General features: G+C 38.7%; 11 protein-coding genes across 55 annotated transcripts; 7 read left to right on the top strand and 4 right to left on the bottom strand.

The window, feature by feature from the left end:
* Positions 1 to 33,236: 33,236 nt before the first annotated feature.
* Positions 33,237 to 36,931, top strand: wnt8a (wingless-type MMTV integration site family, member 8a). Of its 2 annotated transcripts, XM_083561348.1 has the most exons (7): positions 33,237 to 33,347; positions 34,965 to 35,098; positions 35,218 to 35,251; positions 35,369 to 35,507; positions 35,625 to 35,750; positions 35,864 to 36,006; positions 36,109 to 36,931. In XM_083561348.1, the coding sequence occupies exons 1-7, from the start codon at positions 33,327 to 33,329 to the stop codon at positions 36,670 to 36,672; spliced, it is 1,161 nt and encodes a 386-aa protein (XP_083417474.1). In that variant the 5' UTR covers positions 33,237 to 33,326; the 3' UTR covers positions 36,673 to 36,931. The 2 variants fall into 2 exon arrangements, with proteins under 2 accessions (XP_083417474.1, XP_083417473.1); XM_083561347.1 differs by lacking the exon at positions 33,237 to 33,347 and having other exon boundaries at positions 34,676 to 35,098.
* On the top strand, positions 33,265 to 38,977 carry LOC310737159 (protein Wnt-8a-like; the record flags this gene model as incomplete). Of its 2 annotated transcripts, none has more annotated exons than XM_083561349.1 (6): positions 33,265 to 33,347; positions 37,522 to 37,555; positions 37,666 to 37,804; positions 37,901 to 38,026; positions 38,178 to 38,320; positions 38,419 to 38,977. In XM_083561349.1, 5 exons carry the CDS (start codon positions 37,541 to 37,543, stop codon positions 38,974 to 38,976), a joined length of 981 nt encoding a protein of 326 aa, XP_083417475.1. In that variant the 3' UTR covers position 38,977. The 2 variants fall into 2 exon arrangements, with proteins under 2 accessions (XP_083417475.1, XP_083417476.1); XM_083561350.1 differs by lacking the exon at positions 33,265 to 33,347 and adding an exon at positions 37,353 to 37,420.
* A 6,829-nt stretch (positions 38,978 to 45,806) lies between these two features.
* Positions 45,807 to 49,352, bottom strand: syce3 (synaptonemal complex central element protein 3). Its single transcript, XM_083559897.1, has 6 exons — positions 49,220 to 49,352; positions 48,809 to 48,917; positions 48,485 to 48,709; positions 48,017 to 48,128; positions 47,050 to 47,178; positions 45,807 to 46,615 (listed from the first exon to the last, which is right to left on the bottom strand). Exons 2-3 carry the CDS (start codon positions 48,915 to 48,917, stop codon positions 48,531 to 48,533), a joined length of 288 nt encoding a protein of 95 aa, XP_083416023.1. The 5' UTR covers positions 49,220 to 49,352; the 3' UTR covers positions 45,807 to 46,615; positions 47,050 to 47,178; positions 48,017 to 48,128; positions 48,485 to 48,530.
* A 1,878-nt stretch (positions 49,353 to 51,230) lies between these two features.
* On the top strand, positions 51,231 to 53,283 carry foxi3b (forkhead box I3b). Its single transcript, XM_083560046.1, has 2 exons — positions 51,231 to 52,004; positions 52,179 to 53,283. Exons 1-2 carry the CDS (start codon positions 51,413 to 51,415, stop codon positions 52,727 to 52,729), a joined length of 1,143 nt encoding a protein of 380 aa, XP_083416172.1. The 5' UTR covers positions 51,231 to 51,412; the 3' UTR covers positions 52,730 to 53,283.
* Positions 53,284 to 66,735: 13,452 nt separating this feature from the next.
* On the top strand, positions 66,736 to 70,407 carry pttg1 (PTTG1 regulator of sister chromatid separation, securin). Its single transcript, XM_083560482.1, has 6 exons — positions 66,736 to 66,823; positions 67,693 to 67,794; positions 67,899 to 68,044; positions 68,128 to 68,203; positions 70,027 to 70,179; positions 70,260 to 70,407. Exons 2-6 carry the CDS (start codon positions 67,707 to 67,709, stop codon positions 70,340 to 70,342), a joined length of 546 nt encoding a protein of 181 aa, XP_083416608.1. The 5' UTR covers positions 66,736 to 66,823; positions 67,693 to 67,706; the 3' UTR covers positions 70,343 to 70,407.
* Positions 70,408 to 70,805: 398 nt separating this feature from the next.
* Positions 70,806 to 92,541, bottom strand: afap1l1a (actin filament associated protein 1-like 1a). Of its 4 annotated transcripts, none has more exons than XM_083560282.1 (19): positions 92,355 to 92,541; positions 80,288 to 80,413; positions 79,345 to 79,428; positions 79,183 to 79,262; positions 78,875 to 78,986; positions 78,572 to 78,664; positions 77,994 to 78,202; positions 77,687 to 77,866; positions 77,372 to 77,473; positions 76,773 to 76,851; positions 76,442 to 76,594; positions 75,993 to 76,210; positions 75,704 to 75,849; positions 75,549 to 75,606; positions 75,051 to 75,156; positions 74,454 to 74,621; positions 72,518 to 72,693; positions 72,314 to 72,436; positions 70,806 to 72,074 (listed from the first exon to the last, which is right to left on the bottom strand). In XM_083560282.1, exons 1-19 carry the CDS (start codon positions 92,374 to 92,376, stop codon positions 72,045 to 72,047), a joined length of 2,265 nt encoding a protein of 754 aa, XP_083416408.1. In that variant the 5' UTR covers positions 92,377 to 92,541; the 3' UTR covers positions 70,806 to 72,044. The 4 variants fall into 4 exon arrangements, with proteins under 4 accessions (XP_083416408.1, XP_083416407.1, XP_083416405.1 ...); XM_083560281.1 differs by having other exon boundaries at positions 72,314 to 72,439; positions 92,355 to 92,540; XM_083560279.1 differs by lacking the exon at positions 92,355 to 92,541 and adding an exon at positions 83,099 to 86,419 and having other exon boundaries at positions 72,314 to 72,439.
* Positions 92,542 to 98,097: 5,556 nt separating this feature from the next.
* On the bottom strand, positions 98,098 to 161,248 carry ablim3 (actin binding LIM protein family, member 3). 27 transcript variants are annotated; one of them, XM_083560317.1, is made up of 22 exons: positions 160,617 to 161,247; positions 145,584 to 145,721; positions 132,774 to 132,957; positions 127,214 to 127,329; positions 125,890 to 126,016; positions 125,429 to 125,522; positions 115,447 to 115,534; positions 113,975 to 114,105; positions 112,991 to 113,146; positions 111,635 to 111,664; positions 111,384 to 111,513; positions 110,848 to 110,946; positions 110,284 to 110,334; positions 105,723 to 105,857; positions 105,043 to 105,113; positions 104,807 to 104,960; positions 103,053 to 103,082; positions 102,639 to 102,694; positions 102,495 to 102,555; positions 102,377 to 102,384; positions 100,805 to 100,885; positions 98,098 to 99,604 (listed from the first exon to the last, which is right to left on the bottom strand). In XM_083560317.1, the coding sequence occupies exons 1-22, from the start codon at positions 160,621 to 160,623 to the stop codon at positions 99,491 to 99,493; spliced, it is 2,061 nt and encodes a 686-aa protein (XP_083416443.1). In that variant the 5' UTR covers positions 160,624 to 161,247; the 3' UTR covers positions 98,098 to 99,490. The 27 variants fall into 27 exon arrangements, 13 of the variants coding, with proteins under 13 accessions (XP_083416443.1, XP_083416445.1, XP_083416438.1 ...); XR_014536603.1 differs by lacking the exon at positions 102,377 to 102,384 and having other exon boundaries at positions 102,491 to 102,555; positions 160,617 to 161,245; XR_014536604.1 differs by lacking the exon at positions 102,377 to 102,384 and having other exon boundaries at positions 102,491 to 102,555; positions 105,723 to 105,842; positions 160,617 to 161,245.
* Positions 161,249 to 173,064: 11,816 nt separating this feature from the next.
* sh3tc2 (SH3 domain and tetratricopeptide repeats 2) lies at positions 173,065 to 190,028 on the top strand. Of its 12 annotated transcripts, none has more exons than XM_083560186.1 (19): positions 173,074 to 173,346; positions 174,948 to 175,041; positions 175,484 to 175,582; positions 175,763 to 175,882; positions 176,250 to 176,377; positions 176,481 to 176,586; positions 176,692 to 176,835; positions 177,521 to 177,719; positions 177,893 to 177,966; positions 178,066 to 178,261; positions 178,788 to 178,921; positions 179,021 to 179,071; positions 179,169 to 180,884; positions 181,015 to 181,192; positions 186,066 to 186,216; positions 186,390 to 186,512; positions 186,651 to 186,801; positions 187,414 to 187,610; positions 189,210 to 190,028. In XM_083560186.1, the coding sequence occupies exons 2-19, from the start codon at positions 175,017 to 175,019 to the stop codon at positions 189,747 to 189,749; spliced, it is 4,332 nt and encodes a 1,443-aa protein (XP_083416312.1). In that variant the 5' UTR covers positions 173,074 to 173,346; positions 174,948 to 175,016; the 3' UTR covers positions 189,750 to 190,028. The 12 variants fall into 12 exon arrangements, 11 of the variants coding, with proteins under 11 accessions (XP_083416312.1, XP_083416307.1, XP_083416310.1 ...); XM_083560185.1 differs by having other exon boundaries at positions 173,076 to 173,346; positions 175,760 to 175,882; XR_014536584.1 differs by lacking the exon at positions 174,948 to 175,041 and having other exon boundaries at positions 173,065 to 173,404; positions 175,760 to 175,882; positions 186,390 to 186,541.
* Positions 190,029 to 192,041: 2,013 nt separating this feature from the next.
* LOC310737437 (uncharacterized protein) lies at positions 192,042 to 194,510 on the top strand (the record flags this gene model as incomplete). The annotated part of the gene is made up of 4 exons (XM_083561764.1): positions 192,042 to 192,131; positions 192,233 to 193,633; positions 193,664 to 194,353; positions 194,466 to 194,510. 4 exons carry the CDS (start codon positions 192,042 to 192,044, stop codon positions 194,508 to 194,510), a joined length of 2,226 nt encoding a protein of 741 aa, XP_083417890.1.
* Positions 194,511 to 208,246: 13,736 nt separating this feature from the next.
* adrb2a (adrenoceptor beta 2, surface a) lies at positions 208,247 to 210,281 on the bottom strand. Its single transcript, XM_083561533.1, has 2 exons — positions 210,098 to 210,281; positions 208,247 to 209,892 (listed from the first exon to the last, which is right to left on the bottom strand). Exons 1-2 carry the CDS (start codon positions 210,101 to 210,103, stop codon positions 208,729 to 208,731), a joined length of 1,170 nt encoding a protein of 389 aa, XP_083417659.1. The 5' UTR covers positions 210,104 to 210,281; the 3' UTR covers positions 208,247 to 208,728.
* A 31,211-nt stretch (positions 210,282 to 241,492) lies between these two features.
* Positions 241,493 to 244,902, top strand: il12ba (interleukin 12Ba; the record flags this gene model as incomplete). Of its 3 annotated transcripts, none has more annotated exons than XM_083559896.1 (8): positions 241,493 to 241,695; positions 242,162 to 242,258; positions 242,418 to 242,480; positions 242,906 to 243,008; positions 243,188 to 243,366; positions 243,637 to 243,803; positions 243,959 to 244,068; positions 244,176 to 244,902. In XM_083559896.1, the coding sequence occupies exons 1-8, from the start codon at positions 241,660 to 241,662 to the stop codon at positions 244,228 to 244,230; spliced, it is 810 nt and encodes a 269-aa protein (XP_083416022.1). In that variant the 5' UTR covers positions 241,493 to 241,659. The 3 variants fall into 3 exon arrangements, with proteins under 3 accessions (XP_083416022.1, XP_083416020.1, XP_083416021.1); XM_083559894.1 differs by having other exon boundaries at positions 242,418 to 242,687; XM_083559895.1 differs by lacking the exon at positions 244,176 to 244,902 and having other exon boundaries at positions 242,418 to 242,687; positions 243,959 to 244,072.
* Between the last annotated feature and the right edge of the window lie 26,365 nt (positions 244,903 to 271,267).

The raw sequence follows: 271,267 nt of genomic DNA, 5'->3' as shown, positions 1-271,267 counted from the left end.
GCTCAACGGCATGCGAGACAATGGCGTCAGATTTGGAGCAGGACTGGGAACAGGCTCTTCAGCACCTCCCAGCTTTACCAACGGCTGGCCAATCATCACCACAAGGAAGCTTCCGCCCTGAGGGTTGGTCAGAGGAGTTTGGCTCTCTACTAAGCACCTGCCTTTGCATCTGGAGTCCCCCCTCTCCCGCCTACACATCATTAAGGTCAGCCAGCCTACACAGCCCACTGCCCTTGTCTGTCCCCTGATGTCTCTCTTTTCACAATTTAGTTATTTTATTTTTGCCTTTTATTCCCTACACTCTTCTCCCCTCCTCTCTGCCTCCACCTGCTCCCTATTAACTTTACAGCTCTGGCATCTCAGATGGGCAGTGGCAGTATGTGGAAGTAAGGCCATTTTTGTTTGTGAATGGAAGATGGAGAAAAAGACATGAGTTGCAGGGACCAAACACTTGTGTGGAATATTACTAATGAGTATATTCTGTTCAATGAGCATCAGCATGGAAGTGAGACAATATTAGTTCCCTAATATTGTCTCCAGCTTCTGTCTGACACAATCTACAGTTGTTTTATTAGAGGAAGTGTGAGAGAAATTTTCCTGATTAATTTGCTACACAGCATAAGCACTTGTAGGATAGAAAATTTACATTATGCTATTGTATATGTATTTTTTCCATTTTCATCTTTTTACCTTTCATCTGCTCTTTATGGTTGGGGATTTTTAGGTCTTTGATACATGAGGCAGATATAGATGTTTCAGGTCATTTAATCCCATTTAATCCCACCGGTCACAATTGTGATATTTATGAATCTGTCCTTAGTGGTCGGAAAAATAGTCCTGCCAGGTCGACAACGTGGTGAAACACGGCTAATATGCTCTACCGGTAGTGTGTACAATATGAGATGATGGTCTGTGATGTCATCACTCTGAGGTAAAATATCTATATCAGTAACGTCTGCTCTGTTGGATATTATTAAGTCTAAAATAAAGTGTGTGGTAAAAACGATGAGTTGGTCTGGTGATGTTTTGTTTCACCCCAAAAGAGTTTAATAAGCCCACAAATAGTCCTAGGGCTTTGTTTGCATCATCTACATCAATCTCCTACAAGCAGCACTATATCAAAATTGACCAAGAGGTCTGAAAGAAAATTTGCAAACTCTTGAAGAAAATCAAGAGTAAAACCTTAATCCAGGTATCAGTGAGACAGAGAGCATCAAGATTATTATCTGTGATCATCTCATTTACAATGAGTGCTTTGGGTGCAAGTGATCTAATGTTTAAAAGACCAAACTTTAGAACTTTTTTGTGTTTGCTAATCTGGCATTTTTTAGTTTTAACTGCAATACGATTATTTCTGGATCTTGTGTATTTATTTCTTGGTTTTACTACACAAGGAATAGACACGGTTTCTATAAATTGGGCTGTGTGTGTACTTGTAACTGTTTGTTGTATAAATTTTGTCATAAATTGCATTGTGTCTGTGAAGCATTGTAGAGATGTTGTCTGATAGCACTGCTGCTCCAACTCTGCTGGGGTGCAGGCCATCAGGGCAGAAGAACCTAGGACACTCCCAGAAAAAATTCCAGTTATCAACAAAGAGAAGTTTGTGCTCTCGACACCATGACTGTAACCATATATTTAGTGCAAAAAGTCTACTAAACTTCTTTGGTAAGTGGGAAGAGGTCCTCACACTATGATCCTCGTTGTGGGCGATGTGCTGCGAACCGTCTCCACCAGGATCCTGAAATCTCTCTTTAAGATCTCTGTTTGCCTCAGCCTGGTGCCGTTTGCTCCGGCATGGAGATCAACAGCTCCGAAGTTCTCGTTTAGAATCGCGGGTACCTGCGCAGCAACATCGAAAACATGAGCACCTGGAAAACAGCGAGTATGCACATTACCTTTGGCTCCGGTAGGGCGGACATGCCGGATGATGGAATCTACAAGAATCACGGTATCGCGTTCCGTCTCGAGGAGAGGGGCAAATCGGTTCTTGGTCGCGATCTCGAAGGCTGGTGGTGGTGGTGGGGGAGAAGTCCTTGACCGGGGCTTGGCTCGCGTTTTCCGCTGCTGCAACATCCAGGCTCGTGGCGCCGGAGTAAATGAGACCTGGGTGAGCCACGTTGTAGGTGCGCTGGGCCCGGGGCAGGGCCCAGGGACCATGTAGTGCTTCATTTGTGTTGCAGTATGCCAGTATCAGCCCTAGCTCTTTTGTGTTCAAATCCTTGATTTGTTGGAAGGCAGCACTGTGTGTTTTGTCCCATGTAAACTAGTTGCCTTATTTTAGCATCTGGTCGACGGTGCGTTTCTTTCTGCCAGTCTCATATTGGGGCAGATAATTGATCATACCCAGTATGGTTTCCAACGATTTGTTTGTGGCGGTTCCATTTTTTTATGGCTTTTATCTTTTTTTGATCTGGTTTGATGCCATCGTGTGTCAGTCTGTGTCTGAAGTAGCTGACCTCAGGTACACAGATGATGCTTTTCTCAGGGTTTAGGTAAACACCTCTTTCTCTCATTCTTTAAATCACTGCACATAGGTTTTTATCGTGGTCCTCCTTTGTGTCTCATCTATTTTTCTCTGGAACTTGTCCTGTGCTGAAATTATTCCGAGTGGCAAATGAAGGAACCAGTATTGTAAGCTTAGATGACAACTTGATGGCCTAGTACACTGATCTGGTGTCTAATACACTAAAGTATTTAGCATTGGAGAATATGGAGATTACGCCATCTAAAGTTGGTAGCGGATAATGTGGCCGTTTAATTGCCTTATTTAATTCACGCCGATCGAGGCATATACGGAGTTCCCTGGTACGGTTTTTCCACTTTGACTAAGGCATTGACCCACTCTGTCGTAAACCTTTTTGATTATCCCTTGACTTTTCATTTGATTGAGTTCCTCCTTCAAGCGTCCTTGAATGGAATTTTCCGTGGCGTATATACTATTGGAATGGCAGCTGTGTTTTACATTCGCTGGGTAATTCCCCCATACCTTAAAAAACATCAGCAAATTCACTAAGCAGTTCACTGTTCTGTCTGAAACTTGTTTGTACGGAGAGGACCAGATTTATCAAATCTATTTCTAGGCATACTTTAAGTTCTAGTATTGGTGAGCCTTGGGTGTGAATCACATGAAATTGCTGAATGGTTTTGGTCTGTTTATGTCTGCACTGGAGTTGACAGGTTCCTTTTACAGATAGGGATTCTCCTCCATATCCTGATAATTTCTGTTTTGCTGGTTTTAGTTCAGTTGTGACATCTCTAATTTAGTTTTCTGGTATTATGTTTCCTTGTGCCCCAGTGTCCAATATAAATCTAATTTTGTGTAGATTTAAACCAACTAAAATTTTGGCAAAAGCTTGTTCGTTTACTTGTTCTATGCCTATCATGTAAATGAAGAATTCCTGTGTTGTTTCACAGTCGGGCTAAGTGTCATTACTTACTGCATGCACCATTTTTGTTTGCAAGGCTGTTGTGACTTGCAAGCCTTAGCAAAATGGTTTAGTTTCCTGCACTTCTTACATTGTCTACGCATTGCTGGGCACTTCTCCTTATCCCGGTGCTCTTGCGTGCATCATCCGCATGTCATAGATTCCGTGCTGTCTCGCTCATCTTAAAGGACATTTTTCACACGACTTTGCCGGTTGACTCATTTTAACACAGCATGCGGGACCTGTGGTGTCTAAAATGCATTGTGTCTGGCCATGGATTTAAGTTGACCCTGTGCTACTTTGTAAAATCACGCTGTCTATGGCTCTTTCTAGGGTGAGATCTGGTCCATAGTTTAGCAGTTTTTCTTTAACTTTTGCAGAGTTTTTGCCAAAGATTATTCTGTCCATTACCATCTCTTCTGCATTAGTGTACTTGCAGTCTTTAACTAACAATTTTAGTTCTGTTGTGAAATTGTCAAAAACACTCACCATCTGATTGCACTTTCTCGTGGAATGTATACCATGCATAAATGTGTTTTTTCGTCGGCATCGCGTACGCTCCAAATCTGTAGTAGTATGTGCTTAGAATTTTTGCATTTTCTTTGGTTATTGTCCAAGTGTTATAGATGTTTTGCACTTTTCGCCCCTACCCATAGCATAACTGCAGTGTTCCTCTTCCGATTTTTTGTGGAGTGGGCTCTTGAACATCAGCTCAGTGTGTTGTCAGAATCACCTTCATGCATCAAGCAAATCATAGGAATCCCAGTCCATCCTGGGCGTCGGCACACCAGCTGAGTCCATCTTCTCTTTCTGTGAGTTCTTGAATTTTTTTTCAACCATGTAATGTTTTATTGTTCACTCTATCATGAAATATTACACGATTAATAACAACTCATGGATGGCATGCGTGTTCTGGAATTTCCGATGTTTTCTTTTATTATTATTACAGTGCGTCACTTCCTGTGACCATCAGTTTTATGGGTAATGGAGTTTTACATACTATAACATACCGATCATTACACTTGCAAATACCACACAAATTCATATATGTCATCTTTAGGAAAAATTTGGGATTAAATGCGTTAACTGCTAAATTTGTATGCAACTAATGCAGTCTTTATTCAATAAACATTTATAATCTATTTAGTCTTCATAAAGTTTATATATATATATATATATATATATATATATATATATATATATATATATATATATATATATATATATATATATATATATAATAAACTTGAAGATTAATCAATAAAATTTTTCTGGTATCAGTATTTTACCTCATTATTTTTTTTATTCGGACAATTTTTTACTTTTAATCATTACATTTTTACACAAATATATGTACTTTCTACTTCTTAAATTTTTAAAACAGGCTTGTTACTTTACTTTTAATCTATTTGGTGAAATGTCAGTGTGTCTCATTGCACGCCGTTTTCAGCCCATCAACTGATTTCCTGTCATTGTGCATCTTTTTCAATCTACCACTGGTGTATCATTGTCTGGCTCTCACACACCACATATGTAGGCTAAAATATAAAGATAACAATAAGCAAGACAGAAGGCAACAAGAAGTATGGGGTAAGAGGGAGTAAGCGATGTAAATATGACTGAGAACAGAGACATTACTAAACACCTAATCATCACCATATTTTCTCTGCTTGAGTTCTATATGGTGGATTTTCAGCCTGGATACATTTGTTAGGTAACAACATTTTTTAATAATAATAACACTATAATTAGAAAACATTTTCTCTTTATGCTCTATGTTGAGTCTGGTTTTAAAAATAATAAACATACATTTGCATAAAGCATAAATATTTGTCCATGCACATATTGATTAGAGTATAAAAAAATTGGAAAGGATTAATTTATGGTACATTTAGTACAGATAAAGTTGAGATTAACTCATGAGTTAACTCATGACAATCATGTGATTAATCGCGATTAGATATTGTAATCGATTGACAGCCCTAATATTAATAGGATGTGAATTCTATTTACTGTACCAGCTTGACACTAAAACAGGAAATATTAATGGCTACATTACGGTCAGGGCCAGCTAAGCGTCCTCTGCTGGTCTAAACACTATCAGAAGCACTGACCTACATTTACAACCTAAATTGTAATATTTGTTCGATGAAATTGTATTAATTTATTCTCAACAGTTAATTCTCTTCATTTCATAGCGTTTCTCTTGGCTGCACTGCTTCCAGTATGTGTATGTGGATGTTAGACTTTTTTGTCCAATCAGATTTCAGCCTCTATGTGCTGCCATGTCAATCTAATCTGCCCAGGGCCTTCAAAGTCTGTCCTGCTGGCCCTTTTACTATAAAGAATATTATGAATGGGTCTGTTTCTTTAAGCAATCAGATTTAATATTCACCTCACAGGGCCAGCTACCTGGCCCAGAATAGCGTCAGCATTATTCCGTCCTCTGATTGGTTGGTCAGAGGAAAACTGTTACAGCTAAGTTCGACTGGCAAAAAACGTGTCTAGTGCTCTGCACACATTAATACATATGACTTTTTTTTGCCTTTGGAGGAAGAGAAATTGATTTGGTCTCGGATAAACTTAAAAATACATTTTGACATCGTGAGGATGTCAAAACGTAAGGAGAGGTCGGCCAACCCTGAAGCTTGCTATCTTGTCTCCGCCCGGGAAAGGGTTTGCTCACCACTTCCAGACCAGTGAATACCAGCGGTACCACTGGTTTACAGCCTCTGAGGAGCAGTGCAAATTTTAATGTTTTTTCCATGTTATTAGACAAATATTGATTCTGAACTGCTTCAGATGATGTAGTTGCACAGTTGCGGTTGTAGTGTAGAGGTTTGGTTTCTTGCTTTAGTAAAATGGTATTTACCCTCCATATGTAAAATGCATCTCTCTCTGTAATGCCATGCATTGTTATATTGCGTTTAATTTTTTTTTTTTATAGTATTGATGGTTTCTATAATTGTGAAGTGATAGTGCTGGTATTAAGAGGTGGATCAAGTCGGGTAAATCCCCACTGAAGGCCTAGGTACCAAATGCACGGCCCACCACTGACTTAAGTACATGTCAGAGCCAAAACTTCTTTACTTTAACCTGAGTAAAAAGTATAGGCAGTATTTCAACTTTTACCCGAATATTTTAAAACATGATTATCTGTACTTCTACTTAAGTCAAGTCAAGTTTATTTCTATAGCGCTTTTCACAACAGACATTGTCTCAAAGCAGCGTTACAGAATTAAGTGAAGGATGTTACCCTTTATAATTGTGTACTCGAGGCAAAGCAAGGCAAATACACAGAACCAAAATAATTACTTAAACATTTAAAAATGGCTACTGTTATGTGCTTGTTATTTTTATTTCTGATGCACATTTTATATCACAGATAATAATACATATATTATATTTTAATTAGTCTATGTAATATATAAAATATATTGGATAGCTTGTACATTTTATTGTTAATTTTTAAATGAAAAACAAGTTTTTTGGGTTTTTTTGTATTGGTCTTAAATTAAAAATAAAATTAGAAAATTCTGTTAGTTAGCTAGCATGGTGTACGTATTTTCAGATCTCTCCATGAGGTCAGACCCTCATGGAGAACTGGCATGCAACAAAACAATAAACTTTCTAATCTGAGAAGAGGATCTCTTTAATCTGAGGAGAGAAAGCCATTTGTTCAATTTCCCTCTCACCCATCCTTAAGCCCCCTCTTTCTCTCCTAGGGATATGGCGGGGTCATGGAAAGGTGACTGAAAAGTTCCTGGAATACGAGCTACTATACATGCATACTGTAGTTATTACATTTTAGGAATGTATGAATGTTACCTTTACATGTTTGGTATCATTTTAAAGGTCTCACTGCGATTGGAAATTTTATCTCAGTCCGATATCAGTAGAACAGACCAAAAATAAAGATATCAGGTTTTGGGAAAATTCTGTCCTACTGATGTGAGGGTTGTCCCAGGGAAGATCTTTATCAGGTGTTGTTTTTTACGCTAGATGGTATTTGGGTTTTGGATCACCTCCTGTCCCAGCAAAGGGTTTGCAAACCTTTTATAACTTTGAATTTACTGGTGTTTATGGTGGTTTGGGTATTTAAGGAAATTTCTCGAAACGCTCGGGGAAGCATTCTGTAGTCAGATCTTCCCACATAGTCTCTGTTTCTCTATAGCCAGGTACAGTGACTCTTTACCAATTCTTTTGTAAACTGCATTGCTAAACTATTTGGTTTTATGCTGATCATGTTGTGTAACTTTCTTCTATTATTTGTATTAGATTTGACATTTGTTTATTGATTATTTTGACATTTGTTTATTGTTATCGCAAATCTATGAGCAGGACAGTACATACAGAAGGCTCATGAATGAATGGAGCATAGAGCACAATGTCTGGGACCATTTCTGACTATCACTGACTTAGCAAGTTATAACAAAGTGACTAAATCAACTATATTTTATGCATGAGCAAGCATTGAGTGACTTACTTGGTGTATATTAGTTTATGGTTAAATCCTCTGACTAAGATTGGAACTGGGCAATTTGACTCCATGAGCAGGTATAGTTAGCCAAGCACAAGGCTCTAAACAGCATACCTTCACCCACGCCAGTGGATTTCTTCGTTGAGCCATTGGGTTACCTTACAATGGCTTTGCTGAAACCATATACAAGTTTATTTCATGAGTTACTGTTTAAGGTGTCTTGGAGGGAAAAAAAAGTCATTCCAGTTTTAGTTTACTATTGCAAATAAAAAAGGAACATCATGGGGCAATGAGCAAGTAAAAGACAAAATAGGTAAGGTCATGAATTAAGTTCAGACATTTACAGAGCTGAAGTCCTTGATTTCTAATGAATAGCTAATAAAATATGTTCTGACATTCTTGTGTGTTTTGTAGTTGCATTACATATTTAACCTTCTGTTGTGTTTATATAAGTTCCAGATAATAATGGCAGATAACTTTTAAACTAGGGCAAAGCCCATAGCTAAGCTGTAACAAATATTATCATATCCTAATCTAGCACAAAGTAATTTTGTCTTGTGCACCACACAAGATAAACATGCATGAATCATAAATGGTGCTAATACCATTTTTGTGTATAAAGAACAATATCTACTGGCTCAGCAATCTAGTGTGCATGACCCATTATCACTCAAAATGTTGATACCATGTTTCCTCGAAAATAAGTCATACCCCAAAAATAAGCCCTAGCATGATTCTTTAAGGTGCTCGTAATATATGCCCCACCCCGAATATAAGCCCTAGTTAAGATCAGTATTTTAGAGTAGTACCATAGGTCTGTTGCCACACACAATAATGTATTGAATTATAAAATATTAATATAATATGCTAATATTTATAATGCAATATTAATATAATAATAATAATAATTCTAGTAATATAATAATATAATAACAGTAAAATAAATTATAATAACCATAAGAATTTGTAAATAGTCAACCGGTTGCCTTTGTACAAAAGGTACGGTAAACAGATTACCAATCAGAGTACAGGTTGTATCAGGTTGTGTCTATAAATCTTCATTATTCAATTTGTCATGTGTGTAATGGATTTACGGCAGTACTACCATATTTAGACAAAATGAGTGCAAAAAGAAAAAGCTATTTAATCGAATACTATTTAATCGAAGAAAGGAATCCTGGAGGACTCCATGAAGTGGATGATATATAGGTCTTTGTACCATACATAGAAAATATTTACCGGTAGATTGTTGTACATGAAAATATAAGACATCCTACGAAAATAAGTCCTACTATGTCCTTTGGAGTAAAAGTTAATATAAGACCCGGTCATGTAACCTGTGAAGGTGGAAGTGCAGAAAAGTTAGGGTATATGAACACGTGTTATAACAAATAGCCCCTGTTTTGTTCCTCTTAAGACATCTATCTGTCTATTGCATCAGTAAATATTTGCCTCTCACCCATAATTCGGCTCACACATACTAGCAAGAGATGGGCCTATAGATAGTGACCTTTCTAAATTGATTAGCAGGCATGATCAAGTTCTCCACAGATTGGGATGATGTGGCTAGCAATCCTAATGAGTACAGCTGGAATTTTTTGGAAAACAAAATCAGTGTGCTGAAGCTGCATCAGCATTTGGTGCATTGTGTTTGACCGGTCAAATCACCACTGACATGCTCTAAGTCTTCAGCAATCCATCATGCTGGTTAAGATTGCAGCTCAGGCACAGTGCAGTGAGTAGTCTTACACTGCATACCAGTAAAATCTTTTGTGGATGGGGTTGTGCACACAAGCATTCTGCAATATGATCTGCATGTCTAATCCTGGCCACCACCAATCTGAGACTGACTTTGACATACTATTTGGAGCTTTCTGTATGTGGGAGTAGATTGAGTAGATTTTAGGATGAAGCTGAATATTGTAGTTCAGTGTCAACTCGTTAAAGCCCCTCAGGTGCAGCTGCAGAAGTGGCATGCTTTCTGAGAGAATTCAATGTTTTTTTTTTCAGCTCAAAATAAATTTCTATTTCCTCCAGCTGGTGAGCTATGTCAGCATCAAAGGCACTGGGCAATTAGTGTAGGGAACATCTAATCAGTACCATTGATGTGATGAGATGCAGCTGAAACCTATCTGGTTTGACCTTGGTTTCCAGAGAGCTTAACTATTTGGCTACACAAGTGTGTCAGTTAATCATTATTAATGATCTCTGTTCAACCAGACATTACAAACTTTTACTGGAATAATTAGCATTAAATGTTCATGTAATTAGCTAATCATGTGGCACCAGTGCAATGCGAAAAATGATCAAACAAAAAAAATGCAGATACAAGACAGCTTCAGTTAATGTTTACATCAACCTCCGAACAGAGAATAGATGTGATCTTGCTTATTTGATTATTTCAGAAACTGCTGATCTTCTGTCATTTTAGTCACATAACAGTCTCATAGAGCTTCCACGGAATGATGCAAAAAAAAAAAAATACTGAGTGAGTGGCAGTTCTGTGTATGGTAGGGCTTGGTGAGAGGTCTAGATTGGTTTGAGCTGCTGTGAACAATTTAGTAACTAAAATCATTGCACTTTACAACTGTGTTGAGCAAAAAAGTGTCTCAGAATATACAAAATGTTGAATGTTGAGGTGAATGTTATACAACAACAGAAGACCAAATTGAGCTTCACTCCTATCATCTAAAAACAGGAATCATGGACAATCAAACTGGATAGTTGAAGATGAAAAAGAAAATTACTTGCTTTTTCCAGCATTCAACTGTACAGACCCCGAGCTTAAACAGGAATATGAAAGGAATTACAAACTTTAATCAGTTCACACAGTCACAGGAGATGGCCATAGACAGAAAGATTCTACAGTCTTTGAATGACATGTATTACCGTATTTTTCGGACTATAAGCCGATACTTTTTTCCCACGTTTTGAACCCCGTGGCTTAAACAACGAAGCGGATTATTTATGAATTTTTCCTGCGTTTTTCCCGTTTGACAAACTTCAAGCCAAAAAACTGAACCCCATAACATTAGACCAATGAAATTTCCGAACGGAAATGAAAAAAACGCACCTCACCTGTGTTCTGAGCTGCATGGCATCGGGAGAAAAAAATTTATTTTTTTAAACGCACGACGATGCCAGAAGATAAACTCCCAAGAGAAATAGTTGTGAAAGAAATGAGGAAGACAGTGAACAATGACTTTCTTGGTCGGCTACTGTTTAGATACAAGCCGTTGTAACGCGTTGAGTCTGGGTTAAGGGATAGCTCGCTAACTCCAGTTGCAACAGAAATCATATAAGCACAGACAGGTTTTCAAAACTTGTGCTTTTTGGCAACAGCGTTACGGGTTAGTCAAAGAAACTTAGAAATGAGCATGAGAAAATAATAAGGACATAATCCTCAGTCTTACACACATGCAGTAATACCGGAAAAATGCAGTGGCATGCTATTCCCAAAATACCGCTATGCTCCTAAGGGAAGCGCAACATATTTCACCCGTTACACCGTGTGTAATGTGTCTTTCGTCAAAGCCTGTGTAAAGTTCATTAGTTTTAGTGTAGACACCTGCGGCTTATTGACAGGTGCGGCTTATTTATGTATAATATAAAAAAATGGGAGAAACCTTAAGAGGAACCAGACTCAAGAGGGAACCCATCCTCATCTGGGTTGCACCGAATGCTAATTTGAAGCAGATATACAATGTTGCGGGGTACAGTGTTGATGATCAGAAGTGAACTGTATTCCTGAGTCAGTGTAGGAGCCACTGTTGACATTAACTACAGTCCAATCCATCCTCAAAGCGCTCGTTCTTACTCCGCTTTATAGCCTGGAAATTACGGTAACTGTTATCAGAACTGTATCTAAAATATACAAATAGTCCAATGTGCGCACGAGATGTGGAAAGGAGAAAGAACAGTTATGCACTGATAAAAGTAATTGTATTTTAAAACAATAAACCAAATAAAAATGTCAAAAAACAAAATAATGTCTCTGTGTGTATGTAGTGTTTTCATGTGTGTGTGATGTAGTGGGGCTTAAAGATGTGAGCAGCATTGATCTATTTTTTGTCACAATTCTTTCCAGTAAACCCAGGCATGAAATGTCATGTGAACCTGACTCCAAGAAATAGAACATTGAGAGATACAGGTGATGAAGGAATAAAAAAAATTTGATTTCTAAAATATAATCTTATTCATGCCACTGGCTAAAACCTAGCCCTAGACTATTTGCCAATTCCACTGTAATCTTGACTGCTGTTTGTCAGATAAACCATACACAGTACCATCACAATATAAATTGGGCATGAATCATTGTTTGGTCTCACTAAATTTGTCTTTCAGTTTGTAAAATAAATTTTCAAATTACATTTTTTTTGTCACATAACACACACATACAGAGTACAACATGCAGTGAAATGTTTTTTATGACTGTTTGTAATATTTTTACATGTTAAGTTTGACAATAGAATATATACTTTACTAGTCATCAATTAGACTTTGATTGTTCCCCAAGACCAAAGTATTACATGAGACAACATAATGTATCTGAAAAAACAAAAAAACAAAACAACAACATAAGATTGTGAGACAGTAAACACAATGATACTGAAGCACCAACCAGTACAATATAGTATAGAAGTTTTGTATTAGTGCAGGTGGATTTGTCTGTAAAATAATAACTGAAATAGTTTTAGCATTGATTTTTGCAAAACAGCAATTGTGTGCAAACAGAATATACAGTTAGATTCAAATGGTTTGCTTAATGAATAATTGTTTGTTTTGCCATGTTACTAAGCACAAAACAAACACATTTTTACTGTTTAACACTTTAATTAATTAAATAATTAGATGACAATTACTTCCTGTGGGCTCACCACCTGCAGGAGGGACCGTGAGGGACGGTGCTGTGAGGATTGGGCTGCAGTCGAAGGCGGGGGCCTGCTTAGACTGCTGCTCCCGCGACCCGAATTACGGATAAGCGGGAGAAAATGAATGAATGAATGAAGATGACAATTATTCAGCACCATATGCTGGTTATGACCATGGCCCCATACTTGCAAATGGTTTACAAAATCTTCTAAGGGTCCTCAATTAAATTTTAACATTATTTTGGCATAACCTCGGTAAATGTTCATTTATTTTGCTAATTTGAGATTTCACGTTAAAATTTCTCTATTGTACAAATTTAATATTTGTAGTTTGTAGATTTCCCGTGTTATATCTACAAACTACAAATATTAAATTTTGACAATAGAGAAATTTGAACATACAAATGGGGACACATCTTTTAGAGCAGGCCTCTACTGCCACCAGGTGGTCATTTAATTTTATGACTTAATTATTTAGTCACTGACATACTTGGACCCACTCATCATCAAAGACTGATCTGAAGAGGATGTGTGTGAGTGAGGAGCCCATCCCAAAGACATCTGGGAGATAGTAGTATGGACATGGCCTTTTTATCAGGCTGAATGTTTGCCTGACCTTATCAGAGGTACCCTGACACAAAACTTCCTCCTCTAGCATTTTCAGCAAAAAGGTTAATGGTAGAAGTCTGGAGTCTAAATGAAGGTCATGGGAAGAATTTGTAACTTCCAGTTCATTCCTACAGATGAGAGATTAGATTCAAATATTACTGACAGGAGTGTTCAGGGTCATTTAGAGCTCAGATAGTCTTCCACACAAAAACATAATAATAATAGATTTTATTTTTCTATGCTTAGTTTATGCCAACATTTTCTGTGAGAAATTATAGCTGAAATATACAAGAGTCTAACCTTTAGTCTGTTACCTTTAAAATGTCATGTGTAATGTAAATGTAAGAGGCCCACTTATGTGTTAACCTTGAGTAATCACTTAGGGATGAATTAAAACGAGTGTCAATTCTGTAAATACAGTGAAGAAAAAAAGTATTTAGTCAGCCACCATTTGTGCAAGTTCTCCCACTAAAAAAGATGAGAGAGACCTGTAATTTACATCATATGTACACTTCTATGAGAGACAAAATGAGAAAAAAAATCTCGAAAATCACATTGTCTGATTTTTAAAGAATTTATTTGCAAATTATGGTGGAAAATAAGTATTTGGTCACCTACAAAAAGCAGGATTTCTGGCTCTCACAGACCTGTAACTTCTTCTTTAAGAGGCTCCTCTGTCCTACACTTGTAACCTGTATTAATGGCCCCTGTTTAAACTCGTTATCAGTATAAAAGACACATGTCCACAACCTCAAACTGTCAGACTCCAAACTCCTCTATGGCCAAGACCAAAGAGCTGTCAAAGGACACCAGAAACTAAATTGTAGACCTACACCAGGCTGGGAAGACTGAATCTGCAATAGGTTAGCAGCTCGGTGTGAAGAAATCAACTGTGGGAGCAATTATTAGAAAATGGAAGACATACAAGACCACTGATAATCTCCCTCGAACTGGGGCTCCACGCCAGATCTTACCCTGTGGGGTCAAAATGATCACAAGAACGGTGAGCAAAAATCCTAGAACCACATGGGGGGACCTAGTGAATGACCTGCAGAGAGCTGGGACCAAAGTAACAAAAGCTACCATCAGTAACACACTACGCCGCTAGGGACTCAAATCCTGCAGTGCCAGACGTGTTCCCCTGCTTAAGCCAGTACATGTCCGGGCCTGTCTGAAGTTTGCTAGAGAGCATTTAGATGATCCAGAACAGGATTGGGGGAATGGTCAGATGAAACCAAAATAGAACTTCTTGGTAAAAACTCAACTTGTTGTGTATGGAGGAGAAAGAATGCTGAGTTGCATCCAAAGAACACCATACCTACTGTGAAGCATGGGTGTGGAAACATCATGCTTTGGGGCTGTTTTTCTACAAAGCGACCAGGACGACTGATCTGTGTTATGAAAAGAATGAATGTGGCCATGTATCGTGAGATTTTGAGTAAAAACCTCCTTCCATCAGCAGGGGCACTGAAGATGAAACATGGCTGGGTCTTTCAGCATGACAATGATCCCAAACACACCGCCCGGGTAACGAAGGAGTGGCTTCGTAAGAAGGATTTTAATGTCCTGGAGTGGCCTAGCCAGTCACCAGATCTCAACCCCATAGAAAATCTTTGGAGAGATTTGAAAATCCGTGTTGCCCAGTGACAGCCCCAAAACTTCACTGATTTAAAGGAGATCTGCATGGAGGAATGGGCCAAACTACCAGCAACAGTGTGTAAAAACCTTGTGAAGACTTACAGAAAACGTTTGATCTCTGTCATTGCCAACAAAGGGTATATAACAAAGAATTGAGATGAACTTTTGTTATTGACCAAAAACTTATTTTCCACTATATTTTGAAAATTAATTCTTTAAAAATCAGACGATGTTATTTTCTGGGGGGGGGGTTCTCATTTTGTCTTTCATAGTTGAAGTGTACCTATGATGAAAATTACAGGGCTCTCCCACACTTTTTATTTGGGAGAACTTGCACAGTTGTTGGCTGACTAAATATTTTTTTGCCCCACTATATTTGTGTAGTATTTCACTTTATTGACCTGTATAACTGTTTTGACTGAAACTGGAGTTCGTTGCTATAAGACATTTTGCCTAAATCCACCTCTAGGGGTTCAGATTAGTAAAACTAATCATAACCTGAAACCAAGCACCAGAGAGCTTAGACACACTATCATATTATATCTTCCTCTTCTTCTTCATGAGGCACATCAAGACCCAGCTAACACCCTCACTGGACCCCATGCAGTTTGCGTATCGTCCAAAGCGCTCCACAGACGATGCCATCTCCACGACTCTTCATCTGGCTCTCACCCACCTAGACAACGAGGACTCATATGTACTAATGCTGTTCGTAGAAGTTGAGCCTACTGGGCCTGAACACCTCCCTCTGTAACTGGATCCTGGACATCCTGTTTGGGAGACCTTAGTCAGTCTGAATCGGAAACAGCATCTCCAGCACCACCGCACTGAGCACTGGGGCAGCTCAGGGCTGTGTGCTCAGTCCACTGCTGTTCACTCTGCTGACATGACTTTGCAGCAATGCACAGCTCGAATCACATCAAGTTCGCCGATGACACGACCGTGGTGGGTCTCATCAGCAAGAACGATGAATCAGCATACAGAGAGGAGGTGCAATGGTTAACAGCCTGGTGTGGAGTGAACAACCTGTCTCTAAATCTGGACAAAACCAAGGGGATGTTTGTTGACTTCAGGAGAGCACAGAGCGACCATTCTCCACTGATCATCAATGGATCCAAATTTCTTGGTGTTCATTTGACAGATAACCTCACCTGGTCACTCAACACCAGCTCCATCACCAAGAAAGCCCAGCAGCATCTCTACTTCCTGAGAAGGCTGAGGAAAGCCCATCTCCCTCCCCCCATCCTGACCACGTTCTAAAGCGGGACCACTGAGAGCATCTTGAGCAGCTGCATCACTGCCTGGTTTGGAAACTGCACCGCCTCAGATCACAAGACCCTACAGAGGATAGTGAGAACAGCTAAGAAAGATCATCTGAGTCGCTCTTCCCTCTATCATGGACATTTACACCACACGCTGCATCCACAAAGCCAACAGTATTGTGGATGACCTTGCACACTCGTCACAAACACTCTTCACCCTCCTGCCATCAGGGAAGCGGTTCCAAAGCATTCGGGCCGTCACAACCCCCAGAAGCACCCCATAACAAAACTCATGCAGAGCAACATCCCCAGTCGAACTCAAGAACTGAGCGGCACCCCCAGCGAGAAAAAAAGGCTAAGGTACCCTGGCGCCCACAGATGTCCGCAGTCCAGTCCTGGGCCTACCCAGAGTGGTGGAGGCTGTAGTGGTGGTCGGCCGTTGCAACACCAAACACCTCAGTGAAGTGCCTGTTAAAATGGGAGTATGCGTTGCTGATGTCCCGATTGGCGTTCCACATCGCGCTCGCCCATGACTGAGCATTCCCAGAGCATAGAAGCACCAGGAACCAGAGAGGTTGGAAGTCCAGGTGATCTATGGTCGTAACTGGTAGATTGGACCATGAATAAAGGAGAATAGGGACCTTATAAAGGGGACAGGTAAATAAGGAACAGGTGTAGGTGATTAGTGGGAGTGGGACAGGTGGAGGTGATTAGTGGGAAGGAGAGCCTGAGTGTGAGGTCTCTGATCACTTCTATCCTGATCAGCAAGGCACAACAGTGCCTGTTTTAGGAGACTTAAAAAGTCCTGTCTGTGCTACAGGATAATGGAGAACTTTTACCGCTGTACAATTGAGAGCATCCTTACTAAATATCTTCTGACATGTCTGTCTATGCATAATCTTTGCACAGTATTTTATATATTACTACATACCATATATTATTACCTACTGCACCTTCTGTACATTAATCACCCTCATCCCTGTATATGGACCGCATAGTTTATTTACAGTTGTATGCAAAAGTTTAGGAACCCCTGACAATGTCCAGGTGTTTGGGTCAGCAATTTCATTTTGATCTATCAAATAACTGAAGGACACAGTAATATTTCAGTAGTGAAATGAATTTTGTTTCGATGCATATTGCGCATTTTCTGTTAATCCAGTAAACCTCATTTCACTATTGAAATATTACTGTGTCTTTCAGTTATTTGATACATCAAAATAAAATTGCTGATCCAAACACCCAAATATTTATAAATGAAAATCATGGACATTGTCAGGGGTTCCTAAACTTTTGCATACAACTGTATCTACTGTTATCTATTGTAAATAGGCCACTTATGCACATCTGGTTAGATGCTTATTGCATTTCATTGGCTCTGTACATGTACCTTGCACAATGACAAAGTTGAAATTAATCTAATCCAATCTAATAATTAGGATGAATCCAATACATTTTTAAATGCATTTAAGAAGCTCACTGAAAAAACTGTTTTGTTGGACCACCTTTTGCTTTGATTACAGCATGCAAATGCTGTGGCATTGTTTTGATAAGCTCATGCAATGTTCAGAGTTGCATTTAAAAAAAATCTTCTGGGTAAAAGTGATCTTAAAACCTCTGATATGTAAACAAGGCTAAGTAACTCAACTATGCATGAAAACTGGATGCAGAAAAATAGCAGCAGGCTTTTGACAGATGAAACATTAAATATTTGGGTGTAGCAAAAAATAGGTTTTCTGAGAAAGGGGTAAAGAATAGTATTATAATCAGTTTTTGCAGGCAACAGTGAAGCATGGTGGACTTCTTGCAGAGCTCTGATCTCAACATATTCAAGTCTGTCTTGGGATTATATAAAGAGACAGAAGTACAGTGTATCCGGGAAGTATCCACAGCGCTTCACTTTTTTAAAATTTTGATTCAATAATAATTTTTTTTTATTCCAAAATAGATTACATTCATTATTATCCTAAAAACATTTTCCAAGAAATAATCCATAATGACAACGTAAAAGAAGTGTTTGAAATATTTGCACATTTATATTAAAAAAAATATATATTTTTTTTTTAAATCACATGTACAACAAGTATTCACAGCTTTTGTTCAATACTTTGTTGATCCACACTTGGCATCAATTACAGCCTCAACTGTTTTTGAGTTTGATGCTACAAGCTTGGCACTCCTATTTTTAGGCAGTTTCACCCATTCTTCTTTGCACAGCCATTTTCAGATCTCTCCTGAGATGTTCAATCGGGTTCAAGTCTGTGCTCCGGCTGGGCCACTCAAGGACATTCAGAGAGTTGTCCCGTAGCCACTCCTTTGTTATCTTGGCTGTGTGCTTATGGTCAGTCTGAGGGCTAGAGTGCTCTGGAGCAGGTTTTCATTAAGGATGTTTCTGTACTTTTGCTGCATTCATCTTTCCCTTGATCCTGACTTCCAGTTTCTGCCTCTGAAAAACATTCCCACAGCATGATGCTACCACCATCATGCTTCACTGTAGGGATGGTATTGACCAGGTGATGAGCGGTGCCAGGTTGCTTCCAGACATGATGTCATCTGGTCCAACCGACTTTCCACTTGTCATCCTCTTAATTGCTTCTCTTACTCCCTCCTTACTAATTCTATCCACTTCTTGCTTCACTATCACAACACTTTCCAACCATCTCTCTCTCTATTTTCCTCATTCATCAGCTGCTCAAAATACTCCCTCCAACTTCTCAACACACTCTCCTCACTAGTCAACACACTTCCATCTCCATCCTTTATTGCATTAACTTGCAGCACATCCTTCCCAGCTTGATCCCTCTGCCTGGCCAATTGGTATAAATCCTTTTCTCCTTCCTTAGTGTTCAACTTTTAATATAGCTTCTCATATGCCTTTTCCTTGGCTTTCACCACATCCCTCTTTACTTGCTGCCACATCTCCTTATACTACTGCCTACTTTTGTCATCTCTGTAGATCCCAATTCTGTTTTGCCAACATCAGCTGCATCACTGCCTGGTTTGGGAACTGCACCGTCTCGTATCACAACACATCTTCTCATAGAACATAGTCCATCTGTGTGCACCAATTATATACATAACAAAAAAGTGAACTGAAAATATGTCATATTGTAGGTTCTTCAAAGTAGGCATCAAGAGAATGCCAAGAGTGTGCAAAGCAGTAATCTAAGCAAAAGTTGGCTACTTTGAAGAACCTACAATATGACATATTTTCAGTTGTTTCACACTTTTTTGTTATGTATATAATTCCACATGTGTTAATTCATAGTTTTGATGCCTTCAGTGTGACTCTACAATTTTCATAGTCATAAAAATTAAGAGAACTCTTTGAATGAGAAGGTGTGTCCAAACTTTTAGTCTGTACTGTAGGCACTGATGACATTTATCATTACCCCTTCAAGTTCCTGCTTTATGTTCATTACTCTATCAGAAACTCTCTTCACCGCCACTACACTCAGTGTACTCTTCCTTCAGAATCACCTCTACACCATTTCTCTTTCCATCCACACCATGGTAGAACAGTTTAAACCCCCCTCCAATGTTTCTAGACTTACACCCTTTCCACTTCATCTCCTGAAAACACAACATATGTACCTTTCTCCTCTCCATCATATTAGCCTCCATATCACTCCATCATCTCTCCCCCTTTACCAGTTGAGGTACCAACATTTAAAGTACCAACCCCAACCTTCACTCTCCTACACTTTTCCTTTTTCTGCTGTCTCTGTAGATGTCTTCCTCCTCTCCTTCTCCTCCTTTGGCCAACAGTAGCCCAATTTCATGTTTTAGACTGGATGCCCAGTCTAAAAAAAAAAAAAGAAAAAAAAAAAAAACCGCGCCAGACTATATCCACAGAAGATGGATGGTTAGTTCTAGTTAAGTGGCTAGTTCCCCAAGATTTTTGGAACAAGCTAGTTTTGGGCTCCTCTAAACACAGTACCTACATTCACAGCATATGGCAGACACCCTTAACCAGAGCAACTTTCCTTAATCTCATTCATACAACTGAGCACTGAGGTGTATCTTTGTTTTGCAGGCAAAGGGTGGTCACACCAAATATTGATTTTATTTCATTTGGATTTATTTTCTGTTCATTAACTTTCCATTTTGTTAATTGCTAAAAACTAACTGCCTAAAATGTGGGCTATATATACAATTGAATGTTTTTCTACCTGTTTATAATGTTTCCCAAAAACCATTTTTTTTTTTGCTTTTATACAGGTGATCACACTTGCTGATGTTCAATTAATCAAGGCCATTTCATTAACAGCTACTTAGCATCTTAAATCCTATAAAAGTTGTGAATGCATACAGTTTTTCACACATGGCTGTTCCATTTTGGCTTGTTTTTTTAAAAAACAAACATTGATGGTGTAATATGGTTGTTGTTTATTTGAGGTTGTATTTAATATCTAATTTTATTCCATAAAAAGCATGAAAACATCTCTGGGCTTCACACAATTAGTTTAAATGCTTAGCCCTTCCCCCGAACAAACATCTGATATGTATTCACACACAAACACACACATATTTACATAGACAAACACTGTAAGGCACGATATTACACTTTATATTACATTGTAAGGCACCAACATTTACACTTACATAACTTACTTACATTTCAACCTCATTTATCACATCTACCTCATATTTATTGCACCTTAACTCTTTATTTAGTTCTGATATTTATTCTTACTGTGCATTTGGAAGAATGACAATAAAGCTTGAGTTAAGTTGATATTGCATTAAAATTATATAATGCCATTTTTTTTGTTCCTGGTGCTCCCCACTATACAAAATCCCATTCTCCTCTGCCCACATAGCCTAAACATCGATCATAATTTCTGTATTTTGTAGGCATCATGAAATAAATAAAATATATATGTGCTACTAATAATTCCTCTAAGGTCCCAACTCTGTTTCCTATAATACATCAATATTAATTTAAAGAGGGAGGAAAAATGGAAGGGGGTGGGCTAGTCAGACTCATTCTCATTCTGTCTCCCTCGTTCTCCCTCCCTCTCCCTCTCCCTCTCATAAATCCACGCCCTAGTATAGATGCAGAAGCACAGACACCAGCAAACACACACAGTTTCACTCTCTCTTTCCCTGCTGGTGGAAACAGCTCTTTTCTACAATACGGTAAGGCCTTCTCTTTTGATTTCATACTGATATCTGTACATGTAACTGTAGGAAAAAGCTAGAATCGTGGACCTAGGATTGCAGGAAACAGTGGATTAATTTTCCTTGGGTGAGATGGAGGTGGAGAGTCAGGCACTAGGCAGGTTTACGCTTTCAGGCTTTCTACAAGAGCAGACTCTGCTAGTAGTTTTAGCACATCAAAACTGATGACCATTGCAGCAGAAAAGGGTGTGGGGTTCACAAGCATTTGGTGGCAGGAATAAAACAGAATGGGGAGAAAATCATTGTATGTAAGAACAAAAGAGACCATTACAGAAGTAAGAGCAAAATGCAACACATATGTTTTAGGCACACATCGGCAGCAGTTTTGTTGTGAGACCACATCAAATATCGGATATCCAAATAAGATTAATCAATGTGTTATTTATTGAACATATTTAATTATTCTTAGCCACATTATTAAAAAAAACATGGAAACAAGACATATTTTCAGTACATTTCCCAGGGAGATATTTTGTAAATGTAGGATGAATGCAAGGTCAAAGCTTTGTAATTTCTGTAACGTGTACTTACCTCTATTGACAGCTAGCATGTCTGACAAGCCAGATCTCACAGAGATTGCAAGGTTTGACAAAACCAAGCTGAAGAAGACAGAGACAAAAGAAAAAAACCCATTGCCCACCAAAGAGAGTGAGTAAATTCAAAAGAACAGTGTGCAGTATGTGCTGTTAATTTGGGGTGTGGTATGGAGCACTGTTGTGGTGTTTCACTTAGGTGTAATGCTTTGTTCATCATGTCTCTTGTCACATTTTAGTTTCCTCATTTGTAATATAATTCTAATAATGCCCCTTTCAGTGCTTGCTTTTTTACACAAACACATTTCTCTCTAACATAAGTCTAAAATAAGCAATCTGCATGCAGCATCCTACCATTCACACCAACATATTCTCATGTCAGCAGATAGATGTCATCTTAATTTCTGCCAAAAACCTCCATCAGCAATGCAGCAAAAACACTAGCACCTTTTAGAATGCATATGCAAAGTGATCTATAATCATATTTGTTGTAATATTCCCTGACTGAAATAGGGACTAATACAGACAAAACTTACTTTGTGTTTCAGCTATTGAACAGGAAAGAAAAGGAGATACAAGTCCCTAACCTGATGGATAAAAGGAAATCCAAGCACAACAGTTCCTTTGCTGCTATATTATTAAATATGAACTATATTTAATGATTATATGTTTTTTGGGTACTGCTGTCTCTTGTGATGCATGGTTGCCATGGTGATAAATCTCACCTTTGGAAAATTAAGACACGGTGACATAAGATAGTGTTTGAGCATGGATATTTCAACAAATGTAATTCATAACAATTTTTAATTAACATTTCATGAAATAAAAAGAAATATGAAACCTACACACAGTATTGTATGAGGTGGATAATTTTTAAAACCCTCAATAATATGCCTGGTTGAATATGTCTGTAATGTTCAGTATTAAATTATACACTGTATTATGCACTATATGCCATATAATTTAGTCACAGAGCAATTCTTTCTAGAAAATAAGTGTTCATATAAACTTGGTGTGTTTAAGCCAATATAAAGGTAAGCTGCTTAAACTGCCACAGCAGCATCCACAACTATCTACAATGAACTGGATTCTATACATTTGCCTTTGAGTGGGCATTGACTTTAGTACATATTAGAAGAATAGCATACAGGATCTAATGTCTGGGCTCTGTAATTATATATACAAAATGCATTGAGACAGTTTGCACCAGTAGTATGGCTGTTACATACCCTGCTCTGTGATTAAGCTTCCTCACAGCACTGAGACTAACCTTCCTTCATATCTAGCAAGTATAGTGAAGATTTGTTCTTCCATTCCATGCAAAGCTGATCTTGCTTCTTAATAAAAGTCCTTTCTGAAAGTATTGGAATGGCAAAGTTGGATATTTTGTTTTGTTTTATATTGAACATTCATTCATTTTCTCCCGCTTATCCGCAATTCAGGTTGCGGGGGCAGCAGTCTAAGCAGGCCCCCGCCTTCGACTGCTGCCCAATCGTCACAGCACCGCCCCTTACGGTCCCTCCTGCAGGTGGTGAGCCCACGGGAAGGCGGCCCCACGTCACTCTGACATCACGGACCTTGATATTTCGTAAGGGACCCCTGGAGCATAGAGGGTTAAGGGCCTTGCTCAAGGGCCCAAGAGTGGCAGCTTGGCGATACCGGGGCTTGAACCCCAGACCTTCCGATCGGCAACCCAGCGCCTTAAGCGCTGGAGCCACCAATCCCCACTTAACCGCTGGAGCCACCACTCCCCTTATATTGAACACATTTTAGTTAAAAAGATTAATATGGCACAGTGGATTAGATTTAGCTTTCATTTCTGATATTTATATTTAGTTGTGTTAAACTTAGAAGACAACATCTTTAGTTGGAACCCACTATTTCAAGTGATCAGACAAATTGGAACATGTGACTGACAGGTGTTATTTGTTGCCAAGGTTTGCCTTGTTAGATTGATTGTTACGCACTTAACTGTTTTTAAGCAAAAAGAAAAATTTAAAAGCCTCCATATGCCTGAGATAAAGGTTTCACGGTTTACTATTCGAAAAAGACTTTAAGAGTATAAATATAGAAATATAAACTAAAAACTAAAACTAAATCTAATCTTCTCAGTTAGCGGTAGGAATCAGAAAACCAGACAGCAATTCATTTGAAAAAGGGTTTTAAAAATCTGGAGTAAAAAGGTTCTGATCATTATACCGAAGATGGCAGAAGGACACACATCCTTCACTCAAGTAGAAGTACAAATAATCATCAAGTTAAAGTAAAAATGTTCTGACTATGACTAAGTTAGGTAAAAAGTAGTCATTTCTGGTAACTGGACCTCACATCATATTAATATATTAAAACAAAAGAATTTCAAATTCAAATAGTAATCTAATGAATGTATCCAGGCTAAACAACCACAGGTGGAAATTGGGCCACTGATGGCCAAAAGAAAAAATGGAAGAGTGGGAGGACATCTACAGTGACAGCAAGGAGAAGTGTAAGAGAGTGGATGGTATGGTTGGTACTTCAAATTTTGGTACTATGAAGAAGAAGGAGGTGCATAGTTTGACATATAAGAGTGGAGGAAGGTGCAGACAAGTGGACTATTGTAACAAGTTGAGTCAGGGTCAAGGGATAGCTTGCCTAACACAAGCTGCAGCAGAAATTAGCCAAAACACAGACAGGTCGCGTTCCACATCTCATGCTTTATTCTCTTGGCAACAGCGTTACTTGCTAATCAGAAGATAACTTAAAGGAGCAACAGAAATAATAAAAAATAATGATCAATCTTGCACACATGCAGTACTCATGAACAATGCGGCGGCAGACTGTTCCCAAAATGCCGCTCTGCTCTTAAAGGATTTCACACGTTACACTATGTTCTATGCAGGAGATGCAACCTGAAAGAGATTGAAGACTGTAAGGTGTTGGTAGGGGGTAGTGTAACTAGACAGCATCAGATGGACTAAAAAAGAATACGATGTTGTAAACTGAAGGAGGAAAACTGTAGTGTGAGATTCAGGGAAGAGGTCAATAAGGGGCTAGGTGGTGGTGAAGAGGTGCTGGATGATTGGGAAACTACTGCAGAAATGGTAAGGGAGACATCTAAGATACTTGGTGTGACATCTGGAAAGAAAAAGGAAGACAGAGAGATGTGGTGGTGGAATGAGGAAGTGCAGGAAAGCATAAGGAGAAATAGGTTGGTAAAACAGAATTGAGATAGGCAGAGACATGAGAAAAGTAGGCAGGAGTATAAAGAGATGTGGCAGCAGGTGAAGATGAATGTGGCAAAAGCAAATGAAAAGGCATATGAGGAGCTATATAAGAAGTTGGACACTAAGGAAGGAAAAAAAGGCATCTTACCGATTGGCTAGGCAGAGTAACCGAGCTTGGAAGGATGTTCAGCTAGTGAGCAGAGTGTATTAAGAAGGTGGAGGGAGTATTTTAAGCAGCTGATAAATCAGGACAATGAGAGAGAGAAGGTTGGATGGTGTGGAGATTTTGAAGCAGGAAGTGGATAGGATTATTAAGGAGAAAGTAAGAGCATCTATTAAAAGGCTGAAGAGTGGAAAGTTGGTTGGCCCAAATGACATACCAGTAGAATCATGATGTTTAGGCGATATACCAGTGAAGTTTTTTACAAATTGTTTTACAAGATTCTGGAAGGTAAGAGTTTGCCTGGGAAATAGAGAAGAAGTGTGCTGGTACCAATATTTATGAGTAAAGAAGATGTGTAGACCTGCAGTAACTACAGGGGAATAAAGTTGATCAGTCACACCATGAGGTTATGGGAAAGAGTAGTGGAAGCTATGCTGAGAGCAAAAGGTAACCATCCATGAGCAACAGTATGGTTTCATGCAGAGGAGGATCACTACAGATGCAATATTTACTTTGAAAATTAGGGTTAGAGTTTTTTAGGGAAAGTCAGAAGTAGTTGCATTGTGTATTTTTGGATCTAGAGAAAGCATACAGCAGGGAACCAAGAGATGAGTTGTGGTATTGTACAAACCCGATTCCAAAAAAGTTGGGACACTGAACAAATTGTGAATAAAAACAGAATGCAATGATGTGGAAGTTTCAAATTTCAACATTTTATTCAGAATACAACATAGATGACATATCAAATGTTTAAACTGAGGAAATTTATCATTTTAGGGAAAAATAAATTGATTTTAAATTTAATGGCATCAACATATCTCAAAGTAATGTGGGACAAGGCCATGTCTGCAAACATCTTGGGACTCAGGAGACAAGTTGCTCAAGTTTAGGAAAAGGAATGTTGTCCCATTCTTGTCTAATACAGGCTTCTAGCTGTCTTAGGTCTTCTTTGTCGAATCTTCCTCTTTATGATGCGCCAAATGTTTTCTATGGGTGAAAGATCTTTACTGCAGGCTGGCCATTTCAGTACCCGGATCCTTCTTCTACGCAGCCATGATGTTGTAATTGATGCAGTATGTGGTCTGGCATTGTCATTTTGGAAAATGCAAGGTCTTCCCTGTAAGGGACAATATCTGGATGGGAGCATACGTTGTTCTAGAACTTGGAAATACCTTTCAGCATTGATGGTGCCTTTCCAGATGTAAGCTACCCATGCCACATGCACTCATGCAACCCCATACCATCAGAGATGCAGGCTTCTGAACTGGATAACAACTTGGGTTGTCCTTATCCTCTTTAGTCCGGATGACATGGCGTCCCAGTTTTCCAAAAAAGAACTTCAAATTTTGATTCTTCTGACCACAGAACAGTTTTCCACTTTGCCACAGTCCATTTTAAATGAGACTTGGCCCAGAGAAAACATCTGCGCTTCTGGATCATGTTTAGATATGGCTTCTTTTTTTACCTATAGAGGTTTAGCCGCTAACAGCGAATGGCACGGTGGATTGTGTTCACCGATAATGTTCTCTGGAAGTATTCCTGAGCCCATGTTGTGATTTCTATTACAGTAGCATTCCTGTATGTGATGCAGTGTCGTCTAAGGGCCCGAAGATCACGGGAATCCAGTAGGGTTTTCCGGCCTTGACCATTATGCACAGAGATGTTCCAGATTCTCTGAATCTTTGGATGATATTATGCACTTTAGATGATGATAACTCTTTTCAATTTTTCTCTAAAAAAACTCCTTTCTGATATTGCTCTACTATTTTTCACGGCAGCATTCCGGGGGCATTGGTGATCTTCTGCCCATCTTGACTTCTGAGAGACACTGCCACTCTGAGAGGCTCTTTTTATACCCAATCATGTTGCAAATTGGTCCTCCAGCTGTTACTTATGTACATTTAAGTTTTCCTTATTGCTACCTGTCCCAACTTTTTTGGAATGTGTAGCTCTCATGAAATCCAAAATGAGCCAATTTTAAAATGTCTCACTTTAAACATTTGATATGTTATCTATATTCTATTGTGAATAAAATATAAGTTTATGAGATTTGTAAATTATTGCATTACTTTTTTGGAATCGGGTTTGTATGAGGACTGTGTGACAGCAGTGAAGTGTGTAGTAGGAATGACAGACTGGTTTAAGGATCGGCTCTAAGCCATTTCCTGTTTGCAGTGGTGATGTATAGGTTGACGGACGAGGTCAGACAGGAGTTTTCATGGATTATGATGTTTGCGGATGAGAGTAGGGAGCAGGTCGAAAATAGCTTGGAGAGGTGGAGGTACATGCTAGAGAGAAGGGGATGAAAGTCAGTAGGAATAAGACAGATTACATGTGTGTGAATGAGAGAGAGGGCAATGGAGTGGTGCAGTTGCAGAGAGCAGAGGTGGTAAAGATGAATGAATTGCAAAGACTGTGCAAAGTAATGGAAAGTGTGTTAGATAAGGGAAGAAATAGTGCAGGCAGGGAGCAGTGGGTGGAGAAGAGTGGCAGAAGTGATTTGTAATAGAAGGGTATCTGCTGGAGTGTAAGGGAAAGTTTATAGGACTGCGGTGAGTCCTGTGAGTATGTTGTATGGTTTAGAGACAGTGGCATTGACTAAGACAGGAGGCAGAGCTGGAGGTAGCAGAATTGAAGATGCTGAGACATTTCACACAAGGCTGTGTGCAGAGGAGTGACATGGGTTATATTGGTGGAATAATGCTGAGAATTGAACTGCCAGGGAGGAGGAAAAGAGAAAGGCCAAGGAGCAAGTTTATGGATGTGGTGAGGGAAGACATGTATGTAGTTGATTTGAAAGAGGCAGATGTATGGGACAGGGTAGTATAGAGATTGATGTGGTGAACCCGAAAGCAGCCGAAAGAAGAAGAAGAAGCAGCAAGAAAATTTGTAAATTTAAAGATTTTAGACTACATCAACCAGACCTTAACCCCATTGAACATGTATTTCACCTCCTAAAGAGAAGACAGAAAGGACAAACCCAGAAAAAGCAAACAACTGAAAGAAGCTGCAGTAAACGTTTGTAAAAGTAAATAAACCACATATCAAGTGTTATGTGACAATAGTTTTGCTCAAAAATAAAAAAAAGTTTAAGCAAAAAATCAGTGATATCTTACTATGATGTATTTAGGAATGGTGGACTGTAACAAACTATATTAGTAAAAATAATTTCTTGTTTAAAAGGTATTTTTTATTTACCTATAAAAAAATGTATTACTTTGATTTAAAATGACAATTACATAAAAGTTGGGGAAAATGTAATAAAAAATATAAATATTTCCAAACCTCATAAATACATATTTCTTTTTACAGTAGAACACAGAAGACATATCAAAGGCTTAACTGATGAAATGTATAAATGTATTCAAAATATAAGGTAAGTTTTTTGATGTTTGATGTCTGCATCAAGTCTCAAAAAGAAAAGTAATATCAAAGAAAGTGCTGCTAAAAAGAAACATCTGGAGGGACAGTTTGAAACTAATTAGCTTAATTGGAAACAGGTAAGTAACAATTTTAGAATAATGTTTATCAACATCAAATTGCAAAGACAAAATGACTCTGTAATGGAAATCACTCCATGGGTTCAAAAACACCTGTTTGTCATGTCATCCAAAGAAATGCATCCAAAGAAGAAACCATATTTTAACATGATCCAGAAACACTGCCATCTTCTTGGGGCCAAAGCTCATTCAAAATGGATGTATTTATTTATTTAAATCTGAAGCAATGTGGAAAACTGTTCTGTCGTCAGACAAATAGAAATAAAAAAAATTATATCTGGAAATCAGGAGACTGGAAAACATGGCATTCCTGATTTCCAGATATAATTTTTTATTTCTATTTGTCTGACCACAGAACAGTTTTCCACATTGCTTCAGATTTAAATAAATAAATACATTTTTAAATACATTTAAATCTCTCTCATTTTCTAATTAGGCTAGAACATGTCTTACAAAATGTGGGATGGGGCAATACAGGGCGGAAAAGTAAGTGTTACTAAAAAACTGCTGTGAAACATTTTGCAACTACTCCGGTTAATTGGCAACTGGTCAGTTTCATGATTATATATAACAAAGATTATCTTAGAGAGGCAGAGTCCCTCAGAAGTAACATGAGCATGGGTTTAACAATCTGTGAAAAACTCTACCTACAAATTATGGAACAATTTCAGAATAATGTTCCTTAAAGTATAATTGTGAAGACTTTGAATATATCATAATCTATAGAACATAATATTATCAAAATAAGAATCTGTAAAAATCTGTGTGTTTGAGGGACAAAGGCATAACAAACAAATATTGGACACCCATGTTCTACACTTCAGTGTGTGTGTGTGTGTGTGTGTGTGTGTGTGTGTGTGTGTGTGTGTGTGTGTGTGTGTGTGTGTGTGTGTGTGTGCGCGTGCATGCAATAGTGTCTATGGAATGAGCGGTTTTCAAACTGGAAAGGCACTATCAATGCTGAAAGGTGTATACAGGTTTTAGAGTAACATATGCTTCCATCCAGATTATGTCTTTTTAGGAAAGGCCTTGCATATTTTAGCATGACAATGTTAAGTTATACTTGTTGCATCTATTACAACAGCATGGCTTTGTAGTAAAAGAGTTCTGTTGCTGAACTGGCCTGAATGCAGTCCAGACCTTTCACCAATTTAAAATATTTTGTGCATTATGAAATGAAAAATATGACAGTGTTGAACAGCTAGAATCCTGTATCTGATACAAATTGGACAACATTCCTCTACAACAACTACAGCAACTGTTCTCCTCAGTTCCCAGATTTACACAGATTGTTTTTAAAAGAAGAGTGTATGCTACACCTGGCAAAAATAACCCTATCCCAGCTTTTTGAAGCATGTTGCAGCCATTATGTACAAATTAAGAGGTGGTATCAAAAAGTTTAAAGACTAACTTTGTTTTAGCGCTATCTCTTTTGCTGAATGTCCTCCCTCAGATGCCTTAAAACCTAGCAAGTTGCTACTAATGGTCAGCCCCCTGTGCATAAATTCTCGATGCAATGCCATTGAATGTCAATGTCAATACAGCAAAACAGAGCATGTCCAATTCACACATGATGACACCAACAATGATCATGCACAAGTTTACAAATGGTTTTGAGTTGAGCTTGTTGAAGGTGTTCCTGATATCTAGTCTTCTTTCAGTGATGTTCTTCTGCTCTTGAAACATGCATGCATTTAAAACACCTCAAACAACTCTATGCAGCATTAGCGGAAACTTGCTGAATCATGCCAAACATCTTTGTGGCAAATTTGCCCAGTTTCATTTAAAATTTGCTCTTTGTTCTAACCATTTTTACAGCTCCCAGTGTACACAGGATGATGTCTTTTGGCATACTGACTTATGAAATCCGGTGCTCCCTGTGACTGTGCATGCAGCCTTGTCCTGCTATCTGTTGGCATGTTACAAAACTAAACTTGAAACTTTTTAATTTACCTCGTACCTTATATTTTCCTTAAAATGATACATGTCCTCAGTTTAAATGTTTGATATGTTTGTGTTCTATTGTGAATAGAATATTTGTTTGAGATTTGTAAATCATCGTATTCTGTTTATTTATATTGTAAAATTGTTGTATTATGTTTGTAAAATTAAATAAAAATTAATTTTATAGCACTTTTAACAATTGACTGTAAACTTTAGCATTATACATGTCCTTATTATCCATAATGTGTCATATTTCAACAAGCAAATCTGGCATTTTATTTGATCAAGATAGAGTAGCAAAAAGCAAATTTAAATGAGCAAACTGCCATAAACTACAACTAATAAATGAAGCCTTTAAATAGGATGCAACTTAGCATAGCCAATGCACTTACCGACATGTTTTTGGGAGTTGGGAAGAAACAAGAGTTTCCAGAGGAAACACAAACTCAGGAAAACATAGACAGTAACCCAAACTCCAAATCAAACCAGTAATGCTGGAGTTTTTAGGGTGCTAACAAAGCATACCACACTGTGACTCCCTTTCGCCAACTCTGTAACAGTAATTCCAAATAAAGCAAAGAATTGACTGCCGCTATACACATAGCCATTATTTACCTCTTTTACTTGATCATGAATTATATGGGTTTAATCTAAACCTCTTCTATAGACAAAGCCATGGGAAGTATGTTTGGTGAGTGTGCTGCAGCACTCCCAACTTTCCTGATGTATTTAACTGCAACACTTAATATGAGCATCAGCAAAAAAAGTTTACATAGCCAATAATAAAGCACAAAGAAAAAAACTCGTTTTTGTGTGTGTTAAAAATTCCCATTTTTTATTTTTACTGAAAAACACTTTTTGATTTTTAATTGTATAACATTACACAGAACTTTTGGCTAACTGACCTCAAAATCGAAAAGTTGAGGGTATTGATGGAACAGCAGTTTATGGCTGTTTTAAAAGTTCACTTAAGAATAATATATGTAAACAAACAAAAAAAATAAACAAAGAAAAGAAAACTACAGCATAACAATTATAGGCTTTTTCGTTGTTTAAAATGTATCCACCTGTATAAAGCTTAGATTGTTAAATTAAAATTAGCACATTAATATAAACTTTTCACCAATGTCCTAGCATTAGAAACTGTGACAATTTATTAACACCTGACTGGAGAATTGTTGAACCAATAAAATATAATACTCTTTGGATAAAGTGAGTGCAAAGGTAAAATAAATGCAGAATAAAACTGTATTTATTAAATATTTAAAATAACCTTATTTGAATTGTTCAGTTATACATTTACAAAACAAATACTGAAGCTATTACTGGATTTTTTTTAAACTAGGTTAAAGGCCCACTCGTTCTTGTTCAGGCTTTCCAATGTGGAAATACCAGTCACAGAGACACCAAAACATGTATAAAAGATATTCAAAGTTTATTGTTAGAGAGAATGCATATATAGACCTCCATGATGACTATGAGACCATTGAGTAACATATCAGTACATGATAAACAACATTGTCAAAGGCCATTCTGTTCTCTGAAAATATGTATGCATCTTTTATAAGGATGTGACAGTCGCAGCATGACATTATGAAAGGAATGCTTATAAGAAGTAATCACACAAACTAGCTAAATTGCTCCTGGTAGAATACCTGAATAACAGATTTGGAATATTATTTAACAAATTGTCTCTGACTGAAAAAAATGTAAAAAAAAAACAAAAAAAAACTACTCATTACAAAATATTTCACAATTATCTCCTAATAGGTCCTGTGAGTCCACTATTTTTCTTCATTTAATGGTTTAGATTGTTAATGAAAAAAAAAACGAAAGTAGGTAACTCAGTCTGCAGTAAGAGGCAATCACTTATTGCACACTTTCGACAGTACAGGCCCGTGGTTCCAAAACGAACGCTGCAATCAATAAGTAAATATATTAGCAAATAAATACAAAAAGTTGCGAATATGCATCGGGCCACGTTTACGAAGACATCCCAGTGAGGTGTCTACTAGTTTAGTCTCTCTCACACACATTAGACCACTCATATGACTGCTTACTTATTTCAATCCACACCTTATGGCTTGCTAATGACGTGTAAGGAGTCGCACCTCGGTCTCCTTTGATGCCTGCACTGTATGTGATGGTTTAATGAATCCGCTGAGAGCATGGCGTCAGTGCTTCAGAAACGCGCCAATATCTCTGCTGTTAATCGTGTTTTATTACCGGACTTATCAGGCTAAAATATTCCCCGAGAATACTGCTTTAATGGGGAAAACAATGTAAAGACACCGTTCCTAAGTAACATCATGGTATATGCAAAGTTGAAAACACAATGCACAATGCACGTCTTGCTGTATTACTTACATGAAAGTAGTTAAAAAAAAACAAAAAAAAAACACTTTTATTCAGCTTGGATTTTGGCTGGTCTGCAAAGCTCTACTCCAAAGCACAATGCTCGCAGTTTGACTTAATTAACCGCACCTGAGTTTCTCGCCGTGTTTATTCAAAATGGAAAGCTTTTGCCGTAAGGTAAGCCAAGTCCTCAGTTCATTTTCCTGGGTATAGATGACTAGTTCTTATTGCTCCTCCTTCACACCTCTTTGGAGTTTTGGACCGCGGAATACACTTTTTGTCGATTAATCGATGAGTCTAAAACACCTCGGGCGTTGGATTGTTGTTTCTTAGTTTGCTGCCCCATAAATCGACAAAAAATAAAAAAAATAATATAACTTTCGGCATGTGTTTGCATGTTACAAACGAGGGGCATCAAAGATCTCGGCTTAACAGGTTCTTAGGTTTTTTTGACAAGTAGGTGTGGGAGTTTGGGTTTCAGCCTCTGTTAGAGCTTGATGTCGCCGATAACCAATTAGTGCGGATTATCCTCACTTGCGCGTCCCACTATTGTCTAAAACGGGCTGAGCCAAGTGGCTCGAGAGCTTATCTATTGTCTGGCCATTAAATCAGTGATTTGATTGGCTCATGATTTGTGGTTTCTGCAATTAATCTTTTCATGAGAGTCTATATGAAATCACATTTCCATATAGAAATAATCGCAAAAGTCATCGAAAGTAATTAAACGTCAAATTATTTTGTCGATTTCTCACTGCCATTAATCTATACCTGCATTCCTTTAGCACATAGGAATAACATTATTTGACTCGTTGGGTCTTATTTTACAATATTTTATTTAGGTTTGGGAAACATTCCACTGTTTTATTATTAGGGAAAACGGTTCTGTGGAAACTGACTAAGCCAATAAACAGAACCAAATTCCAAACGTAACTTACCAATACATTATAACGCATTTTGGTGTTCTAGTCTGTAGAAAAAGGTCTAAACATTACTGGGATGTTGTACCCGATTCGTTCCCAGTCTTTTAACACCCATGTGACAAAGACTTTGACATTATTTATATGGCCCTTAGCGTGCCGTTTTGAATTTTGGGTTCTCGTGAAAGATGCAGAAGAGCAATTGAAATGTTATTGGCAATCATCAGCTAACAGACAAACATTATAATCATTAGAATTTAAGTTTTTCTCAAGATCTTTTCGAAAACTGACAAGATGTATCCATTAAAAAGGGCAACTACATGTGCTATGCAAATGTAATAGAAAATGCAAAATCAGAAGGGTGTGTATTGTAAAAAGTGGACTATCACCTCCATAGACAGTAGAGATTATGCTGATTCATGTGTGGAACACTGTACACATTAAGAAGTCTAGTTGGATTTTATCAGGCGTATAATACTAATACTAATTGTACCAATATAAAACTAATAATAATAATAATAATAATAATAATAATAATAATAATAATAATAATACTAAAATACTATTACTAATGATAAAACAAGTAATAGTAGTAGTTGTAGTTGTAGTAGTAATTGCACTAAATAACTCAAAAGTTCGTCCATGGGAAAAGCAGAATATAATGAGCATAATAAAGGGGCTATTAAGCGCCACTTTGAAGTGCGGCTGCTCTACTGTTCCCTACGTCTGAACAAATCGCCATCGAATCACTAGATTTCACAGTGAAATGTCAAAGTTGGAAAAAGCCTGTCATTCGATGTCGGCGAGGGGTATAAATACCGTGGTCATTCGAGCCCGTCGTCAATTGCCTTTATCTCTTTCTGGATTACTCCATCAGTATTTGAGCCTTGGGTCACCGAAAGAAGGCATCCCAGAGGACTCGGAGGACGCACTGGCATCAATGGGCTCTTGTCAATTTCTCGCATCTTTGGTCCTGTCTATATGCTGTCATGTATTATCCTCAACAGCATGGTACAGTTACATTACTTTAGGCTTTTTTATATATATTTTTTGTTTTGTTACAAACAATTACTTTACAACCGTTACGAAAATCCATGTTTAATGTTGCCTTGTTTTATTTTCCTCTCTAGGTCAGTGAATAACTTTCTGATGACAGGACCGAAGGTAATTACTGCAAATTCTTATCCATATGATCTGCTACAATTTGCCAGTTTCAGTAATAGATATATGACAACACATTTAAAGCAGTTGGATAATTTTTACGTGTTTGTATTTTTCTAGGCATATCTTATTTATTCCAGTAGCGTGCAAGCAGGAGCACAGCGCGGCACTGAAGAGTGTAAATACCAGTTTGCGTGGGACAGGTGGAACTGCCCGGAGAGTGAATTTCAACTGTCAAAACATAAAGGATTGCGAAGGGGTATGCACAAATAACGGCATTAATTATAATAAAAGTGTTTTCAAATCATCACAATCTGCATAAAGTCTGCACATTCGCTCTCAGATATATGTATTCATTTATTTTATTTTTTTATAGCAACCAAAGAAACGGCTTTTATACATGCCATAAGTGCGGCTGGAGTTATGTATACATTAACCAAGAACTGCAGCATGGGAGACTTCGATAACTGTGGCTGTGATGACTCAAAAACTGGAAAAATTGGTAAGCTTATTCGGCCATAGTTACTACTTCTACAAAGAAAGATTCACATAATAACAAAAATATGCTTTGTTGTAAAAAATGAGTGCTCACATCCCTCATTTATGTGTTGGCAGGAGGCCGAGGTTGGATTTGGGGTGGATGCAGTGATAATGCTGACTTCGGGGAGAACATTTCTAAGCAGTTTGTAGATACGATGGAAAATGGGCATGATTCGCGTGCTGCTGTAAACCGTCACAACAACGAGGCTGGTAGACTTGTAAGTCAAAATATTTTGTGACTAGTGATAACCAATCATTTCTGTATAAGTATACGCATTCCTGCAACTTATTAAATTGAATGTATTATGTCGTTTACGCAGGCTATCAGAGCGATGATGAAGAGATCGTGCAAGTGTCACGGTGTGTCGGGGAGCTGCAGCGTTCAAACTTGCTGGATGCAACTGTCTGACTTCAGGGACGTCGGTAACTACCTGAAAATCAAATATGACCAGGCACAGAAGCTCGAGCTGGACCAGCGACGCATGCGCGCCGGGAACAGCGCAGAGAACCGCGGCGCGATCGCTGACACGTTCAGCAGCATCGCGCGCACCGAACTCATCCATCTAGAGGACTCCCCAAATTACTGTGTGAAAAATCTGAGTCTTGGATTGTACGGGACTGAAGGCAGGGAGTGTTTGCAGACTGGCAATAATTTGTCGCAGTTTGAGAAACGAAGCTGCAGAAGACTTTGCCACGAGTGTGGTCTAAAAGTAGAGGAAAAAAGGATAGAGATCGTGAGTAGCTGTAACTGCAAATTTCACTGGTGCTGCACGGTGAAGTGTGAGAAGTGCACACAATTCGTGACAAAATACATCTGTTCAAAAAGAAACAAAAACATTCGACCACATAACAGTACACGAAGGAGGCAGCGTGTACGCAGTTAATCCTCTTTGCCTATATATAAAATCCCAAGTGTATATTTGTACATGCTGACGATTATTTTAAAGCTATCAATAAGAAAATGAAACTTTTTTACTTTGCTGATTTAATTTCCAGTACTTATGTTCTATATGTGCACTTTTTGCCCTTAATATTTGGTTTACTAAAAGATAAATATTTGTTCCTTATAATGAACACAAACTTCTAACACATATTGCCTGACAATGTTTACTGCACAATGGTTTAAATGTTTTTGTTACTTTTTTTCTTACCCTTAAGTGTATATGATATTTTAAACTCAGAATACATTAAATAGTTTGGAAACATGTTTGTGTGAAGTCTTTCTTTTTTTCTACTTCGAGAAAATAGGAAACGTGTATTGGCACAGGGTGTAATCCTTTACCAGGGCCGTTGGATCAATGCATTACTATCAATTATCATGCACTGCTGCCCGCAGAGAGAAATAAACACGCTGATATTGATATCCTTTGAAGTTCAGTAGAGGCGTTTCCTCCGCATCACTGGCAGCTGTGGACCAATAGCAAGTCAGCAATTCTATAACAAAAGGTGACCCCCCCTCTCATCAGCCCTGATGTGGATTGTATAAATTTCTAAAACCTGTTTGAATTGAAAGAAGATCTTCATCATTTACTCTGGTAGCAACGTGATCTTGCAAAAAAAAAAAATGGTTTACTCCTTCCTTTGGGCCTTTCTATTCCTTACTTATCATAAAACCCTTCTAGGCCACACATGGTAAGAATGCAAAGAAAAATTTGGTTTTCAGTTTATTGCAATAACGCGAATGCTTTTTCTTACCATATGATTAACTTATTTTCTTTTTTTTCTTATTTTAGGCTTGTTAACAATTTGCTCATGACTGGACCAAAAGTAAGTAATATGTGTCTTGTTATCCACTTTTACAATTCTCTACAAATCATGTGTAGAAAAATTTGCTGAAACTTTTTTGTAACTCTTCTGTTTTTTTCCTATATTGACAGGCTTACTTGAGCTACACGAGTAGTGTTCTCGCAGGAGCCCAAAACGGAATGCAGGAGTGCAAGCACCAGTTTACGTGGGACAGGTGGAACTGCCCGGAGAGCACGTTTCACCTCTCAACTCACAGACGACTCCGAAGTGGTAAGATATAAAATATAGCGAACATCGGTGCACGTACAGCAAAATCTTCAACCCCACTGCCAGCTCTAACTTGATTTTCTGTGTGTATGCATATAGCGACGAGAGAAACCTCGTTTGTGCACGCGATAAGCGCAGCTGGTGTCATGTATACTTTAACCAGAAACTGCAGCCTCGGGGATCTGGACAACTGCGGATGCGACAACTCAAGAAATGGAAAAAATGGTAAGAACAATTAGATATCACACGAACGTTTATTTAAACAGTTATAGCTTATTACTCGTTCACAAAATGTATTAATGCATATATTTGATTAGGTAGCAATTTTATCCAATTATCTAGCAATTGTCATTCGTTATGGATTCACTGATCTCAGGAGGTCGTGGCTGGCAATGGGGAGGATGTAGTGATAACGTGGATTTTGGAGAGAGGATCTCCAAGCAATATGTGGACGCATTCGAGACTGGACAAGACGCCCGTGCTGCTGTCAATCTCCATAACAACGCTGCAGGCCGTCTGGTACGCACTGGCATCTTTATCTTTTATAACTACCCGGATTACATTTGTAGTAAATTTGATGACAGCTAATTAAATCTGTTATCAATACTGTGTTGCAGGCTGTAAAAGCGACTATGAAAAGGATCTGTCGCTGCCATGGGATGTCGGAGAGCTGCGCGATGCAGACGTGCTGGATGCAGCTGGCTGAGTTCCGTGAGGTGGGCAATTACTTGAAAGTAAAGCACGACCAGGCGCACAAACTCGAGGTGGACAAACGGCGCATGCGCGCGGGGAACAGCGCGGATAACCGCGGCGGCGCTATCACAGACGCGTTCAGCAGCATCGCGCGCTCCGAACTTATCTATTTGGAGGATTCCCCCGATTACTGCGCGAAAAACCTAAGCCTCGGACTACACGGCACTGAAGGCAGGGAGTGCTTACAGAATGGCAAGAATCTGTCGCAGTGGGAAAAGCACAGCTGCAGAAGGCTGTGCCACGAATGCGGTCTGCGTGTCGAAGAGATCCGCACAGAAATAGTGAGCAGCTGTAACTGCAAGTTCCACTGGTGCTGCACGGTGAAGTGCGAAAACTGCTCACAGGTTATAGTTAAGTACGTTTGTGCACGGAGACAAAGTGGCCAGGGACACCACCGGCGCAGATTCCGAGGACCAAAATGACTGCGACAATTGCTTGGGGACTCTATTTAAACAGATTTCCCTTCACTTTTCTCTACTATTATATTTTTGTAATATCTTTTTACCTTTGTACATACCATAAAAATGTATATTTAAATATCCTAATAAATTAATGAAAAAAAAAGATGTATTTTCTGTTTCACTTTTTAAACATGAATGACAATATATTCAATATATTGTAGATTGATTCCGTTTTTAAAACTTTAGTTCAACCACTGCACGAACATGCATTCGTGTCCAGAAATTATAAATAATAAGTTACAATAAGTAGGCAACAATGTTCACCAAAAGGGCTTAGTTGCTAATACACTAAGGATGATTTTAGTGAGTATACTTTGAGAGGATTAACGTGTCACACTTTGCACTTCGTCTTGGGCGTTCCCTTTAGGATGATCTAGCGTTAGGTTACTTTGATATGCAGACAGCAGTAATGCGAATATGCATTTCACTGTGGAATTTGCAAAGAGAAGCCACGGTGATGTACCGTATAGTCCTACTTAAACATTACAGTGAGGTTGTCAGGTACATCACATTGTGCTCAGTTCACAGCCTTTTGTGTCAAACATGACTCATTGCCAATCATGACATTTGATTCCTTGATAAACTATCTCTGGGTTTTACCCCTTAACTATTTCCCTTAATACATAGCTAATCTCTTCTGCTCAGTGGGACAAACCATAAATCTGCTGACCTGCCTGACCAGATGAATGATGCTACACTAGAGTCAGTGGGGGTCTAAATCAGAAGGAGAGTGTGACAGTGGAGATTGGATTTAATAGGATGCTTTGTGTTTTCTTGTAACACTAATACCCCAGAACTACTAAATTTGCCAGATTTGCAACTGTTAAAAAAACAGTTATTTTTACTAGCCTTAGGCATTGTCTAGCACATTCTTGACCAAAATGTAAATATTAAACACCTACAAAATTAAGAAATGCATGTAATGTGGCTATATATAAACTTTAGCAAGGCCTCTATTGGATTTCAGGCATCAGTGATAATTGTTTTAACATTATAAGAAATTGATAGGCAATCATGGGTATATATGTTGCTGTTTGTATGCTGCATATCTATTCTGGCTGTTTGACTTATCACCATTTATCCCAGTAGGGGTCTGATATCAGAGACAAAATAACATCCATTCAAAGTTAATAACATTCATTCACTGTCTTCTTTCCTTTCACACAAATTCGCCAGCTTGTCAAATTGTTCTTCCTCTCAGTTTTTTTCTGTTTGCCTTAAGGGATACCATGTTTTTCCCAGGCTGTCCTGCTGTGCTATAATGAATGAGAAACAAAATGGTCATCTTTCTAAATACAGTGCCAGGTTGTTATCCAAGTTAGCCACAGCCACCCAGAATGTCCCCTCCCCTTCCCTCAGTGGCTATTCATATGGATAGAATTAGACTGTGATCTCTCTAAAGCCCTTTGGTTTTACCCCTCTTCAAGCACGGAGGGTAAACTCAGTCTGTTCCATTCCACAAAAGGGCCATTTCCTTTATGCTTAAAGTCTCCACATGCGCATGACAAAGATACGCATTGCTGCACTGCTTTATCAGAAGCCACTGCAGTGGCAAGCATTCTCTCAAATGAACTAGTGACACCTCATTCTGTTTAATATTTACTACAACTTAGCTAGGTCTCAGTCAAAATTCATAGGTACTGACTGATGAGCAAAACAGATTGGATTTTATATAAGGATTGGATTGAGACCATCACTTTACTAGTAGTAGGATATCTACCAGAAAGAAACATCAAAACAAACAAACAAATAAACAAACTAAGGTTGTATGGTATTAAATAGACAATGCAAATAACTTTATGTACTCGGGTCCAGGCCAGTGTATTGTAGTATCATAAATATATGCACGTCATTTACACTTTGCTTTCCGCAGTTCTATGAGACAAGACAGTCCCTCCCTTCTTTATGGGGCTCTTTGTGCCTAAAGAGTGAGGCAGCAGCCTTGTGCAAAACCCCCTGCAGCTGCAGCTTTATTCAGCGGGAGTCCTGCTGGCTTGGAGGTGAGTGATGAGCCTCCTCGCAACTCTCACCTTGGTGAGAGGACAGGATGGGTTTAGCAGCTGGCCCACAGTTTTATTCCCACTGGGAATTTTCCTCAATTTTTGTTTGATGTAAGCAATACATAATTGGATAAGACAGTCTCTGTCTTATATTTTGTATAGATTTGTAACTTTTATACAAGGTTGATATTCAACTACTTGTATAATTACGTTTATATTTAACACTTTATTTAATGGGTATATTTATTACTCAACATTTGTAAAAAAAAAAAAAAAAAAATTTTGTTTAATAAATACAACACACGGTATAGGCCAGACTTTCAAAAAGGCCAAACTGATTTAATGATGTAGATGCAAAGTAATGCACACAGACACACGCATTCATGGCACGCACACACAATCACACAGACACACACACACACACACACACACACACACACACACACACACACACACACACACACACACACACACACACATACACTCATACAAAGAGAGAGAATATTAGACACACAGGCAACCAAAAAGTTTATAAGAATATGGGTATGAATCTTCTTCTTCTTCTTTCGGCTGCTCCCATTAGGGGTCTCAACAGCGGATCATGGGTATGAATATGACAAGTGCAATTAGATTTTTTTTTTTTTTATCACCAATGATATCTGTTTTATTTAGTCCTGACTGTTAATTTTGTAATGTAAAAGATAAAATTAAAAACGTTATCTACTAACATTTAATGTACAAAACCAAAAAGTGGTCTGAGGCTTATTTGTGGACACAGATATGCAAAAGTGTAAACCAGGCCTAACCAGCACTGAAACATCAAATCACATGGTACATCTAACCCCATTTTTGTTTTTAGTGTAGACCCTGTTGTATTTAGTGCTGTCGACCCATCGCCCAAGATGGATGTTAATAACATGCATGAACAACAACAAAAACAAAAAATTTATAACACAGTAATTGTTTCACAGACCAAAACACAAACAAACAGTTAGTTATTGTTTCTCCTGCTCTCCACCTGAAACTGAGAAGCCAGGGGAGTTTTTGAATCTCTGTGCTATTTGCATTTTTTAAAAACTCTTTAAAATAACTACCTCAATTATCTTAAAGAGTTTAGTGTATGCTTCTAAAAAACTAACCTTTACACATTTAATAGATGTAGCATAGAAAGCAAGACCGAGAGAAACAAGAGATGGAAAATTTGTTGACAAGTAAATACAGTGAGCTCCAAAATGATCAAGTAATCCGGAATTTTTTATTTAAACTCGGCTTTAATGTATTGCAATTTTATTTTTTCAAACAAAACACTGGCTTTAACATTATTAGCACCCTTGAAATGTACTCTTCACGTAATGTTTAGCAGGGACAAATGTCTGTTTAAAAAATAAATTAATTTATAGTAACATTTACGCCAATAAGTGGCAATAAATCTAAATGGCACTAACATCAGAGATCTTAATAAGTAATTACATCAGGCAATATTTCACACATGCTCTGCTTTTTAGGGGGTGGGTCATAATTGTGTGTGTCTGTGGGTGTGGATGTGAGGTAAGATGTGTGACTTGGTAATGGGGTGGGTAAGAGAGAGGGTCAACATTAGCAATCACATGAATAAAGCTGTCCATATTATTATAATGAACAGAAAAGCACAGATAGTTGCATGTCGCAGAGTAAGTTTGCAATAGAGCAATCATTTCTCTCCTGTTTTTTGTAAATGTTTAACACTCTCAGGAAAAGAGCACATTTACCTCCTAAAGATTCATATGGGGTTTGTATAGCACTCATAATGAGTGAATTGCACCAACCATGTGTTGCCCTTAGCCTGTGTGGTTATATAATACTAAAAGTATACATACTAATAGCTGCAGAATTTTCAATTATCATTACTTTGGTAACTATTAAAATATTCCTTTTCCAAATTATATTTCATTAGACTTTAAATGGAATTAAGGTCAAGACTTTGTGATGGGCAATTCCTTTACAATTTGAGTTCACTGAATCTTGGAATTGTCATCTTGGTATATGTCTGTGCCATGATGGAATAACCCAGTCATTCAGCACATTCAGGTACTGAGCTGACATAATTTATTGCCACATAATGTTGCTGAGCCATTACTGCCTCCACAGTCAGTTATAGTAAACACTATTAATGAAGGGTGCTTCTCTTCATGAACTTCCCATTTTACCCTGATGCATGTATGAATTTGGAATACTTAAAATCCACATGACCTTTATTCATTCCTCCACAGTCCAGTTTTTATTCTGCCTAACAAATCAATTTTATTTATGTTTAAGCCCACTAACAAGTGACTTTCTTGTGGTCAGAAATCTATTCGCTACACAGCACACTTCACTATCAAATACTCGTCAGTTCAACCATTGATTTGTATTGTGTGATTTCACCAAAGATCATTTTTAGGATCTCCAATCCAATTTCTGACCACAATTATTCCAAAAAGCTGACAGCTCACCACTACACTTCCAGTTATAACAACATGTTGGACACGTTCACTGATTCAGCAATCACCATCATAGTTTTTTTTTTTTGCTTGATGCAGTACAATAATTTACCCCTTTTTGTATAGGGTAATCTTTACCACAATGACAGAGTCTGTTTTTCAACATGATTGATTAAGAAATTAATTTGTGCATCATTTAGGGTTGAAGGAATTGCTGACAGCTGAAAACAGATTAATCACTGCAGTAATGATCCAATCATAGAATCTTAAGTATGAATCTTAAGAATTTATTTTGCAGCTCAGGCAGTGTATATTATTTTACTTAATGCATTTCTAAGTTTCTGTATCCTTTTGATCAACCATTTGACTTTTTGTTACAGTCAGATTCTGCATAAACTACGGTTATGGGCTTACACTTTTCACTTCAAGGTAGAGAGGAAATTAAAATATTTCTGAAATATCATGGAGTTAAAAAGAATCTTATTACATGTTAAAATTCCTAAAAGGAAACTACTCTGATAAAGTGCTAATACTTCAGGCATTTACCTAAGCATATTTAGCACACAAGTTTTACTTTGATTCTTAAAAAGTAAAAAATAATTTTGTACTGTCCCTTACAGAATATTAATAATTAAATGGAGCAACTCGATTAAGAATAGTTAAAAACATTTACAGATAGAACAATTATGATGGCTTCACAGTTATGTAACACAACAAGGTATATGATAAAAATTAATGTTAATAATAATACAGTAATATTAAGACTATTAAGTATTATTTAGTAATTTTATTACTATTACTTCTAATGTTTGACCGAATGCAGCATGTATTTGATGTAATCCAATGTTCTAGTTAGCAGATCAATGCAGCAAACGAAATTTAGACTGAAATTGCCATTTGGCTCCTGAAAAATTAGCTGCCTGAGTTTAACTACAAACCCAGTGAATAAGAAATAGCGCCCCCAGTTGCCAACTTGAGTGAGACTGTATCAGGTACTCGTAGGTCCCACCCTGAAACTACTATTCAAGTTTGATGAAGATAGATTAACGATAACCTTGTCAAGTTTTCAAAACTTGATTGGTCTATGGCAGCCAGTGGTTGAATTGAGGGGGGCTGGGGGGATTCTAGACCCACCATAAGGCATTAGGGCCCTTCCTATGACAAGTCAAAAATATACTTAGGGGGTTCCCAAGATTATTATCCCAAGGTGTTGGGGGGGTGATGGGATGGAGGGATTAAAGGATCGCAATACATACATTAACAACAGACAGATGCAAATTCCAGAATGGTCAGACTTATTGTTTTCATAAAAACAGCTATTGGACCCTCTACCCCTGAATATGACTATATTCCAGAGATTCTCAGAATCTTGCGCTGAACTGTTCAACCTAGAAAAACAATCATAAGCTATTTAAGCATCCAGACTCCCGTTGGTCATAATATTTAAAGTGGTGGCCATAATCTTTAAAAATGTCAATATATTTTTTATCATTATTGTGGTTCACACTCTTTTATGTTGTTTGACATCATTATTGTAAAATGTGGAGTACTGGGAAAATTTATTGCTACACTTTATTTCTTAAGTGATATCCATGTTGTGGGCAAATATATAATCAGTGTCCAATGGCCAATTTAATTCACACTGAATCACTTATTAGTGGGTCACTGCCTGATAGTACTGTTCATGTTTTGTTACCATAGTTTAACAATGTCAAGTGAAAAGCTACATTTACCAATTATCCCTTACAGAGGATATACATATATATCTGAATACCTTTAACAAGCACTATGGATAAAACAATAACTGTGGGAGAATACTCTGACACAGCTCAAACAATTGCTAAATAATTTTGCGTGGCAGGTGGATTATCCTGCCGAAAGAGACCACTGCCATTAGTTAATGTAGTTGTAACTGGTTTTCAACAGTGTTTCGGTAAGTGGAACAAGTCCCATCCGCATGAATGCCAGGACACATAGTTTTCAGACAATATACTGCAGCCTGATGCAATTTATTCCCAGGTATGAGATGCATATGCTCCCAGCTGTTCACATGATGTAAAAGAAAATATGATTAATCAGACCAGGCTACATTCTTTAATTGCTCCATGGTCCAATTCTGATGCTCACCTTTCTCTTAGCCAGGATTACAACTTGTAATTCCTGAGCTGCAACAGACAAAGAAAATACCCCTTCTTTAATTTTCAAATGTTTAGGAAGTGACTGAATGTTAATAGCATTAAACATTTTAGGTTCTGTGATGCACAGTACTGTTTTTTGTTCTAATTAAGTGAATTACCATGGCTAGTAAAAAAAAAAAAAAGTGACAGCCAGCTCATGTTCTAGGTTCATGTTTATTGCAGTAGAAAGAGGGACTTTGAAAAGAGTAGAAAACACCACAGCAAATCAAATGACTGTTTCCAAATGACTGTTTTTACAAACCTGTGTGCTTCACAAAACAATAGTTTGATTTCCAGTCAAAAAGAAAGCTTTTACATTGTTTCTGTTCAAGAAAATGCAATAGTGCACCATTCTAAAGTAGTGCTGCTATAAACAGCTCTATTGTTATATATAAAACAAACACCATCAAACAGGAAAAAAAAGCTGTCGAGGTACTTCTATAAATAACCACAAGATGGCCATATTGCTACATTAATCTGTAGGTGGTCGATTCCATTTGAGTCTGTAAACAATTGTAAAACTGTTTCTATTTTGCATTCTTTACTGAATTTAATACAACAATTCTCATTACAAAATATTGGCACCATCTTAAGTCAGAAAATAGATACATTTACAAGAAGCTTAGTTTTTGATATAGGGATCAAGAACGACATTTGTAATAGCAAATGTTCCATTAAATGAACAGTTAAAGCATTTGTTTTCAATATTTGTAAATGAATAATTGTAAACGAAAACTAATCACAGACTTTTGGACCCCAATGTATATACATAAGGCCCAAAAAACATTAATTCCTAGAGTTTACTGTAAACACTGTACTGAATGTAAAATGTACTGCATACTGTATATTCTTTATATATCAAACACAAACTAAAACCCAGATTTTAGGACAAAAATACTGAACACAGAACAGGGATCTTCAGTAGCACATAAGACCGATGACAGGAAGGAAATCTGAAGTATGTCTAAGATAAAAATGAAAATAGAACATACAGGTGAGCAATAAAAAAAGCAATGCTTAAATAGTGGCACAGCTTTAGAAGAATTTCTGTTTTGCCAACTACTAACAAATATATATATATAAATATAGCTTGCAGGTTGGCACAAGCAGATTACAAAGATGTCTATCATGACATTTAATCTAATTTAAAACAAGCTGCAGCAGAAATGGTATGATGGTATGATCTAAGGCTGAGCCATTACTTTCAAAAAGGTTTCAGCCAACAGCAAATTAAGATCAGTCAAGCATTCTACACTTTTCCAAGTACAATAATTTGTCATTAAGACAACGTGTAGATAAAAAGATTGGGAAAAATAGGCTTAATGATTATCTCATATCTAAAAACTTTCAATACTGTGATTTCAATAAGTGTTTAGTAAATTCCCTTCCTACCATTACCTCTTTACTCTGCCAGTTCTGGAGATGCTGTCAAACCCGTGGAGTCTTCTACACAAGAATGCAGACATGCCATTTTATCAGGATGTGTGAAGCACACTGTTAAATTACACTGCAGCAGCTGAGTCTTCACTGCAATCAAAGAAGGAACAGTTGATGAAACTTGACTACATGAATAAAGAGACTATAGGGTACAAGTAAACAAATCATAAATGTACACAGGAGCACAGTGTAGATGTTTAGAATCGACTTACAACCGTTGGAAAAGAAACCTAATAATAATAACTAACATTGTGATTTAGTTTATGTGTGTGCCAACCTGTAAGTCATGCACCACCTTTAATATTATATATGCCTCCCATTTGACCTTGCTCATTTCTTACAGCTACCCTTTTTTCCTTTTTTTTTTTAACTGATAGGCATCAGCAGATGTTAATCTGGGTCAGAGCACTAAAGTAACGGGAGTTTCCCCCAAAGCAGTTTGCCAACTTGTGACCTATGCAGTATCAGATCACCTAAAAATGAATTGCCCCTAAGGTAAAACACTGTCTTTTTTTTTTTTTTACTGAAGCTGCATCCTTGGTTACAAGCTACCACACCGAGCTCCTATACAAAACTAAAGAAACTCATCAGTGTGCCATTTTCCCACCTTTCTCCCCCTTAAACAAGTACAGTTAAAAGCAAAGTTTTCAAATAAACGTGGTGTACATCTGTATCACATACTTTGTTGTATCTTTACTACAAATTATAGCTATTTAATTATAAGGTGAACTTGAAGATGTACACTTCCATCACTAAAAAATAACTAAAACTACAATAACTACATTACCACGTACTGTCTGGAAAGCTTGAAGCAGTTTATGTCAAAACTACAGGTTTATTGAGACGTGTTTTTTTTTTTTAGAAAGATTGGCTTTTCCTGGTTACATCTAAATATATTTCAATTATAATCATAAAATGTTTTTCACACCTTCCATCTGATCCAGAGTCTCAGAAATGGTATCCAGCTGCATCAGTATGTGATTCAGATCAACAGTGGCTGATGTGAGGGAATTACCTGTGAACTTTTCCATATTCTCTTTCTGGAAAAAAATAAATAAAAAAAAAAATAAATAAACACCAACATTAAACAAATACTGAATAAGGACATTCAATTGTAATAAAATAAAAAAATTATAAAAAAGAAAGAAAAGAAAGTACATTTACAGCATCTGGCAGACACCGTTATCCAAAGCAACATACACTTACTGCTATTAGTGGCAGCTTAGTGGTGCTGGGGTTTGAACTCATAATAATAAATGCATAAATAGCAATAAATGAAAAATAAAAGCAAAAATTAAGTCTGCCAAGCACATTAAGATTCTTTCTTAATTTTTTTTATTGATATCAAACAATTTTCAGTCAAACGTACAGGCGTATTACGATATTTAACTATCACCTTAAATCGAAATACAGTACAAATAAACTTCCAGTAGAAAAGGCGTCTACTCTTGGGCTGTCTTTTGGATTGCAGCTGTATTGTATTGGTCAACTGGATTGTCTTTAGATCCACTTATAACAGCTTTGCACTGGACCAATTCGTCCTCCAGCCTCTTGAGAGATTTTGCGAGTTCAGGGTCGGTCCTCATCGCCACCATGTCGTACGCCATCCAAGTCACATTCACTGCAGTGGAGAACGACAGACTGTTACTACAACACAATAACGACTAGCTTTCTGTACCAGATCATTAAACACGTTTGGTTTACTGTATACGCATGTCACCTGAAATATTCTCCATCTGCTCCGTCATCCTCTCTAAATCTTTACTGATTTCTAAAGTTTCACGTCGGAAATCCGTGATCTGGTCGCCGAATGAAGTGTTGTCAACCATCTGAAAACCGAAACAAGCACTCTTAACTAGGTTAGTTAGCGAGTGCTAGCTATACAACGCGTCATTTGGTTATATTTGGATACTTTTATACATAAATAATAAGTCATTCAGCTAATACGAGTTATTTATTGGTTTCAAATGCCTGGTAAACCGACCCACCGGATAACTGGTTACGGTTAATTTGCTAAATACAAGTCCACCTGGATATAGGACGAGACTATGACTAGCCAGCTTGATTAGCAGTTACTAGCCAACCTGTTTCACTGAGTTACAGGTATAAGAGTATATACACATGATATCACCTTGCTAAAGTGACTTCCGTTGGTTTAAGTCAATCGTGAGTTTTCCAAGCGCCTGCTATGGTCTGAGGGATGCTTTTTTTGGTTTTTGTGTATTATTATTATAAATTCTTTTTTTTTTTATACCAATTTCTGTTTGTTGCCGTGGCGACGCAAACCCTTCTTGAAGCACGCGCATAAACGCAAGGAACCAGCAGTCCGGATACTTTCTTTACCCCAAAATCTGCTTTCCCAAACCAGTGCAAAGTTCATGTAAAACTCGTGAAAATAATGAATACGTTAAAAACTAATTTTAGTTTTTTTGTAATAGAAGTGATACGTTACCAAACCTTCATCCACTGTACCTCTGAATCAACTCTGGATGATTATAACTGTATATAATCTCATATTGTCATAGTATAAATTCATATCTCAAAATCTCTACATTACAGTATTGTGCTTAAATCTATATATATATATATATATATATATATATATATATATATATATATATATATATATATATATATATATATATATATATATATATATATATATACAGTACAGACTAAAAGTTTGGACACACCTTCTCATTCAAAGAGTTCTCTTTATTTTCATGACTATGAAAATTGTAGATTCACACTGAAGGCATCAAAACTTTGAATTAACACATGTGGAATTATATACATAACAAAAAAGTGTGAAACAACTGAAAATATGTCATATTGTAGGTTCTTCAAAGTAGCCACCTTTTGCTTAGATTACTGCTTTGCACACTCTTGGCATTCTCTTGATGCCTACTTTGAAGAACCTACAATATGACATATTTTCAGTTCACTTTTTTGTTATGTATATAATTCCAAATGTGTTAATTCATAGTTTTGATGCCTTCAGTGTGACTCTGCAATTTTCATAGTCATGAAAATAAAGACAACTCTTTGAATGAGAAGGTGTGTCCAAACATTTGGATTGTACTGTATATATAATATATATAAACTTTTGGTCTGTACTGTATATATAATATATATACAGTACAGACCAAAAGTTGGGACACACAAGGTATGTCCAAACTTTTGGTCTGTACTGTATATATACAGCTGCTGCCATAGCCACTGCCATAGCCTTTATATTTATTTGCTATACGTATACGTTTATTTATTTGTCACTTTGCACAGTGATACTATTTGCACGTCTAGTAGATGCCAAACTACATTTCGTTTCTGTGTACCTGTACAATTCAATGCAATAACAACAAAGTTGTGTTCATCTACAACCATGCAGAAAAATTAAGCTTGGTCTGACTAGCTACCAGATTTGTAAACACAGAGTCAGATCAAATTTTATTTATTAAATCAAAGTCAAATCAAATTTTGCATTTTTCTGTATTTTTGCTAAGCTTTTTAAATATTTTTTAATTAATTAACAATCATTGTTGTGGCGTTTAGCAGTCACTGCAAACAGGGTTGATGGAAGTAAAATAAAATGAATCATGCTATGTAATTATTTGTATAAATTTGTTAATCATTTTAAAGTGGGCTAAAATTAAGATAATTTTTCCAGCATGCAGCTTTCAATATTTGGTTTAATTTTATTACTTTACTATTTTTGGTACTGTACATTATTTTATTGAAAATTACTTTAAAAACAATAATTAAAAAATTTGAAAAGTGGGGTACACTGAATAAGTGATAAGATGTTATTTTGACCTGAAAGAAACAATGCAAAATTCAGATGATTATTACTTGTTTGTCTATATAAAGGTTTATTTGTTTAAAGAAAGAAAGAAAGAAAGAAAGAAAGAAAGAAAGAAAGAAAGAAAGAAAGAAAGAAAGAAAGAAAGAAAGAAAGAAATAGACTTGTTTGCATGTTTAAAAATCTCTCTGCAAATCTGTAAATCAATTCTTCAAATGATGAAGAAAAACTGACCAAAGGGTAAATACAGTCATCTAACAAGAAAGAGAAAGTAACCAATAAGAAGAAAGAAGGGAGGTGCCATGTATGTATGAATAAAACAGGTGCAACAGGTGACAGCTCTGACAAGAGTGCAAGGGCAAACAATGGCAGAGTGAAGAAAGATATTATACCTCTCAACTGGGGATCTGTTTTTAAAAGAAAAGAACAAGAACATTTTCTGGACCAAAGAAGAAACCGTGCACTACATCTGGAGCCATCTAAACCATTTTAATTAGGATAGAAAAATCATATGAAGGAATAATCATGACATCGTATGAGCAAGGACATTCTCCAACTCGATGTGGTCCACAGTTTCCTAACTTGGGACAGGAGCCTCCAGAGCTGAGCCTTTACAGCGATAATTACTATCCTCCTCCATCATTGCCAAGTCCACAGAGGACAAACCCTTCCTCATATGATATTGGGGAATATGCAACTTCGTCTCCTAACCCATACCTGTGGTTCAGTGGTACTGGGATCAACACTTCTGCATATCTGGGTGGTGCAGCAGGTCCTGCTGTGTCTTCCTTTATGCCACAGCACTATGGCATGCAGAGGCCATACCTTGGCCAAGGAGGTCCAGGGGGTGCTGGTGGAGAACTGGGTTGGTTCTCCATACCTTCTCAGGAGGACCTAATGAAGCTGGTTAGGCCACCTTACTCATACTCAGCACTCATTGCAATGGCTATACATGGTGCCCCTGAAAGGCGCCTCACTCTGAGTCAGATTTACCAGTATGTAGCAGATAATTTTCCTTTCTATAATAAAAGCAAAGCTGGCTGGCAGAACTCCATTCGTCACAACCTATCACTGAACGACTGTTTCAAGAAAGTTCCACGGGATGAAGATGACCCTGGTAAGAACTCTAGAGTCTGTTTTTTTTTTTTTATATTTGTTTAATTTCTTTTGTGAAATACTACTAATAGTAAAATTTACTTTACTATTACTTTTGTGAAACTGATTTTTTTCTAGTATTTTTAAATCATATTCCAGTTAAATTCATGTCAAATCCTTCTGTCTCACTCTTAAGGTAAAGGTAATTACTGGACCCTTGACCCAAACTGTGAAAAGATGTTTGACAATGGCAACTTCAGGCGCAAGAGGAAGAGAAAGTCTGATGGTCTTGCCAGGGAGGGTGGCTCTGGAGGATCTCTTAACTCAGAGGCAGGAGATGGTAGTGGGAGTCCCAAAAATGCAACGCTTGACATTTCAGCCTCACCTGAGAAAGCTCCAGCCATGGGTCCACCTCCTTGCCTGAGCAACTTTCTGACAGAAATGTCTGGGGTATCAGCTGGGTCCGTGGACATGGGTGGAGAACACATTAATCGCCCCATTCCTCTCAGCCTGTCAGTGGATGGCACACAAAAAGTAACCCAAGCATCAGGGTTCAGCTCCTATTCCCCTGGTTCCACAGTCCCTGAGTGGGCATCTCCTCTTCCTCCACCTCCTCCAATTTCTCCTTTAGGTTCTCATGCTACGTTAGGCTATAGCAGCCCTGCTCTCAACCAATTCAATGGCCATTTCTACCCTGGCATGAACTCAGCTGGCATTCTGTATCCCAGGGACGGTACAGAGGTGTGATAGAACTGGATAAATGTCATCAGTCATTAAGAAGTATAACAAGCTGCATAGTGAACCACAGACAAAGACTGGTGAGAGGGGAAAAAGCTCTACACATGCACACTTACTACCAGTTGACTGGTTTTGGTTGAATGCCGAAATGGCCCCGTGAGTGTGAGATTACAGCAGATTCCCACAGGAACAGCTTAGTCAGCATCGTGATGTGCGTGATACTAACAAAGGCTACCAGCAACTTGAAGTCAGGCTTGCTGCTGACATAATGCCATTCCATCCAACTATAATTGCTGATCATATCACTTAAACTGTGAGCACTTGTATTAACAGTGAACATGGCTTAAAAAAGTCTTTAACCAGCAGAGTAGCCTTAAAGAAAGTGCATGTGGTGCAGCATTCTTCATTGTACACCTGTAATTTGATCTTTGCAGTTTTTTTAACTTGACTTGTTTGTCTGCTTAATAGAAAGTTGTGATGTATTTTTGCTTTTAAGTGTGTGAGTAAATGTACAGAATTTTATGTCTTCTGTTACTTTTTTTAATAAAGAAATTTACATTTTTCCAATGCTTAATTAACTGACCACAATGATGATTTACTAAATTATATATTTGAGAGAATAGTAAGAAACAACTCATCAAGATAAATACTAAATGCATTGCAGAAAATATTATTATAATAAAAAAAATAAAATGTTGAATTAGTATCATAAAAGTTAACATTACTAATTTCTGTCAGATGTGTCCATGTTAGAAAGTCTTCCCTTAAAGTTGTCCATCAGCATTTATAATAAGCCTGTTGTATCTTTTTAAAAATATTTTTTTTATATTGTATTATATTGTTCTAAGAATTAGTCTTCCATTGTTATGTAAAAAAAAAAGTGATCCTAAGTGTAATTTGCCTAAAGGTCAAATGTAACTAATGCATTGATATATGAATTAGTCCAAATTTGTAAATAAAACATATTTCCTTATTTTGTTATAATTCCAGATAACCATGGGAATATTGTATAGATTAAAAAAATTAAGTTTCTAATTGAAGTATTCAGTTTTAGAAAAGTTATTTTTAAAGACTGGGCAATCAGCATTGTTTTTCATATGACCAAAAATAAGATAAATAACTCATAATAACAACAAAATACAACAAATTGTCGTACAATAAATTATACTAACTTATCAAGTAATTTATAATAAATAACCACATCTTTTACATGCTACATAATACATAACTGCATAAACAATATATTAACCATATCATATTAACATTCAATAATTAATTAGTTTCAATAGTAATAATAATTCCTTTTGTTATCATAAATAAGGTGATATACACCATAGTGGCAAAATTTATAGACACCCTACCTTCACACTGATATATTTTTCCCCAAACTGTTGCCACAAACGTTAGACATACAAAACTGTCTACAAAGTTTACATTTTACAAAGTAATGTATTAAACAATATTAAAAAATTTGTGTTGATTTTTTTTTTTAAAGTAGGGAGCAACTTATATATAATCAGCTTGACTTAAGAGCTACCTTATGGTTGGTCATAAAGCTAGATTTAAAACGGGTTGGTGTGATTTTTTTTTGTGGAATTATCTATGTGTAATTAAATATTATAGTCAATGCCCCACAAAAAAATAAAAAATAAAAATAAAATAAAAAATAAAAACAGTTTATAATTAATAATTAATATTTAATTTAAAAAAGATTGTATTAATCTACCACACAAATATGAAGTACAGTCTTCTTTCATTTGTTTCTTTCAGTTCCTTTTTTCTGCACCCAATCTTCTTGATACAATTTTTTTTCTTCTAATTACCTGAACATAGACTAGTATTCATAATTTTACGTGTTCCCTGCGGGTAACGTAAAAAGACCAATTGTTAGAATCAGCAAATTCAAACCACAATGAAGTCACCAGAAATAAGAGTATCTGGCAGATTACACAAATTTTACTTGTTTGGTGTGTTTACAACCTGCATCCTTCTCCTTAATGCCTTAAGGTCATTATTTACCCCTAAACATAGGCAGTGCTCATGCAACTGAAGGCAAAAGATGTAGATCATAGTGAGATTTCTACACAGAGACCCCAAATGTACTTTTAAAAAGAGCTAAAGGAAACATGTGCACTGATCCACTTAGTATAGATATTATTCCAGCATGTCTGCATGACAAAGAGCTCAGGTTGTTCTCTTTCATTGATTCGTTGAGATTGCCAACAGACAAACGGTTCCACCAAATTACTTAACCAAACAGTAATCATATGGATGTCTATGGCAGTCTATCTTTAGCTGTCAGCAAATGCTAAAAGGATTTCTTCAAGAAACTGGTCTGTGCAAAGACATCAGATCATATAGCAACCGTTTTGCATAACAGCTCATAACATACCTGATACTCAGCAGCACAACAGCAAGAGACTGATATTATGACTGATTTGTGGCTCCTGTTTGGCTCTGACCAGCAAGAGTTAGATGGTTATCATCAAGCACTGTTATGATGGAAAAACAAAGGCTTCGAGAGAGAAGAAAGAAAGTTAGAATAGAAAGATCTCTTCTTAGAATATGGGCTTATACAGATGGAAGGATTATTGTTTGTCTGAACATGCAAAGGACATGAATATACCAGCACTGTCAAAAACACATTTACAGAAAGTTGTTGTAACCTGTAGCTCAATCATAATGCAAGCATAATGCAAATTTCCCAACTGTTTAACACCAATCTGTAGCATGTTTTTAGAAGATATACCTTTATTCGTGAGGTAATTATTTGGCTTCTTGTTCTTGTGTTGTCTGTTACAAAAAAAAAAAAGTACAAAAACTCTTCTAAGACAGCCATAAAACAGAAATATGGACACATCTAATGCTTTTTGACAGCTTATAAATTAATTGTTGCTATTTTTCTTTATAATACCCAGTAAACATTTCGATTTAACAACTACTCAGGTTATGTGCTTCATATATATTATAATATTATTTATAATAATTCGAACAACAATCTTTTCATGCTGCTCAAAATGTGAATGTTTTACATGAAAAGAATTGTTTCAGTGACACCAACATCATATGATTCACCCACAATATGCACAAGATTGTAGTGCATGCATAATGCATAGTAATAAAGTGGATTTTATATGCTTGACAAAAAGTTTAAGGGCCCCAGCAGTCATTTCTTGATTCTTTGAGCTTTCCAGTGCCGTAGGGGTGTAGAATTATTGTTCAACAGCTTAACATGATTAAATCTATAAATCTCCAACCAGGCCTGCTGCCTGTAAAGTAGTGTGTACTTTATTCACACACACACCCGCACACATGCAAACAAGCACAGACTCACACAGACACGCACACACACACACACACACACACACACACACACACACACACACACACACACACACACACACACACACACACACACACACCCTGACACATGCACACACACACAGACAAACACACATACACACACTCACCCGCACACAGGCACAGGCACAGACACACACACACACATACCCGCACACATGCACACTCACACACAACGTACTTTCTAACAAATAAAGATAAAATTCATAAAATTTTATAATTAATAAATTATTAAATGATTTCAACGTAATAGAACTGTAATTTAGCTGTAGCTTGAATGTATTTTTTTGGCATTGATTTGATTGTCCTGAAAAATAATAATAATAATAATAATAATAATAATAATAGTAATAATAATAATAATAATATTAATATTAATAATAATAATGAGAATAAGAATAAGAATAAGAATAATGATATTGATACCTGATATGGGAATATAACAGGATAAAACAGCATATTTTTATCAGATCCTGAGAATAAACTTTGTGATTGTATACTTATATTCCAAATACAACACTAAAAGCTACATTTGCAGTTTCTTTTTAATGCAGATATGTAAATACTGGAGCATTTCATTCCTTTTCAAGTTATTAAATAGCCAGTGTTATCTGTCTACAATACAGGATCAGTCGTAACAACACAACATACAATCATTGAGCACACTATTAAGAAAACGTATTAATAGTGCATACTGTTCCTCTCATAACAACCCCAATTCTTCATTGCAGCTAATCCCCAAAAAATATTCACCCCTGATTTAATAACAAATAATAAAGTTTTTTTTATGTGAACTTTTATGCTGTAAACAAACCCAGCCATTATGGTTGCGCAAGCCATTGCACTCTTAGTGCTGGTCCCAAGCCCAGATAAATGGGGAGGGTTGTGTTAGGAAGGGCATCCAACGTAAAACGTGCCAAATCGAATATGTGAATCATGAATCAGAATTTTATACTGGATCGGTCGAGGCCTGGATTATCAACAACCGCTACAGGCATTGTTAGCCAACAGGGTACTGATGGAAAATCGGCTACTGTTGGCCAAAGGAGGGCAAGGAGAAGAGGAAAGATGTCTACAGAGACAGCAGGGCAGGAGAAGTTTAGGAGAGTGGAGGTTAGGGTGGGCACTTAAAATGTTGGTACTATGACTGGTAAAGGTCGAGAATTAACTGATATGATGGAGCAGAGAAATGTTGACATGTGTGTTCAGGAGACCAAGTAGAAAGGGAGTAAGGCCAGGAACATTGGAGGCGGGTTTAAACTGTTCTACAATCTTCTAAAGGAAGATTTTAGTAAGAGTGTAGTCGAAGGCAAATAAAGTTTCTGATAGGGTTATAAATATGAATATGGAAGTTAAAGGGGTGGTGATAAATGTCATCAGTGCTTATGCTCCACAAGTGGGTTGTGAGATGGAGGAAAAAGAAAAATTAGTTAGTTGATGTGGTGGAGAGTGTACCTAGGAAAGAAAGATTAGTGATTGGGGCAGACTTTAATGGCCATGTTGGTGAAGGGAACAGAGGTGATGAGGAAGTGATGGGTAGGTATGGCCTTAAGGAGAGGAATGTGGAAGATAGATTTTGCTGAAAGGATGGAAATGGCAGGGGTAAATGCTTATTATAAGAAGAAGGAGGATCATAGGGTGACGTATAAAAGTGGAGGAAGGTGCACACAGGTGGACTATGTTCTATGCAGGAGATGCAACCTGATGGAGATTGGAGACAGTAACGTGTTGGCAGGGGACAGTGTAGCTAGACAGCATTGGATGGTGGTTTGTAGGATGGCATTAGAGGTGAAGAAGAAGAGGAGGACAGTGAGGACTGAAAGAAGAATAAGATGGTGGAAACTGAAAGAGGAAAACTGTAGTGTGAGATTCAGGGAAGAGGTCAGACAGGGGCTTGGTGGTGGTGAAGAGGTGCTGGGTGATTGGGCAACTACTGCAGGAGTGATAAGAGAAAGAGCTACAAAGGTACTTGGTGTGACATCTGGAAATAGAAAGGAAGACAAAGAGACGTGGTGGTGGAATGAGGAAGTGCAGGAATTCATAAGGAGGAAGAGGTTGGCAAAACAGATGTGGAATCGTTTGAGAGATGAAAAAAGTAGGCAGGAGTACAAGGAGATGCTGCAGCAGGTAAAGAGAGATGTGGTGAAATCCAAAGAAAAGGCAAATAAGGAGCTGTATGAGAAGTTGGACAATAAAACTCTCTTTCAGCTTCTCCCGTTAGGGGTCGCCACAGCGGATCATCCACATGTTTGATTTGGCACATGTTTTTACACTGGATGCCCTTCCTAATGCAACCCTGCCCATTTATCCGGGCTTGGGACCGGCACAAAGAGTGCACTGGCTTGTGCAACCCTATTGGCTGGGGTTGGTTCCCTGACTGGGAATCAAACCCGGGTCGCAGTAGTGAGAGCGCCGCATCTTAACCACTAGAACACCGGGGACCCACGAGAAGTTGGACATTAAAGAAGGAGAAAAGGATTCATACTGATTGGCCAGGCAGAGGGACCGAGCTGGGAAGGATGTGCTACAAATTAGAGCAATAAAAGATGCAGATGATGTGTGTTGACTAGTGCGGAGAATGTGTTGAGAAGGTGAAAGGAGTATTTTTGAGCAGCTGATGATTGAGGAAAATGAGAGAGAGAAGGTTGGATGATGTGGAGATGGTGAAGCAGGAATTGGAAAGGATTAGTAAGGAGGAAGTGAGAGCAGCGATTAAGAGGATGAAGAGTGGACCGCGTGGAGATGTTTAGGAGAGAGAGCAGTGGAGTTTTTGCCCAGATTGTTTTATAAGATTCTGGATAGTGAGAGGATGCCTGACGAAAGGGAAAGGAGTGGGCTGGTACCAACCTTTAAGAATAAGGGAGATGTGCAGTAACTACAGGGGAATTAACTTGATCAGTCACACCATAAAGTTATGGGAAAGAGTAGTGGAAGCCAGGCTGAGAGAAGAGGTGACCATCTGTGAGCAACAGTATGGTTTCATGCCAAGGAAGAGCACCACAGACACATTATTTGCTTTGAGAATGTTAATGGAGAAGTATTGAGAAGGTCAGAAGGAGTTGCATTGTGTGTTTGCGGATTTAGAGAAAGCGTATGACAGGGTGCCGAGAGAGGAGTTGTGGTATTGTATGAGGAAGTCAGGTGTTAGAGAAGTATGTGAGGGTGGTGCAGGACATGTATGAGGACAGTGTGACAGCAGTAAAGTGTACAGCAGGAACGACTGGTTCAAGGTGGAGGTTGGACTGCATCAATAATCTTCTCTGAGCCCTTTCCTGTTTGCAGTGGTGATGGACAGGGTGATGGACGAGGTCAGACAGGACTGTCCCTGGACTTTGATGAACGTGGATATTGTGATTTGTGGTGAGAGTAGGGAGCAGGTTGAGAAAAGCCTGGAGAGGTGGAGGTACATGCTGGAGAAAAGGGGAATGAAAGTCAGTAGAATTAAGACAGAGTACATGTATGTGAATGAGAGGAAAGGCAGTGGAGTGGTGCGGTCGCAGGGATAAGAGGTGAAGGTGGATGAGTTTAAGTACCTGGGGTCAACAGTGCAAAGTAATGGAGTGTGCTAGAGAAGTGAATAAAAGAGTGCAGGCAGGGTGGATTGGGTGGAGAAGAGTGGCATTAGTGATTAGTGATAGAAGAGTATCTGTAAGATTAAAAGGGAAAGTTTATAGGACTGTGGTGAGACCTGTAATGTTGTATGATTTAGAGACAGTGGCACAGACTAAAAGACAGGAGGTGAAGCTGGAGGTAGCAGAGCTGAAGATGTTGAGAATTTCTTTGGAGGTGACAAGGATGGACGAATTTAGAAACAAGTTTATTAGTATGTAGGACGTTTTGGGGGCAAAGTGAGAGGCCCGTTTAAGATGGTTTGGACATGTGCAGAGGAGGGACATGGGGTATATCGGTAGGAGAATGCTGAGGATGGAGCCAACAGGAAGGAGGAAAAGAGGAAGGCCAAAGAGGAGGTTGATATGAAAGGCAAGCAGGTAGTTGGTTTGAAAGAGGCAGATGTAGAGGACAGAGTAGTATGGAGACAGATGATCTGCTGTGGCGACCCCTAATGGGAACAGCCGAAAGAAGAAGAAGACTTTTATGCTGTAAATGCATTGAAATTTTCATGAAAAAAGTTTGTAAATTTTTTGAGACGGCACATGTTGGAACTAGCCTTTAGAACATGGCAGTAAAATGCAAACAGGGAGCAATAACACTAATTTATTGAAGCTATGGTTTTCAAGCTATTATTGATTGGTATTAAGTAGCCTAAAAGAATAATAAGAATACATACCCTACACTATTACACTACCACCACTAGCATGAAATGTTGACGCAAGGCAGATTGGATCAATGAGTTCATGCTGTTGGTCCCAAATTGTGACTTTTGTTGTGACCTTCTCAAGATTCATTAATCCTTCAGCACTTGCCTTTGAATTGAATTGAATAGAGCAATAAAATGGTCTCCTCATATACAAAAATTTACTTTAGGATATGCCCTTCAATAACAAGTTTGCTTACAAGTTTTATACAGACTCAGTGTGATGTAGTTGAGTAAGAAACGTTTTAAAAGTTTTAATTAGCTTGGAGTGTCATTCAGGTCATAGGTATATGTACAATGTTGACACCATAAACTCCAAACAGACAGGGTGAAATCCATAAAGATAAAGGAAGGTGCCTATTATTTGAATCAGACTCAAAAAATTATACAACAGTTAATATTGTTTTTTTACATGTAATATTAGTAGAACTTCTGTTATTTCAGCAATTTGGTTTTTAAATATATATAATTTTACTAGCAAAAACTGTTGTACTTTGTATTGCACTACTGTTATATAAGGCAAATTGCCATGCTGCCACAACAACACCAAACAGTGTCCACACGCTGCACTGTTATGAGTAAAACAGTATTGGCCTTTTAGTTGTGTTTAGTAAACTCAGATTTAGAACTCCAGGAAGAGATGATGGAAGAGGCAGGCCTTCCAGTTCTTGTGCTCTGTTGTCTGTAAATACTTGCACACGCTCCAGACACATTAAGTGAGGAAGTGTTGAACAACTTTAACTTTGCTATCACCCAATTTCTGCAGCACCACTGCATGCTCTACTTACTTATGCCCACTGAATTACTCATGTTCCTAATGGGATTTTTTTTACCAAAGATCCATGTACAAGAAACAACAAGTATACGTTTTGAAAACAGTACTAAAAACTACATTTTTGTTTCCTAAATATACCATAGTCAAGTCACAAATTCACTCTATTATAAAGCAATAGATAAAGCTATATTTAACATAAAACAGAACTACAACAAAACAGCACTACATCACTCAAACTATGATGAATGTGAAAAACTGAAGACCCATTTATTGCTATATTTAAATCACCAGCACATTTCATTAAGAAATTAACATGTTAAAGTGTAAAATGATATCTTGCAGAACTTCTGCAATCATTTCTCTTGCTTCCTTATGTTCACAGGCAAAGAACACAAGTCAAACAAAACTGAACAGTACACATAAAAAAATTATAAAAAATTTCAAGGATGAAGAAAAACACCACCACCAGTGTTCTTTTAATCCCACAATTAAGGCTTGTATTTGTTATATAAACTTCATAGTAAAAGCAAGATTTCTTCTCATGTCTATATCTTAGGGTATCTCAGACATCTTTTATAGAATAGTTATAGAAATTAATCATAGGAGAAAAAACACAACACTTTACTGAATTGCCCATTTACAGTATAAAATATTTCATATTTTGACATTAAACAGTCAAAAGCATATGGCTTTTATTAAACTCAATACCCACTACAACTTGTGGACAAATACTCACAAATAGCTAACTAAGTGTTGGCTACAGTAGACATTGACTAAAGTAAATTTTCTTCTGATGGCCTCAATAATAGTTAACAGAGTTACCTCAGTTTAGCTCAAATGCCACTGTGCTAACTGGAGTACAGAGGAGCATTCAAAAATCATAATTGTATATTCTTTAAGTGTTGACTTAATAATGATTCTTATAATCTGACCCAGACCTATACATTATACTCAAAGAATGTACCTGCTGTGCCTCCCTGTGGTTGAAATTGTGAAATGTCATCTCGTTTGCGTGTGTACAGGCATGTGTGTAGTGTATTGTCTTTGTCTAAAACATCCTTTATTTGAAATCCATACACTTCTTATAAGTGATCATTAGCATGGCAGGTTTTTTTTTTTTACTAGCAAATATCACCAGAACAACTTCAGTGCATCGTGGCATAGATTCTGTGGATCTGTATGGAATTAACAAAATCTTTCCTGTATTAATCTATAAAATATATACATACAAAAAAATTATATATATTATATATATATATATATATATATATATATATATATATATATATATATATATATATATATATATATATATATATATATATAATTATTATTATTATTATTATTATTATTATTTATATAAATATATATTAGCAAGTTTAAGAATAAGTTGGTTGAAATTGATGAAACATGATTCATACCAAAGAAAAACCCTACATGTTCTAAGCATAAATTAATGAAAGATATGTATTAAACAACAAACTGCAACAACCTGTACATTTGGAGTAGTTCAACTGTGTTTACATTGTGAGCAGGATCAAAAGGTGCTGGTGGCCCATAAGTTGAAGTGTAAGCGGGCCTAAAGTAAACATTGTGAGGAGAGGGCAGGGGGATTGTGACTGTTAAAATTCACTGGACTGTGACTTCGGCATGTAGACTCTAGGATTTCCATGGCAACAAGTAGCATGCTTTGCATAAATTCAATCAAATTAGCCCATTTAGTTATTGTGTTAGGAGCAGGAACAATGTCTCCAGGGAACAGACTAACTGAGCTGCTCTTTTGTTGTTTTATTTGCTTTTTATATGCCCCCAACCACATCCAAACTGATTTGCAATTCTCATCCCTCCTGTAGAATTAGTTTTAATGCCATTTACAATGCAGGTATCCAGTAACTGCCTGCTGAAGTTTTGAGACACCCCTGTGTGTTTTATTCGTTCCTCTACAAGAAAATATTATTAACAAACAGACACAAAAATACACAATTAACACCTAATTACACTAATTTGTCTATATATACACTAGATGTCCAATGTTTTGCAATATTTAGATAAAATTTCACATTTGTTTAATAACAAACCCAAACCTAAACCCTGTAGTTCCAGCATTTCAGCTGATCAACTGCATTTGGGTTAACTGGATATGATCCTTTTTTTTTTTTTGCCTACAAAAATTGCTGCAAGAGCTGAAATTTGTGATCATATCAATACTCGAATTCTGGATATAGAATATTTGATAATAACATTTCTATTTATTTCTTTTTAAATTACATTCTAATTAAATTGTATTTAAGTTCTATTAATTTTCTATATATTAGGTGGTTACGTTAATAAAACATACAAATGTTTATTTCGCACACGCACACACACACACACACACACACACACACACACACACTAAATAAAACGAAGAAGATGCACACTTCTTCTCTCAGCTTATCCTATTAGGGGTCGCCACAGCGGATCATCCGTCTCCATACCCCCGTCCTCTACATATGCCTCTTTCAAACCAACTACCTGCATGTCTTCCCTCACCACATCCATAAACCTCCTCCTTGGCCTTCGAAAAGTCACAATTTGGGACCAACAGCATGAACCCATGGATCCAATCTGCCTTGCGTCAACATTTCATGCTAGTGGCGGTGGTGTAATAGTGTCGGGTATGTATTCTTGGTATTCGTTTAGGCCGATTAATACCAATCAATCATAGCTTGAATACCATAGCTTGAATATATGAGTGTTATTGCTCCCTGTTTGCATTCTACTGCCATGTTCTAAAGGCTATTTCCAACATGGGCCTTCTCAAAGATGTACAAACTTTTTTTTCTTTTGGCTCTTCCCATTAAGGGTTATCTGTTTCCATACTATTCTGTCTTCTACATCTGCCTCTTTCAAATCAACTACCCGCTTGCCTTTCATATCAATCTCCTCTTTGGCCTTCCTCTTTTCCTCCTTTCTGTTGGCTCCATCCTCAGCATTCTCCTACCGATATACCCCATGTCCCTCCTTTGCACATGTCCAAACTATCTCAATTGCGCGTCCCTCACCTTGTCTCCAAAACGTCCTACATGCGCTGTCCCTCTAACAAACTAATTTCTAATCCTGTCCATCCTCGTCACTCCCAATGAAAACCTCAACATCTTCAGCTCTGCTACCTCCAGCTCCACCTCCTGTCTTTTACTCAATGCCACTGTCTCTAAACCATACAACATCGCAGGTCTCACCACAGTCCTATAAACTTTCCCTTTTACTTTTGCAGATACCCTACTATCACAAATCACTCCTCTCACTCTTCTCCACTCACTCCACCCTGCCTGCACTCTTTTCTTCACTTCTCCATTACTTTGCACCAGGTACCTAAACTCATCCACTTTCTCCACCTCTTCTCCCTGCAACCGCACCACTCCAATGCCCTCCCGCTCATTCGCACACATGTACTCTGTCTTACTCCTACTGACTTTCATTTCCCTTCTCTCCAGCATGTTTTCCACCTCTCCAGGCTCTTCTCAACCTGCTCACTACTCTCACCACAAATCACAATATCATCCGCAAACATCATAGTCCATGGAAACTCCTGTCTGACCTCGTCCGTCAGCCTGTCCATCACCACTGCTAACAGGAAAGGTCCAACCTCCAACTTGAACCAGTCTGTCGTACCTGCTGCACACTGCTGTCACACTGTCCTCATACATGTCCTGCACATCTCTTACATACTTCTCTGTCAGACGAGACCTCTTTATACAATACCAAAAGTCCTCTATTGGAACCCTGTTATATGCTTTCTCCAACTTCACAAACACACAATGCAACTCCTTCTGAATTTCTCTGTGCTCATTTATGAACATTCTCAAAGCAAATATTGCACCCTTAGTGCTCTTTCTCAGCATAAAACCTTACTGTTGCTCACAGATGGTCATCTCTTCTCTCAGCCCGGCTTCCACTACTCTTTCCCATAACTTCATAGTGTGACTGATCAACTTTATTCCCCTGTAGTTACTGCAGGTAACAGCACACTCCTCCATTCCTCAGGCATCCTCTCACCATCCAAAATCTTGTTTAAACAATCTGGTTTAAACAAGGGTTAAAAAACTCTACTGCTATCTCTCCTAAACATCTCCATGCTTCATGTCATCTGGTCCAACCGACTTTCCACTCCTCATCCTCTTAATCGCTCCTCTAACTTCCTCAAATCCTTTTCTCCTTTCTTAGTGTCCAACTTCTCATACAGCTCCTCATATGCCTTTTCCTTGGCTTTCACCACCTCCCTCTTTACCTGCTGCCACATCTCCTTGTACTCCTGGCTACTTTTCGAATCTCTCTGCTGATCCCAATTCTGTTTTGCCAACCTCTTTCTCCTGATGTTCCTGCACTTTCTCATTTCACCACCACATCTCTTTGTCTTCTTTTTTATTTCCAGATGTCACATCAAGTAACTTTCTTGCTGTCTCCCTTATCACTTCTGCAGTAGTTGCCCAATCATCCAGCACCTCTTCACCACCACTGAGCCCCGTCTGACCTCTTCCCTAAACCGCAGACTACATTCTGCCTTCTTCAGATTCCACCATCTTATTCTTCTTTCAGTCCTTGCTCTCCTCCTCTTCTTCTTCACCTCTAAAACCATCCTACAGACCACTATCCAAAGCTGTCTAGCTACACTGTCCCCTGCCAACACCTTACAGTCTCCAATCTTCTTTAGGTTGCATCTCCTACACAGAACATAGTCCACCTGTGTGTACCTTTCTCCACTCCTATACGTCACCCTATGCTACCTCACCCTTCTTCTTAAAATAAGTATTTACCACTGCCATTTTCCATCCAGCAAAATCTACCACCATCTGCCCTTTCACATTCCTCTCCTTAAGGCCATACCTACCCATCACCTCCTCATCACCTCTGTTCCCTTCACCAACATGCCCATTAAAGTCTGCCCCAATCACTAATCTTTCTTTCCTAGGTACACCTTCTACCACTTCATCTAACTCACTTCAGATTCTTTCTTTCTCCTCCATCTCACAAACCACATGTGGAGCATGAGCAACAATGACATTTATCATCACCCCTTCAACTTCAAGCAATATGTTCATCACTCTATCAGAAACTCTCTTCACCTCCACTATATTCTTACTGTACTTTTCCTTCAAAATCACCCCTACACCATTTCTCTTTCCATCCACACCATAGTAGACCAGTTTAAACCCCCCTCCAATGTTTCTGGCCTTACTCCCTTTCCACTTGGTCTCCTGAACAAACAACATTTGTACCTTTCTCCTCTCCATCATATCAGCTAACTCTCTTCCTTTACTAGTCATAAGAAGAAGATGCACACAAGCCCTAAAAATGTTATTATTGTATTTTTTCTAGTTGTCATTATACATTTTTTTGGTGGTCTGTAAAAAAATATTTGAGACCTTTAATGTACACTTGGCGTATCTGAAGAACACACTGCAACCTGCATTGTCAAGCAAAAGACAGACCGTACTGCTTGTACACCATTTTGGCCACATGGTGGCAGTGTAGTACTAACAAACATATCTAGCCGCACCACTGAAGAAAAAATAAATGTACACGAGCCAATCAGAGGGCAGGTTGCCTTTTAAAACCGGGAAACTCGAAATCAAAACAAATTAGCAAGAAGTCGCTGCATAACCAGTGTTCGGTAAGTTGGCAGGTCCGTTTGTCACACGTTAAGCAAGATTTGTGGAATGAAAATATGAGATTAATTGGTTGCTTGGAGTGTAAATGAGGGATTAGGTGTACACAATTGCCAGTAGCTAGTCAGTTATCTAGGAGAGTTTACCCATGTCCCCTCATGCTAATCTATCAGACTAACGCGAGGTAATCTCATTCTTAAATGTGTAGTTCCTCGAGGTTTTGTTTTATTATGCTCGTCGTTATCCGAACACCACTGCTTATTTTGCCACGACAAAGCATATCTGTAGACACGATGTACAAATACATACTCTTGTGTCCCTAAATTCAGGAACTCGATATATCAAAATCCAATGCTCTGAAAATTCGTGGTCTACAGAAGATGCTAAATAGAGTAATAGATTCTTCTGCCGTAAAATAAACATTGGACCTGGTATCCCGTGTCCTACACATTTGTCATAGTGTCTTCCTTCACCTATTAGCTGAAGTTTAATCAAGTGTGCTGGAGCAGGAAAAAAAAAAACTCAAATCTGTTCTAAATAGCAGAGATGCCCAAACCTTTACTTATAAAGGACCAAAAACTCATTGTATGAAGACATTGGCTAAAAATAAATGTTGCATTATACCAAACATTATATTAAAAATAAAGTTGGCATGGTATCACCTATTTGAGTTAATATAAAAAAAAAAATACAGAAACTATGAAACATTACAATAAGAAACATCCTCCTCCTTTTCCCAAATATGGCAGACAAAATCAGAGTTCACTATGTGCCAGCTTTGGCCTGTGAGCCCTAGTTTGTGGATCTCTGGGCCTAATGGCTCCTCCAGGATCAGGCTTGGGAGCCTAATTGATTAGAACTGTTTGTGTGCTAGATTTGTTGGAAGCCATGGATGCTATGGTTTATCTTGATCAAGAAAATGGCACACTTGCTGCTCCGTCCTTAAAAAGTCGCCAGCGGCTTCAGTCTGCTCCTGGTAAGATGGAGTCTATTTTGCACCAAGTTGACTCAGGTTTTGATCAAATGTTGCTTTTGGTCACGCTTTTCATTGCACACTTGTCTGCATAACTGTGTTTATAGAGCGTGTCCTCAAAACTCCACTGAAGACATGGCTCCGAGCTCCTGCGCAGTCTGGCCGCAAAGCTTTGGGAACTGTTAATAAGATTGTAGCCACTCCAGCAACCTCTCATAAAGGGGATGTGCTGAATAAACCGTTTGCAGTGCAGGTTGGTGGTTTAATTTCATTTGCCTGCAATTGTATTAAATCAATATTGCCCACTTTCATTTCATTTAATTTTTTTATATATAGCAATGTAAAGTGGCACCACAGCCTGTTGGCGAGGACTACCCAGAGATCGAGAAGTGCTTCCCATATGACCCGAGTGGTAGGTCTCTTTCATTATTTAACTTTTGAACAATCTATGGAAGGCACAAGATTGAATGACCTCAAAGTAATCCTAGTTTTGCTCTCAAAAACCCTGTTTCTGCATTTTCTTGTTAAATGCAGCTGAACAAGGGTTTTAAATATGGTAATCATTTTTGGTCAAAGAAAATATTTCCCAATAGATGTCACAGTTGGACTGATCATGGTGTTGTCCTGATCAGGCTGACTCTACATGTGAAGTCATTATAACAAACCTTTACTAGAAATACAGTTTTTATCCAGAAAATTGAATACTGAACTGACACACAGTTGGTAAAAGGGATTTTTTTTCCCCCTCCTCCTTCCTTGTACACCATTGACAAATCAGCGCTTCATGATGTTTTGTACATTTCTTTCAAAGATGTACTTTTTACGTTCAATTGTTACTTGTAGGAAAGTTTACATATCCCCTACACTATTATGTGGAAAGTACACTACCATTCAAAAGTTGACACCATATTCATTGGTATTTCTGTATTTTTGTTTGCAATGTATATAAATACTAAAGACATTGAAATTGATGACAAATATGGAATTGTGCATAACTTTTTTGAGGTTCCCAGGTGTTTTTTTGTTTTCCCCTTTTTTTCTCCTTCCTTCACTCTCTGGTCCAACTCTTTTCAAAGCATCTCAATTGGATTTAGATTGGGTGATTTGTAAAAGACCAGGTCATCTGATGCAGCATTCATTCATTCTCTTTCTTGGACAAATTTCTCTTATGATTTGAGGTGTGTTTGGAGTCACTGTTCAACTGGGAAAACAAGCTATGGTCCCATTGAAGTGTAAACCAGATGGGATTAAATGTTGCTGCAAAATGCTGTGGTAGCCATGCTGGTTAAGTGGTCCCTCAATTTTGACAGTGTCTCCAGCAAAACACAGCTCCATACTTCACAGGGGGAACCACACATTCAGGAACTGTCCCTTCACCCTCTCAATCTAATAAGCCCATTCTCTCCTGCTGAGGTAACTCTTGCTAATAAGAGCTTGTTTTATCATAGTGTTTGGTTTTTAAGACTGCATTTGGAGATATTTTAAGTCTTGATTTTTTTGGATTGGCTAATCTTCGTTTCTTAAAGTAACCATAGACTGTCTTGTATTTACTTAACTGAAGATGTAGTTAAAGTATGTCTTGCCAAAATGGTGTATCCTTTTCTCTGCACGATGTATACTGACATTAAAATGGCAAATCAAATTAACAATTAACTCTTGACAAGGCACACCTGTGAAATTAACTATTCCAGATGACTACATTGTGATTGTGATTAGAGAATGCCATGAGTTTGCCAAGCTGCCATCAAGGCTACATGTAGCTATTTGACAATATAAAACATTTTGAATTTTAGTGGTTTTTTTATTTTTATTTATTTTTTGTCTTTAATGTACATGTTTAAAAAAAAAAAGTTGTCCAGTTTTTGGATAAATCGGATTTTACCAGCAGTATATTGGAATAGTTTGTATGCATTGTATTTATAAAAAATAAAATAATTTAATCGGGGTGGTAAATGATGCCGAACAAAGATGTATGCAAAAAGGGTTATTGCACAACCAAACCCAATCTAAGTCTGTTTAACAAATTATGATTGTAAGGTATAAAGTATGTATGAACATAAGCAGTGCCCAAAGCTTAAAACTACTGTATACTGTGAAAGTTTAAATTCAGACCAGTGTCTGTAAAGTTTATTTCCTGGTTCACTAAACACTAAAAGATGAATTAAAGATCATGCTATTTCAAAACTCCATATCTGCCTGCCAATTTTATGATGGACTGTCTTGCATGATCTACAGACTTTGAAATCTGCTCCGTACCAGAGGAAGTCTGTCTAAGCCGGTTTTCATTGGCTGGTTTGGGAAAACCGCAGTGGTGTCCAAATCCCCTTGGAGATGATTTCGATATGATTACACCAGCTTTGCCACGGTCTCCTCTCAAGATGCCTTCAGGTATATAATCTGCTAAAATCCTTATTTGAATAATTATTACTATATTTGTAGAGGTATAACAACAAATTGTCTTTATATAGTGCACTGCAGCGATGACCTGGAAGCATTCCTAGAAACCATCAATGAATTGACTGTGGATTTGCCACCTGAGTGTGACTTATAATTGATTATTGCATCTGTTTAGAATAAAACTTAATTTTTTAATAAAGGTTTTTACATTTTGCTTCATTTTGTCTCCTTATCTTGTTATATCCCCTGCAGTGAGAATCAGTTAAGTTTAATTTATATAACTGCCACTGAGCCAAGTAGACAACAAACATGCACCAGCTGACTGGCACCAATATACATCTGGTGTGTGTGTATATGTTAAACATCAGCATGGGGCGCATGGAGTAACTAAAAGCAGTATCATCTCTCAGCATGAAGGAAACTTTAGCAGTTTTCTGCTGATAATGGGATATGATACACTGGAAACTTTATTTGAAACCTTTTTGAATAACACTGCTGATATAATGGTACAAATGCAGCTTTAAGCGGTTTACAGTGAAGATTTAATTATCTCCACACTGAGCTGTGTAACAATGATACATGACCGATGCACTGAAAACATCTCAAACATGGACCTGTTCATTTAGAGGCATTTATTACAAATAGTCCACCCCATGTCAAAAATTAAAGTGCAAGTGTTAATCACATTTGAAATTGTAATCTTGGAAACAAAGTGAAATCAATGGGGAAAAGATCAGTAAAATTCTGATATGGCTAATTACAAGAACAGCCCTTGTAATGTGCTGTTAGTGTTGCAGCCCAGATAAACAGTACAATATTAATAGCACCACTTTGTTATGGTTTCTGGAAAGTTTTTACACAAAAGTTAAAAAAAAACTACATGGAAGAAAAACAGCAGTCATCCCATCCTCAAGAGACAGTTATGAGCACTGCCCAAAATCACATGAACATATCACATTCTAACAACCTAACTATGCTTTCAATGATTCTTCCACATTTATATCCAATATGCTTTGCAACCTTCATACTGATCAGCCACATGTAAACCACCGTTTAGCCAAAACCCTTGCACTAGTCAAGGCTCCCCCCCCCCCCCCCCCCCCCATGACTTCTGAAAGTATACTTTGATATCTGGAACCTGGATGTGGGACCTTCTATGGATTAAATTGTTCAATACATCCAAAACATGCTTGATCAGATTGAGATCTGAGTTATTTGGGGGGCACACTCTTTATAATCCTTAAAACATTCCAGAACTTTGTCAATTGTTCACTAGTATTCTGTGGTTGGACCACTTTAGGTAGGTACTAACCAATGCATCTGGGGAACACCCCCACAAGATCTTTGATGCTCTGACCTCTTTGAGCGATCACAAACTGGTCTTTGTTCAGATCACTAAGCTCCTTATGCTTGCCCATTTTCCTGCTTCCAATATATCAACTTCAAGAACTGACTATTCACATGCTGCACAATACATATCACCTATGTGCCATAGTAGCAAAATAATGTTACTCATTTCACCTAGCAGTAGATGTAATATTCTGGCTGATCAGTGTTTATAGTCTGTTTAGTGTAATCTGTTACTAAACTGTCCCTGTGATTGTCACCGGATATCTCTACATAGTCCAACGTAGTGCTTCGAAACATACGTATTCACTTGTACATGTCACTCATGCTTTTGCCACACTCTCATAGCATGTATCTAAGTCCACTGGTGTGATCCTGTATATATTTTCAATTACGCAGAGGTTACAAAGAGTACGGCGCTTAAAGATGTGCAGGTTTGTGTTTACATGCTGAATGTCTTTCAAGTTCTTGTGTTCACTGGATCACCTCCTCCCCAGTCCAAGACATCTTCAGCACATCCCTTTTTTGGATTCCCATTCCTGAAACAAAAAGATGCTTCTTTATTTTTTTTAATCATAAAGAAATGTAATGAGGCAAAATAGCTCTAATAAGCCTGTAGTTTTTCTCTGTGAGAAATTCTGCCAGCATAAGCTTCTACTAATCAATAAGACATTAAAATCTGATTAGCTAGAACCTCCCAGCTGCAGTTCATTGCACTCTGTGTTGGTTTCATACAGATAAATAAAAGAGCACTAGTGTATTTAGCCTGTCTCTTTACCTTGGCTTTCTGCATAACGTTTCCCTTTGTAGACGCATAGATAGACAGGGGGCGTTTCCGCATTTCAGATGCACAGTTGACTGGAATTATTGAATCATTGTATGGTACCTCGGTTTTCTGAGTCTTCTATAAAATGAGAAGTTAGAGCAGTTAAACTTTACTTATTTTTCAAGGTATTGCAGTTTAAACAATGTGTTTTCATACCTTGTTTACTTGTTTAGACTCTGCAGGTGCCCCTAAAGCTCCTCCAGCCAGAGACTTCTTCAGATTTTCTTTAACCTGAGTAAGTTTGAGCTCGAGGTCAACACGTTCACCTTCCTTGACCTGGCAGCTCGCCTCCAGCTGGGCAACACTCTCCTCAAGTGCCAACCGCTGTTTATCTGCACCAAACACACCATTATTGTACCACATCCTACTGACAAATAAAGCATCAACAGTAAAGTGAAATGTGCATATACTGACACTTTTCTTATTCACTTATTAGGAACACAAATAAACTTACACCCTTAATTTCAGCATAAAACTTGAAAAATTAGACTATCTGAGTTAAACACAACCCCAATTCCAAAAAAAAAAAAGATGGGACACTGTAAAATGTAAATAAAAACAATGTAATTATTTGCAGTAAAACAATCATATTACATGGTAAAACTGAGAATATATATGCCATTTTAAGGAAAAGAAATAAGGTAATTCTTAATTTGATGGCTGCAACAGGTCTCAAAATCATCATGTTTTCACACTGTGTAGCATTACGTCTTCTCTCCATATACACCTGGGAACTGAGGAGACCAGTTGCTGAGGTTTTGGGAAAGGAATGTTGTCCTATGTGTGTCTGATACAGAATTCTATCTGCTCAACAGTTCTGGGTGTCCTTTGTTGCATTTTTGTTTTATGATGAAGTTCAGGCACGTAAGACTCTTCTACTGCAAAGTCATGCTATTGTAATAGATGCAGTATGCAGGTAGCTTTGTCTTGTATAAAAATGCAAGGCCTTTCCTGGAAAAGACACTTTCTGGATAGAAACATTTGTTGCTCCAAAACCTGTATATACTATTCAGTATTGATGGAGCCTTTCCAAATGTGCAAACTACTAATTCCACAGGCACTAATGTACTCCCAAACCATTAAAAATGTGGCTTTTTAAATTGAGCGCTGATAACAAGCCAGGTCCCTCTCCTCTTTAGCTTGAAGAATGTGGTGTCCATGGTTTCTATTCATCTGACCAGTTTTCAATGCTTCTGGATGCTGGCGTTTCTGAATCATGTTCATGCATGCCTTCTTCTTTGCAAGATGGAGATTAATCTGCATTCTTGTATTATATGCCAAACTGTTCACAGAAGATGATTTCTAGAGTTGTTAATGAGCCATGATTTCCATTGCAGAATCATGACTGTTTTAAATGCAGTGCTGTCTGACGGCCTGAAGATCACGGGCATACAGTGCACTTTTTCGCCCTTGTCCCTTGTGCACAGAGATAACTCCAGATTCTTTGAAACTTTGGATGGTATTATGTACTGTAAATGATGAGATATTAAACTGTTTTGCAATTTTATGTTTAGGAACATTATTCTGAAATTGTTCCATTATTTGTGTACATAGTTTTTTACAGGTCAGTGAAGCTCTGCCCATCTTTACTCCTGAGAGACACTATTTATATCCAACCATCTTACTGACCTGTTGTCCATTAACCTAATTAGTTGCCAAATATTTCTCTATGTTCTATTGTGAGTAAAATATGGTTTTATGAGATTTGCAATATTTGCATTCTGTTTTAATTGACATTTTACACAGTTCCAACCTTTTGTGGAATTGCGGTTGTATGTGGATATAAAGCCCTGTGTCATCTGCTGTTGTCCACAACAGCCTTTCATAGATTTATTGTTTTGCATGTACAATTTGGGACTATAGGCTATGGCCAGTAGATGGAACTACAGACAGATTTCGCATAGAATATGCTTAGAAAAAACTGTGTTTATTAAACAGTTTGGTGAAACTGTTTCTATCCATATTTTTTTTTTCAGGTATCCAGAGCCAACTTTGCTTTTGCTTTTATAACCTACTAAATAATTTTACTATAATGGGTGATGTGTACATTTACAGTACAACAGTAAGAATTGTGCCTCAAATTATTTCTCACCTGTTGCTATCTTCATTCTTTCCTTGGCTCCTCGTTTTTCCTTACGCAGTAACACCAGTGCATTCCTTATATTGTCTTTCTCTCTCTCCAGCTCCTCTTTCTCCCTTAGGTACCGGCGCGCATCCTCCTCGGCCCGTGTTTTCCCATACCTTCCATACTGATTTGCGTCTGTAAGGTAAAAGGCCATATGTCAGGTTGCAGAGAACTGTGGGAGCACTGGCAATACTTTTAACACCCTCAACAAGGCCACTGCAAAGGCACAGGGTAGAGAGAGCTATATATCAAACTCAAATGCCTTAGAAAGCTCGGGTTGCATCATTTGCCTGGCCCATGCTGGTGAGGCCTTTGAAGTGACAGTGTGGGAACTCTCTGACTGCCCTGAAAACTGGTGAGAACAAGAAGCTTTAAAGTATGCTTGTTAAAATTCCCTAGGTGTTAAGGTTTCTTTGACCTCTATTACACCCTTTAGGTTATCACCCCTTATTGTCCATGAGGGTGAATAAAAACCTCCAGGGACTTACAACAGTACTTTTATAACATAGAACATTACATAATATTGAACAGCAGAGCAGTACATAGATAGTTGGTGGGACTCACTAGAGCTGTGGCGCTTAATGGTGATCTGAGGCTTGGCCATACTTCTGTCACTACTAGCAGACCGGCGCTTTAGCAAATACCCATTTTTCAGCCTCTCATTCTCCTGCTGTGTAACAAAACAGAAAAAGATTGTAAATGAGTATAATTGTAACTGTTCCCAAGAGTGGTACTTTGTGTAGCGAAAAATTAATAAGGGGCTGTTAGTGCTAAATGGGTCCAACAGCCACCACATGCATACAACAAGTACCCATAATATACCTGTTCTGGCCTCATTTTCCAATTAATCTGTTCAGGCATTCATAGCATAAATAATGTGGATGCCTGAGCTGACCCCAGGCAGGTACAGAAAAGAACATGCTTCAGAGGGAATCCTCAGTCTAATAGGATCATGCTCAATTTTAGAGCTCCCTGACAGGATAGCTAATACATAACATTTAAGATGGAAATATAAACACTGTTTTCTGAATATGTATTTGATTGCAGATGCTTTTTACAAACCTGGGTTTCCTCATGAGGCACATCATCATAAGTCCTTGATTCTGAGGAGGTGACCCATCTGAACAGAAACAAAAACATTTACCACTCGTTGACTGATTCAAACACTTTTGCACTGATTCAATTCTATAAACGTATTTTTTTTTTTGATCACTCACAGAAAGGAGAAACGAGCAGCTGTACGAATATTGGCGATGGTCTCCACATCCACATAGTCATAGTGCAAGCACTCTGGATCCGCAGAAGAACCAGTTTCTGCCAATAAAACTCCAAGCCAGCGGCCCATTTCTTCAGAGCAGCTTGCCTGACACAAATAATAAATGACTGAGAACTTAACCTTAGATCTGACCTTGAAACGAACTGTAAAACTATACAGTTTTATTAATTCCTAGACTGAAAATGATTTAAAATTCATTAGAATTCATTAAAATTTGAATCCTTCTGTACCTCTAACACTGCCACCTCCGTGCCACCTCTTAGTATTCTGAGAGCAAAAGGGTGCTTGGGACCAAGACCTGGCACCACATCACAGCCTCGTAGGACAATGGAGGTGTGTGGACATCGCCATCCATCTTTTTTTTTTTCCTGGTGAAGGTGGAGTGAGCCACATCTTACACGACACCACTGCTCCTTCCAGCACTGGTTCACCAAAACATTTAGATAGCCTGCCAAATATACAAACATAAGCCCAGTTAGTTCAGTTGGTACCAAAAATAAGATAGGATGGTTGGTTGGTTGGTTGGTTGGTTGGTTGGTTGGTTGGTAGAATTAATCTCAAGGTCACGGGTTTGGCACACAAGAATATACATAGTTATCAAAAATGTGTACGCTTCAATGGTAACTTAAGGAAAAGGGGAATCTGTAGTGCAGCAGTAGTGAAACAGAAATAATCTCACCACAACGAGGGTCCTCATGAAGTGACTGTGTTCGTGAATCTCCAGGTAAAGGTGGCTTCTTTTTTGAAAAGCTAATCATCCTAGTAATCTTTCGCCCTGCTGCTCTGCTCATTGTGCCTGTTAATTCTGACAGAGGAACCCACTTTTGCTTACCTAAATAAAAACATACAGTATTGTTATGAAAGAGAAAGAAATGTAGGGTGTACACATCTGACTCAACCACGCAAATGAAAACCATTTTGCGCTTTACTATAAGCTTTTTATCTAAATTATTTAAAAGTTTTAAAACGTAAAAACTTTAATGATAAGCTTTAGAAAGAAAGCAACTTGCCATTCTCCCGGCTGTCACGGCTGCATTCACCACTCGGCAAGCTGTCGGAATCTGATGCATGTTTCTCACCAGACAATCTCTAAAAGACAAAAAAGTATTTTCAACCATATCCTACTTAAACTATACTCATCAGGAACAAGCAATCTCAAAGGTTTCAATTTAATGTGTCTTGAAAAATGTAGAGACAAACAAAACAATGCAAGGTTTAAAGTCATGAGTCAGCTGCAGTATTTCTTACTTGGGATTACATGTAGGCATAAATAATAGAAACATGCATATATACAGCAAAAAGCAGTGACAATTTGGTGTTCTAAGCGGTCAGCCTTCTAGCCAATGTCATTTTGCACACATACACACAACTTCACACATTCTCATAATCTAGAGTACAGGTTAAAATATTGCATATAAGTTGTAATAGTATAAAAAAAATATTTTCTATAAGCAAGATAAATTAGTAAGGTGGCTTTAGTTGAAAACCTCTAATAGGAGTTCTTTGTTTTTTCAGTGTGGATATTAGCCAGAACTGTGGAATAATTGGTGTATACATTGTATACACCAAAAGCCACATCAAAGCGTATTGAGGTACATTAGATTCCTACCTTGTCCAAGTCTTTTTCTGGCTCTTTCTCTCTTTTTCTGGGGATCATGGGTGATGTTGAGATGTCTAATGGATTGCCCAGACTATTTACTTCACGCACCACCTGCAACCCCACACAGAGGAGCAGCATATCAGCAACAGATTTTTACTACACAGGAAGTGTTTCCACCAAAGGAACTCTTTTTTTGTGCAACATTATTTCTGGCCTGCACTCAGCAGACTAAGCTGTATGTGTATTTGTAACAGATGGTTAAGCAAATTTTTCTTGTATGGTATGAAAAGTCCTTTTTAATGTAAAAGAGAAAACCATGTTTACTTGGAGCCATTTGTCTGCCTGTTCTTTGCTCTGTACAGCAAACACCAGAGCCTCTCCACCTGGCAGAGAGAAGCGAAGCTCATGCTTTTTCTTCCGCCCATCCTTAGGCACATATATGACATTGCACAGATTAAGCAGAAGATCAATGTAGGGAGACTGGTCTTTGGAGCTTTTGTAGCACTAGAAAAAGAAAACAGCAATGTCACAGGAATGACAAATTATCTTTCAGTATTAATGTTAGCTAAAACACATTGTTTTTATATAAAAGTATGGAAAACATTACAGATCAAAACTCAACATGGCTCACCTGAAGTCTGTTCTCACGGATGACTGTGAGTTGTTTGGCCCACTGACCAAATCGCTTCTTTTTCAGCAGGAAGGCACAAATACGGCAATCCTTCACTGGGGCCATTGAATTCTCCTCTGACGGCCACTTGTGGGTTAAACGCTGACCCCTTTCATCCTCTTCCTCATCATATGATTCATAGGAGCTGCTCAGAGGATCCGAATCATTATCTATAGATCAAAAATGTATAATCAAAACATAAACTAGTACAGTATTGATTAAAACATATGACAAACTTGAATATAGATGTAATCTTATAGGAACACATGCCTAGAGTGGTAGGATGGTTTGATTATAAGGGCTGGAGGGAACATAATTCACAAGAATATTGCATGCTCTTTAGTTTACATGTCCGGCCCTGGCAGCATGTTGTAAATATAACCATACAAGACAAAGTAAAAATAAATATCCTGATGTCATTCTGTGTTCTCTTTGGTAATATATATTTTTACTGAGAGCAAGAAGCATATAATAATCTACAATTACATGTAATATATATTTTTACTGAGAGCAAGAAGCATATAATAATCTACAATTACATGAATTTTTGCGCTGCCGGTTCATGCTGACATTTGGACAGTCCGTGTCTTCATAGTATCCATCCTCAATCGAGTTAGGAGGACTGGAGCTACCTAGAGGTCAGAAGACATTGGTTGTAAAAGTTGGCCAACCAAAATGGCCATGAAATTGTTACTGTGCATATGTACTAGTTCATGAATATAATCAGAAAAAGCTACCTAGACCTACCAGTAGTTTATGCATACTTGAAGAAAACAACATTACTTAAACAAACTTACAAATGTTTCTTTTATTTAAGCAATATGTTTAAAAGAGAAACTTACTGCGGCTGGTTATGTATTCTGGCAGGGTGCCAGGGCTGAGTGGCACAGCCTCCTCATAGTATTCCTCTGGAGGTGGTGTGGTGGGGAGTGGAGGTGCTGAATCTGGTATCATCTAATCAAAGAACAAGGGGCAAAAAATATTCTGCCATAAGGTGTGGGCCCCCACTACTCAGTCAAACACTTTCATAAACCTTTGTGTAGTTACACATGCTATGATGAACATGTTGTTAAAGGAATTGTGTGAGCAGAAAATGTAAATCATTGCATGCAAATGCTGTAGTGAATTAAATGAGAAGGTAGCATCTTACAAGTTTCGATGGTGACGTTGTTTGAATTGAGTCTTTCTTCTGTTCTTCTACTTTAACTTTCAGCTCACTGAGGTTGCAGTCTGTGAAGCCAAGACATTTTTGGTGCATAATAATGGCATTACCAGGGAATACTAATTGAAACTCAAAGCTAGTGTTATTTACCAAAGTTATCAAAAAGGGCTTCCACAAAGCTTGTGCCATTTCTGCAGACAGAGGTGTTCATGTACATGTATTCTGGTCCAGTGACTAAAAAAGAAATAGAAAGGGAACGTAAGATAACCACAGGAGAATATAGGAACATTTTCAGATAATTAACAGCCTTTTAACAGGTCACCATTTCTATCAATGTCACAGTAAGTATGTAAAATAAAGAACAAGCTGGTTTAATGTAAACAAATGTAGATGCTTTTACAGTTTAAATTTTCCATCTTTCATCATTTATTTGTACATTGCAAAATATTTTGGCAAGTAAACAATCTACAATAAACCAATTTCAAGCAAGTGCCGAAAATTGGGGCACCACAGTATTATCCATGAACAGGACTCATTCTTTGCATGCTAGAAATGGATGAGTAGCTATAGGTTGACTAGAAAGAAACACTTTCCCATTTAAATCTCGTCAAACAATGTGGTTAAATGTGTCATGGTCTGTTTTGGTCTGATGAGGCCAAAATAAAACATTCTGGGCATAATTCTGAAGGATATGTTTGGTGAAAACAAGACAGATTATCACCCAAAGATCACCACACTCCTAAGAAATATAGTGATGATGGAAGCATTAGGATAAATTAGAATAAATCCAGGGCATTTTTGTCTGGAAATATACACTTAAAATTCCAGATTAAGATTTTATACAAAAAAGAAAGCAACAGCAAAATGTTCTTAAATTCTTAAAGCAAGCTTATGGGTGCATGCAGTTTATTGTTTTTTCTTTTTTTTTCCCTAAATAATAATAATCAACAGTTAACAGTGGCGTGTCTAGATATAAACTCAAATTTCTTTTTATATACTTCCTTTATAATAAGCTCATAATAAATATATATATTACACACACATTCTTGAAAAAGATCTGCTATATGTATTGTAAGATCTACTATATAACTACCTGAGGGCTTTAGCTGTTTGAGGAGGTTCCTAACAGCACATTTCTTCTCCTCGGTAGCAGAACTCAAGGTCTCATGGTCTAGCAGCTTGAGCAACACATTCAATTCAGTCACCAAGTGTTCCATTGCTATGGAAAAAAAAAAACTTTCATGGTCAGACAGACAATACAATTGTCTATGCATGTCATGGGTTAATTAGTCTGCATTTTAATAACCACAGTGCAGGTAAAACAGCAGTTGCAACATCATTGACCTTGATTTTATATGCTATTTAAATGCTTAAGGATGTCTATGTTTTTATGGGGTTCCTGTGCTGGAGTAAGTGAGATCAAAATTCATAGTTTATTGTTAACTCTATATTCCAAAAAGCAACTCTAGTGAGGTCAGTGAACAATTATGCACATTTTTTTGGCTCCTAAAGTAAAATATTTTGACCTTGGAACCTCTCACTAGGGCTCCAGAGCTCTGATCAAGCTCTCCTGCTAGTAAGAAAAATCCTTCCCCACAAGGAGACATGATATCTAACCCAAGAAAATCAAACTCTTCCAGAAACCATTACACAGGTTGCATTGGGAGGATGGTGAACTCTCCGTTTTCCTCCACCTTGCCACCATGTCATTCAGTGATACATCATCTTGTTTGCAGGAATGTTCTCAGCAGGCACAATTCAGCCCAAGTTAGATTCTATTTAACATTAAAGAAAATGTCTTGGCAAACAGATTCAGATACCCCTGAAATGCTGGAACAAACACCCCCTAAGAGCAAAATCCTCTGGAAAGAAATTGTTTGGTGTTGGGAGATTCTCAGAACTGTGTGTGAAGAAAGATTTTACACGGCAAACACCTCTGGCCTCAGTGGATATTAGCTTCTAATCAAAAGGGTGGCCATAACACTTGCCTTAGATTAAAAAAAATTAAATGGGAAGAATCCTGGAAAAGGGCCTTCAGGCAGCTGAACACTGAATAAGCATCGCTCCCAAATCTTTTATCTCAATCAAAAGTTAAAAGTGCTTTTATATATATATATATATATATATATATATATATATATATATATATATTATATATATTATATATATATATATATATATATATATATATATATATATATATATATATATATATATATATATATATATATATATATATATATATATATATGAGACAGGAGTTAGAAAAAGACTTCAATTTTACATGGTGCTAAAATTAATCTGCCAAGCAGCACTCTGCTGCGAACAATGTGGCCACCAAATGTTTTTAAAAAGAAGTCCAGAACATAAGTTCTCTCAAGTCAAAAGTGAGCTGACATCAGCTTTCTCCACGGGGAAGGTGAAAAGTTTACAAACCAAACATAACATATTTTGTTGTATCTGCACCCACATGCTCTAGACTAATCTATTTGGAAAAAAATAAGGACATTAAAACTATAGCAAAATGCTTAGTGGGTTTTTTAGTAAAGTTTACAAGAGTGAGTAAAATGCCTTTGTTTATTTTTGCCTCACCCAGTGCAAAACACCGCTCTTCCTGCCATCAGCCCTTTCAGCTGCCTTCAGGGTACTCTCCCAGTACTGTGTATGTTATGTGAACATGTGTATTTCAACATTTAAACCTCCCAATTCACACTTGTTGACACAAGGCCCCTGAATTCACAAAAACAAGCTTAGGTTGACTACCCTCAAGATGACCTCTTCCAGGAGATATGGCTGAGCAGCAGCTTAATGTCCCAACTAGGAGTAGATTCAAATTTAAGTATTTCTTTTGAAATGCCCCAAAAAGCTGGAATTTGGGGCTATGCTTTTCGAGAATGGTGACATTCAGATTACAGTGGTACAAAGATGCCAGGACATGGATTTAAGACACTGGATTTAGATAATCTGAATAGACATAGGATCAAAGATCTTCATAAGATAAAAACAAAACAAAACAAAGAAAACACACTCCTTTGGGGCTAGTTTCAACTAGCTTAAAGCAACACCAAAGGAGTGGAGCATACTTGATTCCCACAGCTAAACTTCTCAGCGGAGAAGATCAAACATACAGAGCTCCACTATATCTTCAGTTGCACCTGTGGAGGGTCACTTCCCAAGCCAAGCAAAACACGGGCCTTCTTGCCCTCTCTCCTCCCAAAAACTGCACATGTGGTCTTCTCTGATAATATACCACATCAAAAGCACTGTACTGTGAACACAGAAACTGACACCGGTGCTTCAAATCAAGTCCAGACAATCTGAAAGGTTTACTGATAGTATAGGAGTTTGTTGTTTTCTTTCATACACTCCAAAATATTTTCCATCGGTCAGTAAGACCTGAGAGACATATCACAGGCTGATTATCCATCTGTCTTCTTAATCACATTCTCACTTTTCAATCACAACAAACTTTTGCGAGATAAACTAAAAAAGCTTTATTGAGAAATTTGACTTTAGGACTGCCGATTGTGTTTCAGGAAGAAAACACAAACCTGCTTCTCCTGCAGGTGAACTAGTGCTTTCGTACAATAGCTGAAAAACTTGCCGTGTTCAAGATCTTTTACATGACAAAAGCAGAGGCAGCTAAATTGAAGCAGCAATTTACTTACTAGTGAGAACCACAGAGAACAACCCAAGTATGCGGGTAACACCTCAGTGGGACATTTTTTCATTTGCAAGGTTTAAACATGCATGAATAGGACTATCTTAGCTTGGGTTGCCTCAAGCTTTTACAAGTAGTCGAAACTGCTTTATAAAGATTTATCAAGTTTAATGCAAGAAACTGACATGCAGTACATCAATCAGAAGAGAGGAAAATTAAATTCGATAATAACAAAACACATACCATTCACATTTGCTGTAGTGGCAGCCAGACCCACCATCTTCTATTAAACTGAAGAAAGTCACTCAATCATCCACAAAGGTACTGTAAATCACTTGTAGACAAAAGAACTGTAATCTGCAGTATGTTCAGACAGTAAAATGACTCAGTGTAGGTGTGTTGCCATCACCTCTTCTTCTAGTTCCGCCCACTCCCTCTGATGCAAAGATGGCTAACAGGGGAATTTACCCTCCCTTTCTGCTCTGATGTATCATCGGGGGAGGGTGTGTGTGTGTGTGTGTGTGTGTGTGTGTGTGTGTTAAGCCCCCCCCCCACCCCCCACTCGTCTGCAATCCTAATGGATCCAGGACCTAGGACATGTCTTGTGTAAACACACACCTCCCCCTAAGACTAAATAAGAGTTTTGTGCTCTGCCTGATCAGCTATTATTTACACCTTTACTCTCTCCTGTTTCACATCCTATTTAGAATGCTACTAGATCCCTGAACAATTGGGGATAGTCCATGCCACAACACACACTTGATATAATGTTAGGTAATAGACAAAGGAGTCATTCTTTTGCCATGCTCAGGTGAACAGAGGGTAGAATGTCAATTCATTGTGTTTTCTTTCTTGGAATGGAGCCGAATGACACACATGCATGAGCCACTCCAACCCAAAGATATAACCTGAAGACTACCGAGCAGGAATCGACATGTCAAATATTTCACCGCACACTCATGCATGTGGCTCACCATATGTACACACTAGCATGCACACACTCAGATAAGCTCCTTGTATCAGTGACTCCATCTCTTTACCTTTGAAAGCATAGCACCAGACACTTTTCCAGCTCTTTAAACAGTTAAACACTCCTGACAACATGTTCAGATCTGTCTTGTTGGAGCTACAAACGAGACACTGTTGGATGATGCCAGTTTAAGTCGAGCACAGCAGATAACTACAGTACCACTCCAGAGCAATTATATCAATGAACATAATAGTTATACACGGTTTAATTTATTTGCCAGGCAGATTTCGCATGTGGGGTCCTTAAAGCTCACAGAGATAAAATAGAAATCACCAAACCAAAAGCTTATTATTCTTTTTTAAGGAAGACAAAAAATGTCTTTGATGAAAGTTAGTCCATTATGCCAGTCACACACCTTGCTCAAAATAATACGATTCTTAGATGTTTCTTAAAACTCTAATTAAACAACTGTCAACTGCTACAATTCGTGCACCACCATTATCATGCCGGAGCATACAGGTTGACTAAACTCTACACATTATCCCTGCTGAAATTCACTGAACAGCATTACGTGAATAGACAATTTTGGCCCATAATAATAAGTGTCACATTGAAAGTATAAGGCCTGCTGAAATGAAATCACTAAAACAATTTGGCCCATGATATGAAACGACAGCTGCAGTCCATCCATATTAAATAGCACAAAAATGAAAAGTTCAAAGCTCTAAGACTGAGTGTTGGGTTTCTCCACATAATCCCCCATAGCTTTCCCTCATAGTGCATTAGATTTGTGAGATGACACCTTGTTTTACTGCTCCAAAGTCAATACTGAGGGAAATCCCTCCAACATAAACGGGATCACTCATCAAATATGGAAATGCTTTGCCACAACAGATGTTTTGGCTGTTGCATAATATTTGATTTACCCCCTAATTTAATGTGTGCCTCCATATGATGGACATAGAGTAGTCATAACAGTCATTCAATTTCTTATTATGTGACGTTCAGAAAACTACAAGAATGCTTAGTCACGTTTTACAAGCATGATCAAGAACATCTCTGTGACTCATCCCAGGTAGCAAATAGAGCAACAGTGTTGTTTTCAGATGGGACTGATCTCAAGGCAAGACAGGCTAGATTGATTCATAGCATTTTGTTGTGAATAGTTACTGTGAAAGTAACTCCAACATAATAATCCTCTTCTAACTGTACAATGCAAAAGACCTCCTCCTGAATTCATACCATATTCTGGTTGACAACATCTACAAGTTCCAGGTGACTGAGAAGCCAAACCCATGACATCACACAATGATTCCCAAAAAGAATTTAAAAAAAATAAAAGTTATTATTTAGATATTTTAACAAAACATGGGAAAACCTCTCAAGCAAAGAAATGTTATTCATAGGGCTCTAAGGGTTTTGTTATATTTTCCCAATATTGTAATGTTTTTCTTTTGTTTTGCTTTGTGAGGTTGAATAAATTATAGGCCACATAACAATATTATCAGTTTGTGAATATTAATTAAAGAAGCATCAAACTTGTACTCTGCTTACCCTCTACCTCTCAAAATACACATAGGTAGATGTAGGTGTGAATGAGTAACACCTAACACTTAGGACAATTTGGCATTTATATAACTGAGCAGTTAAGGTCTGCTTGGCAGTGCTGGGATTTAAAGTCAACACTCAGATCAATATTCCAATGTCTACCTTTACCCCAATAACCTAAATTGCTTGTAGGTATGTTTAAATATTAACCACCAGGGTGTTTCTCCTTCATGTGTGAAGTTGAAGTTGAACGGACGGTTTACTGGATTTAATAAACACAAGTTTTGTGTGTTATTCAATGTTTAAAAAGAACAGTCATTGTGTGGCTTGCTGTAGAAATTCTACAATTTACTCATTATACAATTTACATTCGCTTACCCACAGTCATGGAGAAATAACAATACACATTTCTGGTATTATTTATCCAGACTTAAATAACAATTGTGTGCTCCCCTGTCAACAAAACAAAAAAAAAAACATTAGGTGACAACACCAGCAAAACCTTTTTTTTTTTAAAGAAAAATTTCAAGTTGCAGTATTTTTTAGGACACAAAAAAAAGTACTTATTTGCTACTTCCACAATCAGTAATAGAGTAATTATCAAGAAGGCATTACAAATGAAATGCACAAGATTAGTTCTAATCAAGAAATATGACTAGTTTTTTAAAAGCTGACTTTATTTCGGTTTGGCATCTCCAAATGATTTGAAATTCACAGTTCTGCAGTGAGAACGTTTGTTCCTGCAGTTTTAGTTCGAGGTGAGACCGTTTAATGCTCGCAGAGAGTTTAATGCTCATGTGATGCAGGCATCTGTAAGCACATTAAATGTTTATGTTCATGACAGCACAATCGGAAAAAGACAGAAGAAGTAAAGGATTTTATGGAAGGGTGGATAGGGAAAATCTGTTCTCCCCCAAAAGAAATATGATAGTATGACTGAGGCCATCTGTCCATCATATTAAGCTAGGCAAAATTGGGTCATGCAACAGGAGGATGAATCTAAGCACACTGACAAATTGACATCTGAATGGAAAAAAAAATAAATAAATAAATCAAGCTGTTTATAGGCTATGGCAGAATCTTAAGTGAGATTTACATAGACAAATACCCTCAAACTGAACTGAAGCAGTGTTCTAATGTTGTGGGCAAAAAGACCTACAGAAAACCTTAACCTCTAGTTATTCTTGCAAACGGTGGTTCTAAATGTAACTGTAAATGGGTTCCCCCCAAATGACTTCTAAAAGTTGACTTTGTGAAACACTGTCACCTGAGTTTATTTGATAATAATAGTTGGTTAGGACAAAACAATTGTTATTTAAACCTTGATAAATATCTATTTTTCTCATGACTGAACAACCTTAATCTAGTTGATGACATCATGCTGACTAGCTACATCAGACAATTATCCCCCCTATTATTTACACCTAAATGTTCACTCTGCTAAATAGTATATATAGCATACAGATTATAGTTCAATTATAGAACATTATAGTATAGCACACTATGTTATATACAATTTACACTATTGAACATTTACTGAACATTGTTAAAATAATAATTTTAAAATCACCCATTAAATGCAAACAAAATGGTGAGACATTAGATCTACTTTTTAACGTGTGCTCAGTCACCAGAATAATAACTATATAATGGGTAGAGTGTATCCTCAAAACCTATTAGATTTTACATATAGGCGCATGCTTACACATGGGAAGGCAGCAGGTGATTACGTGCAAAGCCCTATAATGTACACATCTCTGGGTATATCTAAAACTGCATTAAAGTTTGTGGGAAAAGGAAATTACGTGTTACTCCTGCTGCTTAATGCTGGATGGGAACATGCTTCAGGTTAACATTTAATTAAAGCAATATGCACAGAAGGTATAGAAGATGGAAGACAGAGAAACACTTACACTTTTCACTGTGTAGGCTGCATACATGCTTAAATGTGGCTGCAACAACCTATAGAAAATAACTACCCACATTTCTTTACCTTCTTCCACAAAATGCCAGAGTGCATTAGGTTGTATTAGATGGCACAAATACATTAAACCTGTATTTAACTTTAGCAGTTAGGCATGCTAGTAATGTTTGTTAGTAACTGAAAAAGGGATGTTCCACAAGTTTATTTCTTTAGTCAGCAATGGTTTATAAACCAACTTCTACTAAGACAATTTAGCCCATGAGGGTGGTTACTGAGGCTAAGTTCTAGTAGGAGGCCTCTTTGGGGTTGCGGATGTTCATCATCTCCAAATTCACTGTGGCAGAGTTATGAGCATGATACTCCCACTCACCTGTTTAAGCATTAATTAGCTTTGAAGACCATCTTTTGCTCAGCAGGGAACAAGAAGCTTTGAAGCTTATAAGCCTTTTCCGCTTTCTTATTGTGACCTGAGGCTCCACTACTACCACGACTTTATTACACTGCACAGTACAGTATAGATTAGGGTGGCACAATATTGAGGAGAAAGGTGATGTGATAAATATTTCAATAGGAGATACAAGTTAACAATGATGCATTATCTATCAAGAAAATATATAAATAAAGCCTGGCCAAACAATAAAAATAAACACAGATTCCTTTTTTTATTACAGCACACATGGCATCATTTTATGCAATTTTATGCAAGTTTATGCAATGTCACAACATTTATTTCTCTCCAGAGTTGCGCTATTTTCTGGCCAAGATCTTGTATTGATTATACGAGTCGCACCGCCGCATACAATCTTCTCCAGCACATCAATCAAAGATTCAAACAAAGATTCTCAATAGAGATAAGGTCTGATCTCTAGAGTGGCCAATCCATGTGTGGAAATAAATGTCTTATGCTCCCTGAATCACTTTTTCACAATTTGAACCCAATTAATCCTGGCATTGTCATCTTGAAATATGTCTAAACATAGCTGTAAGTTCTACTTTTGTTCTTTGTGATTTGATTTCAACAAATCTTTAAGTGAAACCCCTGAGTAATTTTTTTCGACCACATTTTTTCCTCAGAGGTGATGATTCACACAATCCTTCTATGTTTTAATAATGCATTGCACAGTTTTAACCCAATTTTATTAGTTTATCTTAGCAATCTGTTAGTAAGCTCCTTGGTTTTTCACTATGAAATGCAATGCAACATGATTGCTTTTAAAGGTGGATATACCATGGCACTGTCTTTATTTTATTTTCTATCATTTTTAATAACAGCAGCTCATAACCAGGCCAATAGCATTGTATGTTATTATGCCATAAACAACGTATAGATTAAATACAATTTTTCTTTGCCAGTAACAAGACAAGCTTCATGTTTTTGTCTTAACATTTAAGAGCTAGGGAAAAAAAAAAGTCTAGTAAAACAAGCACTTGTTTAGAGCTGCTCCAAAGTGATGACAGGAACTAACTTGAAAGCTGATCAAAGCAGGAGTCTTATCAGCATCTTTCTGCATATCTGCCCAGTACTGAAGTTTGAGAAGGGTGGGAATTCCCTAAAGGTTGGCAACATGTGGGCCAAATGCAACTGGAGAGTTTGTGAGCTGAAGGAATCAGTACCAAAAATTTTCTTAAATTTCTTCATTTCACTGTTGTTGTTGTTAATATTACCCGCCTACACATTTACATAGTTAAATGTACCAGTCTGTACATACAAATGCAATTTCTTTATCATTGCAATTAACCAACTATGAAAGCAAAAACGCTTAGTGGATTAATTTAAGTGGATGTTATAGTGATCCATAATATTGTATTGTGTTATTAAAGTTGTTGGAGCTGATGGCAGGTTTTGAAAGACTGTAAATTAGGGATATTGGCACTGGTGCCCTTAGGTTACAGAAGTTAGTGACCTATCACCAGCTAAGCCAGCACCCTATAGCCATCTTTTACAGTTTCCCCCATTATGAGATAAAGAGGATGAGTCAGCGATCACTAGACAAGGGAGCCTTCATTCTGTCAGCCTAATTAATGTATTGTCCAAAACCCCTATGATTTCACTTTGCAAATATGCCTTCTATTAGCCGCTGCTTCTTCTGCTGAGAAGACCTTCAGTGTTCCAAAGAGAGTGTTAAGACTGTGCAGAGCCATTTGACATTGTGGCTGCAGAAAGACTAGAGGTTTTGTCTGGGACTAGACAAGGAAAAGATGTCAATGGGAGTGTGTGTGTGTGTGTGTGTGTGTGTGTGTGTGTGTGTGTGTGTGTGTGTGTGTGTGTGTGTGTGCTGCAAAGTCAGAGAAAGCAGAATTCCCCTCAGTAGGGTGCAGTCTTGACCTTTACCCTCTCCTAATATATCAGCTCAGAAAGGAAGCTTCAGTTGAGAAAAAAAATGTCTAGAAAGCATACAGGCACCTTGTTTTACAACACTATAGCAGCTATCTGATGAGCCAAAGACTTCACAAAAATAATTCATGAATCACTTCTGTAGATAATAAAAGGCTCACAGTTACCAGGCACATATAAAGTCAGCATGTTTCCTTTTGCCTCACCTTCAAATACACCCTAAAATCAGGTTTAAGTGGATCATTGTTCCTCAGTGTAGCCTTACACATCAGTCTGTCTGAAGCAACAACAATAAATCACATGAGATATGCTGACCCTCCCTGCAGCTGCAGGCCTATTTTGGACTTTATTATCCAGTTAAAATAAACAAGACTTTGAAGCAAAAGCATAACCTGAAACAAAAAAAGAATATTGTTGACCATGTTTGCAGTACACTGCACGTTTGGCTTGCCCCCAAGCTGCCAGCTGGAGCTTCTCTTTATTGCCTGGTCATGGACAGACTATCACTGTGGCAACCTGCAGACACAACAGAAGTGTGCAATCACAACCTAAACTTACTATAGGTGTTGTGGGGGTCTTAAACCTGGGCACAATTGCCAGATAACGATGATAGATAGAGCTGTCATAAGCTAAACGAAGGTGACAGTATAGCACCCAAGGTAAAGCAAGGCAGTTCCAATATAACAGGTTATTGTACTTCAGTGTGTAAATGCCAAAAGCCCGAGAAAACTGAGTGCTCTGTGCTTACCTTCACCCCAGACATTCTTGCAACAATCGTGCCCAGTCTTGCAGACAGTTCAAGACAGAAAGCACTTTCTTTAAATGCTACATTTGATAAAACACTGCGCATTAAATCATTTCATGGTTAGATATAAGACAGTGGATTAAAGAATGAAGTAGTAGTCTTCACATTTGATTCATGTGTCATTAAAAAATTTACAAGACAGGAGATCTTTGTTCTTAACACTTATAAGCATTTCCATATGCGGAAAGGGAAAGACCAAGGAAACAATAAATATGATTCAGATCGAATAAAAAGACAATCCCACGTATGAAATAGCTCCATAGGGAGAGCTGTTCCCCTTCACGCCTACCATATAAACTCATCAAAGATATTATGAACTGCACATGCTGTTATCTATCCCACTTGGTTATTTGCTACTCACTGTTTAACGATTCACAACAAATTTAAGTGATGGCTAAATTAAGTAAAACAAAGAAATTTGTTTTAATAAATTTATATATATATATATATATATATATATATATATATATATATATATATATATATATATATATATATATATACAGTATATAAAAACGAGTAAAAGTAACTCAACCTGACAGGCTATTTAGAAACAAGAAAAAGAGGAAATGAAAATATACCAATGAAAATAATCAATTGGGCAGCCATATTGTTTAAAAATAGAGGCTGTAAAAACATACATACTCCCCTAGAGACCTTTCTCTCTCTCTCTCTCTCTCTCTCTCTTTCTCTCTCTCTCGGGTTTGAAAACAGATGCACTCTATAAAAGAAAATGAATTAGCCAGGCTGAATTTCAAATATTCTGAAGAAGAGCAAGAAAGTTTGCATTGTACTCGAGTGTAGTGAAGGAATGGCCCTTCACCTACAGCTCCAGTGAGAAAGGGTGTACACTAGCCTTAGCACATAGAAAAAGGACATGACTGAGGGATTGGTTACGTTTATTGACATAAACCAAGAAATGACATTAAAAATTACTGTTTGTCTTTATGAGAGAGTGTAGTCCAGTCCTATGATGTTAAAAATTGTAGTGAAAAGCTCCATGTTCTTAGAAGCACATGTTGAATGTTCCTCTTCTAGATTTGACATGGGGATATACAGCAAAATAGGATATAACTTTTGCCTCTCTAATGTCTATTTTTAATCAGGTGAAAAATCATCCTTTCCCAATTTCAGTTTTAGTGGCTGTGTGATAGTTATAGTTGCTTTATGCAGCAATGCCTTAGGAACCACCGCATTGATTTCAGGGGGTCTTTTGCAAAGGAAAACACTTCACCTCCTATCTGCTACTGGAAGTCCAGAAACAAAACAACACTGAGCACTTAGCTAAACAAGCAGCTACTAAAACAAATTACTTTAAAAGCACTTCAAATATACAAACACTTCTCATTGGGGGTCTTGTTAGAATGCCCACTTTCTAAATACAGGCTTCAAGCATTATAAAATGTAATATGGGATCCCAACCACAGGCTTGGGGAAAACAGAAAACTTAGTCCATTTAAAAACCATGTACGCACTCACCCACCCATCCAACAAATGTTTACATTTTGCAGTTGTATTTGATTTGTATTTGAACTTGAAGAAGAACCTGGCGATAAAATGTCTCCGGAGGGCCCCCCACACCTAAGGGTCCTAGTTAGTTGCACACCCCAAAATGCAGTGGCTGAACACACAGGCTTGGTTAAGTTATGGTTCGTTATAGTGAGATTAGTAATATTAGATACAAGAGAATAAACATTTTCGACTAATAGTAAACTGATGCTAAACTTTAAGGTTCTCCTAAAAAGCAGGAATCCATAAGTGTTTGGTGACACACCAGGAACACATTCAGGAATCTGGACTTTCTGTTCTAAGACTTTTCCTGAGATTCCAAGCCACCTGTTTGAACGATTTTGAAAAATACAGCCACAAATCACGCTCTTCCTGACAGGTTAAATAGGATAGCTACAAGCTACTCACATTTCTCCTTGTTTCCCTCCATGTGTGGCGCGTCATCCACAACTCCTGCACTTTTCCAGCGTGAGCATTTTCCTCCGCGCGCACGGCCCCTGTGACAGCAAAACCACTACAGCAATATTCCCAATAAAGATGCGCTAAGCTTCCCCGTGGCGCCTGGGTCCTAGTGCAGAGGACGCCCGGTTTAACCGCCACAGAGCACTTAATGATAGAAGCTGCGAGTTTCTATTACAAAAATCCGAGTATTTATCCATTTTCACTTATATTACATATGAGTCCTAAACTTAAATTATATCAATAATAACTTTTATCAATAGTAATATGGAGTATTCCTTATTTATTTTGTAAGTGATTATTTGTATTAATTGGTAACAGTTACTCAATTGGAAACAGTGTGTTCAAAAAAATAGCAGTGTATGCCGTTTACTGTACAAACTCAAAACTATTTTGTACAAACATTTTTGTTTCTAGGATTTAGCAATCCTGTGAATCACTAAACTAATATTTAGTTGTATGACCACAGTTTTTTAAAACTGCTTCACATCTGTGTGGCATGGAGTCAACCAACTTGTGGCACCTTTCAGCTGTTATTCCACTGCATGATTCTTTAACAACATTCCACAATTCATTTACATTTCTTGGTTTTGCTTCAGAAACAGCATTTTTGATATCACCCCACAAGTTCTCAATTGGATTAAGGTCCGGGGATTGGGCTGGCCACTCCATAACATTAATTTTGTTGGTTTGGAACCAAGCCTTTGCTTGTTTACTAGTGTGTTTGGGGTCATTGTCTTGTTGAAACAACCATTTCAAGGGCATGTCCTCTTCAGCATAAGGCAACATGACCTCTTCAAATATTTTGACATATGCAAACTGATCCATGATCCCTGGTATGCGATAAATAGGCTCAACACCATAGTAGGAGAAACATGCCCATATCATGATGCTTGCACCACCATGCTTCACTGTCTTCACTGTGTACTGTGGCTTGAGTTCAGAGTTTGGGGGTCGTCTCACAAACTGTCTGTGGCCCTTGGACCCAAAAAGAAAAATTTTACTCTCATCAGTCTACAAAATGTTCCTCCATTTCTCTTTAGGCCAGTTGATGTGTTCTTTGGCAAATTGTAACCTCTTCTGCACATGCCTTTTTTTTAACAGAGGGACTTTGCGGGGGATTCTTGAAAATAGATTAGCTTCACACAGACGTCTTCTAACTGTCACAGTACTTACAGGTAACTCCAGACTGTCTTTGATCATCCTGGAGCTGATCATTGGCTGAGCCTTTGCCATTCTGGTTATTCTTCGGTTCATTTTGATGGTTGTCTTCCGTTTTCTTCCACGTCTCTCTGATTTTGCTCTCCATTTTAAGGCATTGGAGATCATTTTAGCTGAACAGCCTATAATTTTTTGCACCTCTTTATAGGTTTTCTCCTCTCCAATCAACTTTTTAATCATAGTACGCTGTTCTTCTGAACAATGTCTTAAACGACCCATTTTCCTCAGGCTTTCAAATGCATGTTCAACAAGTGCTGGCTTCATCCTTAAATAGGGGCCACCTGATTCACACCTGTTTTTTCACAAAATTAATGACCTCAGTGATTGAATGCCACACTGCTATTTTTTTGAACACACCCCTTTCAACTAATTGCCCAATTGCACAGCCTTACGAGCGTGCATATCATGAATGCTGGGTCTTGTTTGTTTTCTGAGAATCTACTGCACCTACTGGTAACTTGCCTCGTAGCAATAAAAAATATACTAAAAACCTGGATTATTCTGGTTAGTCACTTTGTACTGCTATTAGTTTGAACAATACTGTACTTCTGACTTTGATGAAAGTGATAGTAAAAATACATAAAAATTCTCCCTCGCTCGATTCTGACATTTAACAAACGCAAAAAAATATGTTCATATTTATTGATTTAAAACAGAAAACGTTTACTCTGCTTTAATGTATGACAGTAAAGAAATAAAAGTTTTTGTTTTTTTTCTGAAGTGTATGTAAATATCTGGTTTCAACTGTATTCTTTTTCAATGCACCTTTCTTTTCTTTTCTTTTGTTAAACAAAAAAAAAAAAAAAAGAAAGCCTGAAATTTATATTTTCAACATGCTTTTTTAAGAATATCTACTACATTGTACTGTTATTTATCTGATTTTTTTCACATAGTTAAAAAAGACAGAGCCTTATGTATTCACCTGTACACTCATGCAGTTATCAAGTCTTGCCAATCATGTAACAGCAGCACAAGGCTTGCAGTCATTCTAATACATTAAGGTAAGTGAAGAACATCAGAATGGGGGAAATTTGATCTTTGGTCACATTTTGGATTGTTGTCAAAGGGACCTGTTTTTAGTATTTCAGATATGTAAAACTTCCTGAAATTCTCAATACAACAGTGTGAAGGGATTACATAGAATAATTCCACAAAAAAACTAGCCACTGTTCAGTGCTTCTGACCATTATAATGAGCATGGTGTATAGACACCTGATGGTCACTAGACAAGTTTTCCTCACACCATGCTATATCGAACACACGCACAAATGCGCACATGCACACACGCACAAACACACACACACACACACACACACACACACATTAGTGGACAGTAACAAAATCAATGTAATTTGTTACTGTGCCTTTTTGAATATTTGTACTTAACGGGAGTATTTTCATTTGGGATAAGTAGCTTTAACTGTACTACAATTTAAAGTCAAATACCAGGGTTTACTACACTAGATCTTGCAAAAATAAAATGTGAAATAAAAAATGTATAAAAAAATTGTCATGCTGGCAGCAAGCCACTAATCAGGGTTGAGCACATGCTCTGTTTTGAACTTGCTTAGCACCAACATAAAGTTCAGCATCACTTCAACAGCAAGCAAAACATTTATATGGTTTGATGGAAGAAAGTCCTGACTCTAACTTGCCACAACCCCCGTGGCCTTATTTGTCCTGAAGTTAATTATCCATTTAGTGATCCAGAATCTTAGAATATGCAAGGGGTTGATAGTTCACTTGCTAGTCATCTTTCTTGCCCCTTTCAGAGGATGCTCGTTCTAAAAATGAAGTCATGAATAACTTCCATCCAAGTTATTCATTTTATTTGTACTTTTTCCTTTTAATCTGAAAACTTGTAAAATGTATGTCAAAATGTATGCTTTTAGATTATAGTCAAACAAAGAGCATAGCAAATGAGGGAGAAGATGAAATAAGAGAAGGAGCAGGATAGAGATGCCAAAAAATACACACAGAAAGAAAACAAAAAATAAGCTCATAAACAGTCACTGATTAAGCAATGCTACCATATTTGCTACACAAATGTACACAAACATTACTTGCAGAACTTACAAAAGTAGCGTTCATTCATCCTCTCTGCACATAATACACTGTGGGGCTAAACCCCTCCTAAGGTTTAGACCCTAGAGTCACAAATTACAAGTTGAGCCAACACTTTCAACACTGTTCTCTGGGGCCAGTTCTTCCCTTGCAACATGCTATTGATTTTGCCCAAAATATATAGGATTTTAGCAAGAAGGTGACCTACTTGTGGCCCAAGATGGCTTTTAAGACTTTGGCTCTTACTGCATATTTTACTTTGTTGTTGGAACAGATCTGCCATCCAGAACAGATGGTGAGATTTGAGCAAGGTCCCACTGAGAATCTAGCAGTCAAGAAAACAAATATAAATGGAAAAACATCTAGCGTTGCCTAATTAGTAATAAATTATATTTTACATTTCTATATACCAGTAACTACTAAATAGTTTTTATACATTTAATGCCTCAACAGTGACTCAACAGATTAGTTATTGATATGTGCTGATTATGCAATGCGATGCTATTTGGACAGCATCTGATTCACAGACCAACTGTTTTTCTGTGTATGCTATTAAAATTGATGTGATGATCTTAGAGGAGGTTGGACCATTCAAGCACATGGTGAAATCGGCAAAGACCCCTGCAAAGACCTTTTATTTATTTGTTTATTTATTTATTTATTTGAAAAACTGTATTATAAACTTTTATTTCAATTCTGGCATTTTGAAGAATGTATGAACGTGTAATTTAAGTTGTTGTAATAAATGTCTGTGTTGGGGTTAAGAAATGAGAGAACTGTCTTGAATACCTGAAATTACATTCTAGCCTATACATAAACCTGCACTGTTTCCAAACAGACTCTTCATTATCCAAATGAACTTTAATGCTGTTGTCATATTACTTATATTTATACTCTAAATGTTTATTTATACTTCATTACATATATTTATTAACAGACCTTAATACCAATAATACTTAACTATTACCATTGCAATGTAAAGGATACAAAAATAGGGATATCATTTCAGTTAAAGTAAAAGCTGTTAATTTATAATTTCCACACAGAAGAAGTTTTAATATTCACCCTTCTGTGAAAACTTTTAAAGTGGCATTACACCAGCTAGTCATTTCCTGTAACAGGGCCTTCTGTCTGGTTTTATCCCTTACTTATGACAGCATTAGTTAAGTGTTTAATCATAATTTGTGAAAGCATTTTAAAAAAGGCCCTTCCTGGGAGCATTTCAAAAGAAGCATTGTGTTGTGGTCCAAAATAAAACTCTAGTCATGTGCACTGTCAACATGTTTGTTGAAAAACAAGGACTGTATATGAAAAGAAGAAGAATTACCCATTTTAATATATGGTAGTTCATGGGAATAGAATAAATTCTATTCACAAGCAGGGTATTTCATCCACAAACATTGGCCAAAAATAGCTAGAAGTGCCAAACTTGCATCTAAAATAACAAAGAAATGATTAAAGAAACATAAAGTCAATGATCATATCAGTCAATGACTTTGAACTCAACTAAAAACAGGTGGTCTGAATTGAAGAAGGTATTCACCAGGCATAAGCCTAATAATATAAAAGAGCTTAAAGTATTCTGCATAAAGGAGTTCCCCAAAATTCCTCTACAAGTATTTCCAACCTTGTTGAGCACTACAACGAGATCTGCTGGCTGTCTGCACTATGCATAAATAGAAGAAAATGGTGTTATGCAGAAAATAACTGGCATAGAAGAACAGTGGGTAGGATTGCAGCCTTTCAGAGCCAAGGTCCCTGATTTGATCCTTAACTTGAGTTATTGTCTTTGTGTAGTTACACATTCTATGCTTCCTGTGGGTTTTATCCATGCTCTCTTGTTACCTTCCACTGTCAAAAAACATGTTGCCAGACTCATTGGCTAAAAATGTGAATCTGTGTGTTTATGGTGCCCTGCAATGGACTCTGTCATATCACATAAAGTATATTCCAGCCTCATGCCTAGTGTTCCTGGGCTAGTACACTAGACTGTAGACTGACCAGGTGTATATAGCTATTGTTTTATGAACAATATGCCTAGTTAGTTCATCCAGTAGCTTAGCTCATCCAGTTAGCTTAACTGTAACCACTGACCTGCATAGTGACATAAACGTTTACAATAAATACCACATTGCAAAAAATACAAATACCACTGTAAGTCTGCAATTATTCTTAATTATTATGAATAAGTGTAGGCGCACAGTTGTTTTTTAATAAAAATTTTTGCTAGCTGTTAGATGTCACTACATGACCTTGGTTGGGATGTGCATCAGTTGGTAATTATTCGTTTCACAATGCTCCTGTTGGTTATCTGTGGTTGATGGAAATACAGTTCCATATTTACCTAATTTATAGTTCTGAATTTTAGAAAGTGAATCTTCCTTAATAAGGGCAAACAATTTCAAAATACAACAGAAAACCAGCTTTATTTAAATAGACGTGAGCTACATAGCTAGTTGTACCCACTGACAAATAAATAAAGTTAACGTGATAGGTAGTTATACTGTTTTAAAAAAAGGAAGAATTAAAAAATATGTTTACTTTCCCACTGACTACTGTAAAGTTGGTATGACACTTTAGAACATTCCAGTGGCCTCAAAACAAAAGAAACAACCCAACAACAAAACAAACAAATAAACCAAGAAGAAAAAAAAAGTGACAACTGAACCGGTGATTTGTAACATAATCTACACAATGCTTACAATTATCAAGTGGTATTACAGACTTTAGTACTGGGTCCCACTTAAGTGCAATACATTTTCTTTTTAATTTGTAGCAAATCCATTTTAGTAAAACAACATTATTTGAGACCCTTCTGATTGTCCAAAATTGATAATCCTGCTTGTGGAATGAGTAGTAACAAACACGGCATAAACAAAAACTTTACAAATCAGATTGCTGCTCAAAAAATATCACATTCCCCATTTTAAAAAGAGACACATTTAAATGATGGAGAGATAAAAAAATAAAAATAAAAAAAGAAATTGCACCATAATCCGTTAATTTACTCCTGATGTGTTTTAATGCTGTGTGTGCATGTGAATATTCCTTAAGCTTGCCTAGAAGCAAATGACCTCGTCACTCATAACTACTGCTACATTACAAAACTTTTCACATTTTAGACTGGGTCTATTAAATAATTGTATTTGTTGAAAACAATTTACATTCATATGTTTAAACCCAGGACCTTTATTATCTATAGCATCTGTAGTATAAGCCCTCCTTTTTGTTTCTAGTTACATCACACATGGTACTGAGACTTTGGTTTTAGTGTTTAATGGCAAATTTTGCCTGTTTCCTTTTACCTTAATGTTATTTAGCTGTGTATTTCCATTGTAGACAAAAAATGGTCCATAAAGTAAAACAAGATATTAGTTTTCAAGTGTAATATACAAGCGAGGAACAAAAAAAGGTTATGTTATTAATATAGTGTCTACATTCTAGTCACTCTGCTGGTGCATAAGTTAACACAAAAAATATAAGGCAAAACTCCAATTAATTTTTTTTTACATTTCAATCTCTATTCTTGTCAAGAAATGGGACAAGAATCTAACATGACTTCATGCTTTCCTTATTATTTTAGAACTGTTGCTCTCTGTCTTTTTCGCTTCCTGCCTTGTTTTCTTCCTTCCTCAGTGATCATAGCCCATTTAATACTACATATGTGCCTGGCACATGTTCAGCAGCACAGGATTTTACTGTTGCTCAGTGAACTTGAGGAGTGTGACAGAAAAAGGTAGCATCATTTCGGCTGCTTCTGGACAGGTGTCTCTATTTCTGCATGTAGGAAGCAGGAATGTTTAGAACAGCCTAGCCTGTTTCTTCATCTCATTCCTCTTCCACAGTGCCAGTCGGTCAAACTCAGCCATGGTCATGCCAAAAACCTGGTAGAATTCCTCAGGAGATAGGTGCCTCTGAAAGACACATCGAATTAGAAGAGTGTGAATTCATATGACATAAGACAAATATTTACAGGTTTGTCTCTGTATGTAGTGCATCATTAATCATTATTTATTATGTTTTGCAGACGGTTTATTCTAAGTTCAAAACACAGCGAGTGCCGTGACGACTTTAAAAATACTAAAGAAAAAGTAAAAGTTCAGCAAATCACAGCAAGGCTAGAGCATTGTTTATTTATCCAAAAAGTGTCTCAACTGTACAGTATATCTTATAAACTCAGGTGATATTTACATTATTATAATAGCCTACTTCATACTGACTATTTTTTAGTTTTCAAATAATTTGTGTTGTATTTACCGAATAAATAAAATGTAAGCATACAAATACAATTGAAAAAGCTAACTATCCTTTCTGCTTAGTAGTTTGTCTCTTTTACTTCCACTGTTGATTTGGTTATATAGTGCATATTTAGACTAGCCATTATTTGTCACATATACATTACAACACATTAAAGCCCTTGGAGTACAGAGGGTTAAGGGCCTTGCTTAAGCTTTAACCACTACCTTAACCACTGAGCTACCACCTTAAGTGTTTTTAAATGCAATAGTTAATATGATTTATATTACTTTATCTATAGTCTATAGTCTATATATCGCTTCAGTAGGAGGGGGAAATTATGTCCATATCCAGCTTGATGAAAATGACATTTAACCCTCCCACCTCCATTTTACTGTACATAGTAGGCATATATGTTCATTGTCCCAAAAAGTGGGTCATTGTGTTACTGTAAATAAATTACTGAACAAATGAATAAAAGCTCTGGATGATTTAGTTGTGTATCTATGTAAGTAATGTATAATAAAAGTATAATCTTAAACTAAAGTTAGCATTTTAAAGTATGAGAAAAACATTATCAAGACAAATTATTATTTTACAGTGTAGCTTAGCTCATGACATTAAACAAGTGGCCATGGTTAAGCAAGCTGAATTCATATGCACATTCAAGCAAATATATAAAAGTACTCATTACAGGTTTTGTATAAACAAAAAAGGTTATAGATTATACTTGTTTCAAGTTCTTTATTAATTTTGAAAAGGTGACAGGAAGGAAGCTTGGGGGGCCTCCAATATAAATTTTGCCTAGGGCCTTCAAATGTCTTAAACTGGATAACCTGCTTGAAGTGTTTGAAGAATAAAATTTCACAATGACTTACTTCCAGTCTCGCTCTATCCACGTCTTTTGGCAGCCTATTTCGCCCCCTGGTGGTCACAATCAGTGCCTCATATGGGTAAACCTGTTCGGAGAGTTGCATTAATCACACATTATGTACCTGTACATTTTATGATAAAATATTTTTATAAATTAATTAATACATTAGATATACTTGTGGAAAATAAACATAGCACTATAGCTTATGGATAATATTACATTTTGTTTATACAAGCTATGGCTATCATCACTGCAACTAACATTTACATATGTATTTGATATTAAAAATATGTTTTTACACACACTTGCAAATTAAGTGCCAGTTTTTTGGTGGCAAATTTAACAATACTGTTGGAATTGTATGCATAGACAGACAGTTCAATATTGAAAAGGTACTCAAATAATATATCTGCCAATGAAACAGGACTATTTCAAGCTTGGAATGAGTTCATATGAATAATTTTTATATTTGTTTGATTTTATTCTCAAACAGGAGATACTACATACATGTGACTATATTTAAAATATTTCCACTTGCATGCACTTGCAGGTGCACATTTACATTTACAGTGGAGATTCAGTAAATTTCTTTTCTGTTCCTTTTATCATTTAACTACCATTTTCACACAAAATCTTGTACTTTTTTCCAAACATAGGTAATAGGTCATACGTCTATATTTATTTTTACGTTTTTTTTTTGGTTCATTTGATTATATAATTATTTAATTTCCTTCCCGTGGGCTCACCACCTGCAGGAGGGACCATAAGGGACGGTGCTGTGAGGAGGCCTGCTTAGACTGTTGCCCCCGCGACCCGAATTACGGATAAGCGGGAGAAAATGAATGAATGAATGAATGAATGATTTAATTTTCTTTTCTTTACATTACATCAACCTCAACATACATGAGTAAGCCATAATGTTTCTGTTCAGGGTGTTCAAATAAGTGTTTTGAATAAGATTAGATCTTTTTTTAAAGTTTAACACATCTTATAAATGTTATATTTGCTCCTTCTTTTTAATTACAAATATCTTTCCAGTTCCATTTCCTGTCTTCTTCAGGAAATGACATAGATGTTATGAAAAACTGTCACCTTTTCAGACTTACGTAATGCAAATATTAAGTAACAAAGATGACCAAATATTTTAGACTTAATTTTAATATTAAATAATAAGAAAATATAATGAAATACATTTCTTTCATTTCTTTCAAATAGTTATTTTTATTTATTTTTTTTTTTTACCAGTTTTTAATATTATTCTTAGGAATGAGGAAAAACAAATTAGATTATCTTGGATGTTAAGCCTCTTTTGTCAGAAAATTTCATTTCATCACAACAATACAGTAACTGCTACAAAACAGGGGTCTGTCTCAGACTACATGGTGGCATTTTTGTTCTGAGGTCAGCTCTTAATCACCCCATGAGCCCTGGGTAACATCATTTAATGCAAAGACAAACTAATTTCCCTGTTCTACTGTTGTTGCTTTGAGCTCATCATGACGGAGTACTGTAATTCACCTCTCTATATACTATTGCTTAGAGACTGTGTCTGTTTTAGAATGGCCTCAGGACTCACCTTGTATTCTGCAAAACAAAAATACGCAAGAGACAGGAAATACTCTGTTAGATTCTGTTCATCACAAAAAAGTATTATAACCTGCCATTGCATTTAAATGACTATAATTCTAACTAACCTCTGATTCCCCAGTTGACCTCATTGCCACTGTCATACTGAAAGTAGTCTGTATTTTGCTGCTGGAAAACAAACATTATTATTCACAATGTTTAAACAAAGCAATATGATATGCATTTGTATTCATCCACTTGTTACATATTACCCTGTGCAGTCCATTTCTGCCATACCCTGGTAACGAGGCCGATTTTGATATATACTCTAAAAAAAAAGATCCAAAGAGCAGGCACTGAATAGCATGAAATAAAAATGCCAGCAAGTTTTTCTCTAAATGAAAGTGGACAGTAGGGGGAGTCGTTCAAAAACGCTAATGTTACATCTCTTGCAGCCCTTCCACCAAACCCTTCAATTAAGATTACAACTCCTATATTTCCAAAACTGTGCCCTGTATTGCTTAATCCCCAGATGAACTATGAACACCTAGATTGAGAAATCACACATGACCTGCTTTTGTTCTAATACTCTCCTACTAAATCCCCACCACCTCCCGGTTATTTTAATCTAATCATGCTTATTGTTATCAAATAAATATGAAGAAAAGAAGCATTGTACTTCTCACCATTTTCAGCTGGATAGAGTGTCTGCGGAGCTGAAAAAAAAAACACAGAATTGTGACACCTCACCATGGAGTCTTTATCTTTATGAAATGATATTCATGCAGGACATATCGTAATGACACAGACAAAGCTGTTCCAGTCATGGAATGCATTTTTGTGTGTGTGTGTGTGTGTTTTTAAATTAAGCACGGCACTGTTTGTTTTGTTTAAGCTATTCAGTACAGACCAGACTAATATTTTGTAGAGATCACAACCACTCTATTAATATTATCTCTATAGTCTATATTGTCTCACTACTGAAACACATACTTTACCAATACTTCACGAAGTAATAGAACACAGTATAGTATGCTTGCCCTATATCAAATTAAGAAATTCATTTTCATTAGAAGACATGATATAGGTGATTATAGGTTGAGGAAAAAATGGTTTATAAGTACAGTAACAAAGGAAAATCTAAAGTCACCTTAACTTATTTATTAATTAAACTGACCTGGCTTTGACCTCAAGATTATCTATAATACTAATAGTCCATACAGTGCATGTATTAAATATTAAGGGGAGCTAACAACTCATCTGACATAATTCATAATTTTTCTTTGTGTTTTATAAATAGAAATGATCACTCTGTGTGTTTCATTCTAATGTTCCAAGTCTTTCTCTGTGTTTTTGATATTCTGAATAATGATTGGTATTGCCTTGTTTAGTCTATATGCTGATCACCTGTCCTTTTGTCTGATTTTTTTATTTATTTTTTTTACATTCACTCCGTCTCATTTCTTGGAAGTGTTCTAATAAAGATCTAAACCTGCATCTCACCTTAGATGCAGAAAAATATATTAAGTGACCACAGTTGCAAAGGCAAAAGAAACAAAGATCAGGAGTGAGTGAGGAGGAATGAGAGAAAAAAGAGAGAGAGAGAGAGAGAGAGAGAGAGAGAGAGAGAGAGAGAGAGAGAGAGAGAGAGAGAGAGAGAGAGAGAGAGAGAGAGAGAGAGAGATGAAAAGTGTGCAGGGAAAAATTCAGCTGTTTTGTGCACTTTCCCAAGAGGCACACAGAAATAGAAATGAGGAGAGCAGGTCACATACACATGTGAGGAGAAAGCAACAGAAAGCGACACAAAGGAGGGACAGAGAGTGTGCAAGGAGAGGGAGACAAAGAAAGAAAAAAGTGGCAGCAAGAGAAAGGAAAACAGCCTAACATTACTATTTTGATGGGTTTGGTGTCTGAATTTTTACTCTGCTCGCAAAGAAACTGCAGTAAAGTGTGCCAGGGCATCACTGTTTAACAAGGCGCCTCAGTGCAATTTCATCGACTAACACCATGAACTGTAATTTGCCTGTGACTGTCTGTGACTATACACAGCTGATCAACATACTGAGTAATCTACAACCAGGCCTGCATGCATTTTTTTCCCTGCTAGCTCTCCCCTGAGTGTGTTTGTGATTCAAGACCTTAAGGGAGAAATGGGCTTTTTCCGCAACAACGGAAATTAACTCCAATGCTGTGAAGAAAAACATTTGTGAAATACAAAGTGGTGCATTTATTTATATAATGATATATTATTTCTCATGAGCACTTCTTGTGTTTAGAAATGTAAAGATATCAGCAAACAGAATGACTGATAATACCTGGTATCTGATATGTGATCGTTTAAACAATTCTTGGTAACCAAGAACTCTTGGCAGAATATCCTCAGAACTATATCATTATCTAGAGTTCTGTATTACACAACATAAGCAGTTAATGTTCTTACAGCCATTGATGATGGTGTTGTAGCTGGTGTTATGCAGAGTCTCCTTGCTCCCAGCGTGGGAGTTCCGTGTACTGCCCCAGGGGTCGTTGTCATATGAACCAGAGCGGGCTTTCATCTCTTCCTTCAGGATCATCCTGCCAATCCCACCCTGGATCTAAAAAGGTGAGAGCGTTTGTTTTTTAACTGTTGGAATAAAGATGGAACAGTGAGAGAAGGAGGGAGAAATAGTTTCATACTCTTTGAAGACCATAATTCCACCCATCTTCTTCTCCTCCTGATGAGAATCTTCTTCGTGGAATACGTAAAGCTGTGCGAGTGAGAGAATCTAGATGTTAAATGAATGGATGAAAAATGCAAGCAGCTCAAGAGTATTTGCTCTTACATGACTCATTAAAGCAGTTTGTGCTTCTGCTTGAAAAACAGCCACTGCTTATCACTACCAAATCGTGTTACGATCTGTCGGTCCCAATCGTGGTCGTAAGTCGACGACTACCTGTATAACATTATAATTCTGTAACCTGCAGTTTTATATTGTTTTATAGTTCGGGGGAAACTAGACATAAAAACACATAAAAAGACATATATAAAAAAAACTTTTACAATTTATTTAATTTCTCATTTCACTGCCTTTTACATATCTTATTTCACTGCCTAAAAGCATGTATTATGTATCATAAATAAATTAGAAACGATCCAATTACATTTCTTATGTTTCATTGCCAGTGAATATTAGGGCATTAATGGTAAAAAAAATAAATTAAGCATGTTTATATGATATACAATGTGTGAGGTGTTAATTGATCAAAATGTTGCTATTTGTACTTATGTAACACATCCGTGGCATTGACACATATCTGGTATAATTTTCATCTTAGTACAGCAACAAATTTATTCAAGTATATCATTAGATACATACATTTAGGGGACACGGGGCTCTGGAAGTAATCAGATTGGGTGTGCTGGTAGTGCTCGGGTGAGTAGGCTGTTGAGAACCTGGTTGACTGAAGGATATCTTCACTGGTCTTGCTCTTTGTGGCTATATCCCGATTGTCTGTACAGATGGAGGTCAGAAAAGCTAAGATTTATCAGGATACATCTATTTCTTTTAAATGAATATAACTGAATTGCTGAGCCTTACAATTAAAATTACACAAAGACAAATGGACGAGAAAAAGCACACCGTGGTCTACTTCCGTTAAAAAGACGTTTTCTACGGGAGTAGAAAGGACATTATTCACTCCTAAATAAAGAATGGCAAAAAAATAAAAATAAACGCTCCAAAAGCTTAAATGACTCAGCACTCTTAAAGACTAAATGACCACTGTTGAGGCTAAGCTGCTCTGACAAAATATCTCAAAGTTCATTCAACTAAAAAAACTTAATTGCTTTTTAATCATTTCTCCAAGACTGATCAAAAGTCATTTACTGTGATTAGAATAAAGCAGCCAAATAAAAGATATACAAAATTAGAAAGACAGAAGGTAGGAGGATGGACAGGAATAAGAAAATAATGAAAGACAAGTACAGACGAATATGGACAAATGATGCTGACGAGTGAATTGTACTTACAGGGTAAATGGTTGAGGAAAGTACATCAGAAGTGTGGAGGGAATATTTATTAATGTGATAAGAAATGAAAAAAAAAAAAAAAACAAACAGAAAAAAAAAAAAAACAGAAAAAGGGAATTATTTGCAATCTACGAAAAACAGTCTGTAAATGTTAACTTTCATGCCCATATGAGGAAGATAGAAACAGAAGTAAAACAGTATGAGCTCTAATATGAATTTAGCATAGTGTAAATAGGCTAATAGGAAAAGATCTTACTGCTACATCCATCTGTTTCTGTCATCTGTCCTCCATATGGGAAACAAACAATTCTGTTTGAGGAATTCATTACAGGCTTGTGATGTGAATAAATCTGTTGTAATATCACTGCTCAGTAGCATTCGTACTTTTCTAAAATATCAGTCTACATATGTATTTTGTTGTGTATATCACTATTTAGTTAACTAATGCCTGTCCATTATTCAAGCTAATACAATTCTGACCAATAGTGAAAATATGCACAAAAAACAAAACAAAAAAACAACTAATGGATTATTGGGTTTCTTGCAGGACTTCTAGATTTTATTTTTACATGAAAAAACAGAATTATGCAGATTAATATTAAAGTTCAGTATTACAAATATATAAAATATTCTCAGATTTCATACTGTTTTTGTTTTTGACAGTTGAAGGTCTTTTGTGATTTATGATTTATAACAACAATGAACTTTAATAAAAGGAAACTTGTAACAGAAAACCACACAATAGATTTCAACAATAAAAAAACAACAACATGAAATCTGTATTTTATTTTGTAATGCTTTAATATTGAATGAAAATGGAAATTATGTATTGTGCATTTCCATCAATGCTGTTTGCCACTAATTAATTAACAATGCGTAATGAATGACCTTTTCTTTAAAAAAAAAAATAAAAAATACAATATATATTTTTTCTTATCTGCCATTGAACCAGGTCCAGTTAAGTGTCAAGAACTCTCAAGAAACTATCCTCTTCACTGCACCTGGGGACAATACACACTTTGATTCTCTTCCAGGCAGGTTGATTAGCTCAATATAAAAGTTCTTGATATTAACAATTTGACTTAAGTAGATATGTTTAATAGCCACTTCCTGATTTCTTAATGCCAACACACTTTTGTCTTATTTGCGTGTTTTCTATTGTTCTCCATATTGGTGACTTTAGCCTCTATGTCACTTTTCTCCTCATTGATGGCTGCAAAATATTTATACAAATCTAAAGTGATCTAAAGTAAAACATATTGCCACTGTCCACTTGCACATTCATCCAGTCATCTAATCAGCCAAATTATGTAGCAGCAGCACAGTGCAAAAATCAAGGTCTATAGTAACTCAAATAAGCACTTTTTTCTTCTGTAGTGAAAGGAAAATACAGAAAAAAATGTATACATTCTTTTATTACTGCTTTATCTGTGTTAAGCTGATTTAAGACAATGACTATTGTAAAATAGTGTTATAAAAAAAAAGCATTACACTATGCAACAGTAGAAGAGCAAATCAGTTTCAGTGCCTGTCAGGAACAAGCTATCATGGGCACATCGAAATTCAGATTTCCCTTCTTGACTAACAAGGGTGAAACTCAATGTTATCTTCTGTTGTTGTAGCCCATCCAACTCATAATCAATGTTTTGTGCATTCTAAGAGTGTGATTATTTAAAAATAACTATAACCTACTTGGCAGCTAGAACCAAGTTGGTCACTTTCCAAATTTCCAAAATGTTTTTTGTTTGATGAACCACTTGGGACTATTGTGTGTAAAAATCTCAGGTGATCAGCAATTTCTAAAATATTCAATTTAGCCCAGTGGTCCCCAACCTTGTTTGCGCCACGGACTGGTTTAATGTCGGACAATATTTTCACGGACCGGCCTTTAAGGTGTGGCGGATAAATGCAACAAAATAAAACAAAACGACCGGCATAAAAACTTGCATTTTCTAAATATAATAATAAACGTGAATCCACTGTGTTGTTTTTTGTTCATTTTGCTAGCTTGGGTGTTTCAATTTAGCGGTAATTTATTATTTGTTAGCGGCCAGAGAAGCCCCTTTAAGAAGGTAGCAGATGGAGGTAAGACGTGAACCGAGGCATCATGACATGCATTAAGAGTGAGTCATAGACAGATGTGGCGGAGAGAATCCAGTAATTTTCCAAAATAAAACATCGTTCAGAATCAGATAATAAATAAAACGGAAAAAATGTATGTATTCTTTCTGTGTGACCCGGTACCAATTCATCCCCGGGGGTTGATTAGATTTAGGGGGACTAGATTAAGATTTAGGGGAACTAGATTTAGCCCTTCTAGTACCAAAATTCAGGCAACAATCCAAATCACAGAGGCTTGTCCCCCATTTTGATGTTTGATTTAAACATTATCGCAAGCTTTTAACCTGTATATACACTTTATTCATTATGTTGCTGCCACATGATTGGATCATTAGATAACTACATGCATGTGCTAATGTAAAGGTACTTGTTTAGTATTAAATTACAGTACTTATTGACAGTACTGAAAATAGGCGATGAGTAGGATGGTAACACTTTCCATCTGTTGATAATTTTTTTAAACCTCAAGCCAAACAGACATTGACAAATTACATGAAAAAAAAAAAAAAAAACCTATGATAGGGTATAATAACCTTGCTCTAATAGGTCTCTTGTTGTCGAACTTTATTGTCTCTGACATGGCACCATTCTGTGTAATTGTTATTGGCCTCATAAACCCACATGCTGCTAAAAGGTTTTTTTTTCCTACAATATTTAAATCTGGATATAATCCTGGTTCTCAAGATGTATGAAATGCCCACGTGTAAACCGGGTCTCTGTTGTTATTAAAATGTCACAAGCCTGTACTGGCAAAGCACAATTACATAAGCTCACACTGGAAATATCTACTATACAAACTCCACACACAAGAATACAGACAGGTGACTAATTAAAGCATCTTCAGTGGCACAGATTCTACAAATCTCTGGAGCTATAGTGGAGAAATAAACAAAAGATTTTCCCCCGGTTAGTGTTTTGATAATAGTTGTCTATTGCACTGTCAAAATCACCCATAGGTGTTCAATTAGGGTTGGTCCTCATGTGTAAACTTTAGCACATGGGTTAAGTAATTTTCATATCCATTATATCCAATGAAAAAAAAACCTGTGCAGCATGAGAGGAATGTTTCAGTACAGGAGGATAATGTAATCTCACAAAATAACTTTGTATTAATTTGCAATGACCATTCCCTCAAAAAAAAAAAAAAAAAAAAAATAGTTGGACAAAACTTTGGCAGAAAACTGCAGACCACAGCATAACAGAGCTTTCATTTGGACTTTTAATTTGTCACCTATCTGTACAAAATTGGTTCAGCAAAGACCTTAATAAATGCCACAAAGACAGAAAAAGGCGTGACCTTTATATTGAAAAAATATTTACAAAGCTTACATTATATTTTTAGAAGTATGCCACTGTAACTGCACTGCACAAAAAAAAAAATCACTGGCCCACAAAACTTCTTGACCAAGAGTTAGGCCAGCTACACAAAGTGAAAGCAATTTTCACCTAACCACCAAACCACATGGCAATTCTATTTTTGTTATGTTTGGCTTGTGTTAACAATCAGAATTGATAGGACCTTTTAAGTTCTTGGTGGTTGCATTCGTCAGTATGCTCAATTCAACTCAACTTAATTGTAGGTTAATAATGAAAACATAAACTATATAGTGCTCTGGCCATCTCTGCTGAAGACTCTCAAAATAGCATACAAATCTACAGCAATGCTTTACTCCTTTGTTAATCTGCACCCTGGTGTTAAACTAAAAGAATATCTAACCCTAATCCAGCACAAATTTCCTAGTGGCCAAAAGCCAAGACTGAGGAACAGGGTAGGCCGAGAACACTACCATGTCTCTTATAGATGGGGGGCTTCCGGTAGATGTTAGGCTCTCCTGTTGCTGAGAAGAAAAAGAGAAGTGAGAGATGAAACAAAGGAGAGACCGATGAGGAAAAGGAAAAAGAAACAGTGTGTATTTCCTCTGCACATTCTGTGTTTTTAGAAAGTGTGTTGAGGACACTATAAACATGAGCTATAGAGCTGAAAAAAGAGCCATCATCACTGGATGCTAAAAGCATTCTGGCTCAGCATGATGAATAGAAAGTTAAAAAGCAGCGAATGATGTTAAAGCCACTGTCAACATTTTTAAAAAGCAAAACCACATGTATATATATGCTGTACGCTATGACTCAAGACTTGTGTAAAATTAAATGTATTTTGAATTTCTTTACTTTGTCTGTTGTCATAGATGCTTTTCTAGCACTAGATCGTTGTTAAAAGCAGGTTTTAATTATAATTAAATCTTTAATTAAATCTTAAATCTACCACAGGAAATGCTTATTACAAAGCAGATCTATAATTTAAACTGTGTTGCCAGGGGCTTTAAAAGCAATGGTGTGGCTTTGTGGCATACCTGGCACATGGAAATGCTTCGGTGCTTGATTGGTAGTGGGTGTGCTGGACCTGGCCTCCAGCTGCGAGTAACAGGGTGAGCTTCTGCCACTTTCAGTGCCTGTGCCAAACCCCCAGCCAATGAGAGTGACAGAGGCAAAGCATGAATGAAAAGATATCACCCAACCCTCTCATTCACTCTATCACAGCACAGAGCCGGCAATTTCTCTGCTCAAAAAATTAGACTGGGATTATATGGTAGGCATTTCAGTAGGAACTGTGTACTGAGCCAAATATAGCAAAGCGAAACCAAAATAAACAGAAAAGGCAACAAGCAATGGATTGTTAAATATTTCTTTCAAAGCCATCCATTTATTATCCACTTATTGTTGATTTGGTTACATTTCTTAGGTTTTATTCATTCCAGAAGTAATAATTAACATGCTTATCCTGTCTGTAAACAAGCACAGTTCATGCACATTTCTTGTCAGATGCAGCCTTTATAATTGTTCTTTGCACTGTACATCACATGCACAAGAGCTTTTTGCAGTGACTCACCATATCGATAGTAGTGCTGTGGAGAGCGAGGGAGCAGAGGTGACATGCTCTGCCGACTGTAGGTAGGAGAATCAATATAGCCAGGACTGGAGGACCGCCTCTGCCTCAGATCTACATTGTCATACATGTCCTGCCCGACAGAAAAATTCATTTTTGTTGTGCTGATTAATCTCTTTTAATACAGAGTATATTTGAGCTTAATCTGTAATTGTGAACTGGCCAACAAAATATTTTAAGACAAGGCTTATTACCTGAGAATAAGGTGAAAGTGTGCCCAGTGACTGTTGAGGCCATGAGACAGACATACAGACAGTAAGATAAATTCACATGTTAACTTGTGATCACGTCTGACCACCTTTTTTTTAACGTGTTTTTGTGAAAGTAAATACCGATTTATTAATACTTGTGCTTAAATCTACTCATCATTAAGTAACAAAGATGTTTTCTACAGTCTCAATTTCCCACTTACATCAGAAACTTTGATAACAAAAAATCTCCAGTGGATGGAAGGAGAATTTCTCACTTATTACCAGCCTATTTGTGAAGGCTATTGAGAGGGATTGTCTTTAATGAACCGAATAAACAGCACAATGCTGCAGAGGCATGGTTGGCAAGGACAAATGTGTCCACACTCACAACACTGATTTATTCTAAAATAAACTATTTTGGAAAGTGCTGACAGAAATTCTACAACAACAGCAGGTTGGAATAATATATAGAAAACACTGTTAAAAACAGTAATTATGTTTTACTTCTGTTTACTATTTTCTCAATAGTAATCATGGCCAATTTCCTATGTTTTCCCATCACATGACAACTATCAACCAGAGCCTAAAGACAACCACATGCTACCTCTGAGACACGTGAAGCCAGCTGACTACATCTTTTTTTTTTTTCTAAATGCTGCCAATGCAACAACAGGGGGTGGCATAACAGATTTGGTGGAAAGTGCTCTCTGTCAGCTACCGTATGCATAAGCTCACAGGCACCCATGACATGGCTAATGTCATTGTGATTAATTGGGGAAAGAGTACGAATCCCCTCCCGCCCTGACAGCATGGCCAATTTTACTCTCTTGGACTCCTGGCCACAGAAAACGTTGGCGATATCAAGATCCAATACTAATTAAAACATTTTAAATACAAACTAATGTTAAAATTATGGCGTATACTTCATGTATTGAGCATTATTTACCATTTAGACTGTGTATTATATTACAGCATATAGGATTATACATTATCCATTCTATATAAAAAAAAAAAAAAAAAACAGAATATCTTAAATTGGCAATAACAGAAGTTTCATATACTGTATATGCATGCAGAAAAAGATCACATACTTAAAAAAAAAAATCTCAACAGACAAATATGGGGAACTGGTTTTCTTCTACAGTACGTGTGAAAGTAACACATGCATCTGTCAACTTTGCCTATTCTGCAATCAGCATGCACTGAACAGACAAACAGACAAGACAGAGACATAAGCATGTTGGGAACATTGGGCCAGGCTTTGTTAAGCTACACTAGATTGGGTTAGCTGCTCTACACCTAGGAGTGGCATGCTGGAGAGAGACACAGCACAGAGCTAAAGTGCCACTAGCGCAGTACCTCGCCGAAGCTGAGGCGCTCTAGCCTGTCGTCCGAGTAGAACCTGTAATATGGCTCATAGGTTAAGAATTCAGGCCTCTGCAGATCGTAAATGGCCTTAACCTTAGGCAATGCGGCCAGATCTTTGTACTCTAGGATCTCATTCTCCACTCTGGCCTGAAGAAAAGGGGCACAGGACAGACATACACACGCACATACAAACACTAAAACGTCAAAATGTAATGAGAACACAAACGCTAATGTTAAAAACAACATTGTGCTTCACTTTAGTAGTGAGTGTGAAAGTTCTATAAACCTTCACTCCTCATGAGGCAGCCAATGTTTTTGTTTCCCATCACATAGCAAAGAAAACACACCGAACTCAAACCTTGGTTGTGTTCAGCATGGCACAATCCAAAAGGTTTGAACATATGACAGAAATACATCTGGCATAAATATTATGTCATAATTTATGCTTATCCATCACACAGGTGGAAACTATATGCACATTTGACTTCTGATTCTGTTTTATTATCTTAAAAAATTTGTGCTGCCAAATCTAATATTTTCATGTAATTTCATGATTTCTTTAATTCCCAGTTCTGCTCATGACTGCTTATACAAATACACCACCAAAAAAGTAGTATATCCACTATTCCTTATATTGATATCAGTTGTTGCCATTATAAAACTATTTATAAAAATAGACACATTTAAGTGGAAATAAATCTCTTCAGCTGTTTGCGAGCAATGTCATTGGTTGCATGTCTTGGAAATATGTGACGGTTATACTGACCAATTGTTACCAAATTGGCTTCGTATTTTGTATTTCATACATTGTATTTTGTACAATTATTCTTACATACTTGATATCATGCAAATATACACCATATATAAAAGTTATTACCAACTATTGTTTGCATATCATGTTAAATGCAAACCTTTTTATTTGACTAAAGTTAGTCTACTTTCCCTCATTGAGTCAAACAGCAATTATATTCTTACACATATGACTCGGCTAGGTGAACTGATGCTGGACCCTGGGGGTGAAATGGATGTCTCCGACATGCGCCGCACTCTGAGCTTCCTCTCTGCTCTAGCCGCCTGCTTACATGCAGGATGCCAAACCTCAGAACCTGAGAGGAACAGATAACATCTTGTTTTACACACTCCTGTTTAGGATAAAGATTAGTATAGTGCTACTAATGCAATCATTAGTTAGTTGTAAGCATATGTGCTCTCTAATTCATTATTAATACTTGATCAGTGTTTTATGGCTATTATATCACTCATGCAGCATTATGCAGCATATTTCGAGCAAATTTATAATTATTTTTATTATATTTATATTAAAATTTTTGCAGATGGCACTTTTTCTCTTATTGCATATTAATAATGCTGAAAGTAGGTTTGCTAATTTGTCTTCCAAACATCTCAGAGCATGATGACTAAGATGTTATACATTAATGCTGCTCCTTCATAATCTCGGGGTGGCTAAGTGAAATAACTGTATATAATGTGTGTGTGTGTGTGTGTGTGTGTGCGCGTGCGTGTGTGTGTTTCTATGTAGCCAACATGCTACACATATACATATACAAAAAACACACAAAAATTTTTTTAACCTAATATAATTGATGTATAACAGCACACACTTTTGGCATGAAAGATGAAAACTAAGTTAATATTAATTTGTTCATTCTAATATGTTATTGTTTTATTATTAAAGCTCATACAGCAGAGGCACCATATAATCTAAGACTAATAAAAATGTATATAAAAAAAGAGTGAGAGACAGAGAGAGAGAGAGAGATTTTAACTAAAATATAAGGAACAATAACATTCAATGTAAGTTTTGCACATGAATAAAATAAATTAATACATTAAACATTGTAATCTGTGGCAAATCACTGTAGTACAAGTGGTATTAATGGCTGTAGTATAACGCACTCCAGACTACATACAAAAATAATGCAATCCACTTGTGTGTTATGGCTGCATCACATCCTGTTCAGGGTATTCTTGACTACCAAAAAAAAGGTCTGTCATGGTCTGTCATGTGTAATTACTTACCTACCACCTGCTAGAAAAAAGTTCATGTAAATAATGTTTATGATAACAAATAATGAGAAACAAATACATATGAGAACATGAGAAGTTTCACTACATTCAAATTATTTGTAGTCACATGGTTTAATTACAGTCCATTTCAAAGGTTTTTTCTGAGCCACCATTTTTCTCTCACAGGAAAGAATCAATAATCCTGTATGATAATTATTCAGGGCCAGGAGGAAATCTATAGACTTCATCCTCCATATTTGCTTTTTTTACAGTAGTATAAGAGAAGAAACATCTTATGCCATTTCATATGCAGTACTTAATATATGTATGTCCTCTAATTACATGTTTATATGATTCTTAGATTCTCTATTGTGAATTGATCCAGGCTGATAATTTAATGCATTTGGCAGTTTCCTCACCTGTCAGGTACATCTCTTCTCCTTCTGTAAACATCAATTGACATCGAGCACAGCGAGCACATGTAGGGTGATAATGCTTCCCTCCAGCCTGGAGAGAGGGAAGAGAAAGGGAAACATCACATCATAAGACCTATTCCTTAAATTGTAAAACCTGTAATAATGGTAATTGCGATGATAAATGTAGTAGCTCTTGGCATAATTCTTTCAATATATTTCAGGGTCTGTCTGTCATGCTTTTGATGGTGGTTCCCATATTGATGAACCTCATGTTTACATGTTGGATTTTACAGAATGTGTTTACTTTGCTGATGTCTGCTGTAAGTTTGTAGCATTGCAGAGAATCTTTTGGGTTTGACCCTGTCAGGGATTCCCCTGCCACGCCTCCCTCGGCCGCTGTCAGGGATTCCCCTGCCACGCCTCCCTCGGCCGCTGTCAGAGATTCCCCTGCCACGCCCCCCCGGCCGTTGTCAGAGATTCACCCTGCCACGCCCCCCTCAGTAGCTGTCACGCTGCCTCGTTATCCTTTGCCTGCCATGATCACCGACAGCTGTGGCTCGTTATGGACTAGACTATATAAACTCACGTTCTCGAGTCACAGGCTGTCGGTTCTTGAATTGTCATGCTGGTCATTCTGCGACCGCCAGCCTTCCCGCTGGTTCTGTCTCCAAGACTCTGTTTCCGCGTCGGAATACTCTTTGGCGTGGAGTTACTTTTGTTTCAGGTTTTGCTTTCCGTTGGACGTTTACTTTCGTGTTGGATTACTCATCCCGAGCGGATATTCTTTGTTTGCTTTTCTTCGTGGCTTGTGAGTGTTTCTTTTGTTGAACTGATTTAAATAAACCATGATTGAGTTATTTCCGCTTCCGTGTCCTATCCAGCAGCCTGACAGAAGAACCGACCGAAACCGAATTCGCCCAGCCGCGATGCCAACCGCGATGGATCGGCAGCCAAACCCGGCTTTGGATTTCCAACGGAAGATCAGTGCCGCTCCTCGCGGTTCGGAACCACAGACGCCGGACCATGAGAGGGCGGCTGCGCCACGCCCCTCCGAGAGCGTGGAGGGGATTCCCGGCTTGCTTCTCCGGGAAAGGAGAAGAATTCCTGACAGGTTCCTGAGGAGCATCGGCGAGTATGCGGAGAAAAATCTTTCCCAGTTTCCCTTCGAACGAGCCAAGATCGCCTTCTGCGTTTCCCTCCTGTCTGGTGACACTCTCTCTAAAAACATATTATGGAGCGGGGTTCTCGTGGACGCTCTGCACCATCTCCAAATGTCTGCGAGCGCACCATGGCATCCCAGCATTCCCACGAGCTGTCCGTGCTGCCACAGAACATCTACAAGCGCGCTGCCCTGTTTCGAGGTTCCCGTGGGCATGCCTCTCCGCCACAGTGTCTCCAGGAGTGCGCCTCTCCGCCACAGTGTCTCCAGGAGCACGCCTCTCCACCACAGTGTCTCCAGGAGCGCGCCTCTCCGCCACAGTGTCTCCAGGAGCGCGCCTTTCCACCACAGACCCGTCACGAGTGCGCCGAACCGCCACGGACCGTTCACGGGGGTGCCGCTCAGCCACAGAGTTCCGCCGAGGGTGCAGCCCCGTTCCAGAGTCCCCAAAAGAGCTCAGCCCCGTTCAAAGGCCGTGAGGAGGACGTCGTACCGCCGCTTGGCCGCGAAGAGGATGCCGTACGCCACCTGGCCACGAAGAGGACGTTGTTCCGCCGCCTGGCCGCGAAGGGGTCGGTCCTCCAGGTCCCTCTGACGACGGCAAAGCTCTCCAGAGTCTCTCCGAGGGTGTCGTTACGGCCCAACGCCCTGCCAAAAGTGCCCCTGTGTTCCTGGTCTCCGCCGTGGACGTTGCTCGGCCTCCGGTCTCCGCCGTGGACGTTGCTCCACTTCCGGTCTCTGCCGTGGACGTCGCTCGGCCTCCGGTCTCCGCCATGGACGTCGCTCGGCCTCCGGTCTCCGCCGTGGACGTCGCTCAGCTTCTAGTGAATTGTCTTGAATTGTCATGCTGGTCATTCCGCGACCGGCAGCCTTCCCGCTGGTTCTGTCTCCAAGACTCTGTTTCCGCGTCGGATTACTCTTTGCCGTGAAGTTACTTTCGTTTCAGGTTTTGCTTTCCGTTGGACATTTACTTTCGTGTTGGATTACTCGTCCCGAGCAGATATTCTTTGTTTGCTTTTCTTCGCGGCTTGTGAGTGTTTCTTTTGTTAAACTTATTTGAATAAACAATGATTGAGTTATTTCCGCTTCCGCGTCCTGTCCAGCAGCCTGACAGACCCTCATCTACAGTGAGGAAAATAAGTATTTGAACACCCTGCTATTTTGCAAGTTCTCCCACTTAGAAATCATGGAGGGGTCTGAAATTGGTAGGTGCATGTCCACTGTGAGAGACATAATCTAAAAAAAAAAATCCAGAAATCACAATGTATGATTTTTTAACCATTTATTTGTATGATACAGCTGCAAATAAGTATTTGAACACCTGAGAAAGTCAATGTTAATATTTGGTACAGTAGCCTTTGTTTGCAATTACAGAGGTCAAACGTTTTCTATAGTTTTTCACCAGGTTTGCACACACTGCAGGAGGGATTTTGGCCCACTCCTCCACACAGATCTTCTCTAGATCAGTCAGGTTTCTGGCCTGTCGCTGAGAAACATGGAGTTTGAGCTCCCTTCAAAGATTCTTTATTGGGTTTAGGTCTGGAGACTGGCTAGGCCATGCCAGAACCTTGATATGCTTCTTACGGAGCCACTCCTTGGTTATCCTGGCTGTGTGCTTCGGGTCATTGTCAAGTTGGAAGACCCAGCCTCGACCCGTTTTCAATGCTCTAACTGAGGGAAGGAGGTTGTTCCCCCAAATCTCGCAATACATGGCCCTGGTCATCCTCTCCTTAATACAGTGCAGTCGCCCTGTCCCATGTGCAGAAAAACACCCCCAAGCATGATGCTACCACCCCCATTATTCACAGTAGGGATGGTGTTCTTGTGATGGTACTCATCATTCTTCTTCCTCCAAACACGTTTAGTGGAATTCTGACCCAAAAGTTCTATTTTGGTCTCATCTGACCACATGACTTTCTCCCATGACTCCTCTGGATCATCCAAATGGTCATTGGCAAACTTAAGACGTGCCTGGACATGTGCTGGTTTAAGCAGGGGAACCTTCCGTGCCATGCATGATTTCAAACCATGACGTCTTAGTGTATTACCAACAGTAACCTTGGAAACTGTGGTCCCAGCTCTTTTCAGGTCATTGACGAGCTCCTCCCGTGTAGTTCTGGGCTGATTTCTCACCTTCCTTAGGATCATTGAGACCCCACGAGGTGAGATCTTGCATGGAGCCCCAGTCCGAGGGAGATTGACAGTCATGTTTAGCTTCTTACATTTTCTAATGATTGCTCCATTAGTGGACCTTTTTTCACCAAGCTGCTTGGCAATTTCCCCGTAGCCCTTTTCAGCCTTGTGGAGGTGTACAATTTTGTCTCTAGTGTCTTTGGACAGCTCTTTGGTCTTTGCCATGTTAGTAGTTGGATTCTTACTGATTGTATGGGGTGGACAGATGTCTTTATGCAGCTAATGACCTCAAACAGTTGCATCTAATTTAGGATAATAAATGTAGTGGAGGTGGACATTTTAAAGGCAGACTAACAGGTCTTTGAGGGTCAGAATTCTAGCTGATAGACAGGTGTTCAAATACTTATTTGCAGCTGTATCATACAAATAAATAGTTAAAAAAATCATACATTGTGATTTCTGGATTTTTTTTTTTAGATTATGTCTCTCACAGTGGACATGCACCTACGATGACAATTTCAGACCCCTCCATGATTTCTAAGTGGGAGAACCTGCAAAATAGCAGGGTGTTCAAATACTTATTTTTCTCACTGTATATACCTATATCTATATATATATATATATATATATATATATATATCTATATATATATATATATATATATATATATATATATATATATATATATATATTTCTATTGTAAGCCCCAAACAATTGTTGGAATTGCTCTAATAAAGTACATAATGATTTGTATTCTGCTCTTTTACTTTACAGTGATTTTGTGTAAACAAACAGTTCACAATTTTTTTTTTACCTTTTAGTAATAGTTTTAATAGTTGTAATACCCTTTTTTACATACATATTTCTCCACAATGTATTTATCGCCCTAATAGTAGTTTTCTACCTTTCAATTAGTGATTATAATTGGTGTTTCATGTTAACAAAGAGATACATTACAGGCTCTACAGACAGAGCAGCATATTTCTTTACATCAAACCTACTAAATGTTGCACACTCTGCATAAAAGCTTTGAACCATTTGTTTGAATATTCCAAAATTAAATCACACTCTCTGGAAGCCCATTTTATATTAGTAATGTTAAGGATTGTGTTCATAGTGCTAGAAAGATGCACTGAAGAGTTCCCCTTAATTTCTCTCATGAAACGTTAAAATTTTGACCAAGGCTACGCAACTGAAACAGAAGTTCAATAAACTCACAACAAAGTGTTGTTTAACACATTACAAAAAAAATTTATTGGATAAGTGGACAGAGGTTAAATATGCTTTCATTTATATTTTCTCTTGCTATGCTCAGTATTCAGAAGCTTTTAAAAAGTTTGAGCAGCAGCTCAATAATGTAGGATCAGTAATTATTCCCTAGGGTTGTCTGTATTATAATACAACTTTTTTTTCCACATAGGTCTATTTTATTTTATTAGCCATTTAATAATAGAGAGTAAAAGCCCTGTGCAGAGGGAATTTGTTGATCTGTTAATAAAGAGGACAGTATCGCTGACACCTGTTCCGCATTACCTGGTCCCCTTTATATGCCCATGCTCCAACCTCACTTGCTGTTGGATCTACCTGATGACTACAGTGACCAACCGGATTCCTGATCACCAGCACCAGTTTTGCTTCAGATCCCACCTGGAAGCTCACTGCCGATCACCGGGAGTCATGCTTGCGGCTTCAGATCATGCAAGCGGGGCGGCGCCACGCACCTCAGAGAGCCTGATGGCATTCCCGGCCCGCTTCTCCAGCAAAGCAGCTGAGTAGAGCGGATTCCTATGGAGCGTATATACATTGAGGGGCAGTCATCCCAATTCCCCACCGAACAAGCCTGTCTGGGGAGGCTTTCTCTCAGGCCTATAAGATGTGGAGTGCGAACAGGGGCAATTTTGGCTCGTAGGCCAATTTCATCGGGCAGTTCACAGGGAGGTTCGGGATGATAACGGTGGACATCCACTACAGTCCCCTCCGTTCTGGGAAGACCCCAGACCAGATTACCGATGTCAGGAGGCGCCAACCCAAGCTCCAGTCTCCAAGCCCCACGAAGTACACCGCCCAGCCTCCAAAATCCACTGGGGCCATCGCCCAGTCATCTCTTCTCACTGGGTGTGCTGCTCAGTTCGTGAGTTCCGCCAAAGGTGCTGATTCCCTCCAGAGTTCCGCCAAGCGCGCCGCTCCACTCCAGGGCCGCAGATGGGACGTTGTACCGCTGACTGGCCGGGAAAAGAATGTTGTCCCGCCGCCTGCCTGCAAAAGTGATGTTGTACAAGGACCCTCCGGAAGCGACGACACGGTCCCAAGTTCCACTGGAGGTGGCATCACGCTCCAAAGCTCCTCCGGAAGCATTGGCGCGCCTCAAAGTCTCGCAGAAAGCACCGTCGCGATCCAAGACCCCTCTAAAAGCGATGTTGCGGTCCCAATTGAGAGGGGGGTTAATTGATCCTCCTGCCACGCCCGCGGCTCCCGGTGCTAATCGTTGACACCTGTTCCGCATTACCTGGTCCCCTTTATAAGCCCATGCTCCGACTTTACTCGCTTTAGGATCCACCTGATGACTAAAGTGACCACCTGGATTCCTGACCGCCAGCATTCCCCGCTGGTTCTAGTCCCTTGTTCCAATCCTAAGGATTATACTCACTGTATGAATAATACCCGCTTTACGGATTATACCTGCTTTATGAATTATCCACATCCACAGATTATACTCGTTTCAATCACATTTAACAGTTAAATCACATTCAATCTTTTTCCATATGTAATATGATATGGCAACCAACAAAATGTAGATGAAAAACTCATAGTAATATTTTTAAGAAAAAAAATTTGAAACAAGGATACAAGTACTTTTTGTTATATAACACTCTTAAGAACCTGCTTAGTATATCCTGATTTCACTCTTTTTTTTTTGCAGAAATTCTCCAGATCTATAAATGAGATTATGAAATAAACTCCTCTGTACAGCACTCTTCCACATGTTTTTAATAAGATTTAGATCTGGGAGTTGGGACATTCCATTTTTTTGTCTGTTGACTGATCAGTGAGTCTTTCTTGACTAGAACATCAATCTAAGTTGAAGACAATTAGTTCCATAACATGATACCGATACTGATACATGTGTAGCTGTTAATTTTATGACAAAGGGCTTCTGTCTAACCAACTTAGCCTATAATATGAAAAATACTAGATTGTTATTACTTGGGAAATGTTCAATTGAAAGCATCACTGTGAATCAATATAATGTTTGTCGATGAAGAAGAAATGTCTATTTTGATAGGAATGGTCTGCCTCATCCACAAGCCATGAGGACACACTTAATGGTTTGATGAGCATAGAAATCAACCCAACCCAACACCAGTGCTTTTAACAAATATTAAACAAGCAAATGAGACAGTATCCTTTGAAAGTATGCAGTTAATCCATCCAGTACAATTCAAGAAACTTGAAGAATCTAATCCTATCCATAGACACTTTACGTCCTTTTTTTTCCTTTAAATGTCATCTGTCTTTCCATCAGTCTTTGTCCTACTAGCTATAAATAACCCAACAGAACACCCACTAGAACACTAAGCACTTACAGGAGCCACTTACGATAGTGTCACATAGAGTACAAGTGTGCATGTGCTTATACACAAATGAATGATATGGAAAAATGTATAAGATGTGCTTCAATGTGAAAAAGAAGAAGAAGTGCTTAAATGTGACACTCTTAAGCATAATCAGCCTGAAACTGTACATACTGTATGTGCTTCAAAATCATATCACTGCTCATCTGTTTGTACTTCATCAGATACTTCATAATGTTGACATCAGATTGCAAATGTGTCTCACACTACAACTTCTCTCATACTTTTTTTTGCGACCTCTTTTCCTATCATCCATAGTGTTTCCTATTTCTCTTTTATCACATTTGGCTTTGTTTGTTTTGTCAGTCTTTCTATAAGAAAAAAATTGTTTAAAGGTTTCTCCTTATTATCTTTAAAGATTAAATAGCATCACATTTGTTTTATTTAAATATTAACTCCTTTACATTATGTAGCCAAAATATGTGGACACCTTATTATGACAGGGAACTGGTACCTTGGGCTTTTAAAAGAAAGTGTATGTATCCTGTCTACAGAGCCCTTGAGCCCTTAGCCATATACTTCTCAGTTGTATTAATGAGATCATTGTAAATTGCTCTGGATAAGGTTGTCTGAAAAATGCCATTAATGTAAACGACACACCTTCCTCAAATTGGAAGCTCACAATTGTCCAGAAAGCACTAGAATTACCCTCACTGGAACTAAGGCTTGTATCTAAACAGTAGCCTACCAAGAAAGTCATTGTTCACTGTCTTTCTCTTTCCTTTCACAACTATTTCTCTTGGGAGTTTATCTTCTGGCATCGTCGTGCGTTTAAAAAAAAGTTTTTTTCTCCCGATGCTGTGCAGCCCAGAACACAGGTGAGGTGCGTTTTTTCGTTTACGTTCAGAGATTTCATTGGTCTAATGTTATGGGGCTCAGTTTTTTTTAGCTTGAAGTTTGTGAAACCGGGAAAAACCCAGGAAAAATTCATAAATAAGCCGCTTTGTTGTTTATGACGCGGGGTTCAAAACGTGGGAAAAAAGTAGCGGCTTATAGTCCGAAAAATACGGCAAGTAGTCCCAAGTATTTATAATACTCAAATACTTTTCCTACATATCTTTTTTTATTTCTAAAGAACTTTTTATAGATAGTTAGCAGATAACCGTATAAGCTTGTATTTTAAATTCAGTCTTATTGAACAAAAGTGATTCAAGCCCTCCAATCACCTGAGATATAGCCTTTTAACCACTGGTGAGGGTTGTATTTGTTTAATACAAAACATTTTTGACAAACAGGAGAACAAACAGCTGTCTGTAAATACCATGTGATATATTTTTGTTTTGTTTTGTTTCAATGCACAGTGCTGCTTTATCAGGCAATCACAGTAAGGCCTAACTGGATGATGGTAGCTAAAATACATGCTGACACAAAGCAGGCTTTGTTCTTTTGCAAATAGCTTGCAAAAGCATTTTTCTCTCATAGAAATTCCAAAATCTTACATCCTGTTGCTTTAAAATAAGGCCTGCGAAGCACATAGTGACACCAAATCATTCTCTTTTTGTGCAGTGGTTTTCTCTCTCACCGCTTTCTCACTGTGTTCACACATTCAATATACTCCTTCCTCCTCTTTATCTCTCTGTCTCTCACTGCCTCATTAACCATCTCTCTGTGTTCTCCTTTCTGAACTCCTCTCCCCTGAGTCCTTTTTTGGTGTTCTCTGTTTATGGTAATGCCAATAACTGCCTGTTAAGAGTGTGCTGGAGAGCTGTGCTTCAAAAAAGCAACTCTTATCCCACTGTCTCTCTGGACTAACACATTCATCTCTTCATATTTAGTGTTCAATCTTTTTATAGCCATGTACTGCCTCAGGCCAAGTCCGGTTCAGTTTGAAAATTTTCTCTGTTTTTGAACAAACAGAGGAACTGTACATATTGTTTAAAAAATGTTTTTTATGTTTTAAAAACAAATGGTTGTAAAATGAAAAGTACTTTAATAAACTAGCCTTTAATCAATAATTGATCAATTAAACAACTTGCACATGAACTGTCCCCAACACCATTCACATATGGGGAAATAAGAATTAAACCTTTCAAAATATAAACTGAAAAATAAAATAATAAATAAATAATAATAAATTCAGGCAAAAACAACTTTAATATTAAGCATTTTGAGAATGTACTCTGTATAACCTGGTATCATTTCACAACATCAGTGGAGTTTACTATCATCGAGTTTACTGATTGACAAATCCCTAACCAATGTTACAAAATCTATTGGAAACTCTTCCTGGAAAAGTGGAGGCTAAATGATTTCCCAAGTCTTAATTTTATTTGGTATTTTTACAATATTTTTGATCAGTATTAATGACAGTATGTTTATTGTGATTTATATAACTAGCTACCTTTAAAGAATATCTAAAACTATGTTATTTATTTTCTGAACTACTGTCTTTCCTGTAAACAATCTACACTCCCAATGCTATTTAGCCAAATGGGTGCAAAAACCTTTATCAAAACTCTTTCAATCATTGTTTCAGAGTTTATTGACCAAATTATCACCAGAAGGTATTCAATTATTAAACAGACCTAAACAGGTGCATGGAAAACACATCTAGCATTTGAACACATCTGCCTGAAGTAGTTCAAGGAACAAAACTAGAAAGGGCTGTGTGGGCTGTTAATTTGATCCTGATGATTTAATATTCTTAAAACCTGTGATCTTCAATATTCAGGGCTTCTTTGGCAGCAGAGCTAATCAGTGATCATAAAAAATAGTGCAGCATTCACAGGGTTGATGTGCACACATCCGGCAAACACACTGTGTTGAGAGAGAAGAGAGAGGAGTTGAGACAGAGAGAGAAAGAGAGAGAGATAGAGCAACCATAGAGCATAGCAAATTAATTACTCAGCATTGTCAGAATGTGAATTGTATATGTCTACATGACCAGTGTCATCTATTAAACTTCAGAAACTGAACCAGCAAGAAAATTAGTGGTGATTGTCTGTAGAGCATTTAAAATGTATAGCTAACAAAGCAGAAACTATTGGCTCACATTGAATTTAACCCAGATACATCTTTATATAACCTAGGGTTTAAATGTTAGTCTGGCCATCACACCCACCTCTAGCACCCGTCCACTGATGTATCGATTGCAGGTCTCACACTTTATCCCAAACTGGGCATGGTAATCTGATTCACAGTATGGGATCCCATCTCTGAACCAAACAGCACAAAACAGTTTACAGAATAATTAAACAACCAGAAATATACAACATTAAAACTCCTTATAGTCAAAACTATTCCTTTAGCTCTCATGCAATATTTATAGAGGTATGATAACTAAATAAACAGCATATTATCTCAAGGGCTGTTTATGTAAAACCTGTAATGACAAACCCAAAAACCCTAGACTGAGATATTAAAAAACATTTTGAAATGAAACATTAGCATTAGCAATGGTGCTAAAAATTTAAGATAAATCAAGTTTGGCTTCAAATATAATTACTGTATATCAAATATATTGTAGGTTTGCATAAGTGAGGGATTTGAGGAAACAGAATAGGAGGGATAATGTGTGCTCACTTGCTTATGTACTCTCCAGTGAGAACATTTCCGCAGGTCTGGCACTTAAAGCAGCTGACATGCCACTGTTTCTCCAATGCCAGGAGAGACTGGCCTTGCTTGATCTCCTCCTTACAGCCTGCACAGTCTAGAAAGAGAGAGAGAGAGAGAGAGAGAGAGAGAGAGAGAGAGAGAGAGAGAGAGAGAGAGAGAGAGAGAGAGAGAGAGAAAGAGAGAGAGAGAGAGTGAGAGACAGAGAAATGTAAACTCTCCAGTCATTCATGGCATAAATCTGTAAAATATGGTTTTAATCATGAATTATGAGAGACATAATGGCTTGAGGTACCCACACACACACACACACACACACACACACACACACAAAGACTAGTAGCAGTAAGAAGTGGCTGTGGGGGTGTATGAGGCATAAGTGTAAGCAGGGGCTTATGTGCTGACAAGTCAGCTGATGGTTTGTTTTCATTTGGACATTAGCAGCTATTTTTGGATGTAGTAATCCACTTCACTCTCTTCTACAGACACCGAAATGTCAGTCAGGTTCATACCACAGCCTTATATCTCTCTAATATCCCATCTCCTAATTCTGCTATCATCTGCAGTCTATCTACATTTACTGCTCTTTAGTTCTTGGTGGCATTGAAATAAAAAACAAGAACAAAGCAAACTAGACATATGCAACCACTCCAGCCTGCTCTAGCAGAACAGAGATAAAGCCTTACCCTACCCCCTTTGAACTTGGTAAGCAATTCTCTCTCTCTCTCTCTCTCTCTCTCTCTCTCTCTCTCTCTCTCTCTCTCTCTCACACACACACACACACACACACACACACACACACACACACACACACACACACACACACACACACACACACGCGCACATACACACACATACACACTCACACATGCACACAAAAACAGTCCTTAGACCAAACACCTGCTCCACTCTCCCCACAGAGAAATATAAAATAATTATACTGAAACTACTATTTACAATAAATAAGAACCATGCTAATTAAATATAAATGTTTATTTACACAGTTTATAGACTTTTAGAAAGATTTTTTCTCATAAACAACAACACACATATTATGCATGCAGTGAAATGCTAATATTACATTTAGAGTTCAGCAGTGTGTATGTGTTTATGTGTGTGTGTGTGTGTGTGTGTGTGTGTGTGTGTGTGTGTGTGTGTGTGTGTGTGTGTGTGTGTGTGTGTGCACGCGTATGTATGTGTCTTTGGTACGCCACAAGAATAAATAATAAACTGCATAGTGATTCCTAAGGACATTTCATTCATAAAATGTATTATTGTTTTGAGAGAGACTTACGACTGGGTCCATGAATTTTAATCGGCTCATTTAAAGCAACAAGTTTGTGGGAGCACTGCTGACACACACACTTCTTTCCACTGAATGTTACTCTGTCTCCAATTGGAAAGGGTTTTCTACAATGGAAACAACATGAAAATACTTGCCTAAGAAAAATGTATGCATTAACTTAATTTACATATTTTCTAATGTAAAAAAAATGCTAAGAAGCGTGTTATAAATAATAGTTAAGTGTTAATAACAGATAACCTCTGCGGTTTGGTATTTTGTATCAATATCCATTTGGATTTTTGGATTCAGTACCAGCTGTAATAAGAAAGAAAACCATTTAACAACCGATTTTTACATTTTGTTTGAATGGCAGTTCTCTGAACCCTACAGAGGTTAAATAGCATCTTAGAGGCCAAAAAGGTGCTTCTAAAAGAGGAGCACTGGGGATCAGATGACATTTCACTTCAAACAGATGAAACCGTACTCTCCCTGAGCCATACAAATACTCATATCAGTGACATGAACATATTAACTATTTTACATTTATAGTATTTACAACCTGAAAATAGTCATACAAGTGAAACCCAGTGGCATAATGAAAGACATGAGCAGTGCTGAATGTTTGGCAAATTAACCAAGTTTTTTTTTTGCTGCTGGCCAAAAACAGCAGCATGAAAACATTACAGTATCAAATTTAACTAGCAGAAAATAACATACTGACAGTTGCATTATGGACTGGAATATGCTATCAAACACCTCAGCTATCCTGCTGGTGTGTAATTAATGAGGCTTTAATAACGTCTCTAGGTTACACATGTAACCCTGGTTCCCAGAGGGAACGAGACGCAGTGTCAACAACACTTTGGGAACGCCTCTGCGTGACCACGCTTTGAACCACATGTGTAATTAATCCAACAGAAGAGCGCAACTTCACCAGTGGGGTGACGTCATGACCAGGAAGCTATTAAAGCTCATGCAGTGGAGACAGAGCTAGCTTCGGAAATGGAAGGAAGCGCTCGCAGGGATGCAGGGAGTGTGGCGCTGAGACACAGCGTCTCGTTCCCTCGGGGAACCATGGTTACATATTTATCCTAGAGATGTTCCCCTTCAGGAACTCGAGCTGTGTCAACAACGCATTAGGAACGTGAGTACAATACTGTTAGACTGACCAATCCCTGCTTAGTGTGGATGGGCACAGCTAGGCCGAAGGACAGAGGAGCCAGGAGAGGCATCAAGGCTGTAGGACGTGACAGAGTGGTAAACAAGTGGTAAAAGTGGTAAACAAGCCCACAGCGTTGCAAATGTCCTGGCAAACCACTACAGAGGAACAGGTCTTAAAGGCTGCCACGCTCCGGGTTGAGTAAACTCAAACCCAAAAGGAGCGGTGAGACCAGAGGACTTATAAGAGGAGCAGATAGCATCCACAATCCACCTGCTGAGGGTCTGCTTATCCTCAGGGAGACCGTTTAACACCCAATTAAGCTTCTCCTAGTCGAGGGCCTGAAAAAGAGTAGGATAGAATGCCTGCACAACTGGTCGTGGGGCAGCCGAGGGCACCTTGGGACGTACCCCGACCTGGGGTAGAGAAAGGCACTGGCCATGCCTGAGGTGAACTCCAGACAGGAGAGGGTCACAAAAAAGGCATGAAGGTCCCCAAATCTCTTTAGAGACGAGATGGCCAGTAGAAAGACACTCTTGACTATCAGAAATCTCAAGGACACCACTGTTAATGGGCTCAAAGGGAGGCAGGGCCTCCAAAGCTATGGCAGGTCTCACAAAGGCACTCTAGGTTGCACCTGAGGTCTCAGCCTCTGGGTAACGTGGAGGAAATGTGTCACTAGCGGGTTCTTCCATAGCGACTGCTCAGCAAGCAGAGCATGATAAACCGCAATTGTGGACACAGAAACCTGTAGGGTAGAAGGAGACAACCCTTTGGCATACTGTTTCTGAACGAATTCCAGCACTGGGACAACCATGCAGTTAACTGGATCTAACTGGTGGCCTTTGCACCATATAGTGAACAGGGGACACAGCCTCCATGGCTCCAGGCGGGGGTGAAGTAAAGTGCCCCCTTGCCTGAAACATAAGATCCCGCCTGGGAGGAATCTAGCAGGGAGGGTTTTCGAAAAGGTTTACCAGGTTAGCAAACCATGGCCATCCCATGATACCAGAAGGAGATGGAATTTCATCCTGGCAAACTCTTTCCAGAACTTTCCAGAACTGTTGTTTGATGTAAGAGACCACAGATGTGTTGTCTGTATGGATCAGCACATTATGGCCCCTTAAAGGAAATGCTTCAACACTAGAAGCACAGCCAGCATCTCAAGGCAGTCCACAAGAGATGACCTTTCCATAGACCTTGGGCAGAGCGGGCACGCATGACCCCCCCCAAACAGTGAGGAAGGCATCCATTTTTAACATTATGTGATGACAAGGAGCCCCCAACACGAGCCCTGCAACATAAACCCGGGTTCCCTCTACATGTCTAAGGCGTATTCTCCCGTAGGGCACCGCGTGACCTTGATTGCGTGAAGTGGGTTGCCCCTCCCCTTTAGTCCTGAGCTACCACTGAAGGGGTCTCATGTGCAGGAGGCTAAGCGGTATCCCATTGGGCATGGATGGCATCAGACCCCGCAGCCTTTAAAACTGCTTTACAGTGAGTGACTGGCCTTCTCTCAGTCTCTTGATGGCTGTGAGGATAGACTCAACTCAAGCAGGAGACAACTGTTCCCGCATAGTGGTCAAATCCCACACCATGTCTAGATAGGTTGTCCTCTGTACCGGAGAAAGTAGACTTTTCTTGGCAGTATTAACCCCAATTTCTTCATGTGGGCGAAAACAACATCTCATCGCTGCTCCAGGCTGCCAGATATTCTCTTAAGGGAATCAGTCTCTCAAGACTGACCTCTGGTATGCCTAGAGCAGGTTATACCTGTTCTATGAGCCCCCTAATTCCTCTACGTTTCCAGGCGGAAACTGAGAGAGGCACTCGCTGGAGGCCGCTGTGCCCTGAAATTCCGGAGGTGGCATAGTTAACAAGCCGATCTCCTGAGGGCACAGATAAAAAGCGAGTGCCGTGTGCTGAGGTGTACAATGCCCCCCAGAGGAATCCCTCAGAGGTCCTGAATGGTCAGGACTTCTTTGTCACAGTCCTCTTGTTGAAATGATGGTCCTCAGATCTGTCACTTCCCTGGGCTTCAACCTGGGGCGTCGCCAAGAATCCCTGGCAGCGGGGGGTTTGAGTGGCAATGCTAAGTTCCTGGACCTCACAATGCCCACTCTTACAGTATTTATAGTAAATGCTATTCTGTATCGTTTAAGGAACTTTCTGTACACATAGGGAGATTTTGTGGTACTTTATGTGTGTGCAAATTTGACTGTGGACAAGCACATACGTGAACATATGTGTACATAAACATTTTGGGTGACCTTATACAGTAATTACCTGCTGTGTCATTTTCTTCTTAGATAAATGCTACACTATCAGCTTTTTCATTCATGTTAAATATTCATTGTTATTAAATATTGGAACATTTATAATTTCTGTCCAGCCACACAATTTTAAGTTTCTTATGTTTTAACATGTTATAAACAATTATTCATGCAGCATTTTTTTCCAATGTATATGAATGTAAATATGTAAATAATATAGATACAATGTTTGTTAAATTAAACAAATATACAGTATAAGCAAATAAATTGTGGCATCCATTCTCGTTGAACGCATAACTTGAAATGCTAGATCCTTACAAAACTACAGCTTGTAAACAGCAGCTTTTTTCTTCATGATATAGCGAGCTGTTTTCCTGCCTGTTACTGTTATGGCCTGCCTGATAAGAGTTTTGCAGGCTACTCCCACTAGAAACAACCCGCTGAGCTATTTTGTGGCCACTGGCAGTGGGATTTTGTGAAGCAATTTCAGTCTTACTTGGCAAATAGATTTTTCTCTGCATGTACATTCAGCAAATGCTAATTTGTTCCTTGGTGCTGAAGGGACAATAATGAAAGGGGGAAGTAAGTGATTTAGTGTAATTTCCTCCAAAACTGGGCTGTATAACAGGAAATACAAAGAAGGAAGAAAACAATCAAGTTTCCAGGATTTCTGAGAAAGCATAAAAAAAATCCTCAGAACCCTCCTTCACTTGTTCCATTCAGGAAGCAGCTTCGTAATGTAGGTAGGTAGCAATTCTGAACAACAATGGTGCACTTTCCATTAGAAAAGCTTATACCGTTGTTAATTAGAAATGTGCCTTTCTTTGGGCAAATTTAAATGCAACTTCAACCATTTTTTGTGGAAGTAATAAGAATTTTTTTAATGGCAGAGTGAAATATAGTTGTCACTGTCTGACTCTAAGCTAATAGAGTACTCAAGATTTCTTATAACCGTCTAGTTATTCTTCATGAAATAATCCAATTTGAGTAATGGTACATAGATGTTTGGCAGGCAGGTAATGGATCAGCCAAAGAAGGCATTTGTGAGTTTGCTGCTCATTAATTTTCTGGGAATCTCAATTAAATTAAATTAAATTCATTTTTATTTGTATAGCGCTTTTAACAATGAACATTGTCTCAAAGCAGCTTTACACAGATAATGTGGTGATTAAAAGTGAATATGTTCTTTATAAGTAAATTTATAAGAATCTGACTGTATCTGACTGTATTGCAAACAAAGGGGTTGGTTCGAAAAGTTTGCAACAATACAGTAGTATGCACCTAACATATTTATAAAAAAAATAATAATAATAATTTTTCTACGTCTGAGAAATATAGCAGCATATGGACATAACCTTTCATAGTGCAATGAAGATTAAAGGCCATAAAGATGCATGTTTTCCTTCTCATACTCTGCCTGGTATTTTATTAAATATAATAAATGTGATAAATATTTATTGATAGTTTTAATTAATTAATCATCACCAACAGCATAACTCTATCAAAACAAACTTATCTGCAGAGCACAAATCTTTTTCTCTTTCAACTGCTGTCAAGCCCATTTGCTAATAATTAGTTAGAACATTATTTATGACAGCAATTCTACTATACTGCGCATATAAATGCTACATTTATGTCTGTGACCTACAATGTTATTAAATTATATTAAGGATTTGGTAGCACTTTTAAATCATTTTAATTTATATAGTATTAATAAAAAGTCTTTTTACATAATACAAGCACTTTTTTTCTCACCATGAACAGAAAAGAAAGAAATAGATCTTTCTGCAATGGTAATATATTTTCTAAAATATTTCTTAACTAGATTTGTTATCTGAATGTTAAGCAGTTTGATACAAGTACAGGTAATTGAATGAAATTGTATGGCCCAGCAAAGCAAAGTCAAACAAAAGTGTTGACATTGTTAAATACCTTGTTAATGAGGTACAGGTGTAATAGTCACTCATTAATGTCTGATTAAGTGTTCAGACTGGAATGAGCATATGACATATTTACCATTTTAACTTAAAGTCATGGTCACACAACATATAACTGAATAAATCAAATAATTTTTTTGTGGCTTTAATAACACATAAAGCAAAGTAGCAGTACTTTGGTAGGAATCTGAAAGGCTCACCTGCAGACATTGCAAACAAAGCACTTTGGGTGATATGTGTGGCCCAGGGCTGATACCACTTCTCCTGTGATGAAGTCCCCACAGCTGTCACACTTCGTGCCATACAGACGTTGGTAGTCTGCTGTGCATATGTACTCACCCTTCTTCTGGAAAAAGCCGGAACGGGCCAAGTTACAGCCACACACTGCCAGGAAGAAAGTGCATGTTTGGAATAGCACATCTATACAGACTTGCACAGATAAGTTTCTATCCATCCCTGCAATATTCAGGATTATACAAATAAAAAATGGTCTTCATAGTCCATATTAGTTATTTAATATAGAAAGCTTTTTCAAACACACACCTCAAAAACAGACATGTACACACAAATACTAAAGAATTTTGTAGCCATTTAGAGTTTACATGATTTTAACTATAAAAACTCACTTTAACTCACGAGGAGGATCTGAAGCATAAAATGTGTTATTCCAAGCAACATAAAGAACATCTCTTATTCATCAAATACCATTAGAGACCTGAACATCCAGCTGGACAAACTAAAAGCTGACTGATGCTGCTAGCATTATATTAATCTAAAATATTTCTGTATGTTTCATTCCTTCATAACCTCTACACCCTTCACAATCTACTGCTCCACTGCTTTTCTCCCTCCCCCAAATTGTGCACAGAGCCAATAGATACCCTTTGCCCTACATTAATCACTTGCCTCAATAGCCCATTTCCTCTCTTTCGTTTGTTCAGGTTTCACGGGACCCTCTATGACTTGGCTTAATTATTATAATTTTTTTACCAATCTGTGAGGGTGAAGTGTAAAGGCCAGTCAACCACATCCACTCACACTGCTTCTCATATGGCATCACATAGCAGTGTGACACTCAGAGAAATGCAATATCCACCTGCTCCTGCATGCATGAGCTCACAAACACCAGTGATAGGCTAGCGTTTCTGTGACTGATAAAGGACAGAGAAAAAACATCACTAATAAAGAACTATACACCATTCAACCCTTTACACATTCTAGTGCTACAAATGCTCTGTTAATCAGAAATATATGCAGTTAGTTATTCATCCCTAGCCACAGAATAAAAAGGATTATTTAGCAAATACATTTTATTAGGGACATTTTAACATTTTGGTTACCCAAAGTGGAAGTTCCCATCTCAAAGAAGTGACTACATGAATTCAGTATAGTTGTATAGAGTTGTACAGAGTTGTACAGAGTTGTACAGATGCAATGCTTCAGTTAAAAGTGAAAGATTTATAAAACACAAAGCAGATGAAAAAAAAGCAGGGAGCAATAAGCTGAGAAATTTGTAAAGAATTAGTATGAATATTAATTTTACATCTTCTAAATTCTGTCATATTTAACAAAGTAATATTCGTTATGTTTTAAATATTGTGTGTTGAATAATGTATAATCATATGATTCCAATGAATCCCCAAATCATAAGATTGTCAGAGATTCCCACTTGTACTGGTTACGTGCTGGCTTGCAGTGCTACTACTCACTTCTCCAAGTGTCTAGCCAGTTGTGTCATTGTTTTTAGGTCTCTAAACCTTTTGCTTGTCTTCTTATAACTCTGAGAATTATGTGACAGATGCCAACTAGTCTGGATTCACAAGCATCTAGCCCACCGAGATTTCCCTATTGATTATTTTATACTCTTTAAATAAAAACAAACAAAAAAACAAACAAAGGTTGCCTTATTAAGACCATATAACCTGATTGTATGTAAAAAAAATAAGCATTTGTAGGGCAGTTCTACTCCTTCTAATACAAATTCCATTTTAGCCACATTTAACAGACCACAAAGCAACAGAAATGGTTTATTGGCACATAAGCATTAAACATTCTGGTAAACAAGGCATTTAAATCTTTAAAGAGAATATATCAAAGACAAAACCCTTCAACCTAATCTCAACAGCAGTTACTTCCAGCTAAATATCAGAAATGTCTTTGAAAATTTTTTAGCATATGTTTACTATATAATATGTTATTTTAGCGATATAATGTCATTCTGCATCCTGAATGTTATGTACAAAACCTATTGTACAAAACCTATTGTAAATTGCCAAGTGAGCACAAAAATTATCGATGAATTGGAAAATGCTTTTATTTAGTCCTACTAGTCCTCATAATTTGATTTAAATAGAATAATTAGAGGTGGTCCTGCATGTTATTTTGTCAAACCCTCCAAGACCAAGTGTAAATTAGCACTATGCTTGCCGATCTGAGTGATGCTTAGCTTCAGTTAATGTTCACATCAAGCATGAGTATGTGGGCTAATAAGTCTGTGGCATAGATGTAGCTTAGGGCTAGTTTGATTTTTGCAGAAACCTATTACCTCAGTTTCTCTAAATTCCCACACTACATTCTCTAAAGTTTACACAGAATTGTGTAAAAAAAAAAAAAAAAAACAGTAAAACCTCCTTCGAGAAGAGGGTCTGCAGGCTGAAACATCTTGTTCAGGAAAGAGATCAGCATATAATTATCAGACTGGTTTGGCTAAAAGGAAGTCTATAGTAATTCAGATAAGCAATCTTTAAAAACAATGGTGATATCAGATATCAGGTATAAGATATCGGATATAAGCATATCAAAATGCACAACACTGATCCTTGAGGTGGATAAGCTAAAACAGAAGATCATATCAGGTTCCACTTCTTTAAACGAAAAAATTGAAATCTATAGATATCATGTGCACAGAATCACTTGAATATTTTGGTTCATAATGAGAAAAATAAAAGATATGTTTTTGCTAATCTATAACTGTCCAGTTTGGTTGAGTCAGCACCCCTAAAAAACCCCCGATTCCTGTTCTTGGCCAAGAGGAGTGGATCTAATTTAGTTTAGTACTAGCCCACTAGTTTAATGGTTTTGTGTTTACTGGGGTTGTAAAGAATTATTATTTGATTTATCATATCCTACTGGCAACTTTAAACAATCTTGCTTTTTTTCTTCTATGCTCTCTTATCAAGTGTTTCCACCTACAGAATTGTATGTAAATTTTACATTTTACAATTTATTCATTTATTTATTTTTTAAATAGAGACTGATGTGTGTAAAAATACCAGGAGATCAGCATTTCCTGTATGACTCAAACTCATAACCAATTCTTATACCGACATTTGCACTTCATTCTGTTTAAATTGACAGTTACCTGTTCTTAACCTGTATCTGCAGGATTTTTTTTACATTGCGCTGCTGCCATATGTTTGGATGATGATATAAGTGCATGGATGTATACGGGTATACAGGTGTGGACAGTGAGTGTAGTTTAATTGCACACTTTAATGAACCCAACTTTTTACCCTCAGCATTATGTGTATGTTGTTAAGCAATTCCTACTTAAATAACAATCAAAAAACAAAAATAGAACCAAACAGTCTCATGCCACAATACCAAGCAAACATTTGATTGATTACTATTTGTTGGTAGCTCGATTAGTGAACCTTGTAGCAGGCTGTAGTTGGCTTTCTCTTCCAAAGCTGCACAGTTATGGGACAGCCTTCTCATTAGTGTTTGGGACTCATTGTTCAAGTCAAGATTGAAAATATATTAGTTTAGTCAAGGCTTTTGTAAATAGTTTTCTCTTAGAGTTGCTCTTATAAAGCAGACATAGAGGGATCATGTTTATAGAGTGTTTTGGTAAATTGGGATGTTTGAATGCTGTAATCCCTCCACTTTCACACTCAGTTTTGTTGACGGGGTGTGGCAAGCCGTCTTATATCCAAGAGATTCCTCATGTCTGTGTTACCTTCTGGTTCTCTCTTTTAGTTATGCTGTCATAACCAGAGTCCCTACTTGCACTCTAATCAATACTGCACATTATCCTTAGCTATATTTTAGCAATAAGGATAAAAAATAATACATGTTTATTTTCTCTTTCTGTTGCCCCTCCTCTTTCTCTCTCTCTCTCTCTCTCTCTCTCTCTCTCTCTCTCTCTCTCCCTCTCTCTGTTTTTCTGTCAAGTCAAACATTCTCATGAGGTACAAGTGATCCTGTCACTTTCTTTTTTCCAAACCTACCTGATTCATCCTGATGCCCTACCTCTGGATGGATTTCTTTTAGATTGGAAACCACTTACTGCAGCTGAGGATTGTTCCACATAAACAGATTAAAGATCCATTAATGCAGAGGGTTAAACTGAAGAACCATGAAGATGGTATTGGACTGTAATTAATACAGTTCTCTATAATGGATGACTCTGATCACCATGAACAGATTTACACTCGAGTCTCCATCAGTGAACAGTTTATAAACTCAACAATAATTGAACTATAATGAATGGATATCCGGTGCTATCCAGACGAGGATGGGTTTCCTTTTGAGTCTGGTTCCTCTCAAAGTTTGTTCCTCATTCCATATTAGGGAGTTTTTCCTTGCCACCATCACCACTGGATTACTAATTAGTGATAAACTTAGAGATAAACATAGAGACTAATTTGAAATTTATATTTTTTATAAATGTATAAATTATGCATTTATAATTTTTTTCCTTGTAAAATTCCTTTGGGACAATATAAATAAAATTAAATTTAACTGAATTTAATAATTTTGAATCCTGACCTTTCTAGAAGTTCCCAAGAGACAACAGGGGCCCATATAAAAACTAGCCATTTGTATAGGCCTATGTCATTTGGATTATATGTACAGACTGATAATTACACCAGAACCTACTCTCTGTGACTTTATGCAATGAATAACATATCTGTAAAGTGCTCATCAGAACAATTAAACAAGACAGCTAAATCTTTTAAAAGGTGAAGGCTACTGCAGATTTTCTAGCAGTAGTGTGGTATGAATCATTTTTTTATTATAATTTGGCATAGGTCTTTTCATCTGTGCTGATAATAAACTCAATATAACAAATGTCGCAACTTAGTCTGACCTTGGGTAAAAATAACAGGAGCAACAAAAGTTCAAAACTACGCCCCGTAATGGCATCATTTCATCTTGTTATTTTTAGCAAGCACTAAAAGAATTAATTTAAAAACATGTGGCAACTTCTGCTGCCACACCCACCAATTTCTATGTCTGGATGCCAAAATCATGCAGTCGTCTGCCTTCACTCTCTCTTTCTCCAACCTTTTAAATGTTAAAGACTTCACAGTCAACCACAAGTAAAATAGTTACAGTTTAAGTGCACAATTTGTTGTGTATCCAGCAGTTATCACTTAAAAATAGTAGTCAAATTGCAAGGCATGCCGTGCAATCCACACCAATTACTTATTGTGGCATGAGTTTTCTCTGCTTGGTCTTTATTTTAATAAATACTGTACTCTTACTCTCTCTCTCTCTCTCTCTCTCTCTCTCTCTCTCTCTCTCTCTCTCTCTCTCTCTCTCTCTCTCTCTCTCTCTCTCTCTCTCTCTCTCTCTCTCTCTCTTAATTTGAATCACTTCACACTGTTTCTCAGTTTTACAGCTATAATACATCACCAGCACAGCACTGGGGTCCCTAAAATAAAACTGATTAGGGGCTGGCCAATAGAGTGAATAGATAAAAAAGTAATTATCAGCAATACGCTATTTAAATTCCTTTCTTTGATTTTCATGGTACCAACTATCCCACCTTTCCATTATTCTCATTCCTATCTATCTATCTATCTATCTATCTATCTATCTATCTATCTATCTATCTATCTATCTATCTATCTATCTATCTATCTATCTATCTATCTATCTATCTACCTCTATACCTCTCTATTCTATTTATTTCGAGCTTCATATTTAGTATGTCGTGTTATAAAGTACAAGAATTTAACCCTTGTTACCAAATAAAATTTTTTGAAGAGTTTCTTAATAGCTTATTTTTTAACAGTTATTGAAGGTCCACAAATATAATGAGAAAAAAAGTTCTTTAGTCCAAAGGACTCACAGCAATGCCTACAATGCCTACCTAGACCAGTCACACCAGAATGGTGGTAATGCGTTACTCATAATCTGTAATTATGTGTTGACTGAGCCAAAAACACTGCAATATAGAGGAGAAAATGACAAACTAACTGAGCAATTACTTTTTCTGTGTTTTTTCAGTGGCATCCACTAACACAACAGATGGCCAACAAAGACAATATACATTATTATGTTAAATATGGAAGGCCATTTTTCACATATATTGTATATTGTAATCATATTTATTTCCCTCAATAAATGCTAGCCATAATGCAGCAAAGTACCAGCATGCCTCCTAAACCATGCTTTGAAAGAAGATTTTGGTGCAAGCGAGTATTTCATATTTAATTAAAATACATAATTATGCCTTTTTTTTAAATAAAATGCTTTATCTAGCCGTCATTTGTCTCAACAAATCTTAAATAACTAGTTAACCTGACCTGAATCACTAGGATATGCTGACTAACTGCTTTGTTTCATCAAACAAGACCTCAAGTTCTATTTAATTACAAAAAGCAGATATGACTGAAGACTAAAAAATATTTAAAAAAGGGAACTCCTCAGTATTGATTAAATTAAATGGCTTACATCACCATAGACATTATTGAAATAGCTGACGAATTAACTTTTTCATAAACACTGTAAAACGAGCGGTTAAGACTGATGCATCTCAATACCTCACAAAACAGCATACCTAAAGGGAATTCTGTGTCTACCACATTGATGCTATCATGCTGCAAAGTCCCTCAACTCTAGGAGAATTTCTCCCCAGCAACCACTGCATGGCCTTAATGATTGGACAAGAACATGTTGCCATAGCTACTGGAAGCTCCCATCCTGTTCATATCCCCCCTCCACCACAGTGCCAGACAAGTCGGAGAAAAAGAAAGCATTCTGCATATTTCACCAAGAGACGTTCCTGTCCTCATACTACATGAACAACATTACTGTCTGTTTTCAAAATAGAACAATCCTAAAAAAAGGGCCAAATGCTCACGCAAAGGTCAAAATGATATAAATAAAATATATATAAGCAGAACCCCCTCAATACTAGCTTATCAGGATTCTTCAAGTTTGTGCAGTCTATTGTAGGAGATAAATCTTATCTATAAGTTGCATTAATTGTCCTAGGTTTATAATGCTCAAGTGCTAATTTTACAGACATATAGCTTTTTATTCACACACACACACACACACACACACACACACACACACACACACACACACACACACACACACACACACACACACACACACACACAAAGAGCAAACTCTCTGCTGGATTCATCCATTCCTTGCTAACTCAATCAAGGCTAAGAAATGAAAAAACATATCTAGGGTTACAGATAGCTACTTGACTAGTTAAGAACAGAATAAGAGAAGGCCTAGGCTACAGAGAAGTCACCATTAGTACCATGAGTTAATGCCAGATATGTTTAATTTTGCTAAATAGTTTTTCTTGTTTTTTCATCCTGCTTATAATCTAAATGAATCACATATGACATTTTAATGATTTTTTATTTTTTTTTACTTTTATATCATTATGAAGCTTTATATGTAATAAATATGTAACCTAGTGTAATGCATAAAAATGCTCTTACCAAGGTTGAAGCGGATAAATGGAGGCTATTCACAGTTTGAAGCTAGTCCTATATTGTGCACATGCAGATAGCTACACATTGTGTAAAAAGTGTATGAGATAATGAGAAAGGTAAAGATGTATTATAGCTGTAAAACTGAGAAACAGTGTGAAGTGATTCAAATTAAGAGAGAGAGAGAGAGAGAGAGAGAGATATTTAAATAATCCTTATAATCCTTTACATTTTGTTAGTTTGTCCAATTACAAATGAGCTATGAAAAAAACCCTTTGAATTAAAGCAGAAAGTCCAATTTAAATGGCTCATTGTAAACCCACTGTTTCAAATTAGTGGGGCACAAGACTTAACTTGTGTCCCTGTCAAAATATTTATCGACCTGACTGTATGTACTGTATGTACAGTCCATACATGTGTATATGTGTATAAATATATTGTATGTAGGGCAAACATTTTCTGACACATAAATACAGACTAAAAAATACACATGAATTATTAAGCCACTGAAAAACCTGGTTCAAGGCATGGGAACGAGAAAGTAAATGCAGTTACATGTCATTAGAACAGCATGTCAGAATAGTTTTTACCAACAGAAAAACAATCACCCCACCACTATGGCTCCATATAAACCCAGTTAAAGCTTCAGTCTAACCACACAAACTACCGGCTCTCATTTCTAGACTGATAAAATACAGACTATGTGCAGAGTGAAATTAAAGTTGTATGAAGCCAAAAAATTCTTTGTAATGTGGCACATATGAAAATGTTACAGTTTATGCTTGCCTTTGAACAACTGTTTATTAACTAGAAGAAGACAGAAAAGTCCAACCACTTTGTACAAAATCATATATCATGGTAAAGTGCAGATGGAAAATCGTAAAAGTAAGCCAAGAAAATCAATCTTCTTGCTGGTGGTTTAAAGAGAGGTTAGTGATAGATGATAAAATACAGGGTCTGGAAAGGACACAGAAAGAGAATGTTAATGCAGCATTTTCCACTCAGTGTTTTTTTGTCCATTTTTCCTTAAATTAGTTTATAAAGCTACTTTTTTATATCCCTCTTTTCATTTTTCATTTTACATTTCATCTCGAAATCCTAGTCGCATTCTCTCATATATTCATGTGCTCATACTCTCTGCCCTAAAGATAATGCCTACTCATATTGCATTCGGGCCAACAGGAAAATCAACTGCTTGACAAACATATTATTCCATCTTAATGAATTAAACAGCACAATTTGTCAAACTTAGTTACACACCAATGCTTCCTGCTGAAAATTCCAGAATAAAAGCACAAAAGTGTAGGACAGCTGAATAATGTTGGGCCTATTACATTTCTGGTTTGTAGAATTACACAAATGAAACATCAGAACCTAAAGAAAACCATTCTGACATTGTGAGAACATGCAAAATTCAGTGTAGGACAGGACATATAAGGCAACAGCATTACTTAATTACTGTACCACTGCATAACTATATTGTTGGGGGAAAATGGAGGGGGGTTAAACTAGTGAGTAGGTTTATTCAGCCATGATTGTGAAACTTTTATAATCACTGTCTTTTCATGAAAAAATAAATAAGAAATAAATTTAAAAAAATGCTGAAGAATACAAAATAGATGCCACAAATTGCACAAAAATGAATTTAAATTCTGCTTGAATTCTTGCTATTATTATTTAAACATTCCTAAAATTTTGACTAGCTGCTTTGTGCCTGGTGTAAATCAAGGTGTGAATTAGCAGTGTGTAGCAATCTATTGACATCAAGCATAAAACATATAAGAGCAAATCTAAGAAAGATCTTAAAAAATATTTGTGAAGATACATCAATGAACACTCAGTAGAACACCTGGCTATGCAGTGAAAGTTATAACATTTCACAATGCAATGAGAAATAAATTTAAACTAAACAGATGTTTGGCCACAATAAAGCCCTATATTAGTGAGGTTAATTGTGCCTACTGTACAAGCCTCTGGATGCAGTGATATAATCTGGAGTTGTTTCAGTGGATCAGGTCTAGGCTCAGTAACAATACTGTATGTGGTAATAATATTAAGTCAGCTGACTACCTGAATGTGATGAGTGACCAGTTATCCCATCAATGGATTGTTCCATTGAATGCCACAGAATTGCCAAAGTGTGGTTCAAGGAGCATGAGGAATAATTTTCACACTTGAATTGGTCACCACAGAGTTCTGACCTTAATCCGATTGAAAATCTATTAAATGTGATGATGAAGATTTTACAGTGTGTCTCAAGTCTTCTGTCGTTAATGTGTCGTTAAAGATCTCAAGCAAAAATGAATGGAACTTTGGGTGAAAATACATGATACATTGCATAAAACGTTAAAAACAGTTCCATGATAAAGGAAGTAAAAAGATGTATTGATTAAATTATATATACAGTACAGGTATATAAAACATTAACTTGTGGCATGGTCTCCATGTCTGCACCTGATCACCAATTTGACTAAACAACTTGTAATCACACACCTTTAACATGTTATTTTTTCAATATACATACACTGCCTGTAAATAAAAAATAAAATAAAAACTCACACACTCTAATATTTAATTGGACTGCCTTTTGTTTTGAAAATAACACATTCACCATGATGACATGGTTCTGATAGGCTTATGGAAGATTTTATGTTGATGATGGAAGAGCCAGTCCACTGTATAAAGTCTTCTCCAGCAAGTCCCAAGGATTCTCAATGCTGTTAAGGGCTGAACTCTGTGGTGGCCAATCCATGTGTGAAAATGGTCTTGTGCTCCCTGTTGTGTCATGCTCTTTTTCACAATTTAAGCCCTATGAACCCTGAAATTGTCATCTTGGAATATGCCTGTGCCATCAGAAGAGAATATAAATACATTGATGGAAAAACCTGGTCATTCAGTCTATTCAGGTAGTCAGCTGACCTGACTAGTTGTGGGCACATAACATTAGTGAAACTAGACTCGTCTAAATGAAGCAACCCCAGATCATAACACTTTTACCACAGGCTTGTATGATATTCACAAAGGCATGATGGGTACTTCATTTGTGTCTCTTCTTACTTTGATGTTTGAATCACTCTGGAACAGGGTGAGTCTGGATTAATCAGACCACATTACTTTTTTTCACACTGCTCCAGAGGCCAATTTTTATGCTTTTTAGGAAATGAAAGCCTGTAAAGAATATGTTTTCTGACATGGTTGTTGAAGAAATTAGAAGTTTTACACTGGATCAATTAAGGTTAAATAAGTTGTTGCTGCTGAAATGTATTAACCACTGCAGTATTACACAGTTTTGCTATGCTCATGTACTCTCGTGTGTTCTGTTGACTCCCACACACTTAGTTGAAAAGGCTCAGTCTAAACAAGACAACCAACATTAAGAAATATCAGTCACATAAAAATGAATGAATAACCAAAGAATGACTGAAAGTGGGAGACATGAACAATCTGTGCATAGAGATCTGCCTGTTGAAAGTCTATTGTGTAGGGGCACATGCATCCACCCAAGGCCACCCTCCCTGCTCTAAAAAAACTGTGGAAGATCCACTTTATTTTCACATCAACATTTTATTATATTGCAACAAACACCTAGAAAATAAATAATAGCATTAGTACATCTTGATCCTGATCTATACAACATTCAATTAATAAATGTTATATGTTAATAAATACTGCAATAGTATAAGCCCAGGTCATGCATTTGTGTAGTATTGCTTATTTACAGCTCCAACAGCCCTACTGTCTATTTGGAGTTTCATCCATGTATTCATTCAGACTTCCTCTTTACCAAAACATACAGATAGGTGGATTTGCTAAATTGCCCCTAAGTGTGAATGAGAGTGTAAATGTTTGTGTGAACGCTGCTCGAAAATGGTCATATGTTTCACTAGTAAATTATTGGGATCTGATACAAGAAAGATTAAATATGTTTCATTAAATACAGTTTATGAAATAATATTTTTTTTATGTATTAAGTGTTAATGGAATGGTGGACAGAATGTAGGAGAGAACTACAGGATGAACAATACTGCTGAGTAAAATTAACCAAGGCAACATCTCATGAAAAAAGAAAAAAAAACAGGTGATATAACCTCCACCCCTTTGTTGCTTTTGCTCAATGAACCTCCTCTCTACCTCTGCACTTCTTTTCTAAGTTTCGATATAGAACGTTCCTATTGGTTTGATGTTGTTGAGAATAACTGACAACCAGGGCGCCCCTTCACACAGTTACCACAGCAACCATTCAAATGCAATGTCAGCGTGGAAAAAGCAGTTTGGAGACCGACACTGGATTATATGCCAGCTATACAAAACATCTAACAAAGATGCAATAAAAGTATCTATAATCTCCCAACTATAATTTGACAGTTTATTACCTAATCAAATTTAAGATGAACAATAAGTTATACTGGAAATTATTTTAGATAATTTGAAGACTGCAAAAATGTCAGTGTGCTGTGATTTGCAGGTCATATTATTCAGTTTTCAATATGTACCATTGCAAAAATAAATAAATAAATAAATAAATAAATAAATAAATAAATAAATAAATAAATAAATAAATAAAGCAGTGGCTAAAACTACCACCATGATGATTCATGGAATATGCAAAAGCAGATGATCTCATTATTCAACAGGTCTCTGGTTCAGAGCCTGGGAGACAGACACAAACAAACACTAAGGAAGTCCCAAGAGCACAGCCAAGGAATAAATGGGCATTTAAACCTCTACTCACTAAAGGTAAAGAGATCAATTTAAAGCATAGTATTTTCTTATAGCAATACAGACAGCTAGTGATTAAACAAATTGACAGTAATAGCAAAATGAATACTGTTCAAGTACATTATAACCTGTTATACCTGTAGCTAACAAAACTTGCCCTTTAAGTTTTATTAAAATTAAACAAATAAACAAACACTGTATAAAAAAAAAAAAAAAAAAAAGAAAATAGATGAAACTTGTTTGTTTTAGTTTTTAGTTGCTGTGTTATGTTCCCTTACATCCTGTTTAAAAGCAAACCTTCCATCAGCTGGACCCTTGAGTATTCTTAAATAGATATTTATATTTTATTTGTGTTGAAAATTACTTCTTCCATATTATTATTTTTTAGTAATAATTTCACCATGTATTACTATTAATTCAATTCGATACATTTTTATTTGTATAGCGCTTAACAATGAACATTGTCTCAAAGTAGCTTTACACAGATAATGTGGTGATAAACCATGTTGAAGGTTAATAGGACAGCAGTTGCATGTATTAAACTAAACAAGTTTTAATAAATCAGTTCTTTGCATCACTTAGCATAGCATAGCAACTCCTTACCTTGGCAGGTGAAACATTTGACATGGAAGTGGATGCTCTGCACTCGCACAACCTCCCCTTTACATACCTCTCTGCAGCGAATGCAGCGAATAGGTCCAGGGCTGCACTCGCTGCCATAACAGCTTTGCTGATGAGGTACTGTTGGGAACAAAAGAGATGCCACATTAAGTAACTTCTAGCAGTAGTTAAGGTTGAAGAAACACAGGTACTAAACAAAAACTCCATATGTGTCTTTGAGACCTTGAGTTGTACATGGCATGTGGGATTTGAAGCCTGAGGTTAAACCTCTAATCTCTCTCTTTCTTTCTGATTATTTTTCATCTACTCTATTAAAATGCAACACATGAACATAAACCTTTTGCCAACAGGTGAATAAATTATTGTGAAATCACTATGTTAAAAAAGTACATAATTTATTTATTAAAGTTGTTGATAAGCCTCTGTATGTGATTACAAATCAAGCATGGAATAAGTGCTAATTTCAGAAGCACACTAAATGCTAACCTGATACAGCAAGTTTCTGTTCAACTTTAGGTAAATAACATTCATTGTGATCAAATAAAGAACCACACAGTCCTCAAGACACCTCTAATGGACATTACTAAAACAAAACATGTGCTATGATCATTTTCCACCTATTGAAAAACACTACATTCCACTGACTCTGTTAAAAGCCACTGAACAATGACCCATTAATATGGTTATGCTCCCACAGAGACTCCTGCCCACACTAGCAATATTTCTCTGGCAGGCTCTGGACCTGGATTCCTTCCCACATTGTTTTCTGCATTCTGTATGTGGCCCAAATGTAACAATGTTTTTTGTCAAATACATACAAACACTGCATGCATTAACGAAAGCGGGAAAGATCCATTCTCTGTCTCTAAATGCTATATACATTTTCTGTAACATAAAAGAGATACAGTAAAAGTACTAATGCCACACTTATAATCAAAGTGATCAGACCAATATCCAATTGCATTTTAGGATTGCACTGCCAATCATTTCCCACATTTTTTATCAAAAGAATTTCACTGTTTATGTTAATTGTTTTAAAGATGGCATATAACATATATAATAACATCAGGTTTCTATTCTGCTGTCAATAATGACTTAATTAACACTTTTCCACTGTTTATGTGTAAACAGTGGTCTTAAAATCCTACAGTAAAATAAATCATGTAAGTGACAGCCCCAGAGAACATGATACACCATCGTATAGCCTACATTATTGGGTATGTTTGCAGAATGTGACAGTCCTAAAGCTAAGTGCAATACCTCTGACGATGTGGGTGTGTAATTCTTACTATCACATGGAGTTGACACAAATACTTATTGCTACACCCTACATGCTCTACTATATTACGTCGTTTAAAAACGTATCTTGCATGTTTGCAAATAGTATTAACATTTCACAATGATTAATATGTGCAAAATAAAATTTACACTTTACTTATGCTTAAAACACTTCTCCCAGCTCTCCCCTACTTTCTCACACAAAGCAACAGCAATAATAAATACTAAATTATTATAATAAAAATTTATAAACTATTGCAACACTTGTATATATATATATATATATATATATATATATATATATATATATATATATATATATACATACACACACAGGAATACATATATACATATTTACATATATACAGGGATGAGGGTGATAATGTACAGAAGGTACATTAATCACCCTCATCCCTGTATATATGGACCTCATATCCTATTTGTCTTACAGTTTTTTATTGTAAATAGGTCACTTATGCACTTCTGGTTAGATGCTAACTGCATTTAATTGGCTCTGCACATGTACCTTGCACAATGACAATAAAGTTAAATCTGATCTAATATAATCTAATCTAATCTAATCTAATCTAAAGTGTATGTTTAAATAATGGGATGTCTTATTGCCAATGCTATCCATTATAAAAACAGATTCTAAATGCAATAAAAATGTTAATTTGAATCACAAATATATACTATAGAAAGAAATGTATGACAAGTTATGATCACTTCTTTCATATGTGCAGCCTCAGCATGTGCTCAAAAAATTATAAATGATGAAACCTCAGATCAGCTTGCTTAAAACTTTAGCAATGAAGAGCAATATTTAGCAAAGGGCCACTGACTACTGACCCAAGGTGTAAGGTGATAACCACTGGGTTTAAGGACTGTGGCTATTTCTGTACTAAGAAGACTCCAAGAAGATTACAGTCACAGAGGATTGTATGAGAGTGGAAGAGACACAGAGCCAGTTATAAGAGGGCGATTGGTAAACAAGGCGGAGTTAACTGTGTTTGCATAACACAGTCTCATCAAAGAACTATGCACATTACAGTGGCTTCAAAATAATTTGCAAATTACAAATTTTTATCAAAAAACTGGCAATACACATAGATGTTTGCTATCCTAATTTTAAAGACATTTGATATACATAACTCTCACTATTTTTGCATATGTTCAAGAATAATTAAAATGAATATATTCTTTGCTGCCCAACAGCTAATGTGATGTATTATAATTTTGTACAATTAGTCATATACTGTACTAGTTAAATTCCTATACTTATTTCCTATTGCATAATAATCCTGAGAAAGTATAGACTTCTGGGCATTGTAGTCTAAACATGATTTAGAAAATCCTTTTTAAAATCTTTTTATAATTTATGTTAAATTCAGTCCCCTCTGAAGGTTTTTCGATTAAAAGATGTACAGTAGACAATGTGTTGATTAGAATTGCATCTTTCAAATAATATATATATATATATATATATATATATATATATATATATATATATATATATATATATATATATATATATATATATATATATATATATATATATATATATATGAAAGATGCAATTCTAATCAACACATTGTTGATATATACATTGTATATATATATATATACAGTACAGACCAAAAGTTTGGACACACCTTCTCATTCAAAGAGCTTTCTTTATTTTCATGACTATGAAAATTGTAGATTCACACTGAAGGCATCAAAACTATGAATTAACACATGTGGAATTATATATGGAATTATATACATAACAAAAAAGTGTGAAACAACTAAAAAATGTCATATTCTAGGTTCTTCAAAGTAGCCACCTTTTCCTTTGATTACTGCTTTGCACACTCTTGGCATTCTCTTGATGAGCTTCACCTGAAGTCACCTGAAATGGTCTTCCAACAGTCTTGAAGGAGTTTCCAGAGATGCTTAGCACTTGTTGGCCCTTTTGCCTTCACTCTGCGGTCCAGCTCACCCCTAAACCATCTCGATTGGGTTCAGGTCCGGTGACTGTGGAGGCCAGGTCATCTGGCGCAGCATCCCATCACTCTCCTTCTTGGTCAAATAGCCCTTACACAGCCTAGAGGTGTGTTTGGGGTCATTGTCCTGTTGAAAAATAAATGATGGTCCAACTCAAAACCGGATGGAATAGCATGCCGCTGCAAGATGCTGTGGTAGCCATGCTGGATCAGTATGCCTTAAATTTTGAATAAATCCCCAACAGTGTTTCACCAGCAACGCACCCCCACACTATCACACCTCCTCCTCCATGCTTCACGGTGGGAACCAGGCATGTAGAGTCCATCCGTTCACCTTTTCTGCATCGCACAAAGACACGGTGGTTGGAACCAAAGATCTCAAATTTGGACTCATCAGACCAAAGCACAGATTTCCACTGGTCTAATGTCTATTCCTTGTGTTCTTTAGCCCAAACAAGTCTCTTCTGCTTGTTGCCTTTCTTTAGCAGTGGTTTCCTAGCAGATATTCTACCATGAAGGCCTGATTCACACAGTCTCTTCTTAACAGTTGTTGTAGAGATGTGTCTGCTGCTAGAACTCTGTGTGCCATTGACCTGGTCTCTAATCTGAGCTGCTGTTAACCTGCGATTTCTGAGGCTGGTGACTCGGATGAACTTATCCTCCGCAGCAGAGGTGACTCTTGGTCTTCCTTTCCTGGGGCGGTCCGCATGTGAGCCAGTTTCTTTGTAGCGCTTGATGGTTTTTGTGACTGCACTTGGGGACACTTCAGAGTTTTCCCAATTTTTCGGACTGACTGACCTTCATTTCTTAAAGTAATGATGGCCACTCGTTTTTCTGTACTTAGCTGCTTTTTTTTTGCCATAATACAAACAGTCTATTCAGTAGGACTATCAGCTGTGTATCCACCTGACTTCTGCACAACACAACTGATGGTCCCAACCCCATTTATAAGGCAAGAAATCACACTTATTAAACCTGACAGTGCACACCTGTGAAGTGAAAACCATTTCAGGTGACTACCTCTTGAAGCTCATCAAGAGAATGCCAAGAGTCTGCAAAGCAGTAATCAAAGAAAAAGGTGGCTACTTTAAAGAACCTACAATTTGACATATTTTCAGTTGTTTCACACTTTTTTGTTATGTATATAATTCCATATATAATTCCACGTGTTAATTCATAGTTTTGATGCCTTCAGTGTGACTCTACAATTTTCATAGTCATGAAAATAAAGAAAACTCTTTGTATATATATATACATACATACACACACACACACACACACACACACACACACACACACACACACACACACACACACACACACACACACATATACATCTAGATGAGTTAAAAAATATCTGAACATTGCATTGGTGGCAGACCACCCAATTTTAAGTGAGCCAATGTATAGAAACAGATCTAAATATCTAAAGTAATCTTAAAGTAAATAAAAATAAAAAATGTTATTGCCTCCAACCCGCAATAACTAAAACAATCCCACAACCCTGTGACATACCCAACTGTAAAAAAATCTTTTTAATGTTTTTCAAAATTACAAATTATTTTCACAAGGAGCTCAACTGGGTAAAGCGTTGATAATTGACTTGACCAGACCATGGGCCACACACTAACCCTTGACTTGGCCCATATTGAAGTCCTTTGTTCTGTTGGTAGTTCTTGCTACATGATCAAGTTGAAGTACAAGAAATTATTTGTAATTTTGTTTATGCTTTTATCGATGGATGTTGTCACAAATCAGCTTTAAACAAATAGAAGAGAAACTGATACCTCATTTATGCTTGACTGATGAGCCTGTATTTTTGAATCATTAGCAGGCCCTTTGGTAGGTTTATCTTACTTTCAGAACATTTGTGGCTCATTTCTGTATTTCTAGATTTCGTGGAAACTTTATACAATTATAAATTCAAATCTTGTTTTCATTGAATGGCTTGCATGGCCTCTTTATTACTGCTCTGAAAATCTTCATTTAACAGTGGTTTGTTATACCCTTAGCCATGCCTTGTTGAGGTTTTTCTTGAGCTCTCATAATGGTTCTGCCATCAACTGCTGTTGTTTCACTGGTCTTCCTGTTTGCTGTCTAACTGTTAGTATAACTATGGTTTCTTTATTTTTCAGGATATTCCAAATTGTGGTATATGACCAATGCTAATGCAATGTCTCTGATGTATTCCCTAAAAAGGGCTCGCTTTACTTACCTTGACAGCTCTCTGCTCTTTAAGTAGCTTAGCATTTTTCACATGTGAAACGTATGGCTCTGATCTAGCACCTTATATTCAGCTTTTGATCTCAAGCCCAAATATATGTATGAGCAATGACCCTGCAGTATAAGGACATTATAGAAGTAGGATGAAGCAAGTACTTCAGTTTGGTTTCACCTATATAATGAAAGCACAAGGCTGGAAGTTGAACAATAAACTTATAACTACAGAACGTTTTTGTTCAGATATATAATTTTCTCATAGAAAAAACATATTCCAAAAACACTTGAAAAGATTTAGCATTTATCATAATAATATTGGGTTAAACGTACTAATCTTAATGCACATTCAAGTTACAATATTATAGCCATTTTTCCCTAATTGGCTAAAATAACATTAATTTAGAGCATGTGTGAACAGGCATAATGTCTTATGTAAAGTAATGTGTGAAGGAATAATCGTCATTTATAAAGAGGTCTTTATGAGGTGTCAGCTGAAGCGTCTGGGGTTTAATCTGCACTCCCCTTCAGCCCACGCTTAGCAAAGATGTGGTCAGGGTACTGTGCAGGTCACCACATAGTTTCTACTACCAGGTTTCCTATGGTACCTTAGTGAATTCAGCTAGACATTATGTCACTGTAATACAATAATGTGTTTAAAACATTGTTATAAAATGTGTTAGTGAAAACAGTGTTTAAAATGTTATTCCTAATGTTCCTGAACATTCCACTGTGGATTCCTGCGAATTTTAAGATAATCTGCAACTTGCTGTCAGATAGGTTCAAAATGAGAACCCATGAGCTCCGAACTGTGAACTATCAGGGGTTGACTGTATACAGAAATTTAAAATTTCTACCTTTCAAAATTATGCTGGCAAGTGGATGAGCTACAATACATTGCTGATTCATTAATAATAAATAAGAGTGTGCACACACGCACACTTTCCTGGAACCAGTAGTCCACCGTGGGAACGTTGGAGGGCTTGTCCATCCAGGGAAACAAAGGTGGCTGGAAGCCCAGCACGCACTGGAACGGGGTTAGGCTGGTGGCGTCCTGGCACAGGGAGTTCTGTGCGTACTCGGCCCAGGGGAGAAAACTGGTTGCAGTACGACCGGAGGTAGCGTCAGAGCTCCTGTATCTTGCGTTCCGTCTGTCCATTGGTCTGAGGGTGATATCCCGAGGACAGACTCCTAGGAGCCGGAAAAAGAAGAACACACTTCCACACATGGGATGTGAACTGGGGTCCCCGGTTGGACACGATTTCCTCGGGAAGGCCGAAGTTCCAAAAGACGTGATGGAACAATGCCAGTCTCTAGAGCTGTGGGCAGGCCACGGAGGGGGACCAGCTTGCAGGCCTTAGAGAAGCGGTCCACGGCCACGAGGACGCAGGTGTTACCGTCCGAACGCGGCAGAACGGTGATGAAGTCAATCCCCAGGTGTGACCATGGCCATTGTGGGATAGGCAGTGGGACCAGCTTCACTGCGGGTAAATGTCAGGGTGACTTTGAGATGTCACAGATGGGGCAGCCTTGGACAAATCAGAAGACCTCCCTGCTCATTCCGGGCAACCAGTAGCATGCTTGGGCCAGGAGGAGGGTTTGTCTTCTCCCCAGCTGGCTGGAACCTGGGGCTTCTTGAATCTAATTTAGCAGGGACTGCTGTGGACAAATGTCCTTCCGTACGGGCACGGGTAGGTGATGCACACACTGCTCTCTGCACCGAGGGCTCAACTCGAGGATGTCACAGGGGTTTCATGAGCACTTGGGGGAGTGTTTTGCCAGCCAGGGTTGACCCAGTATGACGCTTGCTATAGAGTTCTCCAGAATGAGAACTGGATGGAACTGGCCATCCTGGAGGATGACCACCGGGGCACAGTACTTCACCCAGCCACGCTCTAAGGGTTTTCCTTGGATGGTTTGAACGGCCAGCTCTAGCGTCCCTCCTTCCCGGCACAGCTGGAGCTGGTCTAGGCAATCCTGGAAGATGAAGTTGCCCACGGAGGCCAGAGACCAGAATGGAAAGCGTGGGGGTTACCAGTGTGACTGGGAGTTTAAAGAGATGGGTGATTTTTGAGGTGAAGTCGACCGTACTCACCGCGGGGCGTGGGGGTCTGGTTAAACACTGGGAAATGAAGTGGCCATGATCACCATAACACAGGCATGCTCTGGCCGCGAGGCGTCGCTCTCTCTCTCTCTCTCTCTTCAACAGCCGATGGGATCCGACCTGCATGGGTTCGGGCTCTGGAGTGAAAGAGATGAAGGGGGGAGGAGCAGGTTCTGTCTCTGGAGACTGACAAGCCACCAGCTTCTGGGAAATGCGGATGGACCGCTGAATGAAAGCCTCCAATCCAAGTGCCTCAACATAGATGGCCACGGCCAACTTAATGTCCGGGTTTAACCCTTGGCGGTATGCCCTGAGGAGAGCGGTTTCGTTCCAACCGCTGGTGGCTGCTAGGGTGCAGAAGCGGAGGCTGTAATCCATCAGCTGAGAAGACCCTTGGTGCATACTGAACAGCTGATCTGTTGTGGTGAGGGCCCCAGTGGCGGTGCAGAAAACCTCTGTGAAGTGGTTAGGAAATTGCGCGTAAGGCACTATTGGCGCTCCATATCACCCTTGCCCAGGCCAGCGCCTTCCGGTGAGTAAGGAGGGGAATAGCTGCAAACAGAAACTAGGAAACAGCATGTACCAGAAAAAGGGTATATGCCGAATCACAGGTAGTCAAACGGTGAGTGAGTGCGAACGGGGGCCTTATAAAGGGAGGGTGTAGACTGGAGACAGGTGAAGGTGATTAGTATGAAGGCAAGGATTTGCGAGTGTGCTGAGTGCCGAGGGGGGGGGTGGCCGGTGGTTCCCTGACAGTGTGTGTGTGTGTGTGTGTGTGAGTGTTAATATCTGGAAAAGGTCACAAGGACAGGAATATCTGACCTTTTTTTTACCTTGTGGAAATATTACTAGTATTTACAAAACTAATTTAAAAACTGCTATTATAAAAAAGACATAGCAGAAAATGTACACTTTAGTTTCTAAAGATAAGGTTAGATCAAGGATCAAGATGTTGCATTAATCAATTAATCATTTCAGTGAAAAGTCTTTACAAGGATAGTAAAACAGTGTGCATTTCTGCTTTTTGGAAATTGATATGCTGAGACTCCACTGTAAGCATAATTCTCAAAATATCACATTTTACTCCAATTAAACACAAGGCATCCATTACATTTTGAAAAAGTATATATTTGTTCATTAACAAGTGTTTTCCAATGGTTTGATTGACATTAGGGCCTTTGGTTACCACCATTGTATTGTTGCATGCATGACACTATGATTATTAGGTAAAGATAAAATAAAAACCCTACATTTAGAAGGTAAGAAGGTAATTAAACACTATCAATTTCCTTTCAGGAATATTTATTGGCTATAATCATTGAAAGGCCACTTTAAAATGTCTTTCTGAGTTAATGTGATTTGCAATTGTAATTTAATTTAGTGTTGGGCCCATAAGCATTACAATTATTTATACTTAATAACTTAATTGTAGCAGAAGTAAAATAGCGTACTAAATATAGCAAATCTTGTGTTATATCTGTGAATGTAAGTGTAATGCTGAATTTCTGTTGCATTCAGTTCTAAATGCCGAGTATTTTGAAATATGTGTGTCAGGTGTGTGTGTTGGTTGGAATTGCTCAGTGGCAGGTAAGTTTGCATACATTTTAGATAGAGTTTATATTTTTAGACTGTGTATATTAATTAATATACAATATGCGTATAGAATATGGGACTTCATATTTTCAAGGTGGGATCAAAAAGTTCTGGGGAGAAAATGCCAACAGATGGCAGCACAAGGACACACGCACAGTCACAGGGAGCACCAATCTTCACTTCAGAGTGCCAAAAAACATCGTTCTGTGTACCCTAAATCAGGTCCGGTCTCAAATCAGATTTTACAGGTGACTGGTTTGTCACGATAGATCTGAAGGATGCAAACTTTTATGTATCCATCCTTCCGTCTCACAGGAAGTTCCTGGGGTTCGCTTTCGGGGCCAAAGCTTACCATTACCAGGTCCTTCCATTTATTCTTGCCCACTCACCCTGCACTGGTCCCGCTGAGATGCTTGGGCATCCGCATTCTAAATGATATCAATGATTGGTTGATACTGGTTCAATCAGAGCAGCTGGCGGTCGGCATCGAGATGTCGTTCTCACACACATGAAGGAACTGGGGTTAAGGTTGAATGACAAGAAGAGTGTGCTTTCTCCATCACAGAGAAGCGGACCTGTTTGCAACTCAAGAGACATCGACCTGTCCCCTTTGGTTCTCCCCTACTCCCCCAGCCCCTCTAGGGCTGGACGCTATGGTACAGGCGTAGCTGAGGCCGTGTCTGTATGCCTTTCCCCCTGTCACGCTGCTTCTGGAAACCACTTAGATCCAGTTAACTGCCTGGTCAGCCCATTGCTGGAATTCCATCAAGAACAGTTCGCCCAAAGGTTGGCTCCTTCCACCCTGTTTTTGTGTCCGCCATTGCGGCCTGTTATGCCCCTCTCGCAGGGCAGTTGGTTGAGGCCTCCGGTACAATCTAGAGTGTCTGCATGGGATTTGGCCATTGTCTTGGAGGACCTGTCTGAGCCTCCCTTCGAGCCATTGACCATGGTGCCTTTGAGGTTCCTCACAAGACTGTGTTGCTCTTGGCCATCTCCTCTCTCAAGAGAGTATGGAATCTTTGGGCCTTCCTCTATTCCTGGTATTTACTCCAGTCATGGCCAGTGCCTTCCTCTACCCCAAATCGGGGGATTTTGTTTCCATTGCACCCTTGGTCATCCCACAATCTGTTATGCTCCAGGCATTTCTTTCCTCCTCTCTTTCAGGCCTCAGACCAGGGGTCTGTGAAGGAACAAAACTGTGCTCTCGTATGCTGTGGCCCTGCGAGGAGGGGTCTCCCTGCCAAAAAGCAGACCCTCAGCATACAGTGGGTACAGAAAGTATTCAGACCCCCTTAAATTTTTCACTCTTTGTTATATTGCAGCCATTTGCTAAAATCATTTAGGTTCATTCTTCTTCCTCATGAATGTACACATAGCACCCCATACTGACAGAAAAACACAGAATTGTTGACATTGTTGCAGATTTAATAAAAAAGAAAAACTGAACTATCACAGGGTCCTAAGTATTCAGACCCTTTGCTCAGTATTTAGTAGAAGCCCCCTTTTGATCTAATACAGCCAGGAGTCTTTTTGGGAAAGATGCAACAAGTCTTTCACACCTGGATTTGGGGATCCTCTGCCATTCCTCCTTGCAGGTCCTCTCCAGTTCTGTCAGGTTGGATGGTAAACATTGGTGGACAGCCATTTTTAGGTCTCTCCAGAGATGCTCAATTGGGTTTAAGTCAGGGCTCTGGCTGGGCCATTCAAGAACAGTCACGGAGTTGTTGTGAAGCCACTCCTTCGTTATTTTAGCTGTGTGCTTAGGGTCATTGTCTTGTTGGAAGGTAAACCTTCGGCCCAGTCTGAGGTCCAGAGCACTCTGGAGAAGGTTTTTGTCCAGGATATCCCTGTACTTGGCCGCATTCATCTTTCCCTCGATTGCAACCAGTCGTCCTGTCCCTGCAGCTGAAAAACACCCCCACAGCATGATGCTGCCACCACCATGCTTCACTGTTGGGACTGTATTGGACAGGTGATGAGCAGTGCCTGGTTTTCTCCACACATACCGCTTAGAATTAAGGCCAAAAACTTATATTTTGGTCTCATCAGACCAGAGAATCTTATTTCTCACCATCTTGGAGTCCTTCAGGTGTTTTTTAGCAAACTCCATGCGGGCTTTCATGTGTCTTACACTGAGGAGAGGCTTCCGTCCATAAAGCCCCGACTGGTGGAGGGCTGCAGTGATGGTTGACTTTCTACAACTTTCTCCCATCTCCTGACTGCATCTCTGGAGCTCAGCCACAGTGATCTTTGGGTTCTTCTTTACCTCTCTCACCAAGGCTCTTCTTCCCTGATAGCTCAGTTTGGCCGGACGGCCAGCTCTAGGAAGGGTTCTGGTCATCCCAAACATCTTCTATTTGAGGATTATGGAGGCCACTGTGCTCTTAGGAACCTTAAGTGCAGCAGAAATCTTTTTGTAACCTTGGCCAGATCTGTGCCTTGCCACAATTCTGTCTCTGAGCTCTTCAGGCAGTTCCTTTGACCTCATGATTCTTATTTGCTCTGACATGCATTGTGATCTGGAAGGTCTTATATAGACAGGTGTGTGGCTTTTCTAATCAAGTCCAATCAGTATAATCAAACACAGCTGGACTCAAATGAAGGTGTAGAACCATCTCAAGGATGATCAGAAGAAATGGAAAGCACCTGAGTTAAATATATGAGTGTCACAGCAAAGGGTCTGAATACTTAGGACCATGTGATATTTCAGTTTTTCTTTTTTAATAAATGTGCAACAATGTCAACAATTCTGTGTTTTTCTGTCAATATGGGGATCTGTGTGTACATTCATGAGGAAGAAGAATGAACCTAAATGATTTTAGCAAATGGCTGCAATATAACAAAGAGTGAAAAATTTAAGGGGGTCTGAATACTTTCCGTACCCACTGTATAGACAGTGAGGAAAATAAGTATTTGAACACCCTGCTATTTTGCAAGTTCTCCCACTTAGAAATCATGGAGGGGTCTGAAATTGTCATCGTAGGTGCATGTCCACTGTGATAGACATAATCTAAAAAAAATCCAGAAATCACAATATATGATTTTAAAACTATTTATTTGTATGATACAGCTGCAAATAAGTATTTGAACACCTGTCTATCAGCTAGAATTCTGACCCTCAAAGACCTGTTAGTCTGCCTTTAAAATGTCCACCTCCACTACATTTATTATCCTAAATTAGATGCACCTGTTTGAGGTCGTTAGCTGCATAAAGACACCTGTTCACCCCATACAATCAGTAAGAATCCAACTACTAACATGGCCAAGACCAAAGAGCTGTCCAAAGACACTAGAGACAAAATTTTACACCTCCACAAGGCGGGAAAGGGCTACGGGGAAATTGCCAAGCAGCTTGGTGAAAAAAGGTCCACTAATGGAGCAATCATTAGAAAATGTAAGAAGCTAAACATGACTGTCAATCTCCCTCGGACTGGGGCTCCATGCAAGATCTCACCTCATGGGGTCTCAATGATCCTAAGGAAGGTGAAAAATCAGCCCAGAAATACACGGGAGGCGCTGGTCAATGACCTGAAAAGAGCTGGGACCACCGTTTCCAAGGTTACTGTTGGTAATACACTAAGACGTCATGGTTTGAAATCAAGCATGGCACGGAAGGTTCCCCTGCTTAAACCAGCACATGTCCAGGCACGTCTTAAGTTTGCCAATGACCATTTGGATGATCCAGAGGAGTCATGGGAGAAAGTCATGTGGTCAGATGAAACCAAAATAGAACTTTTGGGTCATAATTCCACTAAACGTGTTTGGAGGAAGAAGAATGATGAGTTGCATCCCAAGAAAACCATCCCTACTGTGAAGCATGAGGGTGGTAGCATCATGCTTTGGGGGTGTTTTTCTGCACATGGGACAGGGCGACTGCACTGTATTAGGGAGAGGATGACCTGTGTTTCTCAGCAACAGGCCAGAAACCTGACTGATCTAGAGAAGATCTGTGTGGAACAGTGGGCCAAAATCCCTCCTGCAGTGTGTGCAAACCTGGTGAAAAACTACAGGAAACGTTTGACCTCTGTAATTGCAAACAAAGGCTACTGTACCAAATATTAACATTGACTTTCTCAGGTGTTCAAATACTTATTTGCAGCTGTATCATACAAATAAATAGTTAAAAAATCATACATTGTGATTTCTGTTTTTTTTTTATTTTTTTTTTAGATTATGTCTCTCACAGTGGACATGCACCTACGATGACAATTTCAGACCCCTCCATGATTTCTAAGTGGGAGAACTTGCAAAATAGCAGGGTGTTCAAATACTTATTTTCCTCACTGTATATATATATATATATATATATATATATATATATATATATATATATATATCCTTGCACAGACTATGCAATATTTTAGTACCATGACAACTTATTTTATGGACATATTATGTATCTCCAAGAAATTGTGGTTTCAAGGCAACTCTGAAAAAAATATAAATGCTGCACTGCCTCATGTTTCGATTATGTCTCAGTCAAAAAGAGAAAATAATTTAATATTAGCAGTGTTAAACAGAAAAGCTGTAAGCTTTAAGTGTGGAAACCTTGATGTCTGCATGTCCTGTACATAAAAAAAAACAAATTTGTGTTTTTCTATATCACACTAGCTAGTAAGAAAATCAGTGACCACAATCAGTTCTCAGGAATTAATAAGTCGAGTTTTTTTCCTCAAAGTATTAGCAGTATACCAGTCTAATGTTTCACTGGACCAAAGCTGTTCAATTATTAGAATTTCTCTTTTTGCCACAAACAAGAGGATTCACATATCACCCCTGTGCTATCCATCTTATGCTGAGAACAGTGGCTTTTCTTTTAGCTGCTTGCTGCTGACAGGCTCAACTTTAGCTAAGAGGTGAAATGTCTTAAACAGATTGAATTTGGCAGGTTTGCTAGAATATGCTGCTGCTTAACCAAAAACTATATTCTCTTATGAATGTGAAAGGTCAGGACATGCCTTAATCAGCTGAGAATGGACTTTAGCAGCTCATAATAGAAATGCCAGACATGTGACATGTGTGCATAAGCAAACCGAGTTTCAGCCAATGTGGACGAAAGCTAAAAACAGCGTCATTAATTTTTTTGAGAAGACACCTTCCTTTAGTGCAGACACACACAAAAAAGCTAATTTCAGGATTTCAAGGCAAATTCTTTCTTACATTTAGGCAACTGACAACTAAATTGGAATGTCTCTAAAAGAAGCATAGTTTTTTAATTAGGAAAAAGTCATTATAACAATTCACAGGTTGCAAATCCAGGTTCAAATGTTCAAATGACCGATTCCTTGGTGCTTTAACATTCAACTGCTTATGCTTTGGTTTTTCCACATTATTAGTCACTATATACATTTTATTAGCCTTAAAAATAACATAAAAAACAAAATCACATTTGACTTAGTTAAATGTATATTGTTTAAACAAATCTTACATAAAACAAATTACACTTAATAGGAAAACCATATTGGCTGAATATATCACAATAATTACCAACTCGTGAAACTGAGTTAAACAATAAGAGGATGTAAGCTAATTCTTAACCTGACAATAATTTATTTTACTTTTTGAGTATAGGTAGCTCCCATATATATCACACGTGACCCTAAAATAGAAAGACTAAACTAAAAAAGTACGGGTTCTATTACATGCTGGGAATGAAACCGGAGAGGAAAAGTCATCGAGTGAACCACAGCAACTAATGGCCTGTGCTTATTTTTTTCCCCATATAATTATTAGTTTTTTTTCGGCTCTGCTTATAAACTGTATTTGTTTCAATTTAGAGAAAGTTCATCACACTGCAGTAAACCATCACACTGCAGAACGAACCCGGTGTCTACTCACCACTCATTGTGCACAGACCAATATTCACATCCAATAAATCCGCGGCAGTGTTTCAGCAATATTGCTGTCGAAGTTCGACAAAATCACCCGAAATAGGATTAACCTCGATTAAGGGTTAAAAAAAACAAAAAAAACAATCGATATTGTCTCCGTGAACTGACATTAAATCCTTAAGAAACGGAAACACCGGGCTGTCCCCGCGCTGACTAAAGCGATCTCAGCTCGCCACTTCTCCCAGTGACAGCCTTTAGTTGGAACTTAAAGGCAACAAAAGGGCTACAATTAAGAGACAATGACACCCGGTTGAATTTCACGCCACTGATAAATGATGCTGTTATTCACGCTGGTCGCATGCTGTAGTAAAGTCCTCGCACGGAGCGCATTGGTCGGAGATGCTGCTGGGAGTGCTCGCCTTTATCTCGGCCCGAGTGACGTCACACAGCACCTCGGAGCTGTGGCGTGCGAGCGCGCAGCGTATTTCCACAGCAGTGTGTGTGTGTGTGTGTGTGTGCGCGCAGAATTCACGGACTGTGTATGGTGCAGAAAGAGCAGACCAATGTAAAGAAGGGTTGGGTGTTTTTTTTTTGTTTTGTTTTTTTTTGCTCACCACTCCCAAGCATCGTTTAGATATCCAGCGCCCCCTCCTGCAATGCCCGAATAAATACATTAATGCATTTCAACACAACTGTATGTAATACGTGTGTATATGTACATGCATGCTCATATGATGTTATTGTCAGATGCGGATTAATCGAGATCGCTGGATATACCTATGCTTTATCTATCAACTCTACCAAGCAAGAAAAAAAGAGAAAAAAACAGTCTTAAGCTAATATGTGGCGTCATACACAATTTTGCTCGATAAATTGACTGAAACAATGCAAACCAACACCCAGTCTAAATTATGTAATAGTCTAATTGTCAAAGTACCCTGTTTATTAATACATTGGATTAAGTGAGACGTATACATATACTACACACACACACACACACACACACACACACACACACACACACACACACACACACACAGTGTGTATACAGTAATTCACAAAAGTAAGTACACCCCTCACACAAGGCAATTCTCATCTTGGCAGTGTGTTTGGGGTTATTTTTATGTTGGAAAACTGTTTCTGAAAGAAGGGCATCATGTTCTGATTCAGAATGTCACAGAACATGTTGGAATCCATGTTTCCTCCAATGATCCGCAGCTCCCCATTACAAGCAGCACTCATGCACCCCTAGACCATTATGCTGGATCTGGATAACACCACCATATTTGACTGTAGGCAAGACACATTTTTCTTTGTACCCCTTACCATGGAGTTTATCTTAGTCTCATTACAGCACAGGACATGGTTTCAAAAATGTATGGTCTTATTTGTTGTTTTGTGTGCCAGCATTAATAGATGCTTTCTTTTGGGATGAAGGCCATGCAAACCAACTTGTTGCAGTGTGTGGCATTTGGTCTGAGCACTGACAAGTGGACTTTTCGCTTCTGCAACTTCTAAAGCAATGCTGACAGCACTCGTTTCTTTTTTTTGAAGCCAGCTTTTGCACCTGACTTACAGCATGGAAGACTCAACCTCTTTGATCAACCCTTACAAGGCCTTTTCTCAGTGGAAACCTTCTTGGGAAACCTCTGTATGACCCTGGCCACTGTAACTCAGTTTCAGGGTGTTACCTAACTTTCTGCTTTTCCGTTCATTTATGCTCACATATACTTAGGAATAACATTTTTTAAATGTATCAGTCAGGATTTAGGCCTCATCATAGCACAGAGACAGCACTAGTTAAAGTGGTAAATCGCTATCGCTATCAGTTTGTTGATGTAATGGTGAGTTTTCCACACTCTCTGAGGTAACGATTGGTGTTTCGCAAGGATCTGTCTTAGGCCCACTGCTTTTCTCTTTATATATGCTGCCTCTGGGTGAAATTATACAGATGAAAGAGATCAGCTTAACAATGTTGAGGAGTGTGTAAAGGACATCAGACAGTAATGCTTGATATCTTCCTTCTACTCAACTCAGTTAAGACGAAAGTACTTTTTTTAGGACCACACGGAGCTAGAAGTAAACTTTCCGATTAATTAGCATCTCTGGATGGTGTTTCTGTCTCAGAGACTCTTTCACTCTCTCTCGGTCAAGTTAATCATGCTCCTGAGGTTCCTGTGACCACTGTAATTATGGTGAAATTATGGAGTAAGAACATTAGATTTAAGGATTTAGATTTGGATTTGGACTGTTGTTAATGTCAACAGTCTGCTACAAAGACTCACGACAACAGTTTGCATCTGATCACCATCACTGCACACCTCAACATTGTTTATCTGTAATGTATGGACACCAACCATGTTGTATAATCAAGACTTGTTTATAAGGGACAAATTTACACATAAAGAACATCCTATTTATTCTTTATCACCACATTATCTGTGTAAAGCTGCTTTGAGAAAATGTTCATTGTTAAAAGCGGTATACAAATAAACATTTATTTCAATTGAATTGTTACCAATCTTCTTATAGCACAGGCCATCTCTGTGAAGAGCAAAAATTCCAATTCTTAAATCCTCAGACAATTCTTAGCCATGTTGAAGATCCAGTGGTCAGTATGAGAGAATTGTACTTAAAGTTCTAAATTTTAACTGCTCTAATACAAGATACACAATTTGTATGGTCCTGTCAAGCAGACAATAACATGAACATGATGAAAATAGATGTGGCTTTACATGGTTAAACCATGTACAGCTATTATCACTTGGGGTGGACTCACTTTTGTTGCCAGTTATTTTGACCATAATTGTTGTATGTTGAGTTATTTTTAGAGGAGAGTAAATCTATACTGGTATATAAGCTGCGCAGTGACTATAAAAGACATCCACATTTCATTTCTATATTATTGTCCCTTGAGAAGATATATTAAAATGGTTGCCGGAAATGTGAGGGGTGTACTCACTTTTGTGAAATACTCTATATACATAGACCGCTAATTTTGGATCTATCCAAAAATTGTCAGCTCCATGGGCTCAGTTAAGCTCAGTACAGTTCAGTACAGTGAACTTCACTCACACACATACACAACTATCAACACATCTGCCATTTTCACTTTGGATTCCCAACAAGAAACCTGTGACACAATAAGTATTGAGTCTTGTTAATAGATTAGTATGAGCCAGATTCTGCATGTTTATAGTGCTACAGTACAAGCCATGGTTTTGCACATCTTACTATCATCCTAGAAAATTCCTACACAACACTGTTGCTTTTGTCTACATAACCCTTTCTGCATAGATTGAATGAAGCAGTGGGTGTTACTGCTGGGTGTTTAATCTGCACCCGAGTACAGAATCATCTTATAAATTGAATTAATTCTTTAACCAGTTTGTCACTGGTTCTCCAGCTGTCTTTACTAAATATAATTAATCACACATTACCACCATATAAACAGCTACACCCATCCTCCCATACTACTCCACTTTAGCTTCAAAATATCTGCTGCTCCTGTTCACTGTCTCTGTCTCAGGGTTCTTATTGCCTGCAAAGATAAGATAATCTAAGCTTATTAATTACCAACAATATTTACCTATTACTTACCCATTACTTACCTTAACGACTTTCAAGCATTTGAATGGCCAAATGGGCAAAAGCTAAAGGCTAACTTTTGGCATGTCTGCACGCTTAAAACATATGCTTGCTGCTGTAACAAGCACAGTATTAGATGTCAAGTTGCTCTTGATAAGTAAAATGTTTCTGAAACCCAAGCACATCCTTTAAACAAGCCTATATTAATATCATTGATATTGACTTGTTTTTGCTATGAAAAGGGAGCTACAATAAAAAATGCTTTCTAATTCTAGCTGTTATGTTTATGTATGTATTTATTTATTTGTTATTGTTATTATTAAATAATAATAATATTTTGAAAACATAAAAAAAAATTTCAAAAGCTGCAGCTGATAAACATTTGAATGGCATGAAAACAATTACTGACCACTGTTTTTCAAGTCTTGGTACATTACGAACGAGCATTTGAAAGTGGAAAAATGTGCAAAAGTGAAAATTTAGACAAAGCCGAAAACTTAAGACAAGCCTCAAATGACATGGCTTTTTAAATTAATACTGTAACACTAAAAAATTGCTTCATACTGGCATTTTCATTTATGATCACTCTCTCCAATCCAGCCTGCACTGATGTAATTTACGGAAAATTACAATTACAAAAGTCACGAATCAACGAATGATTCTGAACTAATCATTCTGGTGAACAGAATTAAGGTTCGAATAACTTGGAAGAATTGAAATTACCACTGCTACAAAATCTGTTATGCCCAGTATATACTCGAGAGGGCAGTGTTTTATCACATTTTAATTTATGGTTTGCACCGTATAACCTAGTATTTAATCTGCTGTTTATTCCGTCTATTGTGATATCTTAAACAGGAAGCGGCTGTTCTGACTATCCAACACCGCCCCCCCTCTCTTAATTAACATACATACTCCACTAATAGTCCACTAATATTTGCACCCTTGGTAAATATAAACAAAGATGGCTGTAAAAAATAAAGTATATATATATATATATATATATATATATATATATATATATATATATATATATATATATATATATATATATATATATATATATATATATATATATCTTTGTTACAATTATGTGTGCAAAAATTATGAACATAATTTTAGTCGATACTTTGTGCTGCCTCTGTTTGCCAAGGTAACAGCACTTATATAAATCTATCAAAAGTATCTATCAAAAGTGTTTCAAGAAAGGAACAGTTGTGAACCGGTGATGGGGTCATGGCTAAGGCTAATTGATGCATGTGGGGAGATTTATTTATTTTATTTTTTAATTATTTTACAAGAATAGAGGATTTATTTTTTTTAATCATTGCAATCTTCTCACTATAATATTTTTTGGCTACTTGACCCATCCTCTTCAAAGTGCATTTAAGCAAAATTAGCTCACGCCCCTGTTACAGGATGATTCATAACATTTCCTCTACACTTTAACCTCTTATTGCCTAAATGGTGAAAATATGCATTTTCGACGCTTTTGCATTTTGTAAAGCTCAGCAACCTTTTGTCACACATCGCAGCTTTATTGTAGCTTGTAGTATATATAGTATATTGTAGTGTATGTTTCTGTGGCTCTGTTCTGAGGCTGTCCAATCTTGAAGAAAACAAAGGATGTCAGGAAGAGAGGAAACAGGACAATGGAGGGATATGGGAGCTGCTGCCACTCTTTCACACTGCTTTATTCACTGCCTGACTATGCATATTCCATCTCCACTTTTATATTTTTACAGGGCCAAAAGTTAGTGTTTGCAGTGTATGCAGACTATGCATAGGCTATAGTTGTACTTATGTATCTGCTTTGTCAAGTCAACAACCTATCAAGCTTTTTCTACCTCAGCTGTACTCAAGACAAAATTATGAATTCAGTTCTGTTTTGGTTTTAATGTTATATATAATGTTATATCACTAGCCAACCATGTGATATGATGTGAAAGAAAACATGATGGCCCAGATTTTATGCTCATATGCACATTGTGTGTGCTGTTGGCAGTAGACAGGTACCAGCATTAGCAATCTGACTAGTCTGCAGTTATGTGGCCCCATTGCAAACTGCAATGGAGATTTTGACACCTTTCTAACACAGCCAGCATTATCTATTTTAGCAATTATAGAACTATAGAACCTGTTTTGTGGAATCAAACTTGACAGGCTAGCCTTTACAACCCAAACACATGATCCTTGGGTGTTTGCTGGTTCACCCATAACATTCCATAATATGAACAGATGTAGTTCATCAGCAAACTGATTAAAAAAATTTACTTAGATTTAGTTTAATCTAATGGTTTAAAAAAAAAAGATGTATCCAGCATGTACAATGTCTGTTTTTATTGGAAAGACAGAGTAGGCTAAGTGTTTTTGCAGGGCACATGATCAACAACAGGAAACTTGTCTTCCGGGCATTAAAACACACACAAGCAATGGGATGGTACTGTACAATCCTGAACTCCCTTCTCATCTCCAGCTCTGAGGCAAACTCCTAAACTGGCCTGTTATTGAACTTTATTTATAGTTAGAATCCTTTTGCAGCTTTGCAGTTTTCCAATCCTAAAGGAACATGCCAATGTTTAGCCAAACAGTAAAGAGCAAAAAAAGACATAATACATTAAATAAGATGTTATTATACTGTTGTCACATTTTGGAATATTATGTATTATGTTACTGTCAGGGATTCACCCTGCCACGCCCCCCTCTGTAGCTGTCAGGGATTCACCCTGCCACGCCCCCGTCTGTAGCTGTCAGAGATCCACCCTGCCACGCCCCCCTCGATAGCAGTCACGCTGCTTCCCAAGATTACCGACAGCTGTGGCTCATGAAAGATCAGACTACATAAACTCACGTTCTTGAGTCACAGGCTGTCGGTCGTTATATTGTCAAGCTGGACAATCGCGTGGCTGCTCGACCGCCGGCTGTATATGCGAATTCCACTTCCGACTTGGATTACTCATTGCCGAAGGCTTTATGGATTATGCTTGGGACATTCAAACTCATAGCGGACAACGCGTATCGAGCGGATGTCTTTGTTTGTTGTTTTCAACGGCTTATGAGTGTTTTTGTGTTGTACGGTTGTTGAAAAAGAAGGACAATGATTGGACTATATCGGCTTCCGCGTCTGCAGCCTGACAGTTACTTACATATCTGACATTAAAAGATTTTTTATCAGTGTTTGAAAATTAAAAAGTGAGATGCATGTAAACATTAAATTAAAGTAAAAAAAAAATCTGAAATGTTTTTGTACATTTCAGAATTTTTAAGGGTACTTCAAATATACAGTTTAATCATGACAACTCTCTGAATGATGTTAGTAATAACTTGTTAATATGATAGTTTAGTTGAAATATAAAGAGTTATGTACGTATATGGAAAACTTCAAGCATTTGGATGAAAGTACAAATAAAGCTTAATAACTAGACAATACTGTGCCAAAGTCTTACACACTAACACTATCACACTAGTATTTTTCATGACTAGGGATGTTTAAAAAGACACTCTGTTAAAACATTTTTCATCCTTAAAATGTATACAATTTGAAAAGTGTAAATCAATGAAACATTTTAGTAATACATCCATCCATCCATCTTCTCCCGCTTATCCGATGCCGGGTCGCGGGGGCAGCAGTCTAAGCAAAGATGCCCAGACTTCCCTCTCCCTAGACACTTCTTCCAGCTCTTCTGGGGGGACACCAAGGCGTTCCCAGGCCAGCCGGGAGACATAGTCTCTCCAGCGTGTCCTAGGTCTTCCCCGGGGTCTCCTCCCAGTGGGACGCGCCCGGAACACCTTCCCAGGAAGGCGTCCAGGAGGCATCCGGAACAGATGCCCGAGCCACCTCAGCTGACCCCTCTCGATGTGGAGGAGCAGCGGATCTACTCTGAGCTCCTCCCGAGTGACTGAGCTTCTCACCCTATCTCTAAGGGATCGCCCAGCAACCCTGCGGAGAAAGCACATTTCGGCCGCCTGTATCCGGGATCTTGTCCTTTCGGTCATGACCCAGAGCTCATGACCATAGGTGAGAGTAGGAACGTAGATTGACCGGTAAATCGAGAGTTTCGCCTTGCGGCTCAGCTCCTTCTTCACCACGACAGACCGGTACATCGACCGCATTACTGCAGAAGCTGCACTGATCCGTCTGTCAATCTCCCGTTCCACCCTTCCCTCACTCGTGAACAAAACCCCAAGATACTTAAACTCCTTCACTTGCGGCAGGAACTCCCCACCAACCTGAAGTGGGCAAGCCACCCTTTTCCGACTGAGGACCATGTCCTCGGATTTGGAGGTGCTGATTCTCATCCCAGCCACTTCACACTCGGCTGCAAACCGTCCCAGTGCATGCTAAAGGCCCTGGTCTGATGAAGCCAACATGACAACATCATCTGCAAAGAGCAAAGACGAAATCGTGTCGTCACCAAACCGGACACCCTCCGACCCCTGGCTGCGCCTAGAAATTCTGTCCATAAAAATGATGAACAGAACCGGTGACAAAGGGCAGCCCTGCCGGAGTCCAACATGCACCGGGAACAAGTCTGACTTACTGCCGGCAATGCGAACCAAGCTCCTGCTTCGGTCATACAGGGACCGGACAGCCCTTAGTAAAGGGCCCCCAACCCCATACTCCCGGAGCACCCTCCACAGGCCGCCGCGAGGGACACAGTCGAATGCCTTTTCCAAATCCACAAAGCACATGTGGACTGGTTGGGCAAACTCCCATGAACCCTCCAGCACCCTGTAGAGGGTATAGAGCTGGTCCAGTGTTCCACGGCCTGGACGAAAACCACATTGTTCCTCCTGAATCCGAGGTTCTACTATCGGCCGTATTCTCCTCTCCAGTACCCTGGCATAGACTTTCCCAGGTAGGCTGAGAAGTGTGATCCCCCTATAGTTGGAACACACCCTCCGGTCCCCCTTCTTAAAAAGAGGGACCACCACCCCGGTCTGCCATTCCAGAGGCACTGTCCCCGACCGCCACGCGATGCTGCAGAGGCGTGTCAGCCAAGACAGCCCCACAACATCCAGAGACTTGAGGTACTCAGGGCGGATCTCATCCACCCCCAGTGCCTTGCCACCGAGGAGTTTCTTTACTACCTTGGTGACTTCAGCTTGGGTGATGGACGAGTCCGCCTCTGAGCCCTCAGCCTCTGCTTCCTCAATGGAAGACGTGACGGCGGGATTGAGGAGATCCTCGAAGTATTCCTTCCACCGTCCAACGACATCCCCAGTTGAGGTCAACAGCTCCCCACCTCTACTGTAAACAGCATTGGTGGGGCACCGCTTTCCCCTCCTGAGGCGCCGGACGGTTTGCCAGAATCTCTTCGAGGCCAGCCGATAGTCCTTCTCCATGGCCTCACCGAACTCCTCCCAGGCCCGAGTTTTTGCCTCGATAACCACCCGGGCTGCAGTTCGCTTGGCCTGCCGGTACCCGTCAGCTGCCTCAGGAGTCCCACAACCCAACCAGGCCCGGTAGGACTCCTTCTTCAGCTTGACGGCATCCCTTACTTCCGGTTTCCACCACCGGGTTCGGGGATTGCCGCCTCGACAGGCACCGAAGACCTTACTGCCACAGGTCCGAGCGGCCGCTTCGACAATGGAGGTGGAGAACATGGTCCACTCGGACTCAATATCTCCGGCCTCCCTCGGGATCTGGTCAAAGCTCCGCCGGAGGTGGGAGTTGAAGATCTCTCTGACAGGAGGCTCGGCCAAACGTTCCCAGCAGACCCTCACAGTACGCTTGGGTCTGCCAAGTCTGTCCAGCTTCCTCCCCCGCCATCGGATCCAACTCACCACCAGGTGGTGATCAGTTGACAGCTCCGCCCCTCTCTTTACCCGAGTGTCCAAGACATACGGCCGCAGGTCAGATAAAACGACCACAAAGTCGATCATCGACCTACGGCCTAGGGTGTCCTGGTGCCACGTGTACTGATGGACACCCTTATGTTTGAACATGGTGTTTGTTATGGACAAACTGTAACTAGCACAGAAGTCCAATAACTGAACACCGCTCGGGTTCAGATCAGGGGGGCCGTTCCTCCCAATCACGCCCCTCCAGGTGTCACTGTCGCTGCCCACGTGTGCATTGAAGTCTCCCAGTAGAACGACGGAGTCCCCAGTCGGAGCACTGTCCAGCACCCCTCCCAGAGACCCCAAGAAGGCCGGGTACTCTATACTGCCGTTTGGCCCGTAGGCACACACGACAGTGAGAGACCTATCCCCGACCCGTAGGCGCAGGGAAACAACCCTCTCGTTCACCGGGGTAAACTCCAACACATGGCGGCTGAGCTGGGGGGCTATAAGCAAACCCACACCAGCCCGACGCCTTTCACCATGGGCAGCTCCAGAGTTGTAAAGAGTCCATCCTCTCTCGAGGAGTGTGGTTCCAGAGCCCAGGCCGTGCGTAGAGGTGATCCTGACTATCTCTAGTCGGAACCTCTCAACCTCACGCACAATCTCAGGCTCCTTCCCCGCCAGCGAGGTGACATTCCACGTCCCTAGAGCTAGCTTCCGTGTCCAGGGATCGGGTTGTCGAGGCCTCCGCCTTCGACTGCTGCCCGATCCTCTTAGCACCGGCCCCTTACGGTCCCTCCTGCAGGTGGTGAGCCCACTGGAAGGCGGCCCCACGTCGCTCCTTCGGGCTGAGCCCGGCCGGACCCTGTGGGGGAAGGCCCGGCCACCGGGCGCTCGCATACAAGCCCCAACCCCGGGCCTGGCTCCAGGGTGGGGCCCCGGCTGCGCCATACCGGGCGACGTCACGGTCCCTGATTTAGTATCTCTCATAAGGGGTTTTGAACCGCTCTTAGTCTGACCCGTCGCCCAGGACCTGTTTGCCTTGGGAGACCCTACCAGGGGCATATAGCCCCGGACAACATAGCCCCTAGGGTCATTCGGGTACTCAAACCCCTCCACCACGTTAAGGTGGCAGTTCAAGGAGAGGATTTTAGTAATACATTTTACAATATCGTTACAATAACCTGTATTAAATGTGAACACCTCTAAACTTGAACTTTGTTGAATCACCTTTGATTATATTACACCACTCAGTCTTTGGGGCTAAGAGTCTCTCAGCATGGCCTCGGACGTCTCTATATCCTTGGAGCAGCAGGGAAATGGTTTGCTTCCTACCTGGAAGGTTGCTCATACCAGGTAACATGGAGGGGGTCCACATCTGCCCCACGCAGACTCTTCAGACTTCTTGGTGAAGTAATTTCCTCACATGGGTTTTCTTACCACTGCTATGCTGATGACACTCAACTTATCTTCTCCTTTCCTCCCTCAGATACCACAGTTTTCACTCGGATCCCTCCTGCTTGGCAAACGTAAATTTGTGGATGAGTGCTCATTAACTAAAACACAACCCCAGCAAAACCAAACTGCTGGTCATCCCAGGTGATTCATCTCCTGGTCAGGATCTCACAAAAACTCTTCATAACTCTCTGCTCTCCCCTACAGCTATTGCTCACAACCTTGGGGTAACTATGGACAATCAACTGTCCTTTTCCTGAAATGTTGCTAATGTAGCTTATTCTTGCCGGTTCCTTTTCTACAACTTTTGTAATTGGCTGTATCAGACACATTTTGTCACATGGTCTAGGATATCTGTGCAGAGCCAGACCCAGAGCCCAGACATGCGAATAATTATAAGATTGTTGTCGTATGCAAACAATAATCAGTGCTTGTCAGATATTTGCATAATTTAATGTATGTCTCTTAGCTGCTTCCCTGTTAAGTTTTGTTTTATTCTTTTATAAATTTGAAGAGCTGCTCAAATTCTTGTTTTTTATTCTCCTCTCCCGATCAATACCTTTCAACATTAGAGACACCATGCATGCTTTTGTGGAACATGGTTTCAGAAGCTACATAAAACCAATAAGACACGAAAAAAGTTTGAAGGCTTAAATCTGAATAATTTTCTTGATGAGAAGTATGATGATTAATTTTAAATACTGACTTATCCAGTTGTGTTATCTAATTTATAATAGAGAATGATTTCTGGGGCCAAGTGACCTGTCACATGATTTGGTCCTCTCTGCTAAAGGGGACGTTTCTAATGGCTTACCAAGAAACCACAAAATATATAACCTGTTCTGTGGTTTACTTTTAACCAGCAAGGAACTACAGGAAATGACTATAGCAGTGTCAGAACACAGTGTATTATCTACCTCACAAAGATATAGAGTCATAAAGCACATGTATTTTGCAGCCAGAGGTCAGTTTGCAAAACCTGTATAGTCCAAGGAGCATGAGAAGGAAACTCACTCTGCTTTCGAAAAGGAGATTATGGAAAAAAAGTTTAATTAATAATTTAAATAATTTAAAAAAAAAGTACAAAGTGACTTAAAAGAAAATTTGAAATGCTATCTTAATAAGGAGTAGAGAGATAAGGAATGTGAGTTCATTGTGAGTACTAGAAGAAGAATATGACTAAGTCCAAAAGGTTATTTGGTTATTATGCACAAAGAACAAGTCAAACCAGACGGATTACTTTACTAAAAGCGATAGAAAAGCTGTGCTATTTCCTCTCACATTCCTTCTTTACAGGCATTGAAATGTTGAATAGTAGAGGTTATAATGAGGGAACGAGGAAAAGATTTTATTTTATTCTTAAAAATCTGTTGTAATTGTTCTAAAATGTGGTCATTAGGTTTGTTGTCTTCGACTTTCACTTCCTGAGAGCTCCGAAAGAGTTCAAATACATACTCAGCCACCCACCCAACACACACACACACACACACACACACACGCACACACACACACACCCACACACACACACACACACACACACACAGAGCTCAGAGTTGCTAAGTAAGATAATGACAGAGGCAGAAGGCGAGTGAAACAGACAGAAATGAGAGAGAGAGAGAGAGAGAGAGAGAGAGAGAGAGAGAGAGAGAGAGAGAGACAGAGAGAGACAGAGAGAGAGAGAGAGATTCAGAGGTGGAGTTTATATACTTCCTCCATGTAGTGTCTGTCTTCTATTCTGATACATGCAGCAAGGACACATACCAACTGTGCTACAGCGAGATTTTCAGAGAACCATGAGAATTTCAGTTTTACAATTGTGTGAGTGAGGGGAGAACCCCTACTCCCTGTGCTGAAAACACGAACTGCTATGAAGGACGAACATGTTGGCAGGAACCAGAAGGACAGAGGTACAGAGTGACAAGGTCGACTTATCAATAGGATTGCAGGATGATCATTGGGCCTGGTGTATGTCAATGTCCTTTTCTATCTACATTTTTGTACTTTTGTTTGGTTAAACATAATAGTGTTGAGGTTATGCTGCATAAATGGCATGTTTTTCCTTTTTTTTAACTTACTTCTTTAATTTTAATATAATATTTAGTATACTTTCTGACTTGCATTTTTTCTGTCACTCTGTTACTGCCTCTCATAGCTTGTTTGCTGGTCTTCTCAGCCAGCAAGTAAAATATTCTAAACTTAGTGTCCATGCCCGATACTCAAGTTACAGGCTTTTCCTCTCTATTCATGGACACTGACACACACCCCCACTCTAACAAATGGACATATGACTTATGATAGTAATTTTATACTCCAAAAAATAAAGCATAATCATGACATTAAAATGACTAACAACTAACAACTTATAATTTAATTGTGTATTATTAGTTGGTGACAGTAAAACATTATTATACATAATATGTTTCATGCAGTTTTAATCTTATGTAGAATCATCATATGTCATATGCCTGTCATATGATTACAGCTAGCCAGTCTCAACATAAATTTGATTAGGAGCCATCATAATTAGCTTTTTCATAAATAGAGATGCATTGTTCATAGGCAGCATTGTTTATTAAGAAGTTCATTTGAGCAAATGACTGAGGAAAAGATTACAGAGAGTTTCAGATTTGTTAAAAGGCATAAACAGAATATTGAAGATCCATGATTCTTGTGTATATGGATATTGCTAAGGATTCTAAAATAACATTTGTGTTGTGCAGATGCTCTTACATTGGACAATAAATCCTCCAATTTTACTGTGGTGTACTAAAGCCACTAGGTGATGCAAACGAGCTTCTTCTTCTTACCCTTCCTGCTGGAAGTTTAAAAACGAAATTGAGTAAAAATAATATGGATCTTTTGGCATTAGGACTGCTGGGCCAGAATTCCTGGCATGGCCAATGCAAAATTTGCAAAACTGTATACCATATAACCCTGCAGGAAAAACACAGAAACTTAGAAACAAGGAGAAATACAATAAAAAAAATCTGTCATGCCTGCAGGGTTATATGTATACAGACATTGCCTGTCAGTGGTCTTTTGTTGTTCATGTTTGTAGGACATTCAGGGCCAGAATACTTAATTTACAAAAGCCCCCCTCTGGCATAAAAAGCCACTGACCAACCCACACCAGCATACCAGCAGCAACACACTCTTTGTATATTACATTTGCAGACCAGCTACGGAGAGAGAAAGAGAGAGAGAGAGAGAGAGAGAGAGAGAGAGAGAGAGAGAGAGAGAGAGACAATTGCAGAGCTCAATTTACAGAGTAAACTAAATACTTGATGGATATAAGTAGAGTAAGATTAAGCACAGGAAAACAAGAATACACAGAATAGAAGTATTTTTAAAATAAGATTCTAAACGGACTAATACAGTCCAGTGTAAGTGGATTTTTCTTTGAATGGAAGCCATTTATCAGTGAGAGGAGTACGCGAGTTTGTTGTGCACATCATGGCATGCTGCTGCTGTCCAGCTCCGTGTCTGAGAAAGTGCTTCTTGCTTTCAGGTTGGTCCTATAAAATTTTGCTATGAAATGGAACTTACACAGGCAGCTGTCAATTATTTTCCATGAAACATGGGTAATAGATCAACCCAGGAAGGTAATACACAACTCTGCTTAGACTGTATGTGTATTGTATCTCTCAAGATTTTATTGTGATTCTGCTTTGTGATTAATGCTAATATTGCACTGTGAATGCTCTAACATGAAGATTTAATCTTGTTAGTGTCATTAATATAATAATAACATGTTTGCTATTTACTCCTGCATTATCAGTAATCCGAATAATATATTCCATGTTGTACAACCAAGTCATTGAGTTATTTTCAAAACCCAGAATTTAACAGATTTGCAGTGCAGATTGCACTGATTATGATGAGATCTAAATTTGATTGACAAGAGCGTGCATGCATCTTCCCAGTAATGTCTAAAGTGCATCAACCCTTTGATTAATTTTTGTTTGTTTCTAAATGGTCCCTACAGTTTTCACACATTTAATCTGCTTTAACCTCTGACAAAAGCCTCCACTACCCTTTTCATAGATATATCAACTCCTGAGCTAAATACATTATGGGAAGAGCCCCCATATGTTCTAACAAGAGCCAATGAGCTCTTTCCAGGAAATGATGTAATGGCCTCTGGTAAGAAAAACAAGGTTAGGTTTTGTTTAAATATAAACCTGTTTAAATAATGTTTTAAGCTAATTTAAAAATGTACCCAAGTGTGTAAAGACACATTGTTGTTGATTAGTTGGATAATGTTGGAACTATTCCTAAAAACATGAAGTATTTTTCTTTCTTGTACTGTGTTTGGCACAGGAGATGAGGAAGTTGAAACAGAGGCAGAGGTGGAGGGTGAGAGCATTACTGGTGAAAGTTACTGGAAGAGGAAGGAAGCTCTCAGCACTGTCTCCTTGGCTGTAGGAGATCACTTCTCTTCAGGTATTTGCATCAAGATTTCCACTGCTATATAGAACAGAGTGAAAAAGCTTCGATAATGGACAGTAATGGCAGGCCTGATTCAGCAAACTGTCAGAGCTAATGCTCTTTCAGACAACTCTAATATCTGCACTCAGCCTAATCATATCCTGCTAGATGTAGGCTAGCATACTAGAATTTTTCACCCACAAAGACAACTCTGCTGTCAGTGCAAGAAAACATTATACAGTATATAGGAAATGTACAGTTCCATAATTGAATGTTATATTTGTGTTATTTGACATGCTTCACCTGTATTGACCACCTATGTTAATTAACAGTAGTCTTTTGAATTAAAAAAATCTGCTTTATTTACTTTAATTTCATTCAGATGTGATACTGCTGTTCAGTGGGAGAAGGCGCTCCAATTTGGAACCAGACAGCGTGCTTCAGGAAGCACTGCGCACTAGACTAAGGGTTGTAGAGAGCAACAGCCAAGATGTAATTCAGCTTTTTAAAGTAAGCTTTTTAAAGTATTTATGTTAAATATAGTCAAATTAATGTGTTTACCCTTTTCACATTACTTAATCATTCCCAATGATTCTTGGTCCTCTGTTTCCAGGATCTCTCTGCACGCTTGGTTTCAGTGCATGCTGAAAAAGACTACTTTGTTATTACATTTAAGACTGTGGAGGAAATCTGGAAGTTCTCTACATACCTTGCTCTAGGTCAGCCATAACAACTACACAAAGATGCCCCATAATATGCTTAAATGCTACCCACACACAGTGGAATCCTGCACAATTTGCAATATATGTGTGTTTGTGCCTCAGGATATGTGGCAAGATGCTTGGAAAACTTCTTGTGTGACCAGTCTTTGTGGCTGGACCCTCTTTTGCTAAGTGATGTAGAGATTTGTGTGACGGTAGATGAGGAACACCTAGCCACCCTTTATCTGGGTCTCCTACTTCAAGAAGGTAAGTGACTGATCAATACTGCACTATTGTACTACAGGTATATTGAAAGATTTTTCAAAACCAATGAATGCAAATGTATTTATCGCTCAAAACAATCAGAATAAAAGATGGATGAAGGTTTTCTGGCAGAGATGCAATCTCTTTGTCCTGTTGGTAGTCACAACATGTTTCTCTGCTGTATGTAATTGTGAGCAAACATAACTGTTGTGTCTGCTAAAATCCTTGAACTATATTTAAACAATTTATCCATTTCTCATGATAAAAGCACCGTTTAACTTAAAGTAGAATTGTAAGAGAATTAGAAACACAGGGTGTTACACAGGTTTAAAACTAATTAATTTTTTTTGCTGAAGAGTGTGATCATGTATACATGTAAATTATTTACACTAATCATTTATATACTTTATACTAATAGGTGCTTGCTTTATTTCCTCATGCAATTGTTTTAGAAAGATAATAGTATGCTAATAAAAATACTACTCATAATAATAAACAAAAAATGTAACAAATAAGAATAGATGTAAATAATAGTTTGTTTAATTTACCTTAATTTAAGTAGTCAGCATGACTAATAGCTAATATAATGATAAAAAAATGATAGTGAACGTGAAAACATATAGATAGGTTATAGACAAGAGTCTAAAGTATGATGGAATCTGTGGAGTTGTATTGTGCTTGCTTGTAGGTTCATTCTTTGCTAAAGCTCTGGTTAACAGTGAGCAGTATATAGAGGATGAAGACAAACTTATCTACAAGAAGAATGACCTTGTTATTGTGAAGGATATTGGACAGCAGTCCATGTGGGAGGGAACACTGCTGTCTACTGGTCAGCATGGCCTAGTGCCTGTTAAAGCAATGCAGCCTCTGCCCTACCCTTTTTACCAGTGAGTGACATTGACAATCTCATCTTAGACATGGTATAGTTACATTAAATCAGTAATGAATCACAAATGTCTAGAGACAATTATATATTTCAAATTCTGAATTAGGTTTTATTTACTATTTAGTTTACAGTTTTCATATTGGTCCATCAGAATAAACCTATTGTGTTTTAAAGGTGGTTTCTTAGGAAGTACCATGGCAATGCAGGAGGGTTTTCATCCACTAAAGCCCAATGTGACCAACCTATAGGTAAGTGTGTTTTAGATCTACTACTAAAATTGTCATATTTCTTTTTTTTCTGTGAATACACAAAGACTTTTAAATGTGATTTCTTATGTCTCTCTCCAGTAACAGGAACCTGCGTAGCAGTAGTAGACCATTACTCAATGGCTGAAGATGAACTGCACTTCAGTCAAGGAGATCTGATAGAGGTTGAAGGCTTGCTTATTAGATCACTGAATACATTCATTGGGAGACACACCTCGGGTGGACAAATAGGATTTGTTGACATGGCTCATGTGAGACCTGAAAATATCAAATCACTGTAAGACTGTAAAATATAATACATTTAAACATACAATCAACATACACTTTGTTAGGGCAGGGCCAGCTGTACACTTGCACATTCATGCATTTATCTAATCTGCCAATTATCGGGCAGCATCACAATGCATAAGTCAAGCAGATACAGGTCAAGAGCATCAGGAAAATGTTCACATCAAGCAACAGAAAGGGGCAAATAGTGTGATTTTTCTAACTTTAAGCACAGCATGGTTGTTGGTGCCAGATGGCTGATTGATTGGCTGATTAGATAGCTGCATGAATGTACAGTTGTTAACAATAAAGTGGGCAATGGGTGCATGTTATATTATTTCTAATTGTTGCTTCTCCCTAAAATTGTAAAATATTTCACTCATCAAAGCACAAAAAATACAATTATTGTGATATTTTTCAGATTTTTGTTTGTATTGCTGGCTTTTGGAAGGGGGAGTGTAGTTATGCAATGAGGTGATGAAACAGAGAATGGGAGTCATGTGGCTGATAATGCTGCCTTTGTTCTGTCCTTATAGCAGTGGACAATTGGTCTTTCTGACTGAGGAGGAGACAGTGGCCCTCTCCCAGTTTAACCCCTGCATTGAACAGTGCCACACTGGTTTATTGGACAAACTCTTCTTTACTGACATCAGCACTGTTTACAGATTAGGTTGAAAACATAAATACCATTTGTCTGTAATATGATTAATATTGTTTAGGTGGACATGGTTTTCATTTTAATGGAACTTTAATTTTTCCTTGTTTACAGACAGACTTGATGACTCTGATTTCACCTATATCAAAAACCAACCAAAGCAAGGTAATATGTTTTACTTGAATTAGGAAAACATACTACGTGTACATCTGAATATTTTCTATCATTTTAAAATATGAACTATGTTTGCATTATCCCTCAGAACAGAAAAACGCAGAAGATGCCAGGAAGAGCATTATAATGGAACACAGTCATACACCATCCTATCACTCTTCTCCTCGACCTTCCTTTTATGCTTCTCAGAGTTGCCTAGACAGTGAAAATGAGCCATTCTCCTTCAGCCTGGAGGACACTTTTAAAGAAATGGACAAGTATGAGGAAGATCCTCCCTTTATGGATGAAGGCATGTGGGACAATGAAGAAGCTGATATTGTTGATCCCATCTTAACCCTCCTCAACCTGGACCACTTCCAGGACTCTTTTCATGCACTTTATGACCTGTCCTACTCCTTCTTGGACACAGTTTTTGGTGGTCTTCCAGTGGATGAGGTGCTTCAGCATCTAGAGAGCTTACGGGAAGGAGCAAAGAAAGGAAGGATGGTGTGGGCCCATCGGAGAGCCTGCTTCCTGTTGGGCAGGTTGTGTGCCAAAAAACTTAAGTTCTCACAGGCTCGAGTCTACTTTGAAGAGGCACTAAATGTCCCTGTAGCTGGCTTTAATGACATACCTCTATTGATTGCCCTGTATACGAATCTTACGGCTGTGTACCTAAAGCAGAAGATGACAGACAAACTGATTCATACATTAGAGAAAGCGAGTGCCCTTATACTGTGCCTACCAATGCATAACTTCTGCTCTCTTGACGAGTTTGAACTGCTCAAACCCATTCTACGCAAAGCTATTGTTGACAATGATATGCACCTCGAGGCACGGGCTTGCTATCTAATCCTCTGTCTATTTTTGCAAAACAAAAGGATTGAGGAGGCCTTGCCTTTTGTGGAAAGACTTCAGTTCCTCACTCTAACACTCTCAGCAGAAGAAGGACGACCTATAAGGCCAGTTGATCTCAATTGGATACTGTGCAGGCTCTACCACAAAAAGTATCTGCCGTATCTTGCATTAGCCTCTCTCAGTCTAGATTCAGGTCAAGGTCATTCTTTGGATACTGCTTTTCAAAAGATTGAACTTTTCCTAAAAAACTCAGTCAGACTGAATCCTTGTTGGAAGGATGGCTCTGCTTTGCTTCCAGCTCAGATGGTAGTTTACCTTCAGCAGGCACTGTCAATAGCCAACTGTGAAGAACACCTGAAGACCCAGAGAGACCTTTGTCTATGTTTGGCCAGTGTCTACCAGCAGTATGGATCTTTGGAAAAAGCAGTTCTCTGTGCACAACAAGCAGTGAAGGCAGGAAGATGCATTAATGAGGAGGAGGGCTTTGAGGCATCAGTGCTGCTGGCCTGGCTCTTAGTGATTACAGAGGAACCAGACCGAGCCCAATCTACTTTGCAACCTCTCCTTAACTCTCTGAATAATACAGCCAGGTCAGCACAGCATGGAGTGGTCCACAATCTACTTGCACTATGTCTTCGCAAACAGGGGAAGATAACAGAATCAGCAAAGTACTTTCACTGTGCTCTCAAGATTTCACAGGATAATGGGAACAAGCATAATGAAGCTCTGGCTCTGGCTAACCTGGGGTGCCTAGCCTTATCAGTTGGGGCTCCAGGCCTGGCAGAGAGTTTTTTGCTCAGATCTCTGTACCTTTTCCAGTTTCTCTCTGAATGCCCCTCAGACGAAGAGCATGTTCAGACTCTGCTGTGGCTAGGTAGAAGCTACAAAGATAGGGGAGAATGTCAAAAGGTTAGGCTGTGCTATGAAATGGGTCTTCTGGTCGCCATTAGTGCCAAGAACCTGCACAGTGAGTAAAGAAATATTTAGCATTTATAGAAGTTCTAAATTATCATTTTATATTTCTCTTCAAACAACATAAAAATTCATTATGTATTTCATTAAATAAAACATTATTACTTTCATGTTTTTTATTACAGGTCAGATGGTTGTATCAAAGGTGCTCAGTCGCCTTTATGCTGACTTAATGTTATATGGGCAATGTATAATTTACTATGAACACTGTGTGGGGCTCGCCAGGGAACTGAAGGATAAACGTCTGGAAGGAGAGTACCTGGAGATTCTCAGTAATCTCTACTTATCACTTAACACTGAAAAGTAAGACAAAAGGCTATGACTCATATAATGCATTATTTTGCTACTGATGTTTTGCTCGATATACTTACATATATATATATATATATATATATATATATATATATATATATATATATATATATATATATAAATAAATGTATGTATATTGAGCTTAGAAATCATAGAGGGGTCTGAAATGGTCATCGTAGGTGCATGTCCAGTGTGAGAGACATAATCTAAAAAAAAATTCCAGAAATCACTATGTATGATTTTTTAACTATTTATTTGTATGATACAGCTGCAAATAAGTATTTAAACACCTGAGAAAGTCAATGTTAATATTTGGTACAGTAGCCTTTGTTTGCAATTACAGAGGTCAAACGTTTCCTGTAGTTTTTCACCAGGTTTGCAGACACTGCAAGAGGGGGATTTTGGCCCACTCCTCCACACAGATCTTCTCTAGATCAGTCAGGTTTCTGGCCTGTTGCTGAGAAACACAGAGTTTGAGCTCCCTCCAAAGATTCTCTATTGGGTTTAGGTCTGAACACTAGCTAGGCCATGCCAGAACCTTGATATGCTTCTTACAGAGCCACTCCTTGGTTATCCTGGCTGTGTGCTTCGGGTCATTGTCATGTTGAAAGACCCAGCCTCCACCCATCTTCAATGCTCTAACTGAGGGAAGGAGGTTGTTCCCCAAAATCTCGCAATACATGGCCCCGGTCATCCTCTCCTTAATACAGTGCAGTCGCCCTGTCCCATGTGCAGAAAAACACCCCCAAAGCATGATGCTACCACCCCCATGCTTTACAGTAGGGATGGTGTTCTTGGGATGGTACTCATCATTCTTCTTCCTCCAAACACGTTTAGTGGAATTATGACCCAAAAGTTCTATTTTGGTCTAATCTGATCACATGACTTTCTCTCATGACTCCTCTGGATCATCCAAATGGTCATTGGCAAACTTAAGACGTGCCTAGACATGTGCTGGTTTAAGCAGGGGAACCTTCCGTGCCATGCATGATTTCAAACCATGACAGCTTAGTGTATTACCAACAGTAACCTTGGAAATGGTGGTCCCAGCTCTTTTCAGGTCATTGACCAGCTCCTCCCGTGTAGTTCTGGGCTGATTTCTCACCTTCCTTAGGATCATTGAGACCCCACGAGGTAAGATCTTGCATGGAGCCCCAGTCCGAGGGAGATTGACAGTCATGTTTAGCTTCTTCCATTTTTTAATGATTGCTCCAACAGTGGACCTTTTTTCACCAAGCTGCTTGGCAATTGCCCCGTAGCCCTTTCCAGCCTTGTGGAGGTGTACAATTTTGTCTCTAGTGTCTTTGGACAGCTCTTTGGTCTTGGCCATGTTAGTAGTTGGATTCTTACTGATTGTATGGGGTGGACAGGTGTCTTTATGCAGATAACAACCTCAAACAGGTGCATCTAATTTAGGATAATAAATGTAGTGGAGGTGGACATTTTAAAGGCAGACTAATAGGTCTTTGAGGGTAAGAATTCTAGCTGATAGACAGGTGTTCAAATACTTATTTGCAGCTGTATCATACAAATAAATAGTTTAAAAATCATATATTGTGATTTCTGGATTTTTTTTTTTTTTTAGATTATGTCTCTCACAGTGGACATGCACCTACGATGACCATTTCAGACCCCTCCATGATTTCTAAGTGGGAGAACTTGCAAAATAGCAGGGTGTCCAAATACTTATTTTCCTCACTGTGTGTATATATATATATATATATATATATATATATATATATATATATATATATATATATATATATATATATATAAATATATATATACACACACACACACACACACACCAACTAAGCATAACTTTATGGTCACCAATCAGGAGTAACATTATGACCACCTGCCTAATATTGACCTGTTCAGTATTAACAGCTTTAACCTCTTTAGCTATTGAAGCTACAGAAGCTAGTCAACACGGGCCAGCTTTTGTGCATCAATGAGCCTGGGCCACTCATTACCCTGTTGCCACTTCATCACTGTTCCTTCCTTAGACCACTTTTAATGGATACTGACCACTACAGATCAAGAACATCCCACAGCTTCAGCTTTGGAGATGCTCTGACCCATTCATCTAGCCATCAAAATTTGGCTCAGGTCAAACTTCATCAAATCCCTTTGCTTGTAAATTTTTCCTGCTTCTAATACATCAACTTTGCGGGCAAATATTCACTAGCTGCCTAATATACCCCACCCACTAACAGGTGAAATGACAAACGTCTCTAGGTTACGTATGTAACCCTAGTTCCCTGAGGGAACAAGACGCGTCGAAACGCTTTGGGAACGCCTCGCATTGTCCATGCACTGAATCACTTGTGAAATCCGGCCATTAGGCAAGTCGTGACATCATCGGCAGGTAACATCACACAAATCAGGAAGCAACAAAATGGCTGAGCGATGGTAGAGACATTAGCTTCTGAAAGAGGGATCGTAAACAGGGATGCAGAGAGTTTGGCCTGTTGGCGCAGCATCTCGTTCACTTATGGAACTAGGGTTATATACATAACCTAGAGACGTTCCCTTTCAGGAACTCAAACGTCAAAACACTTTGGGAACGAGTGTCCAATCACGCCATACTGACCAGTCCCTGCCTAGTGTGTCTGAGCCCCACCAGCATGCGGGACAGAGGAGCCAGGAGTGGCTCTGATGTCGAGGTCGTAAAACCTGACAAAGGTCAAAGGGGTGGACCAGCCCGCAACGTTGCATATGTCCCTGATCACTCCCTGAGCCTTACGCCGAAAGGAATGGGAAGACCAGAGGACTCATAAGATGGTGTAATGGCATCCACTATCCATCTGCTAAGAGTCTGCTTATTGGCAGGAAAACCTTTCCTATTCAGGCAGACAAACAGCCATGCCGACTTTCTCCACAGACTCGTCTATTTGTCACTATCTCGTCTACAAACTTGATTTGGCCGTTGTGTTGGCGGCTCTATCTGAGGCCCCCTTAGAGCCCTTGGCCAAGGTGGCCCATAAGTACCTGTCGATAAGACCACCTTTCTTTTGACGATATCCTCCCTTAAGAGGGTCAGGGACCTACAGGCTCTGTCTGTGGCTCCGTCTCTCCTGGGGTTTACCCCTGGCATGGCCAGTGCCTTTCTTTACCCTAAACCTGGGTATGTGCCTAGGGTGCCTACGTCTCCCTCATGACCTGTCGTACTGCAGGCATTCTGCCCTCCTCCTTTCCAAGCCCAGACCAGGAAAAGCAAAATCCACTGTGTCCAGTGCGAGCACTGGATACATATCTCCACAGGACGAGTCCGTGGAGAAAGTCGAAGTGGCTGTTTGTCTGCTATGGCCTGAATAGGAAAGGTTTTTCTGCCAATAAGCAGACTCTCAGCAGATGGATAGTGGATGCCATTACCCCATCTTATGAGTCCTCTGGTCTTCCTACTCCTTTCAGAGTCAAGGCTCATTCCACCCGGAGTATGGCGGCCTCTACAGCCTGGTCCGCGGGAGTTTTCCTGCGGGACATATGCAACGCTGGTCCACCCCTTTGACCTTTGTCAGGTTTTATAACCTCGACATTAGAGCCACTCCTGGCCGCATCCATGCACGTTGTAAAGGTGCGGGGTGAGAGAAGCTTCATCCCCGAAATTAAACCTCGGGAACCTCCTGTCAGCAGGAAGGATGGCTATGTGGAAATGGGTGTTCCTTAGATCTATTATGACAAACCAGTGCTTGGACTTGACCTGAGACACGACCTCTTTGAGGGTGAGCATCCTGAACTTGAGCCTCATGAGTGAGCAGTTCAAGGAGCGTAGATCTAGGATCGGCCGCAATCCACCGTCCTTCTTCGGAACAACAAAGTACTGGTTATATTAGCCTGACTCTCTGACTAAGGAAGGAACCAAATCAATGCCCCATTTCCTCAGGAGGGTGTCGTACTTCTTGCTCCAGGACCAGAGCACATCCTGTTGAACCGGGGGGGAGATGACCTGAATTGAATCGAGTAACCCCTCTCTATTATATGCAGGACCCACTGAGATATGTCTGGCAGATTTTCCCAATTTGCCAGAAAATCTTTTAGGGCAACCAGCTTCTCGAGGCTGGCCTCTGACAGTCTCAGAGCAGCTGGAGCGGTGCCCTGCAGCCGTTAAGGCCTCCTGAAACCTTTCTGTTGCTTCTAGAGCTGACATGGACGAACTACGGCCCGCGCTATACCTTGCTGGCCCTGTCGCCGCGTAAGCCCTACCTACTACCCTGGGCATCTCCCCATAGCCACACTCCATGAACCCTACTATATTCATGTAGAGCAAATGCATATGGGGTCTCCTAGGACCTAGACACCTCTTTGTAGGTAGGGAAAGAACTGTAGGTCTCAGGGTGGAGGCTGTGTCGCGGGATGCAGGAAACGCTCATCCAGCTTTCTGGGAATGCGTTGCTTCCGCTTCTCATCGGGCCAAGCTATCTCTAGCTTAGCGACGGCCCTCATCACTACCTCCCGGAGCTCCTCGAACAGCCCAGGCTGTGAGAAGTCTATGGGCTCGCTAGCATCTGAAAATTCTCCCTTCTTGGAGAAAGAAATACGGAGATACTCGTTACACACGCCGGAAGAAGGAACCGCCGAAGATGCCCAGCAGGAGAGGCTGGAGAGGACTCCTCCAACTCCATGCCTTCTGCTAGGTCGGCCTGCGAGCCCCGTGACCTTCGGCGCTGCTTCGCCTCGGCAAAAGCGTAACATAGTGAAAGTGTGTAACATACTTTGTTTTGTATACTACCCCTAATATACTACTAATGTTACTACTTCTCTTTACAGGTGCTTCGAATTAAAACAATCAAGGTGAATGTATCTCACTGATGAAAATGATTTTACTGATTAAAAAAACTTTTTGTAAAAATAATTTTAGGTCTTCACTGAAGTCTCTGGAGTACACAAAGCAAAGTCTAAGAATTTCCATAGACTTAGGAAAGAAACAGGAGGAGTCTGAGACCTGGCTGCAAGTGGGCCGTATCTACTACTTGATTGGGGAGGATGAATTGGCAGACATGTATCTTCAGGTGAGAGAAAGGTAGTAAGATATAAGTTAATAGGTAGTGGTATTTCTATGACACTAGCATGAGTGCTATTTAAATATGAGTTCTTGCAATACATTGTAAAAGGTTTGTATTATAATATCAAACATAATGGAGAATATGTTATAATAACAGTCTGTATAATCCATCTTCTGCAGGCAGCTGTAAAGACAGCTCTAAGGATTAATGATCCATGCTTTGCTATGAACATCTATGAAGAGGCCGGAGATGTCTTCTTCAAAGGACACAGAAATCGACTTGCTGCCATTTCATTTTTTAGAGTATGCACTACAGCATCATCACAGCATGTGTAATAATGTGTTAAATATATTCAAGCATTAGCTAATATTTTAGTATAGAGTCCATAGTTTTTAACTAGATTTTTTTTTTTGGTTGTGAAACGTGTACTTTGTGTGCAGGATGGGGGTCTGCCATTTGCAAGATATCTTAACAATGTGCATTCAGAGTTCAGGCTTTTGTGTAAGCTCTCTGAATTGTTGCTAAAGGAAGGTCAGCACCAGGAAGCCCTGCAGTACGCTACACTTTCAGTGCAAATTAGCACTTCAACTGGTAATAAAGCTAATTTTCCTTTTGTGAGTTGGCTTTTTGCATGAGTATACTACTGTGCAAGTGTCTGGCTCTAAGTTGTCAACAATTCTTCTTCTTCTGCTTCTTCTTCTTCTTCTTCTTCTTCTTCTTCTTATTATTATTATTATAAATATTATTATTATTATTATTATTATTATTATTATTATTATTATTATTATTATATTTTAACATTGACCTCTAATATATGTTACACTTTCTGACTGTCAACTTGATAAAAATGAACTTTTCAGTCAGAATGTGTAACATATATTAGTAGTCAATGTTAAAATATAATAATAATAATAGTTAATGCCCCGTATCTATAAACTGAAGCAAGACTTACCGTAACTAAATTAATTAGCAGGAGGGGCAGTCAGCGAGGAAATGTCCAGTAGCTAATTTAACTAATATACAGTCATCAGAATCTCATAATTATGAGAGAGTTATGAGATATTTAGTCATAATTATGAGATCCTTTCTGTGTTTTTTTTTCTCTTTGTGAATGCAATGCACTTTCGTACAAAGCAGACATGATTGTTAAACAGCTTTTAACATGATTGTAAACTATCATGTTACTCTTGTTTGCTTCTTGAGGTGTTCGCCTGAATGAGAAGGTGTCCTACCATCGCCTGGCCTCAATCTACTTCACTCTGAAGCAGTATGAGTTGGCTGAGAATTACTATTTGAAGGCACTTTCTCTCTCTCCCACTGCACTGGAGCATGAAGAAGAGGCTCGCTACTATGTTAAAGTTTACTGCAGACTAGCTGATCTAACCCTCCACAAGATAAAGGTTGATATTCACTCATGTTGAGATCCCTTTTTTGTTATCAGTTCCACACTTACTACAAATATATATATACTACATATACGTAAACATATACATAAACTACGTATCATAGAATTTGAGCTTAAACACATGATGTATGACTAGCATAAGGAGACTGAAGTAGGAAAAAAACCCTTTGCAGCAACACTTTAGCTCAGCTGCCTCTCATTTCTCTTAATTGTTACTGAGAGGCTTCTTCATCTTGTCCGGAGTCTAGCTGTGGAAAAATATATTGATTGGACCTGATTTAGAAAGGCACACACCTCTCTATAGAGGGCCTCACAGCTGAGAATGCATATCAAAGCAAACATCAAACCATGAGGACAACGAAACTGTCTGCAGATGTCAAAGACAGTATTGTTTCAAGGCACAGATCTGGGGAAGGCTACAAAAAATAGCTGCTGCACTTAAAAATTCCTCAAGAGCACAGTGGCCTCCATAATTCTCAAAAGGCGGAAGCACACGCAGGACTCTTCTAAGAGCTTGTCACCCAGCCAAACTGTGCAATCGTAAAAAAGGTCCTTGGTAGGAAATGCAACCAAGGACCTGATGGTCACTCTGACTGAGCTCCGGAGATCCTGTGTTGAGATTGGACAAAGTTCCAGAATGACAACCATCACTGAAGCCCTCCAACACTGAGCTTTAAGGCAATGTGGCTACATAGAATCCTACACAGAAACCCATGCAAGCCCGCTTTGAGTTTCCAAACAGGCACCTGAAGGACTTCTGGACTGTATGAAACAAGACTCTCTGGTTTTGATACTCTTCAGGCACTGCTCATCACCTGCCCAAAACCATCGCAAAAGTGAAGCATGATTGTGGCAGCATCATGCTGTGGGGGTGTTTTTCTGAAGCAGGGAATTGATCAGGGTTGGTAGAAAGCTGAATGGAGCAAAGTACAGAGATATCCTCAATTAAAACCTGTTCCACAGTCTCAGTCTGGGTTGAAGGTTCACCTTCGTACATGACCACAACCCTACACACACACACAGGCAAAACAACAAAGAAGTGACTTGAGGACAACTCTGTGAATGTCCTAGAGTGACTCAGCCAGAGCGCTGATTTGAAGCCTATTGAACATCTCTGGAGAGACCTGAAAGTGGCTGTCCACCAACAGTCTCCATCCAACCTGAACAGTTTTAGAAAATTTACCATGAAAAAAGGCAAAAATACAGTACAATACAGGTGTGCAAAGTTTGTTGCACCTTAACCAAAAAGATTCGAGGCTGTAATTGTTTGGGGGGGGGAAAAGTACTGAGTAAACCGTCTAAATACTTTTGTACTTGTGATATTCAAGTTTTTTATTTAAAAATAATTCTAGAATTCAGTTTTCACTTTGTCATTATGGGGTACTAAGTGTAGATTAATGAGAAAAATTGAACAATTGTAGTATCAGGGTGCAACATAGCAAAATTGAATACATTTAAGGGGGTCTGGATACTTTCTAAATACACTGTATATACACACACACAGACAGATGTAAATGTAAATGTAATCTTTCATATTTATTTGAAATGGTTTTACTTTACCTTGCATTTTACAAACCACTTTTTTATGCCATAGGATGCTTTTGATGCCATGGGATATTTCCATTTAGCCCTGGCAGCAGCTCTGGAAGATGGAGGGAGCATTCATTCCAGGTACATAATTTACATGAAACTGGCAGAGATCCATGCTAACTACTTACCTGATGTGAAGCTGAGTCAGACTTATATGGACAGCGCACGGAACTTAAAGATGGAACTGGCAGGGCCCACAGACCCCGGTGATGCAAAGGATGACTATATGAACCATGGTGCTGCAGAGTATGCTAACGCTGAACCTATCAGTTGTTCAAATGAAGAGCCGAAGAACTTCAGAAGTAGAAGCAATACTCTTGTAGGATCCTATGTGATGGACAAAAGCCATTCAATAACTTCTATAAAGGAAGCTGGAACAGAGGCTGTTCCAGCTGATTGCATCTGTGGAGAGGATATGGACACCTGTAACCCAGATGGGACAAACAGTGGGCTTGGACAACCTACAAATTCTGAAATAAGGAACACAAATCAAAGACTCCATACCAGTCACACAGATTCTGGCTTATTATGTACAGAATTTTAATCATCCCACTCTCACCCCAAGGTACTTTGTTATTTAAATATCTTTATTCATCTGTATACATCTTGTTAATATACTTTACTTCTCTCCAAATATTGTGGATATGTTCATAATGCTTTTGACTTTTATCAAGGTAACTTGTATTATAATATATGTAAATATTTTATTCATTTTTGTATGTATAATTACTACATTGAAATTAAAATCTTTAAAGAAATATGTTTTTTTTCTACTATAAAACTCACTTGAAGATGACTGATTAAAGTCTAGTCAATCTTTAAATCAAAGTTTTTTGCTTTCTATTATTGTACAACATATGATTAGTGCCACACCAAAATTGATGAAAGTGTACCTTCTTTGTTGAAATGAATAGTAATATCAGGGCCAATTGCAGATTTAGGAGAGTGCTGTGTTGGGCTACTTCTACACCTCCATATTTTCTGCCTCAATTGAAAAAACATAAAAATCTTTTTCTTCCCTATCTTGTACAGTAATTAAATAACATACATTTGGCCTACGATATGTCTCTATATTTTCACAGTACTTGAAAGCTCCCATCTTTAAGGCCATACTACCATATGTATGTATGTATGTATGTATGTATGTATGTATGTATGCTTTAAATTATTGTATTCGAAAATGTGTCATGGCAATATAGCCCAATCAACCACAAAGCAGGCAGGGCAGCAGGTTTAAGACCTGGGTTTCACTTGTGAAGACTCCATTTGTTATTAATAAAGGACAAACCAACATGCCATTCTGAAGCTGAGAAAAAAAGGAAAGAAATTGTCAGTGCCTTCGAATAAGCATTGTGCATAGCCCATAACTATCTGAAATGTTCTAAATAGAAAAAAACTATTGGTGAATGGTCAAACAGTCAAGAAAAACAGTCTACAGGACCATTTTGCCAGTTTACAAAGAAAAGCATCCAGTGTAACTGGGAGGAACCATGAGGAATCATACAGCAAGACAATAATCTATAGCACGCTGCCAACACAACCTGACTTCAACAAGGGGAAAGTGGGGTGATTTTTGTCAAAAGTTAAAAGTTTAGTTAAAAGACATTGTATTAGAGCTGAGTGAACATCAACATCCCAAACTTATCAAATTTAAAGTCAGCATGATTCTAAGCTACTAACTTAAAATCGCTTACTACTACTTAACACATTTTACTGAACATAATAGTTAGTTAGCTGTAGTTGCCACCTTACTTCATTCATTTTAATTGCATTAATAATTAAAAGTAAGACTTTGATATATAAATAACTAATTAACTGATGTTTTCTCACTAGTATTTGGGTAGATTTTGCCTCTACTATTTTTTATCTTTTGCCATTACTTTGCCTCAAAGAATAATTGTCCTGAAAGGTCATGCCATATTCTCTGAAACATTTTCTTTAAAATGAAGTGAGAGTGGAAAACTTTTTTGTAGTCAGATGAACCAAAATTATAAGTTATTTTGGAAAACCATGGAAACTGCGTCCTCCAGACTAAAGAAGAGAGGGACAATCTAGCTTGTTATCAGCAGTCAGTCCTAAAGCTTGCATCCCTGATGGTATGAGGGTGCATTAAGGGGCATAACTCTAGATCTCGATGCATAGCCATTGATATGATACATTAAAGATACTGTCAGGAATCTACCTGCCACGCCCCCTTCAAGGCTGTCATTGCCTCCTCGTCCTCCCAAGCTCTCAGCCCAAATCACACACAGCTGGAGCTTGTTATTCACTCACTCCCAGCTCCAATGTAAACCGCTCACTCACCCACACATTGCATGTTCATGCCTGTCCACGTAGGTTCCTGTGTGTTCGCGTATGCTCGTCCCCGCTACGTATCGTTCGCCTCGGACACTCTCTCTCACTTCGCGTGGACTGCGCCTCTTCCCAGGCGCACCAGGGATTATATTTTCCTTTTCCCCGGACTCTGATCTCTGGATTATCCCTGCGAACGCAGGTATTCGTGTTTCTCCGCACGTCACGCTGTCGGCACCGCATCTCTCTGCTGCTGCCAGCGCCGCGCTTTTCCCAGCACTATATTGTGGATTTCTCTATACGAACTGCCGTTTTTGTTCACAGAAATATACAGCTGCGCTACCTGTGTGTATATTTCCTGCCTTTTGTTTAGTAAAGTTTCGTTTGCTGTTATTCCGGCTTCCGCCTCCGTTTCCCGCATGACAGAAATAACGGACCCCTGAATAGGATTACAAGGACTGAAAAAGGGGGGCACAAAAAAAAAAAAAAAAGAAAAGAAAAAAAAAAAGACGATCAGATTACCACAGTGGTTCGTACCGCCGCGATGAAGCGACCACTAAGCTCCGCCCCCGGGAAAACCCGGAAATCCGCTGCTGTTTCGCGCGGCTCGTGCTCGGCAGCACCACGCCCCCGTGTTGACATCATGGATTTCCCGGCTCGCTTCTCCGCCGACAGAGCTGAATAGGGGGAATTTTTAAGGAGCGTGAATCGGTACATGGAGTTGAATTCGTCCAGCTACCCGTCCAGCTACCCCAGGACCTTCCAGAGATCTCCGCCCTTCTCCAGGCCCTTCAGGACGGCTCCGCTCCACCCCAGGTCCTCCAGGGGATCTCCACTCTGCACCAGGTCCTCCAGGATGGGTCTGCTCCGCCTCAGGACCTCCTGGAGATCTCCGCCCTGCTCCAAGACCTCCAGGAGAGCTCAGCTACGTTCAAGGTCCTCCAGGAGAGCTCAGCTCCGTTCCAGGTCCTCCAGGAGAGCTCAGCTCCGTTCCAGGTCCTCCAGGAGAGCTCAGCTCCGTTCCAGGTCCTCCAGGAGAGCTCAGCTACGTTCAAGGTCCTCCAGGAGAGCTCAGCTCCGTTCCAGGTCCTCCAGGAGAGCTCAGCTCCGTTCCAGGTCCTCCAGGAGAGCTCAGCTCCGTTCCAGGTCCTCCAGGAGAGCTCAGCTCCGTTCCAGGTCCTCCAGGAGAGCTCAGCTCCGTTCCCGGTGTCCACAGAGAGCTCAGCTCCGTTCCCGGTGTCCACAGAGAGCTCAGCTCCGTTCCAGGTGTCCACAGAGAGCTCCTCTCCGTTCCAGATCGGCCCCGAGAGCTCCTCTCCGTTCCTGTGTCCCGAGGAGAGCTCTGTTTGGCCCCAGGACCTCCGTGAGTGCTCAGCTCCACCCCAGGACCTCCCAGAGAGCTTGGCTCCGTTCCAGAGCTTTGAGGAGAGCTCGACTCCGTTCCAGGACCTCCAAGAGAGCTTGGCTCCGTTCCAGGACCTCCAAGAGAGCTTGGCTCCGTTCCAGGACCTCCAAGAGAGCTTGGCTCCATCCCAGGATTTCCAGGAGATCTCTGTCTCTCTCCAGGCCCTCCAGGAAAGCTCCGCCTTGCTCCAGGCCGTCAAGGAGAGCTCCACTTCGCTCCAGGTCTCCACCACAGGCTCCTCTCTGTCCCTGAGCAACCCCGTGAGCTCCTCTCTGTCCCTGAGCGACCCCTTGAGCTCCTCTCTGTCCCTGAGCGACCCCTTGAGCTCCTCTCTGTCCCTGAGCGACCCCTTGAGCTCCTCTCTGTCCCTGAGCGACCCCTTGAGCTCCTCTCTGTCCCTGAGCGACCCCGTGAGCTCCTCTCTGTCCCTGAGCGACCCCGTGAGCTCCTCTCTGTCCCTGAGCATCCCCGAGAGCTCGGTTCCGCTCCAGAGAGTCCCCGAGAGCTCGGTTCCGCTCCAGAGAGTCCCCGAGAGCTCGGTTCCGCTCCAGAGAGTCCCCGAGAGCTCGGTTCCGCTCCAGAGTCCTGAAGGGAACTCGGCTTCGTCCCAGCACCTCCCGGTGAGCTCCTCTCCGCTCCAGGGTCCCCAGGCGAGCTCCTCTCCGCTCCTAGGCTTCCAGGCGGTTCCCTCTCCGCTCCTAGGCTTCCAGGAGAGCTCCTCTTCGCTCCAGGTCCCTGATGAGAGCTCGGCTTCACTCCAGGGCCCTGATGAGAGCTCCTCTTCGCTCCAGGTCCCTGACGAGAGCTCGGCTCCGCTCCCGGTCCCTGATGAGAGCTCCTTTTCGCTCCTGATTCCCGAGGAGAGCACGGTTCTGTCCCAGGACTCCCGGGAAAGTTCAGCTCCGTTCCAGGGTCTCAAGAAGAGCTCGGTTCCACGCCAACGCATCCCTGAGAACACCTCTTCGTCCAATGGGATCCCGGAGCACACAACACACCTCCGAGACTACGAAAGGGACGTCGACCCGTTGCCCCCGGGCTCCACCGAAGGCGACGGCTCGCCCCACAGTCTCCCTGAAGGTGACTCCACCTCTCGGAGCTCCGCTTCACCCAAGGGATCCCCAGAGCTCTCAACTCAGCCCCGGGACTGTGAAAGGGACGTCGAACCGCTGCCCCTGGCCTCATCCGAAGGCGACGGCTCGCCCCACAGTCTCCCAAGAGGTGACGGCTCGCCCCACGAGCACTCAGGAGATGAAGTCACATCACAGAGCTCCTCTCACGGCGACGTCTCGCTCCCGAGCTCCTCTCACAGTGACGTCTCGCTCCAGAGCTCCTTTTACGTCGACATCCTGCCTCCAAGCTCCCTGGACGATGACAGGTCGCTCCTGAGCTCCCTGGAGGGTGACATTGCACCGATGAACCCTGCCGAAGTCATTACTCGGCCTCTGTGCTCAGTCAGGGGCGTCGCTCCTTTGGGGGGGGGGGTGTCAGGAATCCACCTGCCACGCCCCCTTCGGTGGCTGTCATTGCCTTATCGTGCTCCCAATTTTTTTTTGTTTAATAAAGTTTCGTTTGCTGTTACTCCGGCTTCCGCCTCCGTTTCCCGCATGACAGATACATATGGTGCAGCTTGCAATGTGATGCAAAAGATTCACCCCAATACGATGCAGTGTGATCCGATTTCAATTTGATTCAATACAATGCGATTTAATGCAATACGATGTAATGGTACAAATATTGTGTAATGCAATTAAATATGGCACAGATACAGTAGTTTGCTTTTATTTTCGTTGGTTCAGACAGACAGCAAATCATATATTTACTTCTGGCATCTAATGCATGGCCCTTTCACAAACAGGCCTTTGTAGTGCACAAAAAAAGAAAAAAATTTAAATACAATCAGTCCTTCTTTTCCTGTTCTGTCCCCCGGAAGATGCATCTCTACATCTGCCGTGTTAATCTATTGTTCATGTGAATCTCCGGAGACACCTCAGTTTCCCTTGTTTTGTAATGCGTTATATTCACGAAACAGCAGTAGTGCTGAGAGAATGTGCTTGAGAATCAATTTACTTAGAAGAAATCTACATATCGACATATAAAATCTTTGTCACATATTATTGGTCAGTTTCTAAATAGTAAAAGTATAGTACATCTCCTAATAATTATATATAAACAAATCGTTTTACAAATGCTAATATGTAAAAAAACAATGCAAGCTGATTCAAATGCCAACTTGTATCAGATGCACAATTGTAAATTCGATGCATCACATCATTAACTTTTATGATGGTGCACCAATGCGTCTCGGTTAATCTTACCATCCCTAATGTGTATCCCACTAAAGTAGTTTACTGCCAGGAACTGCCACCAGAGAGCAGTATTGATTATACATTTCTGTTAGAGAAGCCAAGACAAGTCCTGTAAATGTAAAAAAAAAAAAAATTACTTTTTAAACTGTTTAACATTTTTCCAACGTGTTTCTTTGAAATTAAGACTGTAACAGTTTCTTTGAAAATCTGTTCCTAAACATTAACTTTCTTAAAGTAAGTTAAGCTAAAGTAGTAAACGGTTCAAGAATAGAGTGAGAATTTATATATTTGTTTGCTTGTTTACTTCTTTATCCACTATAATTATGTGCTATAGTTTCCATGTGAAATAATGCTTTTATATGGTGAATTCTTTTAAGAATGAATGAATAAACTAAAGAGAAAACTAGACTTAATGGTTTAAGTCTGTATTTTAAAGGAAAGAAGAAAAACAGCCAACTTGTTAGAGATGTATTGTTTTTCTGTGCAGTGAGCCATGTACACTGGAAAGTGATGCTGAGCATCCAGTCTTGAAATGCTAATAAATGTAATGACAAACAGCTCCTTGTTTCCCTGGTTTTCCCTTGTCCTCTTTTAAATTTTTAATCTGTCATCTAAATAACAAAATATGTAATCATTAATGAATAATTTAATTTATTGATTTGTTTGTTTATTATTACATCAAATCAGAATTAGACAGGGACATGTCTCAAGGTTTTGAATTTACATTTGGTAGCTGTTTATCTGGATTCTCATTACGCAGAATAAAGAGGTGTAGAGAATTTGAATTAAGCCATCATTAGGTTGAAAAATTAAAACAGACCCATTTGAGAGTTAGCAGAAACATAAGGAGTGAACAAATCAACATTTGGAACATTCTTAAAAGAAGGAATGTAAGGGTGAGTTTAGCAACACCAAGAGGCCTGGAAGATCACAGATGACAACTAAAGTACATAATTGCAGAGTTCGCAGTACAGTATTTATTTACTTGTTAAAAAAAAACCTCCTTCACAACATCTAAGACAAGAAGACCCCAGGAAGAAGGTGCATCACTGTCAAAAGTCTACATTCAATAAACATGAATGTAAAAACAGATAAACAGATAAAACCAATATTATCTTGTACTAAAATTATAATAAGGGTATAGAGAAGAGAAGGAGGCCACATGATACAAATCAAACTACATTTACATCTACAAACATTTACATACCAAGCTGTTCTTTTGGGCCTGCAATAGCCTATTTTTTCCCTCAATCAGTATTAGATCAATCTAATACTGATCTATCTCTGTGCTTGATATTTTCCCATGCCTCAGAGTTGGTAGGTAGCTTACTTTGCTTCCAAAACATGATGTTAAATTATTATGTTTTTTATTATGTTAAAAAACGTCATTATCTTGATTGTTCTTACTAAATTATATATATGTATATGGGTTTCCTCCAAGTTCTTTATTTTCCTCTTTTTGTCCAAAATCATACAGGTAGTGTGTGGCTATCTGTTATTGGTATAGACTTGTATCCCATACTGTCACTGATCTTACCAGATACATAAATGATACAAAAATAATGATTCTGTAATTAATAAAAAAAAAAAAAAAAAATGGTGGTGAACACTACTTTGCTATATGAGTGAGCAACTTGGAAACTAAAAAAAGAAATAATAATTCACCTAAATGCCCATTAAAGTCTGCCCCAATCACCAATCATTCTTTCCTAGGTACACCATCTACCACTACATCTAATTCACTCCAGAATCTTTCCTTCTCCTCCATCTCACAGCCAACTTGTGGAGCATAGGCACTGATGACATTTATCATCATCCCTTCAACTTCCACCTTCACGATCATCACCCTATCAGAAACTTTCTTCACCTCCACTACACTCTTACTGTACTCTTCCTTCAGAATCACCCCTACACCATTTCTCTTTCCATCCACACCATGATAAAGCAGTTTGAATCCACCTCCAATGTTCCTGGCCTTACTCCCTTTCCACTTGGTCTCCTGAACACACAGCATATCTACCTTTCTTCTCTCCATCATATCAGCTACCTTTCTTCCTTTACCCGTCATAGTACCAACATTTAAAGTACCAACCCGAACCTCCACTCTCCCGCACTGCTCCTTTCCCTGCCGTCTCTGTAGACGTCTTCCTCCTCTCCTTCTCCTCCTTCGGCCAACAGTAGCCCAATTTCCACCGGTACCCTGTCGGCTAACGATACCTGTGGCGATCGTTGTTAACCTGGGCCTCGACCGATCTGGCATGAAATTCTCATCTGTGATCCGCATATTTGATTTGGCACATGTTTTACGCTGGATGCCCTTCCTAACGCAACCCTCCCCATTTACCCTGGCTTGGGACCGGCACTAAGAGTGCACTGGCTTGTGCTTCCATAATGGCTGGGTTAAAGATTTATAATGGATAATGTGCCCAATATATATAATGGAGAAATACCTAATTATCCAACAAACCAAAAATGCTCCTTTCACAAATATGAATAATATATTATAAAAAAATAACATTTGATGTGATTGAATGGCCCATCATAATCTACAGCAGGTATGTTTGTATATGTAGACCCTAATTAGTAAGCAAATCGCAGTATGTAATTTACATATAACGATGACTTCTATTCATTCAGTTGTATTCATTCAGTTGTATTTCAATGCCTTGATGACTGGTAGGAGTTTTTAACAATGCAAGATTTTATGTTTCCCTTCGGGAACTCGAGCTGCGTCACAATGCTTTGGGAATGCCTCCGCGTTGCTCTCGCTCTAAATCACGTGTGAAATCTGGCCAACAGAATGTTGTGACATCACCAGCAGGGCGACGTCATGAACCAGAAGCTACAAAATGTGCAATAATTGGAGCGACTCTAGTTTCTGTTTGTTTAAGTAAGCACTTTGTGTGTGAATCTGTGCAAGCAATGGCTCAAAGCAAACAAAACGTCTGCATGTGTGTCACTCCTTTAGAAGCTAGCAAGCCCACGGACACCTCACAGCCTGTGCTGTACGAGGAGCTCCTGGGGGTAGTAACGCGGGCCGTGTCCAAACTAGAAATAGCTTGGCCAGACGAGAAGCGGAAGCAACACACTCCCATTAAGTTGGATGAGCGTTTCCTGCGCCCCGCATCACAGCCTCCACGCTGGGGCCTACCATTTTTCCCTGACCTGCAGGTGACCAGGTCCTGTAAGACACCAAATGTGGCCTGTGCCTTCTCCCTGCGAACCTCGCTGTACATAAATGTAGTAGGGTTTAAGGAGTGCAGCTATGGGACGATGCCCAGGATTGAAGAGACGCTAGCTGGGTATCTTTACCCAGGTGCTACATCGCTTAAGGCCCTGGAATTGCCTACTAAGCTGTTGAGAGCCACATCGCCGTTAGTAGGCAAGACTCCACACGATGAGTTTGGTGCAGGCATACCAGGCCGACCTACTGCTGGAGATGGACGAGATCTACTTCAGGCCTGTTTGGCGACGCGGTCAGTACGATCGTCCACAAGTTTCAGGAAAAACCTAAGGGCCCCAGGTGACGCATTAATCCCCGAACGAAGGAGCCGGCCGACCTGAGGGTGGTCCTCTCCTAGAACAAATGGGCCGTGGTGCAGAGGCCCTGACAATCAGAGCGCCCTACACCTCATTACACGGTGGCCATCCCTCCTTAGCACCACCAGGAGGCTAGGCCACCTCGGCCCGAAAAATCACTGCGGATTCAATTAAATTCATTTTATTTGTATAGCGCTTCTAACAAAAGCAGCTTTACACAGAAAATGTGGTGAGTAAACGTGAATATGTTCTTTATAAGTGAGTTTGTCCTTGATGAGCAAGCCGGTGGCGACTGTGGCAAGGAAAAACTCACTGAGATGGCATAAGGAAGAAACCTTGAGAGGAACCAGACTCAAGAGGGAACCCATCTTCATCTGGGTTGCACCGAATGTCCATTTATAGCAGATATAACGGCTGCAGGGCATTGCTCCAGCCGTGCTGGAAGGGTAAGAGACCAGCTTTGAGCGGCTGGTTCCCCCTAAGAGATTTCCTGGCAGCTCGGACTTGTTCCTGAGATTTGCTTTCCGGGCGAAGCTTACCAATATCGGATACCCCGCACCTTCACAAACTGCCCTGCTAAAGCTTCAGAGCATCCGCATTCTGAACTATATCGATGACTGGTTGATATTAGCTCCATCAGAGCATCAGGTGGTCTGGCATCGAGGTGTCATTCTCGCCTGCATGAAGAAGCTGGGAATAAGACTAAATGCAGGGAAGAGTGTGCTTTCTCCAGTACAGAGAACCACCTTCTTGAGCATAGTGTGGGACTCGACCGTGATGTGGCACAACTGTCTTCCGCCCGGATCAAAGCTATCCTCACAGCAGTCAGGAGAGTACGAGAAGGCCAGTCACTTATTTACTGTAAAGCAGTTTCAGAGGCTGCTGGGTCTCATGGCAACAACGTCCAATGTGATCATACTTGGTCTCCTCCATATGAGACCCCTCTAGTGGTGGCTCAGAGACACACGGTTCTCCCGAAAGTCCAGTTCACTCCGTACTATTAAGGTCTCGTGGTGAGCCCTTCGAGCCTTAGATAAGTGGAAAGAACCTACGTTCCTGTCTCAAGGCCCCTTCCTGGAAACTCCTTGTCGTTGCATAATGCTAACGATGGACACATCCCTCACGGGGTGTTGAGCTGTCATGAGCGGCCACGCTGCCCAAGGTCAGTGAAACGGGTTACATCTCTCATGGCACATTAACTGCCTGTAGATGATGGCTGTGTTTTTGGCTCTAAAACACCTGAGAGATCGGCATCTGTTGGTCCGTACAGACAACACGTCGGTGGTCTCCTACATCAACCGCCAGGGGGGTCTCCGATCTCACCCCCTGTACAGGCTGGCACGGCAGATCCTCCTGTGGTCCCAGGGAAAGCTCCTCTCATTGAGAGCAGTTTATATCCCGTGTCATTTAAATTGGAGAGAAAACGCCCTTTCGAGGCAAGGGCCGAGGCCCTAGGAAAAGGAGGCTCCAACCCTAAGGTGGTGGAGCAGATATAGCAGAGATTTTACAGAGCCCAGGTGGATTTGTTTGCGACTCAGGAGACTTCACACTGTCCCCTCTGGTTCTCTCTCTCTCACCCAGCCCCACTGGGGCTGGACGCTTTGGTGCAGACATGGTCGAGGCTACACCTGTATGCTGCTTTTGGGAGGTCTGGAGAGAGATTGCCAGGAAGGGGCCCGTCTCCTCCTGGTGGCACCTCGTTGGCCAGGTGTGGCCCCTGAGGGGGCACAGTTTCTAGCAGCTGGTCTCTTTACTGAGATAGTGGAGACCATCCTCCATTCCAGAGCTCCCTCCATAAGCTACATGGCAATTGTTCACCACTTAGACCCAGTCAACTGCCCGGTTGGTTCAGTTTTGGAGTTCTTGCAGGAACAGTTTTCCACAGGGTTGACTCTGTCAACCCTGAAGGTTTATGTGGCCGCTATTGTACCCCGCTCATGGGGCAGTCGCTGGGTAAAAACCCTCTCGTGACAAGTTTCCTGTGCGGCACCTGGAGGCTGGGGCCCGGGATGCAACCCAGAGTGCCTGTGTGGGACTTGGCCGTTGTGTTGGCGGCTCTATCTGAGCCCCCCCTTCGAGCCCTAGAACAAGGTGGCCCATAGGTACCTGTCTGTAAAGGCCGCTTTCCTTCTAGCAATATCCTCACTGAAGAGGGTCGGGGACCTACAGGCTCTTTCCATGGCCCAATCTCTCCTGGAGTTTGCCCCTGGCATGGCCAGTGCCTTTCTCTACCCTAAATCTGGGTATGAACCTAAGGTGCCGGTGGCTCCCCCACAACCCGTTGTGCTGCAGGCATTCTGCTATCCTCCTTTTCAAGCCCCCGACCAGCAGAAGCAAAATCGGCTGTGTGCGAGCACTGGACATGTATATCCACATGACGAATCCGTGGAGAAAGTCGGAGCAGCTGTTTGTCTGCTATGGCCCTCATAGGAAAAGTTTTCCTGCCAATAAGCAGACTCTTAGCAGGTGGATAGTGGATGCCATTTCCTCATCTTACGAGTCCTCAGGTCTTCCCACTTTGTTCAGAGTCAAGGCTCACGCTACCCAGAGTATGGCGGCCTCTACGGCCTGGTCCGCTGGAGTACCACTACAGGACATCTGCAAAGCTGCAGGCTGGTCCACCCCACTGACCTTTGTCAGGTTTTATGACCTTTATATCAGAGCCACTCCCGGCTCCTCTGTCCTGCGTTCTGGTTGTGCTCAAAGGCTAGGCAGGGAATGGTCAGTATGGCATGATTGGATACTCGTTCCCAAAGCGTTGTGATGCAGCTCGAGTTCCCGAAGGGGAACGTCTCTAGGTAACATATGTAACCCTAGTTCCCTGAGGGAACGAGACCCTGCGTCAACATGCCACACTCCCTGCATCCCTGTGGCGCTTACCTTCCCTTTTTCAGAAGCTAGCGTCACGCCACTGCTTGCGTATTTTGTAGCTTCCTGGTTCGTGATGTCACCCCGCCAGGTAACATCACAACTTGCTGTTGGCCAAATTTCACACGTGATTCAGAGCATGAGCAACGCGGAGGCGTTCCCCACAGTGTTTCAATGCAGCATCTCATTCCCTCAGGGAACTAGGGTTACATACGTAACCTAGAGACGTTTTCTATCACTGATACAGCAACAAAAATATATGTGACTAATTTAATATTATGTTACTAATCTGAAAACCTCAAACAAAAAATGGCCAAAGTTATTGCACATCATTCATTATTATACCAACAGATGCAGCTAGGGGGCTTTATTGTTTCCTCTTGAATGCTGCATGGCTCCTGAAATCAATGAAAACGATAACTGCTCTGCCTCAAATGTTTGAAAATGATGTAAAAATCACATGGCACATAGCATGTTCCAAAGGCAAAATTAAAAATTACGCTAATATCAAAACTATTTGCACTCCTTTAAGACTCCTTCCTTAAGAAATATTTATTGCAACTATGTATTTTGATTTTTGATTTCTGCAGTGTTCACATTGATTGGCTTTGGTTGTTACTTTTTGTATGTTTGTTTTTCTTGTGAGTGTTAATCAAGAAGCTTGCCTAATTAAGAATTTTTTGGTTACTATGTCGTCTCCTCCAAATTCTTTCCTGTGCTTCTTTTGTGTATAACTTTTAAATGCAATGTTTCTTATTAATAGACTGCATGCACATGTTCAGTGTCATTGAGATAAGCTAGACATCCACAGTAATTCTGACAAAATGATTACTGAAATTGTTGAAAAAAGTGGATGCCTAACCTGTGTAGAGCATACAACATACTGTTTTTCTAACACAAAAAAACAGGAGACATTTGTAACTAACATGGGAAAAGAACACAGTGAGTTGTTCAAAGAGGATTTTAAATATATAATTTTTGGGGGATTTTCAGTCTGAACACAAGGCAGCTCTAATGCCCTGCTGTTTTAACCTTAGGGCGGGGGAACAGTTTTTACTATTTTGGCATTAGATAGTCCCTGTGGGCTTAGGCCTGCTAGCAGACAGTGTGGTGCCTGGTATGTCCCTATCTTTTCCCTAGTGGATGGGTTGCAGCTCTAATTTAATTTTGAAAAATAAAAACATTATTGACATTACCAGAGATAAAGTATTGGCAAGATGTAAAACTAATGTACCATAAATGTAAACATATTTAAATATATGCGTATATTATTTTCTTATTGTGCAGTCGAGTATGCTAGAGCTTTGACATTAGGAGTATTACATTTTATTTTATTCTGTAGTAAAAATAATTTATAGTTAATTTATTATGATGGACAATGCACATCTACTGCTTATAGAGTTAACACAGCAATTTGAAGTATTTTGTTAACTGTAAGAAGTGCCATGATAATTTGGCTGAAGTTTAAATAAGGTCTTAGATATAAGCATTTTTGTGTGTAATTTGCGCACCTTATTCCTTCTCAGCTCATCTATATGCAGCAGTAAGAAGAAATAAGGAGCTCCTTATTTAAACCATTAGGGTGGGAGCTATGAGAGAATTAGAGTAGGAGCTATGGCTGAGCTGTGTTTACTTAATGACTTAGAACTGAACACAGGTAAATGGATTGGTAACACACATGCACACAAACATACACCCTTGCAATTTACTCATTAAATGGGTGTTACTTGATTATTATCATATGACCAAATAAACCACAGAATAAAAACAGCTGAAAAGGGCTTTTAAGTATCTACCTCAAGCTTAAAGGTATTTTGTGTTCCTTGTTTTAAAACTTTTGTTTGCTTTAAGAATTCAGAGCCTGCTGTCTGGCTACAGTCTATAGCTTGGAATTTATAAAAGGCATAAGCCAGACTGTCCTAGGGTTCTATAATTTATATCATTTCTAGCTGCTCTTCTAAAGCATCTAAACTGCTTTTGTAAATAGTCCACTTTACACTATTCTTAATTTTAAATGTTACAATCCATGAATTGACGTGTTAGAGATTATATCATATTCTATTTAATGATAGTCCGATAGACCCAGGTCTTCTACCACAGCTTCATTCATTAATTTATTCATTAATTAATTCTTTCATTTAAATGTTTGTTCATGCACTCTTTTGTTGATCGTTCATTCATTCATTTATATTTAGCTACAACTACATCCTGGGCAGGTCAGCTCCACAAAAACAAGAGATTATTAGACATGTCCTTACCCTGAAGTGGTCAGAATACAAACAGAGACTGTGACAGGTCCTGCTATGACAGAGAGAGCCAGAAGAAAACACACGCATGAAATTATGGTAAAACATCAAATAAATAATTGTATTATATTGGGCATATATTGTAAAAAAAAAAAATAATAAAAAAAAAAAAAAAAAAAAAAAAAGGCATAGGTGCAAAAAAAAAAACACATCCTTGTGAAACTCATATTATTCAGATAATACCTGAGAAAGACTTGTTTATTTTAGTCAAAACAAATGCTGCACTGTCATCAAGTATTCCTTAGAGCTTAGAGCTACATAGTAAGCTATTGACCACTTTAACCAGCACTATTTAAGCATTTGTTTGTTTTAATATTAGTTTTGGAAAACAGATCAAATCTATTACACAACTTGATGCTATGTAAGTAAGTAAATAAATAAGTAAGTAAGTTAGAAAGTATTTAAGTGAGAAAATAAGTAAAATATTATTTAGATATCTCCTTTAAATATATATATATACAATATAAACTATATATACAAATAGTGAGTTATATTTAAACAAATATTTTTAATCATTCTTCTGTTCTTACTGCACCTTAAAAAAAAAATACAATTAAAAACTAATTATTAATAAAATTAAATTTTAAATTAATACCTTTTTTAACAAACTTAAATGGTTGTAAATTAGTATCCAAAATAATATGCATGTTGTTATGGAAATCAACAAATGAATGTGTGCCAAGTGTGTTCACAACTATGGCAGGTTTTCCAAAATACATTTACAGTTACCAATGACACAAATTACTGTTGTTTATTGCTTTTGTAATGTAGAGAATGTTATTATTTTTTAAATACATTAGCTTTATAGCTTTTCTTTACATTTTGCACATTACTGTAATATTGTATACATAAATTATCTTCATATACAATATGCACTCGTTAAACATAAAAAAGCTATAACAATAAGTGTATGTTTCACTAGATTTTGGTGTGTGGTTGTGGAGATATGTGCTTATTCGGCAACAAAGGCGTTATTCAAATCAGGTAAAGATGTAGAGTGAAAAGTGCCTGGGGTGCAGTCAGCATTCCAGTTTATCCCAAAGGTGTTCACTATGGTTGAGGCCAGATCTCTATAGCAGGTCAATCAAGATCTTCAACTCCAAAATATGTAAACCATATATTAATGAGGCATGCATGAGTCATTGCTATGCTAAACAAAGGTTTGGGTCTCCTAATTCAAGTAAAAGTAAAATTTAATGCTACTGCATCCAAAGACATCAATACAATTGTGTGACTCCATCTTTGTGGTAAGAGTTTGGGGAAGTACCACATGTTGCTGGAAAAGTCAGGTGTCCCAGTACTTTTTTATTACACTGCACATTTTTTTTTGTGTTTTGTAATTTGTGTATTATACCAGGTCAACTTTGCTAGTGTGACTCTAGGATTATTTGGATTGTTTACCTCTAGGATGGAAGACCTTCCTTCTATGAAATTTGGAATACCTACTAGTTAGTTTGATGCCATTTTCCCCAGGGTACCAATTTTTCATATTATTCCACTTTAAAATGCCAACATTGGTGTCATCGGTAAAAAAATGTCTTTTTGATAAAGTTTTGTGGTGACCGATTTGACATTAAATTTGAATGTGAATATTAGCTGGAAAAAACTGTTAATTAGATATGGAAGATTATAAACAAAACTGAATACAATAGTGTCCACATGCTTTTGTGTTGTATGCTTAATGTGGTAGGAGGTGGAAGTGAATAGGTGCATTTAAATTAAAATGCAATGATAAATAAATATTTTTTTTCAAGTCAAATCAATTATGTGTCTGTTTTAATTAGTGGTTCCTTTTATATTCTGACTACTCTGGAGTCTATAAATCAGAAACTTCATCACATCTGGCACTGCACCACGCTGTCTGAGATCCTCCAGCACTGCTCAACTGGTACCACCTTCTCTCAGAATGAGGGGTAAGTATACTTAAAGACTCTTCTCTGTTCTGGCCCAGAGGTGGTGAAATGAACTTCCCCAAGATGTCCCTGCGTACCAGTGTATATTTATTCATTGCTAGTGACTCAAAGCACTTTTGTACGTCGCTCTGGATAAGGGCGTCTGATAAATGCCACAAATGTAAATGTAATGTAAATGTAATGCACAAATGCTCTTGTGGGCTGCCAAGCTTTATTTAATGAATAATGAAGTCTCCAATAATTGTCTGCTACAAAAAAGTCAGCAAATTCCAAGATAAATTTTTAACAGGCACTGGACTGTATGTTGAATTATTTTACTTCTGATACAACTTTTTTTTACTACTAGTAAGTTTTATTGTATTCATTGTTTTTTCTTTTTCTTTTTCTTTTTATATATTGTGTAATTTATGTCCCATACAACTTAAGCTGTTTTAGTCAATTACTGAATATATACTTTTTTATTTATCCAGATAACAAATGATTATATTAAGTCAATTCTTGATGTTGTAAATTTTCCTGTTTAACCTGTCCTTTTTGGCAACTAATAATATAAGGCTAAACTAGTGAATAACTTATCAGCAAAAATAGACTATTACACAAAAATTACTTTAATCTAGAGAATTAAATTTTTATATTTTATTTATATTTAAAGAAGGTTTTAGGGGGAACTAAGAAATACCCCTCATTGATTAGGTTCCAAAAGCTTCATTTTGGTTTCAGTGCTGTAACAAGCAGTACATTCTTTGCAATTGATTTGCAAACTGAACAGCTTTTCCATCCACAAAATGACTACATTGAATACAATAAATATAATTTATAACTGACTGCAAATTTCATAACACTTTTATCTAATACAATATTTTAGAACATCAGTAGCTTAATGAAACAGTGATGAACCGTTGTCAAAAGAAATAAACATAAGACAACCATACACAATCCATATGAATGCCACAGATCTGCCAACCAATCTTGAAATTGTGTTGAGCAAGAGTTTAGAGCTATCTCTGTCACTGTTTATAATCGTAAATATCTCTGTATTTTAGCATTTAGGCAGACATTTAAACATTTTCAAGATATTCAGTGTTTTATAACTTTATAACATTACAGAGTTAAGACTAATTCCTAGTGTCAATAGGAAAAAAAAGGAGAATAATTATGATATCAATATCAGTGACTATGTGTCCGTGTAACTAATGAGCACAGCAAGTTCTTGATCTTAAAACGATGTTCTTAAATAATGACAAACATAAGTTTTTATTCTTTACAACAGAAATAAACACATAATAGTAATTTAGGAAACCTTGATCGATAGTTCAGACATTCTGGTAATTAAATTGTGTAATGAAAGCAAAAGAAGAACAACTCATTCAAAGTGACAAGAAATAAGACAGTTAAGAAATTAGCATTTATAAGTTTCCCTTAAATGTGTTAGCTCTGCTAAAGTACAAACACAATCCTACTCACAATCAGCAGTCCCAAAAAAACTACTACTTTGTCCAAGCATGTGATATTTAAACCAATACTAGTCCAGGGGCAATCTTAGAACAAAAGGCAGGGAGTTAGGAGAAAGCCTGCACAAACAACAATATATGAAATGAAACCACCATGTCTTTACCATTCAAAAGATGTTTTGCTTCAGAATGTTTTTCATCTGAAGTATACCGCCAGCTTAACTTTATAAGAAAGTTTTTTCATTTATTATTTATCACACTGTGTATTACATCTCAGTTGTACAGTGCAGTCACAACAGTCATGGAAAATTAAAAATGTTCATGTGCGTATTATGCTCCATATGTATAATACATTCCATTAAAAAATTGATTGCACATCATTTTGGCACTTTTTTAGAAATGCATAATATTCAAATATGAATCATTATCCAAAAAAAAAAAAACAGCCTGAGACCACAAACAAGCCATAATACAGTACACAGTATATTTAAAAAGAACAGAAATTCACAGTTTTAACACCACCTACTGTACTGACTTTGCATTCAGAGATATAGAAATGTGCACAGTGAGTTCAAAAAATAAATTTTTAAATGGCTCAAAATACTCACTTACTCTATCTCTCTCTTTCATACACACACACACACACACACACACACACACACACACACACACACACACACACACACACACACACACACACACACTTTTTATTTTTGTAATGTATTTTTCTTTCTTTCTCTCTCTCTCTCTCTCTCTCTCTCTCTCTCTCTCTCTCGCTCTCTCTCTCTCTCTCTCTTAGATCTTACTATGAGGTTAAAGTTGGCTTAAATTTGAAAACATTCACTTATAGATCAGATCATCTATACAGGAATTGACACTGCTTTTGCATAATTAATTTTTGAAGGTTATAAATTATTAGACAACCTGTTATTTAGGTTTAAATGTCATAGTGGGTGCTGGAGCAACTGTATAGCTATAAACCATTGGGTACAATGGAATGGAAAGATTTATGTTAACATTGTACATGGTCCCTTTTCAAATAAATGTAAATTTAAAAATGACATAATATAAAGAAAAAGTGAACTGTCAAAGTGGTATGTGTTTATTTGAAATAAAAAAGGGACTGTGGAATTGCAATTACCCCAGTGACTAAATAACATCAGAAAAATTTATAAGAAAATCATTTGTAAATGTCCTGCTAAACAAATTATAATTATTGGTATTAGTTATGAATTAGCCTTGTTTTTCACATTTCTTCACATTTCACATTTCAAGTGAGATGCACAGTGAGGTAGACAGTAGTAGAAAAAAAAATCTTACTTTAAAATATCTATCTATCTATCTATCTATCTATCTATCTATCTATCTATCTATCTATCTATCTATCTATCTATCTATCTATCTATCTATCTATCTATCTATCTATCTATCTATCTATCTATCTATCTATCCTCTTTCTCTCCTCCTGGGTCACTGTTCTCTGAGCTACACTTACTCCTTCCTTGGTGCTCACTCTGCCAGCTCTGTCCACTATATTTGTACCCACGGGATGGTCGCAGGTTGGGATAACGAGAACTCTTCATGCACAGGATCTGCCTAAAGGCATATCGGAACTCTGGACTCCTGCAGTAGATTAGTGGGTTAAAGGCTGAGTTTGCATACCCAATCCAGTTTAATATTCTGAATGGTACCTTGATGTTGTCCACTTCCAAGACACTCACCACCACATTAAGGACAAAAAAAGGAAGCCAACACAGTGTAAAAATGCCCATAATAATGCCAAGGGTTTTAAGAGCTTTGTGCTCCTTTAGGCACAACCTAGACTTTCTAAAGGCCCTAGTTTCTCTCCCGACTCCTGTGTCAATGAATTCCTGCTTAGCTTCACTTTGATGAAAACGACCTTCACTCTTGACTATTTTTTTCAGCTGTTTCCGAGCCTCTTGAAAGACACGACTGTAGACAAACACCATGATCACCAAAGGGATGTAGAATGAGATGATTGAAGAGATAATCGCATAGCTTTGGTTGGTGTGAAACTCACAACAAAGGGTGTTGTTCATGCATTGAATGGCTTCTTTAGTGCCAGAAATCCACCACTTCAAATGTATGGGCAAATAGGAGATCAGGCCACCAATGATCCACACAATCAGAACCACAATACAAGCTTTGCATTTGGTCAGCATGGAATGGTATCGGAATGGAGAGGTGATGGCAATGTAGCGATCCAGGGCAATGACACAAAGAGTCTCAATGCTAGCTGTTACACAAAGCACATCAGTGGCTGTCCAGAACTCACACCAGAACCTTCCGAAATGCCACGTATTGAGAATGATGTAGACAGCCCCAAAGGGTACCACCACCAGTCCCATGACCAAGTCAGCACAGGCTAAGGACATGATAAAGCAGTTAGTGACATTCTGGAGCCTCTGGAACCGTGCAATGGCTGTGATCACTAGCATGTTGCCAAGGACAATAGCCAGCACCAGTAGGGACATAGTTAATCCAAGCAGCACTGTTTGTAGCTCTGTATAAATAGTGGAGGTAGTCTTATTGTTCAGGGTTTCAGAATAGTTCAATGAGACAGGGGGCTGTTGGATTCCCATAATCTAAGACAGTAAGTGAGAGGTTAAGAAAGAGAGAGAGAGAGAGAGAAAGAGAGAGAGAGAGAGAGAGAGAGAGAGAGAGAGAGAGAGAGAGAGAGAGCAAGAGAGAGAGAGCGAGAGAGAGAGAGAAAGAAAGAAAAATACATTACAAAAATCTAACAAAAATGTGTATAATTAAGGCTAAACTGTAAGTTGATCATTTACAAACCTTCATGAAAACAATGTCCAAATCTATCTCCTTCCATGAAAAAAAGTTTAGTTTGATAACTCCTTGGATTCCTCCCTTACATGAATTTTTTTCTATGTACGCTCTCTTTCACTCATTCAGATGCTTTTTTAGTCCTGCTCGATCTTTTCCACTCCCTCTCACAACTCTGGTAGGTCCCGCTGGTAGGTTGTGCTCTGTTAAATGTGGCTGCTAGGCTATTAGCAGTGCACCCTTATAATGTTCTGTGATGACATCATAGCTGAATAGAACCAATGAGTTGCCTTTCACTGCATTATGATGCATTATATCTTTTTTTCTGTTTTTAAAATTCATGTTTGCCATCCTGGTTACTGGATATTTAAATGTAATACCTGCCATTTCCAATTACTTTTTATTCATTAACAATAAAATCTATTCTTTAGTTATACTAAATTCGTCAATTTATATACTAGGAATGTTGACCCATTTGTGTCTGTTACAGAATTCTACCTGCTCAACAGTACTGGGTCTTCTTTGTCCAAATTTTTTTTTTTTTTTACGATGCATGAAATGTTTGCAAATTGTGAAAGGTCTGGACTGCAGGAAGGCCTGCATGCTGTTGTAATCAAATCAAATCAAATCAATCAAATCTAATTTTATTTTTTACATACACATACATACAGGATACGACATGCAGTGAAATGCTTTTAATAGATGTATGTAGGTAGTGTAGTATAGTAGTATGTAGGTTAGCACTGTCTTGATGAAATATGCAAGGCCTTCTGTGAAAAAGACTGTATAGACACTACCTTTCAGTATTGATGGTGCTTTTTCAGAAGTACAAGCTGCTTATTTCATATACACTTATGCACCCCCATACCATCAGCGATACAGGCTTTTGAACTAAGCACTGATAATAAGGGGCATGGTCCCTCTCCTCTTTAATCTGGAGGAAGCAGTAGCCATGGTTTCCAAAGAAGAATTAAAAACTTTTATTTATCTGATTACAGAATAGTTTTCCACTTTGGCTCACCTTGGCTGGTTTTGATGAAGTTTCACCTGAGTTCCACCCAACAATCATAAACATCCAACACTGATTTTTCAACCTTGTTCCTCGCACACCGATATTCTCAGATATTTTTTTTACATTTTATTTTCAGGAACATTGTTCTGACATTGTACCACAGTTTGTAGACAGTTTTTTTCTTTTAAATAGTTTCTTATGGCTGCTTAATATATTAAACAGCTTTGTGCAGGTGAGTGTTTTGACCAGCAAGGCTCCTTTTCTTATCAGAGGTGGCCATGTATCAAACCAGTGCCATGCTCAACAACTTTTATCCACTAATCATGTGTTGGAGTTATTGTACGCCTTATTACTGCCCATTGTATGTGAATGGGGATACAGTGGAACCTCGGAGCTCGCGGCCTCAGCGCTCGCGACCTCGAATGCTCGCGACTTTCATTCCGACCTGCGACTCTCATTTAGATCGGCTCGTGAGCAACCGCGAGCTGCTCAAAACGCTAGTTTTAACATTTCTAATCAAGGTTTATCTCATTAAAATTGTCTAATAATTAAGTGTTATGGAGTGAAAGTGTTATTTACTCATTTAAATCGATTTCGTATAGTGTTCTTTGGGATTTTACTGGGTTGGAAGGGGCGTATCAAAAGGTCGCGAAAATTCGGAACTCGCGACCGGCTCCGGTCCCTAACCCTCGCGAGCTCCGAGGTTCCACGGTATTAGAAATGTGTGTTTATTAACTTCTTATCTCTGTTTCAGCCTTAAATACATTTTCACACTTGGTGGGTCTGGCACAACATGGAAGAAAAAAGACTGATATATCTAGAATGGGGACTGGTATCAGCAGTCATACTGGTTAACTTCCAATGTCAGTCTGATGTTTTATTATTACTTACGTCACTTGTGACCATAACATGCTAGTTCATGCTAGTCATTCATCTGCTTCAGTCCTATTAGTTTGGCTTCAGAATACACTAACCCTTAAGGTATGTTTTATGGACTTATATAAAATACTAAAATGGTTCAGAATTATTATTATATATATATATATATATATATATATATATATATATATATATATATATATATATATATATATATATATATATACACACACACAAAATATACAACATATTAAAGGATTGGACATTTATTTTTCATATTTTGTTAAGACTACTTTTACCTAACAAGTTGAAATAATAGTGTGTTAACATGACTGTTCTGTGTTAATATAAAAAAGCAAATCGATTTTAATAGCTGAGGTATATACGCGCACACACACACACACACACACACACACACACACACACACACACACACACACAACGCAAGTGTTCAGACTAGTAGATCAAGGCATGTATGTGTACATAAATGTCCGAGGCCCTCTAGTGTCCCATTGCAGTTAAACAAAATGTGAAATGAAATTAGAATGAAAACCAAACATCTATTTTTATATGAACCTTTTCAAAATTCAGATTAATAAAAATGTTTTTGTTTCTTTATTTCTTTTTTTTTATTCCATCTTTTTCTGTACACCTTTGGATTCACAAAGTGTTCATACATGTATAGACACACGCGCACACACGCGCACACACGCGCACACACACACACACACACATTACCTGTAGAATAGGTGGACTGTATAGTAGGGTTCTAGGGTGTGTGCAGGTATCTCTCCTTGAACGTGTGGGGTTTTGGGGGAAAAAACTACAAATAAATAATTATCTAAAGTAACATTTTAAAATTATTTTTGTCAGAAACAGAACACAAGGCCAGATTATTCTGTCAGTGATGGTTTACTGAAAGGACCCAAATGCAGGATGCAACATGGTAAAAATAATAATAATAATAAATGAAATATAAAAGGAAAAAAAATAACAGAAAAAACAGTATCAAAAAAGTGGATCAAAAACTGAGTCGCAAATAGTGGTCCAAAATCCAAGAGCCAGCAGACACAGCAATGCAATAAGAACCAAAATAGTCCTTTTTCCAAAAGCCAGCAAATGTCACTAGGTTACTAGTTGAGGGAACAAGCGCCGCGTCGAAAATGCTTTGGGAACGCCTCGCGTTGTTCACACTCTGAATCATGTGTAAAATCCAGCCAATAGGCAGTCGTGACGTCATCAACCAGGAAGCTACAAAATGGGAGCGCGAAGGCAGCGACATCAGCTTCTGAAAAAGGAGAATGTAAGCACTGCAGGGATGCAGGGAGTATGGCGCAGCATCTTACTTCTATGACTTAAAGGGCTCGCTTCGAGATCTTGATAGTACGGAACGGATTGCCCTTTCGGGAGAACCCTCTCTTTCTGAGCCACCACTGGAGGGCTCTCAAATGAGGGAGGCTAAGTGGGATCACACTTGACACGTGCTGCCATGAGACTGAGCAGCCTCTGGAACTGCTTCACAGTAAGTGACTGGCCTGCTATTACTCTCTTGACTGCAGTGAGGATGACTTTGATCCGGGCAGGAGACAATTGTTCCCGCAACACAGTCTAGTCCCACACTACGCCCAAGAAGGTGGTTCTCTGTACTGGAGAAAGCACACTCTTTTTTACGTTTACTCTTAACCCCAATTCCTTCATGTGGGTGAGATGCTCCTGATGTTCTGATCGAGCTAATACCAACCAATCATCGATATAATATAGAATGCGGATGCCCTAAAGCCTAAATTCATGCACTTGGTGAAAGTGCGGGGTGAGAGTGCTAGGCCGAACGGGAGGACCTGATATTGGTAAGCTTCGCCCCCGAAAGCAGACCTCAGGACCCTCCTGTGAGGAGGAAGGATGGCTATGTGGAAATAGGCATCCCTTAGATCTATTGTGACAAACCAGTCCTCGGTTTGGGAACAGAACAATAAAGCAAAAGGCTAACAGAGCAAAAGAACTAATCAAAAAATAAATCCAAACCAGTAACAGGACAGAAAAAGGAACCATGGTCAGGAACAGGGTCAGGGTCAGGAACAGGAACCAGAGCAGGTGGGCTGGCAAGAATAATACTGCCAGGAAGAGCTGGTAAGATAATCTGGCTCAGAGTAAGTGTCTTTGGTGTACTTAAAAATTGACTAGTATATGCAAGAATTTGAATACATTTTTACCTACCTAAGTCATGGACAGAAGGATCAGAATATTGATGCACTTTTTCAAATAATAATAATAATAATAATAATAATAATAATAATAATAATAATAATAATGTAGCGCCCCCTGCCCTACTTAGTTGTGTCAAGTCTAAGCTCTTTAGGGTGGGGCGACGGGTTCAAAAACTTGGGGTCTCTCGACTATAGAAATTATAATACTCTGATACCTAAACTCTAAAATACACAGAGAAACAGACATACAAAAAAAAAAAAACAGTTTTGGATTTATTTCTTTTTCTGCTATGTAGAATATATTGAGATATGAATTATAATATATATATATATATATATATATATATATATATATATATATATATATATATATATATATATATATATATATAGTAATTAAGTTGACATATGTATAATATATAGGTATGAATAACAATAGTCAATAGGAATTATAACAAAATAAATTACTGTCCAATACACTTACTGAATACACAACATAAGCAGTTCAAATATGGTAAAACACAACTACCCAGCAATGAATATGCACTCAAATGAAAATACTTAAACACTCGTTTTGTTAACTATTTCCGTTACAGTGCAACTGCACCTCTAAATCAACACTTATAATCACACAAAAGTATAAATCTCAACACAAAATAGTAGGGGGCCCCACTCGCAGTATATCAGTCCAAGAAAACAAACCAAGATAACACGCGTTTAGCGGTTATTTTACTGTTTTTTCCCCGCATGAGCGTTTCTGCTCCCGAACTCTCTCTCAAACCCCTTCTCTCATTTAATTGACTCATTAGCCACCAATCACATTACACTCTCATATGCATGGGTGGGTATAAAATAATTAACATCCAATTACAGAAAAGATAGTAAAACTAGGTAGTAACCAGCACATGTCTTCCAGGTGCGTTTTAACCAAACTTTAGCGAATACAACCTAACTCTTTTCGCTGCCATGGACGAGTTAAAGGGATACACACTCATTTTTTCAGAACACATAAAAAAATGTTCATCTCTTCAAACACAAGATAGTTTAATGAATAGTGTATTTAAACATTATTATAAAACAAACCTCCTCAGCCACAAATATCTAAATAGGGGCAGTTATTTAAAATAAGCTTTTAAATAATTATGACTGTAGCTTTTATATGCACATATTTTTTGTAAAAGAAACATAACTAATAGGAGGGTTACACTCTCCCCGTTCTAACTTCTTATGCCCTCATGAGGCAAAAAAAAAATTCTTCATCTGAACTATTGTTCTGACAGCAGGGCAGGGGTTCGAAAGGACACACTGGGGACACTGGGCCATGGGATGGCACCATACAGTGTTGCAGACTTTCTTCTTTACCTTAACCGTACCTTCAATATGTACGACCATCCCTCTATGAATAACTGTTAATGGTTTATCTGAGGGTCGGCCTAATTCATTATAGGTCAGTCTAATCAAAGGCTTTATCTCTCTCCGAGATTTGCGGCACACTGAAGGTTCTGTCTCATGTTCTGAGACATTCTCGGGACCATCGTCTCCCCCTTCTAATTCATGACCCTCTTCCACTTCCACAAGTTGATCAGTAAGTATTCCTGGGTCATCTTCTGGCACACAATCTCTTATTACACACTCCTGGCCTTGATCATTGTCCTGACAGACAGTTTCTTGCTCTACTGTAAGCTGAAAAGTAGGCGGCCTACTCAGTATGCTGACTGGATCTGGGCGGTAGTACCAGAGATCATCATCGCTTTCTGAAGTATCCACTTTCTCACATTCAGTAAGAGAAACATCCTTCACAAGCTTATTTTGTCTCTTTTTAACTGTTTGTGCTCTGGTTACAGGTGGTTGCATAATTTTGTTCGATCCATCCGACCTAAACAGTCTCACATTGTCTCCAATGGGTAACAGGTGATCTCTGTGAATAGTCCTATCACCTCCCATTCCACTTTCAGGCCGTAGTCTGTATACAGGCAAGTCTTTGAACTTCTCCGTGACAACATAGGGTAAGGAATTCCATCGGTCTTGGAGCTTGTGCTTTCCAGTGAAGGCAAGGTTCTTGATGAGCACTCTATCTCCTACGGTAAGTATTTGGTGTTTCACTTTTCAGTCATAGAGTCGTTTGTTTCGTTGGTGACTTTTCAGTGCAGTCCCAGATGCTAACTGATAGGCTTTTTGGAGTTCAGACTTCATTTTCTCAACATATTGCTGGTGTTTAATTCCTCTCTCACCTTCTGTAGGTATGCCAAAACACACATCGATGGGCAATCGAGCTTCTCGTCCGAAGAGCAGGTAATAAGGGGAGTAACTGGTCGCCTCGTTCTTTGTACAGTTGTACGCATGTACCAGCAAACTTATATGTTGACTCCACTTACTCTTTTGAGTTGGATCCAGGGTTCCAAGCATGGAGAGGAGGGTTCTGTTAAAGCGTTCGGGTTGTGGGTCACCTTGTGGATGGTAAGGTGTTGTCCGTGATTTGCGGATTCCTAACATTCCTAGTAGCTCTCGTATTAGTCGGCTTTCAAAGTCCCTTCCCTGATCAGAGTGAATACGGGAGGGTAAACCATAGTGAACAAAGAACTTCTCGACAAGGACTTTAGCCACCGTCACGGCTCGCTGGTCTTTGGTTGGGAAGGCTTGAGCATAGCGGGTGAAGTGATCAGTTATTACAAGCACGTTGGAAATGCCCTTGGAGTCAGGTTCTAGGGACAAGAAGTCAATGCACACTAGATCTAACGGACCATTGCTGGTAATATGGTTCAATGGGGCAGACTTTGTAGGGAGGGTCTTCCTAGTAATGCAACGACCACAGTTCTTGATGTATTGCTCTATGTCCATGGTCATACGTGGCCAATAGAAGCAATCTCTTAGTAGCTCAGTGGTCCGCTCCACTCCAAGATGACCTGCTTCATCATGTAAGGAGTGTATGACTACAAGGTGGTACTTTTTGGGCAGAACAAGCTGTAGTTTTTCTTTCCCACACTGGCGTTTACTGAATCTGTACAGTAGGTTGTTCTTAATGACCAATTTTGGAAACTGACGCTGTAGAAATGCAAGGCTTGGGTCTGAACCTTTTACAGATGCAGATGCTCTGCCACGTTCAATGTCTTGTTTTACTACACTTATGATAGGATCTTATTTTTGTGCCTTCTTTAAGTCTGAATTGGTCAACTGCTTTATCTGTCCCATTTCCAGCTGAGCAGGATAGGAGTATGCAAGTGGGATGCTATCTGGTGGAACACCTAGCTGGTCTACAAGCCTGGTGGATTCATCATCCCAAGGAAGACTGGCTAACTGACATATAGCTTTTACACCAGATTGTGGAATCTCAGTCCATAAGCTAGGAGCATCATCACTGACAGGGTAACGGGATAGCACATCAGCATCAGTGTTATGTTTACCTGGCTTATACTGGAGACTGAAATTATAAGTAGCTAAAGCTGCTAGCCAGCGGTGACCAGTTGCATTCAGCTTTGCACTCGACAGCACGTAGGTAAGAGGATTATTGTCTGTCCGCACAACAAACTGGGCACCATACAAATAATCGTGATATTTATCTACGACCGCCCACTTCAATGCCAGGAACTCTAGTTGGTGGATCGGGTAACGCTGTTCTGATGAACTCAGCTTTCTGCTCGCAAAAGCCACGGGCCGAAGACCTTCAGGATGTTCTTGATTTAAGATGGCACCCAGACCACTCAGACTAGCATCCACATGGAGGACATAAGGCAGGGTTGGATCAGCAAAAGCAAGTACTGGTGCATGCGTTAAGAAAATGTATGATTTTCAAAAAAGCATTTTTGCAGTCTTTGTCCCATCGCTCACCAAACATTTCTCTCTCATTGTAGTATTTCTTTCCTTCCAGCTTGCCTCGTCCTTTTGTAGGTGGATAGCCTTTCGTGAGCTCAGTTAATGGTCTTACAATGGCAGAGTAACCCTTAATGAAGCGACGATAGAACCCACAGAACCCCAGAAATGATCGCAAAGATTTTAAGTCGGTAAGTGTTTTCCAGTGAGCTACAGCTGCTACTTTCTCTGGGTCAGGGGCTATACCTGCTGCTGAGACAATGTGCCCCACATACTTCACCTGTGGCTGGCAAAACTGGCATTTGTCTATAGATACTTTATGACCAAATTCCTCTAGTCGGTCAAGAACTTTCATCAGTCGCTCCTCATGCTCCTCGAGTGTGCGGCCAAATACAATGAGGTCATCAAGGTAGACAATCACTTGCAGGAGGTGCATATCACCGACCACTCTCTCCATAAGCCTCTGAAAAGTGGCTGGTGCCCCAGTGATACCTTGCGGCATGCGCTTGAACTGGTAGAACCCCAGTGGGCAGATGAAGGCAGTCTTTTCTTTGTCTTCTTCAGACATGGCTATCTGATAGTAGCCGCTACGTAGATCCAAGACTGAGAACCACTTGCTACCAGACAAACAGTCTAAAGCATCATTGATCCTTGGTGTGGTGTATTGGTCAGGGATAGTGCAGCTGTTCAAGGTTCGATAATCAATGCACATTCTTATAGCTCCACTCTTTTTCCGAACTATCACAATGGGAGAGGCATTAGGACTTCTAGACTCTGATAATACCAGCGGCTAGGAGATCTTTAAGATGGCGTCGTACATCATCAATATCGGCTGGAGCGATACGACGAGATCGTTCTCTGAAAGGTCGGGAATCACTTAGTCTGATCTGGTGATTAACATCTTTTGCTAAACCTACATCCCATTCTTCGAAGGAGAACACGTTACTTCGTTCAGCCAACTTCAACCGTAATCTCTCTTTCCATGCTGCAGGTATTGTCGACCCACCAAAGTTAAACAACTCTGGATCGATAGGCTTTAAGTTTTGGACTTCAGGCACCACAGTAACTGTGTCAGTAGAGAATACATGTGCAATTATAGTGCCAGTAGGAATGGACAGATCTTTGCTTGTTTCATTGTGGACCAAGACTCTAAAATTATTTACATCCACAGCAGAGGAGTGCAATACCACCGGGGGAATGAACAGTCCAGCAGGAAGTGGATCAGCTGATGGAGATTCAATTATGAAGATATCATCTTTTAGTGGCTGTTTGGACTCCACTTTGCACGTAGCATAAAGCTCACCCCGGGACGGGACAGTAAAGTTTCCTGGGCCCACCCATTTTACTTTTCCTTCTGGCTGATCAGGATCAGGAATTTTAAAGCTCTGTGGTGTATGGCATACTGAAGGGGTCTGAATTCGTAGAGTGTGGGCAGTATTTGTCACACTTGTGGGCTTGGTAAGCGCTCTTAGTCTCTGGAAGAAACTGGCATTTGTGCCGATTATTACTGGAAACTGTGGAGGACCTTTGGGGTCTGGGCAGACTAAAGCAAGGATGGATACAGACTCTTCTACACTAGTGGAAGACACTGGAAATGAAACATCTACAACAATATATCCTTTATAGGGATAACTGGACGAGCCAAGACCCCAAATAGACAACCCAGTAAGAGGATGAATGGGCACATCTGGTAAGTTTTGAGAATACCATGAGTCAAACACAAGAGTGATCTGAGAACCACTGTCCAAAAGAGCTTTGCATAACTGTCCACAAATCTTCACTTTCACCGTCGAAGTGGGTCCCACCAAACCCTTTGGTAGACCATTTGGCTCATAGGTGTGTATGTGGCTATTTTTTGAAAAGCAGGTACGATCTCCAGAACGGTTATTGTAGTTTGGATCATTTTTCATTTCTTTAGCCTTCCTTAAAGAGCGAACAAGCTTATTGATCACTTGCGTGAAGTTTTCAGGAGCTTGACATTTCGTAGCAATGTGTCCGTCCTCTCCGCACATATAGCAAAAGTAATCATCCTTGTTCCTGACAGGTTTTTGTCTAAGAGGATCTGTGGAAGGCTGTGGCAAGGATGGTGTATGACTAATTGGATGACTGTGGCCAACACTCATAACAGCTAGCTGTTGTTGTAACTGCTGGACTTGTTTCTTCAAAGCTTGAACTTCTGAATCATTCTTTGTCTCGTGCTTGTCTGTGGTATTTGTATATCTTATCTTTGTCTTGGGCTCGACCATCATGGAAGAAGCAGGTAAAGCGGTTGGACATTCCCCTTTCAGCTGAGCCCTGAGCTCTTGAATTTCTACTTTGAGCTCCCGTATAACTGATGGGCTAATTTTCTCTTCTCCCTGCAGGTGTATGGGCTTTGCGGTGGCATTGATCTTACGCTGAGTGGCTTCACTCTCTTCAGCCTCACGGATTTCATTCAGCAAGTTCAGGAAAGTAGGTGGTCGCTCTTTTCTCTCCCTTCTCTTCTCTACTGTTGTTTTCTGTAAAGCTGCTTTGAGACAATGTCTGTTGTGAAAAGCGCTATACAAATAAACTTGACTTGACTTGACTTGACCTTAGCCGCAACTGCATGTCTGATTCAACAGCTCCTCGGATCAGCTGTTCTACTCTTGCTCTGTCAACATTGGTCGAAGACAAACCTCCTCTTTGAACAACTTTGGTCAGAAATCCATCCTTCTCAATCCATCCTTCTCAAGAAATCAGATAATGATTCTCCAGGAGACTGGCGTAGTAGTCGAAAAGCAAAATACAAGTCTTCTCCAGACTCTGAGGATCCAAACATGCTTTCCAGTGCTTCCAGGTACTGCAGGGCACTGGCATCAGGAATAGAAAGACAAACAGCTTTTATAATTTCAAGGGCTGGTCCCTTTAAACTTTCTACAATTCTCTGACGTTTTTCTTTCTCAGAGCAGTCACATTCTGTTATCATTATTCTGGCCTGCTCGATCCAATGTTCCATGGTTTCCTCTTCTGCAGGGGTGGGAACAGTGCCCGAGAAGGTACGTAAACGACGGTAAGCATTGCTGTCACTTTGTGGTTTCACTGCTTTCTCTAGGATCTCACCCACAGCACGAATAATTGACTCAGGGGAACTGGTATTGGAACCAATAGAAGGAAACAGAGCTTGTAAGTCACTCATAGACTTTCCCTCATCCATAAGAAACTTTGACAGCTTATTGGTGAATTCTACAGGGGCGGCAGGTGGTGAGTCACTTTCAGTGGGAACAACGATCTCCCAGGCCTCCTCACCATCACCAAGCAGCAGTTTTGGTAGGACAGCGTGTGGCATCTATGACTTCTCTACACTCACATAACACTAACAGAGTAGTTGAGGTGGGTCCATGCCTGGTATCTCGAACACACACTCTTCCAAAGGCTTTTACCCCTTGTGCCACTTCCTCAATTCGTGCCACTCTAGTAGTTGCATGACTTGGGTCAATCCCTACCTCACTACACCAACTGGTAAGTTCAGTTTGAAGGAGAGGGTTACTTCTGAAAGCCATGCTCCAAGAGTTTACAAATAAGTGTAGGAAAGGGTTAATTTTCTTTTCCAAAATCAACTTGGTATTGAACAAAGTTTAATGTCTTCTTTTAGGGCACCAGAGGAAAGAAGAGAGTCCCCGTACGGGCCACCAGTTTATGTAGCGCCCCCTGCCCTACTTAGTTGTGTCAAGTCTAAGCTCTTTAGGGTGGGGCGACGGGTTCAAAAACTTGGGGTCTCTCGACTATAGAAATTAGAATACTCTGATACCTAAACTCTAAAATACACAGAGAAACAGTCATACAAAAAAAAAAAACAGTTTTGGATTTATTTATTTTTCTGCTATGTAGAATATATTGAGATATGAATTATAAAATATATAGATATTTATATTTAAGTAATTAAGTTGACATATGTATAATAATATATAGGTATAAATAACAATAGTCAATAGGAATTATAACAAAATAAATTACTGTCCAATACACTTACTGAATACACAACATAAGCAGTTCAAATATGGTAAAACACAACTACCCAGCAATGAATATGCACTCAAATTAAAAAAATACTTAAACACTTGTTTTGTTAACTATTTCCGTTACAGTGCAACTGCACCTCTAAATCAACACTTATAATCACACAAAAGTATAAATCTCAACACAAAATAGTAGGGGGCCCACTCACACAAGCAAACACTCACTCACACAACCCCCCCCATGCAGGCCTGTGTCGTTGCTTGAGTGCGTTGTGGCCTTTGAAACTTTGAAAACTGGCCTCTTCACTCAAATGAGCCAAACAAAAAAACCCATAACGTGTACCTGTGCTCCAGTGATCACTCACAGTCTAAGCGGAGACATCACACACGATCCTCTGCGAATAGTGCTACGTTTCCCGCGATCCAAGGCAAACCGAACAGTCTTGATGAATGCACGTTTTCTCCACCGAGTGGTTTTCCACTCACCCGATCACAACCCGAACTCAACTGATCTCTCGATGTGTCCAACTCGAAGTAGTGCAACACCACGGTAATACGCTGAATGTAGTATATCAGTCCAAGAAAACAAACCAAGATAACACGCGTTTAGCGGTTATTTTACTGTTTTTTCCCCGCACAAGCGTTTCTGCTCCCGAACTCTCTCGAGCGCCTTGTCACCCCTTCTCTCATTTAATTGACTCATTAGCCACCAATCACATTACACTCTCATATGCATGGGTGGGTATAAAATAATTAACATCCAATTACAGAAAAGATAGTAAAACTAGGTAGTAACCAGCACATGTCTTCCAGGTGCGTTTTAACCAAACTTTAGCGAATACAACCTAACTCTTTTCGCTGTCATGGACGAGTTAAAGGGATACACACTCATTTTTTCAAAACACATAAAAAAATTTTCATCTCTTCAAACACAAGATAGTTTAATGAATAGTGTACTTAAACATTATTATAAAACAAACCTTCTCAGCCACAAATATCTGAATAGGGGCAGTTATTTAAAATAAGCTTTTAAATAAGTATGACTGTAGCTTTTATATGCACATATTTTTTGTAAAAGAAACATAACTAATAAGAGGGTTACAATAATAATAATAATAATAATAATAATAATAATAATAATAATAATAATAATAATAATAGTAATAATGAAAAACAAACAAACAAAAAAAACCACTTATTTTTGTCGTTGCATTTGAATAGAATTACATAGTTAGACAACACACTTTACTTTGCCATAATTATTATGTCATCGGTTTTAGCTAGGTTTGTGGTTGTAATATAACTGTTTTGTAATATAACTGAGTCATGCAGTGGGGCTGTGGCCGAGCACCAGTTTGTTGATGGAGTTTGGAGCTGGAGGAAACAAGTGGTGAGAATCACGCATGAGATACCTGATGATGAGTTATGGAATTAGTTACCATGTAAAACAACAGTGTCACATATATGTTAATGTAGAATTTGCTCATGGGACGACTAATTGGGCTACTGCTGGACAAAGGAGGAGAGGGAGAGGGGGAAGAAGTCTACAGAGACAGCAGGGAAAGGAGGAGAGGGAGAGGGGGAAGAAGTCTACAGAGACAGCAGGGAAAGGAGGAGTGTAGGAGAGTGGAGGTTAGGGTGGGTAAATGTTGGTAATATGACTAGTAAAGGGAGAGAGTTAGCTGATATGATGGAGCAGAGAAAAGTAGACATGTGTGTTCAGTAGACCAAGTGGAAAGGAAGTAAGGCCAGGAACATTGGAGGTGGGTTTTAACTGTTCTACCATGGTGTGGATGGAAAAAGAAATGGTGTAGGGGTGATTCTAAAGGAAGAGTACAGTAAGACTGTAGTGGAGGTAAAGAGTTTCTGATTAACATGAAGCTGGAAGTTGAATGGGGTGATGATGAATGTCATCAGTGCTTATGCAAGTGGGTTGTGAGATGAAGGAGAAGGAAAAATTCTGGGGTGAGTTAGATGAAGTGGTGGAGAGTGTACATAGGAAAGAAAGATTAGTGATTGGGGCAGACTTCAATGGCCATGTTGGTGTTCCCTTCATGTTGGAGGTGATCGGTAGGTGTGGCATTAAGAAGAGGAATGTGGAAGGGCAGATGGTGGTAGATTTTACTAAAAGAATCGTGATGTCAGTGGTCAATACTTTAAGAAAAAGAAGGAGCATAGGGTGACATAAAAGAGTGGAGGAAGGTGCTCACAGGTGGAATATATTTTATGCAGGAGTTACAACCTGAAAGAAATTGGAGACTGTAAGGTGTTGACAGGGGATAGTGTAGCTAGAAGAAGAGGAGGAGAGTGAGGACTGAAAAAAGCATTCGATGGTAGAAACTGAAGGAGGAAGACTGTAGTGTGAGATTCAGAAAAGAGGTCAAACAGGGGCTCAGTGGTGGTGCTGGATGATTGGGCAACTACTGCGGAAGTGATAAGGGAGACGAAAGGTACTTAGTGTTACATCTGGAAATAGAAAGGAAGACAAAGAGATGTGGTGGTGGAATGAGGAAGTGCAGCAAAGCATAAGGAGAAGGAGGTTGGTGAAACAGGATTGGGATCAGCAGAGAGATAAGAAAAGTAGGCAGGAGTACAAGAGGACAAAACAGTATGGTTTTATTTGCAGAAAGAAGAGGTGGAGAAGTGAAGAAAAGAGTGCAGGCAGGGTGGAGTGGGTGGAGAAGAGTGGCAGGAGTAATTTGTGATAGAAGGGTATCTGCAAGAGTGAAATGGAAAGTTTATAGGACTGTGATGAGACCTGCTATTTTGTATGGTTTAGAGACAGTGCCATTGACTAAAAGACACGAGGTTAACAATAATTTTATATATATGTTCATATATGACCATAAATCAGATTTTTGTATGGTTAAGATGACTGTGTTTGTGTTTATGGGCTTCAAACACTAAAAACGGAAAGTAATTCACAAAAACGTGATTGCAGCAAAATAAAGACAGTTTTGTTGTTGATTGTAAACACATCGCCTGTCTCTTCTTTATTCCACTCTGAGCCAGCCAGCTCCCCACACTTATTCTGAAATAAGTGTGGGGAGCCAGCCAGCTCCCCACACTTATTTCAGAATTAAAACCATCAACTTCTATATGTTCTCATATTTGTTTCTTTAAAAAGAGTTTTCCAGAAGCAATAAAGCCTGTTCCCTTGCCATGGGTTGTACCTAAATCATTCAAGCTGGTAGTTTTTAAGATCTTAATATTAATAAAAAAAACCTGATCATTTAAATTGTCTATAGGCCAGTATCAAATGTTCATTTTATCTCCAAGATTCTATAAAATGTTGTAGAACAGCAATTGTGATCATACTTGCATAGAAACTTTCAGGATCTGAGGGCTCCTGCTACGTCTATAGCTTTTTTCTTTTCCTTGTGTTTCATATTTTTTCCCACATAATGTCACCAATTTGTCCCTGGCTTATTCTTGGGCATTCTTCTTTTGTGATGGCATATCCAAGCCCTCTTTCTTTTATTCCTTGCCAAATCCTCTCCCATCCCCATCCCTCAGAAAAGGGGGCCAATTGCCCATTAGCCGGCTCTTTCCCCGCCTCCTTCGATTCTTCCAATGTCTGTGTTATCTTCTCCAAAGGTGGGTGATCCTTACATCACAGTTATGGGAGGGATGTTTGGGATGGTCTGTTGGCGCTGCAGGGAACCCAGACATTTCCAATGGATGGAGGTGGCAGGGGGGAGTGGTTCGGATCCCCAACGAGGCACAGGCAGCCCCCAATCGAGTAGAATGTACCACATATGGAAGTATCCATGGGGGTACTGTAAGAATTTACAGACTGCCTCAATCCAGATTCCACCCCACGGTATATGAAAATGAGCTCATTTTCAAAACAGCTTAAATTTTACAAAAGTAGTTATATAGTTTGATGTAGAATTTCATTTGGATCAATCTTAATCATAGTCTTGATTTAATCAGTCTGGGAGAGGCAGCAAGCCATCAAGGACTAACAAAGGATCAAGGATCTGCAACCAAGGATCTCTAACCGAAAGGTGTCTAAGACCATGGTTATCATTTAAACAATACCCTAAACCGACCTGCTGGTGGGGCCAGCACCAGCAAAGATGTAAATACCGGTGACTACTACCTGCTGACCTCCGGCTCGATAGTGGTATCACCCAGCCATGTGTTCCTTTACTCATTTTCTACACATAATTTACATTTAAAGACTAAATCCTATCTACACTTAAAAGGGAATAACAGTATAAAATATCTGGGCAGAGTTTGTTCTGTGTTCTTTCTGACTCTGATGAACCCAAAGTACTTTATGTATTTTGTCACTGCTATGCTGTTATAAACATCTTCATCACAATCATCGTTGTCCTTATCACTTTCTCTTAAATTGGCGAGCCAGCCAGAGAGGGATTTCCGGGAAAAAAAAGATGGAAAAGGTAAGAATCTTCTATGCTTTTCTTTTAGTTCAGGGAACCCCCTCATTTAAAAAAAAACTAGAAAATAAATATTTTATGGACAGAGTAGGATTTAAATTATTTAGGATAAGCAAGAGGCTTGAATCCTTAAGCCTATTCTGTACATTTCTGTGTAAGATTTTAACAGAACTGAATCACACACTGATGTAGTGTGGTGGCAGGGTTGTATTGGAATTGTATTATTTCTAAAGTAACTGAAGCAAAGTGTTTAAGTTTCTAAGGTAACTGAAACTTCTTGTGGGATTATTAAAAAGTTTCTAAAGTAAGTGAAACTGGGTATAATGTAAAGAGCACAACTTTGTAAAGTTTAAAACAGTTTAAAACCCAAAGAAGTATGGTTTTGCCCGATGGACTGTGACACTGTTTTAAACTCATTATTTAAGCCCAAAGTACTATGGTTAAGTACTCTTGTGTAGGATATAATGCAGTAACCAGAAGTAGTGTGGTTTTGTCTGACGTATTTGGCTGTTACATTTAAAAATGTTTGTGTGTAATATTGCGGAGGTTTATTCATTTTGAAATAAGAGTATTGATACGGTGAATAAATAGACTAACGGATATCTGAAAGTAACGACATAGCGTGCAATTGTAACTTAGTATTTTGGAAATGGAAGAGCTGATTATTAAGTACATCGCTAACCACAGCTCACAAGGGATGTTTGACGGAATAGAGAAGGTTGGTGATAAGCCGTATAAATGGGCTGTTTCTAAGTTTGAAAGTTATCCCAAAATTCCTAGGAACAAACAAAGAAAAATCACTTAAGTAAGTTTTTGCCTCCTATAAAGTAACTAGGAGGAGGCTAGATGAGCTAGAGGCTGAAAATAAGCAGCTTCATTCTAGAGTCAGTATCGGAGACGTATTATTAAAAAAAAAGTCAGTGAAACAATATGGAAAGAAGAAAAGGACAGAATGCACAGTATGCTCAAATCATCTGTTGAAACATTGTTTAACGATTTGGAGGAATCTAAGACTGCCTGTCAGTTTCTGATAAAGAATGGTACAACTCAGGTAAATCCCAGTAAAAGGTTGGTAGATGTTGTATTGTATAACCAAGTTCCAGGAACATTAGATTTGCAGAAAGACACTGTTGAGGGTTTGGAGAGAGAGTCTCAGTGACTCAATAGTGAATGCTCTCACTATACAGTTAGATTTCCCATTGCACCAATTCACATCACTACGACTGTGAGAGCTAATAAAGCAGGGGAGGAGCGAGAGTTTAGCCTCAATGAACCCAATGATTAAGAATATTGCTAAATTTCATCCTGTAAAACAGGATCCATTAAGTTTTTTGAAAAACCTGGAATGATATGCCGGCATTTACAAATGTACTGTTTGTGACAAGCATTTTAATAACGGTGTTTGCCTGACACATTGTCTGGAGCCTTAACTCAGAAAGTAAAGGACAGAACTGCAAATAAGTTAGAGAAAAAACAGGCATTGCTTGAAGTGTTAGGGCTGATGTCAGTTAACTGGGATAAAATAGCTGACATTCACATGTGAAAAGGAGAGCACCCAGTGTCATTTTCTGAGAGATTATTTGAGGCCTTTAAAACTTTCAGTGGCAATCCTGATATGACTCAGAATTATGTCAATTTCAAATCTGCCTTGATTAAGATGTGTGATCCCCTCACCCACTTTGCTGTAGCAATGCATGTGATACATTTATCTATATGACATTATTACTAAGATGATACAGTTTTACAGTAGTAATTCCAGTACAAAGACATCTCATCCTGTAAAGCAACTTTGAAATTAAGCATATACTGTTAAAATTACAGTTCCTTTAGTTGTTCTTTTGGAAACATATGTTATAATAACACTTGAGTGCATTTAGGCTAATGTAGCTAAAGTTGCTACTGTTGTGTATTCATTTAGACTATTGCAGGCATTGTGACGTTGTAGATGTTAATGCACTGTAAAACATATATACCAAAGTAGTTTAAAATTGTCTCATAAGACTTGATTTGGGTAGAATTTTTGCATTTAGGCCTATCAGATCTTAAATGTTAATTATAATCCGTAATCTTATGTTGGAGATTTAAACTACAATTTAATATTGATCTAGCTAAAGTTTTGTCCTATTAGACATGTTTTAAAGTGACTGCTGACAAGCTAAGATAAGAGGAAAGGTATAAGCTTGCATGTCTATAGAAACCGCTGATCCAATGGAACAATTATTTAGTCATTAGATTATTCAATGTGTATGTATCAACTATGTTGAACCAATCTCTCAAGGTAGAATTGTATGGGTTATTTCTACCATAAGTAACACCAACAATACCACAGTAAAGAGTAGAGTTAAACTTCTGCATTTTAACATGCAATGCTTCTCCTCACAGCATTTAGAGGTGCTACACCTTAAACTTAAGTGATGCCTTGATAATGGGCTTTCATTCCATTCAATCTTTATTCATTGTTGATGTGTCTAGTGTTTTCAGAGGAAACTCCAGATACTCTGATAACTTTTATGTGTTAAAAAGGGAGGGGGGCAATTCTTTCTGTTTCCCTGAGTTTTTTAAATCATCTAACCAAGATGGCTGAACAAATGGTAAAAATGGCCTTTCCAGTGACAAGAATGATGCAAGAATACACAGAGCAACAACCAGCACTACCTGCTGGTTCGGTGAAGACAAGACCATATCAACAGACAATATCATTTGATCCAGAAGAGCAATTATGTTTTGTAAAAAATATCTCAGAATTAGATTTTTGAGTTACCAAATCTAGACGATGTGCAGATGTCAGTGATGCAAAAGAAAGCTTGTTTGTCACATTCCTAGAGCATGCACAAGTCTGAAAGAATAAATGAAAAAATATCTATTGCCTATTCAGGTTTAATTTTGCATGTAACTTTAAAGATCACTGTATGTATATTCCTCATTCTCGGCCCAATATTATATTGTATGTGTTCCATGTTAAGATGTCAGATTAAAGATTGTTCTATGATCACTATAGAAAGCTCCCACTGTCTATGATGGGTACTGAATCTCACTGTTTGTGAAATCTTTCCATTTTTAATGTCAGATTGCAGATAATTCAATGTTCACTATAGGATGTTTCAATTGGTTGTGATGGTTCTTGAAGGCCTGTTTACAGATGTATTTTCCTCATTATTTGTCAGATTATTATGTTAAATTGATTGTGTTCCATGTTAAAACGTGAAAAGGTGATGATCTGATGATGGGTAAGATTCTCTGTGGGCCGAAGGAGGACAACCTAAGACAGTTTTCACTGTCACTGGCACCTGCCTAAGACAGGAGGTATAATCTATGTAAAGGGAGTGGATGTGATGCTTCAGGGCCAAAAGCATCAAAAAGAGCTCATCTGCAAAATTGCTTAAATTGTACAAAAGTATTTATGTAGTTTGACGTAGAATCTCCGTTGGATCAATCTTAATCAAATTTTTAATTTAATCAGTCTGGGAGAGGCAGCAAATCATCAAAGACAATTTCTAAACAAAAGGTGTCCGAGACCGTTATTATCATTTAAACAATACTCTAACCCAACCTGCTCGGGGGCCGGCACCAGCAAAGGTGTAAATACCGGTGACTACCACCAGCAGACTTCCAGCTCGATAGTGGTATCACCCACTAAATGTGTTCCTTTATTCATTTCCTAGTACATGCATCATATTTAATGATTGCATTATTTGCCATAACGTTCATTACACTTCGCTAAAAATATCCTTTTTACATATACCAATGACATCTATGTTACCTTGAAAATGTGAGCATGTTTAATGTTGCTATGTTACAGTTTTGTTACATTATGTTAAATGTTAGATTTGGTTCGTTGTTGATCCCTGTTACTTGTTAAGAAATGTTGAATATGACCCCAAGAACACCATCCCCACTGAAAATGTTCTGCTTTGGGGCTGTTTCTCTGCTAAGGGTACAGGAAGACTTCACCACATGAACGGGGCCATGCACTGTAGAATCCCATTGAAGATGGGTTGTGGATGGGACTCCAACATGACAATGACCAAAAACATATGGCCAAGGCAACAATCTGATGGCCAATCTGCAGGTCCACAATCTTGTCCCTGATGTCCTTTGACAGCTCTTTGCTCTTGCCAATGGTGGTGGAGAGGTTTGAATGGAAGAGGTTGATTCTGTGACAGGTGTCGTTTAAACACATAAGTTGATATTAGGAGTACTTTCTTAAAGGGACAGAACTCATTTGAGTCTGCATTTGCTCAACATCATTGCACACCTCAACATTGTTTAACTGTAATAAATGGACCTTCAGTGCCACCCAGATGAGGATGGATTTCCTCTTGAGTCTGGTTCCTCCCAAGGTTTTTTCCATCTCGGGAGTTTTTCTTTGCCACAGTTGCCACCGGCTTGCTTATTAGGAACAAACTGACACTTATAAAGAACAATTTTATTCATTATTGCTTACCACATTATCTGTGTAAAGCTGCTTTGGGACAATGTCTATTGTTAAAAGTGCTACACACAAAAAAACTATAATAATTGAATTGAATAAACAAGATTGCTGTGCAATAATTCTTAAGAGACTTAAGGCTCTAAATGCAGCCATTTAACTAGCAAGTTTAATGCATAAACATTGGACAAATAACTCTGGTAAAACAAGAGTGGAGTTATCTGCATCGCGAACATAATAGCTGGTATACATACTCCCACTACTAGAATACTTAATACTTAGCCCTGCTGAGCTCCTAATGGGAAGGACAATTACACTTGTTCCTGTTATCTCATCACAACTCAGTCATAGGTGTGAAGATTTGGAAAGTCTGAAAGAGATAAAGTGGACATACAGACAAAAACAGCAACAAAATTACAATAGAAGACACAAAGCATGACAAACACCAGGAGAGTACATATATGGGTCAAAGATACTTGAGAATGAGGTACTGTTGTCTACATGTGGCAAGCCTGTCTTAACGCATAAAGACACCCAGGGCACAGAGAGGTTTTTATTTTTCACCACTCATCCACTAAATACAACAAAAACATACATACCTACATACATACATGCATACACTACATGGGAAAAAGTATGAGGACACCATTCCAACTTTGCCACTTTGTATTTGTATGTTGTAGCAGTAACATTTTTAAAACCTGTTTTAGCATGACATTGTCTCCCTGCACACAGAAAGTCATATCAGTCACAAAGGAACAAGGAATCCAGGTCTGCTCCATGGTACACTTTAGTGTATCACAAGACTCTTGTCAAAGCTTGGGTCCTTCTCTGTTTTCCCTTCCTTCTCTCTTAGTAAGGTCATATCAATTAATGCCACTTTTTCAGTCTTTTCAGTCTCTAAGTGGGTGCGTTTTCTCTGCTAAATGTGGTAGATTTTACAGTGTTCTTTTCCATGGACCTGACTCCTATCACCTTGTTTGGGTCGGCACTCACCCTGAGTAAGTGGTTTGTCCTAGGAACTTAATTTTCCCTTAGAAAAACTTACATTTGTCATTAAGTGTAAACCTAGCCTCCAAAAGTCATAAGAGTACCTTTTGCAGCCTCTTATAATGTTCAAATTGTTTAGTCTTTCAGATGTTCACATTGTCTATCTGACAAAGGATACTTTTTAGTCCCACAACAATCCTTGGCCTAAATTGTCTGAAGTACTTTAGTGCAGAATCAATACAAAAGCAACATTGGTTTTAGCCCTCAAATGTAGTTATATGAAGGTGGTGACTAACAAAGATTATTTTAAAAGCTAAATCTGTCTGAAGCCTGCATTCGCTTAAAGCTTAGAAAGACTTTGTGTCAGAGAAGTAACTGGAAAGACCCAAATGCAGGACGCAAAAAAGAGTTTAACAGTTTTTAATAAAAGGTAGCAAACAGAGAAAAGTATGAAAACAGTTCAATAAACAGTCCAGGGTAAGAACACAGGCAAACTAATCAATGGAGGGCAGATCAAAAACACAAACCAAAAACAAGTCTAAAGTCCAAACCAAAAACAGGACAGAAACGGCAGGGTGGCAAGAATAATCTCAAGGATTCAGAGAGCTGGTGAGATAATCTATCTCTGAGTAAATGTTCAAGGAGTCCTTAAATAATTGGTGGCGGGAAAAACAGCAAGATGGCCGCCAACCCGGAAGTGTACACCACAAACCTGGAAGTGTGCGCCACGAAAGAGAGCCCAGTAGACCCTGACACTTTGAAATGTGCATGGGCTTTTGCTCTTGGCTTCAATACAATGGTGTACTGACCCTCAATTTTTCCAAAGCCTCTAAAGAGTTTTGGAAATTTCTATTTCACTCTTGATCATGTTTGAGACCAAGATGACATCAAGTCAGGCCACCAGCTATAGAGCAGTGACTGTTGGTCGAGCTAGCGATCTCATGTGTAATCCTTCTACAACATGAATGACCTGTTAGGTAGATTTACTGTTATTACTGATGGTTGCTGTAAATTTCTCTTTTGCATTCCTTCTGCATTACTAGCACTGCTGTTATATCTACATCTATATCTATTTTGGACACTGCATCAAAATTGTCTATTTTTATTTTAGTCATTCATGGACCTTTTGCCACATTAGCTGTCAATTACCTAAATATTGCAATGTCATAATTTGTACTCTCAGGTAATGTGTCAACATTCACCTTATCTACTCTGTTGTACACATTCTTTCATAATGTCCCTGTTTGTGACAATGCTTGCATATTGTCTTTCTTGCAGGGCATTAATGTGAGTACTGTCCCTTAGTGTTATCCCATTTTGTTCCCATTTTAGATCATTTCTTAGGTATTCTTGAGGTGTGGACTGCAGACTTGTTGCTGCTGATTAAGTTTACATTTTCCTCACCTTCTGTTTACTTACTTCTTAAAGGCTTAATTGCAGAAACATTAATATGTCTTAAGCCCCTCACCATGTAAATCATGTAAAATTTTCTGGTTGCCTCTAAAAGCCAGATGTAATCCTAAACAATTTTTAAATGTTTTATCCATTTCAGGCAGTTGATTCATGATTGTGCTGTTAGCTTGTCCTTTTCGCACCTCCCACTGACAGAAAAAAAAAATGAAATGAAACTAAATAATAAACTGTACAGTTTATCTATGTAAAAGCCTTTTAAAGGAAATTCTATGCTTTTAAAACTTGGCCCACTTGATATGTAGTTATTTGGGTTTTATTCTAACTCTGTTCTAGATGATGATCCAAGATCAGATCCAAGAAATATAAATGCTATAGATATATTTTTTTAATCTTTTTAACAAATACGAGGGAATAACAAATATAGGGTTTAAATTTGTCCTCAGTCTATTCAGCTGTGCCAAATTTTTGTTAACATAATTAACATATTTGTGTGCCTGATATCTGTCCATTAAAGTAATCTATTATAGTCTATGGTCTATTAATGTCTTGTGTTGTATATTTTTCTCTGCAATGTTAAGAATGTTAGACAGATACAAATACAGGTTAAGAGAGATTTAATGAATACCAAGGTAGACAAATCCTAAACAGTCATTCAAATTTATGGTCAAAAACAGGCAGAGCTCTTTTAAACATATTAGAGAAATAAAAGCAGTTTAGGCAAAAAAAATAAATAATAAAATCACATCAAGGAATAAGAGTAACAGAGAATGTATTACTTCATTTTGTTCTCCTGAATGAAGTTCCTTTAAGTAGTGTGCATGTACCTCGGCTATTAAAATTTTTTTTTTATATTAACACAGAACATTCATGTTAAAACACTATTATTTCAGGTTGTTAGGTATAAATAATATTAACAAAATATGAAAAATAAATGTCCAATTGTTGATTTCATTTGCAGCAAAAAGATTTTCAAATTTTAAAATTAGCTTTAAAAATATTTTCGATAAAGTTCACAACACTGAAATGGTTCACGGTTATATAAAACAGACTTTGAGTGTTAGTGGAGCAAAACCATGAAGAACAGGACTGAAGCAGATGAATGACTAGCATGTTATGGTCACAAGCAATGGTAAATAATGATAAAACTCAGACTGACATTGGAAGTTAACCAGTCTGACTGTTGATACATAGTACATTATGCTGGGATGAATCTACATGTCAAGGTGAGAACGACAGAGGAACAGAGAGTTTCCACTTACCTCAAACATAACACAAACTCTGCTACCAAACACACATATACGCGTGCGCATTTAATGTGTGTGTGTGTGTGAGTGAGTGTAAGTGTAAGTGTAATTGGAGCCCAGGTAGGCTTTGGTGTATGGTGGGGATTTTAATTCAAGTCTGGTAGTAACGTGAGATTGTCACACAATGCTGCAGTATAAATAATTGTATTAGTTTTATCTTTTGCCCAAACTTTTCAGGCTTTTGAAATCCACATGTGTTTTTTAATTGTCACATGCCAATTCTGTAATTTCTTACCATTGGCCTTTAACATTAAACTTTGCTTTCTAACCTTTTATGTGTCATATGCCGCTCTAATTTTAATTATAGTCCTTGTAACCTTTGATGAGATTTGTACAGTGAGACAGTGACTGAGAAAGTCTGTGGTCAGCTGGAAGTGAGATTAACTGTGAGGAAAAAAATTTTTTGGTCACATACAGTGTCAGAACAACTTCCTTATCTGATGGATAGGAAAAATTATAGAGTGGGTAAATCTCCTGTCAATGCATTGCCCTTTCACTGTAACAATATAGTTTCACTCATTACCTATTCCAAGTTAAACACTACTGATCAAATGCACATTATCAACTTGTGCTTATTAATATTATGAACAGCAGCTACACTAATTTCTCTCCACTGCTTCTCTTTCTCTACCCATCCTGAGGCATCCTGAGGTTGTTCCAGCTCCAGTCAAGTCACACCTCATGAAGATTACGGACCTTCAAAGAAGTAGATGCCAACCCCGCAAACATCCCAAAACATCTAGAGACGTACCAGCACTATTTGGATTTCAGAGGATTTTTTTGAGTTTAAACGTTTTAAATGTTTAAAGGCTCTGGCATGGAGAAGCTGGTGTTGGATCTATAATGATCTCAAATGTTGAGCTATTCTATGAGTTGCTCATTTGCTCCTGGTTCCATAACCTCAAATGAATGTAATAGACTGTAGAAAGGACATTAATCACAATCTTACATTCCGGTCCTCATGTTAGTTCTTACTCTTCGCTGTTTTGTATTGTTTTAAAGATTTATAATCACACTCTTGATATCACCCAAATGAGAATGGGTTCCCCTTTTGAGTCTGGTTCCTTTCAAGGTTTCTTCCTTATAACATCTAAGGGAGTTTTTCCTTGCCACAGTCACCCCAGGCTGCTCATGAGAGATAAATACACATCGCTTACCTTAACTGCTAAATTCTGTGAAGCTGTTTTGAGACAATGTCTGTTGTGAAAAGCGCTATAGAAATAAACTTGACTTGACTTACTGTGATTTGTATCTAAAGCATTTACAATTACAGTTCTGTGAGAAAAGACTGAGAATGTGTCCTGAACACTATTTGGAAGGCCAAGGAGTGGATCTGTAAGAAGCATATCATGGTTCTGGCGTGCCTAGCCAGTCTCCAGACCTAACCCAATAGAGAATCTTTGGAGGGAGCTCAAACTCCGTGTTTCTCAGCGACAGGCCAGAAACCTGACTGATCTAGAGAAGATCTGTGTGGAGGAGTGGGCCAAAATCCCTCCTGCAGTGTGTGCAAACCTGGTGAAAAACTACAGGAAACGCAGGAAATTGCCAAGCAGCTGGGTGCAAAAAGGTCCACTAATGGAGCAATCATTAGAAAATGGAAGAAGCTAAACATGACTGTCAATCTCCCTCGGACTGGGGCTCCATGCAAGATCTCACCTCGTGGGGTCTCAATGATCCTAAGGAAAGTGAGAAATCAGCCCAGAACTACACAGGAGGCGCTGGTCAATGACCTGAAAAGAGCTGGGACCACTGTTTCCAAGGTTACTGTTGGTAATACACTAAGACGTCATGGTTTGAAATCAAGCATGGCACGGAAGGTTCCCCTGCTTAAACCAGCACATGTCCAGGCACGTCTTAAGTTTGCCAATGACCATTTGGATGATCCAGAGAAGTCATGGGAGAAAGTCATGTGGTCAGATGAGACCAAAATAGAACTTTTGGGTCATAATTCCACTAAACGTGTTTGGAGGAAGAAGAATGATGAGTACCATCCCAAGAAAACCATCCCTACTGTGAAGCATGGGGGTGGTAGCATCATGCTTTGGGGGTGTTTTTCTGCACATGGGACAGGGCGACTGCACTGTATTAAGGAGAGGATGACCGGGGCCATGTATTGCGAGATTTTGGGGCACAACCTCCTTCCCTCAGCATTGAAGATGGGTCGAGGCTGGGTCTTCCAACATGACAATGACCCAAAGCACACAGCCAGGATAACCAAGGAGTGGCTCTGTAAGAAGCATATCAAGGTTCTGGCATGGCCTAGCCAGTCTCCAGACCTAAACCCAATAGAGAATCTTTGGAGGTAGCTCAAACTCCGTGTTTCTCAGCAACAGGCCAAAAACCTGACTGATCTGGAGAATATCTGTGTGGAAGAGTGGGCCAAAATCCTTACTGCAGTGTGTGCAAACCTGGTGAAAAACTACAGAAAAACTTTTGACCTCTGTAATTGCAAACAAAGGCTACTGTACCAAATATTAACATTGACTTTCTCAGGTGTTCAAATACTTATTTGCAGCTGTATCATACAAATAAATACATTGTGATTTCTGGATTTTTTTTTTATGTCTCTCACAGTGGACATGCACCTACGATGACAATTTCAGACCCCTCCATGATTTCTAAGTGGGAGAACTTGCAAAATAGCAGGGTGTTCAAATACTTATTTTCCTCACTGTATATGTATATACATGAATTCTAGAAGGGGATGGATGCATATGGCAGATATTGACAGATATTAAGTACAAAATAAAGTACTTTACTAGTGTGATTTTCCTTAAAGTGTCCATGTGCAGCATGGCGTGGTAAAAAATGACACAGTGCTGTGCAAGTTCAAAGTGGAAGTGACAGTCCAGAGTTAAGGTGTTGTATAATAGTGCAAAAAATAAAAAAACGAATAAGTATTTTGATGCAGTCTTTATTTTTTTTTTTTGGAGACAGCAACTACAGAGGATAAGCCATCATGGCCAGCGATTTTTAGAGTAGATAGCAATTTCCCCACTGTCTTGGTGCATTGAATAGTAAGCACACCTACTTCCTTCCACCAAACATCAGAGGGAGCACCTTTTAGGAATGATAATTTTTTTCTGCAGACTCTTGTAGGCATTCACTACATTTTCTCTATGCAGATATTTGTACACATCACAGATTGTCAGATGGGGGTGTTTATGTGCACTGTGACCTAAAAAGAAACAATAGACAGCAACCTTTTAAATATTTCACCAACCCATCATGTACTAGTCACAGACATGTAGACATCAAGGTCATGCCCTTTAGATTTGTTGCAGATGAGGCATTTGCAAACATATAATGATGCAAATATCTTAACCACAAGCAGTGTGTTATAGTTACAAGTATCAAATGCTAGATGTGTCATGTTTACCGAGGAACAGGGAGTCTTTCTTACTACAATTTCCCTAGACCTAGAAGCAGTGCACAACTACAGGCACTGACCTCAGTAGACAGGCAGCAGACACAGAGGATGAAGACCACCAGCTCATCCTTGGAAGCCGGCAATGTAATGCCATCATTCCACTTGGGTCTACTGGCATATATTAAAATGCCACTATAATGTCACCAGCAGGGTCTATGTCTTGGCAAGACTGTATGTAAGAAACTGTGAGGCATATATGAAACTGTGAAAACCCTGCACTATTTTGAATAATTATGACCATAATATAGAAGAAAGTAAAAAAATAAAAAAGTAATTAAGACTGTTAAATGGTGGAACAGTGTTCTCTTTAACACTGGCTGTGATGCAGGCTAGAAGCAGGCTGTGATATTTAATGTAGCTAAATGAAGAACAATATATAGATTGATGAAAGACAAAATATAGAACTCTTATATTAAATGTTATGTGTGATACCTGTTGGTTATAGCCATGTTTAACCTGTTTAGCAAGCCATTAACGTTTCTTTAGTTATTAGGTATACTTAATAATAGGTCAAGGTTTAATTAAATAAATAGGTTTAATTAAACATTTAACTTAAAAAAACATTTAACTAAAAACCCCTTTGCCCTTATACATTTAGAAAATAATTATATGCTACGCATAGTCAAGCTTTTAACTGTTAATACATTAAATACAATAATAATAGTAATATTAAGAAATATTGAAAATATTGAAAAGTAAAAGAATCATGTAATACATTTATAAACATGTACACTTCTAGAGTGCTGAAGGCATGATAAGACAAAACATGAAACGTCAGGTGCCTTAATATCTATTTCTGGTGAAAAATTTTTTTAACTGTTGTCCCACTCCTATGCAGTTTGGGATACAGCGGCTTCCCATACTAAAAGCAAAAGGATGCTTAAGGGTTATAAATTCTACAAATGTGAGGAAAACTAAAAAAAACATAAAAGGGTTAACAAAAAGGACTGCACTTGTACAGCCTGCTTCTCACCTGGGAGCTGCAATATCTCTGCTATTTGCTTCCATGCAGTATCCTTCTTGACACATTCATAGTAACAGCTATGACCTCTTTTGCCAAAAATACACAAGAATTTCTTCCTTATTGAAATCCCAAACAGCTTTATTTCTTTACTCTTTTTTCATCCCTATGGTATTTAAGTTTTAGTGCCATGCTGCATTGCATGTTGTATTTTTATTGGCTAGTCAATAGATGTATTTGGCAGCAGCAGACACAAACTGTGATATGGTCATCCATCGTGACAACATCAACATAAAAAATTATCTAAGATCTTTGATCATCATCAATGATCATCAATATTACCATTGTTTAAAAACAAAAGATAAAAAGCGTACATTAATCTTGTCAGGCCAATTTAGGAACAATTTACGGCATCTGCACTAATTAACTCCACTTTCTTGTACTACACAGGCTTCCCATTAACAGACAGAAGACTCATTTGTTTCCAGTTTTACACACACACACACACACACACACACACACACACACACACACACACACACACACACACACACACAGAGCCAAAATGTAAACTCTCTCAGTAATAATTTTTTTGCAAAGTATACATTTAGCACAGCATGATCATTTGCACAGAATGGTGTAAGCACAAAAATAAACCCTTTTACATTGGGTGAAATATGCCAAAATATGCCTCTTTTCAGCTATCTGACATTTGTATAAACCACAAGATCAGATACTTTCTACCAGCTTCTTCAATGTACAGTATAAACAAGTGTTTCTGCAAAGATCTTTCCTGGATTATATAGCCATTCCTTTGTGCACAAGTTCATAGATTATGCAGTGAAATTTAAGGAAGCCAGGGAATAATTTGTATACCCTGCATTTGGCAATTAACAATTTTGTGAGACCCAATATTTTCGCCAAAAACTCCTTGAATATACTAAATGTCTTCTATGTGTGTTCTTTTAAAAGGAAACATGTAAGACATTTTTATGCCATTTTTTAAATACTATTCTGATAAAAACAACTTCAGTGAATCAATTACATCTGTTAATAAAACAAAATAATGTAATTTATCAGTTGCTGCACCTCTAACATTATCTTTCAGTGAATGTGCTTTTGAACAATTGAACCGTTTTAATGGCTGACATTAGCTCTGTTTTATTTTTGAATTCAAAACTGCTGGCTTTTTGAGCATTTCCTCATTTTGAAATGACTTCTTGTGTCAAATGAATGACTCATATTGAATGATGTTTTATGTAGGGCTCAATTTTGTATGGTATTACTGTTGGGCTAATTATTATTATTATTTTTTTTCATTTTTATTTTTGTTCTACTTTTTTATTTCTGATTTCACCTTTTTATCTGGGATTTCACTTGTGTAGTTTCTGTTTATATTTTGGAAATACCTCTAGATATTCCCCTTTTGTAGTGCTATGACTACTTAGCAAATTAAGCTGACACACTTGGAGTTTGACACTGTAAAAAAATAAAATACAAAGAAAGCTTCCTAATTATATGTGAAAGTGTTGAATTTTTGTTTTAAGGTGTTTGGTCATCCTCTTCATCATCTTTTATTTTACGTTTTATAAGTTAAAGGGGAAAAAAACAATAATTTAGCTACAGGAATCCGTTATATCGATGGATGAAAACTAGCTTTTGGGGCATGTTCACAGCAATGCTGGGCCGTGGAGTGGGTATAGAAACAAGTAAGAAATGTAAGAGCAACATGACAGTCAGCACATTTTATGGACAATTACCCTGGCCTGCTTACCAACAGAAGAAGTTAGAAAGAATGTTTCAAATGTAAATTATTTAAATGTAATTTTAAAAAAGGCACAAATTACCTCTACTTCAATCAATACATTAAATGTATTTTTTTTCATGGTGTGTACACTACTGGGTTTTTTATTTGTCTTTTCCAATTTTTCATTAGAAGTATAAAATAAAGTATAGACTAATACAGACTAACCACCATAATTGGGCATTGCGTATTTTCCATATTACATATTTTTCTAGATATATATTTTTGTATATATATTCTTTTCCGATTTATTATTTACTACTGTATCATTTGAGTGTTTGTCATATATCAGTAATGTGTCTTCCTTCCACCTACTTATCTGTGTAATGTGAAGGGTCAGTTTGCATTGCTTGTCACCACTTTACAAAGATATATGTAAAACATAAGGCAATAAAATATATTTTTCAATATTATTCAAAAAGATTGTTATTAAAATGGCTCCCAGATCATTCTCGCTTCAAATCCAAGTGGTCTGTGATTACTGTAACACTCGAGTGTGTTCACTGAGAGTGGTTAAGAAATCAAACAAATAAGATGTTATTTTACTCATTCTGTTACCAAAAATGTACTTGTGAAATTATTTCGGGAAAATATACAGCAATATATCAAATTTAGCTCTAGATTTAATTTGGGAGACCCAAAAAATTTACTATCTGTCATCACATTTTTTTCCCACAAATAGGCTCTCCTGTTTAATGTAAACAAATGCAAGTGTGAGATCAGGGGGGTGGCCCCATGAGCTTGGGAAGGCATGCATTGTGTAGTTGTAGTGGAAGTGAGAACAATGATATTGTCTAAAGCAATCCTTCTGTTTGAACAACCTTGGAGTCACATTAGTTCCCTGCTTGGCCTGGACTTTTCCTGGGTGGGGAAATTCTAAATTTCTGACATTTATGATTCACTTAAAAATCTTCTGTAGTTCTATAGGTAACACAGAAAGAAAGTTGATGCATAGATGACTGGCTCTTATCTTTTAAACTATAGAGAAGAGGTAAGTATAGGCATGCTTATTTAATATATCTAGCATTAATGCAATACTGTACAAACATAATTCTGCTCTTCAGTAAAAGATTCTTAATGTCTAAACTACTTGTTATATCTTTTGTAACATGATTGTGCTAGTTATATAAATGTGTTGTGTCATTTATGTGTTACTCATTAAGAAACACATTAACATACAATATGTTTTATGAAACAGTCTTAGCAAGTTTTATATATAAATGTATTTTATTATATATATATATATATATATATATATATATATATATATATATATATATATATATATATATATATATATATAATAAAAAACTTTTAACATTGTAATATGTAATAACATTTTATTTATTTTCTTATTATGTTGAAGGATTGCAGTTTAATTTTAACTGTTCCACAAAATGTGATTGGAGTAGCTTTCGGAGTCTCTATGTTTAATGACTCATATTTTATTTAAACAGATGATTTTTCTTGTGATTGGAGTCTTGGTTGTTTTTCCACATGCTGTAGAAGGGTCCATTAAAGTGGCAGAAAGTTATTGGACCCTTAAAGCAAATGGTTTGTATTCACTGACATGATATTTATCACCTATATTATCAGTGTTGTAATCGGTTAAGCAAATGTTTAAATATGTATTAATTGATATTCAGAATGAATTAATCTTTTTAGCTCTTAAATTTTCCTAAATGTTCTTCTTACCCCTTTATTCTACACCAGAACTGGTGGTGGATGAAGATATGGATAGATATGGCAGTAAGGTGCTGGTTCCGCTAGTGTGTGGTGAGTCTTTTGAGGGACAGGAGATCATATGGAAGCGAGACAGCAGAGATAAGCTCCCACACAAGGAAAATAAAATTTTTGTGATATTGGAGGAGAGACAGGGAGGCACATACACCTGTTACAGCAAAGAGGAAAAATACCTGAACCACACTCTTGTATTGGTGCAATGGAGATACAGGAAGATAATTAAAGGCACACCTGAGGAAGGTATAGTACATATATCAAAGAATTATCTGAATGATTGCACTGGAACAGGGTAACTACTGAACTGTTTTGATTAAGTGGGACGACACTGCATGTAGGGGTGCCTTTTAAATGAATCAGAAATGTGATCAGTAAAATCATTAAAGGCAAATTTTAAAATGGGCAATTTCCCAAATAAAATTATATTCAATGTACTTTTTTTTAATTCTATTTTTGGCAAGGTTATATCCACTGTTCAACAAACAACTACAGTGGCTTTTTCCAGTGTTTCTGGACCTGGGATGAAAGAAGAGCTGGAAAAGTTGAATTTATTAAAATAACACGGCAAGTTCTTTGTGCCACTAAAGTCATTCACTCTCAGTGTAATTTGAATGTATTTGTAGTTGCAATTAGCATTTACCACAGCTGTTTCATTTTAATTTTATAGCAACAGAATGGGTCAGACAAGCTGAGAATACAGAATTCAGTTCACTGTGATTGACATACATTTATTTCCACTACAGCTCTCACACTGCAGGAAACATTAGCTGCAGTCTGAACTCCAATGCAGGCAGCATCACATGCCAAGATCATGCATACTGTCCCTATGCTGAGGAGATTGAGCGCATCAATTTGACTATTTATTTCAGAAGCAACTTTGTCATCGAGACTTATTATCTGCAGTTTCGAATCTCAGATATAGGTAACGGTTTAACATTTGCTTTGCAAATGAATGTTTAGTATGTCAGTTGCCCTTTATAACACATAGTTCCAAACACCACCAACACTAAATGTTGGTGTCATTATACAAATACATATAGTATGCAATTTATGTACAGTATGTATGTAGTAAAATAAAATAACTTTGCTAGTGCATGGTTATTAAAGAAGTAACAAACTTTCACACACCATCTGCAAATGGTTATTTGTAAGAGAGCAATTTGGTCATAGTCATGTGTGTCTTTGTCTGTAGTGAGGCCAGACATGGTACATATCAATAAGAAGAACAATATTCTGGAGCTTAAGTACCCAGAGAGCTGGAGCACACCATTCTCCTACTTTCCCCTTACATTTCAGGTGAAAGAGATTCGTTGCCAAAAGAAAAGGGGTTGTGACTGCTCTATTCGCAGATCATCAAAGGTATTGCCTTAAATCAGTTACCATAACACAAAAGAAATTATATTCATCTATTTTCTGTGTATTTATATGTAGCCATTTTACCTTAGTCCATTGTGTCAATTTTTATTTATTATTTAATTTTTTAATGTCATGTTTTGTCATGTGTTTGTGCTCAGGTTGACCTTACACAAGCGCAGCAGTGGCCATTTAAAAAAGGGGTAACAGTGTGTGTAAGAGCACAGGATGAATTAAGCAACTCATCTTGGGGAGAATGGAACCAGTACAAGTGAGTTGTTTCTTCATGATTTAAGTTTTTTTGTAAATTGATTTCTTTTGTTTTAAATAGATTATTTTTTTTTTCGTTTTTGTTAATGGAACTTTCGTCTTTTTTAGATGCAAAAAAGAGGAATGCAAGAGAACAAATAAGAAAAAAGATGGCCTGAAGTAAAAAGTAAAAAGTAAAAAAAAGTTAAATGGATGGTGTGTCTGTTTATATTAAGAATGTTCATGTACAATGACATTATATTAAACATTCAATGTATCCAATATATTTCTTCAGTATATACAATACAGTATATAGTTTAGCATACATTTAATAATAAATTGTATTATTAATAACAGTAATAACATGGTCATATGATTCTCTTATTTTCTATAGCCACATGAAAAAATCACAAGTAAACAAGTTCACAAATTCAAAGTAAAAATTATTATATTGTATTTACTTAAAATATTTTCCATTATGTGAAGTGATACTTTCATACATTCACTCATTTCCATTTCATGCTGCTCAAAACTGTGGTAAAGTCTGTGCTAGATTGAGTGTAAACTCTTCAGAACAGACTGCAGGCTACAAATGAAACCACACCTAAACCCACCCAAACATCTCATTTAGTGTTACATTCAAAGTTACCAGATTACTGATCAAACAAACTTTAAACTTGCAACTCAAAAAATGCATACTGTACAATATGTACCAATATATACCATGACTCATACTGTATCAGTTTTTAATATGGTCTGCTTTCCTGATTATGTAATCTTTGGCTTTTCTTCCTATTTCCTACTTGTCATGTTACCAACAAATATTAACTAGATTAATTAAGTTTAAGCAAATATGATTCATAGGTTTTTTTGCCAACTTCAATAAAGTATTATATGCAACTGCAGCTGTCTTTCTGGCAGACAATATACTACACATGTAGGTTGAAGGCAATGGGATTGCTTGTTTGGCAACAAATGTTAGCAGTTCAAGGCAACCATTAATTATTCATGAAAAGTGAATCGTAAATATTTACAATTCATCTAGGACCTGAACTACAAAAAAATATGTACAATACTTTAATGTTACCTTTTGTGTAAAACTTCAGACACAGTGTAAAGTTTACACTGTATTAGAGGGCCCCCTATTGGGAAAAAGATTATTTGGGGGCCTGTGAGTATATTGTTAAAGGGCTGCTGTTTAAATTACAGTTAACCAATATGTATTTACTTGGGGCTGATTATATATATATATATATATATATATATATATATATATATATATATATATATATATATATATATATATATATATATATATATACACACCCCTAAACCATCTCGATTGGGTTCAGGTCCGGTGACTGTGGAGGCCAGGTCATCTGGCGCAGCACCCCATCACTCTCCTTCTTGGTCAAATAGCCCTTGATGCCTTCAGTGTGACTCTACAATTTTCATAGTCATGAAAATAAAGAAAACTCTTTGAATGAGAAGGTGTGTCCAAACTTTTGGTCTGTACTGTATATATAATAATATATGCACTCCTGTACTAAATCATTGTTGTGTGTCTGCATAACAAATCAAATAGAGACTTTATGGGAAAATGTAATAGTACAGATATAAATTTACCTACTCTGTTTACTCAGGAATTATTTCTTTTTTTTTAAATATACCTCTTTCTGCTGTTTGCTGGGAATTCATGTTTGGTTTACATCTACAAGTGTTCAAATTCATGATACATGCAAATATGAATTAGAATTCTCATTGTTGTGTAGTTCCAGAATTATTAATCTTCTAGTGAACAGCAAGAGTAGCTTCTTGAAATCTGTTTAAAAAGAAGAATCTGTAATAAAATAGCCCACAAGCAGGTTAATAAAAAATAAAAAATTGCCTAACCACCGAGCCTCCCCAAGCTAGTTACTACCTACTGGCATGTTCCTGTCCTTCAATCCTACTGTTTGTGATGGAAAAAGCTGACCTCAGACAAGTGCTGAAAATAGCCCTGGACATCCGGATCCCAACCTCAATACTGGAAAAACTAACCTGTAGTTACAATCTAAATGAACAAGTGGCCTAGTAAAAACAAACATCAAAGGAGTGCAAGCAAGCAGTGCTATACATCTGCAGAATTCAATGTAATCCAATTAGAAGGATTTCTACTTATGCTAGAGACAATGAAGGAAATTAAAACCTTTAAGAGATTGCTAAAACTGCAGCAAGAGAATAATTTTTTTTTAAAAGGGGTGAGTGAAAATTAAGACATCGACTTTCCAAATACACATACAAAAAGGAAGGATAATAAGATTTAGAACCAAAGATGAACACTAAGGTGGTATAAAAGAAAAGAAAGTGCCATGAGGTGACAACAGAAAAAAAAAGCTCTCGGTACAGAATCTGGAATTGTAGAGAGCCAATAGAAAAAGCAGAGAAGAGTGAAGAAGCACACAAATAAGCCAGAAGACATAAATTATCTAGATGAAGTGGAGAGGTACAAACTGTACAAATGGACTAAAGAAAAGGAGGCAATAATGGAAAAGTAGGGTATAATAAAAGTGACTACTACAGTGAAAGCAGTCAAGTATTTTTTTTTTACTAAACCCTATTGAAGATTCCATTCCATATAGAACTCCATAGTCCTCAAAACAGGAGCACTTTATGCATGCTGCTTGAAACACAGGCCAACCTCACCATCAACAAGCAATAAGTATCATCAATCCAGTGTTTTGGTAAGCCAGGTTCCTCACATTTTAGTGTGGACTAGCTTAACCCCTTAGCCTTCAGCGTCGCACCTGCACAAAACCACAACATCTCATGCAGGTTCAGATCCCTCGGAGGACCTAGATTTAAATCCCTTTGTTGCTGGCTCTGCTACTGCCAAAAGGGGTAATGGACAACAAGGGATATTAATCAGGTGTTGAGCGAGTAAAAAGGTAGGAACATGAATAGCAGAGATGCTCAACCCAACAGGTATATATGTTAAAAGGTAAAATGGCAATTAATCAATCCGGATATTAGTACCCCACAACGGATTCTTTAGAAATTGTTGAAGACACGAATACCATGGAAAGGCAATACTACATGACTACAAATCAGATTTGAAAAACCTTAACATGCAGCTGGCACAACAGTATCAGCTCATCCGTAAGCCACTTAAGATATAGGGAAATTAATTTAATAATTTAATAGGGCAGGAACTTTGAGAACACCAGGAAATTGAAAAGAATGTGGTGCACTGACGTTATTTTAAAATAAAAAACTATGTGAGGAGTTGATTAAGATGTACAGTGGTCCCCCGGAACTCACGGGGGTTACGTTCTAAGACCCAAAAATCCACGAATTTTGGATGCACTCCCGCAGCCCCACTGGTACCTTAGTGAATTCATCTGGACATTGTCACCCTTATAAACAAAATAGTGTACAGTATTTGACCAAATACATAGTTTAAAATGTTATTCCTTACGTTCCTGAACATTCGGCCCCACTGAGGATTCCAGTGAATTTAAAAAAATAATCCGCATCTTGCTGTTAGCTAGGTTCCAAATGAGAACCCCTAAATTTTTGAGCCATGAGCTCCAAATCGTGGAATATTGGGGGTTGACTGTACCGAGGAAAAAGCCATGAACAAAAAGAGTGTGTATTTCACTTTAATTAAGTTTAATAAATTTTTTATTGTAATAGTGTTTTTAATAATGGACATTGTCCTAAAGCAGCTTAGAGATAAATAGTTTATACAATTTTAATCTATATGTTAATGCTTATAAGTTTAGTGCCTATAAGTTTATTTTCTAAAAGTTTATCCCTAATGGGTAAGTCAACAGTGACAATGATAAGGAAAAAGTCTCTGAGATGGTATAAAAGAAGAAACCTTTTGCAACCAGACTAATCAGACTCAGAAGAGAACCCATCCTCATCTGGGTGATACTGAATGTCCATTCACTATATTTCCATTATTGTTGAGGTTATCTCTTCACATGACAACATGACAACTGTTTACTGATAGATACTTGAAAAAAAACTGTTTTAGGAAACTGTAATCCTAAGACATTTTAGCAGACTACTTATAATAATTACAGTATAAATCCACCCTCATAGTTCTTGAGTTGCTTAATACAGACATAAGGGATCTCTAGAATATGGGATGGCCTGCAACACCACCATCAGCAAACCTGAGTGAATGCATGAGTGGGGTAGGACAGCATCCAATCATCCTAGTTTACCAAAATACTCCATATCCATTATCCTTTCAGACCTGACCAATCAAATATGGTTTCAACCCAGATTAAACACTGACACTGAGTCCTGGACAATAATTGTAAGGCTGTTCCAGAACGGTGTGGCTTTGTAAGAGAAGGCTCTGCCCCCTGCTGTAGTCTTCATTATTTGAGTTACCAACAAATAGGCTGCAGCTTTTGACCAATGTAGACATGGTGGATAATAAAAGAACAAAAGTTTCAGTGCCTTATATTTCAGCAGTAGCATTTTATAATCAGTGTGTGCTTTAAATGGGAGCTAATTTAGATTGAATAAGACAGGGTTGATGTGATTATACATTTTCTGGTTCTGGTAAGGACTGTTGCTGTTGCATTCTGGACTAACTAAAGCTTACTTATGCACTTACTAGAACATCCAGACAGTAAGACATTGCAATAGCCCAATCTCAAAATCATGAACTAGTTTTTCTGCATCTTGTAACAACATCATATTTCTTATTTTAGCAATATTTCTAAGATGAAAGAAACCTGTCCTGGTAATGTTATTCATATGAACTTAAAAATAAAGACTAGAGACAATAATCACATCAAGGGCTTTTACTGCTGCACAAGATGAGACAGAAAGACCATTCAGAGATACTTTACTGCTAGCTGCATGTGCTCTTATCTTATTTCATCTGATATTTTATTGTTATCTAAAGGGTTATTTATAAACATTTTCTGGATGTATATTAATCTGGTAGTCTGGTGTTTGCATAATATTTATAATTTTAGCATTAAAAAAGTCTTTTAAGAACAGTAAGGTATCTTTCTATAAAGATTTCTCTGCCGTAAGCGCAGGAAATTTGCTTCATTTAAACATCGCTTGCAGGAGATCGGAGCCTGTAATGCAATGTTATACCATCTTAGCTGCGAGTAACGAATGGGAATCCCACCAAGGTTCTTGGCATACCTGCTGTGGTCTCAGAATGTATTACTCAAAAGGAACAAGTACGACTTGCTGCAATTGACAGTTCTCCTGTGAATGAATCTTGAATAAAGTTGTTGTCTAAACTAAGCCTTGCAGTGCATTGATAAGCGGTGAAGTGAGGGATTGAACATGTTTTTTTTTCCTCCTTCCTTTCAAATTGCGTCCAGTATTTATTTCCCATACGTTTTGCTGAGCGGGACGGAAAATGTGGGTACACTTGTTTACTTCTTGAGTTAGTTGCTTTTGAAAGTGTTCTGTCTCTTTGGGACTTGAATTCCCTCTACCATAAGGAAAAGTTTTATTTTTATTATGGTTATTATCAGTGTTGGGCAATAATGCATTACTGTAATGCAGTTACTTTTGACAGTAACTAATACTGTAATGCATTACTTTTTAAATAAAGTAACATCGTTACCATTACCGTATGGTGCGTTGTCCGTTACTTTTATAAAATGTATTGATTTTCGCTGAAGTGTGGCCTACAGACTAACCTGTTTACAGCAGAGACGCAATGTAGGATTGGTGGATGAGAACCACTGTAAAAAACGAAGAAGATGCACTGTGGGCGTGTTTCCATTTATTCAGGTATGTGCGGCAGTAATGGCGAGTCAAGACGTTTCTTTTTCAAAGTGGAAAAATGCTCATTATTTCACTTTAGTTGAGCATAAAGACAAAACCTTTTTAGTCAAATGTAAGCTGTGTCTTTCTGGTTCGAAGGTCGTATCTACTGCGATAAAGAGCAACTCCAATCTGTCGAAGCTCCTCCAAAAACTCCATGCCTCGATGAGGCTAGAAGCTAGAAGCTAACCCGGTGTTCTGTTCTACATTGTTGATAGTTTTCATACTTTAGCTGTGAAAGGAACATTTTTAAAGGCTCAACACAACAGCTTTTATGATGCAGAAGCCACTTTAGTTTTTGATTCTGAATATATTATTCAGCTTGTTTTGTTATTTATTTCCATAACAAAATCAATAACAATTTGTGCTGGTCTGACTTTTTTAAAATTGTGTTTAAAAATTACTTTGTGCACAACACCGGTTATTATTTTCTTAAGATTTTGTTATATTTGGTTCTTGAGTCCCACTGTGTGTTCTACTACACACAAATACATTAAAATGTATTTGCAATTTAAGAGTATCTACATGGAAAGTAAGGGGTTTGTTGGTAAATTTAAAATCTGGAAGGTCTAAGAAAGGCTAAGAAAAGAGCGGGGTTGATTTAGCCTTGTTGCATGAGACCCATATGAATGACTGGGAGTACTCTAATCTTAGACATAAGTGGATTCGTCACATTTGTTTTTCTTCCATTACCACGAGTAGTATGGGGGTACCTATCCTTGTAAATAGAAATGTACATTTTAGGTTTGTGCATATTATTGTTCGGGGGTTTTTGAATAGAGAGGCGATAACCTTTTAAATATATATATTTTCCGCCAAAATTTGCTCCTGAGCTTCTTACTAAGGCTTTTTCCGATTTGTTAGATATTGCATCTGGCACAGTGATTATAGGGGGGATTTTAATTGTTTGCTTCATTGGACTCCCTTCTAAGCAATACAAAATGTTATCTGCTCTGTGTGAAGAGTTAGGCTATGCTAATGTTTCCTTGTAAGTCATATTCTAGGATTGAAAATCTTTTTTATTTCCTATTGCAATTCTGCAATATGTCTCCAGATGTACTATAAGCAACATTGTTGTTTCCTACTACTAAGATCTGGAGACTCAACACATTATTGCTTAAAGCTAACAAGATTCTTTAATTTCTTAATTCTGACTTCAAGGTATTTTTTTGTCCATTAATTCAGATTCGATCGACGATTTATCCTTGTTATGGGAGACTTGTAAAGCCTACATCAGAGGAATAGCAATATCTTATTCTATTCCAAATAAAACGGAAATAAGTATTTATCATACTTAGTAAAGAATAAATTTAGTCCACAATTCATTTCCTCTATTATGGATTCTTTGGGAGAACAAGGATTCGATTCTGGGGTTATAAATTCTACATTTAAGCAGTTCTATTGTGATTTATATCATTCTAAATATTCTCCTGAAAAAGATACTGCTAAGATTTTTTGACAGATTAGCAATCCCTACTATATCTGACGAACAAGGAAAGGTCTTAAATGACCCATTTTAAAAGACAAAAGCAGTGACAAAATACATGAAGCACTTTGGGTTCATCGAAGTCAGAAAAAACCCAGAGCAAACTCTGCCCAGATATTTTATATTGTTCTTCCTTTTGAAGTGTAGGCCGGAGTTATCCTTTAAAAGTAAATTAGATGTAGGACATGCATGAGGGAACAACTGGCTGGGTGATCGAGATGGAGGTCACTGTTGTTTACACCTTTGCTGGTGCCCGGCCCCCCAGCTGTCAGGGATTCACCCTGCCACGCCCCCCTCTGTAGCTGTCAGGGATTCACCCTGCCACGCCCCCGTCTGTAGCTGTCAGAGATCCACCCTGCCACGCCCCCCTCGATAGCAGTCACGCTGCTTCCCAAGATTACCGACAGCTGTGGCTCATGAAAGATCAGACTATATAAACTCACGTTCTTGAGTCACAGGCTGTCGGTCGTTGTATTGTCATGCAGGTAAATCGCGTGGCTGCTCAAACGCCGGGATTCACCGCTGGCTATTTCTCCGAACTCCATTTCCTTATTGAAGTACTCATTGCCGAAAGCTTTACTTGCATTGGGATTAAGCGTTTGACATTCGCGCTCATAGTGGATACTTCGTTACGAGCGGATGTCTGGGTTTGCTTTTGTTTTCATTGGTGTATGAGTGTTTTGTTTTTTGCACCTCAATAAAGAACATGATTGGACTTTATCTGCTTCCGCGTCTGCAGCCTGACACCAGCAGGTCAGGATAGGGTATTGTTTAAATGATAATCATGGTCTCAGACACCTTTTGGTTAGAGATGGTCCTTGATGGCTTGCTGTCTCTCCCAGACTGATTCGATTGAGACCATGAATAGGATTGATACAACTGAAATTCTATGTCAAACTACATAACTACTTTTGTGAAATTTAAGCCGTTTTGTGGATGAGCTTAATTTGATATAACGTGGGGTGGAATCTGGGTTGAGGCAGTCTATAATTCTTACAATAGGTTACAAGCCGGTAATTCTCCTGGTCCAAATGGCCTAGGTAGCGAAGTTTAAAAACAATTTGAACACAGGCTAATAGATCCCTTATTAGCTATGTATGACCATTCTCTTATGATAAATAAATTGCCTCAGTCACTTAGAGAGGCCAATAATCCCTTGTGTTAAAAAAGGATAATTGTGGGTCTTACAGACTGATTTCTTTGCTTTTAGACAGCACTGCATCACATACAGGAATGCCACTGTAATGAAAATCACAACAAGGGATCAGGAATACTTCCAGAAAACATTGTCAGTGAACACAATCCACTGTGCCATTCGCTATTGCCGGCTAAAACTCTATAGGTCAAAAAAGAAGCCATATCTAAACATGATCCAGAACCGCAGGCGTTTTCTCTGGGCCAAGGCTCATTTAAAATGGACTGTGGCAAAGTAGAAAACAGTTCTGTGGTTAGACGAATCAAAATTTAACGTGCTTTTGGGAAAACTGGGAAGCCATGTCTTCCGGACTAAAGAGGATAAGGACAACCCAAGTTGTTATCAGCGCTCAGTTCAGAAGCCTGCATCTTTGATCATATGGCATGTGGCATGGGCAGCATACACATCTGGAACAGCACCATCAATGCTGAAAGTTATATCCAAGTTCTATAAACACATATGCTCCCATCCAGACATCGTCTCTTTCAGGGCAGACCTTGCATTTTCCAACATGACAATGCCAGAGCACATACTGCATCAATTACAACATCATGGCTGCGTAGAAGAAGGATCCAGGTACTGATATGGCCAGCCTGCAGTCCAGATCTTTCACCCATAGAAAACATTTGGCGGATCATAAAGAGGAAGATGCGACAAAGAAGACCTAAGACATTTGAGCAACTAGAAGCCTGTATTAGACAAGTATGGGACAACATTCCTATTCCTAAACTTGAGCAACTTGTCTCCTCAGTCCCCAGACGTTTGCAGACTGTTTTAAAAAGAAGAGGGGATGCCACACATTGGTAAACATGGCCTTGTCCTATTTTTTTTTTTTTGGAATCAGGGTTGTATAATTAATAAGGACGAAACGGTTCAATAAAGGTAGAAGTTCTAGTAACAATATTAGATGGCTTCGTAATGTCCTTTAGCTTTCTCATAATTGCAATATTGACACCCTGCTCTAAAAAGATAGCACAAGAATTTTAAGAAAATGATTCCCATAGAATTCTTAACTTGTGTTACTCATATGTCTACTGAAGCTTTGTGTCATGTCTGGTCTCCATACCTGGATGTCTCTCTAAGCAATATCTTGAATCTGTAACACTGTTCTTTTTTCTCATTATCTCATTAGCTTTGTTTGTTGGTTGTTTTGTCTATGTTTGATATAAGAGGTTGAAATGTTCACAAGAAAGATAATTCCTTTAAAAAAAAAAGTGATGTGTAAAGGTTTGGAAAGACTTTCTGTATAAAATGTATCATAATTTATGCTGCTTAACTGATTTGGTTCTTAAGTTCATATCACTGATCCAATGACCTTGTCACTGTTTAAGCCCATGTCTGCATTTCTTTCTGGAGCTGTTGTGTGAAACTTATTACTCACTCAGTTTATAATAATTCAGACAGTGTTTCAGTTGTCTCTCACACTGTGTGTGAGAGAGATGATACAATGGTGTCAAATCCTTTACTGTATACAGTATGCATAATTTCATTTCATTTAATAAACTGTTCAAATGTATTTATTTTCTCTTTTTGTATATGCAATAATTGTTATGATTATTGATAATGATTGTTGTTACATGTACTGTAGCTATTAGGGTTGCACAAGCCAGTGCACTCTTAGTGCTGGTCCCAAGCGCGGATAAATAAGGCCGGTTACTTTAGGAAGGGCATCCAGCATAAACATGTGCCAAATCATATATGTGGATCACGAATCAGAATTTCATAACGGATCGGTCGAGGCCCGGGTTACCAACGACCGCCACAGGTATTGTTAGCCAACTGGGTACTGGTGGAAATTGGGCTACTGTTGGCCGAGGAAGGAGAAGAGGAAGACATCTACAGAGACAGCAGGAAAAGAGGGAGGGCAGTGGAGTGGTGCAGTTGCAGGGAGCAAAGGTGATAATGGGGGATGTACCTGGGGTCGACAGTGCAAAGTAATGGAGAGTGTGTTTGAGAAGTGAAGAAAAGTGTGCAGGCAGAGTGGAGTGAGTGGAAAAGAGTGGTAGGAGTGATATTTGATAGAAGGGTATCTGCAAGAGAAAAAGGGAACTTTTATATGATTTTAGTGACACCTGCTATGTTGTATGCTTTAGAGACAGTGGAATAGACAAAAAGACAGGAGGTGGAGCTGGAGGTAGCAGAGCTGAAGATGCTGAGATTTTAATTGGGAGTGATGAGGATAGACAGGATTAGAAATTAGTGTATTAAAGGGACAGTGCATGTAGGATGTTTTGGAGACAAAGAGAGGGAGGCGCAATCGACATGGTTTGGACATGTGCAGAGGAGTGACACGGGGGATATCGGTAGGAGAATGCTGAGGATGGAGCTGCCAGGAAGGAGTAAAAGGGGAGGAGGCCAAGGAGGAGGTTTTTGTATATGGTGAGGGAATGCAGATGGTTTGTTTTGAAAGAAACAGATGTAAAGTAGAGGGTAGTGAGGAGACAGATGATCTGCTGTGGTGATCCCTAACAGGAGCAGCCGAAAGGAGAACAACAAGAATTTTACTTGTACTTAAATGCAATTACATAAATGAAATTTTACTTAATAAGAATATTTATTACTCTTTCCATCTCTGGTGCCAATCAAATAAATTTTATTTGTCACTCTGGTCAGGGAGTTGGAGTCATCAGATAGAATTTAGCCATTTATTGCACAAGAATAACACTACACACACCGTCATGTGTGCAAGGTAGTTTTTAGGAATGAAATAAAGAAACAACCTCTTAACAGACACCAAACAGGAAGCAATAGTCTTAACTCTCAATAAGTAGCTGAGACAACACACTGCATAGTGCAGTGAATTATTAAAAAATAGATGCTTAATACAAATCACAAATAAACTATCACAGTAGTTACCGAACACCATTGCACAAATGTTACATGCCGATGGAAAAAAACTGGTAGCATGTTTAGCCTGAGCAGCGATGCTGATGAGCAGCTATGCTAGCGGCTAACCCGGCTATATAACAGGTGCATCAACCACAGTTAAAATACAGATTATATATTTTTAACATCCTGTAGCCAAATGAATATCACATAGTAGTCTCCTTTAACAATCTTTACGATTATAGAGGAACAGTGGAGCACACACAGCTTTACAAACTTTATCCTGCTTTTTAACACGGCATCACCTGTATCGCCGCTGCCTATGCTCAGTTCACCCGTGTCTGGGAAGCCGCACTCGACATGCTGTGTATGCGTGACTTGCGGCGAAAAGAAGAGAATTCACAACAGCCGCCCCCACATTTGAACAACAAATGGGTAACATGGAAAATTCTCTACACATCATTGGGGTCACACTCTAAAGATGGTAACTGAATCAGGCGAGCAACTGGTCTGAGGTAGACTTTGCCGTCAATGACAACTTCCGCAGTCCGCACACATCCTTCACTACCGGGCAATGTCTTCTGAACCTTTCCTATGGGCCACTGAGCTCTTGGGAGTTCGGAAGCAGTCCACTCCTGTTGAGTAAAATGGTGGACAGAGCAGTCAGAGGCGTTCTGGTGGCAAATCAGCCATTTTTAGGACCTTCGGTTGGGCTCTCTATCGCTGGCAGGCCAGACAGGTAAGTTGATGATGCTTGATCGCCTGATGTCCCTTGAGAATCCAATACTGTATTTGTATCTCAGCAAAGAGTTTCTCGGCGCCTAAATTTAATAGCCGCTCATCAAAGTCTTTAATAAGGAGCTTTGTGGTTGTTTGTTTAGGGTCCAGCACTTCTTCTTCTTCTTCTTTCGGCTGCTCCCATTAGGGGTCGCCACAGCGGATCATCCGTCTCCATACCACCCTGACCTCTATATCTGCCTCTTTTACACCAACTACCTGCATGTCTTCCCTCACCACATACATGAACCTCCTCCTTGGCCTTCCTCTTTTCCTCCTACCTGGTGGCTCCATCTTCAGCATTTTTCTACCAATATAATTCATGTCCCTTCTCTGCACATGTCCAAACCATCTCAATCTCGCCTCCCTTACCTTGTCACCAAAACATCCTACAGGTGCTGTCCCTCTAATAAACTCATTTCTAATCTTGTCCATCCTCGTCACTCCCAACGAAAACCTCAACATCTTCAGCTCTGCTACCTCCAGCTCCACCTCCTGTCTTTTACTCAATGCCACTGTCTCTAATCCATACAACATCGCAGGTCTCACCACAGTCCTATAAACTTTCCCTTTCATTCTTGCAGATACTCTTCTATCACAAATCACTCCTGTCACTCTTCTCCACCCACTCCACCCTGCCTGCACTCTTTTCTTTACTTCCCTAACACACTCTCCATTACTTTGCACTGTTGACCCCAGGTACCTGAACTCCTCCACCTTCTCCACCTCTTCTCCCTGCAACTGCATCACTCCACTGCCCTCCCTCTCATTCACACACATGTACTCTGTCTTACTCCTACTGACTTTCATTCCCCTTCTCTCCAGCGCATATCTCCACCTCTCCAGGCTCTTCTCAACCTGCTCTCTACTCTCACCACAAATCACAATATCATCTGCAAACATCATAGTCCAGGGAGACTCCTGTCTGACCTCGTCCGTCAACCTGTCCATCACCACTGCAAACAGGAAAGGGCTCAGGGCCGATCCTTGATGCAGTCCAACCTTCACCCTGAACCAGTCTGTCGTACCTACTGCACACTTTACTGCCGTCACACTGTCCTCATACATGTCCTGCACCACCCTCACATACTTCTCTGACACACCTGACTTCCTCATACAATACCACAACTCCTCTCTCCACCGCAGAACTCTGGTCAGGGAGTTGGAGTCATCAGATAGAATTTAGCCATTTATTGCACAAGAATAACACTACACACAGTGTCATGTGTGTGAGGTAGTTTCTCGGAATTTCTCCACCCTGTCGTACGCGTTCTCTAAATCCACAAATACACAATGCAGCTCCTTCTGTCCTTCTCTATACTTCTCCATCAACATCCTCAAAAGCAAATAAGGCATCTGTGGTGCTCTTCCTCGGCATGAAACCATACTGTTGCTCACAGATGGTCACCTCTCCTCTCAGCCTGGCTTCCACTACTCTTTCCCATAACTTCATGGTGTGACTGATCAACTTAATTCCCCTGTAGTTACTGCAGGTCTGCACATCTCCCTTATGTTTAGGGTCCAGCACAATTGGGTGAATTTGTTCCGGTTCTAAGTTGGCCAGCCTCCATAGTCTCCCCACAACCCTGATCAGCGAGTCCCACTCAGGAGCAAGTTTTACCAGACAACTGTGCCTGGGAACAGGTTTCTGGGCTTCCAAAGCTGCTGCTGCTGCTTCTGGAAAGCTCTGAGCTTGGCATATTCTCAGCAGAAAAACTTCAGCTTTCCTGCTAGTCAAAGGTACATCACTGGATGTGGTCAGCCCCTGACAGGTCTGTTGAGTTGCCTTCAGCAATTACCACCAGGTTCTGAATTGGGTTGCATCTGGACGACTAGAGTTAGCATCAACTGCCATTATGTAACTTTGTGTAACATTACTGCAATTAGTAACAAGATGAGCCTTTCAGTTTAGACACCACTTTAGAATGGGTGACTTCTGGTCTCTTAGGCCAGTGTACTGGGTCCTGCTTCAGAAATGTGGGGCCTCAGCTCGAGTGGGTTCTGACAGTCCTTGGAGAGTTTTACCCCTTGTTATGTCATCTGCAGGGTTATCCTGTGTATTAACATATCTCCATGACCTGTGGTCTGTTAGTTCCTGTATCTCGGAGACTCGTGTCCCCACAAACACCTTGCACCGGGAGGAGTCTGATTGAATCCACTCCAAGACAGTCACAGAGTCTGGATATTTGGCTTCCGAATTGTATGCATGATGCTGCAGGGCAAAGATCGCACAGCATGGACTGCTCGTTGTGCCAAATGGCAGAACATGTCCGGAGTGTTTTTACTTTGCAGGTCTCTCCAAATGAAACAGAGAAAGGGTCTATCTGTAGGCAGTAGACGGACCTGATGAAACATGCCTTTGATGTCTAAACTCACTGCAACCGGATGTTGTCTGAACCTTATAAATACTCCTAACATTTATGGTCCAAGGGTGGGACCAGGCAGGAGTTGATCATTTAGGGACAGGCCATGATGCTTGAAGGAACAGTTGAAGACCAATCAGAACTTATTGTTATGACACACCAGGTGATGAGGCAAGTACCATGCCAGCTGTGCTGCTTCCCTCTGGTCAAGTTTAAATACACACCCTGCCTTAATGTGTTTAGTTATTTCTTCTGAGTAGATTGAGGCCTTCTCAGGATCCTTACCGAGTCTCCTTTCTATACTTCTCAGATTTGCAAGCACGTAGTGCATAGACCCTTCAGGTTTCGGTGCACCCGGTTTCAATAGAAGAGGGGTGGCATAACGTTGTATTTCATCTACCATGACTCGCTAAATTTGGGACTCCAGCAGCTGCATTGCCTCCTTGTCTTGCCTAGACCGGACAGCCAATTTCTCATTGTGAAATGGCAGCACATCCAGCTGCCATAATCTTTCCACATTCCTGTAGAGAAGATCATCTGGGTGTGTAGTAGAGTTGAAGAAACACTGCTGCACTGGTGCATGGTCTGTGATATCCATTTCCGCCCCCTGGAGAGCCCAGTCAAGAGCTGTACGAATGGCTATTGGTCCCCCTTTGGTGCCTTGGCAAACAGGTGCTTTGGCAGTGATGAGATGAACTTGGTCTGAACCTATGAGCGCTAATGGACGGACCTTGTGAAACGGCTGTAGAGGGACCCCCCTTAAATGTGCATATTTCTTCTGAAGTGTCTGTACTGGGTATGATTGTTCCACTAGATCTTGACCAGAGGCTGTGAATGCTCCCAACACCTTATATCATTGCTGATGTTCCAGCAAAACTTGTGGTACTTATATTTCTCATCCAGCTCTGCATAAGGTTCAATAAGGTTCTCAAGTGTTAGTTAGAGGTTAGCAAACTTCTTCTCACTGTCGTTAACAAAGTTTGGAATCTTTGGCTGGGGTACAGCATGCAAAGGGGGTGAAGCATCGAATATCCTGGGTGCTTAAGGGTCTGGCTGAAAGGCTGAATGCAAGGGGTGGCTAGGACTGGAGCTGTAACATGCCCTTAAAGAGAGTGCAGCTGGTGAATGTATGTAAGGCACGATGAGGGGCGGAAAGGCTGGTATTGGAGCATGCAGCAGTTGCTGCACTTGGCACTAAAATCCTGCTCCAGCAACATCCTGCTGCCCGGTACGCATTAGCGGTACAGTCCCTCTTCCTGTAGCATGCTGCTGTTCAGGCCAAAGATAATGCAGACTATCTGACGAAACCGGTGTATATCTGGGGAATGTGATGGCTGGCTGTATAGGTACAAAGTCAGGATTTGAGTCCTCCACCATAGGCTTTCTGGCCCCTACTGGGGTGGCACACACATTTTGGTTGGCATGCAGATCACTGCCTGGTGATTGTGGGGTAGAAGAATGCCTTGATGATTAAGGCGAGCGTAGTAGCATTTCTGGAGGTGATCAGGTAGGTGACATGGCAAGATTTACACCTTGATCCTCCTCACCTTCTTCCCTCAGAAACGATGTTATATGCTCCATCAGCTCATTCTGCCTTCGTAGTTTTCGTAGTGCTTAAGCTTTCTCTGCAGCGCAGCAATGTCAGCGACCTCGTCCCTTTCCTTATCAGACATAGACTTAGTAATAGACATAGTAATTCCCTCAGAGAACTCATCAACATAAAGTCCATAGGGCTTGTAGTTGGATGGCCATCCTGTCTGGTAGATGTTTGCATTTCACTAGTCATGCTCACTGCTGCTGCAGCTCCTCGCTGATCCTCAGACACATCTACTGCAGGCTGAGAGGAACTGCGTCGGTGGCTACAGTCAATCATATAATCCTCAAGATGCTTGGGTGTGCAGCGCTGCCTGGAGTTTAGTGCTTCAGCATGAGAGACTGAGGCTGCTTGCTCCTCTGATGACATCACTGCGGTATTCAATTAATCCTGCTCGAAGGACCACTTGTTGCTGATTGCCCGCTGTTACTGGTACTAATTGTGTTATTGACCACCGCAGAACTCTGGTCAGGGAGTTGGAGTCATCAGATAGAATTTAGCCATTTATTGCACAAGAATAACACTACACACAGTGTCATGTGTGTGAGGTAGTTTCTCGGAATTAAATAAAGAAACACGTCTCTAGGTTATGACCGTAACCCTAGTTCCCCGAGGGAACGAGACGCTGCGTCTCCGTGCCACACTCCCTGCATCCCTGCGGCGCTTACCTTCTCTGGCAGGAGCTAGCGTCTGGTCCATCTAGCAGCCATTTGTAGCTTCCTGTTTACGCGACGTCGCCCGCTGATGACGTCACGTCCCAAACGCCTATTGGTCAGATTACACACGTGGTTCAGAGCGCGGTCACGCAGGGGCGTTCCCATAGCGTTTCGACGCAGCTCGAGTTCCTGAAGGGGAACTGCTTAACACAAAACCATAACATGACGTCTAGAACGAACATTAGCCAACTTGTACAACAGACACCAAACAGAAAGCATTAGTCTTAACTCTCAATAAGTAGCTGAGACAAAATACTGCATAGTGCACTGAATTATTAAGAAATCGATGCTTAATACAAATCACAAAAAAATTATCACAGTAGTTACCAAACACCATTGCACAAATGCCACATGCCGATGGAAAAAAACTGGAAGCATGTTTAGCCCGAGCAGCGATGCTAATGAGCAGCTACGCTAGCGGCTAACCTGGCTATATAACAGGTGCATCAACCACAGTTAAAATACTAATTATATATATTTAACATCCTGTAGCCAAATGATTATCACATAGTAGTCTCCTTTAACAATCTTTACGATTATAGAGGAACAGTGGAGCACCTACAGCTTTACAAACTTTATCCTGCGCTCTAACACGGCATCACCTATAATGCATCAAGAGTGCCACTGCGTCCTGACTGCGCAATTTGTGCACTGCTGCCTATGCTCAGTTTACCTTTGTCTGGAAAGCCACTCGAGATGCTGCGCATGTGCGACTCCCGCTGAACAGAAGAGAATTCACAACAAAAAGACTATAGAAAATATGATTATATCTGTATATACATGAATGAGTATGGCAGATATTAGAAGTACAAATGCTGTTCAATTCCAGTTAAAGTGTTAGTCCAGATTTAATGTGTCATAATAGTGCAAAAAAAAGTTGACTGACGATGGATAGAGAGATCCAGTACTAGATCCTGATATTTTCCAGCACCCTATCCCTTATTTAATTTTGCAACAGTACTGAATACAAATCTAGTATTATGCTGATCTTTCATGAAGGTTGAGAAATATGTTATATATAAGTACATATGTAAGTATATATAAGTACAAAGAGCTTTTCAATAACACAATCAAAGTTTGAGGCCATTTAGGTTCTAATTTCCGGATGGCCTATTTTAAAGTATATGTATGCTCCTCATTTTTTTTCTCTGTAAATATATATATATATTTTTTTAAGTTGTGCTACATTATGCAAAGTGTAGTTAAATGTTGTATGTAGACATTCAGTAGTCCAGTCAAGCTTTGTGGGTTCAGACAGTGATCCATTTTTTTTTACATATTTGTTGATGTTAATTTTAATGTTTAACAGGGAAATGTGGGGAAGTACATATACTAAGACTGAGGCAGATTTTAAATGAGATTAAAGCAATGGTCTGAAATAAGGTCAGACTCTTGACTCCTTTTTTTTATATTTAATTCAAACATTAGCATTAAATCAAGGGTGTGTCCACCACTATGTGTCCTGAATCTGGAAAAGGACTAAAAAGAATCATAGGTCTTCCTGAAAATCAAAATAAATAATAAATTATTTGTTAAAAGAAGTATGTAGGTTTGAAAAAATCCACAAATTCTAAAAATCTGAATAAGGCCCTGGGGTCTAAATAAAAGTTAATGGATTTTACTGACTAGATATCTTTTTGAAATCTACATACATATATTTAAATATATTTGTGTGTGCTGCTAAGATTACTATTATAAATAACTGACACCACCTCCTCTGCCAGCTAGACAGGGTTGGTATACAGTAAATAACTATGCCCAGGATGATTAGCATCATTTAATGCAAAATAATTGTTTGGTTTAATCCATGTCTTTGTTAAACACTATTATAAATGGAATTATTAATAATCAGGAGTTTAATGTAGTGCTTTTGACATAAGAGATCTAAAATTTACCAGTTCAATGTTGCTGACTGTTGCATTCAGTCTTATCAGTAAAATGATAACCAGGCCAGCCTTGCCCTCAAAATTGCTACAGATATGTATAAGGACCACATTGTTTTTGGAACACTGCATGAGACCATAACATGCTGTAAGCTACATCTCCATGCCCCATTGGGATGAGGCCAGAGCATACCACAGCATCACACGTTGTCAATACCCACTCTTTCTCCTGCAGAGGCATGCCAAAAAAAGTCTACAATCTCCTGCATCAGTGACTATAGTTACATCCCACTCAAACCGATTGCGATCAAGACCCAGCCACCACCCTCACTGGACCCAATGCAGTTTACGTATTGTACAAACTGTTCCACAGATGACACCATCACCAAGTTTCGAACCTGGGTCGATAGAGCGAGTAACAGACACTCTAGCAGTCTGCCACAGGGAGGTGTTGGAACATCTCAAGAAGAGTGACCCAAAAATATAACAGGCAGAGTGGGTTTACCAAAACAAGATAATAAACACAAGACAAATACAAATAAGTAATTACAACTTGACAAAGAAATTCAAGAAGACCAGAGGCTTGGGAAAATGGAATAGCCAGGAGACTAGGGAAGAGGACTCAAAGACAGAAGTACCCAGAATCTATAGAAGACAGAGTAAGCCAGGAGACTAGAGAAAATGCGAGAAAAGCAGCAGACAAAGATATCAAACAAAATAGAAAGACACTCAAACAGAACAAACCCACACATCCAGATTAATGCAAATATCAAGACGAATCAACCACAACCAAAATAATGACAAATATAATAAACTAACAAAGACTAAGGCAAAAAGGGGCAACTTTAGTAGACAACACTAACAAAGAGCAGGTGGGAAACATTAAACAGTTAGGGGCTAGGGAGTAGGTGATAAGGGCCCAGTAGTGGCATCTGGTGGCCAAAGTAAAAACTAACCCAAAAAATGTCCAGACCCTGACACATCTCTTTAAAAGACATTTACACCACACTTTGCACTCGCAAGCCAACCGTATTGGGGACGACTCCACACATTTCTAACACACACTCTTCACCCTCCTACCATTAGGAAAGAGGTACCAAAGCATTCAGGCCAGACTCACAACCAGACTGTGTAACAGTTTTCTCCCTCAAGCCATCAGGCTTCTAAACCCACAGAACTGAACACCACACACAGTCACTTAACTGTGTCTTAAGCCAAGAACCACTTAGAAGGAACTTCAAAGAGACTTGGAGGCTACAAGTATAGTTGGTATGGACAAAACAATCGGCTCCACTGCCACGACTTCCAAGCCCGCTCACCCTAGAAGGCTTCATTTTTAAAGAAAAACCATGATAAAGTTCTAAATGTTGTGTAGCAAACACAAGCAAGTTTAATTAAGCTTAAACATGCCCGTCTCAATGCTGCCTCCAAGTCTTCCTGGAGCTCTTTCCAAGTGGCTCTTGGCTCTTGGGCTACTCTTCTGACTAATCTTCTGGGCTACCTATCAAAAATCTTTCAAGGAGCTCCTGTAAATGGCCAGTTGATGGTGGATTGATGCTTCTTCAAATTGGATATAATAAGGTTTTTGCTATGTAAACACTATCAGAAGCCCTGAGCTACATTTACAACCTAAATTCTCCTATTTGTTCCATGAAATTGTATTAATTCATTCCCAACAGTTTATTCTCTTCATTTCGTAGCGTTTCTCTTGGCTGCACTGCTTCCTTTTCTTTAACCAATCAGATTTTATATTTGCCTCACAGGGCCAGCTAGCTGGCTCAGAGTAGCATCAGCATTTTTCCATCCTCTGATTGGTTGGTCATAGGTAAACTGTTACAGCCATGTTTGACTGGCAATACACATGTGTTAATACATCTAAGTTAGACATTTTAAACCTATGCAGGAAGAGAAATTGATTTGGTCGCAGACATACTTAAAAATACATTTTCAAGAAAAGCTAGACATCATGAGGAGAGGTCGGCCAACCATGAGCTTGTATCAGCCCAGGAAAGTGTTTGCTCTCCACTTCCAGACCAGTGAATACAAGCTGTACCACTGGCTTACAGCCTCTGAGGAGCGGTGCAAATTATGAGTATGCATCTCTGGTGAGTAGGTTGTATTTTATTTACTTTTTAATGTTTTTGTCATGTTATTAGACAAATATTAATTCTGAACTGCTCCAGATCCAAGATGGCGCCGGTGAGGTCAGCTGCCGTCACGACTGCTCCGGCTACGTTTTCTCTTTTTTTGTTTATTTTATACTTTTATTTAATTACAATTCCATCTACACAAGATGGACATCATAAGATATGATAAAGACACTCTTATATTTATTGGTGTACAATGCACTCACCTTTCGCCGTTTTTAAACCCAGACCCATGCTGGCCGAGCGAGATCCTGAGGAAGAACAAAGTACGCAACCCGTACCGGCGGACGCAAGGGAAACGAGCCGGCGTCAGAAACAGGCTGAGGGCACGTGCACCCCGCGCTCCCTTAACTAGTATCCTGTTAGCCAACATCCAGTCACTGAAAAACAAGCTTGACAACCTCAGGGCAAGGGTCAAGTTCCAGAGGGATATTCGGGACTGCAACCTTTTCTGCCTTACCGAGACATGGCTGAACCCAGCCGTACCGGACCACGCCATCCAGCTGGATGAGTTTTTCTCGGTTTACCGCATGGACAGAACACTGGAGTCGGGGAAGTTAAGAGGAGGTGGAGTGTGATGGTGAACAACCACTGGTGTGACAGCACGAGCATCGTTCCTCTTTCACGCTCCTGCACACCAAATCTGGAACTACTGACCATCAAATGTCGGCCCTTCTATCTACCTCGGGATTTTAGCTCGGTCATAGTCAGTGCCGTTTATATTCCTCAAGTGGACACAGACACTGCAGTATGGGATTTACATGAGACACTAGCTCTTCACCAAACACAGCATTGGGACGCTGCGCTCATTGTGGTAGGAGTTTCAACAGTGCCAACCTCAAGCGCGCACTACCAAACTTTCATCAGCACATCACCTGCCCCACCAGGGGGGAAAGGACACTGGACCACTGTTACACAACATTCAAGAACAGCTACAAGGCACAGTCACGTCCACCGTTTGGGAAATCAAACCATGCCGCCATCTTCCTCATGCCTGTTTACAAACAAAGGCTGAAACAGTAAGCTCCGGTTCAGAGGAAGGTTGTGCTCTGGACTGACCAATCAGTGGCCGCTCTGCAGGACGCTTTGGATGACGCAGACTGGGACATGTTCAGGCGCAGCTTTGATGACGTCGACATGTTTATCGGAAGCGGTTATTAGATTCTTTGGGAAACTAGCCGATGATACGTTGCAAAATAAACACTATCAGAACGTTTCCCAACCAGAAGCTGTGGGTGGATAAAACCATCCGAGACGCTCTGAGATCCCGTTTCGCTGCCTACAACACGGGGCTCGCTATCGGGGACATGGATGAGTACAAGGCTGCATCTTACAGTGTTCGCAGAGCGGTGAAGGATGCAAAGCGGTGCTATGGGAGGAAACTAGAATCACAGTTCCAACATGGTGGCTCTAGGAGCCTGTGGCAGGGACTAAGAACAATCACGGACTATACAACACCATCTTTTAGAATGGTGAATGCGGACGCTTCTCTGGCAGACGAGCTAAACACCTTTTACGCTCGTTTCGAGGCTAGCGGCACAACCAGTGTGCACGCCGAGAGAGCCGGAGAGGTAAACACGTTCACCATCTCGGAGCATGACATGAGGAGGGCATTCAAGAGAGTGAATATCAGGAAGGCAGAAGGACCAGATGGCATTCGGCCTGCGCTGACCAGCTAGCACTGGTGTTCACTGATATATTCAACCTCTCACTGGAATAGTCTGTTGTCCCCTCATGTTTCAAACAGTCCACCATTGTTTCTGTCCCGATGAAACCCCAGCCCGCCTGCCTTTACGACTATCGCCCTGTAGCCTTGACCTCATTAGTGATGAAGTGCTTTGAGAGAGTGGTCAGAGACTTCATCACCTGGACCAAAGAAATGGGAATTATACAAAGATGCTGTTTGTGGACTACATTTCAGCATTTAACACCGTAATTCCCCCCACACTCACCTCTAAGTTGGAGGTCCTGGGACTCCTGCAGCTGTGCCATGGATCTCTAACTTCCTGACAGACAGACCACAAGCCGTACGGGTGGGAAAACACACCTCATCCACCCTCACCCTTCGCACTGGAGCTCCCCAGGGTTGTGTTCTGAGCCCCCTGCTGTACTCACTCTACACATATGACTGTGTGGCCACTTCCAACTCCACCACTACCATCAAATTTGCTGACGACACCGGTGTGGTGTGCCTGATCTCCAACAACAACAACGAGACGGCCTACCTACAGGAGGTTAAAAACCTGGAGAGATGGTGCCAGGAGAACAACCTTCTCCTGAACGTCAGCAAGACTAAGGAGTTGATTGTGGACTTCAGCACGAAGCAGGAGCGGTCATACCAACCACTAAACATCAGCGGGATCCCAGTGGAGAGAGTGGACAGTTTCCGGTACCTAGGTGTTCACATCACACAGGACCTGTCTTGGTCCTGTCACACCAACACCCTGGTGATGAAGGCCCTTTAAACTCTGGGCTCGCACAGCACAGTGCACTTTATATTTTATACCACACAATACCGCACACGGACAATTTACACCACACTATTCCGCACACGGACATTTTATGGACACTTCACACCACATCATACCGCACACGGACACTTTATGGACACTTTACACCACACCATACCGCACACGGACACTTTATGGACACTTTACACCACACCATACTGCACACGGACACTTTATGGACACTTTACACCACATTATTTGATTTGATTTGAGATGATGTAGGTGCACAGTTGCCATGGAAGAGTAGAGGTTAGGAGTTGTCTTAACTGGGTTTCTTGCTTTAGTAAAATGGTATTCACCCTCCATATGCGAAATGCCTCTCTCTCTATTATGTCACGCGTTGTTATATTGCATTTTTGTATAGTATCGATGGCTTCTTTAATTGCGACATGATAGTGGTGGTGGTATCAAAAGGTGGATTAAGTCCCTGAGAACTGCCATGCAACTTCATGAGGCTAGACCCCGAGAACTGCCATGCAAAAAAACAATAAACTTTTTAAACTGAGGAGAGGATCTCTTTAATCTGAGGAGAGAAAGACATTTGTTCAGCTGCCCTCTTACCCATCCTTGAGCTCCCCCCTCGTTTCCTCCTGGGGATATAGTCAGGTCATGGAAAGGTGACTTAGAAGTTTCCGGAATTCAAACTACTATACTTGCATACTGTAATAATTACATTTAAGGAATGTATAAATGTTACCTTTACATGTTTGATATCATTGTAAAGGTCTCAGCACGATTGAAATTATGATCTCGGTCCCATATCAGTAGAACAGACCAAAAATAAAGATCTTAAGATGGGGAAAATTCTGTCCTACTGATGCAAGGGTTTTCCCGGAGAAGATCTTCATCAGGTGTTGGTTTTTTCCCTAGGTGGTATTTGGTTTTAGGTCACCCCTTGTCCCAAATAAGGGTTTGCAAAGCTTTTATTACTTTGCATTTACAAGTGTTTATGATGGTTTGGGTATTGGTATTGGCAAAACACTCAGGAAAGCATTTTGTAGTTTGAACTTCCAACACACTCTCTATTGTCTCTATTGAAAGGTACAGTGACTTTTTAACAATTATTTTGTAAACTGCATTGATAAAATATTTGGTTTTATGCTGATAATGTTGTGTAACTTTCTTTTATTATTTGTTTTAGATTTGACATTTGTTTATTGATTATTGCCTGTAAAATTCTTGATAAAATTTCCTGAAATCATTTATGTCTAGTATGTAGTCTGGTGTTCCTGCAAATCTATGACCAAGATAGTACAAACAGAAGGCTCAAGAATGGATGAAGCATAGAACAGAGCATCTGGACCTTCTGATTTCTGACTATCACTGACTTAGAAAGTTATAACAGACTAAATTGACTATTCTTTATGCATGAGCAAGCATTGAGTGGTCTACTTAGTGAATATTAGTTTACAGTTATATCCTCTGACTATCCTCTGATCCTCGGACTGGCCAATTTTCCTCCGTGAGCAGGTATGGTTAGCCAAGTACAAGGCTCTAAGCGGCTCCTGGTCCATAATGAATAATTAATCGAAAGGACGGAATGATTAGAATAATCTTAATCTAAAAGAAAATGGAAGAAGAAATACAAACAATAGAGTGATCAGCTTGAAACTGGAGTCTGATTAGAGGTAAAAAATTTGATTCATGTAACAAATTACAATTCATTTTAGTATTCTGGACAGCACAAGAAAGGCTAGCTCCCAGCATACTTCACCCTTGCCAGTGAATTCCATGGTTGGGGCCATTGGGTGGGTTACTTTACAGCCAAATGACACACAATACATTATGGCAAAACATTTCCCATTTAGTTTCATCTATTTAAATGACATTGTGCTAGAAGTCTTGTGGTTTATTAAGATGCAACTTTGCAAACCTAAGCTATGATGCCATGTTTTTTTTTTTTTTTTTTAAGAGGCTTTGACAACTCTTCCAAACAAATCATACATGTTCAGTATTCTTTAAATTTTAATAAGGTTTTAATGAGTTAACTGAGGCCTGTCTAAGATGTAGCTCTTATTATCTTATTTTGCAATTTCTGCAGCACTGCAGTCTGACTGAATGATTATTTTTTATTGTTTGTAAGATTTGCAAGATTGATGTTCAGCAACAATTGGTTCTATAAGATTTTTGCTGATGTCTAATTCTGTTGCTGATGTTTACACTTGCTGATAATAAATTAATCAATGGGCATTTACTTAGCAGTCTTTTATCAATTTTGAGAAACATACATTTTCTATTGTTTCTATGCAACAATCTAGGTAAAAGGCAAAAACACACATAGATTGGACAGTGAATGACTGGAGGAAAGTTCTGTGGATGGATGATAAATTGACTTTTGTTATCTAACAGAATGTTAGAACTTATGTAAGAGGGAGAACAAGAGAGAAGATGTTACCAGACTGCCTCACCCTCAGAGTCAAACATGAAGCTTAATGGTTTTAGGGTGGGGAAATTTGTAGACTTCCGGTTGAAAGGCATACTGAACCAACATAGCTACCATTCCATACTACTGCACCATGCAGTGATATCTGCATGTTTTTTTCTTTTTGAGTTCTTATAACCCAGAATTTACACATTGCTGCAGAGACTATCCCCACAAAGACAGCTTAAAGTAAACCATAAGATTCATGTGCTTGGTACCCCATTCAAACCATTAAGGTTTTGTAAATTTTGATGCATTTCATAAAACATTATTATAACAATTTTTAACTGCTTATTGAAACATTTTCAATGGGGATTTTTATTTTTGGTTTAAATTACGTTTTGAAATGATTCTTTAAAAAAACAATACTTGAATTAAAAGGAAAAAAGGCAATATATGTTGCAGTAGAAAATAAAGAGATTGGAAGTAATAAAGTACAAACACTTTATAACTGTACTTAAGTAGAATGTTCTTACTATTATTTATTTTTCGGGCAACATTTTTCTGTCACTCATTACATTTTTATACAAATTTCTGTACTTTCTACATTTTCAAATCAGGCTCGTTACTATAGTTTTAATCTATTTTGTGATATTTTTTCTTCTCATTGCGTGCCATTTTCAGCCAATCAACCTATTTCTTGTGAAGATACAAAATTTGTAAAAAAGGAAAAAAAAAAGAAGTATTGGCTAACGTGGATGTAAAAGAGGTAGTCAGCGGTGTAAACATGACTGAAACAGAGACATTGCTGATCACATGATAATTTTTTCTCTGCTTGTAAAATTTTAATTTAATAACAAAATTAGATTTTGTTTTTGTATTAATATATTAATATGATAGGGGGGGAGTGGTGGCTCCAGCGGTTAAGGCGCTGGGTTGCCGATCGGAAGGTCTGGGGTTCAAGCCCCTCTATGCTCCGGGGGTCCCTTACGAGGAAAATATCAAGGTCCGTGACGTCGGAGTGACGTGGGGCCTCCTTCCCGTGGGCTCACAACCTGCAGGAGGGACCGTAAGGGACGGTGCTGTGAGGATTGGGCAGCAGTCGAAGGCGGGGGCCTGCTTAGACTGCTGCCCCCGCGACCCGAATTACGGAAAAGCGGGAGAAAATGAATGAATGATATTAATATGATGTGAGGTCCAGTTGCCAACATGACACTAAAACAGGTAGTACTAATGGATACTTTTTACTTAAGTACATGTCAGAGCCCAAACTTCTTTACTTTAACTTAAGTAAAAAAGTAGTCTTTATAGACTTTAACTTTTACTAGAGTTTTTTTTTTTAAAGATGAGTTTCTGTACTTCTACTTGAGTAAAGAATGTGTACATTTGCCATCTTTGTGAATGAGTTTTTGTTCATAATGGAGAAGATTGTGTATTAGTGCATGTTGTTCAACAATTCAGCTCTGTTTCCATTTCATTTATTGTGCAGTGGATGTACAGCTCGCGCTCTCTCTCTCTCTCTCTCTCTCTCTCTCTCTCTTTCTCTCTCTCACACACACACACACA

This window comes from Silurus aristotelis (assembly GCF_946808225.1).
Source record: "Silurus aristotelis genome assembly, chromosome: 14".
NCBI classification, from domain to species: Eukaryota; Metazoa; Chordata; class Actinopteri; order Siluriformes; family Siluridae; genus Silurus; species Silurus aristotelis.
This window is presented reverse-complemented; position numbering and strand designations above follow the sequence as displayed.

Coding starts and splice junctions, on each gene's coding strand:
- wnt8a (XM_083561347.1), top strand. CDS start 34,854: ATGTCAAAGTTGGAAAAAGCCTGTCATTCGATGTCGGCGAGGGGTATA. Junction 35,099..35,217: donor GTATTATCCTCAACAGCATG/GTACAGTTACAT, acceptor TTTCCTCTCTAG/GTCAGTGAATAACTTTCTGA. Junction 35,252..35,368: donor TTCTGATGACAGGACCGAAG/GTAATTACTGCA, acceptor GTATTTTTCTAG/GCATATCTTATTTATTCCAG.
- syce3 (XM_083559897.1), bottom strand. CDS start 48,917: ATGGTTGACAACACTTCATTCGGCGACCAGATCACGGATTTCCGACGT. Junction 48,710..48,808: donor GCAGATGGAGAATATTTCAG/GTGACATGCGTA, acceptor TCTCCACTGCAG/TGAATGTGACTTGGATGGCG.
- foxi3b (XM_083560046.1), top strand. CDS start 51,413: ATGACATCGTATGAGCAAGGACATTCTCCAACTCGATGTGGTCCACAG. Junction 52,005..52,178: donor ACGGGATGAAGATGACCCTG/GTAAGAACTCTA, acceptor CTCACTCTTAAG/GTAAAGGTAATTACTGGACC.
- pttg1 (XM_083560482.1), top strand. CDS start 67,707: ATGGATGCTATGGTTTATCTTGATCAAGAAAATGGCACACTTGCTGCT. Junction 67,795..67,898: donor GCGGCTTCAGTCTGCTCCTG/GTAAGATGGAGT, acceptor CTGTGTTTATAG/AGCGTGTCCTCAAAACTCCA. Junction 68,045..68,127: donor ATAAACCGTTTGCAGTGCAG/GTTGGTGGTTTA, acceptor TTTTATATATAG/CAATGTAAAGTGGCACCACA.
- afap1l1a (XM_083560279.1), bottom strand. CDS start 83,135: ATGGTGGGTCTGGCTGCCACTACAGCAAATGTGAATG. Junction 78,987..79,182: donor CAACGTCACCATCGAAACTT/GTAAGATGCTAC, acceptor TTCTTTGATTAG/ATGATACCAGATTCAGCACC. Junction 78,203..78,571: donor CCGGCAGCGCAAAAATTCAT/GTAATTGTAGAT, acceptor TTTGATCTATAG/ATAATGATTCGGATCCTCTG.
- ablim3 (XM_083560317.1), bottom strand. Junction 111,514..111,634: donor CACTTTCACCTTATTCTCAG/GTAATAAGCCTT, acceptor TCTGTCGGGCAG/GACATGTATGACAATGTAGA. Junction 99,605..100,804: donor TGGATAGAGCGAGACTGGAA/GTAAGTCATTGT, acceptor TGTGTCTTTCAG/AGGCACCTATCTCCTGAGGA.
- sh3tc2 (XM_083560178.1), top strand. CDS start 173,320: ATGTTGGCAGGAACCAGAAGGACAGAGGTACAGAGTGACAAGGTCGAC. Junction 176,836..177,520: donor GGGTCTCCTACTTCAAGAAG/GTAAGTGACTGA, acceptor GCTTGCTTGTAG/GTTCATTCTTTGCTAAAGCT. Junction 177,967..178,065: donor CCAATGTGACCAACCTATAG/GTAAGTGTGTTT, acceptor GTCTCTCTCCAG/TAACAGGAACCTGCGTAGCA.